The 263,000-nt window shown below is 42.6% G+C and overlaps 3 protein-coding genes across 8 annotated transcripts; 1 reads left to right on the forward strand and 2 right to left on the reverse strand.

The window, feature by feature from the left end:
- Window positions 1–6,832: 6,832 nt before the first annotated feature.
- On the reverse strand, window positions 6,833–51,906 carry LOC110521710 (zinc finger protein 644). Of its 2 annotated transcripts, none has more exons than XM_021599502.3 (9): window positions 51,557–51,906; window positions 47,926–47,975; window positions 20,343–23,414; window positions 19,881–20,088; window positions 15,343–15,553; window positions 14,460–14,625; window positions 12,143–12,268; window positions 10,315–10,420; window positions 6,833–10,049 (listed from the first exon to the last, which is right to left on the reverse strand). In XM_021599502.3, the coding sequence occupies exons 3-9, from the start codon at window positions 23,398–23,400 to the stop codon at window positions 9,611–9,613; spliced, it is 4,314 nt and encodes a 1,437-aa protein (XP_021455177.3). In that variant the 5' UTR covers window positions 23,401–23,414; window positions 47,926–47,975; window positions 51,557–51,906; the 3' UTR covers window positions 6,833–9,610. The 2 variants fall into 2 exon arrangements, with proteins under 2 accessions (XP_021455177.3, XP_021455178.3); XM_021599503.3 differs by lacking the exon at window positions 51,557–51,906 and adding an exon at window positions 50,565–50,781.
- Window positions 51,907–99,990: 48,084 nt separating this feature from the next.
- Window positions 99,991–235,516, reverse strand: LOC110521712 (transforming growth factor beta receptor type 3). The gene is made up of 17 exons (XM_090231878.1): window positions 235,151–235,516; window positions 228,969–229,193; window positions 188,330–188,517; window positions 163,428–163,565; window positions 150,683–150,866; window positions 145,699–145,861; window positions 142,834–142,981; window positions 138,151–138,340; window positions 135,604–135,899; window positions 134,933–135,088; window positions 133,558–133,728; window positions 132,752–132,955; window positions 131,142–131,435; window positions 129,935–130,070; window positions 123,671–123,721; window positions 123,375–123,482; window positions 99,991–106,852 (listed from the first exon to the last, which is right to left on the reverse strand). Exons 2-17 carry the CDS (start codon window positions 229,027–229,029, stop codon window positions 106,731–106,733), a joined length of 2,610 nt encoding a protein of 869 aa, XP_090088004.1. The 5' UTR covers window positions 229,030–229,193; window positions 235,151–235,516; the 3' UTR covers window positions 99,991–106,730.
- Window positions 235,517–245,931: 10,415 nt separating this feature from the next.
- On the forward strand, window positions 245,932–259,292 carry LOC110521713 (bromodomain testis-specific protein). 5 transcript variants are annotated; one of them, XM_021599508.3, is made up of 21 exons: window positions 245,932–246,290; window positions 249,712–250,005; window positions 250,241–250,378; window positions 250,504–250,645; window positions 250,876–251,006; window positions 251,425–251,775; window positions 251,937–252,065; window positions 252,638–252,862; window positions 252,972–253,144; window positions 253,322–253,620; window positions 253,748–253,867; window positions 254,056–254,202; window positions 256,226–256,284; window positions 256,425–256,572; window positions 256,983–257,354; window positions 257,640–257,713; window positions 258,022–258,142; window positions 258,241–258,341; window positions 258,475–258,659; window positions 258,819–259,092; window positions 259,200–259,292. In XM_021599508.3, the coding sequence occupies exons 2-21, from the start codon at window positions 249,808–249,810 to the stop codon at window positions 259,266–259,268; spliced, it is 3,456 nt and encodes a 1,151-aa protein (XP_021455183.3). In that variant the 5' UTR covers window positions 245,932–246,290; window positions 249,712–249,807; the 3' UTR covers window positions 259,269–259,292. The 5 variants fall into 5 exon arrangements, with proteins under 5 accessions (XP_021455183.3, XP_090088006.1, XP_090088005.1 ...); XM_090231880.1 differs by having other exon boundaries at window positions 258,025–258,142; XM_090231879.1 differs by having other exon boundaries at window positions 245,945–246,673.
- The last annotated feature ends 3,708 nt before the right edge of the window (window positions 259,293–263,000 follow it).

Consider the following 263,000-nt stretch of genomic DNA (forward strand, 5'->3'; position numbering starts at 1 on the left):
AATATAACCGTATTCAAAAAACAACAAAATAGAACGTCTTAAGGCTCAACGGGGACTATGAAGAGACACAGATATTTTTTGATATTTTGTGTTGTAATTTGCACTGTATTATGTAGGTGGGTGGCGCCTTGCACGAGCCTTGACTTGCACGAGCCTTGACTTGCACAAGCCTTGACTTGCACGAGCCTTGACTTGCACGAGCCTTGACTTGTGCGAACCGGAAGGGCTCATAGGGCAGGAGCGTGAGGCAGAGGCAGGAGAATATGTAGTGTTGTGTATATTATGTATGTTATGTATATTAGGTATTTTATTTGTTATGTTTTGCTTCCTGTTTGGACCCCAGGAAGAATAGCCGCTTCCTTGGCAGTAGCTAATTGGAGATCCCAATAAATACTGAATAAAAAATATGTGATCAAGTGATTTTATGTGAAGTTAATGTGATAACATGTGACATGTGAAAACATGAAAACATGTGATATCAATGTGATATGGGGATGCAACATTTCAACATGTGATACCATGAAACTACACGTGACAACATTTGACCAGGTATCAAACGAGAATTTGTATTTTCTTAACTGGAAACCATTTGTCAGTAAGTTATTGTAAAATTCCCAATAATTGCCAGGCAATTGGCTGCTACTAGCAATACATGCCAGTAACCTACAGTGCCTTCACAGACACTTCTGTTGACAAACATTACTTGCTAATTGGCAGCATACTGTAGCAGCGGTGGCCTATCAGAATATTGCAGGTGTGGTTTATTGTAGGTGTGGCTTTTAGCTAGCTCTTTTTGGTCTTCTATGAGAGGGAATATCATCCCAGTTCATATGGTCTGTTGTATTCTGTTTATAAACATTAAGCTTGTACACTGCCAGTTTTCTAGTCTTATTAAAACTGACCAAAAGTAAGTGATAGCAAACAGCCACATAAAATTTAAGTTATATCTTGTCGTATACTCACAAAGTTACCACACCATCAGGTCAGTGAGTGACAGGTGAGATACAGTGAGCTACTGTGAAATTTACAATAACTGACTTGCAGCTAGTTGACAGCAAATTTTCCAAATTAAAAATGAATTTTCTGTAAACCAGCTGAAGGGTTTTCTAATGATCAATTGGCCTTAAAAAATGATAAACTTGGATTAGCTAACACAACGTGTCACACCCTGGTCTTAGTATTTTGTGTTTTCTTTATTATTTTGGTCAGGCCAGGGTGTGACATGGGTTATTTATTGTGGTGTGTTTTGTCTAGGGGTTTGTTGTAGGTTATGGGATTGTGGTTAGTGGGGTTGTCTAGAAAAGTCTATGGTTGCCTGGAGTGGTTCTCAATCAGAGGCAGGTGTTTATCGTTGTCTCTGATTGGGAACCATATTTAGGCAGCCATATTCTTTGATTGTTCCTGTCTCTGTGTTTGTTTGCACCAGATAAGGCTGTTTAGGTTTTCACATTACGTTTATTGTTTTGTATTGTTCGTGTTTATCTTTTATTAAAGATGTATCGAAATAACCACACTGCATTTTGGTCCTCTCCTTCACTGGAAGAAAACCTTAACACAACGTGCCATTGGAACAAAGGAGTGATGGTTGCTGTTAATGAGCCTCTGTACGCCTATGTAGATATTCCATAACAAATCTGCTGTTTACAGCTACAATAGTCATTTACAACATTAACAATGTCTACGCTGTATTTCTGATCAATTTGATGTTATTTTAATGGACAAAAATGTGCTTTTCTTTCAAAAACAAGGACATTTCTAATTGACCCCAAACTTTTAGTACCAGTCAAAAGTTTGGACACACCTACTCATTCAAGGGTTTTTCTTTATTTTTTACTATTTTCTACAGTACATTGTAGAATAATAGTGAAAACATCAAAACTATGAAATAACACATATGGAATCATGTAGTCAAATCAAATCTAATCACATTTTATTGGTCACATACACATGTTTAGCAGATGTTATTGTGAGTGTAGAGAAATGCTTGTGCTTCTAGTTCTGACAGTGCAGCAATATATAACAAGTAATATCTAACAATTCCACAACAAATACCTAATACACACAAATCGATTCCTAAGTAAAGGAATCAAATACGAATATATAAATATAAATATATGGATGAGCAATGACAGAGCGGCATAGGCTAAGATGCAGATAGTGTAGAATACAGTATATACTGTACATATGAGATGAATAATGCAAGATATGTAAACATTATTAAAGTGACTAGTATTCCATTTATTAAGGTGGCCAAGGATTTCAATTCTGTATGTGGGTAGTTCTCTATGCTAGTGATGGCTGTTCAACAGTCTGATGGCCTTAAGATGGAAGCTGTTTTTCAGTCTCTCTGTCCCAGCTTTGATGCATCTGTACTAACCTCGCCTTCTGGATGGTAGTGGGGTGAACAGACAGGTGGTTGTTGTCCTTGATGATCTTTCTGGCCTTCCTGTGACATCGGGTGCTGTAGGTGTCCTGGAGGGCAAGTAGTTGCCCCCGGTGATGCGTTGTGCAGACCGCACCACCCTGTGGAGAGCCCTGCGGTTGTGAGCGGTGCAGTTGTCGTACCAGTCGGTGATACAGCCCGACAGGATGCTCTCAATTGTGCATCTGTAAAAGTTTCTGAGGGTTTTAGGTGACAAGGACAATTTATTCAGCAATGTCCACCTTCTCAACTGCTGTCCTGTTGATGTGGATAGGGGAGTGCTCCCTCTGCTGTTTCCTGAAGACCACGATCATCTTTGTTTTGTTGACGTTGAGTGAAAGGTTATTTTCCTGACACCACACTCCGAGAGCCCTCACCTCCTCCCTGTAGGCTGTCTTGTCGTTGTTGGTAATCAAGCCTACTACTGTTGTGTCGTCTGCAAACTTGATGATTGAGTTGGAGGAGTGCATGGCCACGCAGTCATGGGTGAATAGGGAGAACAGGAAGGGGCTGAGCACACAACCCTTGTGGGGCCCCAGTGTTGAGGATCAGCAAAGTGGGGATGTTGTTTCCTACCTTCACCACCTGGGGGCGGCCCGTCAGGAAGTCCAGGACCCAATTGCACAGGGTAGGGTTGAGAAACAGGGCCTCCAGCTTAATGATGAGCTTGGAGTTACTATGGTGTTCTTACATAGGTATTCCTCTTGTCCAGATGGGATAGGACAGTTTGATGGCAATTGCATCGTCTGTGGACCAATTGGGGTGGTAAGAAAATTTAAGTGGGTCTAGTAAACAACAAAGTGTTAAACAAATCAAAATATATTTTATATTTGAGATTCTTCAAAGTAGATTATTCTGATGCAGCACGCCATCAATATCCTTCTTCTTAAAATAGCCCTTACACAGCCTGGAGGTGTGTTGGGTCATTGTCCTGTTGAAAAACAAATGATTGTCCCACTAAGCCCAAACCAGATGGGATGGCGTATTGCTGCAGAATGCTGTGGTAGCCATGCTGGTTAAGTGTGCCTTGAATTCTAAATAAATCACAGACAGTGTCCCAGGCAAAGCACCCCCACACCATAACATAACAACATAACAAACCTCCTCCTCCATGCTTTACGGGGGGAAATACACATGCAGAGATCATCCATTCACTTACTCTGCGTCTCACAAAGAGACAGCGGTTGGAACCAAAAATCAAAAATTTGGACTCATCAGACCAAAGGACACATTTCCACCGGTCTAATGTCCATTGCTTGTGTTTCTTGGCCCAAGCAAGTCTCTTCTTATTATTGGTGTCCTTTAGTAGTGGTTTCTTTGCAGTAATTTGACCATGAAGGTCTGATTCGCGAAGTGTCCTCTGAACAGTTGATGTTGAGATGTGTCTGTTATTTGAAATCTGTGAATACTTTATTTGGCCTGCAATTTCTGAGGCTGGAAACTATAATGAACGTATCCTCTGCAGCAGAGGTATCTCTGGGTCTTCCTTTCATGTAGTGGTCCTCATGAGAGCCAGTTTCATCATAGCGTTTGATGGTTTTGGCGACTGCACTTGAAGAAACTTTCAAAGTTCTTGAAATTGATTGACCTTCATATCTTAAAGTAATGATGGACTGTCATTTCTCTTTTCTTATTTGAGCTATTCTTGCCGTAATATGGACTTGGTCTTTTACCAAATAGGGCTATCGTCTGTATACCACCCCTACCTTGTCTCAACACAACTGCTTGGCTCAAACTCATTAAGAAGGAAAGACATTCCACAAATGCACTTTTAACAAGGCACACCTGTTAATTGAAATGCATTGCAGGTAACTACCTCATGAAGCTGGTTGAGAGAATGGCAAGAGTGTGCAAAGATGTCGTCAAAGCAAAGGGTGGCTACTTTGAAGAATCTCAAATATAAAATATATTTTGATTTGTTTAACACTTTTTGGTTACTACATGCGTTATTTCATAGTTTTGATGTCTTCACTATTTTTCTAAAATGTAGAAAATAGCCAAAATAAAGAAAAACCCTTGAATGAGTAGGTGTTCTAAAACTTTTGACCAGTAGTGTATATATTATTATTATTATAATTATTCATAATTTCTTTTACCATCAAAAGGTTTGAGGCTGGACCAAAAACATCAGGGGCTGGAGCTCTGGAAGCCCAGGCCTATTGATGCCACTGAGGACACCAGGGTCAATGGAGTTGATGAATTTCCTTCAGCCACAATCAGTGCACCTGGGTTTCCTTTCCTTTGGTGTATCCAGACGTAAATTATTAAAGGGAGGATAAAAGCGTGAGTGGTGTGGAAACGAGACAGTCAGACACAGACAAACAGACAGACGACAGTGGCTGAGGCAGACAGGCTGGGAATCCAACCCCTTCCACCCTCACTGCCCATCCTGTCCCTCCTCCCTCCCTGACTACCCCACCATCACCCCTCCATCCTCACTCATATCCCCCTTCACTGCCCCACTCCCCATCAGCTTGCCCCCTTGCCCGTGTGGTGATCTCTCACTCCCGGCCTCCACGGACGACCGCTTGAAGTGCAAATATGTGTTCCCAGAAATTCCAACTTATTCCTCTTGTCAGCGGAGCAGCAAATGGGAAGCCTCCCAAATGGCATCCTATTCCCTATATAGTGCACTACTTTTGGACCATAGGAATTTGGAATAGGTTGCCATTGTGGACACAGACATGGAGTGGGGGCTCCTCGCCCAGCCGCCTCACCCCTGTACCGCCCCGGTAACGGGATCATTGACAGGCCAGTGACACTGCCCAAACAGATAATGGAAACCTATTGATTTTTCACTCCTTTTTTTGTACAGGAAGCGTCGGACAGCAGTTCCCGGGTTGGCACTTCAGAATAACCAGCCAGAACAGAAAGAGAAAGAAGGACGTGATCAATGGATTTGAACTCTGGATCTCCGCTGCTGCCACAGAGGATAAGGTGGGGGAAAAAAGCCAGGCCGACAGATAAGTGCCATCAGTCAATCACCCAGTTTCTCATGGTGCAGTGATAGGTGCTTCTCAAATGACTCCCTATTCCCTACACCCCTAGGGCTCCGGCTCTGGTCAGAGTTAGTGCACTTTATAGGTAATAGGGCCCCACTCTGCCCACACTGGTTGAATCAACATTGTTTCCATGTAATTTAAATGAAATTACATTGAACCAACGTGGAATAGATGTTGAATTGACATCTGTGCTCAGTGGGGAGCCAGTTGTGACGTAGACGTGGTCTACTGGTCCACCTGAAACACCTTAACACAAACAATTTTGGGATTTTTTATTTAACCGTTATTTAACTAATAGGAACTAACCTTCTTAGAGTGGCAGGGAGCTTCCCTTTAGTCTCCCCTACTGCAGTATCACACAGTATCACAGACACTCCTAATGTGCCAGTTTTTTTTTAATTACCTCCTAAGGCTCTCCTATTAAAATTAAACAACTTGTCTCGTTGCTTATACTTTCTGGAGAGACTAAAATGAACAAATAAAATACTGTGATGATTCAAGGCAAATGCTGTTGCTCTTCTCTCATTTTACCACGCTAACTCATTACTATTCACTGGTTCTGGTTAAATGCAGCTAGGCCCTCTCTCTCTCTACTCCATGTGGTACAGGGGAATCAGGCGTTTATATACAGTTTTAATAGAGAAGTAATCTCCAGAGAGGGGTGTCCTTGATTCTCAGGCCCTAATAATAACCATGCTTTGGTCTACTACTAGCTACCACTGGACCACTACTGCAGATGGCCAGCGTGGCATCTAACATGTAACACATTTCTTTATGTCTCTCTCTCGCTCTCTCTCCGGGCTGCCAGTGAAATAATAAAACCCCCACTCCTGGTCATGGCTGGCTCAATCTCATTATAATCTCTCTTTGGTTTTTATTCATGGTGCCCTTTGGGACGGTGTCTGCCCCATGACGTGGCTCCCAACCTCCGCAGAGAACATCTTTTTGAAACAGCCAGGAGACCTAATGAAGTCACAGAGTGGCACAATTATTTCCCTGAGAAGGAGCATTAATGTACTTGAGAATCCCCTCCGGAGAAACATGATGACAATTGGTTTGTACAGCTTTGATCATCCTGTTTTAAATACGGACCAGGATAAACTGCAGGGTCGGCCCCCTGTGCCATGGGTTGGGTTTCTAGCAGAAGTCGTGTGCGTGTCAAACGGCACCTTATTCCCTATATAGTGCACTACTTTTTCATTGGTGAAATTTAATAGGAACTCTATGGTCCCACCAACCAAACATACTTACAAAAGCTAAAAACAAAAAGGCGAGAATGGCGGGTTATATAAAATCAGTGTATATTTATTTTGTACAGCCACAATGTTATAGACCGAGTTACCAGGACTTGTAGGGGGTGAGAAACGAATAATTGTAAAAAATAAAATAAAAAAAGTAAAAAGGCCAATTTAACTATTTCATTTCAGTATTTTATTTCAGAAAGTTCTTGATATATTTACCACAGAAAGCTGAACGAATACATGGTATATAGAGCCTGCTTTCTTTAATCATCCAAAATGAAGTATGATGTTAAACCAACCAGACATTATTACAGTACATTCACATCTCTCAGACATTCCCTAGTGTTGTCTAGATGAATAAAACATTAAACTTGTGTATTTTACTTAGCATAATACAATATCTAACTGGAAGTTTCAGCACCATGGAAATGTGATTTACGTTGTAACTTGACTTGGATTAAAAAGCTCCTAGTCTTTTTATTGGACTGTGAAATCCATTTCAGAAGGGATAGGTAAGTTATCCATAATAATATTAGAAATAGTGCTTGGCGGTGTTGAATCATCAAAGAACAGTACAGAACAATGTGCTTCATTAACTAGGACTAATAAACGCCTTAAACCAATAATTCACCACTATCTCAGCCTTTCTTCATCTTTTGTCTTACCTCTAAATGTTATTGAAAAAAAAACTAGCCTCAATCCACTGCTTCTGCATGTTTATTTGGCAAAGTTAGCAAATTGGCAAAGGTTGATAGTCAAACCAACTAACAAGCAGTGGATTGAAGCACCTCCTTCTCCATAAAACCACTTTTGAGGTAAATGTGTATATTGCATGATATTGATGAGCTACTCAGCTTACACTACAAGAATCCAGTGACACAAAGTTCAAACGTGTTGAATATTTCAGGAAATACACTATATTATAGTCTTATAGATAAATCACAAGAAAACATGTTTTCTTTTCTTGATTAACATAAAATGAGAACATATCGCAATTCCAATTACATCAGAACAAGACAAATAGGAAATAATTAACATGACAGTTAGGGAGAAAGCAGATATTGTGTCCATTCATACAGTATGGACAGTTCTAGCAATACATATCATTTTTGATATAAAGTACCAGTCAAACGTTTGGACACATAAAACTCGTTCATGTTTCTTTATTTTCACTATTTCTACAATGTAGAATAATACTGGACATCAAAATGATGAAATAACACACATGGAATCATGTAATAACCAAAAAAGTGTTAAACAAATCAAAATATATTTTAGATACTTCAAAGTTGCCACCCTTTACCTTGATGACAGCTTTGCACACACTTGGCATTATCTCAATCAGCTTCACCTGGAATGCTTTTCCAACAGTCTTGAAGGAGTTCCCACATATGCTGAGCACTTGTTGGCTGCTTTTCCTTCACTCTGCGGTCCAACTCATCCCAAACCAATTAAGGGGAGGATAAGGTCTGATACAGCACTCCATCACTCTCCTTCTTGGTCAAATAGCCCTTACACAACCACGCAGAGATCATCAGTTCACCTACTCTGCGTCTCACAAAGACATGGCGGTTGGTACCAAAAATCTCAAATTTGGACCAAAGGACAGATTTCCACCGGTCTAATGTACATTGCTCTTGTTTCTTGGCCCAAGAAAGTCTCTTCTTCTTATTGGTGTCCTTTAGTAGTGGTTTCTTTGCAGCAATTTGACCATGAAGGCCTGAGTCTCTGAACAGTTGATTTTGAGATGTGTCTGTTACTTGAACTCTGTGAAACATTTATTTGGGCTGCAATTTCTGAGGCTGGTAACTCTAATGAACTTATCCTCTGCAGCAGAGGTAACTCTGGGTCTTCCTTTCCTGTAGTGGTCCTCATGAGAGACAGTTTCATCATAGCGCTTGATGGTTTTTGCGACTGCAGTTGAAGAAACATTCAAAGTTCTTGACATTTTCCAAATTGACTGACCTTCATGTCTTAAAGTAATGATGGACTGTCGTTTCTCTTTACTTATTTGAGTTGTTCTTGCCATAATATGGACTTGGTCTTATACCAAATAGGGATATCTTCTGTATACCACCCCTACCTTGTCACCACACAACTGATTGGCTCAAACGCATTAAGAAGGAAAGAAATTCCACAAATGAACTTTTAACAAGGCACACCTGTTAATTGAAATGCATTCCAGGTGACTACCTCATGAAGCTGGTTTAGAGAAGAATGTGCAAAGCTGTGATCAAGACAAAGGGTGGCTATTGTGTTATTTCATAGTTTTGATGTCTTTACTATTATTCTACATGTTGTTGAAAATATGTTGAAAATAGTAAAAAGAAAAGAATAACGCTGGAATGAGTAGGTGTCTCCAAACTTTTGACTGGTACTGTTTATGATTGACCCTGTATTCTGATTATGGCTTCTATAGGCCACAGTTAAAGGTAACGGACAAAGCATTTATCATTTACACAATGCTGAGGTGTCAGTTGTCTCATTTGGTAATGGGTTCAACGTACTGACTGGCTGCTAAACAGTGCAAAGAAGGAAGCAAGAAGACACATTTAACATGTGTACCTGTTGCAAGATGGCAAGATTACCTGGAGGTAAAACTTCACCTAAACATAGGAAAGTAGAAGCGGTTACAGAGTGCAAACGTTCGGTTAGAAAAGTTGAGATACAAGGTTCTGAACTGACTACTGTTCTAGCTTCAGCGATTGTTGGCATTTTTGCATCTCAAGCACAAGTCTTTGTTTCTGTACATAGAAGTAACAAGATCCATCATATACAGTATAGAGACAGGTCTTATAAAATAGAGGGAAGGGCTGGTATTGTGCATATTAAGAAAAACATATAGCTTTAGAATTGTTCTATCTATCTATATTTCTATGTGTCTATCCATATTTACATGTAGAGGATAAAGATATAAAGTGAAAATGTGTAAACAACCGTCCAGTTCAGGACGCCACTGGAAGAAGCTCTGGAAAGGACGTGGCCGTGTGCTGCTCCAGGCTTGGGTGCTCATTGGACGAGGGGTGTGCATGGTGCAAGGGATGCTCATCATGGAGCTCAGGGTGCTCGTGGGTTTCGGGGTGCTTGTTGGGCAAGGGGGGCTCCTGCTGGGGCAAGGGGTGATCATGAGGAGAGGGGTGTTCCAAGCAGGAGTGCTCATGGTGCGTCTGGGGCTCATGAGCCGTGGAGGGCTCATTGGATGTTGGGTGCTCCCGAGAGGGGTGCTCCTGGGGGGGCAAGGAGGGCGTCTCTTTGTGTAGTCGCAGGACCTCCACCATGCCAGCTCCTGTGCGAGGGACACTGGTGTGCATGAGGTGCCTCTGTAAATGCCTGAGCCAATCCTCCTGGATGGACAGAGGACCCTGGAAGACGAGGTCACAGAATCTGCATAGGAGAGAGAGAGTTAAGTTAGGCTAGGTTATGTTATGTTAGCATACATATGGATACTATTAAGCATCTGAAGTGGCAATAACATTTTCCTGTACAGGTGTACAATATATTTTAGAACCGAAGCATGACCATTTCACAATATTAAAGGAGCAATCCGTAATGTCTTTGTGCCTTGTGGCCACAGGGTGGAATGCACAACAAATCAATAAGCATATAAAAACAGGGAGGGGACAGAGAAGCTTGTTGTGGTCCTACATACCTGCAGGTGAGTCTATACATCTCCTCAACAGCACATGGGAGAGCTGAGAACAGGGTGTTCTTTGGTCCAGCCCTCAACCTAGGCTTCTTCAGTATACAGGAATAGGCTGAAAGACACAAATCATCTCATTACAGACCAAGTCAGTACAGACCAACTTACTATAAACAACTCTATGCAACTTGGCAGACTGACACCAGGACAAAGAGAGTCACAGGCTGTGTCACTATGGGGGCCCTGGTCAAAAGTAGGGCACTATACAGTACTGTACATTCGGAAAGTATTCAGAACCCTTGGACTTTTCCGCATTTTGTTACATTATAGCCTTATTTTAAATTTTTTTTTTTTATTATTTAAAAAAAAAATCATCCTCATCAAATCTATACACAATACCAATACCCCCTACATTTTTGCAAATGTATACAAAAATAAAAAACAGAAATACCTTATTTACATAAGTATTCAGACCCTTTGCTATGAGACTCGAAATTGAGCTCAGGTGCATCCTGTTTCCATTGATCATCCTTGAGATATTTCTACAAATTGATTGGAGTCCACTTGTGGTCAATTCAAATGATTGGAGATGATTTGGAAAGGCACACACCTGTCTATTTAAGGTCCCACTGTTGACAATGCATGTCAGAGCAAATCCAAGCCATGAGGTCGAAGGAATTGTTCGTATAGATCAGAGACGCGATTATGTTGAGGCACAGATCTGGGGGAAGGGTACCAAAACATTTCTGCAGCATTGAAGGATCCCAAGAACACAGTGGCCTCCATCATTATTCAATGGAAGAAGTTTAGAACCACCAAGACTTTTCCTAGAGCTTGCCGCCCGGCCAAACTAAGCAATCGGGGGAGAAGGGCCTTGGTCAGGGAGGTGACTGAGAACCCGATGGTCACTCTGACAGAGGTCCAGAGTTCCTCTGTGGAGATGGGAGAACCTTCCGGAATGACAACCATCTCTGCAGCACTCCACCAATCAGGCCTTTATGGTAGAGTGGTCAGATGGAAGCCACTCCTCAGTAAAAGCCACATGACAGCCCGCTTAGAGTTTGCCAAAAGGCACTTAAAGGGCTCTCAGACCATGAGAAACAAGATTCTCTGTTTTTCAGCTTCAGGTACTGGGAGAGTAATAAGGATCGAGGGAAAGATGAACGGAGCAAAGTACAGAGAGATCCTTGATGAAAACCTGCTCCAGAGCACTCAGGACCTCAGACTGGGGCAAAGGTTCACCTTCCAACAGGAGAACGACCCTAAGCACACAGCCAAGACAACGCAGATCTGGCTTTTGGGACAAGTCTCTGAATGGCCTTGAGTGGCCTAGCCAGAGCCCAGACTTGAATCCGATCGGACATCTCTAGAGAGACCTGAAAATCTGACAGAGCTTGAGAGGATCTGCAGAGAAGAATGGGAGAAACTCCCCAAACACTGGTGTGCCAAGCTTGTAGCATCATACCCAAGAAGACTCGAGGCAGTAATCGCTGCCAAAGGTGCTTCAACAAAGTACTGAGCAAAGGGTCTTAATACTTATGTAAATGTGACATTTCTAAAAACCTGTTTTTGCTTTGTCATCATGGTGTATTGTGTGTAAATTGATGAGGGAAAAAAAATGTAATCCATTTTGGAATAAGGTTGTAATGTAACAAAATGTAGAAAAAGTAAAGGGATCTGAATATTTTCCGAATGCACTATATAGGGAATAGGGCACCATTTGGGATGCAATGTTCTGTACATGTTCAATAAGGTACACTGTTCAATAAGTTACACTGTCATTTCAGAAAGGTGCCTTTATGTTCTTGACTTTTGTGACCAGGCTTAGTGAACTTACTTGTCCCTTCTAACATGGCAACCCTCTTCCTGCGTGCGTAAGCGCGAAGATGATTGGACAGGCTAACAGCACTGGGAAATGTTGTGTTACAGTGAATACAAATCTTCTTATTAGATGCATTTCTCTCTGGAAAGTGAGAGAGACATTGAAAGAGAGAAAAATCAAAAGAAAGCAAAGCACACAGAAGTTGAGTTCAAAACTTTAAACATGTTCCAGAAGCTCATTGACAACACTTTTCTTGCAAGGAGAACATCTTTGAACAAGTGTCAAGAGTGTAGCATCGAATCAAAATGCCTCCGGATAACCATGCTCTGTTTGTTTTTAACTTCATTAGCAGTTACCTTCCATTAGAGACACTTTGTTTGGATGCTGCCCACTTTTTAAAATAGTTCAACTTCTACACGCATTACATCTGAATTAATTGCTGCTTGGGTTTCAGGGTCTTTGATAAGCGTCTTTGAGAAATAAAATCTGGAGGTGAGTTGAGGTGACTTTAAGGGAAGAATCTGAAGAAATATAAGAAATATGACTACAGAGCACATAGATGAACATGAAGTACAACTGCTATTCCCTGAGTGCCATCACCTCTCCCTCCATCTGTTTTCATATTTTAAAGATCTGTTTTGCACTTAGCAGTTGGAGACGTGTTGTTGAGAGTAATGTTTATCACAATCTAAGGACTCCAGGGTGCCTATTTTCACCTGTAGCAGAAGATTTACGCAGGGTTTGGAACAATTTGGGGCTTTAAAATGTTATTTCGGCTATGACAAGAAATTCGTACTGTGCTGATTGTGTCAATATTGCACATTAATTACAATGGTTTGGCATGGCACTGCAGGCTACATCTAGAGCATGTTAAATCGTAAAAGCGTTAGATTATGAAAGGTCTCTTCGAACACCTGTTAAAACAGATTTGATTGGGTAACAAGCCCACACCGAGTTTCTATGCAGGCTGTCCTGAAGCTACTGGCAGTTGTGTGAAAACAATAGCGACAGCTTCCCATTCATTTCACACCTAATAGGTGAAAAAACATCTGCTACAGAGGTGTTTTTTAACCATGACAAGCTACTAAAGGTTATTTAAATTACCAGCAAATTGTTTGCAACAATTTGTTTGCAAAAATGTGTGTTAAATCTCCATTTAACATAACACTGATTACAGCGATATGGTGTAGAAGCCATTGTTAGATGGTTAAAACCAAATGCTTGACTCAGTCTATTCTACCTTCAAGGTTTCAGCTATAATGTAAAAAGTAACTATGACATTCAACACTGTCAGTCACAAAACGGGCAATCACTAGAATTCTGACAGACCCCCAAAGAATTGCTATCCGATTTAAAATCTTTATTAATCATTCTGCAAAAAGGACTCTTATTTGGACAGACATTAAACAAAGTTGTGTAAACACAGCTGATGTGCTTCCAGAGCCACATCAAAAGAACGTGGCCCCTTTGGTGACATTCATTATTTTTTTGTGTGCGTTAAAATAATTAAATTGACTGTGAACTTTTCTTTTTTTCATGTTTATTTTTTTAATTTTTTTATCCAAGTCCATTTGATTGACATGTTGTGATTTAACATGGGCTCCTGTAAGTAATGAAAAGCTGTAGAGTTAGTAAAACATACAAAACAGCTGTGGAACAAGACAAGTTTGTGTTTCATTAAAGCAAGCTAACACTGTAATTGGTGTGCACAAGTCACATATTATCTTCATCTGTTATCATCGCACCTCTATAAAACTATTCCCGAAGAACACCTAAACGAATCATACTTATCTGCAAAGGACTAAACTGATCAATCTTATGAATGAAGATAGAACACTGTGAAAAGAACAGACCGCCGACACAGTTTAGCTAATAAAGCTGTGTCTGTCACTTCTATCCGTCATCTATCTGCCTTACCTGGATTTCTTGTCTTCTTTGATTCTAGTTGAAACAGACTGATCATATGTCATATATGTTTTGCCATCACAAAGGGGGGCCTTGTTGCACTACAATAATAATGACCATCAAATAAAATATACTTGGCAGACAAAGTAACTGCAGTTTGTAACTCTATAGTTTTTAACTCCGTTATTTGGCAGAAAACAGAAAAATTGCACATTTTGGTTAACTGGGTTCAGTCTCATCACAATAAAATAATGTTGGTTTTTTTTTTGGGGGGGGGGGGGGGTGACATGTAAAAATACCTTTTCAACTTTACCATGATGTCACCAATTTTGAAATTGTACAATCTCAATGTCTTTTTCAGTTCTGAAAGTGCTCTAAAATGCTGATATTCTGATGTGTATAGAAATGATTTGTGAGGCTTCTTTACCATGGGCCCAGTGTGTTTCCAGGTTGCTGGCCTGTTGGTTCTGTCTCCCCTCAACCCTCTCTTTGGTCACAGTAAAGTGGTTCTTATCCGCATCATCCTTGTCCAACTTCCTCTTCCTCAAAAGCTTGCCTAAAGTGCTCTGGGAAGGTTCAATGACACCTCCTATCTGTAATAATAATAATACATAATACATTTTACTTGCACCTTTCAAGATACCCAAAGACACTTACAGAGTCAAATAAAATAAAGATATTGAACATAAGCAAATCAAATCGTATTTGTCACATGCGCCGAATACAACTGGTGTAGACTTTACCGTGAAATGCTTGCTTATGAGACCTTCCCAACGATAAAGAGTAATATATATATATTAGTTGAAGTCAGAAGTTTACATACACTTGGTTGGAGTCATTAAAACTTGTTTTTCAACCACTGATTATTAGAAAACCCTTTTGCAATTATGTTAGCACAGCTGAAAACTGAAAACTTTTTCAGCTGTGCTAACATAATTGCAAAATGGTTTTCTAATGATCAATTAGCCTTTTAAAATTATAAACTTGGATTAGCTAACACAACGTGCCATTGGAACACAGGAGTGATGGTTGCTGATAATAGGCCTCTCTGTACGCCTACATAGATATTCCATTAAAAATCTGCCGTTTCCAGCTTCAATAATCATTTAGAACATTAACAATGTCGACACTCTATTTCTGATCAATTTGATGTTATTTTAATGCACAAAACATGTGCTTTTCTTTCAAAAACAAGGACATTTCTAAGTGACTCCAAACTTTTGAATGGTAGCATATACATTTAACTTTTACTTTTTTTTATTTATATATATATAAAATAGCATGGTACCAATACAGCACAACAACAGTACCTCTATACTCTTCCTCTTAGGAAAGAAATCCTCTCTCTCAACTCCCTCCTGCCTGGGTGTATTTGCACTGGGATCCCATGGAGTGGGAGTGCCATTCTGGCCCAGCTGGCAGCCATGTTGGATCTTCACTGGGATCCCCATCGGTGTTAGGAAGAGCCCGTCGCTGCCAATGAACTTCTGGGAGATGATTGGTCGAGAGATTAACTGCTTCCTGTTCAGGTTTCAAATAAAACACAACAATGATATAGCCAGAGAGATACATGAAAAAGTACAATAAAATAAAAATAGCCATAATGAAAAATAAATACAAATTAAGACAAATTCAAAAAAATAAATCCTATCTACAGTACCAGTCAAAGGTTTGGACACACCTACTCATTCAAGGGTTTTTCTTTATTGTTACAGTTTTCCACATTGTAGAATAATAGTGAAGACATCAAAACAATTAAATAACACATATGTATATCATGTAGTAAGCAAAAAAGTGTTAAACAAAACAAAAGAGATTTTAGATTCTTTGCCTTGACGACAGCTTTGCACACTCTTGGCATTCTCTCAACCAGCTTCACCTGGAATGCTTTTCCAACAATCTTGAAGGAGTTCCCGCATTTTCTGAGCACTTATTGGCTGCTTTTCCTTCACTCTGCGGTCCAACTCAAACCATCTCAATTGGAATGAAGTCAGGTGATTATGGAGGCGAGGTCATCTGATGCAGCACTCCATCACTCTCCTTCTTGGTCTAATAATACACCACCTCCTCCATGCTTCGCGGTGGGAACCACACATGCAGAGATCATACGTTCACCTACTCTGCGTCTCAAAAAGACACAGCAGTTGGAACCAAAAATCTCAAATTTAGACTCATCAGACCAAAAGACAGATATCCACCGGTCTAATGTCCATTGCTCGTGTTTCTTGGCCCAAGCAAGTCTCTTCTTATTATTGGTGTCCTTTGGTAGCTGTTTCTTTGCAGCAATTTGACCATGAAGGCCTGATTCACGCAGTCTCCTCTGAACAGTTGATGTTGAGATGTATCTGTTACTTGAACCCTGTGAAACATTTACTTGGGCTGCAATTTCTGAGCATGATAACTCTAATGAACGTATCCTCTGCAACAGAGGTAAATCTGGGTCTTCTTTTACTGTGGCGGTCCTCATGAGAGCCAGTTTCATCATAGTGCTTGATGGTTTTTGCAACTGAACTTGAAGCAGCATTCAAAGATCTAGAAATGTTCCACATTGACCGACTTTCATGTCTTAAAGAAATGACGGACTGTTGTTTCTCTGTCTATTTGATCTGTTTCTGTCATCATATGGACTTGGTCTTTTACCAAATAGGGCTATCTTTTGTATACCAACCATACCTTGTCACAACACAACTGATTGGCTCAAATGAAATTAATTCCTCTAATTACATTTTAATTTAATGAGCTGGTTGAGAGAATGCCAAGAGTGTATAAAGCTGTCATCAAGGCAAAGGGTGGCTACTTTGAAGAATCTCAAATCTATTTTTATTTTTTTATTTTACCTTTATTTAACTAGGCAAGTCAGTTAAGAACAAATTCTTATTTTCAATGACGGCCTATTCTTCTTTTGGCAAACTCCAAGCGGCCTGTCATGTGCCTTTTACTGAGGAGTGGCTTCCATTTGGCCACTCTACCATAAAGGCCTGATTGGTGGAGTGCTGCAGAGATGGTTGACCGTTTGGAAGGTTCTCCCATCTCCACAGAGGAACTCTGGAGCTCTGTCAGAGTGACCATTGGGTTCTTGGTCACCTTCCTGACCAAGGCCCTTCTCCCCCGATTGCTCAGTTTGGTTGGGCGGCAAGCTTGAGGAAGAGTCTTGGTGGTTCCAAACTTCTTCCATTTAAGAATGTTGGAGACCACTGTGTTCTTGGGAATCTTCAATGCTGCAGACATGTTTTGGTCCCCTTCCCCAAAACAGTGTCTAGACACAATCCTGTCTCGAAGCTCTACGGACAATTCCTTCGACCTCGTGGCTTGGTTTTTGCTCTGACATGCACTGTCAACTGTGGGACCTTATATAGAAAGGTGTATGCCTTTCCAAATCATGTCCAATCAATTGAATTTACTACAGGTAGACTCCAATCAAGTTGTAGAAACATCTCAAGGATGACCAATGGAAACAGGATGCACCTGAGGTCAATATCGAGTCTCATAGCAAAGAGCCTGAATACTTAAGTAAATAAGGTATTTTGTTTTTTTGTTTTTAATACATTTGTAAAAATGTCTAAATACCTGTTTTCACTTCATCATTATGGGATACTGGGTGTAGATTGCTGAGGATTTTCTTTTTACTTAATACATTTTAGAATAAGGCTGTAATGTAACAAAATGTGGAAAAAGTCAAGGGGTCTGAATACTTTCCGAAGGCACTGTATATATACATATATATACAAACTACATGACCAAAAGTAAGCAGACACCCTACTCATCGAACATCTCATTCCAAAATCTTGGGCATTAATAAATGCGGAAGACACCCCTTTTGCTGCTACAATATCCTCCACTCTTCTGGGAAGGCTTTCCACAAGATGTTGGAACATTGCTGTGGGGACTTGCTTCCATTCAGCCACAAGAGTATTAGTGAGGTCCGGCTCTGATGATGCGTGTTTATGCCTGGCTCGCAGTCAACATTCCAGTTCATCCCAAAGGAGTTCAAAGGGGTTGAGGTGAGGAACCTGAGCAGACCAGTCAAGTTCTTATACACCGATCTCGACAAATCATTTCTGTGTGGACCTCATGTTGTGGACGGGGGCATTGTCATGTTGAAACAGGAAATGGCCTTCCCGAAATTATTGCCACAATGTTGGAAGCACAGAGTTGTCTTGAATGTCATTGTATGCTGTAACATTAAGATTTCCCTTTACTGGAACTAATGGGCCTAGGCCGAACCATGAAAAACAGCCCCAGACCATTATTACTCCTCCACCAAACTTTACAGTTGGCACTATGCATTGGGGCAGGCACTATGATTGCATTCTGTGAGCTTGTGTAGCCTACCACTCTGCGGCTGAGTCGTTGTTGCTCCTAGATGTTTCCACCTCACAATAACCACACTTACAGTTGACCAGGGCAGCTCTAGCAGGGCAGAAATTTGACGAACTGACTTGTTGGAAAGTTGGCAACCTATGACAGTGCCACGTTGAAAGTCACTGAGCTCTTCAGTACTGGCAATTCTACTGCCAGTGTGTGTCTATGAAGATTGCATGGTTGTGTGCTTGGCCATGTAGTATATATACAAATTATACTAATTTTGTGTCACTGATTTACACATAATACCCCATAATGTCAAAGTGGAATTTAGCTTGAAGAACATTTTAGAAATCCATCCAAAACTAAAAGCTGAAATGTCTTGAGTTAATAAGCATTGAGTTAATAAGCATGAAAAAAAAACAGACATTGAATATCCCTTTGAGCATTGTGATGCTATTAATTACAATTTGGATGGTGTATCAATACACCCAGTCACTACAAAGATAAAGGCGTCCTTCCTAACTCAGTTGCCGGAGAGGAATGAAACCACTTAGGGATTTCACCATGAGGCTAATGGTGACTTTAAAACAGTTACAGAGTTTAATAGCTGCGATAGGAGTAACGTGAGGATGGATCAACAACATTGTAATTACTCCACAATAGTAACCTAATTCACAGAGTGAAAAGAAGTAAGCCTGTACAGACATCCTGTTTGCTATAAGGCACTAAATAAACTACAATTCGGCAAAGAAATTTACTTTATGTCCTGAACACAAAGCGTTATGTTTGGAGCAAATCCAACACAACACATCACACATCACATTTTTTTTCAAGCACAGTAGTGGCTGCATTATGTTATGGGTATTCTTGTAATCGTTTAGGACTGGGGAGTTTTTCCTGGATAAAAAGTACCGGAATGGAACTAAGCACAGGCAAAATCGTAGAGGAAAACCTGGTTCAGTCTGCTTTCCACCAGACACTGGGAGATTAATGTACCTTTCAGGGTAAATCTACACTTGAGTTGCTTATCAAGAAGACAGTGAATGTTCCCGAGTGGCCGAGTTACAGTTTTGACTTAAATCTGCTTGAAAATCTATGGCAAGACCTGAAAATGGCTGTCTAGCAATGATCAACAACCAATTTGAGCTTGAAGAATTTTGAAAATAATAATGCACAATCCAGGTGTGGAGACTTACCATAAAGACTCACAGCTGTAATCACTGCCAAGGATGATTCTACAAAGTACTGTCTCAGGGGTGTGAATACTTAAATTACATAAATTAGATATGTCTGTAGTTCATTTTCAATAAATTAGCAAAAACATATAAAAACATATTCACTTTGCCATTATGGGTTATTGTGTGTAGATGGTTAGAAAAAAATATATTCAACACATTTTGGATTCAGGCACAACAAAATGTGGAATAAGTCAAGGGGTATGAATACTTTCTGAAGAGACTGTATACATGATATAGGTTAGAATATTGTATTACATCCCTTAAAGGTGTGGACAGTAATTTTTTCGAGGAAATGTTTACAGTACCTGTTGAGAATCTGGAGGATGTTCTGGTGTTCCTGCTCGTCCTTTAGCAGCTCATTGAGAATACACACTGGACTCTTACTGGTGCTGGTGCTGGTCTTCCCTATTCGCTTCAGGTGGCCCCTCACGTGGTTGGAGAGGCCTGTCTTGGTGTCGAACCAGCCCCAGCACAGGGGACAAGTGTGCTCCGCCTGAGACTCCGGCTTCTCAGCTGAAACATGAAGATCATAAAAAAGGTTACCATTTAACTATCTACATTTACATGTATTGCTCTTATCGCTCTTATCCAGAGCAATCTAGGTAAATTACTAGCTAACTTTGGGGTAACTTTGACCACTATCTATAGAAAAATAACATGACACACTTGACTGGGAAAAAACTGTAATAAGTATAGTTACTGTGTAATTACAGATTACTTTAACCCGATTACAATGCAATAGTGCAGAAAACAATACGTTTGCTCACCTTTTTTGATCCTCCGCACCACAGAGGGGACCTTCCTGCGTACGCGTGGCTGTCGGTCCTGTGAGGCTACCCGCTCAGGTGACACCACATGGCGAGCGTCATAACTCAGCCCCAACCTGTACAGGTGCCCTCGCACGTGATTGGATAAGCCCACCCCAGACTCAAACACAGCAGGACAGTAGGGGCAGGACTTCCTTTCTGTTCCAAAAGAAGGGGAGAAGTCATAGTCATAGGAGAGACTCTGGTTGTGTGTGCCGGTGGTGGTGGGTGACTCTGGAGAATCGTCACACACTGAGCTTTCTATACACTCTTCTTTGATGATAAGCTTCTGTATGTCATCGCTGTCATACTCCCCGTCCTTGTCTTCAGTCTTATTAAAATGGTGGTCAACCTGAACGGCGTTCTTTTCCAAACGGCCGATGTCAGCAGCAGGTGCAGGATTCTCTTTGATAGAAGAACCCCTCTGTCTGCGTATGAAGTAGCTACGGGCGTAGGGGTTCCTCTCGTTCTCACTACTATCCAGGAAGTTGGCTGTAGCCTCGCTGGTGTAAGCACTAAAGTCATACGTGTCCTCATAATCACCGTCTCCCTCTGTGTCCTCAGGAGTGGTAGTCTCTTTTAATGGGTTCAGTTTTGGCAAAACATTATCAACCACCTTGTCCACACTGTTGTGGAAGGGAGTGGACATTTTTCTTTTGGATGGGGTCTTTTGGGTAACAGCTTGTGCCTCTGACTTCCTGCCGGTCAAGTCGTTGCTACCTCCCTGACTCTTGTCAGAGTTGTAGCTATGATACAGCATCTGGCCTGGTTTAATCATCTTGGATGTAAGCAACACATCAACATTTGAGGGATATTTTGTCCTTTCGGAGATTCCTGAAACCACATGGTCGTATAGTTGATTGTCTTCCTCAACATAAGGGAGACCTGTTGTCACGTCTATTTTCTCTGTTGGTTTAGGATATAATTTGCTTGGCTTGTCACTCCTCCACAGGGATGGTGACAGCTTGTTTGCTGAGCTGACAATGCTGCACTTGAACTGAGAGGAGGTAAGACCTTTGTAAGACTTCTGTGTGTCTGCTGTCTCTCTCATGTAAAAGTCAGCTACACTACCGGACCAAAAGCGAAAATCCGCTCTTTTCCAGAAAGCAGGCTTTTTAATACAGAACTTTGGCTTTAGCTGCAGTAGTTTTAAATCTGCTGCTTTTTTGGACGGGTCAGCTAGGCTATATTGATCTGGTCGGTTAAGTGCTTTTTTAAATGGCGGATTTTCACATTCATCATCAGAATCAGACTGTTGGTGTATCAGCTCACAATGCCTTTTAAGGCAATCTTCATTCTGGGTGCTGAAATGGCACACTTTACAGTGAAACAGAACATGACTGGATTCATCATTGTTATCTGTAAGAAACTCTGACTCCTCATCTTTGATTACGTTCTTGTACTTGGACTTCAGTGTGTCACAGTGCATCGCGTACAGGTGTGCTTCAAGCTCCCGTTCCGTCAGGGCCACGTGGTTGCACTCCGCACAGAGGTAATAACGTTTATCCTTGTTGTGTGTCTTGGCGTGCTGGACAAACGTCTTGGGGCAATTGGTCCCGAACACACACTGCGGGCACTGGAGCTTGGCGTTCCTGCCTTCGTCTCGGAGTTTGTTGAGTCCCTGTATCTCCTCCATGAGTTTCTCCCGTCTCTCCTGGTGGATAATCATGTGCTTGAGGAGGGAGCTGCGATCGCGGAACGAACGCCCACACTCCCTGCATATAAAAGGCCGGGGAACTTTCTCGTGGTGGCGTACCTGATGATTTTGCCCATCTAAATGATACATCACATGTCTATGCAAATGCCTTTTCTCCTTGAAATTAACATTGCACATTGTGCATGGGAAGAATGATGGTTCTTGTTCGGATTGCTCTGTCTTAAGCTGTTTGGGCTTTCTACTAAAGAGGGAGACGGAGTGATTGTCCTTCGGGCAATCTGCTCTTACAATCAGCTTCTTAATGATTACAGGGCTGTCACTGGGATGCTCTTGACATGAATTCACAGAAGATTGTACATCAGCCTTTTTACAGGAGGAATCATCTTCATTTATGTTGGAGATGTCAAAATCCTCATCATCCTCCTCCTCTTCAATATGCCACTTTTTGTAGGTGAGATTTGTGCTGCAGCTGTAAACTTTTTTAGGAGTGCCTGCCGTACCCACCAGGTGTATTTTACGCTTCCTCTGTCTTTGGTTGGTAAGCTGAGACATCACTCCCACTCCTGCAGTGTTTGTCTCTAAGCTGCTGTCAACTGTGCGATTCTTCCACAACGCCCGTATGAGCTCTTTCTGTGAATCCCAGTGTAGTGCATCAGTCCCGTCAAAACCGTCCGACGAGCTCTCAGAGGACTCTGTGGTGTTTAAGTCCCATATAGATCTAGCTCTAGCCTCGACTCCCTCGGCCGTCCATATTTGGTTAATTGGCGTTTGGTGTGATTGTGGACTGTGGCCTGACAAGGTGGTGTCGAGGGCCTGGTAGGGCAGTTCAGCCTCACTAGCCTCAGAGTCTGATGGTGACGTGTTGTTGGCCCCTGGCTGCGTGGTGGTTAGTGTTTTCAGAACGAGCCCTGCTGGGTTCTTCAGGGCGTCTGATTGAAGCTCACTGGGTGGTGGTAACACCTGAGGGCTTGTGTCCCTCCCAGATTGTCGTAGTTGGGCGTCCTGGGCCTCCACCAGGACATTGTTGGACATTGTGCTGTTTTTGTTCAGGCCACAGCTCTCCTCTGAGGCGGGGTGTGAACCAGGTCCATTAACAAGTGCTCCTGAAGGCAGTGAATGGGCTGCTTGGGCTGTGTGGGGAACAGCAGGGACACTGCTGGGTACAAATGAACTGGGCTGTGCTCCATTTAAAGGGTTTGGGAGTCCGTCAGAAGACAGCTGCTCTGACAGACCTGCAGCATTGTTCTTCAGGGAAGACGTGTGACGCTGTAATGGCTCCTGAGTGGCACCGGAGCTGTCACACACTGGTTCCAGCACATCTCCTTCTTTGTTCTCTTGTGCATTTGGCTTTATATCAGCCATCTCACCAGTATGTTCTGAGAAGAGGGAAACAGAGAGAAATAACCAAATCAGCTTTAAACATGCTCAATAATTTATGTCATGTTTTGAGAGCTAAAGGCGGTGAAAAATGCATTATTAAAATGTGTCAAATTGAAATATGTACAGCCCAACCCACCACAATTATCATATCACTACATTGTATATCGTTTCAAAATCAAATGCAGGCTAATACTACGTTGAATAACAAATCCAAACAATTACTATTTTATTCACAGTGTTAAGTTTCAGCTCTGCCTACTTTCTCCCCAACTGTTCCACACAATGAGAGTTTTATCCGCATTACTTCAGCGCTCCTCTCTGGTGCTGCATTATGATTTTCCTCACACCCTCGTCCGCCACTTCTCTTCACAACAAACCCTGCTGTTAGCCCCAGATACCCCGGTGAGGGCTCTTAATTACCAGAGCACACCTCTGGGATACAACCTTCCTGTTCCTCCCCCGAAAGCTCCCAGACGCCTGCTAAAATTGACCAATTTCCATGGGAACAAAGTAGACTTCCAATGAGATCATACTCAGTTTTAGCACTCTGTGATGGTGCCAACACGGGTCCCAGCACGACGCTGTTGTTGCTCCAATCCTGACAAATTGGCATGCGTCGGGCTACACAATCAGTCTGTCTCACACAAACACACGCATGAACACACACACACACACGTGCACACATGCATGCACGCGCACACACGCACACACACAAACACACACACACACACACAGATATAAAACACACACACACACAGCTATTAAAAAACACAAATATATAAACAGAAAATCAATAGTCGTCAGGACAGATTGCTGAATGTAATAGAGACTCAACTGTTTAAACAAGCCACTTAAAAGAGTGAAAATACATGAATAAAATCTTCTAACATTTAACACTCTTCCTAGCCTTGTAATAGTCAAGCTGTGAGACTAAGAGACGAGGTGATGTATTTTACAGCTTGGTAGAATGTGAAGTGTCCAGGCAGGGTTGTTGTAGCCCTAGCTGATAGACATAGGGTTGCATCCCCAATGGCACCCTATTCCCTATTTAGTGCACTACTTTTGACCAGTACCCATAGGGACTCTGGACAAAAGTAGTGCACTATAAGGAATAGGATGGCATTTGGAATAAACCGTAGTGTAGTCCACAATGTATGCTCAGTGGATTTGACATGATCCAGTGTTGGCTGCTCTCTACAGGAAGCTACGTCGCTAACGAAGTGGTAAATTCAGTGTTAATGAGTGGCTTCACTGTTACCACCTCTGAGGTAAAACCTTCCGAGCACCATATTCCCTCCATCTGCTGTAGTGTTACTGTAGGGGCTTGGGTTAGCAGGGAGGGAGAGGCAGAAAAGACGCTCTGCATTTAAAGCTAACGTCACTGCTACCCCCCTTGAACAGCAGGGTGGCAAATCCATCAGAATATGATTACAGCTTTACATTTAGAGGCTCATTAGCAGCAGTACCAGCCAGGGGTGAAAGTAAGGCGGTACGGTCCGGTACCGGGGGCCCAGGAAAAAAATTGTGGGGGTATGCCGTACTGGTAAATCATGAGCCTATCACAATAATGCAAACAAAATATCAAGAAAACTGTTGGCTATTACACCAATATTTATCAGTAGGCTATCACATGTCAGAGGCATGAAAAATTATCAAATGGACTTGAAAACGGGTGGTATAGCCTGCACTCCAAAATGCGATGTGTTTCAACGAGAACAACGACATTTTGCCAAGGTACAGATGAATGGCCGACACTGAGCTGTGCATGGATAGTAGTGGAAGCATACATTCTGGACTAATGACTATCGCCTAAATGTCATTAGACTTTGTGGTGTTTTGTGTAACGGAGGCCTCTTTCCATTCGTCACTAGTAAAGGAGTCCTTTGAATTGACTGGTTGTGTTTACGCCCCAATCAATCACATTTATAATATAAAGCCCTTCTTACATCAGCTGATGTCACAAAAGGCTGTACAGAAACACAGCCTAAAACCCCAAACAGTAAGCAATGCAGGTGTAGAAGCACGGTGGCGGGGGAAAACTCCCTAGAAAGGCCAGAACCTAGGAAGAAACCTCGAGAGGATAAAATAAGTCAAACATTTTAAAAGTTAAAGGACACATCTTTACAACTAGGCCCACAGAGATCCTATTGAATTATTATGGATTCTATATGTAATTATTGGATTACGCGCGTGCATACATAAGAGGTCACCTACCGGGAAGAAATTAAATCTACTTTCACCCCTGGTACTAGCATACAATATGACTCTCCCCTCTTTCTGTTCCAAATATAACAACCACAAGCAAGCAGCTAGGGTTCAACAGCAATGCCATTTTAAAACATGTATTTGCTTTCATTTACTTCATTTAGTTCATGTGAAAAAGGCTGACTTTGCATTGCCAGAAGCTATTTACAATGATTATAGGCTTAAGTACATTTAAGTCGTCTGCGTAGATCGATCGCTATCTTTTCTATGAGATGTATTACTATTAATCCAGCTCTACATCTTTCCCCAAGACTGGGGAAACGGTATACTGTATATGCGAGAATGTTCAGTAATCATTATGTTCTAGAACATTCTTAAATAAACGCTTTGTGTTCAGCCAAATTCTACTGAATGCATTAAAAATAAAAAACTTGATGAAAGACTTCCCAGATATGTATAATATGTCACTGGGATTTTTCTTTCTTTGAATCCTTTTGGTTCTGGGTGTATCAGCACTTGCAGTAACACTCGTATAGCACCTCATCTTGAGGTTACTGCAGGAAAAACAGTGAGGCGATAATTGCATATTATCATAATTTTTCTGTATTCCCTGAAGATACATAAACCTTTCTGAGATATTTTATAATCAGCTTGTCTCAGCGACCCAATGTTTTTAAAAGCATTGTAGAAAAGCATTTCAAACTTTAGAACATCTTACTTTTGATCTTACACCAAAACCTGTCGACAAAATACACTACACTGAGGGTACAAAACATTAAGAACACCTTCCTAATATTGAGTTGTCCCCCCCCCCCCCCCTCCTTGCCTTTGGAACATCCTCAATTCGTCGGGGCATGTACTCTGCATGGTGTCAAAAGCGTTCCACAGGGATGCTGGCCCATGTTGACTCCAATGCCTCCCATAGACTGGATGTCCTTTGGGTGGTTGACCATTCTTGATACACACAGGGAACTCTTGAAACTGTTGAGTGTGAAAAACCCACCAGCGTTTCAGTTCTTGACACAAACCGGTGCACCTGGCACCTACTACCATACCCCGTTCAAAGGAACTTAAAAAAGTTGTCTTGCCCATTCCCCCTCTGAGTGGCACACACACAATCCATGTCTCAATTCTCTCAAGGCTTAAAAATTATTCTTTAACCAGTCTCCTCCCCTTCATCGACACTGATTGAAGTGGAGTGGCATTAATAAGCGATCATTGCTTTCACCTGGTCAGTCTATGTCATGGAAAGAGCAGGTGTTCTTAATGTTTTGTATATTCCGTGTATATCACATTTATTACAGTAATGAAACATTTTTATTTCAATTTTGTGTCAAAACGATCATATCAATCATATTGTGTCCCTGAAATGGCTCAAATCTCACGTGAACAGACTGAAACATCATTAAACAAAGAAAGAGCCAGGCTTAACATCAGCAGAGAATCAGTGTTAAAGGCTTTGAGTTTTGGTGTCTAAGGGAATTCCCTCTCCCCAACTGGGACCAGTCAACCAGACCAGTTCAACCGCTGGAGCTGTCTGGATGGATCAACAGACAGCCACCCATCCCCACGCAGTATATCTATGCCTCCACCTTCACCGGGAGAGAAAACACACAACTGAACCAGGCGGGGCCACTGCCCCGCAAGTGCTGCAGCAGCTCCACAACTTCCTCAGCTAATGGGAATTATTGATTTACTTGACACAATGGGAATTTATGAAGCCGCCTCTCAAGTGTGAGAAGAGTATCAAAGCCCACGGCTCAAAACAAACAGGCAGAGATTCAGCCTGACACAGTCCCAAGGAGAGGAGAGCATAGTGTTGTTCAGCCACAATTCCACAGCGAGGAGGAAAGGCTTGGTTCAGTTCACATTCTGGAGAGTAGTCTAAAGTCTACTGTACCACATAGACCAAGATATACCAGAACACCTTATATTTTGACAAAGGATGGGGTAAGCTTTTGAGGCATTTAGAAGTTATATACTTCAAAAAATCAATAGTTAATACCACAGATTGCACCTTTACCCACACAGACCCATACAGAGACACCAGAGAAAGGCCCAAAACGTTTAGTGTAGCCTACAACCTTCCTAATAGTCTATGGAAATAATTCACTAGTTTCCAGTTTTATTACTCCTATGTACAGGATACACATGGTATACATTACACAGTCCAGAGAAATGCTTACTTGCAGGTTCCTTCTCATCAATGCAACAACAATAGTAAATAATAAAAGTTAAGAATACAAACATAAAGTAAATGGCTCGGTAAAACAGAATAAACTTTTAGCATAAGTATAATACAGGAAGGCACAATTTATAGTCCAGTATTTACACGTATTTTGGGGAAGTGGGGATTAGGGGGCAGTGTTTCGCAGTAATAATAATAGTCTGTTGTAGTCAGGTGTGTGTGTGTGTGTGTGTGTGTGTGTGTGTGTGTGTGTGTGTGTGTGTGTGTGTGTGTGTGTGTGTGTGCGCGCTAAGGTTCAGACAACTACAGCTATTCAGTAACTATTGTAAATTTAGAGCTCACAATATTAGTTGACAATACATTCAATGGTGCTTGCATTCACAAAGAGAATAAAGTGGACAGTTTCATCCATGACATTTGGCTTGAATATTTATTATCCAGATCGTTTGTCACCAAAAGGTAATTAATGGCATCCACTCTCTCTTTTTGGGGTGTGATTGTGTACGCCTGTATCCTGATTCGGTGTGTGATTATGTATGCCTGTATCCTAAACAGACACACTCAGTCCTGTCAGCCTGAATCGTGATAATGTGTTTACAGAAAGCCTTTGATAACCAAACAATATCATCCGCTGCTAGAGTAACAAGACATATATATGTATTTGACTCAAATGGTTCTAATTAGAAGATATGCATGAGTCACTGGCTACATCCCAAATGGCACCCTATTTCCTATTTAGTGCACTAGTTTTAATCAGAGCCCTATACTATTTAGGAAATAGCAAGTCATTTGGGACTCAGGCACCACCGTTATGGATAAAAAAAAATGATATATTAATAACTGAAAGGCCTATGATCTAAAATGGGTTCTGGTGTTTATTATTTGGACGCAGTAATCAAAGGTTCAGAATAATTAATTAATTAAGTGATACTGCACTTTGAGCCGGTGTTTTGAGGATATATTGTCACGGGTGTTGTTAGTTCCGAGACAAAGTCCATTCGGAAAGTATTCAGACCCCTTGACTTTTCCCACATTTTTTACATTACAGCCTTATTCTAAAATGGATTTTAAAAAATAAATAAAAATCCCTCATCAACCTACACACAATACACCATAATGAAAAGCAAAAACAGGTTTAAATAAATCTTTGCAAAAGTATGAAAACTAAAAAAGTATTAAGAACCTTTACTTTGTTGAAGCACCTTCAGCAGCGATTACAACCTTGAGTCTTGGGTATGACGTTACAAGCTTGGCACACCTGTATTTGGGGAGTTTCTCCCATTCTTCTCTGCAGATCCTCTCAAGCTCTGTCAGGTTGGATGGGGAGCGTCGCAAAACAGCTATTTTCAGGTCTTTCCAGAGATGTTCGATTGGGTTCAAGTCTGGACTCTGGCTGGGTTACTCAAGGATATTAAGAGACTTGCCCCGAAACCACTCCTGCATTGTCTTGGCTGTATGCTTAGGATCGTTGTCCTGTTGGAAAGTCCTGAGCGCTCTGGACCAGGTTTTCATCAAGGATCTCTCTGTACTTTGTTCCGTTCCTTTTTCCCTCGATCCTGCCGCTGAAAAACATCCCCACAGTGTTATGCTGCCACCACCATGCTTCACCGTAAGGATGGTGCCAGGTTTCTTTCAGATACCCCGGCAGTCTTGCAATCTAAGCTAGATGCCCTCAATCTCACACAAATCATCAAGAAACCCACCAGGTACAACCCTAAATCCGTAAACATGGGCACCCTAATAGACATCATCCTGACCAACTTGCCCTCCAAATACACCTCCGCTGTCTTCAATTAGGATCTCACCGATCACTGCCTCATTGCCTGTATCCGCCACAGGCCCACGGTTAAACGACCACCCCCCATCACTGTCAAACGCTCCCTAAACCACTTCTGCGAGCAGGCCTTTCTAATCGACCTGGCCAGGGTATCCTGGATGGATATTGACCTCATCCCGTCAGTTGAGGATGCCTGGTCATTCTTTAAAAGTAACTTCCTCACCATCTTAGATAAGCATGCCCCAATCAAAAAATGCAGAACTAAGAACATATATAGCCCTTGGTTCACTCCAGACCTGACTGCCCTCGACCAGCACAAAAACATCCTGTGGCGGACTGCAATAGCATCGAATAGCCCCCGCGATATGCAACTGTTCAGGGAAGTCAGGAACCAATACACGCAGTCAGTCAGGAAAGCAAAGGCTAGCTTTTTCAAGCAGAAATTTGCATCCTGTAGCTTTAACTCAAAAAAGTCCATGGAGAACAAGAGCAACTCCTCCGCCCACTGCACTGAGGCTAGGTAACTGCCCACTGCACTGAGGCTAGGTAACACGGTCACCGATAAATCCATGATAATCGAAAACTTCAACAAGCATTTCTCAACGGCTGGCCATGCCTTCCTCCTGGTTACTCCAACCTCGGCCAATAGCTCCGCCCCCCCTCCCCCCGCAGCTACTCGCCCAAGCATCCCCAGCTTCTCCTTTACCCAAATCCAGATAGCAGATATTCTGAAAGAGCTGCAAAACCTGGACCCATACAAATCAGCTGGGCTTGACAATCTGGACTCTCTATTTCTGAAACTATCTGCCGCCATTGTCGCAACCCCTATTACCAGCCTGTTCAACCTCTCTTTCGTATCATCTGATATCCCCAAGAATTGGAAAGCTGCCGCCCTCTTCAAAGGGGGAGACACCCTGGACCCTAACTGTTACAGACCTATAAAGCCAAGTTAACAAACAGATCACCGACCATCTCGAATCCCACCGTACCTTCTCCGCTTTGCAATCCGGTTTCCGAGCCGGTCACGGGTGCACCTCAGCCTCGCTCAAGGTACTAAGCGATATCATAACCGCCATCGATAAAAGACAGTACTGTGCAGCCGTCTTCATCGACCTGGCCAAGGCTTTCGACTCTGTCAATCACCATATTCTTATCGGCAGACTCAGTAGCCTCGGTTTTTCTAATGACTGCCTTGCCTGGTTCACCAACTACTTTGCAGACAGAATTCAGTGTGTCAAATCGGAGGGCATGTTGTCCGGTCCTCTGGCAGTCTCTATGGGGGTGCCACAGGGTTCAATTCTCGGGCCGACACTTTTCTCTGTATATATCTTCTTGCAGGTGCTTCTTCACCTGCATTGCTTGCTGTTTGGGGTTTTAGGCTGGGTTTCTGTACAGCACTTTGAGATATCAGCTGATGTACGAAGGGCTATATAAAATAAATTTGATTTGATTTGATTTGATATCAATGTTGTTGCTCTTGCTGCGGGCGATTCCATGATCCACCTCTATGCAGACGACACCATTCTGTATACTTCTGGCCCTTCCTTGGACACTGTGCTATCTAACCTCCAAACGAGCTTCAATGCCATACAACACTCCTTCCGTGGCCTCCAACTGCTCTTAAACGCTAGTAAAACCAAATGCATGCTTTTCAACCGTTCGCTGCCTGCACCTGCACGCCCGACTAGCATCACCACCCTGGATGATTCCCTTGATTCTGACCTAGAATATGTGGACATCTATAAGTACCTAGGTGTCTGGCTAGACTGTAAACTCTCCTTCCAGACTGATATCAAACATCTCCAATCTAAAATCAAATCTAGAGTCGGCTTTCTATTTCGCAACAACCTCATTTGGCCGCCTTTCCTTCCAGTTCTCTGCTGCCTGTGACTGGAATGAATTGCAAAAATTGCTGAAGTTGGAGACTGTTATCTCCCTCACCAACAATAAACATCTGCTATCTGAGCAGCTAACCGATCGCTGCAGCTGTACATAGTCCATTGGTAAATAGCCCACCCAATTTACCTACCTCATCCCCATACTGTTTTTATTTATTTACTTTTCTGCTCTTTTGCACATCAGTATCTCTACCTGCACATGCCCTTCTGATCATTTATCACTCCAGTGTTAATCTGCAAAATTGTAATTATTCGCCTACCTCCTCATGCCTATATATATATATATATATATATATATATATATATATATATATATATACACACAATGTATATAGACTCTTTTTTTCTACTGTGTTATTGACTTGTTTATTGTTTACTCCATGTGTAACTCTGTGTTGCTGTCTGTTCACACTGCTTTGCTTTATCTTGGCCAGGTCTCAGTTGTAAATGAGAACTTGTTCGAAAGAAAAGAAAACTTGACGCTTGGCATTCAGGCCAAAGGGTTCAATCTTGGTTTTCATCAGACCAAAGAATCTTGTTTCTCATGGTCTGAGAGTGCTTTAGGTACCTTTTTGGCAAACTCCAAGTGGGTTGTCATGTGCTTTTTACTGAGGAGTGGCTTCCGCCTGGCCACTCTCCCATAAAGGCCTAATTGGTGGAGTGCTGCAGAGATGGTTGTCCTTCTGGAAGGTTCTCCCATCTCCACAGAGGAGCTCTGGAGCTCTGTCAGAGTGACCATCAGGTTTTTGGTCACCTCCCTGACCAAGGCCCTTCTCCCCCACGATTGCTCAGTTTGGTTGGGCGGTCAGCTGCAGTAAGTATTCCAAACTTCTTCCATTTAAAAATGATGGAGGCCACTGTGTTCTTGGGGACCTTTAATGCTGCAGAAATGTTTTGGTCCCTGTCCCCAGATCTGTGCCTTGACACAATCCTGCCTCGGAGCTCTAATTCCTTCAACCTCATGGCTTGGTTTCTGCTCTGACATGCACTGTCAACTGTGGGACCATATATATTGACAGGTGTGCAGTTTCCAAATCATGTCCAATCAATTGAACTGACCACAAGTGGACTCCAATCAAGATGTAGAAACATCTCAAGGATGATCAATGGAAACAGGATGCACCCGAGCTCAATTTCAAGTCTCATAGCAAAGGGTCTGAAAATGTATGTACATTTCTTTGTCATTATGGGGTATTGTGTATAGACTGAAATAGGGGGGATTTTTTAAAATGCAGTTTGGAAAAAGGCTGTAACGTAACAAAATGTGGAAAAAGTCAACGGGTCTGAATACTTTCCGAAAGCACTGCATGTCCTACAAACACCAGCTTCGAGGGCATTATCACTTTTATACAAAGGGTTACCAACATATTCAAATACCAATTGACCCATTTTCATTACAAACGTTATTTTGATGAAATTATTCATACTATTTCATTCTTCCACAAGATATAGTCCCGACACAAATCTAGGATTGCTACCAAGCCAGCCGGTTGCTTGTTCTATCGGTTTGGTTGCTTGAGAAGCGACCCAGTCGTTCGTTCTGAATGTTCCATTGCCATACTGGCTGGCAACGTTCTTATCCTTTGCTTGCTAGCTAGCCAACTAGCAAGCAAGCGATGCACTGGGATGTACACTACAGCCCAGTACATCACTGGGGCCAAGCTTCCTGCAATCCAGGACCTACAATACCAGTCAAAAGAAATGACAGACCATCATTACTTTAAGACATGAAGGTCAGTCAATCCGGAAAATGTCAAGAACTTTGAATGTTTTTTCAAGTGCAGTCGCAAAAACCCTCAAGCGCTATGATGAAACTGAGGATCGCCACAGAAAAGGAAGACCCAGAGTTACCTCTGCTTTAGAGGATAAGTTCATTAGAGTTACTAGCCTCAGAAATTAAAGCCCAAATAAATGCTTCACAGAGTTCAAGTAACAGACCCATCTCAACATCAACTGTTCAGAGGAGACTGGGTGAATCAAGCCTTCATGACTGAAATTGCTGCAAAGAAACCACCAATAATAAGAAGAGACTTGCTTGGGCAAAGAAACACGATGGACATTATACAGGTGGAAATCAGTCCTTTGGTCTGATTAGTCCAAATTTGAGATTTTTGGTTCCAACTGCCATGTCCTTGTGAGACCCAGAGTAAGTGAACGGATGAGTGGTTCCCACTAAGAAGCATGGATTAGGAGTAGTGATTAGGAGTGGTTCCCACTGTGAATTATGGAGGAGGAGGAGGTGTGATGGTGCTTTGCTGGTGACTGTCTGTGATTTATTTAGAATTCAAGGCACACTTAACCAACATGGCTACCACAGCATTCTGCAGCAATACACCATCCTTTTTTACGAAGAAGGAGATTGATGAAGTGCTGCATCAGATGACCTGGCCTCCACAATCACCCGACCTCAACCCAATTGAGATGGTTTGGGATGAGTGAGACTGCAGAGTGAAGGAAAAGCAATTAACAAGTGCTCAGCATATGTGGGAACTCCTTCAAGACTGTTGGAAAAGCATTCCAGGTGAAGCTGGTTGAGAGAATGCCAAGGGTGTGCAAAGCTGTCATCAAGGCAAAGGGTGGCATCTTTGAAGAATCCCAGAATTGATTTAATACTGTTTTGGTTACTACATGATTCCATGTATTATTTCATAGTCATTATTTCACTATTATTCTACAATGTAGAAATTTACAATAAAGAAAAACCTTTGAATGAGTAGGTGTCCAAACTTTTGACTGGTACTGTATATACCAGGCGGTGTCAGAGAAAGGCCCAAAAAATGATCAAAGACTTGAGTCAACCAAGTCATAGACTGTTCTCTCTTCTACCACACGGCAAGCGGTACAGGAGTACTAAGTCCAGGTCCAAAAGGCTCCTTAACAGCTTCTACCCTTATGCCATAAGACTGCCGAACAATTAATCAAATGGCAACCTGGACTATATACTTTGACACCCCCCCCCCCCCCCTTTATTTTTACACTGCTGCTACTCACTGTTTATTATCTATGCTTAGTCACTTTACCCCTACCTACATGTAAAAATGACCTCAACTAACCTTTACCCCCGCACATTGACTCTGTACCGGTACCCCCTGTTATTAGCCTCGTTATTGTTATTTTATTTTTACTTTTTATTTTATTTTTTACTTTAGTTTATTTTGAAAAATATTTGCTTAACTCTATTTTCTTAAAAGTGCATTGTTGGTTAAGGGCTTGTAAGTAACCTGCTGTGAGTAACCTTACAATATGCGCCGAACCTGCTGTGTTCGGTGCATATGACAAATCAAATAAAGTAGCAGCATTTGCATTTGTTTTAGCTGTTTTCTAGTGACATTTATTTGGATACATCCATAACAATGAGCTAATGAGGCGCGATTTCGCCTGCATAGGACACTGTTGTTCAGAGAGGAGCTAGCCAAAAACACAGCTAACACAATCACTTCAAACTGAAGCTAGAAAGACTGCAAACTTGCTACACTTAATTTCATTTGACCTTTTTTCAATTGACCTTTCAATTGACTGGCTGAGAAACGCTGCCTGCCTGTCTGTCTCGTCCCGACTCCCAACACATTCATTACTATGGGACAGCTGAAGATTGAATTTGAATATTCAAACAATTTTGCAAATATCGGAGACAGACAGCAAGGTTTATACAAATCTCCGCTGTTGAAAATGAAATGTTAATCTAAAAGAAATGTGAGATAATGTCTAGATACTTTTTGTAGTAGAGATCACGTTTATAAAGTGCCTGGCTGGGCTGATGAGACAGTGGATTGCGCAGTCAAATGGAACAGAGTAAATATATTTTAACATCATAGATTTAGCCGTCGGTAACTTGTGGAATAGACACCGGCTGGAATGCGGTTTTAACCAATCAGAATTCAGGATTAGACCCACCCGTTGTATAACAGAATAATAGAACATGCCTTGAGCTTTCTTTCTCTTCTATGGAAAAATAACAAAAACAGCTAGAAAGAAACACTGATTACACACACAACGATGGCAATAGTGACGTAAAGTTGTAGCAATGTTCTCAAATTTGACGAGCCCCGAATTTCACTTACCAAAATAATAAAAGTCCGGTCAGTCCAAACCGAGTGGACAAGTATCCTCTCAACGAGTTAACACTAAGAAGCATGACTAAAAAAGCACACAACCCTCTCACCCCTCACCCCAAACCTTCCCATGCCCACTATCTAAAAAACACACAACCCTCTCACCCCTCACCCCAAACCTTCCCATGCCCACTACCCAAAAAACAGACGAGAATAAATGAAACGGCTGTGATGGGTAGATTTACTGATGAAAAAAAAGGTGTAGAGAGAACATTGGGAGTGATAAAAGAGGAGAGGGAGCGAGTGACAGTTGGGTTAAGACAGAAGTCATGTTCAATAGCAGGTAGCAACATCAAACGCTTGAGTTCACAGGGAACCTATGCAACCTTGTCTAGCAGGAGGATTTTCTGTTGTGTGGAGGAGATTATATCTGTTCAAACCGCTGACACGGCCTCATTTGCTGCCCGTAGTGTTAGAGGGGGGATTAAACGATATAAACTTTGAAGCTTTAAACAATACCTTTCAAAATTAAATGGATTAAGGGAGGGATGTCTGATGGGGATTTCCCTGGGCTTTGTTAGTTTTAAACTTCTCTCCTTTTTAAGGAGAAAGGAGGAGAAGGGGAAAAAAAGAGGTCTGAGGTTTCTCAGGCATTCATGTGACGGTTTTAATGAGTTCTCTCTCTCACGTTGAGGAGGAGGCCAGGGCCAGTGGCCACAGAGGAGCTGTTTCTGTGTATGTCCCAAATGGCACCCTATTCCCTACATAGTGCACTACTTTTGACCAGAACCCCTATGGGTCCTGGTCAAAAGTAGTGCGCTATTTAGGGAATAGGGTACCATTCGGGACACAAACACAGTGAACACTACAGCAGACAGATGGCCTCATAAACATCATATCTGCTCTGTTTAGATACACGCACACCAATCCACCCAATACTGAGAGGAAAGGACTCACTAACCAAAGCATTGCCGCAAGACTCATCTACTTGGCTGGTTCTGGCAAGCTGTGCAGTGCTGTTCATGCCTGTTGAAAGTGGCACATTTCCATTTACTACTGTGTTTGTTTCCCCCTTCATGACAATATGCATGAGCTGTTCATTCACCTGTTTTGAATATGTGATGTACACTTAGATGTTGAGATTGCATTGGTAGCTATGCTATTTTTGTTAAAAAAAACAAAAATGTAGTATGAATGTTGGCTTTTATTAAATGTGATGATTACCATATACTCTAGAGCTTACTATATATAAATAGTTTGGGGGTATATGCATGATACAAGCAGTTGCTATGATTATGATTGGGCATGCTCAGATTGCACCCTGTCATTTTTGGTTGAGATGGAATCCCCCAAAAATATAGGCCAATCAAACTTTGTCGCTACCGCTTTGCTTTAGTCAGACACGTGACCAATCACATGAAAGAGAAGTCAGTGTCAAACTTCTCTCCAAACGGAGGACAGGCTCCTCTCTCTCTGCCGAGTGAGCAGACATCAGTACGCTTAAATCTGGAGAAATGTCAAGCGTCGCACACATCAGGATGAAACACCTCTCATTACCTTTCTTTAAAAACATAATATGAATATCTGGCTCCGTAAGTCGTACAGAGTACATGGCAAGCATGGATCAGGCAGAACAGGGTATACCAAGGACCTCTCACTAGCTAGCTATAGTACAAAGCAACCCAAACTCAATTGATTTATCATTATCAATTAAACAGAACATTGTCCTGATTTAAAGTACTTTTGACTTTTAAATCTGTGTGTTGTCCAATATATATTCTGCCGTTTTAAAATTCTTCCAGCAATGTGTGTGTTCTCCAGCTAAATAATGTGTAATCTATCAGGGCGTTAGAGTCTTGCTACATTGCTACTGTGTTGCAGCTGAGCTAAACTATATGGCTGACCAGAAGTGGGGATGTGGTTCTTAGTCCTAGCTAGGCCCATAACCAATAAGCAAATTCTCTGCAACGTCTAACAACATTAATAACAACTGGGCCTGAACTGTTCCACTGGCTAGAAGGAAGAGATATGGCTTTCCCATTCCAAAGAAAGCAATAACATAATAAAATGCACCTAGATATAGCCAGGGATACATAGTAAGCAAACAGAAACCTGTCTAATCAAACCAAATGGGTGGTCAGAGACACTGAGCAACTTGAACGCACTGACCCTGACATCACTGGGATTCCCTCTTGTCATTTCTCAAGGTCCACCTATCTAAGCTGTGCATACACACATACTGAAACACACAGACACACACCTACACGTCCCCCTCACACTCACACGCACATACCACCCCCCCACCTCCCACACACACACACACACCGAGAGACAAACACACAAACGTAACATGAATATTCAGTCATGGTTGTCAATTGCACCTTTCTTGCGTGGATCAAGGAGTGGCCTTGCACCAGGGGTCCTACAACAGGACCAGTCATTAACATGGGACTGCCACTCCATCAGCCCAGCCTCCAAATAAATCAAAGGGTCGGCCGGGGAAGAAAAGAGGCTAATATTTCCTCAATAACCCCAGAGAGGCTCCATGGAGAGATGCAAATTGCCTCCCAGGAGACCCAAGGGGGATGTGGAGAAGAAGGGAAGCTGGCTGGGAGGCACCGCACTGGGGAAGCTAATGAGTATAATGGTAAATGTATACAAGGAGAGGTGGAGGAGAGTAGAAGAAAGCCCTCTCTATTCATACCAATTAATATAATCTTATCAATGGAGGTACACCGTGGAGAGGTGGGGTGGGCTGGCATATATGGTCTAACCCTTAGCCACTGATCACAGGCGAGGGTTCGACACAGACACACTCCCCACATCCACCTCCTGAGCATGTGTATTATTCAACACAGCCTGTCAGGCCTGGGGGGGAGGGGGGGGGGTTAAGGAGATTTATCTTTTTAACTCCCCTCTCCTCTCCAGATCAAAACAAATCAGATCAAATCAAAGAGGTTCACAAATGTTCCTTTTTTTTTTAGGAGTGAATGATCCCCCATTGTTCTGAGATCTTATCTTTTATAGTACGGGATGTGGCAACGTTACAACTGTACTAAATACCACTGTAAGTGGTCTTCTTACACCTGTAATCTGTGCTTTTGAATGTAGATGAATGAATTATATACAGGGGTTTATGGCATCTATTGCTAATACATGGTATGACGATATAACTTCATGTATTATTATGCTGCTTTAAGAGTGATTGCATCAGTGTGTACACATGCAGAAAAAAAACATACACAGAATAAGGATTTTGTGAAAAATGATTTGATCTTCCATTCCTTTTATTTATTTATTTCATTCGTTTGTTTGTTATTTTCTTCTCACTAACTTTCTCTTTTATTAACCGAAGCCGCGGGATTCATTTCAAGTTGACTTTTCAAAGACTCCCACTCTGCTGTTCCCCAGGCAGTGTTTTCATCAACAGCATTAGGTTTACACACAATGCACACCTGATCTTGAAGCCCTCAACACATTTTCAACTCTGACGACTCAGCTTATTAGTTTATTACCGTTAAATCACTATCAAAGTCAAACATGAGTGAGTCTTTCGAAACTGTAACATAGAGCTTGTTCAAAATATTTTCCTCTCTTAACAATTCAGTTTATTACTATCAATCATTAATGTCAACCAGTTGAACATGCGTATCTGTAAGACGCTCACCCTTCATCAGTTTCTGTTTACATACTACATGTCTTTTCATTTCTATGCATCTTTACTTCAATAGAGCAGGCTATAAGCAATAAAGCAGAGATTTACCAAACTGTCAATTACCTCAAGTCATCAGATAACTGAGTACTGGTATTAACTAACATTAATCAATGACTGTTGTACTCACATGGGCGCACTAGAGAGATTTGTATCGTGAGAGGTATTTCACCGTAACCTGATCACATGTATGTGGACCTCTTCCAATACCAACCGAGACCAACAGATGGCCCTGCTGCAGCCTTCCGGTCAGAGACTCCACACACTATGAAACACTAGAAGACTGAACTGTGGGTCAGCAAGGTACTGTGTACTTCATTCTATATAAGCGGTAAAGAATAACTGTACCAATGGAGGAAAACAACATCTATTTTCACTCCTATCTTCATACTATTACATATTAAGTCCAAAGATCTGAGTAGGATGCTGTCATTTACCAGATAACAGTCTTTCAATGCAATTGTATTAGAATGTATAATAGAACCTCCCTGCATTCAGAATAATGAAGTTTCCAGCAGTTTAGTACAGCAGCATTAGTATGGACAGCTGACTGTGTGGACGTCTTACCCCTCTTAAGAAGTGAATACTCAAATCAGAACAGGACTTAGTTTAAGGGAGCATTTGCACTGCCCTAAAAAGGGCAAAAAAATCCTTCAAAAACATCATATGAAATAAAGTCCCTGATCTATCCTTCTGAAGGTCATTTATAAATATAGATGAACAGAACGTGTCCAGAAGGAGCTGATTGGACGAGGATGTCTCCCTGAGATGGTTGAGAGGAGAGAAAGGAAGGTTAATCACGATGAAACTACCCATAGGTATAACGGTAGGCTTAGAATGCCATACTTCATTCAGTGTACCCATATGAACCTTAGCATCAGCATAATTGTAGCTAACCTGTGTACCCCTACACTCAAATCTCTAAAATATCACATCAAACTAAAGAATAAATGGTAAATTTAATGAGGAGGACCACAACCTTGATAGATATCACAGAACGGTCCAGCTGCCTTGTTACTAATGTAGTGGCTAACTTCTGCCTTCATCCTTTCAATCAATACAGACAGAGGATTTACATTTTTGGTTAATTGGCGCTCAATGAGTGAATAGCTTCTACATCAATAGAATATTCTTGCGGCCTTGGTCGGATCGATCCTGGAATCTGCCCAAGCATTTACAAACATGTATTTTCCAACTTGGCTTTCTTGTCTGTGGTCTAGCATGTGGTTACGTTTGGATTACATTTTGTGGTCACATCATTTTGTGGATTATATTATTGCTACAGAATGGAAATACGAATGATTGAAAAATCACTAAATGTACATGTAAATATTATGTGCATTCAACATACTGAAGATATATCTATTTCAGTCATAAGTAAAACATTGTATACAGTTAACATCTCAGAAAGAGTTTAATTTAGTATGGAAAACAAGGAAGTGTCCATCAGTTTTCTCTGAAATATTGAGAAGGAACAAAATGGATCGTCTTGTAAGGACTGCCTTCACTGTTGTCAGACTAATACCTGTCTTAAAATGATAGACTGCAATGACAAATCAAAAATAGTAATGAATCACTGATTATTAGGTGCTTTCTATAATGCTTGCTTATGCTATGGGCCATTGTTCATCTAGGCTTGTGATTCAACTCCTCTGAATAAGGGGTTCAAGCATTAGTGATCATAGTGTGCCCCTTAGTGGTGGGAACGCTCTGTAACCTGACAAGGCTGTTGGAGGACAACAGCCCGAGAGGCTGGATTTGTAGAAACACTTCAACAGGCCTGTGTTACTGGAGTGGCCAGTGAGGTTAGGGGTCAAAACCCCAGCAGACCTTCTAGGGGCCAGGGCCCTCTCTCTACACATGATGCACTATATAGTCCCGGTGGGGGACCAACAGGGAACATTGTGAATGTTATGAGGACATCACGTTACCTGGGATATAGATCAAACATACCATAAAATAAATATAATATTAATTTCAATATTACTTCAATATTACTAGATCACACACAGAGCCTTCAGAAAGTATGCATACCCCTTGACCTATTCCACATTGTGTTGCGATACATCCTGAATTTAAAATGGATGAACCTTTTACTGCAGCGTGCTAAATCAGAGTATTTCTTGTTAGTCTTTAACAAATCTATTTTGAAACAAAAGTATACACCTCACACATATAGTTATGGGCTTAAAAAAAGAAGACATGTCAGATATAGAGATGAAATGTATTCAATTTCGAGTTTGCATCCCAATATTACACTTTATATACATTACAGAAGACTGAAATGTAACAAGGAGGATTTTGTTAAATAATGATTACTAATTTGGAAATTCTGAAAAATGTTTTAACATTCCATCAGTAGAGGGCGATTTGGTAATTTGACTCCAGGAAATGGATATATAGAGATGTTTTTTCTCTCACCCATTTATAAACAATACCATAATGACAAAGTGAGAAAACATGTTTTTAGAAATCTTTGCAAATTGATTGAAACTGAAATACCTAATTTATATAAGTATTCACACCCTGAGTCAATACATGTTAGAATCACTTTTGGCAGTGATCAAAGCTGTGAGTCTTTATGGGTAAGTCTCTAAGGGCTTTGAACACCTGGATTGTACAATATTTGCTCATTACTGTTTTCAAAATTCTGAAGTTCTGTCAAATTGGCTGTTGATCATTGCTAGACAACCATTTTCAGGTTTTGCCATAGATTTTCAAGCCGATTTTAGTCAAAACTGTAACTAGGCCACTCGGGAACATTCAATGTCATCTTGGTAAGCAACTCCAACTCTCATACCAACCCATCTCAATTGGGTTGAGATCGGGTGATTGTGGAGGCCAGGTCATCTGATGTAGCACTCCATCACTTACACAGCCTGGGGGTGTGTTGGCTCATTGTCCTGTTGAAAAACAAATGATAGTCCCACTATGCGCAAACCAGATAGGATGGCGTATTGCTACAGAATGCTTGGGTAAGTGTGCCTTGAATTCTAAATAAATCACAGACAGTGTCACCAGCAAAGTACCCCCACACCATCACACCTCCTCCTCCATGCTTCACGGTGGGAACCACATATGCGTCATCCGTTCACCTACTCTGCGTCTCGCAAAGACACGGCGGTTGGTCTCCAATTTGGAGACCAAAGGATAGATTTCCACCGGTCTAATGTCTATTGCTCGTGTTTCTTGGACCAAGCAAATCTCTTCTTCTTATTGGTGTCCTTTAGTAATGGTTTCTTTGCAGCAATTCGACCATGAAAGAAAGCCTAATTTACGCAATCCCCTCTGAACAGTTCATTTTGAGATGTGTCTGTTACTTGAACTCCGTGAAGCATTTATTGGGGCTGCAATTTTTGAGGCTGGTAACTCTAATGAATGTATCCTCTGCAACAGGAAGTCCTCATGAGAGCCAGTTTCATCACAGCACTTGATGGTTTTTGAGACTGCACTTGAAGAAACTTTCACAGTTTTTGACATTTTCCCAGATTTATTGACCATGTCTTAAAGTAATGATGGACTGTCATTTCTCTTCGCTTATTTGAGCTGTTCTTGCCATAATATGGACTTGGTCTTTTACCAAAACGGCTATCTTCTGTATACCAACCCTACCTTGTCACATCACAACTGACTGGCTGAAATGCATTAAGAAGGAAATAAATTCCACAATTAACTTTTACCAAAGACCAATGTTAATTGAAATGCATTCCAGGTGACTACCTCATGAAGCTGGTTGAGAGAATGCCAAGAGTGTGCAAAGCTGTCATCAAGGCAAAGGGTAGTAATTGAAGAATCTCAAATATAAAATATATTTTCATTTGTTTAACACTATTTTGGTTACTACATGATTCTATATTTGTTATTTCATAGTTTTGATGTCTTCAGTATTATTCTAAAATGTAGAAAAGAGTAAAAAATAAAGAAAAACCCCTGGAATAGGTAGGTGTGTCCAAACTTTTGACTGGTACTGTACATTTTACTAATGGGCAATTCCATGCCAGCAGGAGCGGAAAATATTTATGATATCTCAGATTGTTCAGGCAATTCTCACATTGAAACTTCATTGGGAGGAAGTATGATTGACATGCTATTTACATTAGTATCACAATCCATTTTATAGAAAATTATGATGACAATCATGGACGGTAGATAGCCTAGCGGTTAAAGAGGCCAGGCAGAAATCGGAGGGTTGCAAGTGAGCTGGCAAACAAAGGGTTGCTAATATCAAATACTAGATGCCAGTGCCTGACGTTGTGCCCTTGATCAAGGACCTTAACCCCCCCCACGACAACAACTCCCCGGGCACCCAGTGTGCCAGCACCACTCCAAAAACCTGTATATGTATGTGTCATTCAGAGAGGTTGAGTTAAGAGCGGAAGTCAAATTGTGATTGGACCTTGTGTGCAATTGATTAACAAAAGTTAGTTTGATGTTCATCATGATGAAAGTGGCCATTTTAGGCCCTTTTTAGACCTATACATGCCTCCTGTGGTACCTTATGATCCGTTGATGATACAAACAACATCGTGTTGTCGTTATAGTCATTATAATGTGCTCTCAGTGGTGTCATGCACCCATTAATTTAGAAGGGGTATGAAGTACATTAGGATGGAAGCGGGTGGTGTGCCCCCTTCTGGAAGTTGGAGAATTTTGCATTGTTCAGACACCTGAAACAGCTTTTTCCTGAAATATAAACCCATAATCATTATCCCTAATTCTATATACAAAAATATGTATATTATTCTGCATTGGTAATCTTAGTTAAGATAGTTAAACAAGCTACTCTAACTTGATTGATAGTCTGAAATGGCTTGGTAGCTAGTGATGAGGTTGGAAGATAGGGAACCTACTAGCTGGCTAGCTAAAGTCAACTTCATAAAAATGGATTGGTGGCTAGTATTACAGAGAAACAATCCACACATGTTTTAATTATTCATCAAGAAGGAATCAACACAGCTTGATCAAATTAATTTACGAACTTACCTCCGGCAGCTAAAATACATTATTGGCAGCTCAAACCAAATGCTGTGTAAGTCACTATACGCTGTGTGTGTTCTCTTTCGCCACCGACAATACTGCACACACTAGAGTAGCCTTGTCCAGACAGTGTTCCAGGGGGCATGTGCCTGTGTGCCCAATGTGGGCATGACGCCACTGTCTGCTCTAACATGTGGAGTATGTCTAGATTCTGAAATACACATTTTCACATGAATTTATTCAACATTAAAAATATTAACATGAATATCTCAAACCAGCCCTTTTAGATTGTGTTCATTTTAAGACATATTGCTTGGAACAATAAAAAAAAGTTAAATAAAATAAAATAAAATAGTAAAAATAAATGTAAAAAAATTCTGGGACACTGTAAAGTCCATGGAGAATAAGAGCACCTCCTCCCAGCTGCCCACTGCACTGAGGCTGGGAAACACTGTCACCACCGATAAATCCAATATAATTGAGAATTTCAATAAGCATTTTTCTACAGCTGGCCATGCTTTCCACCTGGCTACCCCTACTCCGATCAACAGCCCTCCCCCCCACAGCAACTCACCCAAGCCTCCCCATTTCTCCTTCACCGAAATCCAGATAGCTGATGTTCTGAAAGAGCTGCAAAATCTGGACCCCTACAAATCAGCCAGGCAAGACAATCTGGTCCCTCTCTTTCTAAAATTATCTGCCGAAATTGTTGCAACCCCAATTACAAGCCTGTTCAGCCGCTCTTTCGTATCGTCTGAGATTCCCATAGGGAATTCCCATGGGGCGGCAGGGTAGCCTAGTGGTTAGAGCGTTGGACTAGTAACCGGAAGGTTGCGAGTTCAAACCCCCGAGCTGACAAGGTACAAATCTGTAGTTCTGCCCCTGAACAGGCAGTTAACCCACTGTTCCCAGGCCGTCATTGAAAATAAGAATTTGTTCTTAACTGACTTGCCTGGTTAAATAAAGGTAAAGGTAAAAAAGGTAAAATAAAATAAATAAAAAAATAAAAATAAAAAATAGATTGGAAAGCAGCCGCGGTCATTCCCCTCTTCAAAGGGGGAGACACTCTAGACGCAAACTGCTACAAACCTATCTATCCTACCCTGACTTTCTAAGGTCTTCGAAAAGCCAAGTTAACCAACCGATTACCGACCATTGAGAATCCCATTGTACCTTCTCCGCTATACAATCTGGTTTCAGAGCTGGTCATGGGTGCACCTCAGCCACGCGCAAGGTCCTAAACGATTTCATAACCGCAATCGATAAGAGACATTACTGTACAGCCGTATTCATCGACCTGGCTAAGGTTTTGGACTCTGTCAATCACAACATTCTTATTGGCAGACTCAACAGCCTTGGTTTCTCAAATGATTGCCTCGCCTGGTTTACCAACTACTTCTCTGATAGAGTTCAGTATGTCAAATCGGAGGGCCTATTGTCCAGACCTCTGGTAGTCTCTATGGGGGTGACTCTCTTCTCTGTATACATCAATGATGTCGCTCTTGCTGCTGGTGATTCTTTGATCCACATCTACGCAGACGACACCATTCTGTATACCTCTGGCCCTTCTTTGGACACTGTGTTAACTAACCTCCAGACGAGCTTCAATGCCATTCAACTTTCCTTCCGTGGCCTCCAACTGCTCTTAAATGCAAGTAAAACTAAATGCATGCTCTTCAACCAATCGCTGCCCGCACCTGCCCGGCCGTCCAGCATCACTACTCTGGACAGTTCTGACTTAGAATATGTGGACAACTACAAATACCTAGGTGTCTGGTTAGACTGTAAACCCTCCTTCCAGACTCACATTAAGCATCTCCAATCCAAAATGAAATCTAGAATCGGCTTCCTATTTCGCAACAAAGCATCCTTCACTCATGCTGCCAAACATACCCTCGTAAAACTGACCATCCTACCGATCCTCGACTTCGGCGTTGTCATTTACAACATAGCCTCCAACACTCTACTCAACAAATTGGATGCAGTCTATCACAGTGCCATCACAGTGCCATTTACTACCCACCACTGCGACCTGTATGCTTTTGATGGCTGGCCCTCGCTTCATACTCGTCGCCAAACCCACTGGCTCCAGGTCATCTACAAGTCTCTGTTAGGTAAAGCCCCGCCTTATCTCAGCTCACTGGTCACCATAGCAGCTCCAGCAGGTATATCTCACTGGTCACCCCCAAAGCCAATTCTTCCTTTGGCCGCCTCTCCTTCCAGTTCTCTGCTGCCAATGACTGGAGCGAACTGCAAAAATCACTAAAGCTGGAGACTCTTATCTCCTTCACAAGCTTTAAGCACCAGCTGTCAGAGCAGCTCACAGATCACTGCACCTGTACATAGCCCATCTGTAAATAGCCCATCCAACTACCTCATCCCCATACTGTATTTATTTATCTTGCTCCTTTGCACCCCAGTATCTCTACTTGCACATTCATCTTCTGCACATTCTACCATTCCAGTGTTTAATTGCTATATTGTAATTACTTCTCCACCATGGCCTATTTATTGCCTAACCTCCCTTATCCTACCTCATTTGCACATGCTGTATATATACTTTCTCTACTGTATTATTGATTGTATGTTTGTTCATTCCATGTGTAACTCTGTGTTGTTGTATGTGGTGAACTGCTTTGCATTTTCTTGACCAGGTCGCAGTTGCAAATGAGAACTTGTTCTCAACTAGCCTACCTGGTTAAATAAAGGTGAAATATATATATATTTTTTTTTAAATAGTCTACAAGTACATACAATTTCCAGAGTGGGCTCTCTTCTAATTCTGAAGTTCTGACGATACATTTTATGAGCACCAACAACACAGTGAATGGTAAATGGATTCAAAGGGAACTCGCTCTACTGGTGATTTTCTGAACGTGCAATCCTAAAGGACGGCTGTGATTGGTTAAATAACCTATAATGTACATTTCTATGTATAAAATGGGTCATTTAGTTATAAGTACCAGTGAGCCCACTCTGGAAATGTTATGTATTTAAATAGTATATTGTTCCAAACAATGTGTAAAAATAAGCTAAATCAAAAAAAGGTTGTTCTGATCTATTCATTTTAATATTTGTAATGTTTAATAAATTAATGCAAAAATGTGTATTTCAGAATCCAGACATATTCCACGTGTTATAGCACACTATAGCACACTATAAGGAGTATATTGACTGTCACACCTGTCCTTGTGATTGTCTCCCCCCCAGGTGTCGCTTATTTTCCCTGGTGTATTTATCCCTGTGTTTCCTGTCTCTCTGTGCCAGTTCGTCTTGTATGTCTTTGCCCTTGCCTGTTTTCTGGACTCCGTACCCGCCTGCCTGACCATTCTGCCTGCCCTGACCCCGAGCCTGCCTGTCCCTCTGTACCTCCTGGACTCTGAACTGGTTTTTAGCTTTTGCCTGTCCATGACCATTCCCTTGCCTACCCCTTTAGGAGTGATTAATAAATATCAAAGACTCAAACCGTCTGCATCTGGGTCTCGCCTTGTGTCCTTATAATTGACACCAAGATGTTGTCTGTATCATATACGGTTCACGGATCATAAGATCTTACAGGAGGCATGTATAGGTCTAAAACGGCCCCTTTCATCAAGACTTTCTCTAAAATGGTTTGTGATACAAATGTAAAAAGCATTGTGGAATACCCTAATGCTTATGGTTTACTAATAGATGATTCCAAAGCAGTCATTACTTACCAGTCTATTACAAACCATTGGTTCCACCCTACGGTCTTCTGAAAACCCACCTGTAATAAAGAAATAAACATTTTCTTGATATATTCATACACTAATATAACACAGTATCATAACTTGCATGATAAAAGTGATACAGAAATGTTCCCTCAATGGCAATGGTCAATGGCAGTGTTGGCTACGTAAGTAGCTTCAACAGGACATTTCCAAGATTCAATGGTTTGTACTAAGAAAATATTGTCAATGTGTGCCACATCATTCAATCCTTCTGCCCTTATTTCCTTTTGCCACTAATAGTTTTTTTCTATATGTAATGTTCTTAGTACTATATCCTTCCTAAAGAGTACAAAAAATCTTATCTCTCTGCAGCTGCTAAATCAGGGCAGTGTACTCCCATTAAAGTAGTCCCTGGCCTCTTCATTTATAGCAGTATGAGTGCCTACAGACTCAGAATGTGTTCCAAATGGCACCCTATTCCCTATATAGTGCACTACTTTTGACCATAACCATATGGGCCCTGGCTAAGAGTAGTGCACTATATAGGGAATAGCATGCCATTTGTGATGCTGCCTCTGTAAACATGACTGTTTTGCTATGCCGTGCATTCTGGGAATTCTGGCAGCTTGGTTAAAATATTTGACCTTGTTGAGTAACATATAATCAATTTGCGGTTAACTTGCCTAGTCAATCTGATGTATTGAGTCAAACTGTGAAATTAGTTTACAAGGAATTTGCTGTGTGTGACAGAATGTAGATCAAGTTTCATATAAAGTAAATATAATTTGATTTATGTCATAATCATAGCTTAATCTAATATATTATAAATGCTTTGGCATTTGCATGTATTTCAGGTATAGTGTAATTGGGGTAAGTTACTCCCATACCTACCAACTGAAAAGTGTTCTTAATGTGGGCCTAATTCATTATATCCTAGCAGTTGCTGTGGCAGATGCCCTTCAAAGAGCAAAGATGTCAGTGTCCTTAAAGTAGGCAACTGCAGGAATCTGTTTCTAGAAAATCTGTGTCAATAAACAATGGTGTAGAAAACAGCAGGGCATTCAGAGACATGCTCCTCATATAACGCATATCAGATATTGGAATGTAATGGACACAGTGGAGCAAAGTGACATGTATAGGACTACATGCAAATAGGACTTGATTTCTATGATATTCTATCATTAGTATTCAATGAGTGTAGACTATTACATGACAGCAGAACAAAATAATGTTTTAGAATAGAACAGAACTTTAAGGTGGAACTGACAGCGTTTTCACTACTCTGCAGGTATGAAACAAACAGACAGTCATAATATTAGTCCAAAATATCAATTCCCCAGTTTATGCTACAAAATCAACTTCATAAGAGGTTTTAAAAATAGGTTATATTTGACAAAAAAATCCATGATGTACAGTAAGACATTGTTGGCTGAATAAATGGATGCAGTTCAATGCATGATTAATATAAGTAGTCCAACAAATATTGCTATCAGGTTGTAAATCACAGTTGGCCTGGTACTTTGTTTGCTGCCTCCACCCATTCGGGACACAATGTAACTAAGGCTGGGAATGTCAATTACAATCAAACTAGTAAGGGCAATGATCACAAGTCAGTCATAATGTGGCTAATAGCCTACTGTATCTGTTTATTTAACAAGTTAAAATCACGGAGCCTAACGTTAGCTAACTAGCTAGCTGCTGGGAGGATGTCATGTTATTGGAGGAGTGGATGAGTGAGAGACTTATTCCCTCATATAGTTTCAGTGGCTACAGCTAGAGATACGGGTGTCATTTGGTTAGCTGGCAAGAAATTTGAATCGCTATGCTAGCTAGCTATGCTGAACTTGAACGACTGTTAGTATATCTCTTGCGTTCGTAAATTCACTCCGGCTATCTACTCTTGATTTCAAAGCACTCTCTTCTTGAGTGTACCAGAGCGCAGAATAACTGCTGAATTTATGAACGCTCAACACCCGCTGAATATAACCTGTAAACGTCGGCAAAAAAAAGTTAGTACATTCTTCCGTGCAGCACAGTTAGTCACTAACGCTCTAGATAACATGTAAACGGTCTAACCAGCTCTGCTAGGGCGAGTAAAATGGTCAAGAGTGAGGTGTTCTCTCATTTGTGTCTGGAAGTCGCAAGCAAGCTAACCACCATTAGCCAGTTAGCTTGGGTGATTGACTGCCGTTGTGAGGAACGCTCCGATCAACCCTACACCTCTGGCCTGAGCATCCAGTGTCAATAGTGCAGTGCGCTCGGAAAGCGAAACGTTCTCAATTTACCAGCAGACAATCTGACAATGCTCTGAATTTACGAACACAGAGCCCACTCTAACACACTGGAGGAAATTTACGAGCACACCCTTAGTTGTCAATCAAATGTATTTGGTATCGATCAAATGGGCATGCAGGTAAATTCCCATTCAGTTGTGCGTTGGGATAAGCATGCATTGGCAGGCAAGCTACAGAAAAACACTATTCCCGATTGTTTATAAGTGCAATTTTGATGGCCAACTAGCTGAAAAGGTTTCAGAGGGTTCATCCAATGTTCCCTCGTTAGAGTTTAGCTCATCTCACTCTTGTTAGTATTAGTTGTTGATCTTGTTGTTATTGATGAGCATAACTGAGGGAAAGCGAGCCTACCTTTTCATGGTTGTTTGATCAATACGTTTCCAAATATGAGAAGACGCCAGTGCTACATATTTGCAGAAATCCATTCTGGTTCATGTTGTGGCTTTTGGCGAATGCATTCTAATGATCTAAAGTTATGCTGTTGCAACTGTCTGTAAACAAACACATAGTCCAGTTCAAAGTGAATTATGGCAGGCCAGTATGCTGCTTAAAGGCCTACTGTAGCTCTGATTGGCTATGGCTCACTGGTCTGGGTAGTCTCTGGTACTGGACAAGACAGGTGTTTTTATTAGGTTTTATTCACTGCAGTGTCTATTAATTGTCCGTCTATTAATTGTCCAAATGCACGGCCGCTTTCCCACTCTATATTGCTATAGAATTTTCACAAATACCTTTACATCATTCCCAAACATTTTATGAATTTATGGAAATGTGAAAATGGCTACATTCCCACAGAGTAGGCTACAGAAACAAGAAAGAATATATTTAGTAAAAGAAACTAAACACTTTTGGAATGGTGCTCAACTACTGTAGCGGGCGGCAGGTAGCCTAGTGGTTAGAGCGTTGGGCCAGTAACCGAAGAATTGATGGATTAAATCCCCGAGTTGACTAGGTAAAAATATGTCGTTCTGCCCCTGAACAAGGCAGTTAACCCACAGTTCCCCGGTAGGCCGTCACTGTAAATAAGAATCTGTTGTTAATAAAGGTTAAAAAAAAATATTTAAAAAAAACAAAAAACAATTACAGTCAGGACTTAAACAATGGAGTGCATACATTTGTGAATGGCAGTCAAATCCATCAGATACTGTCGATTATGAATGTCGAGCCCAGTGTCTTGCGTTAAATCATCTCTATGCCAGTATGTATGGTGCCAGTGTGTCCCCGCTATGTTCCCTGCCCAATAAAACCAAGAGCTACCACGAACCTATCAACATGACAACAACCGATACGTCAATATACTAATCAATTGCCTATATGCGTGTGTATAAAAGCATGAAACTTACCTTCCCAATGCAGAAAACAATAATAATTAGAACGTTTGTCATTACACTTGACATTACGTTTTTCGTCCTCCATCCACTACACTGTCGCCATTTTGCTTAAAATTCTGCAGGTTAAACTATAATCTGAGAGGTATTTTCGCAGCGGATAATTTTTTTAAATGTCAGTTGAATAGCACAGCGCATGGGACTTCTCTCTCGTTGATACTGCAAAATGCCATGAACATAATGTCATAGAATCTGTATTTTATTCCACTCCTGCTCAATTTAATTGTGGCAATGATCTCAACAAAACGAATCTTCCCCTATTCAAAATATGGATCATCCCAGAACCAGATCACTGTAGAAAAATCGTTGGGTTAAATTGAGCTTGGAAGATGGTCAAACTGTGGGGTGTAGTAGAGTGATACAGTTAACCAACACACACCGTCAAATATTATCATAACACAGTAGAACATTACATTGTAGCCTGACACCATCAAATGTTACATATTACTGTACATAGATTTCACTCAACATTGTATTGGACAGGTAGCCTCTTACAAACCCTCTTGATCTCGCGAGTTTACATTCTATTTGGACAGAATGTAAGCTTACGTTCTATTGTGGGCACGAACTATCTTGATCTCGCGATGGTTCGTACGAGGCTATTGGACAGGTGGGAGTGGGGGGAAAGGACATAATAGCGAAAGTACATTAAGACATTACGTAATCGTTTGAGCACTACCCACAAGAGGTTTCTTTCTTTTTTTTATTGCAGCTGCCTTGTGGCTAGAATTGGGATCATGCACACTGATGGAGATTTCCAGTCTTTTCGGTGAACCACATCATTTGGCTCCGTTCACGTAAAAGAACCGCTTCATTTGCAGCAGTGTAAAGTACTGTAATCATTTTGCAGTAATACTTAAGTATTTTCGGGGGATATATGTACTTTACTTTACTATTTATATTTTTGACAACTGTTACTTTTACTTCACTACATTCCTAAATAAAATAATATACTTTTTACTCAATACATTTTGCCTGACACCCGAAAGTATTTGTTACATTTTGAATTGCTTAGCAGGACAGGAAATTTGTAAAATTCGCACACTTATCAGGAGAACGTCACAGGTCATCCCTACTGCCTCTGATCAGGCGGACTCACTACACACACATGCTTCGTTTGTAAATTATGTCTAGTGTTGAAGTGTGCCCCTGGCTATTAGTACATAAATAAAACAAGAAAATGGTGCCTTCTGGTTTGCTTAATATACTTAAGTATATTTTAGCAATTATATTTACATTTGATACTTGAGTATATTTAAAACCAAATACTTTTAGACTTTTACTCAAGTAGTATTTTATGGGGTGGCTTTCACTTTTACTTGAGTGATTTTCTATTAAGGTATCTTTACTTTTACTCAAGTACATGTATGACAATTGGGTCCTTTCCCGCCATTGATCATTTGGCCCCAAATCGACCTGCAATTGCAAATGTCCAATGTAAAGCCAAAAAAGTAAGCTACCATTATGTCAGAATGTGATATGCATGTTCAAATAAACGTTTGCTTGGCCAAATTATTAGATCGCACTGCTAAAATGAGCGCGGACCAGAATGACATGCTCTCCCTACTATTATTTTTTTTCTGCAGTGAGGATTCACCATCTTCAGATAATGATTTAGTAACTTATTTATATAAAAAAAAGCAGCAGTAGCAGTATGCATATCCGGGAGCCAGCCTTATACCCTACAGTTTCTTTGTGCATTACTTTACATGTGGCTGAACTGTGCTGTAATCAATTACATTATATTACTGTATGTCAGGAATGGATACCTGTACAAGTCTATTCCATCCTTATTCAAAGACAAACTTGATAAATAACTGGTCTCTCACTCACTTTATCACTTTTGAACGCATCACTCCTAAGAACTGATAACCCTGTGGGGGGTTACTGTTAGAACTTCACAAATGTCTAATAATACCACTCGCATATCATGTATCATATGTCCAGACTCTGTTTGTGACTAAATAAATCAGGAAAACACATAGTAACATGTACTTTCTACAGTCATTGGTAACAAGGCTACTGTACATTTTCAAAGCAGTATATTTGTGAGTTGCCACAACTTCATTACAGTTGCATATAATATTCAGCAGGGTCTGCAATTTAGTAGGCTATTTCTCGACAAAGCACAGGTAGGCCTACTGTAGTCTATCTTGACCAATCTATCAAGTTCAAGAGGAAAGGCGAAAAGGCGAAAAGATAGGAAGGATAGCTGCCAGCCAGCAAAGCATTATAGTGTATAACATCCTCTTCTACGGGTCTAAGGTAGATGATATGTAGCCAACAGTACAGTATATCGTTATATCCCCTGATTGTGACTATGCTGTCACGGTCGGCTGTTGGACAGAATAGAGATTACAGTAAATTTGCCTAATGAGCTGGTCCTTCTAGAATCCATGTGAATTCTAAAATGTTCCATGTTAAATATTTTACTGGTGAAAATGTGCTACTATTGTATTTTTAATGCCTCGCTGCTCTCACACAAGTAAACCAGTCAGCTTTAACCCTCATTTAAATGTTATAATGATGATAACACACGGATTATACATTATTGATGTGATTACATTATTTGCCCAAACAGATGGCCCCAACCATCCATCACGTTCTCGTTGCTGTTGCTATGTTTAAGTAAACAGCATATTGAATGTTTCTACAGTTACGTTTTTAAATATTTTCCAAACCTCTTGTGTCTGAAAGGGAGTGTGTTGTCAACAGGCTACTTACGCTGAACTAATGATGCACATTCTTTAACAGCAATGTTATAAGAGTTGATCATTAATACCTGCAACATTATAGTGTACCCGCACAAATGATATTGGGGGCAGAGTTGCAGAGTGGATGTGTAGACTGCCACTGTTCTATTGTTCTAAGTTAAGTGTGTCAAGCTACAAATGAGAGTCATAATATACTGTTTTACTACATAATGTAAAGCATGCACTCTAAAAATGTATTGGTTTAAAACAAACCAATTTGGGTTTTTCGGTAATCCAGTGCTGGGTAAATATTGAACAGAACACACGCTGGTGTACGTTGACCCAGCCCGTTGGGTTGCGTGAATAACCCAACATGTTGGGTTGTTTGGATCACCCAAATATGAGTTCATTTAACCATCAGTTGGGTTTGCATGTAGGTTATATACAGTGGGTGTTGCCTATGAGGGGCATGGCTTTGAGTGAATCATTTGCACGCTACATATTTTGATGTTTGATAGTTACATATCCCAACATTGGGGTTTGGTATAGGCTCTATCAAAATTGTAATAATACAACCCAACTGATGAACCAGAATGACATTTACTCTCACAGGTAGCAAAAAAAGAACTATCTGAAAGCCACTCCCCTACTAAGCCACGCCTCTAGTCTTCTGAGCTGACCTGCTGGGTCATATCTCAATAACCCAGGATCAATAAACCAGCAACCAGCATCAATAACCCAGCAGTTTTTAAAGAGAACAACCCAACTAAGTGACCCAAGGCCTGCAAAACAGCAGTTGGATCAACCAAACAACACAGACGTTTTTATAATGTGTATAACACAACTTCCAATTTGCACCTGTATCCATATGGTTCATCCATCCATATGGTTCATCCATCCATATGGTTCATCCGTCCATATGGTTCATCCATCCATATGGTTCATCCATCCATATGGATTGCTACTATTTTGACTCAAATGTTTATATTTCTTATCATGTAATCTGGATCATTTTCATTTCCTGTTCAATTGTGTATCTTTAGTGTCTTGTTTACTCCATCATGAGACCTCATTTATATTTAATCAGAAGATAAATCCCAATATCAGGGACAAGCTGGCGATAAATGGTTTCATTTTAAAGACCTTGGTTGAATTTCTTCCAAATTATATTGCTGACAGAGCCTCAATTACATTTAAACTAAACCTTCTGGATAATAGCCTCAGCAATGTTCAATTATAGCAGTAATACCTAGGAAATTGCTTGTTTTATCCCCTTCTCCTCCTCCTTCTCTCAGGTCAGACTTGATTTAGCCAATCCCTGTTCTTCGTTCTAATCTAATCTAATCTGATAATACTAGTAATTTAAATGTATATCAAGGATTGGCTAACAGTGCCTTGGCAACAATACTTTGAGGCGACGAATCAGGGATTTGTTCTTCAGTAGTAATTATGTTTTTATCCCTAAAAGTTTGATGGCTGTCCTGTCTCACTACCAATGTGAATCTAACACTGGATCTTTACATGTCCCATTTAAAACTCATTTAACTAACATATGATGAAAGCAAGGTCATTCTTAAATCACACTAAGGTGACCTTTTACACAAAAAATACATTAAAAAAAATATATACAGTGGGGCAAAAAAGTATTTAGTCAGCCACCAATTGTGCAAGTTCACCCACTTAAAAAGATGAGAGAGGCCTGTAATTTTCATCATAGGTACACTTCAACTATGACATACAAAATGAGAAAAAAAATCCAGAAAATCACATTGAATAGGTCAAACATTTTCTGTAAGTCTTCACAAGGTTTTCACACACTGTTGCTGGTATTTTGGCCCATTCCTCCATGCAGATCTCCTCTAGAGCAGTGATGTTTTGGGGCTGTTGCTGGGCAACACAGACTTTCAACTCCCTAGGCCACTCCAGGATCTTGAAATGCTTCTTACGAAGCCACTCCTTCGTTGCCCGGGCAGTGTGTTTGGGATCATTGTCATGCTGAAAGACCCAGCCACGTTTCATCTTCAATGCCCTTGCTGATGGAAGGAGGTTTTTACTCAAAATCTCATGATACATGGCCCCATTCATTCTTTCCTTTACAAAGGGATCAGTCGTCCTGGTCCCTTTGCAGAAAAACAGCCCCAAAGCATGATGTTTCCACCCCCATGCTTCACAGTAGGTATGGTGTTCTTTGGATGCAACTCAGCATTCTTTGTCCTCCAAACACGACGAGTTGAGTTTTTACCAAAAAGTTCTATTTTGGTTTCATCTGACCATATAACATTCTCCCAATCTTCTTCTGGATCATCAAATGCTCTCTAGCAAACTTCAGACGGGCCTGGACATGTACTGGCTTAAGGAGGGGGACACGTCTGGCACTGCAGGATTTGAGTCCCTGGCGGCGTAGTGTGTTACTGATGGTAGGCTTTGTTACTTTGGTCCCAGCTCTCTGCAGGTCATTCACTAGGTCCCCCCGTGTGGCTCTGGAATTTTTGCTCACCGTTCTTGTGATCATTTTGACCCCACGGGGTGAGATCTTGCGTGGAGCCCCAGATCGAGGGAGATTATCAGTGGTCTTGTATGTCTTCCATTTCCTAATAATTGCTCCCACAGTTGATTTCTTCAAACCAAGCTGCTTACCTATTACAGATTCAGTGTTCCCAGCCTGGTGCAGGTCTACAATTTTGTTCCTGGTGTCCTTTGAAAGCTCTTTGGTCTTGGCCATAGTGGAGTTTGGAGTGTGACTGTTTGATGTTGTGGACAGGTGTCTTTTATACTGATAACAAGTTCAAACAGGTGCCATTAATACAGGTAACGAGTGGAGGACAGAGGAGCCTCTTAAAGAAGAAGTTACAGGTCTGTGAGAGCCAGAAATCTTGCTTGTTTGTAGGTGACCAAATACTTATTTTCCACCATAATTTGCAAATAAATTCATAAAAAATCCTACAATGTGATTTTCTGGATTTTTTTTCTCATTTTGTCTGTCATAGTTGAAGTGTACCTATGATGAAAATCACAGGCCTCTCTCATCTTTTTAAGTGGGAGAACTTGCACAATTGGTGGCTGACTAAATCCTTTTTTGCCCCACTGTATGTCATCTATCGTGTTGTCCGCCTTGATAGATAATACCTTGATATAAAATAAGTTATGCCAAAATGTATCTCATAATATATCTTATCTAAGCTATTCTTAACTTAATGTTGTGAAACATATGGAAACATATGCAGTCTCTTACACTGTGTACAGAATATATTTAGGTGCGTATAGCAAGTACTCCTAATCTCTCGCAGTTGTTACATTATGAAATATTCATTAAATGAAGCCAATGTTTAGAGCAAAGTCTTTGTACTGTGTGCACAGTGTGGAGATAACGATGTTGGGAGCAACAGCCATTATCTACAAGAAACAGTATGTGGACACAGATTCTGAAATGTCTGAAGTATTTGGCCTATTGAATATTAATAGGAATTCAATTATTAAATGTGTGGATCATTAATCATGAATGTGGAAAATGTGGAATATTTGCAATGCAATACCAATGAATTTTTTTTAGGCACAGTTCTTTATTTAACGGTGGTGGAGTTCAGAGATTCATTATATGTATTTAAAGAAAAATACACATAAGATGAGAGGTTATTTATGACTTAGTCTTTCTTTTCCCTGCATATACAGTATTATTGTATGTACTCCGATGGAAGAGAGAGCACAATGTAGTTAGTAAGCACTCCCAAAGAGTGTGCTGTCTCTTTGTGTGAGGTATCAGAATTGACACCAAGCCTCTGTTTTCAGAGCACTAAATCATTGTTTTAATGGTCTGCCAAGTGTACGCACATTCCTAAAGTGTGATTTTGGTCTGCAAAACGAGGAGCTCAAAACCTCGGTCAATATATTATGCTGTTTGTGCCTCGCGCTACTAGTTATCATCTGCAATTTATTCCCTACCTTGGGGTACTTTGTGCCATTTTTTCTCCATCATTCAGTGGCTCACTTCTTTCTGTGATCCTGTGTGCTGCAGACTAAACTCCTGCCTCCAGCCATGGTGTCAGAACATCACAGAAAACTACATCATTATACTGAAATCACTTAACAAAGAGAGAGGCAGAGATTCGGTCTAAATCATGAGGCACAAGAAAGAATACATATGATTACAGAGTTCAAGGGGGAGGGAGGGAGGTTTGCTTGTAACGTGGAACAGATAGAGAAGAGAGGACAAGACTCCGGCCTTTTGTTTCATCCCTTGTACTGAAGGGCTGCCTCTAAATGTCACAGGTAGTATTGTTGCCATGGCACTGTTAGCCATTCGTTGATATACATTTAAATTACTAGTATTATCAGATTACATTACAACGAAAATTTTGAATCTATTTGGCAAATCCCACCAGTCTCACCGTTTTCATATTTTCATGTGTTTTTGTCCGTGTTTTATTCAGAAAGGCTGGCTACACTCTAGCAGCTTCAGTCGAGATGGGGTACTCTTAACCATTGTATCATGTTTATTGGACAGTGCCTTTTGGTGCGTTAAAGATGTGTTAGCCTGAATACCTCTGGCCTAAAGAGATCATCTTTACTGTCCCCTTTCAACATTTAATGTGTGTATATTTCCCTCTGACACTGCCAAAGGGAGACACATACAGCAGACTTTTCTTGTTGATGAATGAGGAGAGTTCATCCTCAAATCAGCTGGGCTGACCCACCTTTGTTCATCACATACTTGAAAATCTATCTTGATTCTCTCCTTCTGTCCTTAATTCATATCGTCAATTGTTTGTATCATGAGGGCATCACGTGTGAAATTACAATACATATAATAGTCAGAGAAATGATATTTCTACATATTTTATGGGAATTTTTCCTCTCTATGCAGTGGGGGCATATAGCCACAAGGTGGCAGATGATCTTGTTCTGTAGCCCTTTGAGGTGTGCCATTTCAAATTAGACCTATAAACCAATATTACATCAGCAATCTGAAAATCATATTGGATATGTAAAATGATTTTTAAAATGCATATTATATGCTGTTTTAATTCTTAATATCAGTAAATATGGCATATTAGAGTCTTTAATACTCTTCAGAGGTTAACCACCAGCCACTCGTTGCCTGTGTGCTTTATGCAGGGATTCAGCTTTATCAAATATTTATTCTTCTTAACTTTCTCTTTTAAGAAGATTTCTTTGAAGTTGCTGTAATTTCTAACAGCCTAAGCAAAACTCTGCGGCTAGTGCTGGTGCTGGTGCTGGTATCCGTTGGAAAGCAGTCCAAGGGGCATGTTTCATTGATGAGTGGCGTAGATCCATAGACTCCCATCCATTTTTTTTATCCTATAAAACTGTCATCAACACTACTCAGTTTTAGTCATGAAATCAGAAAACAGCTTGTTATTTTGCTTGCTCTCTCTGCTCCTCTTTCTTCCTGTGAGGATGTCTATGGTCATTCCAGGGACAACTGTCTTCACACCAGGAGTGTAAACGTTTGTGTGCAGATAAACTACTAGAACATATATGTTATATCACAACTGTTGTGCCAAATGTGTTGTATATCAGTTGTACAACCTGAACATGTACTAGGCCATTGTTGAGGTGAGCACAAACTGAGCAGTACTGAAGGTTGATATACAGGCATTTGGCAAGTCATCCTCACATATAATGGCAACCAATAACAGACAGGCTACAGTGGCCTACCACTGCATAATGTAGATCAACATTTAGTTTCACTGTGAAACGGTCATATCTGTGATTTCTCTCGTTTTACAGTTTTTCTCAATTGCTAAAGCAATTCGCAGGAGGGCAGTTGTATTTTTTTGTCTCTATGGTATGTGTCTTGTATTCAACAGTACATTTGTAATTTAGAAAGTTCTGCAAACATTGAGAGACATAGAATTGGCAAATAACTCTACTTTGACAATGCTTCTACTTTTGGCCAAGCCCAAGCAAAAGTACACAGATTCAGTGTTGATCTTCCCTGCATTGTTTGAGGAGACATATTAGAGAGGCAGGTATGGCAAAACAGAAAGTTTAAGGTTATCGCACCAATTAAATTATTCATCACAAACAAGATAGCGATGTTGGCCCATGGAGTTTGGGAATTGATCTTTCTGTTAAAGCAAGCAGGATTTAAGTAAATTTTAAAAAAAAGACGGAGCACTCTTTAAAGCTGATGTGCCCGTTCCCTTTCATGTTGCCTGGCGGGGGGGATGAACAATGTTAATCACATTGGGAAGACCTTGGGTGAGTAACGAAGGCTGCCTGTTTCGCTCACTTGAGACGAGGGCCGCTTTGGAAGTCTGCAATAATATTTGTTTTCTTCTTGGCTGGATATCTGTGGAAAATAAATAAACAGAATATTTTATATATCACCAATGTGTTTGTTCTCTTCCAAACAGAGAAACATCTTGTGATTCTGTTTTGTGGTGTTTTTTTAGAGTGGGTGTCAGAGCTTGGATGCACGTTCTAATTATTTCAAAAAGCCTATTTGTGCCTCTCAGTCTCGTGCATTGCTCTCTATAAAGAGAATTGTGGATGACCCACCATATTCTCCAGTTAATTCATCATTACAAAATAATACTAGACAGCTGTGGATAGATAGGACTGAGGCTAGGGTGGGACGATGGAAACAGGGAGCGCACAGTCCCCAGTCAGTCTGAATTGCTAACAAGAATATTGCCCCAATGCCTGATGGAATTGCATGGTTACATCTAAAGAAATTGAGTCCTCAGGTAGATGGTGGAGTTAAGTGGGTTGAAGTAATTATATTGTTTATATTTTATAGTTTATATTATATTTTTATAATGTTTTTGGGTCATCTTGAAAATGTTTTACTAAAAGGAGGATTGATTGATAATCATAGCACAGGTTCAGTCGGCTTTAGTGCAGTTGGATTGTACTATTTTGCCTGATGAAAGCATTTGTCTGAATTGAAAAGCATCGGGGAATAAGTACCACCATTGGGGGAACCAAACATGTGCCTGTTCGAATGACTCCCCAGTCATAAGACGTTAGACTACTGTTTCCTCAACAACACTACTGATATGACCTCAATGAAATAACAACATACACAAAGTGAATAGTCAATGTCATGTGTTTGGTTGTTAGGTGTAGTTTTCTCAGGCCTATGGTCTGCCATAATGGACGCCTCTATATTGACATAATTCAGGGAACTGGCCACAACAGTTTTGGTAATTGTCATACCTTATTTGGAAAATCAATCTATACTGTTGTCAACCCATTCATTTACTAATGTTTGGTCTATTCTCTTCTTAATAACAACAAGCACCTCTTGAGAAGTCTGCATAGTATGGCATAAATGTCTCTTGCAGAAGCATTTCATAGGAGTGTGTCAGCATACTCCCCCTGGCTCTGAGGAGTCCCAAATAGCACCATATTCCCTACATAGTGCACTACTTTTGACCGGAGCCATATGGACCCTGGTGAAAAGTAGTGCACTATATAGAGAATAGGGTGTCATTTTGGAAGTAGACTCTGGCATGGTCCACACAGACAGTGAGCCAAGCAACTTCCTGAACAACCAGCTGCAGGAGTAACTGTGCTGTCCTACTCAGGACTGTAGTATGCTGCTATGCTGTGCTGGAATGCTGACTATTGGCCCGTGGATGCAGTCTGCAGTCGTCTGGACTCCCCAACATGCATGCCCCTCACTCAACTGTTGTGTAGTCTGCATCAATGAGGTTCAATTCTGTTCAAATGGCTCATATGGTTTTGTGTGTCATTTATTTGCAATGTGAGAGGAGACCGGGAGGACGGACAAATGTGTGTCAGAAAAGGCACTCTCTTCCTATATAGTGCACTACTTTTGACTATGGTACATTTGGGATGCATAAATCCTGTAGCATTTAATGGACTGTAACCTCTAGGAAACAAATTGACCTGGGTAGTAATTTGCTCCAAAGTACAGGTCTGCGTGTGGGCCACTTTATTAAAAACTGTTCTTTAGTCGTAGTGTTCTTAGTTTAAATGTGCTGTTCCTGTCCATTAGGGCTCTGTATTATGTCATGGTCTATGTTTTGTGTGGACCCCAGGAAGAATAGCTGCAGCTTCTTCAACAGCTAATGGGGATCCGAATACAAATCATCCCGCAAAGTGATTTACAGCGCCTTGACTTTTTTGATTCACACCCCTTGGACTTTTTTCACATTTTTTGTGTTACAGCCTGATTTTAAAATGGATAAAATTGAAATGTTGTGTCACTAGCCTTAACACAACACCTCATAATGTCAAAGTGGAATAACATATTTAGAAATTTGTACAAATTAATAAAAAATGAAAAGATTAAATGTTTTGAATCAATAAGTATTCAACCCCTTTGTTATGGCAAGCCTAAATAAGTCAAGCCCACGGACTCGCTCTGTGTGCAATAACAGTGTATGACATGACTGTTGAATGACTACCTCATCTCTGTACCCCACAAATACAATTATCTTTAAGGTCCCTCAGTCGGGCAGTGAATCTTCAACTCAGATTCAACCACAAAGGCCAGGGAGGTTTTCTAATGCCTCACAAATAAGGGAACCTATTGGTAAATGGGTATAAAAAAATCAGACATTGAATATCCCTTTGAGCATGGTGAAGTTATTAATTACACTTTGGATGGTGTATCAATACACCCAGTCACTACAAAGATACATCCATCCTAACTCAGTTGCCGGAGAGGAGGGAAACCACTCAGGGATTTCACCATGAGGTCAATGGTGACTTTAAAACTGTTACAGATTATAATGGCTGTGATAGGAGAAAACAGAGGATGGATCAACAACATTGGAGTTACTCCACAATACTAACCTAAATGACAGAGAAAAAGAAGGAAGCCTGTACAGAATACAAATATTCCGAAACATGCATCCTGTTTACAATAAGGCACTAAAGTAAAACAGCAAACAATGTGTCAAAGAAATGTATTTTATATCCTGACTAAAAAAGCGTTGTGTTTGGGGCAAATCCAACACAACACATCACTGAGTACCGCTCTTCATATTTTCAAGCATGGTGGCGGCTGCATCATGTTATGGATATGCATGTCATTGGCAAGGATTACGAAGTGTTTTAGGATAAATAGAAACAGAATAGAGATAAGCACAGGCAACATCCTAGAGGAAAACCTTGGTTCAGTCTGCTTTCCAACAGGCAATGGGAGACAAATTCACCTTTCAACAGGACAATATATACGCTGGAGTTGCTTACCAAAACGACATTGAATGTTTCTGAGTGGCCTAGCTACAGTTTTGACTTAAATCGACTTGGAAATCTATGGCAAGACTTGAAAATGGTTGTCTAGCAATGATCAACAACCAACTTGACAGAGCTTGAAGAATTTTGAAAGTAATATTGTGCAATCCAGGTGTGCAAAGCTCTTAGAGTTACTCAGAGAGACTCACAGCTGTAATCGCTGCCAAAGTTGATTCTAACATGTATTGACTCAGGGGTTGGACTACTTATGTAAATGAGATATATTTCATTTTCAATACATTTGCTAAAAGTTGTATAAACTTTTTCACTTTGTCATTATGGGGTATAGTGTGTAGATCGGTAAGAGAAAAACAACTATTTAATCCATTTTGAATTCAGGCTGTAACACAACAAAATGTGGAATAAGTCAAGGGGTATGAATACTTTCTGAAGGCAGAGTATAATGCAGTTTTACCTGCTGTTGTCACCTAATCTATCAATGTTGTTAGGTGAGAGATAGAAGCAGAGAGAAAGGGGGGTGAAGAGAGGTATCGAGAGGGGAAAGAAGAAAAGAAATTGGGAGAGAGAGAGGAAGAGAATGAGAGAGAGAGGAAGAGAATGAGAGAGAGAGAGGATAGAGATGTGATAGAGTAAACTTGGTGCCTCTGGGCAGACTAAACACAGCAAGGTTCTGCATCATGCTGATCACGGAATTCTGAAGGATAACAGAAAACATATTCATTCCATATGATGCAGCATGGGAGGTCATTCATCTATGGCAGGAGAGAATTGGAGAATTCACATTGAAAAAGAGTAGCCAATACCTTTTTATGTTATAGCTATCTAGCTATCTACCTAATGACAGAACGATAATGAATCTTAGACACTTCCTTATTTCCTTTCTTACCTACTTGTAGTGAAGTGTACATAAAGTTAAAGTTCCAATCATATATTTTAGTGTAATAGGTGCGTTTTATCACCTACATCAACACTAGAGGGTGCTGTAGATGGACAAATCTTTCAGAATGGATTCTCTCTGTCCAGTGATTCCGAACGTAGTGCTGTTTTTTTGGGGGGGGGGAAGTCTCAAGTTATTTTTATAACAAAAATAAGTTACCAAAATATTTCCTGTGTGTGTGTATCTGTTGTATGTGTACATTTTTGGGTGAACAGTCTGTGCTAATTTGATCGTGATCAGTCTCAACACCTTAACCAGAGGCTGTGTTTATTATCGCCCCTAGCAATGGGTCCTGACAGGGCTGAAAATGAGCTCTGGGCCTTAACACACACAAACAGACTCTCTCTCTCTCTCTCTCTCTCTCTCTCTCTCTCTCTCTCTCTCTCTCTCTCTCTCTCTCTCTCTCTCTCTCTCTCTCTCTCTCTCTCTCCCCCTCTCTCTCTCTCTCTCTCTTTCTCTCTCTCTCTCTCTCTCTCTCTCTCTCTCTCTCTCTCTCAGCTGTGTGTTGGAGTAAACAGGAATCAGACAAAACTCTGAAAAAGAGGAATCAGACAATAATAAACCATCCATTAAGCACATTACTTGCACTGCCATTTAGTTAAAGCCGTCCCTGGAGGAGAGAATAACAAAGTTGGACAAACAAGTCCTTGGAAAAGAAGACCTGGTTAGCTGGGCAGTTGAAGAAGTCTCAGAAGTCTATGTTTGCATCCCAAATGGCACCCTATTCCCTATGTAGTGCACTACTTTTCAACAGAGCCGAAAGGGCTTTGGTCAAAAGTATTGCAATAGATAGGGAATAGCGTGCCCTTTGGGATGCAAATGATCTGGTCAAAAGAGGAGAGTTTAGAGGAGGATTTAGACGAGTCTTCCCCGAGACCTCCCTTTCCTTCTGGACTGTCTTCTTCTTAGACTAAGTCTACACAGACACACACACACACCCGCGCGCATGCACACACAAACACACACACACATGAACACGCCTACACAGACACACACACACATGAACACGCCTACACAGACACACACACACACACCCGCGCGCATGCACACACAGACACACACACACCCGCGTGTATGCACACACAAACACACACACACATGAACACGCACACACAGACACACACACCCGCGTGCATGCACACACAAACACACACACACATGAACACGCACACACAGGCACACACACACCCGCGCACATGCACACACAAACACACACACATGCACACACTAACCCCAGACGCGTACACACACACCTCTGATATTAAACACAGGGGTGAGCTCAGATAGAGGATTGCGCAACCCTGAGTTGGCACAGGCCCATGACAAACCTTTCCCTTCACAGAGTTTGACAGTGGCCCTGCACCGTGCCAATCAACACATCTCAGGCTGGGGGCAGTGGACAGTGCTGTACATTTTTCTAGCGAAACAAGGTCTGACATGAAGCTGTGCCTCCCTCCGTTCACTGATCTCTGTTACAGCAAAGGGGATGGGATGGAATCCCTACATGTGTTGTACTTGCAGGGAAGACGATTGGTCCATACAAATATTTTTATGTTGTCAATTTTAAGTTGAACAGATTGGAATCGTGTCCTATTTGAGGAAGATTTGATTATCCACATCAGATATCAGTCCTGTAAGACTGAAATATAAAATACTGCACATCACTAAAAACATATGTGTACAGTACACACCAGTGGGGGCTGCTGAGGGGAGGGCGGCTCAAAATAATAGCTTGAACGGAGCAAATGGAAGGCATCAAACACATGGAAACCATGTGTTTGTTGTATTTGAATCCATTCCATTGATTCTGCTCCAGCCACTACCAAGCTCTTCCTCCCAATTAAGGTGCCACCAACCTCCTGTGGTACATACAGTGCATGTTGAAAGTATTCAGACCCCTTGACATTTTCCACATTTGCACTGCAGCTTTACATACCTACCTCAATAACTCCAGTACCCCCTGCACATTGTAATCATGGTACTGGCACTGACTTGTATATATAGTTTTTTCTTATCTTGTATTTTTTAAATGTTCTTATTTATACAGTGCCTTGCGAAAGTATTCGGCCCCCTTGAACTTTGCGACCTTTTGCCACATTTCAGGCTTCAAACATAAAGATATAAAACTGTATTTTTTTGTGAAGAATCAACAACAAGTGGGACACAATCATGAAGTGGAACGACATTTATTGGATATTTCAACTTTTTTAACAAATCAAAAACTGAAACATTGGGCGTGCAAAATTATTCAGCCCCCTGAAGTTAATACTTTGTAGCGCCACCTTTTGCTGCGATTACAGCTGTAAGTCGCTTGGGGTATGTCTCTATCAGTTTTGCACATCGAGAGACTGACATTTTTTCCCATTCCTCCTTGCAAAACAGCTCGAGCTCAGTGAGGTTGGATGGAGAGCATTTGTGAACAGCAGTATTCAGTTCTTTCCACAGATTCTCGATTGGATTCAGGTCTGGACTTTGACTTGGCCATTCTAACACCTGGATATGTTTATTTTTGAACCATTCCATTGTAGATTTTGCTTTATGTTTTGGATCATTGTCTTGATGGAAGACAAATCTCCGTCCCAGTCTCAGGTCTTTTGCAGACTCCATCAGGTTTTCTTCCAGAATGGTCCTGTATTTGGCTCCATCCATCTTCCCATCAATTTTAACCATCTTCCCTGTCCCTGCTGAAGAAAATCAGGCACAAACCATGATGCTGCCACCACCATGTTTGACAGTGGGGATGGTGTGTTCAGCTGTGTTGCTTTTACGCCAAACATAACGTTTTGCATTGTTGCCAAAAAGTTCAATTTTGGTTTCATCTGACCAGAGCACCTTCTTCCACATGTTTGATGTGTCTCCCAGGTGGCTTGTGGCAAACTTTAAACAACACTTTTTATGGATATCTTTAAGAAATGGCTTTCTTCTTGCCACTCTTCCATAAAGGCCAGATTTGTGCAATATACGACTGATTGTTGTCCTATGGACAGAGTCTCCCACCTCAGCTGTAGATCTCTGCAGTTCATCCAGAGTGATCATGGGCCTCTTGGCTGCATCTCTGATCAGTCTTCTCCTTGTATGAGCTGAAAGTTTAGAGGGACGGCCAGGTCTTGGTAGATTTGCAGTGGTCTGATACTCCTTCCATTTCAATATTATCGCTTGCACAGTGCTCCTTGGGATGTTTAAAGCTTGGGAAATCTTTTTGTATCCAAATCCGGCTTTAAACTTCTTCACAACAGTATCTCGGACCTGCCTGGTGTGTTCCTTGTTCTTCATGATGCTCTCTGCGCTTTTAACGGACCTCTGAGACTATCACAGTGCAGGTGCATTTATACGGAGACTTGATTACACACAGGTGGATTGTATTTATCATCATTAGTCATTTAGGTCAACATTGGATCATTCAGAGATCCTCACTGAACTTCTGGAGAGAGTTTGCTGCACTGAAAGTAAAGGGGCTGAATAATTTTGCACGCCCAATTTTTCAGTTTTTGATTTGTTAAAAAAGTTTGAAATATCCAATAAATGTCGTTCCACTTCATGATTGTGTCCCACTTGTTGTTGATTCTTCACAAAAAAATACAGTTTTATATCTTTATGTTTGAAGCCTGAAATGTGGCAAAAGGTCGCAAAGTTCAAGGGGGCCGAATACTTTCGCAAGGCACTGTATATATACTTTCATTACTGTATTGTTGGGAAAGAGCTTGCAAGTAAGCATTTCTCTGTACTGTTTTGCACCTGCTGTATCCTGTGCACGTGACGAATAAACAATGAAACTTGAAACTATACGGTTTGTTGGTCAGAGACGGTGACCTCAGCTGACTGTCCAGTGTGTCTCTTCTAAGACCGTGCCTCTACTACAGAGATGTACCTTCACATAGCCCAGACAGACAGCTGGTCTTAACCCAGGCTGTTAAACGCTCGTCCATGAAGACCCTGCGGGCCAGACCTCTATCTGAAGCCCAGACGTGACACAGGAGAAGCAGGACAACCCTACAGTGTCAACACAAACACACACACACACGCTCACGCTCGTGTCCACGTGAGGATGAGTTATACCCCTCCGTCCTAAGGAGACACAGCTGAGGTGTGTGTGTGTCAGCACCCTGCCAGGAGTTTCCCCCTGGGAGCCTCTTCCTCTCCTCTCTCTATGCACGGAACGTTCCGTCATGTCCTCTGCAGAGCGAGCCAAACGTCTGGAGAGATTCAATTGACATTCATAGACATGTCTGTCTATTTTCCAATTGAATCTCCCTTGCATTACTTCTCTGTACAGCATCTCTGTGTCTCTCCCCCTCCCTCCTTTCCTCAAACCCCCTCTCCTTCCATTGCTCTCCCTCTTTCGCTCTCTCTCTTTCGCTCTCTCTCTGTTTCACTCTCTCTCTCGCTCTCTCTCTCCCACTCGCTCACTCACTCACTCACTCACTCACTCACTCACTCACTCACTCACTCACTCACTTACTCACTTACTCACCCTTTCTCTCTCTCTCTCCTTCTTTCTCTGTTTATAACTACTCTCTGGTCCTGAGCCAGGCAGCCAGGCAGTCATCCCTCTCCTCTCAAGGCCACAGCTGTTTTTGCTGCTCCATCCAGAGCAACAGGTGGCCGCAATACAGCAGCAGGTACATCGGAGCTCTGTCTCCCACCAGACAGACTAGGAGGAGAAGGGCGCCACATACTCAAGGTGAGCCAGGCCACGTCTCAAAATTTAAACAGGTTAGAGAGACTGTAGAATGAAGATCAACAACATCTAACACCTGCACACTATGTAACGGTTTAAACAGCTAAGTAAATCAAGGCCTGGAAATTCAGTTTCCACAGTTTGAAAAAAGAAGTAACATTTTCAAAAGGAAGAGGCATCTCTCAGTTTGTCTGTGTTTACAAAGTACATTTGTGAAGTTGATTTGTGACACTAGTAAGCTATTTCCTGTTTAGAGGAGTTGATGCTGGGATACAGCATGTGAGTTAAAGACATGCTCCGGTACCTTGGCGACTAAGTAAGTATTTTTTAAACCTCACGCTTTTGGCTGGATGTGTCAATGTGTAGTTCATACATGCATAATCTATGAGCAGAATTACTGTCACCTCAATTAGCCACGAAATCCCTAGTTTGAAAGTGACTGTTTTCTGGAAGCTGTGAGCTCCATTTTGAGAACTGCAAGCTTGGACCATGTGGGCCACCTAAATGTCGAATACCAGCCAATGAGGTTCAGCCCCTTGCCATTTGAATGACAGCTAGCAAGCTGCCCCTGTCACACCCTGATCAGTTTCACCTGTCTTTGTCTCCACCCCCCTCCAGATGTCATCCATCTCCCCATTATCCCCAGTGTATTTATACCTGTGTTCTCTGTTTGTCTGTTGTCAGTTCGTCTTGTCTCATCAAGCCTTCCAGTGGTTTTCCCATACTCCTGTCCCCCCCCCTCCCCCCTCTAGTCCCTGTTTTCCCGGTTTTGACCATTCTGCCTATCCTGACCCTGAGCCTAGCTGCCGTTCTGTACCTTGTGACACCGCACTGGATTACTGACCTCTGCCTGCCCTGACCCTGAGTCTGCCTGCCGTTCTGTACCTTGTTACACTGCTCTGGATTACTGACCTCTGCCTTACTGACCTCTTACTGACCTCTGCCTGTCATTTGCCTGCCCTCTGTTTTTGTAATAAACTTTTGTTGCTTCGAACTGTCTGCATCTGGGTCTTCTCCTGAGCCGTGATAGCCCAATGAGATTGCAGGGTGGGCCCAACATCTCATTAGATACAGCATAGAGAGAGAGCAATGATATGGTAGTCATATCTGCACATCTGTGGCAATCGGATTAATTTAAGATGAAGGATGACGTTTCGTTTTTTCATGAGCATGGCCTTACTTCTATTACAGCATATTGGATGACTGTCATTCATATTCCATTCTCCCAGCTCAATGTAACATTGATAGGTTTAGGCTACTACATGATACTCAAAATGTCCTTATACCCGTCATGAGGTTGCTACAACCTAACCTATGCATGAAAGTTTACAACTTAGGTGCACAGGTTGAAAGGAATTTGAGTAATCAAGGTGATAGACATTGATACATTCAGTACCGTCTTGCACACTTTTGCCTGCATCTAGCTGATCTAGGGTGTAATCATTTGTCCAACAGTTGCAAACGAGAGTGTCTATTAGACAAATTCAGGTATGTTCATCCCTGTTTCGTTCTGTTTGCTTCCATTTAAGAAACGTTTTTCAACAGATAGCAGCCACATACAAACAGCATGATCCCTTTGATCGTTGTATTCCTTCTTGCATCTGCACACTCTCCTCCTCTGACCTTTTCCCTTCGCTTGTGGACTTCAGTGCACAATACATCAGCTTTCTGTGACCAGGAGAAAAAAACCTTTCCAAGCCAAACCTTCATATCATTACCGCTAACCGCTACACACAGCCTACATTGTTGTCACCATATTAACGTCATAGTTAACATAGCTACTAGAACTAACGCGTTAGTAGACCCACTACAATCATGCAGTACAGTGTACAGTCAGCAGCAAGCAGTTTAGCAGTTATACCGGCAGGGCCCAGTGGCAATAAAATAATACATCCAAAAGCTTACCTTGTTGGATATCCATAGCCAGCTAGCTAACATAGCATCCCTCTCTGTTTTTAGCTTGGTGTTGAGTAGGCTAACCTAGCTAGCTGCTAGCTAAGTAAGTTCAAGTGAAAAAAATACAACAAAATATATTTATCTGTCTCTGTCTCTGTCTCTCTCTCTCTTGCTTCTCCTTAATTTTTGGATACATGTATTTATTCAAAACCGTTCAACTATTGTCTTTCTCCCTCTTTGAGTCAACTACTCACCACATTTTATGCACTGCAGTGCTAGCTGGCTGTAGCTTATGATTTCAGTAATAGATTCCTTCTCTGATCCTTTGATTGGGTGGACAACATGTCAGTTCATGCTGCAAGAGCTCTGATAGGTTGGAATACGCCCTCCGGAAGTTGTCATAATTACTGTGTAAGTCTATTGAAAGGGGTGAGAACCACGAGCCTCCTAGGTTTTGTATTGAGTCAATGTACCCAGAGGAGGACGGAAACTAGCCGTTGAGGCTACTGTAGACCTTCATTGCAAAACAATGTGTTTTAATCAATTATTTGATGCTATGTGAATATATTTAGTCGTTTTATCTAAAAAGGAAAACTTGTTTCATGTTTCACTATTTTTGATGAAAAAATTGTCCTCCACTTTCTCTTCTGAGCAGCCTCCACTGCTGCACATACTGTATGCGACGTAGTATGCAATTTTCAGCGACCACTTTTGGCTCGTGAGTGCTACTTTCAGAACTACTGGCTAAAGAGTATACAAAAGTACCAGAGAATATCGTTAATCCATTAACTACGTATCATTGCAATGCAGACAGATGTGCTTATTGTCTTCATTACTGTAAATAAACCTAGATTCACTGCTGCTCAAAATGCTGCACAAATGTCCTGACTTCCTGTTTTCCTGATATTACAGCAGATTATTTTCTGTACGGTATTTGGATATTTTGTATTTGCTTGAACATTCCCTCAAAACAAAGTGAAAGGCTAACATGTTGACTTCTAAGTTCCAAGACTTCTAATGGATCATACTATAAGTTGATGTGACTGAGCTGTCAGCATTCAAATCCTGTTAAAAATGCAAAACATTTTGAGAGAAAAAACTCTCTCTCTCTCTCTCTGGGAACCAAGAGTATTTGGCCTTTAAAGTGCCATTTTGTGGCTACTTTAAAGGCCACAATATACTTTATAAGACGGAGAGGGAGCTTTGTGTGACATGCCCACAAACACACACACACACACACACACTTACACACACACACACACACACACACACACACACACACACACACACACACACACACACACACACACACACACACACACACACACACACACACACACACACACATACACACACACACACACACACACACACACACACACACACACACACACACACACACACACACACACACACACACACACACACACACACACACAGCTCCAGTCTTATTGGTTGACTCTGATTACATCAGCCCTTAATATTGGGGATTTGGTGAGGCAGCCACAGCTGTCATACTGCTAGCCATACTGGTATCATGAACCATGCGGTTTACAGCCAAACTGTAGAGCTTCCTCTAGGGTTAGTGTAAGTCCCAAATGGCCATGGAGATCGCTCTAGTTTGAACTCAAAGTTAGACGTCCATCAAGGTCCCAAGAACATTTAGAATTGCCTTCAAATCCGGGCCAGTAGGGGCAACGGTGAGTGCTATTTCCTCAGGCAAATGCTGCCCTATTCAGAGTATAGCGGACTACTGTAGAGCAGGGCCCATATGGCTCTGGTCAAAAATAATGCACTATATGGAGAATAGGGTGCCATTTTAATCTGAGCTTGCCATAAGGATGCGGTTTGTGTTCTTACACAACAAGCTAGCTACATTTCTCTGGTAGTGTGGTGCATCACACAGGCTATTGAGCAATGTCAGACCAGAAGCCAGTCTGATATGTCATAATACCAGGGTTTCTTTCCAATTTCTCTCAACGAGTCAAAGGCATTCAGAATGGCTGTTTTATAAATTCCGTCTACATGGTCCACTTCACGGCCGGTTCTGATTGAAAGTTGAAAATGTGTATTTTTCGGATGTTGAAAAGGTGTATTTCAGAAGTCGAAATCAGGTCAAATTTAGGTTCTGAAGGAAAGTTGAAATCATTTATAGACATCTATGTATGGGCCAAATAAAGGCTGGTCCAGACCGGACCAAAAACCAACTTCCGTGGATGTGGAAATCAAGGCCGGTCTGGACTGCACCAAAAAAAGACAGCCAGTCCTGACAGGACCAAAAAAAAAATGTCAAAAAGGCGTCGGCAATGGTCCATGCTGACTGGGGTACAGCCTACAGTGTCAGCGTGCAATGGAATTTTATGAATGCCCATCCATGAGTTAGACCCATCATTTGTAAAAACAGGCCAATGCATTGGCTTTATTAGTCCTGATTCCTGTGACTAACCAATTTGGCTATTTAAGCTCTGAATATCAGCTACCCAGCTTTATCAGGAGTTATCCTGAGCCTATTTGCAACGTGTTCACACAGAGGGAAATGCAGAAGTATTTTCTTTTTCACTATGATCAGCTCGTCAAAAATGAACGGATACAAACCTGAAACTACTGATCATGACAATTCAGCCCACGGGGTGAAACTCCTGGACTGCAATTATAAGTAGCCATTTGTCCATTCAACTTTAACCTGTCCTGTTTTTAGGATACATTGTTAGTTAACATGTCAGCAAGTGTTTTATTTAATTGAGAGACATTTAGGTTAGGCTATTTGATCGGATAAACCTGCACGATGTAAAAAGTGCCTCTCATAACATTGTCATGCATTTTATCTCCAGCCTGTAGGCTACAGAAAAGCCCACAAACTCTTCCTACCATATACTATATCTGCTACATGATTGATGCAGTGGTGGAGAAAGTACTCAATTGTCATACTTGAGTAAAAAGTAAACATACTTTAATAGAAAATAACTCAAGTAAAAGTGAGTCGCCCAGTAAAATACTACTTGAGTAAAAGTCTAAAAGTATTTGTTTTAAAATATACCTAAGTCTCAACAGTAAAAGTATAAATGATTTCTTATTCCTTATATTAAGCCAACCAGACGGCGCCATTTTCTTGATTTTATTTATTTATGGATAGCCAGGGGCACACTCCAGCCCTCAGACATCATTTACAAATAAAGCAATGGTGTTTAGTGAGTCCACCAGATAGGATGCAGTGTAGATGATCAGGGATGTTCTCTTGATAAGTGCATGAATTTGACCATTTTCCTGGGCGCTTTTGAGGGTCAGGGAAATTGTATGGAGTGAAAAGTACCTTATTTTCTGTAGGAATGCAGTGAAGTAAAGTTTAAAAAATATATTAATAGTACAGTAAAGTACAATTTAAGTAGTACTTTAAAGTATTTTTACTGAAGTACTTTACACCACTTTTTGACGGAGCATTGGTGGAGGGAGGCAGGGATGCATCTCTCCAACAGCACCCTTGAGAGGTGTTCTGGGAATGGACAATCAAAATTGTCATTGTTTTTGGGCAGAATTAAGAGAAGGCCGGCCTTCTCATTTGGCAGGATTTGGGCAGAATTATGTGTGCTTCTTGGTCAGTTTAGCTCAGAAAATGCCACCCTCTTGAATCTGCCAGCAAAAGGTGGCCAATCCTGCCAAATGAGAAGGCCGGCCTTGGTTCAGTTCCCGTTCCAGAGGTCTGTTATAGAAAACAACAAACAAAATACTTTTTTCTTTAGATTTCTGGAATTGGCTATTGCCTGATATAATCTCGCACCTCAAAGCTACTATTTTTTTCTTTCTGAGCCTCACCATCCTAATAGGCATGCAAATAGCGTCAAGATTGTAATCATTACTTTTTACAAATCCCTGTGAGCTCAGTACCAAAGTCCTTGGCTTTTGCAAAAAGGGAGTTATTTTAGGTTTGCCATTGCGGTGGCCAAGCTGGACTCAGGGATAGACGTAACATAAAAAATGAAATGCCAGGACACTCAAATTAGGATGACATGTTACGTTTGGTATGCTATGTATTAATTTGTGGATGTCCATCATCCATTTTGTATGATATGTTACAAATAAAAATGTATAGATTTCAATTCATAAAATATGTTACGATTTTGCAATACCTATGATATGTTACAAATTCCAATTTGTTGTGGTTACCGTTATATAGGTGGTTAGGTGGCTAATGCTAACGTTAGCTACGTGTCTAGCGTTAGCTAGGCTAGGGGTTAGGAGTTAAGTTTAGGGTTAAGGTTAGGGTTAGGAGTTAGTTTAAAGGGTTAAGTCTAGGATTAGGGGAAGGGTTAGCTAACACGCTAAATAGTTGCAAAGTAGCTAAAAAGTAGTAAGTAGTTGCAAATATGCTAAAATGCTAAAGTTGTCCGTGATGACATTCGAACACGCAACCTTTGGGTTGCTTTTTTTCTTAAGTAACCTTCTGTTTAATGTAACAATACCAAAAGTAACATATCATACTAATTTGAGTGTCACAGATTTTTGTTTATTACATGAGACCAGCCTATGGTGGGGCATTCTACTAATAGATTATATTAATCCTAAATGGTTATGTAAATGGAAATACCTCCAATATGTTTGGGTGGGTAAGCTAAATTTAAATGACCTTCTCAAGCCATGCATTACGTAAGACTCATAATAGTTTACTCTTACTATACAGCGATGCCTGAAAATAAAATCATTTTTTAAAAATAACTTTAGAACTGCTGCAAAAGGGAGGCAGGTAGCCTAGTGGTTAGAGCATTGAGCCAATAAACTAAATGTTGCTGTTTCGAATACCCGGCTTGACAAAGTGAAAAATCTGTCCATGTACCCTTGAGCAAGGCACTTAACCTTAATTTGCTCCCAGGGTGCCGTAGTACTATGGCTGACCCTGTAAAACAACACATTTCACTTCCCCTATCCGGTGTATGTGACCATAAAAACTCTTTAGTTATTTGTTCTTTGCTTTTAAATGGCACCTTATCTGTAAAAGGCTTTTTTAAAGCTATTATTTACAGCTAATTAACTGTACATTTACAAAGTATTTGCAGGGTTACCATTTACTAATGGGCTTTTGCATTGCGCCATTCTATCCATTATATCATTATATCCAGGCGTTTATTTGCTGCAGCAGTAAAACCAATAGACGAACGTTCTCAGGACTTTGAACTACAGAGGAAAGTTTGACCTCACATACTTATGTCATCCGCCGTAGCAAGAAGCGTTGTCCCAGATAATATCATTTTTTTACATATGTTATCAATTTTGTCAGGAGGCATATATTCCAAAGTGAATATGTTGAGAGAAAAGTATTTCGTTAACAATACTTTCATCGTATATTATCTATTTGGTTTTGCAAAAACAATGTGGACTGTGAGACAAACAGACAGACAGATAGACATTACAATCCTCTCAGGCTATGTATAATCAAAAGCAGAGAAGAGAGAAGAGAGAAAATAAGAGAGATTCTAAATATTGATTTTATACCATGTAGTTTTGTAATTTATTCTTCTGCCAAGTTTATTGGACCGAAAGAGAAATGGACAGTTGTCGGAGGAGATGTAACACAGAGGATGGTTCTGGGATGGGGGGAGGGAATGAGGGAGTGTGGGAGGTAGAGAGGAATGGAGGCCTACTGAATGTTTGATACTCTGCATGAAAGACAGTTCGCATTGCAACTGTGAGAAACTGACCATCAAAGCCTTGGGAACAAGTGTGTGGCTAGCAGGGAAGAGGGGCAGGGAGGTAGTGGACAACCAGGTCCTATAGGGCATTTTTTGAATGAATATTACTAACAGCCACAGATGAAGAACAAAAATTGGCCAATAGATCTGTGTAATATGGTTAAAGGGTGTAATACAATACAATATAATACAATATGTTCTTAACCGTGGTCAACATGGGCCTGGAAGTTTTCTTTCTGTGTGACGTGTATGCTGGGAGTCGGGAAGCAAGTACAGGGACTGCAAATTTAATAATAAATAGAACATAGTACAAAACAAGAAAGACGAAAAGTGTACAGACATGAAACAGAAACAGAGTCAATAATGCCTGAGGAAAGAACCAAAGCGAGTGACCGATACAGGGGAGGTAATCAGGAAGGTGATGGAGTCCAGGTGAGTCTCATGAGGCGCAGGTGAGCTCAACGATGGTGGCAGGTGTGCGTAATAATGAGTAAACTGGCGACAACGAGCACCAGAGAGGAGGAGCGGGAGTAAACGTGACAGTACTCCCTCCCTGACGCGCAGCTCCAGCCGCAGGACGCCGGCCAGAGGGACGGTCCCAAGGACCAGTAACGGGCCGATCGCTTCTGCTGAGGCATGGGAACCTGCAGAACCAGCTGAGGCGCAGGAACCTGTAGAGCCAGCTGAGGCGCAGGAACCTGTAGAGCCAGCTGAGGTGCGGGAACCTGTACTGCCAGCTGAGGCGCGCGAACCTGTCGAGCCGGCTGAGGCATGGAAGCCTGATGAGCCAGCTGAGGCATGGAAGCCTGATGAGCCAAACAAGGCTTGAGAACTTGTCGAGCCAGCTGAGGCATCCCCAGTTGCTTCGGCAGCCGCCCTTGGACCCGACATTACCAGTAAAAAATATAAATAAATCCCTGTTGCTTCCCTTTGGTGAGGCGTTACTCTGTAAGGAATACGCTAATAATCGGGAAGCAAGTACAAGGAGTGAATTTAATAAATAAACAAACATGGAACAAAACAAGAAACAAGAATAGCGTACAGACATGAAACATATAAACAGAAACAATAACACACCTCGAGCTTGTCAGGCTTCCATTACCAAAGCTATTGGGGATGCCTCAGCTAGCTTGTCAGGCTTCCATGCCTCAGCTGGCTCGACAGGCTTCCAAACCTCAGCTGGCTCGTCGGGACCCCATGTCTCAGCTGACTCGACAGGCTCATTATTACACCTGCCACCATCGTTACACACATCTGTGCCTCACGAAGCTCACCTGGACTCCATTACCTTCCTGATTACCTCCCATATACAGTGGGGCAAAAAAGTATTTAGTCAGCCACCAATTGTGCAAGATCTCCCACTTAAAAAGATGAGAGAGGCCTGTAATTTTCATCATAGGTACACTTCAACTATGACAGACAAAATGAGAAGACAAAAATCCAGAAAATCACATTGTAGGATTTTTAATGAATGTATTTACAAATGATGGTGGAAAATAAGTATTTGGTCAATAACAAAAGTTTATCTCAATACTTTGTTATATACTCTTTGTTGGCAATGACAGAGGTCAAACGTTTTCTGTAAGTCTTCACAAGGTTTTCACACACTGTTGCTGGTAATTTGGCCCATTCCTCCATGCAGATCTCCTCTAGAGCAGTGATGTTTTGGGGCTGTTGCTGGGCAACACGGACTTTCAACTCCCTCCAAAGATTTTCTATGGGGTTGAGATCTGGAGACTGGCTAGGCCACTCCAGGACCTTGAAATGCTTCTTACGAAGCCACTCCTTCGTTGCCCGGGCGGTGTGTTTGGGATCATTGTCATGCTGAAAGACCCAGCCACGTTTCATCTTCAATGCCCTTGCTGATGGAAGGAGGTTTTCATTCAAAATCTCACTATACATGGCCCCATTCATTCTTTCCTTTACACGGATCAGTCGTCCTGGTCCCTTTGCAGAAAAACAGCCCCTAAGCATGATGTTTACACCCCCATGCTTCACAGTAGGTATGGTGTTCTTTGGCAGCATTCAGCATTCTTTGTCCTCCAAACACGACGAGTTGAGTTTTTACCAAAAAGTTATATTTTGGTTTCATCTGACCATATGACATTCTCCCAATCTTCTTCTGGATCATCCAAATGCTCTCTAGCAAACTTCAAATGGGCCCGGACATGTACTGGCTTAAGCAGGGGGACACGTCTGGCACTGCAGGATTTGAGTCCCTGGCGGCGTAGTGTGTTACTGATGGTAGGCTTTGTTACTTTGGTCCCAGCTCTCTGCAGGTCATTCACTAGGTCCCCCCGTTTGGTTCTGGGATTTTTGCTCACCGTTCTTGTGATCATTTTGACCCCACGGGGTGAGATCTTGCGTGGAGCGCCAGATCGAAGGGGGATTATCGGTGGTCTTGTATGTCTTCCATTTCCTAATAATTGCTCCCACAGTTGATTTCTTCAAACCAAGCTGCTTACCTATTACAGATTCAGCCTTCCCAGCCTCGTGCAGGTCTACAATTTTGTTTCTGGTGTCCTTTGACAGCTCTTTGGTCGTGGCCATAGTGGAGTTTGGAGTGTGACTGTTTGAGGTTGTGGACAGGTGTATTTTATACTGATAACAAGTTCAAACATTAAAAATCCTACAATGTGATTTTCATGATTTTTTTTTACTCATTTTGTCTGTCATAGTTGAAGTGTACCTATGATGAAAATTACAGGCCTCTCTCATCTTTTTAAGTGGGAGAACTTGCACAATTGGTGGCTAACTAAATACTTTTTGCCCCACTGTATTTGTCACTCCCTTTGGTTCTTTCCTCAGGTGTTGTTGTTTCCGTTTATATGTTTCATGTCTGTATGCTACTCGTGTTTCTTGTTTTGTTCCATGTTCGTTTATTTCTGAAATTCACTCCCTGTACTTGCTTCCTGACTCCTAACGTACACGTTACACTCTGCCTCGTGGCAAAATGTGTAGAATTGCAGGAAATTCGCTTGAAAGCTGCAAAAATGTCTCCACGATGCCAAGAGGCGGGCCTTTAAAATGTTCCTTTGAGAACCCCTGCTATCGGGTACTGACTGACTTCTGAGAGAACTCGACTATGCAGCACAGTAACAGTACCGTAAAGTATCGTCACTTTGGGAATGGAAATTTGAGTTGAAGGTCTTCTAAAGGAAGTGCAATGTCCATGTCCCTTGTGACAGAACGGAGAGCGATCACAGACCAACTGATGCCCAGTGATCTCTACTTGCTCTTCTACATGTGGCCGTGTGATGTTCAAAGGTTGGCTTTGATTTGAAAACTAGACTTTATTCATCTGACTGAACATCAAGACAGCCCGACAATACTGGTCAAATGGGTATGATTAATACATAAAAACATAAAACTGTAACTAATAAAGATGCATGTGATTTTGTGTTGGTACAAGTTTGGATGTTGTGGAATAGAAAATGACATAAAATACAACAAAGCATACAGAGAGATTTTGAGAGATTTTTTTGCAGTTGTTTTCAGTTATACCCCGTCTTTGTCATGTATTGTCATGTTGTGTCCTGTTCCTGTTCTTTCTCTTCACCCTGTCTCCCTCTGCTGGTCGTATTAGGTTACCTTTTCTTCCCCTCTTTCCCCCAGCTGTTCCTTGTCTTCTCTAACTACCTCGTTCACCCCTTTTCCCACCTGTTCCCTTTTTCCCTCTGATTAGGTCCCTATATCTCTCTCTGTTTCTGCTTCTGTCTTTGTCGGATTCTCGTTTGTGTTACTCATGCCTGAACCAGACTATCGTCGTGTTTGCTGCAACCTTGTCCTGTCCTGTCGGAATCTGCCTGTTCATCTAACCTTGTCCTGTCCTGTCGGAATCGGCCTGTCCATCTGAGCCTACGTGTGTTTCATCATTAAAGAAACTCTGTTTTGTTAATTCGCTTTTGGGTCCTCATTCACGCACCTGACAGAAGAATCCGACCAAGAATGGACCCAGCGACTTCGGATCCTCTCAACTCAGCCGTCGAGATCCAGGGAGCGATGCTAGGCAGACACGAGCAGGAATTGTCTGCTGCTCGACATGCCGTTGAGACCCTGGCCACCCAAGTCTCCAACCTCACAGAACAGGTTCACCATCTCCGCCTCGATCCACCGGCCACTTCCAGGGCTTTCGAATCTCTGGAGCCCAGAATCAATAACCCGCCGTGTTACTCTGGGGAGCCCACTGAATGCCGCTCGTTCCTCACCCAGTGTGATATTGTGTTTTCTCTCCAGCCCAACACTTACTCCAGGAGCACTGCTCGTATCGCCTACGTCATATCTCTCCTTACTGGACGGGCTCGTGAGTGGGGCACGGCAATCTGGGAGGCAAGGGCTGAGTGTACTAACCAGTATCAGGACTTTAAGGAGGAGATGATACGGGTTTTTGATCGATCTGTTTTTGGGGAGGAGGCTTCCAGGGTCCTGTCTTCCCTATGTCAAGGTAATCGATCCATAACAGACTACTCTATTGAGTTTCGCACTCTTGCTGCCTCCAGTGACTGGAACGAGCCGGCTTTGCTCGCTCGTTTTCTGGAGGGTCTCCGCGCAGAGGTAAAGGATGAGATTCTCTCCCGGGAGGTTCCTTCCAGCGTGGATTCCTTGATTGAACTCGCTATTCGCATAGAGCGACGGGTTGATCTTCGTCACCGAGCTCGTGGCAAGGAGCTCGCGTTCTCCATTGCCCCCCTCTCCGCATCACTACCATCTTCCTCTGCCGGCTCGGGTGCTGAGCCTATGCAGCTGGGAGGTATCCGCATCTCGACTAAGGAGAGGGAACGGAGAATCACCAACCGCCTCTGTCTCTATTGCGGTTCCGCTGGTCATTTTGTCACTTCATGTCCAGTAAAAGCCAGAGCTCATCAGTAAGCGGAGGGCTACTGGTGAGCGCTACTACTCCTGTCTCTCCTTCAAGATCCTGCACTACCTTGTCGGTCCATCTACGCTGGACCGGTTCGTCAGCTTCCTGCAGTGCCTTAATAGACTCTGGGGCGGAGGGCTGTTTTATGGACGAGACCTGGGCTCGGGAACATGACATTCCTCTCAGACAGTTAAGGGAGCCCACGGCCTTGTTCGCTTTGGATGGTAGCCCTCTCCCCAGGATTCAGCGTGAGACGCTACCTTTAACCCTCACTGTCTCTGGTAATCATAGCGAAACCATTTATTTTTTAATTTTTCGTTCACCTTTTACACCTGTTGTTTTGGGCCATCCCTGGCTAGTTTGTCATAATCCTTCTATTAATTGGTCTAGTAATTCTATCCTCTCCTGGAACGTCTCTTGTCATGTGAAATGTTTAATGTCTGCTATCCCTCCTGTTTCCTCTGTCTCTTCTTCACAGGAGGAGCCTGGTGATTTGACAGGGGTGCCGGAGGAATATCACGATCTGCGCACGGTGTTCAGTCGTCCAGGGCCACCTCTCTTCCTCCACACCGGTCGTATGATTGTAGTATTGATCTCCTTCCGGGAACCACTCCCCCCCGGGGTAGACTATACTCTCTGTCGGCTCCCGAACGTAAGGCTCTCGAAGATTATTTGTCTGTAGCTCTTGACGCCGGTACCATAGTCCCCTCCTCCTCTCCCGCCGGAGCGGGGTTTTTTTTTGTCAAGAAGAAGGACGGGTCTCTGCGCCCCTGCATAGATTATCGAGGGCTGAATGACATAACAGTGAAGAATCGTTATCCGCTTCCTCTTATGTCTTCAGCCTTCGAGATCCTGCAGGGAGCCAGGTTTTTCACTAAGTTGGACCTTCGTAACGCTTACCATCTCGTGCGCATCAGGGAGGGGGACGAGTGGAAGACGGCGTTTAACACTCCGTTAGGGCACTTTGAATACCGGGTTCTTCCTTTCGGCCTCGCTAACGCTCCAGCTGTCTTTCAGGCATTAGTCAATGATGTCCTGAGAGACATGCTGAACATCTTTGTCTTCGTTTACCTTGACGATATCCTGATTTTTTCACCGTCACTCCAGATTCATGTTCAGCACGTTCGACGTGTCCTCCAGCGCCTTTTAGAGAATTGTCTTTTTGTGAAGGCTGAGAAGTGCACTTTTCATGCCTCCTCCGTCACATTTCTCGGTTCTGTTATTTCCGCTGAGGGCATTAAGATGGATCCCGCTAAGGTCCAAGCTGTCATTGATTGGCCCGTCCCTAAGTCACGCGTCGAGCTGCAGCGCTTTCTCGGCTTCGCGAACTTCTATCGTCGTTTCATCCGTAATTTCGGTCAGGTGGCAGCTCCTCTCACAGCCCTTACTTCTGTCAAGACGTGCTTTAAGTGGTCCGTTTCCGCCCAGGGAGCTTTTGATCTCCTCAAGAATCGTTTTACATCCGCACCTATCCTTGTTACACCTGACGTCTCTAGACAGTTCGTTGTCGAGGTTGACGCGTCAGAGGTGGGCGTGGGAGCCATTCTTTCTCAGCGCTCCCTCTCTGACGACAAGGTCCACCCTTGCGCGTATTTTTCTCATCGCCTGTCGCCGTCGGAACGTAACTATGATGTGGGAAACCGCGAACTGCTCGCCATCCGCTTAGCCCTAGGCGAATGGCGACAGTGGTTGGAGGGGGCGACCGTTCCTTTTGTCGTTTGGACTGACCATAGGAACCTTGAGTACATCCGTTCTGCCAAACGACTTAATGCGCGTCAGGCTCGTTGGGCGCTGTTTTTCGCTCGTTTCGAGTTCGTGATTTCTTATCGTCCGGGCTCTAAGAACACCAAGCCTGATGCTTTATCTCGTCTCTTCAGTTCTTCAGTAGCCTCCACTGACCCCGAGGGGATTCTCCCTGAGGGGCGTGTTGTCGGGTTGACTGTCTGGGGAATTGAGAGGCAGGTAAAGCAAGCACTCACTCACACTCCGTCGCCGCGCGCTTGTCCTAGGAACCTTCTTTTCGTTCCCGTTCCTACTCGTCTGGCCGTTCTTCAGTGGGCTCACTCTGCCAAGTTAGCCGGCCACCCTGGCGTTCGGGGTACGCTTGCTTCCATTCGCCAGCGTTTTTGGTGGCCCACCCGGGAGCATGACACGCGTCGTTTCGTGGCTGCTTGTTCGGTCTGCGCGCAGACTAAGTCCGGTAACTCCCCTCCTGCCGGCCGTCTCAGGCCGCTTCCCATTCCCTCTCGACCGTGGTCCCACATCGCCTTAGATTTTATCACCGGACTGCCTTCGTCAGCGGGGAAGACTGTTATTCTTACGGTTGTCGATAGGTTCTCTAAGGCGGCTCATTTTATTCCCCTTGCTAAGCTTCCTTCTGCTAAAGAGACGGCACAAATCATCATCGAGAATGTTTTCAGAATTCATGGCCTTCCGTCAGACGTCGTTTCGGACAGGGGTCCGCAATTCACGTCTCAATTTTGGAGGGAGTTTTGCCGTTTGATTGGGGCTTCCGTCAGTCTCTCTTCCGGCTTTCACCCCCAGTCTAACGGTCAAGCAGAACGGGCCAATCAGACTATTGGTCGCATCTTACGCAGTCTTTCTTTTCGCAACCCTGCGTCTTGGTCAGAACAGCTTGGCAGAATACGCCCACAACTCGCTTCCTTCGTCTGCGACCGGGCTATCTCCTTTTCAGAGTAGCCTCGGGTACCAGCCTCCGCTGTTCTCATCTCAGTTCGCCGAGTCCAGCGTCCCCTCCGCTCAGGCTTTTGTGCAACGTTGCGAGCGCACCTGGAAGAGGGTCAGGTCTGCACTTTGCCGTTATAGGGCGCAGACTGTGAGAGCTGCTAATAAGCGTAGAACTAAGAGTCCTAGATATTGTCGCGGTCAGAGAGTTTGGCTCTCCACTCAGAACCTTCCCCTTAAGACAGCTTCTCGCAAGTTGACCCCGCGGTTCATTGGTCCGTTCCGTATTTCTCGGATCATTAATCCTGTCGCAGTGCGACTTCTTCTTCCGCGATATCTTCGTCGCGTCCACCCGGTCTTCCATGTCTCCTGTGTTAAGCCCGTTCTTCGCGCCCCCGCTCGTCTCCCCCCCCCCCCCCCCCCCCATCCTTGTCGAGGGCGCACCTATCTACAGGGTCCGTAAGATTTTGGACATGCGTCCTCGGGGCCGTGGTCACCAGTACCTAGTGGATTGGGAGGGGTACGGTCCTGAGGAGAGGAGTTGGGTTCCCTCTCGGGACGTGCTGGACCGTTCGCTGATCGATGATTTCCTCCGTTGCCGCCAGGTTTCCTCCTCGAGTGCGCCAGGAGGCGCTCGGTGAGTGGGGGGGTACTGTCATGTATTGTCATGTTGTGTCCTGTTCCTGTTCTTTCTCTTCACCCTGTCTCCCTCTGCTGGTCGTATTAGGTTACCTTTTCTTCCCCTCTTTCCCCCAGCTGTTCCTTGTCTTCTCTAACTACCTCGTTCACCCCTTTTCCCACCTGTTCCCTTTTTCCCTCTGATTAGGTCCCTATATCTCTCTCTGTTTCTGCTTCTGTCTTTGTCGGATTCTCGTTTGTGTTACTCATGCCTGAACCAGACTATCGTCGTGTTTGCTGCAACCTTGTCCTGTCCTGTCGGAATCTGCCTGTTCATCTAACCTTGTCCTGTCCTGTCGGAATCGGCCTGTCCATCTGAGCCTACGTGTGTTTCATCATTAAAGAAACTCTGTTTTGTTAATTCGCTTTTGGGTCCTCATTCACGCACCTGACAGTCTTGGCTCTTTAAACTGTAACTACAAAATAAAGGGATTATAGGGCCTTGGTAGTTCATCTGAAGAGAGCATAATGAACCCATCATGGTTGTCCCCAGTCCCCCCAAGCTTTCTGCACATCTGTGTGCAGTCTCAAATAAGATAACCATGGTTAGAACAGAATAGAATAGAATAGAAAATAATAGAACAGAATGCAATGCACTACAATAGTTCTAGACTGGCATCACGTCAATTATTGTTGCAATATCCAATGGTAAAAATACTAATTCAGAAGAATCAGCTCTACAAGCAGTGAAGTAAATTATAACTGTAAATTTGGAGCCACAGCTACAAAACAACATATGGAAAATTGTCCCATGAAAATTGACCACCACAGTCGTTGTTTTGTATAATGCTATAATGCTTGTTTCTAGCCCCTTAGTGTATAGCTAATAAACATAGCTGGTGTACGGGACTATAGCATCAACAACTATATAACTACGTAAGAAATGCACAGATGGATGGTGGTGGTGCAGCTGTGGTAAACATTAGTGGATCAAACCAGGGACTGCTTGCATCCCAAATGACACCCTATTCCCTATATAGTAGACTACGTTTGACCAGAGTCCGTAGTGCCCTGTATAGGGGAAAGAGTGCCATTTGGGACACAGCCACCGACTCCTTGATTAGCACCACTCACCACTGCCTGCCTGTTGTCGATCCACGGCCCTCCGCACCATTTATCCCTGTCTGATTTATCCCCTGACTGAGGAGTTCAGTAAACACATTCCACTCATTATTGGAAATGCAGCACAAAGGAAATGCATCTGTTTGCTTATTAAATGGAACAACTAGTAATGAGCGGCAACATCTGCATGAGCAGTTCTCAGGGGTGAAGAAATATGCTCTGTATTTTCATGGACCTCAACTTTTTAATCCTATTTATGTGACATTTCCATCACTGGGGAAGTTTTACATTTCATTTCAGAGAAAAAATAATTCACAGCATGACGTTTTGCAGGACAAGTTGTTAACCCTGCAGTCGTCGACTATCACAGTTTAAGGTCATGGTATTACTACAGAGGTTACTGCAGACACGTTCCTGAGGTGTAGTGTACCATAGTAACCTTACAGCTGTGCTATTCCAAAGGATACCCTCAGAAACGTTACAGAAAAACTTACAAAAACACAACTCAGAGACATTGACATAAACAAGAAAGTCACTTTGAATAAATTGTTTGGGTCGTGAACCCTGGGTGTTTTTACTACGATGACCATATAGGGTGAGAAATCTCTCTTGGGCAGCAGACCATGGCTGGGCCAATAGGCTGCGGGGAGGACTGCTTACACTAAAGCAATCAGGGCGATAGGACTTTGAATAAAAAATATATCTTTTTTAAACATTTATCTTCACAGAAACTCTCAAAAGACATTAGTATTAGTGTGTCTGTCCACGCTGCTCTCCTGGGAGTGGCAGGTTCCTGATCTAGGATTAGGTCCCCCAGGTCCATTAATTATAATCTAAAAGGCATCACTGATCCTAGATCAGCACTCCTACTGTGGGACGCTTTATGAATGAATACAGGTCCAGGGCCCAGGGTCCAGGAGAATAGGAGCAGATGTCCCTCCCAGCATGAGAGGGGCCCTATCTGGCAGCACACAGAGATGCCCTATGCTGTGTAACCTGGTCCCCATCGAGAGGACTGTTTATGTCCACTCTAGCATGGCACGTCTGTCTGGGGTACATTATGGATCTAGTAGAAGTAGAACTTGAGAGGTAGAAAAGCTGGTCTGTCAGACGGCATAAACTGATACATGGTGGATTCCTTCTAAACGTCTCTTGGCCAAAATATTTAACCATCAGAGATGAGCTTAACAGAGCAGAGAGCACGACAGCTAGCTCCCTTCAAAAGAGTCCTGCTATAGATTGGTATTACATAGAAAGGCCCTTCAGTCCCTCCTTAAAGAATGGAGTCTGAGTGGATACTGAGTGGAATGGAATAAGCTCAACTCCCATTGTGTTACAACCATAGACATATACATACGCCATTGGTTTCTACAGTGTTTAAACTTCTAAAATGAAACACTTGTGCTCGTGTGTCACGTTCTGACCTTTATTTCTTTGTTTTTGTCTTTATTTAGTATGGCCAGGGAGTGAGTTGGGGTGGGCAGTCTATGTTAGTTTTTCTATATTTTCTTTTCTGTGTTTGGCCTGATATGGTTCTCAATCAGAGGCAGCTGTCTATCGTTGTCCCTGATTGAGAACCATATTTAGGTAGCCTGTTTTCCTTTGTGTTTTGTGAGTGGTTATGTTCAGTCTTTGTGTGTCTGCACCAGACAGAACTGTTTCGGTTGTTGTTTTTTGTTGTTCAGTTTTGATTATTATTAAATAAGATGAACACTAACCACGCTGCGCTTTGGTCCTCTCCTTCTTCCACCCAAGACAACCGTTACATCGTGGGAGGACTGGCTCAAGGATTGAAATGGCATGGCACACCAAGTCACTAACTGGGGCTAGTATTTATGTGATTAAGTCATTAAAATAACAAAGAACACCATTACATTGTTGCCAGTGGCGACCTGTCATTCAGGGTAGCTGGGGCACCTGTTTTTAGCCCCACCTGTTTAAGTAAAAAAAAAAAATATATATATATATATATATATATATTGTATATCACATCAGTTTACAAACAATGTAAAAAAAAATAATAATTGAGTTAATAAAGCCGCATATAAACATGGTCTCTTTTTTGCTTTCTTGAATAAGGTAGCTCCATATTGTAGGTGTTTCAACCTGGCTCAGTGCTTTCTGTGGTGGTGGGGCAGCCAGCAGAAAATGCAGAGCGTAGGGTTTGGTAATATTCTCTAGTTGAGCCGTGATTGGCTCAGTGTTCTGTCACTCATGGGGACACTGCTGTACGTCATCGCAAAATCTACAGGGAGAGCAAGAAAGTTCAAGCCCCTTTGGGTGCTGCCGTAGATTTACAGTATAAGTTCCCGTCCAAGAAGGCTCAAGGTCATTGGGCACAGATATAATAAAGTCAAATCACGTTATATCTACTGTCGCTTTGATTGAACTGATCATGTAAACATCATACTTTCAAAATCTTAGCTAGCACTGTAGACAAGCGTAATCATGAATTACGTTGACAATCTACTGGCAAATCCTTTTCAATCCTTGTCATATGAAGATAAATTATAGATAAAACGTATCAGTGCTCGTCGGCCATTAGACAAACATTACACAACAAGTTGAAAATTGCAAATTCAACAATGAGGGGTTTGGAAGGAATCAGTGGCTAACTGCAAGTTTTGCAAAGCAATCACCTGCCTACTATTCAGTGGAGTGGGTGTGTGGTCCAAGTCTGGGTTCAAGGGTCTCTTTTCCATGCTTAAAAGGACACCATGGGCCAGAAAAGGTTGAATACATTGGCCAGGCTTTCAATCTAGAATGACTTCTGTCACGTTCAAAACAACTGGAAACTCTGTACTGGGAAATCTCAGGCTTCAGTGAGTTCAAGACAACTGGGAACTCTGACTGGGAAAATACGTTTTTAACGGTAATCGGAATTCCAAGTTGGAAACTTAGGCCTCTTTCTAGAGCTCCGACCTGAAGATCACTGACGTCATGATTCGACCTTGTTCCCAGTTGTCTTGAATGCACCATAAATCCAGAGAATGCCAGACTTTGATGCCAATGTTTGATGACAAGATTTGCCCACAAGGCCCACCGCGTAACCTTCCTGTTCAAGTGAGTCCAAAAATGTTTTATATGCTGGTGCATAAATGATGTAATATGCCAGGGAGATATGTAAACTGTAGCTAAGAAAGTAATACTAAGTGTATGTGTGTAGTAAGCTGTTGGTAGGCCATGTGCTTCACCCTAATAATTTGGTCCTTTCCTACTCATAACTTAGCCTACTGTTCTGACTTGGGGGTGTACTTGTAGCCTATTGCCTGTTTTAGAGAAATCTAATCATCGAATATTGTAAGAGCTTTCATTGTCTGCTTTATATGCCCCCTTTATGTATCCTACAGTTCTGACTTGGTGTACAGGGAGAATACTGTAAAAACGGCCCATGCTCTGAATTCTGTCGCTGTATATTTCAAAAGTGCTGAACAAATAGTTATATTGACTACGTCCGGCCCAGCTCGATCATTTATGTCTTAATCAAAATTTGGGATTACCACTCATCCACTAGTAATCCCCTTATGTCATAGTTTGTGCATCTCAATTGTCTGTAGAAACCACATTTGTTTAAGGTAGTCAGCCATATCAGTTATGTTTTTTTAAAAGCCATTAAATGAGGCTGAATTAACTGTTTTTCTGCCAGACAAGGCTCTGCTGATAGCCAGGTGTAGCGGGGGCAAGGTTTTGGGACAGTTTTATGTAGGCCCTAACAGTTTTTGGGCACCGTGTGTCACCGTTATAGTGCAATTAATGTATTGTTTAGTGTTGTGTTGCATAGTGGCTTTGCTGGCATGCGTCTAAACATGTTTGGGGAGTTTGTCCCATCAAGATTTACATGCTAAAGTGACCACTGATTGTTACTGATATTGCCATTGTGTCATTACTATACACAGCAAATCCCCAGTTTAGTTGAATATTATTGATGTTTATTGATTCTGTATTGTGCTGTGCTGTATTATACACCTTCTATACTGACCTGGTTGAATGTTGTCAATTAAGAGATTGGATAGAAAATACTGTAAGCATCTGGAACTATGTAAATAGAAAAGTAAATAAAAAGTCAAGAGGTCTAGAACATGAAATTAAATATTAAAGTTGACACGGTACTTAGGTAAGATACCTTACTACATTACGTGCCTTCACTAAAAATCCACCCGTTTTACCTGGATTATTGTCACATTGGTATGAGACTAAAAGACTAACAGACACAAACCATGGTCATGGTCCGTGACAGAGAAGAGACGAAGAGTCTGGTTTTGAGATTGAGAGGAGAAGTAGACTCCTGAGGGAGGCCTTACGGTAACGTGTCTGTGGAATTCAACCATTCAGCCAACAAGACAGTTAATCACCCATCCCATTCATAGCGTAAATAAGACTGCTGCCTTACTTCTGCTGCGTCCCAGTACACCTAACTGCCATCTGCAAAAACACCTCCACTCTAAATTAGCCAAATGCCATATATTTTTATCCTTCATTTTGTAGACATAAACATACAGTATAATGTTAGAATATCTGTGCTATGCAAATGGAGTTCTTTTAGGGCTATACTGTATTATTGACTATGTTTTGTTTATTCCATGTGTGTTGTTGTATGTGTTGAACTGCTATGCTTTATCTTGGCCAGGTCGCAGTTGCAAAAGAGAACTTGTTCTCAACTAGCCTACCTGGTTAAATAAAGGTGTTCTCAACTAGCCTACCTGGTTAAATAAAGGTGAAATAAAAAATAAATATGAATGAGAACCACCTGGATCACCTGACCTGTAGTATGACTTCCTCCTGGTACCTCAGTGTTGTTTAAAAAAAAAAAAAGGAAACTCCTGTAAACTACATAAACAATATGGTTGACCTGTGACCTTAGAGCTCTGCTGATGGTCCAACTGAAAGCAGTCTCGATCGTGACGAAATGAAGAAGAAGAAACTACTTATTGGCTTAGTGAGGTTTCATTTTCAAAAGCAGACCTATTGCAGAGGACAACGTGAAGAACACACAACATTTTTTCATTAAAGGCCCACAGACTCCCACTCTCCTACTGCTGCCGAGCCCTGATCAACAAAGCCACCTCTTCTTAATCACAGAATTGCTAACACAGGTCAAGGTTGGTCATAATAACACACACACACACACACACACACACACACACACACACACACACACACACACACACACACACACACACACACACACACACACACACACAGTTAGTGAATCAGAATAACAGGCCCAGGCCACCCTGTTTCTGGCCTCATGGCACATGCATGATGGCCTTCACGAGGCAAACATTTCTCACGTTTATCTTTGAACTGTTCATGGCCCCAGGTCCCTCGGGAGGCAAGGCACATAAAATATATGACCCCACACCCCCACTTCCAACCTCCAACCTTTCACAGCTCCAGGCGTGGGATTTGGATTGTGGACCCCAGGAAGAGTAGCTGATGCTTCTGCAAAAGCTCATGGGGATCCAAATAAGCAAATAAATAAACAAACAAATAAATCTGGGATAGACTCCAGCTGTGGACTGAAAAGGTCATGATAAGAGGATGGGGTGTTCAGGTATGGATTAACTTGTAACCAAACTCGAATCCCCTAATAAATCTTTGACGCTCTAAAGATAATAGAGGAATCCCATTCAGATTGATGACCATCACAGAGAAAAGAAAAGGAAGTAGCACATCTTAGATCAGTGTTTCTCAAATCTCTCCTCCCAGACGTTTCACAATTTTGTATTAGGCCTGAACTAGCTCACCTGATTGACAAAAGCTTGATGATTAGTTAACAAGTTTAATCAGGTGTGCTAGCTCTGGAAAAGATCCAATACACGGAACGGCTGCGAGTCCCCAAGGAGAGGTTTGAGAACCACTGTCTTAGATGAAGCACATCTGAAGGGTGTCAATTGGAAACACAATATCACAATCTCTTTCAAACATGTTTTCAAGTACATAAACACAGAGTACGAGCAGTCAGCAGCAGAATGTGTACAGACATGTGGACGTTCAATTTTTCCGGGCACACACAAACACTTTCTCAACCTCAGCACAGGTTTGCCCTCTTTTCCTCATGTGATTTCCTGTCAAGGCCCAGCAGACCCGTGGTGTATATTTCCATCATGGCATATTTATACCTTTACCTCTAACTGCAGGTCAGTTCTGCGCCATTCACCTTCCAGTGGTTCCCTGAACTACAGCGGCGTTTAGCACTCTCGGCACACCCTACATTTCTGTTTTGTAGTTGACAGCTTTCAGTGATCGACTGGGACATGCCATTGACCAATCAGAGCGGAGGTATGTATTTGATGTGATTATTGGTTGAGAGGGTAGACATCTGGTTGTGCTTAAAGCCTGGTAAGTAGTGCTGCTAGAGTGTTTTTATTCTGTTTGGTTATGGTGGTGCAGAGTGAAGCAACAGAGCTCAGAGCCTTGGCAGGGCAGAACTCTCTCTCCATCTTTCTCTCCCTCTCTCTCCCTCTGAATCATGTCTGGGATGGAATAACAAATCTTAACACAGTCTGGCCCTCCTTTCCTACTTCCCTCCTAGTCCCAAAAGGACCACAACATCTGTACCCAGTCTCAGGCAGAGAGATCAGACAGGCAGGTAGGCAGACCAAGCAGGCTGAAAGACAGGCAGCCAGGCACAGAGACAAGCAGACCAAGCAGGCAAGCAAGCAGTCGCTGGCAGCTGGTATCGGTGTGTTTACAGCCCTCTGCCATCCTCCAGGAAGAGGGGTTTATTTTCCAAGGGGGCTTTACTTTCCAGTTTTGATGAAATTAGACTTTGCCCGTGGTTTAATTAAGAAAGGTACTTAAAATCCACTCCAACACCAGAGCCCGAAAAATTAGCCAAGAGCCTTAATAACAATGGCTCCAATTCTCAGTAAATGCACAATTAATCAAATAAATGTTCATATTATTGGAATAACATTTTGGGGTTACCTGTATCGTAAAACTACTTTTACATGACGTACTCTGCCAATATATGCAAATCTATACATAATTGCTTCAATGCTCAGTATTTCCTTATGGACTTTGATGGTCTTTAAATCATTATCAATAGCTGTGCGTTTACTGCAGTGTAATTACACTGTAATTACTGTTAAAAGGATTGAGAAGACTACAAATGACCACAGTCTTTTAAATGATCCATCACAAGTGGTCTCCATTCTGGATGATTTTCTGTTTGAAAGATACGCTTGCTTTGGTGCAAGTCATCATGACAGAGTTGACTGTCAGTAGGAAATAAACAGCAGTAACCACACTCTCTGCCCATCTATAATCTATCCCTGCTTCACAGTTTACACATAATCAAAACAAAGACCCTTAGCAACAGCTATACAGTTTACAGATGTCTTGTATGTATGCATTCACATTTTCCATAATACTAACCAACTATGTTGGTGCATACTACTGCATTGTGAAGTCTCACGATATATGTGAACAATAGGCCTTACCCATGAGCGTTGTTGTATTTGTGTTTGGTTTCAGTGTGCTGGGGAGAGTGGGGGTACTGGCCGTAATAGACCTCTCGGTTTAAGGAAAACATGGTTATGTCATAGTCAATACCGTGGGTTCACTTGAACTCTGTCATTGCCAGCATTCATCTCAGAGCTTGAAATTCTGAATTTGACACGCAGATGTATAAACCATTACTGCAATAAGGCTAGTTGCCCAACTAGAAAGGCCACAATGAGGAATGTATTTTTGTATAAAAATGATTCTGTGTTGTTTTGAGACCCATTTCTGTGGTGTGTGTGTGTGTGTGTGTGTGTGTGTGTGTGTGTGTGTGTGTGTGTGTGTGTGTGTGTGTGTGTGTGTGTGTGTGTGTGTGTGTGTGTGTGTGTGTGTGTGTGTGTGTGTGTGTGTGTGTGTGTGTGCGTGCGTGCGTGCGTGCGTGCGTGCGTGCGTGCGTGCGTGCGTGCGTGCGTGTGTGTGTGATTGTGATTTTTCATTATATGCGGTGGTGTGATTCTGTGTGGTTCTGAAGCTATGGATATTTTATTGGAATTGCTCCAGTGTTCCAGCTATAAAAGTGAGGCCTTCCAACCTCTCAAGTAAATATACACACAGTACCCATGTGCCACAATCAAAACACCGTCTGCAAGTCTGCAGAATGAGACTTTTTGATGGACACTGGCAAGTGATATCAAATGTACCGTAGTCATTTTTCTTTGTGTGTGGAGCGAACGGGGGCCAGCTGTGCTAGGAAGCTAAACTTAGATTGTCTACTACTATGTCAGGTGTGGTTGGAATTTATGTCTGGGTCATACACATCCGCAGGGTAAACCTGTGGGGTGAAGTTATCTTGGTGTTTGAGATTTCTTTGACGTTCATGTTTCTGCGAGCTAGTGTTCATATCTAATGAACACTAGCATGCAGAAATCACTGACCATGTGTTTGGAGTCTGTAACAGGTGGTATGGTACACTGTATCTAAAGTCTACTCCGAGCAGCATTTGTATCTAAAGCCTACTCCGAGCAGCGCTTTTGGAAAAATTACTTTTTTACAAATGTAGCATTGAAATTACTACTCCTGATTAGTATCTACACCTCATAAAATAACCTCTCACCTCACCCACACCTCTCTCACTCACACAGAAACACAGACACGCACACACACACATACAAACACTCCACACCAAGACATGACCCTGTTGTCCACCTCCTCTAACCACTCCAACGACCCCCCTGGGGATTGACCAATGGCTGCGAAACAGGATGTGGTTCTCTGCTCTGTGAGATGTCTCAGACCATCCTCTTTATGGGATTATAGTGATGACAGAACTCCGTGAGTTTATATTTCAAATTTTGTGGTCGCACATTGAGTTGTGGTTACAAGTACGATTCGCAAATGTGTCATTTAATTTCGCAAGCTTGTATCATGATGTGCAAAAGATTTAACAACGGTCGCAAACTTGCAACATGACATAATTTATTTTCAGAATTATTACAAGTCCATTTACAAGCATGAATATTCTGCTGTGAATCAATAATACACTTGCAGATTTCTGGTTCGAGGGAAGGATGAACAGAGCAAAGTACAGAGTGATCCTTGTTTAAAATCTGCTCCAGAGCGCTCAGGACCTCAGACAGGCGAACGTTCCCCTTCCAACAGGACAACGACAGAATCTGCGTGCGCTCTGAGTTCTGTCACGTTACCAAGAGATTCGTAAACTTGCAAAAAGTTTTGTAAATTTGTAGAAAGACATTCGCAAGTAAAAAAAAAATACTCCTGGCCAATCAGTTCCCTCTGCCAAAACCACAGCCGCCTAACCATTGGCTGGATTGTTCCATCCATCAAATCTCAAAAAGTAGCTTCCCACAAGAGAGGATGAGGTAAATTAAACCAAAATGATCTACTTGTAAGTAATCTTCTTTTTTAAAATTTTTATCTGTGTTCATTGATTGTTTTGTGAAAAGGCATGACAGTAGTTTACATATGTGAAATATAGTGGTACAATTCAAACGAACTCCAGACCAGCCATTGCATTGACAGCCGCTATCACGTTAGCTAGATGGCCTCAGACATTCATCCTAGCTTTACTATCAATTCAATTCAAGGGCTTTGTTGGCATGGGAAACATATGTTAGCATTGCCAAAGCAAGTGAAGTAGATAATAAACAAAGTAAAATAATCAAAAATGAACAGTAAACATTACACTCACAGAAATTCCAAAATAATAAAGACATTTCAAATGGCATATTATGTCTATTTACAGTACAGTGTTGTAACGATGTGCAAATAAATAAACATGGGTTGTATTTACAGTGGTGTTTGTTCTTCACTGGTTGCCCTCTTCTTGTGGCAACAGGTCACATACAGTGCCTTGCGAAAGTATTCAGCCCCCTTGAATTTTGCGACCTTTTGCCACATTTCAGGCTTCAAACATAAAGATATAAAACTGTATTTTTTTGTGAAGAATCAACAACAAGTGGGACACATTCATGAAGTGGAACGACATTTATTGGATATTTCAAACTTTTTTAACAAATCAAAAACTGAAAAATTGGGCGTGCAAAATTATTCAGCCCCCTTAAGTTAATACTTTGTAGCGCCACCTTTTGCTGCGATTACAGCTGTAAGTAGCTTGGGGTATGTCTCTATCAGTTTTGCACATCGAGAGACTGAAATTGTTTCCCATTCCTCCTTGCAAAACAGCTCGAGCTCAGTGAGGTTGGATGGAGAGCATTTGTGAACAGCAGTTTTCAGTTCTTTCCACAGATTCTCGATTGGATTCAGGTCTGGACTTTGACTTGGCCATTCTAACACCTGGATATGTTTATTTTTTAACCATTCCATTGTAGATTTTGCTTTATGTTTTGAATCATTGTCTTGTTGGAAGACAAATCTCCGTCCCAGTCTCAGGTCTTTTGCAGACTCCATCAGGTTCTCTTCCAGAATGGTCCTGTATTTGGCTCCATCCATCTTCCCATCAATTTTAACCATCTTCCCTGTCCCTGCTGAAGAAAAGCAGGCACAAACCATGATGCTGCCACCACCATGTTTGACAGCGGGGATGGTGTGTTCAGCTGTGTTGCTTTTACGCCAAACATAACGTTTTGCATTGTTGCCAAAAAGTTCAATTTTGGTTTCATCTGACCAGAGCACCTTCTTCCACATGTTTGGTGTGTCTCCCAGGTGGCTTGTGGCAAACTTTAAACAACACTTTTTATGGATATCTTTAAGAAATGGCTTTCTTCTTTCCACTCTTCCATAAAGGCCAGATTCGTGCAATATACGACTGATTGTTGTCCTATGGACAGAGTCTCCCACCTCAGCTGTAGATCTCTGCAGTTCATCCAGAGTGATCATGGGCCTCTTGGCTGCATCTCTGATCAGTCTTCTCCTTGTATGAGCTGAAAGTTTAGAGGGACGGCCAGGTGTTGGTAGATTTGCAGTGGTCTGATACTCCTTCCATTTCAATATTATCGCTTGCACAGTGCTCCTTGGGATGTTTAAAGCTTGGGAAATCTTTTTGTATCCAAATCCCGCTTTAAACTTCTTCACAACAGTATCTCGGACTTGCCTGGTGTGTTCCTTGTTCTTCATGATGCTCTCTGCGCTTTTAACGGACCTCTGAGACTATCACAGTGCAGGTGCATTTATACGGAGACTTGATTACACACAGGTGGATTGTATTTATCATCATTAGTCATTTAGGTCAACATTGGATCATTCAGAGATCCTCACTGAACTTCTGGAGAGAGTTTGCTGCACTGAAAGTAAAGGGGCTGAATAATTTTGCACGCCCGACATACCCCAAGAGACTTACAGCTGTAATCGCAGCAAAAGGTGGCGCTACAAAGTATTAACTTAAGGGGGCTGAATAATTTTGCACGCCCAATTTTTCAGTTTTTGATTTGTTAAAAAAGTTTGAAATATCCAATAAATGTCATTCCACTTCATGATTGTGTCCCACTTGTTGTTGATTCTTCACAAAAAAATACAGTTTTATATCTTTATGTTTGAAGCCTGAAATGAGGCAAAAGGTCGCAAAGTTCAAGGGGGCTGAATACTTTCGCAAGGCACTGTATATTGCTGCTGTGATTGCACTGTGGTATTTCACCCAGTAGACATAGGAGTTTATCAAAATTGGATCTCCTTTCTAATTATTTGTGGATTTGTGCAATCTAAAGACTATTATCGCATGGAATAGCCTTCATTTCTCAGAACAAGAATAGACTGACGAATTTCAGAAGAAAGTTCTTTGTTTCTGGCCATTTTGAGCCTGTAATAGAACCCACAAATGCTGATGCTCTAGATACTCAACTAGTCTAAAGAAAGCCCATTTTATTGCTTCTTTAATCAGAACGACAGTTTTCAGCTGTGCTAACATAATAGTAAAAGGGTTTTCTAATGATCAATTCGCCTTTTAAAATGATAAACTTGGATTAGCTTTCCCCCAGCAGTTTCAATTTAGCTATCTAGATAGCTAATGACATTTATAATCAACTTTATCAATCAGATGGTAACTAACAAATATATAATTTCCCCCCTCGCATCTAAAGCTGCCTGATAAAGCTAGCCAGTTGATAGTCAAGCTAGGATGAATGTCAGAGGCCAGCTAGCTAATACAATAGTGGTTGTCAATGCAATGTCTGGAGTTCGTCTGAAATGTACCATTATATTTCACATGATAAGCAAACTACTGTCATGTCTTTTCACAAAAACATTGATGAACACAGATTAAAAAAAATATCATTACTTTCAAGTAAATAATTTTGGTTTAATTTGATCATGTGGGTAGATACTTCCTGAGATTTGATTGATGGAACAATCCAGCCAATAGTTAGGCGGCTGTGATTTTGTCAGAGGGAACTGATTGGTCAGGAGTAATAGCTCCTGCCCCCAGGGTGCAAATATTTAATTTGCGAATGTCTTTCTACAAATTTACATTTTTTTTTTACAAGTTTACAAATCTCTTGGTAACGTGACAGACTATTCATACTCGTAAATGGATTTGTGATAATTCTGAAAATAAATTATTCTTGCAAATCTTATTGAACGTATTCAAATGTCCCGTTACACGTTTGCGAACATTGTTAAATCTTTTACACATCATGATACAAGCTTGCGATATTAAATTACACATTTGCAACCACGAATCGCAACATGCGACCACAAAATAAAAATGACAAACTCACGTAGTTCTTTCGTCATAATAATCCCATACCTACTTGGCCACGTTCACTAACTAGGACAAAGCCCCCCAAAACTGTCTTGACCTACTAAGTAATAATTGGTTACGTCCCTATTCTATGGTAATCCTCTCTCTGGGTTGTTGGTATGATTCAATACTTTCTGATGTACAGAAAGTCTGTCCCACGACCCAAATGGCACCATATTCCCTATATAGTGAATGGTCCAAAAGTAGTGCCCTACTGTATATAGGGAATATGGTGCCATTTGCAACCTGGTGTCTGAGTGCTTTAGCTTTGGACTCTACAAACTGGTCTGGTCTGGTTGAATGGTTGTCAAGGAAGAACACATTTTCTCTGTTATAGAAAATAATCATATCAAAAATCAGTGATCTCAACATCTGGCTGTGGATCTGAGGAGGCATATGAATGAAGAGTTGGAGAAGTGTGCAAAACAAATTAGTCATAACTTGGAGAGGGGCCTGTCCCGCTGAGTGAGAAATCACTCCTGGACTGGTTCTGGGCGCCTTCACACACAGGTAACATAAAACAATGCTTGAAGCCAACTGTCGATCACAAAAAAATGACAAACGGCTGAGCACCTTCATTCAGTTGCAATTTAATCTTTGTTTGATATTCTTTTCCTTTGCAAGCAGCGTGTCTTACTAAAAGCCTTTAAAGCCATGGGGAAATGGAAGGTGTAGGGGCTGACACTCAGGCCAGCAGAGTGACATCATACAGGCAGGGCCACATGCAGGACTTTTTGCCCTCCAGTGGTCAGTAAGTTTTGAGAAGTGTGGTCTGGACTGTTCAACTCAAACATGGTTGGGATGGCATCATTATCAGATCTCCTATCCACCTCACCCTGGGCCTCCCTCTCTCTGACAGTATGACATCCCACTATGCGTATACATGACTCCACGGACTCCTAATCAAAGGAGAAGATGGGCCTGATTAGCTTGTGGGGAGAGAGATCGAGAGAGTGTGTGTTTGCGTGCGTGCATTTGCCTGAGTGTGGTCGTACACGTGTGTACACGTTTAGGCGGTCTCCCCCTCGTCCCCTGTGCTAGAAGGCCACATGGTCTGCATCATGTAATGACCTCACCCAAGAGGAGCCTGATGACATCATCAACACGCTGCCAAACCTAACACATCATTACTACAACTCATTAATATAAGACAAGGCACACAGGAATAGGGATATCTACACTGTTCTGGGTGAGATAATGACTAAGTAAAGTCCAGAATGAAGCATATATGGCTCCGTCCTCACCAACATTCAATAGTCCAAAATGTACTTTCAGCCTGTTGTTATTTTACAAATTTGACACTTGATAGAAACATAAGAATAATTGTTTAATCAGAGGAAGACAAGAAACAGACCGAACAAGTTATGAAGGATTATAAGAATTTATTATGTATACAATTGTGGATACAAAATATCATGCATATTTACAGCATGTTTTATTTACAAAAAGCTTTGCAAAACAAAAACAAAAATCGTATTAAGAAATAGCTTTGAGAAGAAGGGTATTTCGACTAGCATTTGAGAAGGGACTTCTTTGGTTGTGTTATGAAACTACAAAAAAATATGTTTTATTGTCACATATACCAGAAAGGTGCAGTTTTAAAGGGTCAACCATAGTAGTATGGCACCACTGGAGTGGAGCAAATGTTAGCGATAAGTGCCTTGCTCAAGGGCACATCGACATACTCATGTTTTCAAACCAGCAACCTTTCGGTTATTATCCCAATGCTCTAACTGCTAGGCTACCTGCCGCCCTACAGCCAACTGACCAATGGTAGGGAGAGGGCATCTACAGTACATTGACTATCAAATTGTGGAAAAGTTTGAAAGATTTTAGACTTGAACATATACAGGTCCTTCAGAAAGTATGCACACCATTTACTTTTCCCACATTTCGTCGTGTTACAGCCTGAATTTGAAATTGCTTAAATAGATATTTTTTTTGTCATTGGCCTCCACACAATACCCCATAATGTCAAAGTGAATTATGTTTTTAGAATCTTTTACAAATTCATTAAAAATGAAAAGCTGAAATGTCTCGAGTCAATAAGTAGTCAACCCTTTTGTTATCGCAAGCCTAAATAAGTTAAGGAGTTTAAATGTGATTACACATAATAAGTTGCATGGACTCACGCTGTGTGCAATAATGTTTCAAATTATATTTTAAGGACTACCCCAAGGCTGTACCCCAACAAAAACAACTATCTGTAAGTGAATTTCAAACAGATTCAACCACAAAGACTAGGGAAGTTTGCCAATGGCTCACAAAGAAGGGCACCCATTGGGAGAAAAAAAAAGAGATATTGAATATCCCGTTGAACATGGTGGGGATATTAGTTACACTCTGATATATAAACCGCTCAGGGATTTCACCATTGAGGCCAATGGTGGATGTAAAACAGTTAAGAGTATAATGGCTGTGATAGGAGAAAAAGAATGATGGATCAACAACATTGTAGTTACTCCACAATACTAACATAATAGACAGAGTGAAAATAAGGAAGCCTGAACACAATAAAAATATTCCGACTTGGCCGACTTACAGTTTTGACTTAAATCTACTTGAAAAAGTATGGCAATACCTGAAAATTGTCTAGCAATGATCAACAACCAATTTGACAGAGCTTGAAGAATGTTGAAAAGAATAATGGGCAAATTTTGCACCATCCAGGCGTGGAAAGCTCTTATAGCCTTACCCATAAAGGCTCACAGCTGTAATTGCTGCCAAAGGTAATATTTCTGTATTTCATTTTCAATAAATTTGATAACATTTCTGAAAACACGTTTTCACTTTGTCATTATGGGGGTATTGTGTGTAGAATAAAAATCTATTTCATCCATTTTGAATTCAGGCTGTAACAACAAAATGTGGAATAAGTCAAGGGGTATGAACACTTTCTGAAGGCACTGTACAGAAAAACATAGAGCCCTTTCAACCATTACAACATATTAAATAGTAGAACACAACTCTCTCTCTTTTTCTCTCACACAAGTACATACATATTCATACACATTCAGCACACACACAAACTCACAAAATGAGGTAGATAAATGTTGATAAAAAGGTTCAAACAACTAAAGCAATACAATTTGCTATTATGTACTGTATGAAAGTGGGGCCCCTCTTACAGGTTGGCTGTAACCAGCAAAACTCCCCTGTGCTACTTTCCACAATACTCTTATCACTGTAAGATTTACTAACAGTGATTTGCAATCTTAACTTACAAATAGAATGTCTAATCGAATCCAAATTCATAAAGTGTAATTTCAGATGGAACTTCCTACAGGGAGGTTATTCCTCTTCATAGGTATTTGGACAATAATGGGAATATGAAGGTCCTCAACCTCCTGTACCCCGTTAGACAGGGAGGAGATAAAAGGAAGAGACAGGTTCATGGGTAAACGTCGAGCAGTCGGTAAGAAAAGCCAGTGAACTACAGGAATGTTATCAATGCAAAATGATGAATGTTGAAGACTGCCATTCCACTAGAGAAAGCAACATTTCAGAGAGAACTCACATACACTATAGCTAAAACAAAAAAAAAAGGAAAAAAACTCTTCTGGCACAATCACAGAACAAGACATCGACCAAGACCAGAGTTCAGAGAGTATGAACACAGCTAAACCTGTACTACGACAGATGAATATGTGATAGGAACAGACTATACAGAAAATCTGATCTTTTGATTTATGGAAATAAAATGTTATACTACTTTTCCGTTGTGTTTATATAGCACTTTAGTCTTGCTTACTTATATATTATCAATAATGTCACATTCGTGTTCATATGTAAGATGTGGGTTTCAAATATATTACTTTTGTAATGCTATACAATATCTAATCGTCTCTATGTTTACAAAGAACAAATTCAATTAAAAACGGTATCCTTTTAAGGTAGTCAATGGAACCAAATTCAACACGGAGTGAGAACTAATGGGTTTGGAAATGTTCTAAAAATCAAAACATCACATGAAGAAAATTGCTAATATTTATATATATCTTTTAGAAACAGAAATATATAAAGTAATATACAGTGCCTTCGGAGAGTATTCAGACTCCTTGACTTTTTCTACATTTTGTTACGCTACAGCCTCATTCTAAAAGGGATTTAAAAAAAAACATTCCTGATCAATCTACACAAAATACCCCATAATGACAATGCAAAAACAGGTTTTTAGAAATATCACATTTACATAAGTATTCAGACCGTTTACTCAGTATTTAGTTGAAGCCGCTTTGGCAGCGATTACAGCATTGAGTCTTGGATATGACGTTACAAGATTGGCACACCTGTATTTGGGAGTTTCTCCCATTCTTCTCTGCAGATCCTCTCAAGCTGTCAGGTTGGATGGGGAGCATCGCTGCACAGCTATTTTCAGGTCTATGCAAAGATGTTTGATTGGGTTCAAGTCCGGGCCACTCAAGGACATTCAGAGACTTGTCCCGGAGCCAGTCCTGCGTTGTCTTGGCTGTGTGCTTAGGGTCGTTGTCCTGTTGGAAGGGGAACGTTCGCCTGTCTGAGGTCCTGAACGCTCTGGAGCAGACTTTAAACAAGGATCACTCTGTACTTTGCTCCGTTCATCTTTCCCTTGATCCTGACTAGTTTCATAGTCCCTGCCTCTGAAAAACATCCCCACAGCATGATGCTGCCACCACCATGCATCACCGTAGGGATGGTGCCAGGTTTCCTCCAGAAAATGATGCTTGACATTCAGGCCAAAGAGTTCAATCTTGGTTTCATCAGTCCAAAGAATCTTGTTTCTTTTGGCCTTTTGGCAAATTCCAAGCAGGCTGTCATGTGCCTTTCACTGAGGACTGGCTTCCGTCTGGCCACTCTACCATAAAGGCCTGATTGGTGGAGTGTTGCAGAGATGGTTGTCCTTCTGGAAGGATCCCCCATCTTCACAGAGGAACTCTAGAGCTCTGTCCGAGTGAGCATCGGGTTCTTGGTCACCTCCCTGACCAAGGCCCTTCTCCCCCGATTGCTCAGTTTGGCCTGTCGGCCAGATCTAAGAAGAGTCCTGGTGGTTCTAAACTTATTCCATTTAAGAATGATGGACCTTCAATGCTGCAGAAATGTTTTGGTACCCTTCCCCAGATCTGTGCCTCAACACAATCCTGTCTCGGAGCTCCTTCGACCTCATGACTTTTTTTCGTTTTTTGCTCTGTCATGCACGGTCAACTGTGGGACCTTATATAGACAGGTGTGTGCCTTTCCAGATCATGTCCAATCAATTGAATTTACCACAGGTGGACTCCAATCAAGATGTAGAAACATCTGAAGGATGATCAATGGAAACAGGGTGCCCCTGAGCTTCATTTTCGAGTCTCATAGCAAAGGGCCTGAATACATATTTTTTTATACATTTTCAATAAATTCTAAAAACATATTTCCGCTTTGTCATAATGGGGTATTGTGTGTAGATTGATAAGGGAAAAATATATCTAATACATTTTAGAATAAAGTTGTAAAGTAACATATTGTGAAAAAAGGGAAGGGGTCTGAATACTTTTCAAATGCACTGTATGTACATTTATGAAAAATAGAAAGAGCACGACACAAAAAAATTCACAGTACTGAAAGAGTCAACAATAGATTGTCTCTAGGTAAATACTTTCAAATATATATCATTTTATCCACAAATATATTTATACTCTGTTTTCTTCTGTGGAGACAGCTACACATGTTTACATACAACACAGGCTCAAAGCTTTGCGATAAAACACTTAACACATAAAAGTAGGATCTAACGCAAATTACGTTTACTTAATGTATTGGGTTTTCTTTTACACGCCCAACCACAAAGTAAAATTAGTACAAACCATCCCTTTTCTCCTAAAAAAAGATATTTCTATTCAAACCCCCCAACTACTAAAAGTAAAGGCACACCAGAGAACATTCATGGATTCTATGACGGTGGAACTCTTTTGGCTTTGCATTAGCATGGCACATGACATAAAAAAACAAACATGTTGTATTGTCACATACACCGAATATGTGCAGTGAAATGTGTTGTTTTACAGGGTCAGCCATAGTAGTACAATTATGTGCACAATTATGTACACAATCATGTACATCTAAGTGCCCATACTGGGGCGGCAGGTAACCTAGTGGTTAGAGCATTGGACTAGTGACCGAAAAGTTGCAAAATCGAATCCCCGAGCCGACAAGGTAAAAATCTGTCGTTCTGCACCTGAACAAGGCAGTTAACCCACTGTTCCTAGGCCGTCATTGAAAATAAGAATTTGTTCTTAACTGACTTGCCTAGTTAAATAAAGGTAAAATAAAATAAATATGTCTATAAACACAGAGAGAAACAATACATGTTGAACATGACACCAGGGCGTAAATAATCAGGATGTGGAATGTTTGTCGGAACAAGTACACCATTAAGATGACAAGATGGCGCCAGTATATTGCAACATTGAACTATTTCATGCCCTGGTGAGTAAGATTGACAATGTATTTACCACATACAGAAAATATACTTGAAAGCTGAGAATCTGAGTATGATTTACTGAACAAAACCAGACAATTACTATTTTGGCTTATATTTTCATTCCACAATCTCAACTATATCAGGTTCTCAATTATTTGCTGTGAAAAATGTAAATGTTGGTATGAAATTGTGTACAACATTATTATGTACAATCAGAATGAAAACAGCTGAAGGCCTAGTGGTGTCGGACCCAGATCGAATGGCACGTTGTTTTTGTGGTTTAAATGTAATGCCCAATTACTGTGCTCCAAATGCAATGCCCAATTACAATACTGTATATATATTTATGATCCAACACTGCAGCAAGTAGCATTTTAGTTACCTCACAGTGGATAAAAACATAAAACATTATAGTATATATGGGAATACTGGCCAAACATAGCCACTTTACCATGTCTTATTTAACAACATAAGGCTTCGAATGCACACAATCTTGCACATTATATTTTGACTTTCTCCTTATAACATTTTAGATTATTTACAATAGTTGCAAAAATATATATATAGCTTTACAATGGCTGTTTTTATATAGTATATGAGAAACCCATACTGCCGAAAGCCAAGCTGTGTAACACCAATCAAACTTGAGACGAAGGACTGCAAAGCAATCATCACTCAATATGACCAAATGCACACCGCTGATACTTTGTCATCGATGTTGTCACAACAGTATGTTTAGACGGATGCGTTGCCAAAGTCCTGACCGATTGTCATGACTAGCTGGCTTGCAAACAGGGTTCATCAAGATATCTTTCACATTACTTTTGTCTTTCACATTTCTTGGTATCTATCTATGTATATATCTTGCTTGGTTATTAAGTCCTTTCAGATTCCAAGTGATTAATAGCACATGGCAGGATGCTTTACTCTATCTGGCTTTGAGGGGAAAAGAGACTGCTGAGAGGCTCCTTCTCACACTATTGCTCTCTGATTCAACTTGTTGATTTGACTATCTCCTAGAACATGTGGATAGGAGGTAGCATCTATTATTTATATAGCATATTGATAGGGGTTAACACTCTGGTTGACAGCCATGTTGTTCCGCTCACTAGTCTTGCTAACACCCACAGATGGTGTGTGCAGACAGGCAGCTTTACGGTCTCCAGTGCTATTGGTGTACACTAGCTTGTTTACAGCTTCAACTAGACATTTAAGGTCAAAACTCTGTTGTGGTTGCAGAAAAAGCAGCATTTGGATAAGAAAAAAAGTCTGGTATTTCACTAACAGTTGTTTCTTGTCCGTAGCTAGAGTTCTATCGCTCTAGAGATGTGAGGCCTTGTTGCCTTTCTGTGGTATTAGTACTATTTCCCCTTCAGACCAGTCCTTCCAGTACAGTAGCTCTGTCACAAAATCTTAACGACTTGTGTTGAAATAAAATGGTACACATCGAATTTAAACAGCAACATCAGGCATTCTTACAAAATCCTTTTGTTTGTCTTCTTTTTTAATAAATTCTTCTTCTTTGTTTTCACAAAGCATCCCAAAATAATTCCTTTCATTGAGCGGGGAAACAAATGTTAGCAAACCCAGTTCCCTGTGACCCGTGTGGCCCTTCCTGTGGCCCTGCAGAGGGGTGGGGGGCTATCCTTCTCCGCTGGCCCCAAGGCTACGCTGTGCTGCTGCTGGAACAGGGCGTGCTTTGTGTGCTGCCAATACTGTGGGCCGCACTGCTGTTCTCTGAGGCTGGGGGCTGGGGCTTCTGGGCCTGCTGTCGGCCAGCTGTATCACCTGGATATGGAGGGGGAAGGGTTGGCAAGAGAGAGAGGGAGAGGGGTGGGGGAGAAAGGGGAGGAAGAGCAAAAAAATTGAGAGAGAAGTAAAAAAAAAACAGAGAGAGAAGATTGCGTGAGGGAGGGAAGGGGGAGAGAGGGAAAGAGAGAGATAAGGGTTGATGCAATACATCACAATTATACACATTTCAGCTATGTTCTTCTGTGCCACTGCCATTTATTCAAGATGTCTTGTTATCTAGAGGCCACAGGCTCAATCTGGTAAGACTGATGTTTAAACGAATCTCCTTAGTTCTCCCAGTGATACTGGTTGTCCCATGTGGTGACCATCACTTCACTGGGAGTTGTTGTTAAGTGAAAGCAAGTCGCCTAACACACAACGACTCAACTCCTTTAAGTCAGCCAATCAAAGCGGAGTGTCTCTAATGGAAAGAACTGAATTGAGGTATCTCAATCCAGCTCTCCCCTCTGTTATCTGCAAGCAATTAGCAGAGCTTTAGCAGATGTAGCAGAATAAACATGAGACAGAGGCCTTCTGCCTGGATCTCAAATCACTGACTTGTTTATTGTTCTGTGTTTAAATGAGCATTCCCGCTTGTAGATTCCTGGGCTACAGAGCTGGAGACAGAAAGTTAGGAGGCAAATAAAAATGCTTCCATTTGTTTGGAAAGCTTGTCTGACTGGAAACTGAAGGCATCTGAAAAAAGCCCTGTGTTTGTTTTACATATCTGGCACACTGTGCTTCTGGTATTAAAATGCACTCCGTCCGTTGTTTGTTTGCAAGCTGAACTGTCTTCCTTCCTGCATAGCTTAGTGAGGACCATAGAGGATTCGTCCTGGTGAGACATGGTACACTATAAAGCAGTAGCCACCAACCTTTTCTGAGTCAAGATCACTTTCTGAGTCAAAAAGCAAGCCGAGATCTACCACTCAGATGTGTCTTAAACATGACTTATAAAATATTAGCCTATGAAACATTAACCAATTCACCAATTAACAATTCTGTAGCAATGAGGTTAGTGCACCTAGCTATAGGTCCAATACATTATCACTGCATATTAGCTACGCTTGAATTGCCCAGCCTATGTTGTTATTCTCAGACCAATTTGAAATAAAATGTAACAAAAATGTAGGTATATGATTACACTGGTAATAGATCATGTGTTGTGTTACTTATGAGGCACTGCTGAGTGAGCATAATCATTAGCTTAAAATGTGTTTACTGGACTGATGGCCTGCATCTGATGGTCAGTCAGAGAAGGGGGGAGCAGCTGAGAGGCTGCCTCTCACCCAACTCACCGTCCCTCCGCTCTCCCTCCGCTGAGAAAGGGGGACAGTCTTCCAGCTGATGCCAAAACTCAAGCCGTACTGCTTTACTCCTATGACCAGAGAAAGTTAAATATTCTTCGATATTTAAAAAGTCACAAGCCGCTAATAATAACAAGCTCATTGGAACACTTTGCTACACTCATTCATTGCAGCTGCAGTGCTGGTTGTAGCGTGAGTGGAAGTAGGCAGAATGGACATTTTATGGCTTATAAAAAAAGTGTTGAACAAAGTGTTGACATTGCTGAATAACAACTTAAACATGAACTTAATCATAAAAACAGCAGCTCTTTGCTGTACTCGTTGAGTCTCTCTCTAGTCATGGTTTTAAAAGGTATCAACTTTGCTGTGCGTTCGAAGCTTATTTTTTCAGTCTATAGCTTGAAGAAACTGTGCAGACACGGTGATCTGAGCAATTGGCCAGTGGTAGTCCTATAAGAGCACTTGATTTGCTCTCAGGGGCTGTCGGGTAGGCGGCGTTCTACTTTCAGACACATGATGGGAACACTGCCTTTCCGGCGCTAGGGCTGCTGAATCAAGAGCACCTACTGCCAACAGTGTGAAACAAATAAAAATAAATGGAACTCAAGGCTTTATCATTAATATTTTTTTTTACAGAAGTGTTTGGTGATCGACTAGGAATGCCTTGACCGATAGCAATTGACCGGTTGGTGACCACTGCTATAAAGTGAATAGTGTGTCATTTGGGACGCAGTCTACAGCTACCATATTGATCTTTGTTGGTTTCTGAAGTGGTTCTGTGTTTGGGTATTACTGTAATTTATGTTTTGCATGTGTGTATGTGTGTGTGTGTGTCAGTGGCAATCGGTGTCATTTAAGATGAGGGAAGATTTTTTTTTTTTTGATGAACGTGGCTTTATTTCTATTACAGCAAATTGGTTGACTGTCAATCATTTCCATTCCCCCAGCTCAATGTAACATTGATAGGTTTAGGCTACTACATGATACTGGAATTTTCCTTGTACCCAACAGGAGGTTGCTACAATCTAGCCAAATGAATGAAAACGTACAACGTATGTGCACAGGTCGAGATTATTTTTAGTAATCAAGGTGACAGGGAGTGACACTTTCAATACCATTTTGCTCACTCTTGCCAGCATCTAGCAGACCTAGTGTGTAATCATTAGTCCAACAGTTGCAAAGAAGAGCTTATTGGACAAATTGAAGTACGTTTATCTCCGTTTCATTCCGTTTGCTTCCATTTAAGAAGCGTTTTTCAACAGAATCGGAGCAATGAATAAACTCCTGATCACACGCAAACACAGTTCACTTTCATAGCAGCCACATACAAACAGCTCGTTGTATATATAATTCCTTCTCACATCTATCTACGTGCTCTCCTCCTCTCACCTTTTCCTTTCGTTTGTGGACCAGTGCACAACACATCAGCTGTCTGTGACCAGGGGAAAAAACCTTTCCATGACTGCTAACCGCTATACAGTCTACATCGTTGTTACATACTGTTATTTACTATAACTAACACATTAGTAAACCCGCTACAATCACGCAGTGCAGTGTACAGTCAGCAGCAAGCAGTCTAGCAGTTACATCGGCGGGCCCCGGTGGCAATAAATTGATAAAACCTCCTTGACTTGGAAAAGTTCCAGTGTTGAATAGCCATATCCAGCTAGCTAACATAGCATCCCTCTCTGCTTGATCCGGGTGTTTGAGTAGGCAAAACTAGCTAGCTGCATTTGACGCTAGCTAAGTGAAAAATATATATACAATGAAATATAAACTCAGCAAAAAAAGAAAAGTCCCCTTTTCAGGACCCTGTCTTTCAAAGATAATTCTTAAAAAGCTAAATAACTTCACAGATCTTCATTGTATAAGGTTTAAACAGGGTTTCCCATGCTTGTTCAATGAACCATAAACAATTAATGAACATGCACCTGTGGAACGGTCGTTAAGACACTAACAGTTTACAGACGGAAGGCAAATAAGGTCACAGTTATGAAAACTTAGGACACTAAAGAGGCCTTTCTACTGACTCTGAAAAACACCAAAAGAAAGATGCCCATGGTCCCTGCTCATCTGTGTGAACGTGTCTTAGGCATGCTGCAAAGAGGCATGAGGACTGCAGATGTGGCCAGGGCAATAGATTGCAATGTCTGTACTGTGAGACGCCTAAGACAGCGCTACAGGGAGACAGGACGGACAGCTGATCGTCCTCGCAGTGGCAGACCACGTGTAACAACACCTGCACAGGATCGGTACATCCGAACATCACACCTGTGGGATAGGTACAGGATGGAAACAACAGCTGCCCGAGTTACACCAGGAAGGCACAATCCCTCCATCAGTGCTCAGATTGTCAGCAATAGGCTGAGAGAGGCTGGACTGAGGGCTTGTAGGCCTGTTGTAAGGCAGGTCCTCACCAGACATCACAGGCAACAACGTCTCATATGGGCACAAACCCACCGTCGCTGGACCAGACAGGACCAGCAAAAAGTGCTCTTCACTGACGAGTCGCGGTTTTGTCTCACCAAGGGTGACGGTCGGATTTGCGTTAATCATTCGAAGGAATGAGCTTATGATCGATTTGGAGTTGGAGGGTCCGTCATGGACTGGGGCGGTGTGTCACAGCATCATCGGACTGAGCTTGTTGTCAATGCGGGCAATCTCAACGCTGTGCGTTACTGGGAAGACATCCTCCTCCCTCATGTGGTACCCTTCCTGCAGGCTCATCCTGACATGACCCTCCAGCATGACAATAACACCTGCCATGTTGCTCGTTCTGTGCAAGACAGGAATGTCAGTGGTCTGCCATGGCCAGCGATGAGCCGGGATCCCGTCTGGGACCTGTTGGACTGGAGGGTGAGGGCTATGGCCATTCCCCCCAGAAATGTCTGGGAACTTGCAGTTGCCTTGGTGGAAGAGTGGGGTAACATCTCACAGCAAGAACTGGCAAATCTGGTGCAGTCCATGAGGAGGTGATGCACTGCAGTACTTAACTTTCTCTGGTCATAATATATATATATTATATATATAAAACATTTCTTACTGAGCCTTTCCATAATTCCACGCAAGCAAGTGTCTTCAACTGTCTTCTGACTGTGATTATTTCTTTATCAACATCTTTATTTAAAAATGTTTAACCTTTATTTAACTAGGCAAGTCAGTTAAGAACAAATTCTTATTTTCAATGACTGCCTAGGAACAGTGGGTTAACTGCCTTGTTCAGGGGCAGAGCGACAGATTTTTACCTTGTCAGCTCGGGGATTCGATCTAGCAAACCCTCTGTTACAAGTCCACTAGGCTACCTGCCGCCCCATAATGCATTATGCTTTCGATAATAAAAGAATGATACAAATTCTCTCAAAATACAGATGATGATTTAGCTATGGATCCATATTACTATGGGAATAAATATCACTGATTTACAGAACTATTGGAACAAAGTTGTCTAATGAAGGCAAACAATTTAGAATCCCCAATCCTCTTATGCTGTAGCCTACTCCCAACCGTCACGTTGTACAGCACCATATTTTCCATTCCATCCTAACGGAAACCCTGAGGGTTTCATTTTTTGTTTTTCAAGGAATAATATTAATACACCATAATATTAATCAAATTAATTAAGCCACATTTCTTAAAATCTATCCTATATACTATGTTATCACAAAAAAGGTTTTAGTCTTCTGGCATTACCAGAGAATTTCTCAAATGCTTCTCAAATATGCCCCCTGGTGGTCAAACTAGCACTACCTTGCATTAACAGAAAAAATTATTGACTATTAAATAACGTGCCACAGAATGCTGCAGCCCGCAAGGTGTGCTGCAGTGTGACAACTTTTAAAGGCGGAACCACTGATTTGTCTTTCTCCCTCTGAGTCAACTACTCATCACATTTCATGCACTGCAGTGCTAGCTAGCTGTAGCTTATGCTTTTAGTACTAGATTCATTCTCTAATCCTTTGAATTGGGTGGAAACCATGTCAGTTCATGCTGCAAAATGTTTAATGTTTACTATTTTAATTTTCTGAAATTCACTGAGGAAGAGGTTCCTCCCCTTCCTCCTCTGAGGAGCCTCCCCTGGTGTATGTGTGTGTGTGTGTTGCGTGGCTCTGGGCCCACAGCCTGTCTGGTTCCCTCTTTCAGACCCCTCGTCTCTCTCTCTCTGCTCTAATGTTTGACAGAGCAGCGTTGCCAAAGAGCTCCAGCTAAACACAGTCCATATACACACAGAACCCTGCATGGGCTTTCAAACAAGAAAGGCCTCAGCTCTCTTTAACGTATCTTCTCTGTGGCCATTCTCTAAGAAAATGTCAATAACAAAGTCAGTTCGCCTCCTAGTAGGACTAAGGGGTAAATCATAATTAGAATTTTCACTTAGTCATGCATTGATATCAATAAGAGACTAAGGGTGTTTTCACATATTCACATTCACTCTTTAAAATAATTGAACTCAGTCCTCTTTAAAGTGAATTCTAGGGCAACCCCCCCCCCAAAAAAAAATAATAAATGTTTGTATTCACACTGCACTTGCCTTTGAATGGGGTCTCAACTCTTTTGCCAGTTCACCTCACCTATTTTGTGGTCCGAGTCTTCTACATTGCTATGCTTAGAAAGGAACCAAGATATTTTCCCAATATTCACTCAATGCACCCTGGGTTTTTACAAAGTGCAGGGAAAAGCCATTCCATCAGAATGTGTTATAGGACAGCTACTGTAGATATAGGAGTTGTAATCGGAAGTTTACTTACACTTAGGTTGGAGTCATTAAAACTAGTTTTTCAACCACTCCACAAATGTCTTGTTAACAAACTATAGTTTTGGCAAGTCGGTTAGGACATCTAATTTGTGCATGACACAAGTTATTTTTCCAACAAACCATTACAGACAGATTATTTCACTGAATCACAATTCCAGTGGGTCAGAAGTTTACATACACTAAGTTGACTGTGCCTGTAAACAACTTGAAAATTCCAGAAAATTATGCCAAGCTTCTGATAGGCTAATTGACGTCATTTCAATCAATTGGAGGTGTACCTGCGGATGTATTTCAAGGCCTACCTTCAAACCTAGTGCTTCTTTGCTTGACATCATGGGAAAATCAAAAGAAATCAACCAAGACCTCAGAAAAAAAATTGTGGACATCCACAAGTCTGATTCATTCTTGGGAGCAATTTCCAAATGCCTGAAGGTACCACGTTCATCTGTACAAACAATAGTACGCAAGTTTAAACACCATGGGATCACGCAGCAGCCATACCGCTCAGGAAGGAGACACGTTCTGTATCCTAGAGATGAACGTACTTTGGTGCGAAAAGTGCAAATCAATCCTAGAACAACAGCAAAGGACCTTGTGAAGATGATGGCGGAAACAAGTACAAAAGTATCTATATCCACAGTAAAACGAGTCCTATATCGACATAACCTGAAAGGCCGCTCAGCAAGGAAGAAGCAACTGCTCCAAAACCACCATAAAAAAGCCAGACTACGGTTTGCAACTGCACATGGGGACAAAGATCGTGCTTTTTGGATAAATGTCCTCTTGTCTGATGAAACAAAAATAGAACTGTTTGGCCATAATGACCATCGTTATGTTTGGAGGAAAAAGGGGTTGGCTTGCAAGCCGAAGAACACCATCTCAACCGTGAAGCACGGGGGTGGCAGCATCATGTTGTTGGGGTGCTTTGCTACAGGAAAGACTGGTGCACTTCACAAAATAGATGGCAATATGAGGTAGGGAAATGATGTAGATATATTGAAGCAATATCTCAAGACATCAGTCAGGAAGTTAAAGCTTGGTCGCAAATGGGTCTTCCAAATGGACAATGACCCCCAAGCATACTTCCAAAGTTGTGGCAAAATGGCTTAAGGACAACAGAGTCAAGGTATTGGAGTGGCCATCACAAAGCCTTGACCTCAATCCTATAGAAAATGTGTGGGCGAGCAAGGAGGCCTACAAACCTGACAAACCTGACTGAGTTTAAATGTATTCGGCTAAGGTGTATGTAATCTTCCGACTTCAACTGTACCTACTTACATTTTTAAACTAATTGATTGCATTTAGTTAAAATATGAGACATAATTGTTTTAATGAGAAGATACTATTAACATGTAAATATTATTGGTAAAAGAATAAATAGCAGAATAATAACAGCATATTAAATAATTCTGTAATTGAAAATTGAACACCCATGTAGGCCCCTTTAAGAGCTAGAATTGATTTTGTACCCTACAAAATTCTGATTCTGAACAAATATGTTGTCTTCTCCCACTATTCAAATCCCACAATCGAATGAACAGTTTATGAAGCTCTCTTAACCTATACATCAAAAAATGTCAAACAAATAATCCAAACTAAACATCACACATTCTTGACAATCGCTAATCAATATCCAAAAACAGCCCTATTTTTCCTGCAAACCTGCAAATCATCATCTTCTGTCTTTTGTGGTACCGATGTGAGGAGTTATGGCATGGGAAACGGTGTTGCAGTAGTCTAGTGTGTGGTGCGGGGATAATGGCAAGTGAACATGGGGAGCTTTGTGTTCGCATTGCCCTAAAAAGGGGACCCGAAATGCAGAATTCGCGCGAACCACACTTAGACTACCTCTCGAGATTGCCTCAATGTTTTGGAGTGTTCACACTGCACAAAAAAATTCTGCAAACTGCGCTAAGTTCTCAAAAATGGTCTGAAAGGGACCAAGTATGAAAACACCCTAAGTGAAAATTCAACAGAAATGAAAGTTATTATTCACCCCTAAAAACATACTTGGCGTTCCACCATACTCTCACAGAGTTTGAACAAACAAAAAGCTTATAAACAAACGCATCTATAAATCTCATGATGAGCCATCCAAATAGGCTATATAAATCAAATGTGATGTTGTGAACCATCTGGCCAGATTGAGAAGTGTCTCATATGGTGACATCACTTGTCATTGAAGTGAAGCAACAGTCTATTGACCCTGTTCCATCACACATTCCATTCAGAGCCCGGGTAACTCCCACTCCCTGTCTCCGGGGGCAACCTCCTTAACGTTTGGTGAGATCTATCCCAACACAGGCCGCAAGATCACGGCTCCTCTTTTATAACATTATAACAGCAGTCTTGCTCCACATCTGCATCCCAAATGGCAACAGATCTCTGTTCAAAAGTAGTGCACTATTTAGGGAATAGGGTACCATTTGGGACGCAACCAAATTCCTACCGTACCATGTCCTAAAATAGAGGGATACTGGGGTTAGTACTTATCACATCCTGTATAAACAGGATGCACTACTGTACTGAAGACACTCTCATTGCTTTAATAAACCAGCGAGATCACACCAGCCTACTGGACGATAGACTTCAGTATTCAACGTTTTGTCCAGGTCCCTAGGACATCGGGAGATGCCTTCAATACCGTCCAAAATGGGCAATGTGAGCACGTATTACCATCCTGTAGGCTCGCGGCTTGGGCGTTGTGGATGGGGCTAGAGGAAGGGCATAAACGGCGCGCTTCGGCTCTGAGGATCGAGGGTTCAATCCCCGTGCAAGGCACTCATTAGATTTTTTTCTGTTTGAACCTTAACCCAAACCTTAACCAGTTGGAATGAATCCTGTTTTAACAACCTTAATCCTTACCTACTTTTACTTCACCCATAGACGATTATCCTCCCCCGGGACAAACATTGAACACCCATAGACGATTATCCTCCCCCTGGACAAACATTGAACACCCATAGACGATTATCCTCCCCCGGGACAAACATTGAATACCGAAGTGAGATCTTGTGTAATAAACAACTTTCTCATAGCTGTTTCAGTTTATGTTCAAATATCTCTTATTTAAGATTTTTATTAAATAAATGTCCCTTTCCCTGTGGTTGCTAACACAACGGAATGATAAAGAAAACTTGAGAGTAGACCCTCCACTAGACCCTCCAGACCCTCCCTGGGTCTACTTGTGAACGTCTATACCAGTTATTGGGAATATCAAAGTAGGAGCTAGCAGTCCTATCTGCAGAGTCTGATAAGGGAAACCACAGTTCACACTGATACCTGATTAGAATGTGTTCTCATGCCTAGTCTGTTGAAAAGGTCAGTTTTGAGCCATCAGGAGAATGCTTCAGTCATCATAGAGTTTCATTTAAAGGATTTAGCCAAATGGGGTCTCCACAGACCAAGGTTAATGTTTTGTGAGTGGGTGAGACAGTGTAGATACTTCTTTTGTGGTTTTGGCATTTAATGTGAACAAACCTGTATTTAACATTGTCCTTCGCCTCCTGAGGGGATATGTGTGGGTATATTTGATGTTTCATCATTCACTGGTTTAAAAAAATATTCTGCCGCAGATATTTTAAGAAAATATATATTCTTGGAGTAAACTTGACTATGCCAATGTTTCCATGTAGGGATATGTTGGTCTTACAAGTCAATAGTTTCCAAGACTACAGCAGAATAGAATAGGGGTACATCCCAAATAGTACCCTATTCCCTATATAGTGCACTACTTTTGACCATAGCTATATGGACCTCATCAAAAGTAGAGCACTGTATAGGATAGAGTGCCATTTGGGACGCAACCTAATCCTCTCTGCCTGTTATGATCCAACAGAGGAACCACTAGCTAGCTATAACACCAATATTAAAACCACATGCCTGCAGTGTTTTTAAAAAAATCACTTCTAAAAGGGCTTTACTCTCCTAATAGAACTACATTCCATACACTTGTTTCCCTAAAGAAGTTAAACTTCTGACCCCAGCTATCTTTGGGCCACAGACCAATCTAAGGCTTGGGTTTCTTTTGGTGGGTCTCTATAGGAAACTCATAAAAGTGTTATGAAGTGGACATTTTAAAGAGGTGTTAGTATAAACAAGCGTGATGAAGATAAGGTAAATCACGCCTAACACCTGATCGCTCCAACGAGCTGTAGAAATGAACACCCCGGCTATAAAGTCCAAAAATTATGGGCGGAGCTAGAAAGTTGGCTGTCAGAAGTATTACAATGTAAACTTACGTTTAATCCATCTATCTGCATATTTCAAGACATGGAGGTGTAGTGAGATGCCCAATGCACTGGAGGATTCTCTTTTCATCACTCATCTTGAAAAATGTCTACTAAAAACATGGAAATCAATCAATCCGCAATCATTAACACAATGGAAAAATCAAATGATTTATTATTTAAATAATGAAATAGCATGGGCGACAAAAAAACAAATTGGTACAATTTAAGGCCAAGTGGCAAACAGTAATGCAGGCATTAGGGATGGGGGTGTGAGCATGCAGATCTGGGCAGATGAGATGAAGTCATTGTTTGTGTGCGTCTGTAAGTTGTTGTTCGTATGTATATTTATATGAACTGAAATATACCTCAGTGGAGTTTTCCACACTAATCCAATGTGCACTTCTCAGGAGACAGCTGTAAAATGACTGCCTGATGCCTAGGGCTGGGAATTGCCACAGACCTCACGATAGAGTATTATCACAATACTTAGATGCCGATATGAAATGTATTGAGATTCTCACGATTCTATATGTATTGCAAATCAATAATGCAATTTTATTGCCATTTGATGTTCCAAACATATTGCTCACTATACCAGTTGAAGTTGGAAGTTTATATACACCTTAGTTTCCACAATTCCTGACATTTGATCCAAGTAAAAATTCCCTGTTTTAGGTCAGTTAGGATCACCACTTTATTTTAAGAATGTGAAATGTCAGAATAATAGTACAGAGAATCATTTATTTCAGCTTTTATTTCTGACCCATTCCCAGTGGGTCAGAAGTTTACATACACTCAATTAGTATTTGGTAGCATTGCCTTTAAATTGTTTAACTTCGGTCAAACGTTTTGGGTAGCCTTTCACAAGCTTCTCACAATAAGTTGGGGGAATTTTGACCCATTCCTCCTGACAAAACTGGTGTAACTGAGTCAGGTTTGTAGGCCTCTTTGCTCGCACACGCATTTTCAGTTCTGCCCACACATTTTCTATAGGATTGAGGTCAGGGTTTTGTGATGGCCACTCCAATACCTTGACTTTGTTGTCCGTAAGCCATTTTGCCACAACTTTGGAAGTATGCTTGTGGTCATTGTCCATTTGGAAGACCCATTTGCGACCAAGCTTTAACTTCCTGACTGATGTCATGAGATGTTGCTTCAATATATCCACATAATTTTCCTTCATGATGCCATCTATTTTGTGAAGTGCACCAGTCCCTCCTGCAGCAAAGCACCCCCACAACATGATGCTGCCACCCCCGTGCTTCACGGTTGGGATGGTGTTCTTCGGCTTCCTTTATCCTCCAAACATAACGATGGTCATTATGGCAAAACAGTTCTATTTTTGTTTCATCAGACCAGAGGACATTTCTCCAAAAAGTGCAATCTTTGTCCCCATATGCAGTTGCAAACCGTAGTCTGGCTTTTTATGGCGGTAGCAGTGGCTTCTTCCTTGCTGAGCGGCCTTTCAGGTTATGTCAACATAGGACTTGTTTTACTATGGATATAATACTTTTGTATCTGTTTCCTCCATCATCTTTACAAGGTCCTTTGCTGTTGTTCTGGGATTGATTTGCACTTTTTGCACCAAAGTACGTTCATCTCTAGGAAACAGAACACGTCTCCTTCCTGAGCGATATGACGGCTGCGTGGTCCCATGGTGTTTATACTTGCGTACTATTGTTTGTACAGATGAACGTGGTACCTTCAAGCATTTGGAAATTGCTCCCAAGGATGAACCAGACTTGTGGAGGTCCACAATTCTTTTTCTGAGGTCTTGGCTGATTTCGTTTGATTTTCCCATGATGTCAAGCGAAGAAGCACTGGGTTTGAAGGTAGACGTTGAAATACATCCACAGGTACATCTCCAATTGACTCAAATTATGTCAATTATCCTATCAGAAGCTTCTAAAGCCATGACATAATTTTCTTGAATTTTCCAAGCTGTTTACAGGCACAGACCTCGGCGTTACTCTGGACCCTGATCTCTTTTGACGAACATATCAAGACTGTTTCAAGGACAGCTTTTTGCCATCTACGTAACATTGCAAAAATCAGAACTTTCTGTCCAAAAATGATGCTACTTCTAGGTTAGACTACTGCAATGGTCTACTTTCCGGCTACCCGGATAAAGCACTAAATAAACTTCAGTTAGTGCTAAATACGGCTGCAAGAATCCTGACTAGAACCAAAAAAATGTATCATATTACTCCAGTGCTAGCCTCCCTACACTGGCTTCCTGTCAAGACAAGGGCTGATTTCAAGGTTTTACTGCTAACCTACAAAGCATTACATGGGCTTTCTCCTACCTATCTCTCTGATTTGGTCCTGCCGTACATACCTACACGTACGCTACGGTCACAAGACGCAGGCCTCCTAATTGTCCCTAGAATTTCTAAGCAAACAGCTGGAGGCAGGGCTTTCTCCTATAGAGCTCCATTTTTATGGAATGGTCTGCCAACCCATGTGAGAGACGCAAACTCGGTCTCAACCTTTAAGTCTTTACTGAAGTCTCATTTCTTCAGTGGGTCATATGATTGAGTGTAGTCTGGCCCAGGAGTGTGAAGGTGAACGGAAAGGCTCTGGAGCAACGAACCGCCCTTGCTGTCTCTGCCTGGCCGGTTCCCCTCTCTCCACTGGGATTCTCTGCCTCTAACCCTATTACAGGGTCTGAGTCACTGGCTTACTGGTGCTCTTTCATGCCGTCCCTAGGAGGGGTGCGTCACTTGAGTGGGTTGAGTCACTGATGTGATCTTCCTGTCTGGGTTGGTGCCTCCCCTTGGGTTGTGCCGTGGTGGAGATCTTTGTGGGCTATACTCAGCCTTGTCTCAGGATGGTAAGTTGGTGGTTGAAGATATCCCTCTAGTGGTGTGGGGGCTGTGCTTTGGCAAAGTGGGTGGGGTTATATCCTTCCTGTTTGGCCCTGTCCATGGGTATCATAGGATGGGGCCACAGTGTCTCCTGACCCCTCCTGTCTCAGCCTCCAGTATTTATAAGTAGTTTATGTGTCGGGCGGCTAGGGTCAGTTTGTTATACCTGGAGTACTTCTCCTCTCTTATCCGGTGTCCTGTGTGAATTTAAGTATGCTCTCTCTAATTCTCTCTTTCTTTCTCTCTCTCTCTTGGAAGACCTGAGCCCTAGGACCATGCCTCAGGACTACCTGGCATGATGACTCCTTCCTGTCCCCAGTCCACCTGGCCCTGCTGCTGCTCCAGTTTCAACTGTTCTGCCTGTGGCTATGGAATCCTGACCTGTTCACTGGACGTGCTACCTGTACCAGACCTATTATTTGACCATGCTGGTCATTTATGAACATTTGAACATCTTGGCCATGTTCTGTTATAATCTCCACCCAGCACATTCGGAAGAGTACTGGCCACCCCTCATAGCCTGGTTCCTCTCTAGGTTTCTTCCTAGGTTTTGGCCTTTCTAGGGAGTTTTTCCTAGCCACTGTGCTTCTACACCTCCATTGCTTGCTGTTTGGGGTTTTAGGCTGGGTTTCTGTACAGCACTTTGAGATATCAGCTGATGTACGAAGGGCTATATAAATGCATTTTATTTTATTTTATTTGACAGTCATTTTAGTGTATGTAAACTTCAGACCCACTGGAATTGTGATACATTGAATTATAAGTGAAATAATTTGTCCGTAAACAATGTCTTGTGTCATGCACAAAGTAGATGTCCTAACCGACTTGCCAAAACTATAGTTTGTTAACAAGAAATTTGTGGAGTGTTTTAATGACTCCAACCTAAGTGTATGTAAACTTCCGACTTCAACTGTATGTCTGCTAAAGAGAGACGAGAGACATGAGAATTTGTTTTGATCAGTCATGGTGCCGAAAACATGTTGGCTCACTATTTAAAAAGAAGATGGAACAAGCTGTAGTATGAAAAATATAGGAGTTTTGGCGAAGGCACAGCAAACTGGCACTAGCTAACGTTACCGAGCAAAAATGCGATACTTGTAGTCAAAGTTGTAGTAACTGTATGGATTCCCCCCCCCCCCCCCCCATCACTAACGTTACCCTACTGCTACTACATTTTCCTGTATCTGACACGCATCTCTGTAATGACCTCACCTAGATTAGATCAACTTTATTATCCCACCTAAGGAAATTCATTAGAACTCCCTGATTCTATTCATGAAGAGATTTCACAGTTTCCCACTGAGAACACATTATGGATTGGTGAAGAGGGGCCAACAACAGCATAGTAGGCATACAGTACACATGGCTGGCTAAACCGGCGGGGAGAATACAGTACTGGTCTGTGCTATACAGTACTGGTCTGTTCAGAGGGTTCTATCTAGAAGGGTTCTACCAAGAACAATTTTATAATCTAAAAAGGTTCTTCCTAGAACCGTCTATAAAGGGTTCTACCGGGAAGCTTATCATCTTTGGAGGGTTCATCCTAGAAACCTCTACGAACAGTTCCACTTGCCTTATTACCCTTTAAAATGTAATTATTTATGACAATACATTTCATTTTAAAAGGCCTTACTTTGAGGGCCTAGTTGTACCCTAACACAGGGGTGTTAGGAATCTCCTGGTTTACAGGCCACATCAGGCCTGCAAGTCACATTATGCTGGCTTGCAAAGTGATGTGTAATTACTATTGGAATCCAGACAGAGTTAGGATATCCAACAAGTGGAGTTGTTAATCACCCGCAACCTGCATTCTAAAAGGCTGCCGGGGTAGGGAAGATTAGATGATTGATGATTGATGTATTCTCAGTATTCAAACTGGAACAACCATCTCAGTAACGGGTGCAATATATTGGATTAGTTTAGGAAACTTTGTTATTTATCTTTGTGTAGCATAAAATGTATCAAACAATCAATGCAAAAACACATATATTACATTAAAACAAACAATTCTGTAAATCTCCCTGCCATAAAGCATGCTGAGAAATAGGATATGGTTCTATGTAGAACCTTTCTTGCCTTCCAAAGAATCCTTCTTGCATCATCAAAGAATGCTTTCTTCCCCAAAAAATGTTCTTAGGATGTTAAAGGTTCTAGGTAGAACCTTTGCCTTACAAAGAACTCTTGTATTCCAAAAAGCTAAAACCCTGTCCCCCTACAAAGAACCATTTTTTTCTAAGAGTGTATGCTGCTGGGGTCCTCAGCACAGAACCCACTGATCCTGTTTATGAATGATTTTACTGTGTTCTGTGTAGAACACATCAGGAATGAATGAAGATGGGTCACCAACATAATGGCAGGCCAGGCAGATCCACGGTCAGCCAACCAGCAGACAGGCCTGTTCTGTTCTACAGTATGCGCTAGAGTGTCCTCTGCAGACTTCAGGGACCACTACACTTCCTACTAAAGGTCAGCAGGGATCAGAGTTCACCAGAATGGGGGTGCTGGAGGGGAAGGTATTGGCGTCTAACGGACAGATTGTGTCTCTCTTCCTGCGAGCCGAATTGTGAGTGCACCACAAAACGGACAGGGGAAATTCCAGCTTCCAGCCAGTCCCCTCTCTGTCCGAGCAGAGGCCATTGTGTCCGAGAATACTCACTGACCACTCCTGACCACCCCACAGGACCTAAGACCCATTCAAAAGGCAGGAAAGAGAAGAGACGCGTACGCTGACAAACAGGATATATTTACAGTAGAGGAGTCAATGTGTTATTGTTAACTCGCCTCTGTCAGCTCTTGGATGTTTTCCGATTATAGAATAGCAGCCTTCTGGCACTGTGATGTTTAGGACATTCTTTAGGATGGTCTTATCTTTCCATCAGAGTTGGGCTCAATTTGAATTGAAGCCAGTCAATTCAGGAAGTGATTTGAATGAAAAATTCAGACATGTAAAAACTATTGAAATAACTAGCTTCTACTTTTCAGTTCATTTTTGGGGGGGATTTTTGAATTGTAATTTTAGTTTACTTCCCGAATCAAGGTGAAACGTTCAGTCTTACATGAGGGCCAGCAGGTACGACCTGATGCAGCAGCAGGTAAAGGGACAGAATACAGATGTATACAGTACGTTCCAATGAGGGTCTACGTTCCAAACTAGCATAGCACTAGTGAATGTTCCATTTCACTTGAAATGAAGTAGTATGCCAGTGTAGATGTAACTGTATGATGTATTTATTTATTTAACCATTATTTAGGCAGGGAGTCCCATTGATACCAAGGTGTCTTTTTAAGGAAGCCCTGCATGGCAAGACCTACCTTTGTCTCCAGATACAGTAGGTAAAAGGACAGGTCAGAATGACGTACCTGTACGAGAGTAGATGAACCACAGGGCTCCGGTCAACAGGGCCCCGATCACAAATGCGGCGAAGGCGATCCCAACCACGGTCGGGGTGTCCAACACATACAACACAGCTGAGGGAGAGAAAAGGATGATTTTTTTATTCAACGCCATTTATTTTTCTCTGGACATGACCGTATGGAAACAAGTTATATGCACATGACATAACTCAATCTGGTCAACAGTTATTTTGTCAAAGTGATTTAAAATCCTGACATACAAAAACCATTGGTTTAGAATCTCCTAGCAACGATTGACTTACTTTCCCCTGGTGGGTCAGGAGGGCCTTCTGATGCCGTGCGGGTGGGAGGCACTGAAACATAAAACACAGAACAACAATGTAACACATTTGTAAGATGCATGAAAACACCACATCTCAACTACGTGTTGAAGCGTCAAGAACACTTGCTGTGACGTAAAGTGCCAGTGCCTATGAATGGAAGCTGAGCAACCCAATGGACATAACTACCTTGGGATAACCAGATCCTGAAAATGACATTGTGTTGATTACTGTAGTTCTAACGAATGTGATACAGAGATCTGATGCAACTCAATGCAGTTCCAGTAGCTAACTAACAGAAACTTAAGTCTATGTTTCAAATGGCACCCTATCCCCCAATAAAGTGCTTTTCTTTTGGCCAGAGCCCTATGTGCCCTGGTCATAAGTAGTACACAATCAAAGGAATAGAGTGCAGAGATTAACCTGTTGACTTCTAACAGTTCTCAGCTTACTCCTTCATTTCCGGTCATCTGGATGGCTTTCAAAAGTCAAATTAGCTTCTAATTTCTTCTGAACAAACAATACAATGGTGCTTATTGTGTAGAGGCGAACTCAAGAGCAGGCTTGGTCCGGGTCCAAGACTCCGGCACAATGAACAGCTATTCTGGGAAAGAACACCTTTGGGTTTTCATTCCCTCGTGACAGACGATGACAGAACCATCACAGGAGATTTTGGTAACACGACAGCCCCCCTATCTTCAACCCTCCATCCCTTTCCCCCTCCCCTCCAAACCGCTCCGTGAAAGTCCCCCTCCATTTCCCAATCTATCCCCTCCACCCCCCTTCATCCCTCCCTCCAACTCCTCCTCCTCTCCAGTCTTATCTGTTCCTTTCGGCCTGTTATGTAGAGAATGCAAAGCTGACCCGTTAACACCCAGAGACGCCCAACGAGTTCCAGGTCAGAGGAGAGGATAGAGGATCCTCTGTGATTAAAGGAGTTACATTAACCACTACTGGTGGAGATTTGTTTTACAGTACTGTTGTAGTTTATGAATTATGAAACAACGTATGAAAAGACCATAGCAGAAGAACTTTCTAAGCCAGGTCAGACTATGAATGGATAGCCCCACCTCTGTTGGGGTTTTGGGCCGGCTGAGATTCCGAGTATGGGTGAGAGCTCTGAGGTTCCGTGTAAGGGTCACTGCCCTGTTCCCGCCTAGCCTCGCCCGCCAATGTGCTCTAATAAAGATGGTTGAGTGGTCAGCTGTGTCTTCCTCCCAGACCAACTCTGCAACTAGCACATCTGACAACAGTATGAAAGACACCCTGAGGTCCAACCATTCTCAATGTAAGAAGCAAAGCTTTGTTCTTCATACTTATGTAGCTTTCACAATGATCTCAGCTCCGCTACGTGAGAGAGGAACGGCGAGAGAGAGGGGGAGAGAGACAGAGTGAAAGACAGAAAGGAAACTTAAGGCATGGCAATGTTCTCATCTCCTTATGCTCTAGGCACAGTTGACCCTGAAACGATAGCCGCTCAATAGAATCAACGTCATTTGCTTGCTCAGACTTTGCTGTTCACAGAGTGGAACAGAAAAACACTCCTTCGGTGGTGTGGTGCCTTGTTTCTCTTAACCTCTGAACCCTGAACTCCAACCCGTCTCCCCAAAGTGTGTAGAATTGACAAATGGAGTCCCTGTGAGATCCTTGACTTCTGAGGTCTGTATTCAGATAAACGATATGCCAGTTGACTTGGTTGCACAACTTACTGTCAGTCAGTCAGCTAACAGGCACTCAGTCAGACAGTTTTATGTGTTGTATAATTTCTGTACTAAAAAACAAGTCAAAGGAAGGCATAGGGAGATATGGAACAGGGGATTCAGAATGGCGGTGCTCTAACAAAGTTGGCTGTTGACTGAAAGCTTAGCAAATTATATATTTTATCTGAAGCTTAGCACTGAAACCTGCATCTGATTCAAGTGTGGGGAGACTTATTTTCGTAGCTCAAGGTTCTTACCACTATTCAACAGTACTCACTATCTGTGTTCGAATACCCATACTAACATACTGTATACTACATACTTAATGACTATATACTACTAGTTCATTTTAGTATACTGTAAACGAACGGTATCCTTTCAGTTGAGCATACTAGCGCTTCAGCTGTCTACTGGAAGGTGATGCTGTTGCTATGCAACCTCTCGCTAGCTTGTTAGCATAAAAAATGACTAGCTAGACATCTTCCGATTTCGGGTGTGTTTGTCAATTCAATCTGGAGTGTCAGAGTGCGCTCAAAAATTCAGAGCATTGTCAGATTGTCTGTTCGTAAATTCAGAGCCTTTAGCTCTCGGAATGTTCAGAGCGCAAACTGGACGCTCTGGCCGTGGAGTAGGGTTGATCAAAGCGTTCTCGTCTCACAACAGTAGTCAAGCACCCAAGCTAACTGGCTAACTATTTCCAGACACGAATGAGAGAACACCTCACTCTGGCCATTTTACTCGCCCTAGCAGAGCTGGTTAGGCTGTTTTCAATAATCATTGGGTAGTTAGTTAGATAGCATATAGTTAATATACTGGTAAGTTCAACAATGTATTAGTAGCCAACTAACGTTAGGTAGCTAGCTAACATACAGGTACATACTGCTGATATGCTATGCGGTTCGCAAGGATAGCGCAGCTAACAAATTATCAGCTAACATAACGTGTAACGTAACTTATTTGAAAAGTAATTACTTTATTACATTGCTCAACATTTTCATAACATTAGTCTTAATTAGTTAAAGCAATGAATTTTTATCCGTTCTCGTCGAACTTTGGCTGCATAGTTTCCACCATTTTCTTAAAATCTGAAAACATAGTGAAACTACGTCCATTTTCTGAAGATTTGCATTATGGGCCCTAAAAGCACAGAAAGTGTCCACTACTTGTAAACTTCGAATTTAGTATGACGTTAAGGGAACTTTTGGCATACTAACTATATCCATACTATGACCAAAAAGCATACAACATACTCAATTTACATCACAATAGTACAGTTAGTATGAGTATTCGAACACAGCTACTGTCTCTTTCACTAATAACCACATGACAAAATACTATAGTACAGTATGGTATAAATACTATAGTTTTCAATGTAGTGTTTTTGTGGACTAAAGTCCACTGCACATTGTAAATATGGAACTGGAACTGTATATAGTATGCTTACTTACTTTCTCGTACTCTTTTTATTTCTAATTTCTTGCGTGTTTTTGTTCTACTTTATGATATTTTTAGGATTACATTGTTATTGATTACTGCATTGTTGGGTTTAGTGATTGCAAGAAAGGCCTTTCACTGTACTAAAACTTGACATTTGTATTTACTGTAGAATTTACAGTTAACTATAGTATAAATACTGTAATAAAATAACTAATATATACTATAGTAATTAATGTAGTGTTTTTGCAGATTGTATTATACTGTAGAATTTACTGTAGTGTTTGAGGACATTAGTGTAATATTTACTATATTGTTTTTGTTTTATTATCTTTGACATAGAAGTGGAGGCTTTCTCCTTCAGGAAACCTACTGAAGAAATACTAAAAGTGCACATATTCCAGGACCTGTAGGTAGGTATAACTGGGTTCTGAAAGGAGAGTTCAGAGCTTCTGGTATATGCAAATTAAATACTGTAGTACTTACTGAAGTGTTTTTGCGGACTATGGCATTTTTGCGGACATTACTGTAGTATTTACTACTGCTTATTTTTTGGGGATAAAACTGTTGTATTTACTATAGTATTCTACAGTATAATATAACATTCTATAGTAAGTATTACACATGATCAAGGGATACTGCAGTGTGTAGTATAGTATTCTACAGCATACTACAGTTTACTATAGAATTCTATAGTAACTATTGTAATATTCTATAGTAAACTGTAGTATTTTTTCATGTGGGTAACTAGGGGGAAATGGATGATTTTGTTAACATTTCCTTACGCTCGCAGTTCCATAAAAACTTTGAAAATGTATTGATGCTGTGAGGCAGTAAATGTACCTTTGATGGCTGAGCTTTGAGGCATTTATGTTCTTCCGTGCACCAAACTGCCCTCTTTGATTTGGAGATCAAGCTGAACTCATTGGGATCGTGTCCAGTGCAGGACTCCAGCTGCTTAGAGATGCCTTTGTATTAAAATCATGGTTTCTAAGCCCAGCTGTCTTATTTTTTCATTTAGATTTTTTGGCATATCTGTGCTTACTTAAACACATGCACCGGAACATTTGCATAATGTACTATATAGGGAACAGGGTGCCGTTTCTGACGCAGCCTGAGTCTGTGCCCAATATTCAGGCCCTGCAGTGGCATGGTGCTCATTCCTTAACACAGGCCAAATCAAGTCCATTATTAAACACTCCCCAAGTCCCCATTACTGTTTGCCATGCTTCATTTGCTCTGGGCACAATGGCAGCTCTTAGTGATTAACACAGTATGATTAAATCTGTGAGTCAAGTATTGCATCCTAAATGGCAGCCTATTCCTTTTATAGTGCACTACTTTTGACCAGGGCCCATAGGGAATAGGGTGCCATTTGGGACGCTACTTGTGAGTCAAAAGGGGTTAACTCATCCCACCCACCGACCACAGTCCACTTGTTGATGTAATCACCCCATAAGGGGAAGATGATTGGAAAAGCCATGGCAGTGAAAACAGCAAATGGGCTCTCATGATATCACCCCATCTATGGTTTAGATCATAATGGGTGCAATGTGATGTTTGGTATCAGAACTCCCTGGACCAGCCAGCCTAACGACGCATGGACCACAACACACACGCCCGCACACAACTGCAGTTTTATCAGATATTTTTTCTGTTTTGTCCTCTGTTATGTGAGTGATCCTGGGACTGCGTGATTCCAGGACCTCCCCAGTCTACCCCACCATCTGATCACACACACCCATACACACACACACAGCCCTCTGTGCCTGACGGAGTGAGTGAAAAAGCATTTGACTAATGCAGCGATGAGGAGGCCTCTAGCTCTGGATACACTCCCAAAGCTAGCGAGAAGACCACTCCTCTCCCTCCCTCCCTCCTTACCTCCTCCTCTCTACCGGGAAGGGGAGGCCACAGAGAAGGGCTAAATGAAAACAACTGGAGCTGCGTGCTGGATGGATGTGGATGACTCGTCTTTTTCCGCTCCTTCTGCACAGTATTGCTTGGTAGAACTGTGGTAGAACTGGAATGGGGCCTCAGCGCTAGCAGCAAGCCCCCCAAACCCAAGCTATGCTCCAATGAGCACACTTACACCCCCCCCCCCCCCCCCCCCACACACACACACCACACACAAATAAACTCCAGATGCAGGGAGGCACAGGGGTGGAGGGAGGATGCGATGCGCTTTGCATTGTGACTTGAACAGTTTTCTCTGCCTCTCTTCCTGCAGAACTGAAGTTGGTTTTCTCTGGGATGTCCTTCCTGCCACCCAGTTCTCTTATTTACTCTGTCTTCCTGTTCTTCTTCAATGACCCTCAACACAGCTCTGTCTCCTCTGGCCAACTGGCTCAGCTCTCTGCATGTGTCTTCGTCAGGCAGACTGCACATACATTATGTCTCAGTTAACACTTTCTCCATAGACATTCATATATATATTTTTTGAAACGTAACCTATATTTAACTAGGCAAGTCAGTTAAGAACAAATTCTTATTTACAATGACGGCCATATAATGTTAGAATGAGACGTTCAGTATGTCTTGCGAGACTACACTAAGATTTTACTCTGATACAGTGTTGTAGTACTCGAGTCCAGGATTCGGACTTGACTCGGACTCAAGTCACGATTATCATGACTCGTGACTCGACCAGTGGTGACTCAGACTTTGACTAATATTTGATTTGATTTGTTGTCAGAAAATCTCTCCCTCTTGCATAATTCAACATATTAGCTACAACAGAAAATGTTAGATGGCTGTATTATCTATTTAGCGTTACAAATGTGCAACACTATTATCATTTCATTTTTTTTTTTAAATGGTTGGACCGCAGCTTTTAGCACTACCAAGAGACTTGTGGCTTGAGTATAAAGGAATCGAACACTAGGGACATGGGACTCGACTCGGACTCCAGGTTTAGTGACTTGACTACATCACTGCTCTGATGTATTGGGAGGAAGGGAAGAAGGGAAAGAGGGAATGAGTACTTTCAAGTACTTCTTACTCCAGCATATTTATGCCATCCTCCCCATATATTCTGGATAAGCTGGTTCATCATAGAGGTTACATTGCATATGAGGTCTGTACAGTACGTTAGCTTTCTTAGTCCACTCACCTGGTCCCTCCTTCTCCACTGTGTCATGTCCTTCCACCACCACCACCAGGGTCTTGGTAGAAGTCTTGGCGTTCATCATCATGGCTAGGATGATCTCTCCGTTGACAGACGTACACGCCTCGTCCGGTTGGATACACTGCATGGAGAGAAACACAATAGGACCACTGAGGAATCCCCGATAACTCAGCCTTGGATTTCCTATATCACATGAACTTTTTCTGCATTTAATTCATTTCATATGTAAACATAACTCGTTCATTTTCCCATTAAAATGTACAGTTTCTTGTATGATTTACTTATCGGCCATGAGACTGTTACATGTATTCATATGATCAAAAGCAGTTTATAAGACCAATCGATACATCAAATCTCTACACCTTTGCCCAAGACCAAGCATCCCTTTTGATCTTTGACCACACATATAATTTATGGGAAATCATACCTAGTGAAAACTTGTGTTCCTTCCCTTGATCCCTATACTGTGAGTCAGTTTGGAGCCCCAGCCTGACTCTGAATCAGTTTTAATGTAGAATACCATCAGAGACCCAGATAGAGGGTGGCTGGGGAGCACTGAGCAGAAAGAACTGCTTGGAAAAGGTTATGAAAGTGCAATGACATAGCAGAGATTGAAAGAGTGGGAGGGAGCGAGAGAGAGGCTACATTACAGCGAGGCAAAGGAAGGAAAAGTGAAGTGACACTTGAGCTAGTGGCTTGTTTTGTTTCTACAGATGGTTACTTAGGAAACCTTAAGTAGATGTATGCTTCCTGCTTCTGGTTCAGAATGGATTGAGACTGGCAGATTGTGCAGCAGGCCTAGCTTGGTGCCCAAGTCTCCGCAGACTGGAGCCCAGACCTAACCTACGCTAGATGCTGCTCAAATGACCATAAAATGTATGAATCATTGCACAGACCACAGATTCAGGTCATGCCAGTTGAGTCTATGTTACTTGGAAGTAGGGCCCTGAAAGAGGCAGATGGTTTGGCAGTGGCACAGCCGGCTCTGGACAACACCTGGGTTCCAGGGTTCAATCCCTGGGCCGACCTCCACAACTCTTCATACTCCCCCTTTCTATTTAAAACATACAGTAAATCTATCCCAATAAATAATATTACTGATATCAAATCAAAATTCGAAGCTTCTCTCTTCTACTTTGTTTCAGAGGTCGTAGCGTACAGGATGAACAGACACGAAAGAAAAACAACGTACCATAGCCCGTCCCTGGTTGTTGTGGGGTCTCTTGGAGCAGAGAGACATTTCACAGTGCAGAAACAGCAACGATTCGTTGAAGTAGGAGTTGAAGGTGAAGCTGAACCTCTTCCTGTCGGTCTGGGAGTGGGGAATAGGGAGGTCTCTCTGAGGGTAGTACTTGACCGTGTTGTCCGTAGGGCAGATGTTCTCGATCAGGGTGTAGTAAGACGGGATGTTCGGGTTGGAGTTGGCAGAGATGAAACAGGTCTGGATCATGAACCCTAGCTCTGGGTCGACTTTGAAGGCTCCAATCTGAAGCACGGGAGAAAAGAGAAGGGAAAAAAATAGTCATTTTTTATAAAAACAATAAACTCAAGTCATACAAATGTTTTACCGTTTATAACGTGTCAGCAATGTGTGGAGGCTCAGGCTATATGATTGATATAGCCTCCAAAGGTATCCAATGATTTTATTGTTGAAACCTCTCATCGACGTCGTCAAATTGACAAACTATCTGTTTCGGCCTGCAAAGTTTTGTGAAGAGCACCATCTTGGCATTCGTCTGTCTGTACACTCTCTGTCAGTCCAGGACCTGACAATTTGTTTTAAGACAGAGAACAAGCAAAAGGAACACTATCAGAGTGTTATCAGGTCCAAGAATCACAAATCCTGAAGCGGATTTCAGTCCCTTCAAAACATTTTAAGAGGATCTCACCGACGGCAGACCACAAGGCATTTCCATGAGATATTATCCCTCTGCTGCTTTTTTGTCATTTTTTTCCACTGAAAACCTAAATGTGTTTTTCTGTTTTGTGTCGGTGCCATCACCATGACAAGGTTGTCAAAAAGCTTGCCCAGTCAAAAGCACAGACACAGACATGCATGCACAGGCACACACACACGCCGCTTTCAAAATGACAGCTTTCATGCTCGACAGGGACTTAAACACAACAGCAGTTTCCTACACACCTTAGTTTGGGCCATAGTCTCAGGTACCAGGACAGGGCATGGCAGGTCTCATCCCAGTGTGAGAGGTGTGGATGTGGGAGAGAGTGGGCTCAGTATGAATCTCTAACTTTTCTTACACAACCTCCCTGTAGGACCTCTCTAGTAATAATTGTTCAGTACTATTTGCAAAGTGCATTCTGGACTTGCCAGACAGAATAAATAGAAGTGCCAAATGTGCCAGGACACTGAGGGGAGGACAGAGACCATGGCTGCGGGGAAGCTAATAGCAGAAAGAGATGTTCCCTTTATATTCTCCCGAACTCAGACCAAATATCAACGGACCCCGTGGAAGCTAAAACATTCAAAGATGAAAGTAGACCCGACAGTCCAGACACAGCGTACACACAGAACAGTCCTCACTGTTATTTTGACAGGCCTCATATCTAAGAGAGACAGAAACACGAACACACACACGAACACACACACACACACACACCTTGTGAAATCGCTCCGACAATTCAGGTTCTAACATCTGGATACTAGCCTACTAACTATCTTTATCTGAGCGAATCACAAACAGCCAACAAATACAACAGACACACTGTATTACTTCAATATATTCCAAATGGTTACAGCCAGCCTGGTACAGTGCATTTGTAGTAGTTCACTGCTCCATTTACCTCTACGAAGACCTGTTTATTTTTGGAAACGGTGTGGAAGGCCTGGGTTGAAGGATAGCGGAAGAGTTGGGTGTTGTACAGCTCCATGTTGAACACCCCTTCGGTTCTGACTGGTTCCTTAGCTGCCGGGGCGAAGTGGGAAAACGATCCTGATGATCCTGATCCTCCTAGGGTGTTCTGGTTCTTTCTGTAGGTGCAGTTGAACTGGGGGAGGGGGACAGAGAAGGAGAGACAGCCAATCAAAACAGTTGAACTGGATGGAGAAGGAGAGACAAGCCAATCAAAAAAATATATAATTTGTCAGGAATTAAACAAATAGCCCAAGGCAGATAAGTCAAAGTTGAAGCCGAAATTGAGGATAGTAACTGCCGATCTGATGTTCAGAGGATAGGATTTTCAGAGGATTTTTTTGCAAAAGAAAGTCGCACGGCAAAAAAATAACAAAAGAGTAAATTGGGTCGGCGCGCGACGGCAGCCATATAGTACGGCGCCATCTATAAGATGGGAGTCAATTTATTTGTGATTAGTGGTCTGGTCTTGACTCCCAGCTCTCCCAAACCCAAGCAGGCCCTGTCATGCAAAGCTGCTCTCTTAATTCCTTTTTCATTTAGCCTCAATTTAACCAGAATAAACTCCCTTGAGGTTAAAAACCAACCTCTTTTTCGAGGGAGACCTAATGTTAAAAAAAAAAACATCATAATTGAGAGAGTCATTTAGCTAAATGTCTTACCAGAATGGATGACCTGTGTTCTGGTCCTGAGAGAGAGTGAGTCATATAGAATCGAAACATATTATAGATGTCTTACCGGAATGGAGGATCTGTGATCAGGATCCGTGGTGTGCCCCAGGAAAGCAGCCCTCTCCAGCCTCTCCAGCTCATCTGCCTCCCCAGGGAAGGTCACGTCTCCGGACTCTAGATCCTCGTCATCTGGGGGGCCACCACTCCCATCCTTAGGCTCAGCAGGACTTATCAAGATCTGGATGTCAACCACAGCGGAGTTGAACACATCAGTGAACACAGTTCAGATACAGCATGCGTCCCAAATGGCACCCTAGCTATTCCCTTTAGAGAACACTAACTTTGTCAGGGCTCTGGTATAAAGCAGTGCACTATATAGGGAATAGGGAGCCATAAGAGACACACCCCAGGACACTTTCCCAGTGATCGGCGCCAAACTATTTTCTAATAATTGTCTGTGTGTGAATGGTGTTGCTTCATTCAAGGGCCCAGGACACCAGTGACAGGGCTCTGATCTGAATCTAGCTGCCAAAACACTCTGCAACAGATGAGCTGGAATTAAAAACGTGGGAACGTCCAGAGATTTCAACAGTCCAGAGCTCTCTCAGGCAGACCCCGTGAAGCATATTTCTCATTTTGTCAGTTTAAAGAAACAAGGGAAGCCTGCTGTGTACTTCAGACGTTTACAGGGTCAAAGGTGAGTTAGGGGTGGAGGACACGGGCTAAATTAGGTGAATTATTATCATTGCCATTTCATTTATTCTGGCTGGTGTGTAGATAAGTAATTAAAACACCTTATCGATGAATGGGACAAACAAGGACCATACAAGGATATGGGGCTTTGATATATTGAGAAACAGGTAAATTAAGATTCATTTGTTTTGACCATAGGGGTCTGAGAACTTTGGGTGTGTGCCTGTTATTTCTAATCTGTATTTGGACACAAATGTGTTTTGTAACTTGTACTAAATTTGCTACGAAAATGATTCAATAGATCTGCGGAGAAGTGATTTATCGTTGCTTGTTAGTGAAAGCACATGTTGCATTCCATGTTAATGATAAACTCGGCTCAGAAAGGGTTTGACGGTAATACTGAACCTCATAACATTTTCATAGTGTTGTCTTAAATTTTTCCCTGGGTGCTTCTCCCATGCGTTCCAACAGAGATAACTGAGTAAAAGGCTAGTGTTGGGGGATACAGCACTCATAGGGCTGGTTTCCCAGACCCAGATTTATCCTAATTCTGGACTAAAAACTATTTTAAATGGAGATATTCCATTGAACCTTAGTTTTCAGTCCAGGAGTAGGCTTATTTGGGTCCAGGTTGCTTAAATGTTCAGGCTTCACAAGACTTGGGAGTATGGTAATGCAAGACTAGCGTCTGGAAAACTGGCCCTCGATTCGTTTTTGTAGATGCTGTAGCCATTGTGTGTGGTACTCACTGAGTTGATGTAGAGGACCATAGAGCTGGGGTGCATGGGGTACTTGGCTGTCTGACAGCCCTCCAATGGCGTCTCTAGGGTGTAGTGGGTGGAGTTAACCGTTGCTTTGCATTCTGGGTCTTGAAGAGTCAGGTTTGCATTACCATAACCACTGGCCTGAGGAAAGAGCCAAAAAATCATGATCAACAAATCATCTCAATACTGTCAGAAGAGGTTACTGAGACACAATGTGGCACTATACTTCATTGGCATTAGACGTCACTATGCCACTATACAGCACAGACTACTTCTCGGTGTGATATTAAGTTCCCGGAAGACATAAAAACCACAGGATGGTCCAACTCTAACCATAACTATCCCTAATTGCAGTGTGTGTCTTTTAATACACTGTGATGTGGTCTGTTGTGTTCTGCCTGCTTCACTGTAGGGCACACATGCACACACATAATAGCACAACACAGTAGCGCGCGCACACACACACACACACACACACACACACACACACACACACACGTTGAAAATACACACAATTAATTCAACTCCATACCAGTCACTATTACGTAAAGAGGAAGACTCAGAGATAAACCAAGTCTGTCTTCTATTGCAGACACAATTAGTCTTATTGATAAACCAGTTGGCTGTCTACTACAGTACACTATCCATCCACTCACCTCTAGACTCTCTCTGTCGATGCTGACCACCATCCTGTTCTCCTCACACTGAACACTGAGCCCCACACTGAGGGTCCCCTGCTGCTCCTCAGGCTCTCCACCCTGCTCCCCTCCCAGCCAGGAACGGTCCTCCAGGGACAGGTAGGGCAGGCCATGCTCCTTGGGTGGGGGGAAGGGGAAGGGCAGGCCACCGGAGCGCGAGGCAGCACCCCCCGGACCACCAGACAGGAGGGGGTTGGTGTCCCATGGGATAGACAGGTCTGGAAGGAACATGGACTCCAGGGGATCTAACACATCTGGAAGTCACAGAACACACACACAAATACGTGAGTGCACTCACAGACTGGAAAGAAGGGACAGACAGACAGACAGACAGACAGACAGACAGACAGACAGACAGACAGACAGACAGACAGACAGAGAGAGAGAGACAGAGGCCTCTGTTAAAGTGTCATCTGGTGGTTTTAGAGCCATGGAAATTACACGGAGCAGAAACTGGCCCAAGATTTGGCGATATTGTCTTCATAAAGAACAGTTAAACTGTGATGGTCTGTGGTAGACATTCATTATTTAACAGTTAAATACATTATAACAATGTATGCTCATGAAAAATGCCTATAAATCAAAGCATAGCTCATTTATTTACATCGTAGATATCTTTATTGAATTGACTAAACCTAGGTATGTTTGTCATACATGATCTACCGTATTAGTTTAATTACAGTCAACTTTAGTCAGACACACACACACAAACGCACATACACGTGCGTACACTCAGACACCTACACCATGCATGCACACACTCAGAGGGACAGAGAAAGAAGGAGGGAGAGAGCGAGAGAAAGAAAGAAAGAAAGTAGGGAGAGCGAGACAGAGCGAGAGTGAGAGAGAGCAAGAGCGAGCGAGAGAGAGAGAGAGAGACAGAGAGAGAAATAGCGAGAAAGAGAGAGAGAGAGAGAGAGCGAGAGAGACAGAAACAGAGAGACCGAGACAGAGAGAGAGAGGCCTCTGTTAAAGTGCAATCTGGTGGTTTTAGAGCCATGGAAATTACACGGCGCAGAAACTGGCCCAAGTTTTGTTGATATTGTCTTTTTAAGAACAGTTCAACTGTGATGGTCTGTGGTAGACATTCATTATTTAACAGTTAAATACATTTCTAACGATGTATGCTCATGAAAAATGTGTATAAATCAAAGCATAGCTAATTTATTTACATTGTAGATATCTTTATTTCATTGACTAGACCTAGGTCTGTTTGTCATGCAGTGGTGCAAAAAAGTATTTAGTCAGCCACCAATTGTGCAAGTTCTCCCACTTAAAAAGATGAGAGAGGCCTGTAACTTTCATCATAGGTACACTTCAACTATGACAGACAAAATGAGAAAAAAAACAACAGAAAATCACATTGTAGGATTTTTAATGAATCTATTTGCAAATGATGGTGGAAAATAAGTATTTGGTCAATAACAAAAGTTTATCTCAATACTTTGTTACATAGCCTTTGTTGGCAATGACAGAGGTCAAACGTTTTCTGTAAGTCTTCACAAGATTTTCACACACTGATGCTCAAGCACATTCCTCCATGCAGATCTCCTCTAGAGCAGTGATGTTTTCGGGCTGTTGCTGGGCAACACAGACTTTCAACTCCCTCCAAAGATTTTCTATGGGGTTGAGATCTGGAGACTGGCTAGGCCACTCCCGGACCTTGAAATGCTTCTTACGAAGCCACTCCTTCATTGCCCGGGCAGTGTGTTTGGGATCATTGTCATGCTGAAAGACCCAGCCATGTTTCATCTTCAATGCCCTTGCTGATGGTAGGCTTTGTTACTTTGGTCCCAGCTCTCTGCAGGTCATTCACTAGGTCCCCCCGTGTGGTTCTGGGATTTTTGCTCACCGTTCTTGTGATAATTTTGACCCCACGGGGTGAGATCTTGCGTGGAGCCCCAAATCGAGGGAGATTATCAGTGGTCTTGCATGTCTTCCATTTCCTAATAATTGCTCCCACAGTTGATTTCGTCAAACCAAGCTGCAGATTCACACTTCCCAACCTGGTGCAGGTCTGCAATTTTGTTTCTGGTGTCCTTTGACAGCTCTTTGGTCTTGGCCATAGTGGAGTTTGGAGTGTGACTGTTTGAGGTTGTGGACAGGTGTCTTTTATACTGATAACAAGTTCAAACAGGTGCCATTAATACAGGTAACGAGTGGAGGACAGAGGACCCTCTTAAAGAAGAAGTTACAGGTCTGTGAGAGCCAGAAATCTTGCTTGTTTGTAGGTGACCAAATACTTATTTTCCACCATAATTTGCAAATAAATTCATTAAAAATCCTACAATGATTTTTTTTCTCTCATTTTGTCTGTCATAGTTGAAGTGTACCTATGATGAAAATTACAGGCCTCTCATCTTTTTAAGTGGGAGAACTTGCACAATTGGTGGCTGACTAAATACTTTTTTTCCCCACTGTACATGATCTACCGTAGTAGTTTAATTACAGTCAAGTACTGGAACACAATTCTGAGTCTAATGTAAATGGCCTGGCGTGTCTTACCTGGCTCCCTGAGCCTCAGGTTGAAGGTGTTAGCCACAGGGGTGTGGGTGTAGGAGGTGACCGGTCCATAGCTATGCTCCTCTGCCCACTTGATCAGGGCCTGAGAGCCAGATGGGAGGTGGTGCTTGGGGGTCTTAGACACCTCCATCAGCCTCTCTGTGTTGGGGCTCAGACTGATGGTATCTGACGTCTTTTGGGGGAAAAAATAGGAATTAACAGGCTTAGTAGCCTATACTGTATGGAAATATTGGTAGAGGAAATATTGGTAGAGGAAATATTGGTAGAGGCAAAACTACCAGCAATTGATTTTATTCAATGAGTTTTTAATCAGTCATCAACAAAGAAAAAACTGCTATGAATTCTTCTTCTGAGAAACAGAACATCACAACCATATCTTACATGGCAGCACACTCTTTGTCATGATCATTTTAGTCATTTAGCAAACACAGCGTTAAGTGCCTTGCACGGGGATCACACTCACATGCACAAACACAGCATTAAGTAAGCATTTTGTCAATGAAACCCTTGCTATAATACTGGGCAGTTTCAGTTTACTTTGGTCCTAGATTGATTAATGGGTTCTAAACTCAGAAATCAAAACCAGAAGTGAAAAACAAATCTGGGCACGTCGGCAGATTTTTCACCTGGTCGGCTCGGGGATTCAAACCAGCGACCTTTTGGTTATTGGCCCAATGCTATTAACTGGTAATCTACCTGCTGTCATCAGTCTTTTTTAATGTATATTTTTCATTTTACTTTTACCCCTTTTTCTCCCCAATTCCGTGGTATCCAATTGGTAGTTACAGTCTCCCCTACGGATTCGGGAGAGGTGAAGGTCGAGAGTCATCGGTCCTCCGAAACACGACCCTGCCAAGCCGTACTGCTTCTTGACACAGTGCTCGGTAAACCTGGAAGCCAGCCGCACCAACGTGTCGGAGGAAACACTGTCCAACTGACGACCGAAGTCTGCTTGCATGTGCCCGATACGCCACAAGGAGTCGCTAGAGCAAGATGAGACAAGGACGGCCGGCCAAACCCTCCCCTAACCCGGACAACGCAGGGACAATTGTCCACCGCCTCATGGGTCTCTCGGTCACAGCCGGCTGTGACACAGCATTGGATCGAACCAGAGTCTGTAGTGACGCCTCAGCACAGCAATGCAGTGCCTTAGACCGCTGCGTCACTCGGGAGGCCCTTGCCGTCATCAGTCTTATACAAACCAAAGTGGGTGCTTTCTTCTTTTCTAGTTAGCAGCATTTACCAGTAATCTCTAGGTCTATGTTGGTTTCATTTCCTTTGTCTGACTGTATGAAATGGTAAAACTTCACTATAGAGCTTCAAAAGCCGACGTGACCACAACCCACAATGAAAGTGTGAGAATATTAATTTTACTCTCATATCTTGAAAGAATCAAAGTCAAAAGAGACATTTTAGGTCTCGGCATGGAAAGGCCCTGACCAATGTAGCAGTGGTGAAGGGTCACGTACACACACACATGCACACGCACGCGCACACACCAAAAGCCTGATCAATGGTGGGACTAAGTCTAATGTGTCAGATTTCTACCAGAATTCCTCATTAGTTCCCCAGTGTTCCATGCTGTATAATGTGAGGAGGGCTAATCCTTTCCCAAAGACATTTCCCACAGATCCACTCTGTCCAAAGTGGCATCCTATTCCCTATTTAGTGACCTACTTTCCCTCAAGGCTCATGGGTCTCTGATGAGAAGTAGTGCAGTATATAAGTAGTAGGGCGCCATTTGGGATGCAGATCCCCTCTGTCCTCTGGAGCAGGAGCAGAGCTGTGGCCAATCCTCTGACAGTAGCTAGCAATACTTTGATTTTACGAGGCTATCATATCACATACATAGCTGACATTCTCTGTTTTGAGATATTCACTCTGACACAGTGGCTGGTTCCCAAAGACAGATATTTATACTGGGACACACATGCAAAAGGAGGCTTGCAGGCAAGCACACTCACGATCACACTCACATGCACACACACAGCATTAAGTAAGCATTTTGTCAATGAAACCCTTGCTATGATACTGGGCAGTTTCAGTTTACTTTGGTCCTAGATTGATTAATGGGTTCTAAACTCAGAAATCAAAACCAGAAGTGAAAAACAAATCTGACCCATCATAACTGAACTCTTCCCAATGATTTATGCTGTTCTGAGTTCAGTACTGTACTCTGTGTCTAGCCCTTGCCTGTAATTTCCTAGCCTGGTCCCAGATCTTTGTGCTGTCTTGCCAAATCCTATGGTCATTCATGCCAAATGTCATGTCATGCCAACAGATATGGGACCAGGCTAGTACTTTCGCAGTACAGTAAACTATAGGTCAGCAGCACAGCACATCGCTGACATGTGTTCCCAGTTTCCAGTCCCCTACTCCCCCTAATGTTTCTCTTAGCGTAGCCCACTACTGTAGCCAACCGTAGCCCTGCTCTGCTGGTCTGATTGATTCAGTGACAGCCTAAAGGGCAGCTGTACAAACAGCCAGGCTGGCAGGCAGGCAGTGAATGGGGCTGTTCAGTCCGCATCCCAAATGGAACCCTATTCCCTATTTAGTGCACTACTTTTGACCAAAAGTAGTGCACTGGTCAAAAGTAGTGCACTGCATAAGGAATAGGATGCCATTTGGGATGCGAACTGAACTGAGCTGGCTGACTGGGAGAAGTGCAAAGTCATGGACTGGCAGAGGCACACACACACACACAGTCTGCCTGCATGAGGATCACTGTTACAGAGTGTGGAACCAATCCAGAGAAGCAGGTATCTAGAGCCCATAAGACAACACACCTCCACTGAGGTCAGCAGTCAGCATAGCATAGGGACCATTGGAGAGACTTGTAGAGAAGATAGAGCGAAGGTCAGGCCAGGTTGGTTTGGGATAAATTGTGTCAATGTCACTTTGTTATAAATTAATAGGCAAAACACCTTTCATATCTACTAGGTATCTAATGGCTATGTGCTAAAGGTGTAAGGAGCCAGCTCTCATTATGACTTTGGATATTAGCAAATGGTCTATTTAATTTTTTAACATGCATGTCTAGACTGATGTAAGTGGGAGGTAAACATGCAATGCCAGAGCAAATATGGTCATTGGATAATGTCCTACTGTTAACTTAAAACCAAATAAATCGTCCTTAGGTGTAAACTGTGTAAATTAGTGTATGCTTTTCAATGACTAGAACAGATTTAATTCTTTTTTTGAAAGTGTATACACGACCACAGTGTTTGTGGGTGTCAATGTTAACAAGTATGACACAATATTTCAATTCTACAGACAGATAGCCAGTCACTGAGGTACTACACAGTATTTGGGCAGTGATCGTGTCGTCACTGTTTTTGCAATGCTATCCACATAGATGGGGAATTAGGGTGCTATTTAGGATACAAACAGGGCCTGAAGCCAGCAACGCTCATCATTCACATTATGATGGAAGGCAAACAGGTCAGGCTGTGTGAGGCTGTGAGCACAATGAAAATACAGTTTGTGTGAACATGGCCTATGAAAATATATAGTATCGCCTCCCCTCCTCCTCTCTTCCCCCTCTCCCCTCCTCATTCAATACGATGACAACCCTTGGAGCTGTCAGCATGATTTTTCACAGTTCATCTCTTTATCCCTCCATCCCTCGCTCCCTCCCCTGCAGGCAGGCTGAAACCAGGTGCCACTTCAACACTCCTCGGATTGTGACAAATGTATCGGTCAGCAGTCGAAAAGTGGTGACATGCCCGTCTGTCCGCTGTGCTTGTCTAGTCATGTGTTGTGACATGGATCCTCTGCCTGCCTCCCCAAATACCATTCGTGCCATTGTGATCAGTGGAGGCTGCTGAGGGGAGGACGGCTCATAATAATGTCTGGAACGGAGCTGACGGAATGGCATCAAACACGTGGAAACCATGTGTTTGATGTACTTGAATCCATTCGACTGATTCCACTCCAGCCATTACCAGTCCTTGGCAGTTAACATCTGAAAGTTGAACTACTCAATAGAAAAGAAAACGCTCAATAGCAGTCTTGTCACTTGGTTTGCTAGAAACCTGTGGAATGGAGTCTTGGGACTCTGGAGTTGGCCATTAAATAAAGTGCAACTACTGAAAAATGGTTTATTTCGGTCAAAGCAGCACCTTCCTATTATTCATGAGCTGCACGTTTTGTCACTATTGCTGTGAACATTCGCTTTAGGACTGACGCCCAACTGAGCCTTGTCAATTGGAGCTGATGAAGATTTTAGCACAATGGCATTACAGTGGCTGGGAAATACAAAAACATTTCAAAAGGAGGCAAATCATTAGTAGAAAAACCTTTTGTTCATCACTGTGATGTCGTCAGACTGATCGTATTTCCAGGCCACTACGGGTGACATTTAGACGTAACAGTCAATAGCCCCCGTTCAGAATGACTGGGCACAACTAGACTTTCGGGCACCACTATGGCAGAGAACAGCTTGAGAAAGTACATAACAAATGGCATGAAGCGACCGAGTGAAGGAGATGCACTCCATGAATAGAAGGGCTGTTTTTGTTACGTTCAGAGCGACGTTTTGAGTCATGCACCACCCAAGTCCAGTTTGCATTTCCCACTTTCTCAAGCTGTTACTGAAAATATAAGTATTTTTTTTATTTAGAAACAAAATATTTCTCCGTAGCGTTCAGATTCAGCGTTACGTACCACCACGTCCAGTTTGCCGATGACGCTGTGAGCCTTGACGACCCAGTTGACAGACTTCTCACACTTCAGCAGCAGCACGACCTTACGTTTCAATGGAACATCTGCCTCCAGTGGTCTCAGGTCCACAATCACATCCACCTGGAACGCACTGCTCAGGGAGGGAAATAGAGAGACAGAGAGAGAGAAGGGAAAAGAAAGCCAGCCAGGAGAGAGCCATAAGAGTTTTGGAAGACCCAAAATACTCAGTATTTACATGCCTTCCCTCTGTCTGGCCAACTGATTAAGAAACTGGAAGTCTTCCCAGAAAAAGGAAGACATGTGCGTAGCAGACCAGACCACATAGCAGCCGTATGGTGAAATACATCATGATTGCCATATTCCCTGTATTTCTGGGCTCTTAATGCATATACAGAGTAATCACACCGCTGGGAGAGTGAGGCCATCACCCGGCAGACTGGAAATACAGACTACAGTCCACGAGAAGTTGCGTCCCAAATGGTTGCCAACCTACACTATATACAGTGCATTCGGAAAGTATTCAGACCCCTTTACTTTTTCCTCATTTTGTTACGTTAGTCTAATTAAAAAATGGCTTAAATAAAACATTTTCCTTATCGATCTACACACAATAACCCATAATGATAAAGCGAAAACAGGTTTTAAGAATCATTTAGTAGAGTATTCAGGCCCTTTGCTATGAGACTCGAAATTGAGCTCAGGTGCATCCTGTTTCCATTGATCATCCTTGAGATGATTGTACAACTGGATTGGAGTCCACCTGTGGTAAATTCAATAGATTGGACATGATTTGGAAAGGCACACACCTGTCTATATAAGGTCCCACAGTTGACAGTGCATGTCAGAGCAAAAACCAAGCCATCAGAACAAAGGAATTGTCCATGAAGCTCTGAGACAGGATTGTGTCATGGCACAGTACTGGGGAAGCGTACCAAAAAAATGTTTGCAGGATTTAAGGTCCCCAAGAATACAGTGGCCTCCATCATTCTTACATGGAAGAAGTTTAGAACCACCATGACTCTTCCTAGAGCTGGCCACCAGGCCAAAAGCATCAATCGGGGGAGAAGGGCCTTGTTCAGGGAGGTGACCAAGAATCCGATGGTCACTCTGACAGAACTCTAGAGTTCCTCTGTGAAGATGTGAGAACCTTCCAGAAAGATAACCATCTCTGCAGCACTCCACCAATCAGGCCTTTATGGTAGAGTGGCCAGACGGAAGCCACTCCTCAGTAAAAGGCACATGACCGCCCGCTTGGTGTTTTCCAAATGGCACCTAAAGGACTCTCAGACCATGAGAAACAAGATTCTCTGGTCTGATGAAACTAAGATTGAAATTTTTGGTCTGAATGCCAAACGTCACATCTGGAGCAAACCTGGTACCATCCCTACTGTGAAGCATGGTGGTAGCAGCATCATACTGTAGAGATGTTTGTCAGCGATAGGGACTGGGAGAGGTGCCAGGATCGAGGGAAAGATGAACGGAGAAAGGTACAGAGAGATCCTAGATGAAAACCTGCTCCAGAGCACTCAGGATCTCAGACTGGGGTGAAGGTTCACCTTCCAACAGGACAACGACCCTAAGCACAAAGCCAAGACATGGCAGGAGTGGCTTTGGGACAAGTCTCTGAATGTCCTTGTGTGGCCCAGCCAGAGCCTGTTCTAACATTTCTGGAGAGACCTGAAAATAGCTGTGCATCAACGCTTCCCATCCAACCTGACAGAGCTTGAGAGGATCTGCAGAGAAGAATGAGAGAAACTCCCCAAATACAGGTGTGCCAAGCTTGTAGCGTCATACCCAAGAAGACTCGAGGCTGTAATTGCTGACAAAGATGCTTCAACAAAGTACTGAGTAAAGGGTCTGAATACTTAGTGGCAAGAAAAAGTATGTGAAACCTTTGGAATTACCTGGATTTCTGCATAAATTGGTCATCAAATTAGACAAACATAGTGTGTTTAAACTAATAACACACAAATGATTGTATTTATCTTGTCTATATTGAATACTTCACTAAAACATTCACAGTGTAGGATGGCAAAAGTATGTGAACCCCTAGGCGAATGACTTCTCCAAAAGCTAATTGGAGTCAGGAGTCAGCTAACCTGGGTTCCAATCAATGAGACGAGATTGGAGATGTTGGTTAGAGCTGCCTTGCCCTATAAAAAACACTCACAAAATGTGGGTTTTCTATTCACAAGAAGCATTGCCTGATGTGAACCATGCCTCGAACAAAAGAGATCTCAGAATACCTAAGATTAAGAATTGTTGACTTGCATAAAGCTGGAAAGGGTTACAAAAGCATATTTAAAAGCCTTTATGTTCATCAGTCCACGGTCCATGGACCTCTGGTCAAAAGTAGTGCCCTTGGCAATAGGATGCCATTTGGGAGGCACCCTCAGACTTTGAGTCTGAGATAAACCTCAAAAGGTCAATATTATCCTACTCTTCCTTGATATCCAACACAGACTACCAGTGAGACTAGAGAGAAACCATCCTGAAGAGAGAAACCATCCTGACCTCTTGTAATAGGGAAATTACACTGAGATTACTAAGGTTTATATTTAGAGTTAGTGTGATTGACATAATGTGTAGCATATTGACATAAAGGGCCAGTTTACCAGAGACAGATTAAGCCCACTGCTGGACTAAAAGCATGTTCAATAGAGAATCTCCATTGAAAGTGTTCTTTGGTCCAGAACTAGGCTTAATCTGTGTCCAGGAAGCCAGCCTAAACTGGATAAATGTGCACTTTATTTGGGTTGGACTATGTTTTGGTTCTGGTGGTGGGCTACAGTACTGACCTACTGGAGTTCTGGTTGTGTTATGGTTGTATTGGTTTACAGTACTGACCTGCTGGAGTTGGGTGCTTGCAGCTCAATGATGTGGACCTCTTGGTCCTGGTCTGGTCCAGACAGGACACAGCCTTTAGAGGGCTGGGGCTCCACGTAGCCAGCTAGGTAGTTCAGAGACAGGAACTTGTTGTCAATCTTACAGGTATCTGAGAACACTGGGTCTGGAAGACGAAAGAAGAGGGTGGTTAGATGAGATGAGACGAGACTATGACTCAAGGTATAATTCGAACACTGGAGGTGATGTGATTAAACTTGATTAATCCTCACGAGCAAGAAGTTCCGGTGGAGGCAGTCAAGGTTAATACGTACACTTAATATACTGAAGTGATACTGGCAAGTGCAGTGTGCAAGTTTTTCATTTTCTTTCAGGATTAATCCTCATGAGGAAATGGGTGAGGTATTTACATTACTGTTCAGCCAACGTTTTGAGATATCGGAACACTTTGGGGTTGCTGGTAAAAGACAGGGACATACAGACAGCTTTTGCATTGAACACTATGATTCATGTTTCTGGGAAAATGAAAAGACATGTTGAACAATAGCCGTCATAAACACGTCCAATCGGTCATTCCTGTCAGGTTTCCCACCATTCTAAATTACTACCATTTATTTACTCAAATGTTATTATTCTCCATCCAACTGTCCGGGCATGCGATCCTCTTCTCAGTCTTTTACAAAACATGAAAAGTTAAGCCCAGATGCTTCCTTATTTGGCAAACAAGGTCTTGGACAATATAAACTAAAGAGGTTGGAATCTTCCTCCCTAGACCCACTCGTGCCCCCCTCTTGCTTGTTTTAAGTACCTGGTAGGACACAAAGCGGAAATCTGTCCAGCCTCATGAAAAAGTACCAGAGAGAGATGGGGGGGGCGGACTGAGGTAAACATGGCACGTTGGGCCTTCGCCAAGCCACAGTGTCTAATGACAGAGAGAGTGGCTGAATAGATGACTGCTTCAAGGCTAAGCAACCACACACTCTCTGTTTTCCTCCAAAGTGATTGATTACATGGAGAGAACAGTACATACCCCGGCTGTAATGTGTAATGGAGCCAGGACTACTCCTGGCAGTCACAGTGATACTGTCATGCAGTTGAAAGATAGTCGTTAAAAATGAGGTGCCCTATCTATCTGGATGTTGACGTAGGATGAAGTTGGACGTGCTGTCGGTTCGGTTTACAAAGGACCAGTGGGGAGTGATGAAGTGAAGGAAAGAGTGAAGCATGGCTTCAATGGATCAATCACACACATCCGTGGAGGAAAGCCCTCAACTTCAAACAGCCTTAGTCCCTGCTACAGTAACTCCACTGCCCGTTGGAGAGGAGACACCTCTGACAGTTTGTCTCCACTCACAGCTCACAGTTGTCAAGGAACAGTTGACATTTTCTATACCCATTAATGCCTTCCAGTTAGGTTTACTACAAACTCTGCTTCTCAGAAGTGGTCTTCTTACAGACAAGTTAAGGAACAAGGCCCTTATTATCTTGTTTATTGGTAGCTCAAGGGGTTAAAGCTAGAATCTTTAGTAGAAACAATAACAAAGCGATTCTCCATCCCTGTTTAGTTAAAAAGCGGAGGGATGGGCCCGGGGAAATGTAACCACGCTCAAATTCATAGACAGACCTATGGATGGACTGACCATCCGTGATATCAAAAGTATCATTTTAAACATGTTTCGAGGCTATGAAGTGTTTGCTTATATTTACATTGTTTACAAACAGAGTAAAACAAGCTCATATTTTGGGTTCTGATGGGGTATGAAAGTTTAACTAAGCTCATGAGGCATTTATAAGTTATAGTCTTCAAGAATCAATGGGTATATATATATTTTTTTATTTATAATTCCAAAAATGGATATAGCAACTAAGGATTCTAGTTTTAAGAAGGAAAGAATACCATAAATGGATCCCTCCTTTTGTGTTGGACCAAAACTGCTTGGAGACTTGAAACAGTCCCAGTAAAAAACTCTGTGCCGGTACAGAGTCAGTGTGTGGGGGCACCGGTTAGTTGAGGTAGTATGTCCACGTAGGTAGAGTTAATTAAAGTGACTATGCATAGATGACAACAGAGAGTGGCAGTGGTGTAGGACCTAGACTTGGTGCTCCGGTCCCGCTTGCCGTGTGGTAGCAGAGAGAACAGTCTATGACTAGGGTGGCTGGGGTCTTTGACAATTTTCAGGGCCTTCCTCTGACACCGCCTGGTATAGAAGTCCTGGATGGCAGGAAGCTTGGCCCCAGTGATGTACTGGGCCGTTCGCACTACCCTCTGTAGTGCCTTGCGGTCGGAGGTCGAGCAGTTGCCATACCAGGCAGTGATGCAACCAGTGATGCAGTGATGCAACCATGCTCTTGATGGTGAAGCTGTAGAACCTTTTGAGGATCTAAGGACCCATGCCAAATCTTTTCAGTCTCCTGAGGGGGAATAGGTTTTGTCGTGCCCTCTTCCCAACTGTCATGGTGTGCATGGACCATGTTAGTTTGTTGGTGATGTGGACACCAAGGAACTTGAAGCTCTCAACCTGCTCCACTGCAGCCCCGTCAATGAGGATCGGGGTGTGCTCGGTCTGCTTAAAACATGTTGGTATTACAGACTCAGACAGGTTGAAAATGTCAGTGAAGACACTTGCTAGTTGGTCAGAGCATGCTCACAGTACACGTCCTGGTAATCCGTCTGGCCCTGCGGCCTTGTGAATCTTGTGAACCTGTCTAAAGGTCTTAGTCACAAAAGCTGCGGAGAGAGTGATCACACTCTTCCGGTACAGGCTGGTGCTCTCATGCATGTTTCAGTGTTATTTGCCTCGAAGCAAGCATAGAAGTAGTTTATCTCATCCGGTAGGCTCATGTCACTGGGCAGCTCTTGGCTCTGTTTCCCTTTGTAGTCTGCAATGGTTTGCAGGCCCTGCCACATCCGACGAGCGTCAGAGGCGGTGTAGTAAGACTCGATTTTAGTCCTGTATTGACGCTTTGCCTGTTTGATGGTTCATCGGAGGGCATAGCGGGATTTCTTATAAGCTTCCTGGTTCGAGTCCTGCTCCTTGAAAGCGGCAGCTCTAGCCTTTAGCTCAATGCGGTAGCTGCCTGTAAACCATGGTTTCTGGTTGGGGTATGTACGTACGGTCATTGTGGGTACGACGTCATCGACACACTTATTGATGAAGCCAATGACAGATGTGGTGTACTCCTCAATGACATTGGAGGAATCCCGGAACATATTCCAGTCTGTGCTAGTAAAACAGTCCTGTAGTTTAGCATCTGCTTCATCTGACCACTTTTTAATTGATCTAGTCACTGGTGCATCCTGCTTTAATTTTTGCTTGTAAGCAGGAATCAGGAGGACATAATTATGGTCAGATTTGCCAAATGGGGGGCAAGGGACAGCTTTGTATGCATCTGTAGAGTATAGAGTATAGGTGGTCCAGAGTTTTTTCCCTCTGGTTGCACATTTAACATGTTGATAGAAATTAGGTAAAACTGATGTAAGTTTCCCTGCATTAAAGTCCCCGGCTACTACAAGCACGGCCTCTGGGTGAGCGTTATCTTGTTTGCTTTTGGCGGAATACAGCTCATTCAATGCTGTCTTAGTGCCAGCCTCTGTACAAAGAATATAGATGAGAACTCTCTCGGTAGGTAATGTGGTTTGCTACTTATCATGAGAAACTCTACCTCAGGTGAGCAATGGCTCGGGACTTCCTTAGATATCGTAAACCAGCTGTTGTTTACAAAAATACATAGACCGCCGCCCCTTGTCTTACCAGACGCCGCTGTTCTATCCTGCCGATACATCGTATAACCAGCCAGCTGTATGTTGATATTGTCGTCGTTCAGCCATGAAGCATAGGATGTTACAGTTTGTAATGTCCGGCTGGTAGTTTAATCTTCCCAATTACTTGTCTATTTTATTGTCCAAAGATTGCATGTTTGCTAGCAGAATTGAGGGGAGTGGGGATTTATTCAATCGCCGCCTATTCCACAGAAGGCAGCCCGCCCTCCGGCCTCTCTTTCTCCACCTCCTCTTCACACAGATCACTGGAGTCAGGGCCTGTTCCCGAGGGAGCCGTATATCCTCCGCCCCGCCCCGGGCTCGTCAAGAGTCATAAAATAATAAAAGGATTCTGGTAGCCCATGGTGAGTAATCACAGTCCTGATGTCTAGAAATTATTTTCGGTCAAAAGAGAGAGTAGTGGCAACATTATGTACAAAAATAGTTTAAAAAAATAAGTTACAAACAACGCAGATAAACTAACAAAAAACTCCTGCTCCGGCGCCATTTTACAGCTAGCAATCAGAGCAGCGATTCTTCTCACAAACCTACTACAAAGACACACACCCTTCTTACAAACCTACTACGAAGACACAGACCCTCTCACAAACCTGCTCTGCATTTCCATCAGTCACTTCCTCCTCACTCCACTGACTCTGGGCTCACAGTCAATGAAGAAAAGTGACAAGCAAGGAAAGCAAACAGCCAGATTACAAAAGAAAGAAAAGGTCCTTTCCTCCCGGCCAAGTCTATTTGCTTTTTAAATGGAACTGAAAGCTGACCAGTGGAACTGAGACACAGAAAGAGTGTTAGCTCTGCTTCTCTGGGATTGTTTTATTTCTCTTGGGTCCAGTAAGTCCCAGGACTATCAATGGCCTCCATTGAGAGGCAATTACTGCGTGGGAACCACTTGATTAACGTTTAGTGGGGAAGAAAAGGCCTGTCACGAGGCAGAGAAAATATACTGTTAGTGAAGGTAGGTGTAAACGTCTCCCTAGGCATTCGAAACGGAAATGTGGCACTACCTTAGGACTGAGGCAATGTTTCTAACCTGCCTCTCAGAGTGAAACACACCTTCTCCCACTTTGATGTAGGCTTCCACTTGGAACCAATAGTTATCCTACAGAAGGGGCAGCCAAAGAACCCTGTATGGTTATAGGTAGCACCTTCCTCTAAGAGCGTCCTTTACAGAAATATTTCTAACTTCCCTCTGAAAGTAAAACACACCTTCTCCCACTTTAATGTAGATGTCCAGGGCGATCTTGAGTTCAGAGAAGGAGGTGACGGCTCTGTACTTCTTGGTGGCCCAGCTGAGGAGGTGCTCGTTGCCATGGGGAAGCACCTCGTTCTGAACCTGACAGTGGAGGGAGAAGTTCCCTGGAAGGAAGTAGACATCAGATCCCTCAGATACCTGGAGGAAGGAGAGATACCACAACGACAGTCAGTCAGAGAGACACAGAGAAGTGGACATCTGAGCTCTCTGATACCTGGAGGGTGGAGAGACACAATGATGTTACAGATAGACACTGTACATCAGGAGACATAGCCCCTAAGACATGTCTGTAGACTGCTATGGCATTGGGTGTACTAAGACGCATAGTTATAACAGCCTACAGCCATTTCTCAGGGCTATAGGAGCCACAGAGGGACATCACTTTGCCTGTGAGGAAAAGAGCTGGAGACAGGGGTTCCACAGAATGACTGTGATACAGTAGGTTTCTGTACGACACTATGGGCTGGTTTCCTAGCCACATATTAAGCCTAGTCCTGGACTAAAGAAGAAGATCAATGGAGAATCTAGAAGTAATTTTAGTCTAGGACTAGGCTTAATCTGCGTTTGGTAAACTTGTCCTAAGAGACTAGCGCTAGCATTATGCACCTGGTGTGTCAGTAACTCAGAGAGAGACCATAGGAACAATAATACGGAGTGGGGATTTACAGGATTTGTAGTTCTAGAGAACAATAAGCATGGATTTAATGGTCGACTCAGCGAAATGACAGATATTGAGATGAGCACTATGCGGCTCACTTTCTGCACCTACGTCATATCGCTGAATCTACCTTTAATATCAGTGGGTATGATTTTTATTTTTTTAGATTCCAATTTACATCAGATAACTCTGGATTACTTTCATCTGTCTCTATTGCAGATACTGAAGGAAATACATGTATAGAGTTACTGAGAATATAAAATGGTAAAGCTAAAAAAAAAAAGTTGTGGATCAGACCTGTGACGTGATTTACTGTTAAGAAGCTGTGCTTTCTCTATTGGGCTCATGAAGTTAGTTTTCAAGACTTCCACTCACAAGGACTTCTTTGTTGATAAAGATATATATGCCCATAAAATCCAATGCTCTATTGACATGCTCATCCACTTTATGGGGAAAGACTAAATTCAAGACAATAAAAGTCAAGGCCTGCCTCGAGGCAAACAGAAAAAGGGCAAAGAGAAGACTTTTGCAAATTCAAACCTTCCATCTGAACTTTGCCAAAAGACATCTTTGACACTCCATCCGCGATCGTTATTTCAAGGCCTCTCGCAATGTGCGCTCCGTATTTTTACACATGGTCTCCTTACCATGCATCTTATTGTGTATCTACTGATTACGTAATGTTATTGTGCGTCATCACTATTGTGCAGTATTTTCTCAAAATGGCTGCATGCAGCTGGAGAGGTATGGTCGCTGCCTGTCATGAACGTAGCCAGCAGACACACGAACACACATATGATGGCATATGTTCACGCTACTTTGTCTTTGTCGTAGGAAACACAACTGAAAGACACACGTGTCTGTGTATGCGTGCTCACACACACACACACACACACACACACACACACACACACAAATAAATAAATCCGAGGCACAAAGAAATAGACTACTTTTAGCAATGCAGTTTGTTTGGAGTTAGCATTATAATCTAAAAGTTAATCATTTTGCCTTATGAGAGCGGGATAAATTGCATCCAGGTGTGATACAGGGGGACGTAGCCTAAGCCTAGGTAGGCAAAAGGCTGCGAGACCACAAAACCCAGCTGTGATACGCAGAGGGACAAAAAATGAGCGTAAAATGTGTGCGGAGCCCTGAGACCACAATGAAGTGCTGATTTGTCTTCTGGCAGGGAGGGATGGAGGGAAAGAGAGAAACTTGGCTGAGCTTGGCGTGTGTGCATGCATGCGTGTGAGTGCGCAGAAGAGAGAGAGCGAGAGAGTGAGACCACCCCTTTGGCCCTTAACGGACCTCAACCCATATGCTTCACTTCATAGAGATAAACATTCACATGTGCTGAAAAAAAAACGACTGACTGTACTACAACTGTGAGCAGAGCTGAGTATCCCAGGCCAGCCAGGCAGCCCTAACACACGGTCTGGTCTAGATAACCTACCTCATTATATTTATCATGATGTTTTTCTTATTCCCACGGCCTCCTATCTAACATGGGGAGGGCAGTTGACCATGCTGCCTGGCAGGCCCAATTAAAACATTAACTCATAACACTTAGGATCGTTCCCAGTTTGTTGCATTACCCATAATTTTGAAGTTTTCCAAAGAGGGGGAAGAGGAAAACAAAACACATTATTTCAGATCATGGTGTTTGCTTGTTTGTTTGAAAATTGGGTATTTGGAACTCCAGACAGAGAGGTTCTCCATTTCCCTCCAGCACACACACAAACACACGTCACACACACACGGCCCAGCCAGCACCATGTGCAACATCTGCCTGACTCCTGGCCGCTCCTTTCTACGTTCCTGGCATTGTCACCACAGATGATGAATGCCAAGACCAGGGAGACAGATACTGTCGAAGAATTCACCGCAACGTAGCTATTTATTTTGAGTGATAACGTTTACTACGACTACGGCAGGAAGGAAAGGAAAACTTTAGTGGAGAAAGACGGAGTGCCGTGCCTCCGCCTGACTGCCTCACCTCAGCAATCAAAAGTGATATAGAGCCGTGGACGAGTGCTGAAACAAGGAGAGGAAGAGATGTCGGAGGAAAGGGTTGGGGTTTACTTTGGGAAACCTTGCCAAGCTCAGCAGAGTTCATCAATTTAATTGCGGCAATACGTCTGTAATTAGTCTGAAAGAATTAGAGGTGGAAGCCTGAAAAACCAAATTGGCTCCAGGCCGTTCGAGGGTGATTTAAAATGGTAATATGAAAGAAGAGACTCCGAGAGACACTGGGACTCAACAAACCTGCTCACTCTATCTAAACCAACCCGAGATCCTTACTCCGTTAGCTGAGAGAGAGAAAGAGAGAGAAAGCTTGTTTAGAAGAACGTGTTAAAAAAAAAAAACATTGTACAGTGCATTCGGAAAGTATTCAGACCCATTTTGCCACATTTTGTTACGTTACAGCCTTATTCTAAAATTGATTAAATAAAACATTTTCTTCAGCAATCTACACACAATAACCAAAAATGACAATGCAAAAACGGGTTTCTAGAAATGTTTGCACATTTATTAAAAATAAAAAAGACATACTTGATTTACATAAGTATTCAGGCCCTTTGCTATGAGACTCGAAATTGAGCTCAGGTGCTTCCTGTTGATTGATCATCCTTGAGATGTTTTGACAACTTGATTTGAATCCACCTGTGGTAAATTCAATTGATTGGACATGATTTGGAAAGGCACACACCTGTCTATATAAGGTCTCACAGCTGACAGTGCATGTCAGAGTAAAAACCAAGCCATGAGGTCAAAGGAATTGTCCTTAGAACTCCGAGACAGGATTGTGTCGAGGCACAGATCTGGGGAAGGGTACCAAAAAATGTCTGCAGCATTGAAGGTCCCCAAGAACACAGTGGCCTCCATCATTCTTCAACAACTACCTCTTTCCCTACTGTATTTAATTTATTTATTTATTTTGCTCCTTTGCACCCCATTATTTTTATTTCTACTTTGCACATTCTTCCACTACAAATCTACCATTCCAGTGTTTTACTTGCTATATTGTATTTACTTTGCCACCATGGCCTTTTTTTGCCTTTACCTCCCTTATCTCACCTCATTTGCTCACATCGCATATAGACTTGTTTCTACTGTATTCTTGACTGTATGTTTGTTTTACTCCATGTGTAACTCTGTGTCGTTGTATGTGTCGAACTGCTTTGATTTATCTTGGCCAGGTCGCAACTGTAAATGAGAACTTGTTCTCAACTTGCCTACCTCGTTAAATAAAGGTGAAAAAAAAAATATATATATAAAAATGGAAGAAGTTTGGGACCACCAAGACTCTTCCTAGAGCTGGTTGCCAGGCCAACTGAACAATCGGGGAGAAGGGTGACAAAGAACTAGATGGTCACTATGACAGAGCTCTAGAGTTCCTCTGTGGAGATGGGAGAACCTTCCAGAAGGACAACCATCTCTGCAGCACTCCACCAATCAGGCCTTTATAGTAGAGTGGACAGACGGAAGCCATTCCTCAGTAATAGGCACATGACAGCCCGCTTGGAGTTAAAAGGCACCTAAAGACTCTCAGACCATGAGAAACAAAATTCTCTGGTCTGCTGAAACCAAGACTGAACTATTTGGCCTGAATGCTAAGCGTCACGTCTGGAGGAAACCTGGCAACATCCCTACGGGGAAGCACGGTGGTGGCAGCATCATGCTGTGAGGATGTTTTTCAGCGGCAGGGACTGGGAGGCTAGTCAGGACCGAGGCAAAGATGAACGGAGCAAAGTACAGAGAGATCCTTGATAAAAACCTCCTCCAGAGCACCCAGGACCCCAGACTGGGGTGAAGGTTCACTTTCCAACAGGACAACGACCCTTAGCACACAACCAAGACAATGCAGGAGTGGCTTTGGGACAAGTCTCTGAATGTCCATGAGTGGCCGAGCCAGAGCCCAGACTTGAACCCGATCGAACATCTCTGTATTGACCTGGAAATAGCTGTGCAGCAACACTCCCCATCCAACCTGACAGCGCTTGAGAGGATCTGCAGAGAAGAATGGGAGAAACTCCCCAAATACAGGTGCGCCAAGCTTGTAGCGACATACCCAAGAAGACTCTATGCTGTAATCACTGCCAAAGGTGCTTCAACAAAGTACTGAGTAAATTGTCTGAATACTTATGTAAATGTAATATTTCAGTTTTTTTATATATATAAATTAGCAAACATTTCTAAAAACCCTGTTTTTGCTTTGTCATTATGGGGTATTGTGTGTAAATTGATGAAGAAAAAAAAACAATTGAATACATTTTAGAATAAGGCTGTAACGTAACAAAATGTGGAAAAAATGTCAAGGGGTCTGTTCGTGCTGCTCTGTTTTCAACCAGCTGCAGATTTGCTAGGTCTTTCGTTGCTTAATTTGACCATATTACCGGACAGTAATCAAGATGGGACATACCTCTCCCCATCTTCACAACAACTTAGTCAATATGAGTTCACCATGATAATTGACCATCCAATGTTATACCTAGGAGTTTAGTACCTCTAACTTTCTCACTCGTCATTATTTAAGATTCATTAAGGATTATCTGCAATCATAAGCAATGTTTTTATCAAAGACTTGAAAATTGGGAAAAATAAGAAATTAGCATCTACTTTTACAAGAACAAATAAAGTGTGAAGCCAGGACTTGCAAAAGACTTGAAATCTATGCCATTTCCAAGTTAAGGTATTGTTCATTGTTTGGCTCCCAGAGTATTAACAATACTACAAAGTAGTGCTACATGCAAAGACATCAAAGTAGTGTTGCATGCATACACTCTTAGATAAAAGGGTTCCAAATGGGTTATTCGGCTGTCCCCATAGGAGAATCCTTTTTGGTTGCAGGTAGAACCATTTTTGGCTCAATGTAGAATCCTCTGTAGAACGGGTTCTATGTGGAACCAAAAAAAAGGGTTTAACCTGGAAGCAAAAAAGGGCTCTATCTGCAACCAAAAAGGATTATTCAAAGGGTTCCCCTATGCAGACGGACAGAATCCTTTAAGGTTCTAGAGGTTCTAGGTTCTATAGCACCTTTTTTTCTAAGAGTGTAGACGTCAAAGTAGTTATACAACCATAGACATCAATAACTGTCACAAAGGAATGATTAACTCAATGAAACAATTGGGAGAAAAATATTCATACAATACACAGTACAGTCATTTTTGTCGGTTTTATAGTCCCTACTCTCATAACACGTACACTACTCATTGCCTTGAGCGTATCAGCCATTTCTCCCTGAGAAGAGAAGAGGAGGACCTGTCTGGAAACAGGACTGAACGTGCAGAGAGAGAGGGCCCAATCCCTGAACACATACATTTATGTTGTTTATCCATCCTCTTCTCACAAACAGAACCAGACAGACAGACAACCTAGATTAGTCCTGGGCTCATTTCACTGTATGACCTCATACCGAACGCAACCAAGCAGGGGAGCTGAATGTCTGTTTGGCCTCTTTCTGTCTGTCTGTCTGGAATCAGCTCAGGTTTGCACTCAATAGCCATGGAACTTTGCAAAGCCAAGAGTTTACCTCATTCTACCTAACTGGGCAAGGAACTAATAGAGCTAATCTCCAATGAGGTGTTCTTGGGCAGTCAAAGAAGAGGGGGTGCTTGGGTGGAACCAGGGATGGACCTCTAGTTTGGCAAATTTTCTTAAAGCCTGCTCTGAAAAATACTAACCTGGGGCTAGCGGACTAGCCTAACTTCTTTCCATGGGTGTAAGACAATGAGAAGGGTGTCTGCTGCTCTCCACTTCATGTCTGTTGAAAAGCAACATCAGCTTTGACGTCAGCCAGCCTCAACTGCTCAGCAGATTGCACTGAACATGCAGTGGGATACAATGAAATATTACGCCTGACTTTTCAAAAGAGATAGCTGCTGCCATAATTTGTCGGCATTAGTCTAAAATGTTCCAAAGTCTACAGTTCCTAACAGCCATAGAGAGCGAAGCCTCCTCACTGTAAGATTGGTCCCTTCCTTCCCTCCCCAAGTATAAAACCCAACAATAACATGTGCCTGCTGCCCAGTACCCTTTACGGTCCGTGGCTTTTTAAAAGCATATGCCTGTGGTTGGTTTCCTGGCCTCTCTGCCTGTGTGTGTGTGTGTGAACGTCTACATATTATTGCCATATGTGCTGGTCGGGTGAGGGGAGAGAAGAGACGCCGTGCCAAATTAGATCAATTATCAGAGTGTTGCAATCCTCCAACTCTCTCGCTAAGCAACACGAAGCAACACCCAGAGTACAACCGGAGAAAACACCATGTCTGTCTGGAGAAGACGAGGTGTTCCAAACAGTGGGAGACAGGGAGGGAGGCCTCAGGGACAGAGAGAAGATGTGAGATAATAGAAGCGTGCTCTAATGCAGTGATGTTATGAATGTGATAAATGCTTTTTTGTGGGTGATTTGATCTGCTCTCTCTATATAGGCTCCAGAGAGCTAATCAAGTTGCTGGCGTGTGTGTGTGTGTGTGTGTGTGTGTGTGTGTGTGTGTGTGTGTGTGTGTGTGTGTGTGTGTGTGTGTGTGTGTGTGTGTGTGTGTGTGTGTGTGTGTGTGTGTGTGTGTGTGTGTGTGTGTGTGTGTGTGTGAGTGAGTGAGTGAGTGAGAGTGAGTGAGAACTGGCAGGGAGAGGTGTTGTGTAGAAAACAACACCATCTGTCTCTGCACCACGGCAGAACGTTCCTGTAGATCTGTCTCTGAAGAAAAAACAATATTGGGCTGGCCATGGTTCCATTTAACGAGCACAGAGAACGAAAGAGGGAGCGAGAGAGAGAGAGAAAAGTAGAGAAAGACACCAAAAGGAGAGAGAGAGAGAGAGAGAGAGAGAGAGAGAAAAGAGAGAAAGAAAGAATCACACCAAATCCAAATAATGCAATAAAAGAAGAAACGAGAGAAAAGGATAGAGACTTGGCAAACACAGAAAGAGCAACAAATTCCAACAGCTAAACTTTACAGTGTTGGTCCATCAAAAGGCGAGAGAGAACAGAGATGTGTTTCAGATCAAACTAGTCAAACAAGGCACGATAACCCTTTAAAACATAGGGGCTGTGTCTCAAATGGCACTCTATCCTCTATGGGCCCTGGTCAAAAGTAGTGCACAACATAGGGAATAGGCTACCATTTGAGACGCAGCAATAGAGCCAACTTTAATTAAAGACACCTCTCTGGAAATGTGCCCTCCTACAGATCCTGATTGTCTCCCGGTGAAATTACATTGGCTTGATTTGCTGTGTCCATCCCTCATCTCATGTCCGACTTCATGTTTTTTCATTACTCAGTACTTCTGATTGACAGGGAGTGCTGCGTAGCATGTTTTACAACAGAATGTCTGAATTTGAGGCCAAGGATTTGAAAACGCTGCAGGCAGGAGGGTCCAGCGGGCCAACAGCAACAGTGTGCTCACCAGGCAGAGCAGAGCAGGGCTGAACTGTAGCGGTTCCAGGGCCCATGTGTCCATCTGTGGACCCTAGAACCAGGGACCAGGAAACAAAGCCTTGCAGCGCTGATTCAGGGCAGATTCAGTTGATTCAGGGCCCCATTAGCCCCAGGATATAGTCAATCTAATGGGGGAACAGCGTAGAGGAGGTCTGGCTGTGTGGCTAGACCCTCAGGGTCTGAGGTGGTAAGATCTAAAAACCATTACTGTTCATTCTGTTACTCTGCATACCCACCACACAACACCAGCTCCTCTCCAACTCTACAAGAGGGTTTACTCAAATGTGGCCGGTGGTGCGCAAGCTGAACTTGGCACTCTGTCTCACTAGCTCAGGCTTCACATACAGTACACATACAGTCCTCCAGACTGTAAAAAATACCGCCAGTGAGAGTATAAGTGTGGTTCTGATCTGGTTACTATGGGTTGAGGAAGGTGCTGTGACATGCAGATATTGCATTTATACTGCAGTCTTCTTCTGCAGGTCAGACTGTCAGACTCTGACACGTGTACTGCAGTTGATGTGAGCAGAGCTACGGGCCAGGGATGCAGAGTGAAACACTGACTGAGTGTGAGAGGATTGGGGATTCGTCCATTCTCTCAGCAGCTCGTCCCGTCTCTTTGTCCAGACCGGTCAGTGTTTGAGTTCCATCATGGCGGCATGTTAACGAGGCATCCCCGTGGAGCCAACCTGAACCTGAGGAGAGGAGCTGGCCTTACAGATGGGGTGTAACAGGCAGCTCATTCTGCTCACAGCCAGAGGACCCAAGGATGTCACTCAAACACACAACTCAACGCTAACCTTACTTTGCCATGGCTAAGGACCAGAGTGGCTCTTCACAGACAGACAGATAATCTGGTACATTCACCTCACCGTGAATGTGCCGGAATAGGACTTAGATATGACTCATAGGTTTCACGTGTCTACAGTATATGCATAACTTGCCAGGCCATAAAGAGAATGTCATCTACAGTGAGGGGGAAAGTATTTGATCCCCTGCTGATTTTGTACGTTTGCCCACTGACAAAGAAATGACCAGTCTGTAATTGTAATGGTAGGTTTATTTGAACATTGAGAGACAGAATGACAACAACAAAAATCCAGAAAAAACGCATGTCAAAAATGTTATAAATGGATTTGCAATTTAATGAGGGAAATAAGTATTTGACCCCCTCTCAATCAGAAAGATTTCTGGCTCCTAGGTGTCTTTTATACAGGTAACGAGCTGAGATTAGGAGCACACTCTTAAAGGGAGTGCTCATAATCTCAGTAAACTATGAAATAACACATATGGAATCATGTAGTAATCAAAAAAGGGTTTAACAAATCAAAATATATTTTATATTTCAGATTCTTCAAATAGCCACCCTTTGCCCACTAAGCCCAAACCAGATGGGATGGCGTATCACTGCAGAATGCTGTGGTAGCCATGCTGGTTATGTGTGCCTTGAATTCTAAATAAATCACCGACAGTGTCACCAGCAAAGCACCCCCACACCATCACACCACCTCCTTCATGCATTACTGTGGGAAATACACATGCCGAGATCATCCGTACACTCACATCGAGTCTCACACGGCGTTTGGAACCAAAAATCTACAATTTGGACTCCAGACCAAAGGACACATTTCCACCGGTCTAATGTCCATTGTCATGCAATAAAATGCAAATTAATTACTTAAAAATCATACAAAGTGATTTTCTGGATTTTTGTTTTAGATTCCGTCTCTCACAGTTGAAGTGTACCTATGATAAAAATAAAAAAAAGACCTCTACATGCGTTGTAAGTAGGAAACCCTGCAAAATCGTCAGTGTATCAAATACTTGTTCTCCCCACTGTATATGATACTGTAAATCTTATGAGTGTACATTAAAATATCCCTGAACAGTAAAACTGTCACCAGGGAGGAGTCCTATCCCTCCCCTTGACATTGGGAAAGCAGGCACAGGGCCCCATGTCAGATCTAACAACATTAGTTACACTACAGAATAAGGTCGGCTAGCCTAGTACTGTACTGTAGGCTGTGGGCTGGGCTTCATGGCTGTTGTCAGCTGTTATATGTCTGATGAGGAGACATTCACTACACTGTTGACCTGCTAATGGCTCCCTCTGAGACGCCATCCCCAATGGCACCCTATCCCTATATAGTGCACGACTTTTGACCAGAGCCCGCACTATATAGGAGTAGGGTGCCATTTGGGATGCACACAAGAGAAGACTGGCTCTAACCGCAGGTAGAATTCAAGTTTACAGCTCTGAAAACGTAAGCAGCCTGGATGCCAATTCATCTGAATGAACTACATCCCCGTTTTCAATCTTACATGGAAGTATTTCCACTTAGTACAGGAAATAACTGGAATTTAGTTCTCATGTTGTCACACTGTTTGATGTATTCACTAGGGGTGTCACAGTGAAACCTGAGTCTGTGGTTAGGACAGAGACAGACTGAGGCTGGGGTTTGCGTTTTAGACCTGGGTTCAAGTACTATTTGAAATATTTCAAATTCTTTAAGCGCTTGTATTAGCCTGCCTGGAGACCCAGATGGGCGGGGTTTGAAATGTGCAACTTTTCTACTGGTTCCATTGCTCCAGTTAACTCAAACAATCCCAAGCGGATGTTTTTGGAATGATGTCAAATAGTATTTGAACCCAGGTCTGGTCTGTAATATGGCTATAATGGTTTATCTGCTCAAGGCAATATGCTGGGAAACAGAAGGTGGATGGATGTTAGCACATCAGCTAGCTAACTTCACATAATCACAGTAATCCTACTCAACACAGAGGTGATGACGGAGTCCTAAAGTCTTCTTTTTGCAAGGTCGTCCCACCGCCGAAGGTCGGATTTCAGGCTCAGTCTCTGAGAAATTTGGACGTGTGTGTGCGTATGTACATGCGTGTGTATGAGTGTCTGTGTTAAATATTGTATGGACTCTGGTTTACATGGTGGATGTTTTGCATGCAATGAGAACACATCACCTCATACAACATATCATCACATATGGAAATAATATGAATTAGTGCCTGATGTCGCATTCTTGTGGAACGCTATGGTGTTAACAATGATTATTTCAGAAGAACCACAAGCTACATGAACATGGTCACAGCATATATGGCACAGGAGGAGTGGAAGAGTGTACAGATCCAGCCAGGCTTACAGTGTAGAGCAGCATGGTTGAGTTAAGCCATGCACTAATTTCTCTGGGATTGTCTCATGTGATACAGTGTCTTACCCTAATTTTCTCATTAAATCTCACAGTGAGAGAGAGCGAGAGAGAAGCCCTCTGGTCTCCTCTGGTATCATTACTAAATATGGCTAGCTGTCCAGGGGGCCTGCTGGGGCCTGCTGCCTCCCAATATTCCTTCAAGAAACCTCCTCCCCATCGGTGTGTGTGTGTGTGTGTGTGTGTGTGTGTGTGTGACGCCCTGGATGATTTGTACCGCTGCCCAGCCATCAACAAGATTGTTTGGATGGAGTTAAGGAGGGAGGGAGGGAGGGAGAGAAAGAACGGGAGGAGGGAGGGAGGGAGGGAGGGAGGGAGGGAGGGAGGGAGGGAGGGAGGGAGGGAGGGAGGGAGGGAGGGAGGGAGGGAGGGAGGGAGGGAGGGAGGGAGGGAAGGGAGGGAACAGCCCTCCACTGTTTAAAAGCCAGATTGAAAAACAATGTTGTTAGGGACTCCAGTGCCAACAGAGCTGATGTCACCGACTCACTTTATCTTCTAGTATAAATACGCTTCATCCCCGACTGTGTCAGAGGGTTTCCGGCCAGCACACAACTCTCTATGGGACACTGGATGAGCGTAGCATAATGTAGCCTGGTGTGACAATGACCGTAGGAATTGGCAAGACAGCACTTAAACAGATCTGGGAACAGGCTAAGCATATAGTCCATGCCAACCTATAGTCTTATCATTTGGCATGTAAACAAGAGTTCACTAATCACTTGAGCAACAAAGTCCCAAAGCAGTGGTGTGTTAGCCATTAAAGTGGTGTATGTCTGTCACTGATTATTAGGGTTTACAACAAGAGGAAGTGGAAAGGGTGTGTGTCTGCACAGTGTAAGGAAGAGCCTGTATCCATGGATAAACCACTGCTGCACATTACACATTAACTACTGCCACACAGACATTAACGTCTCACCACAGGGCATGTGGGAGAGTGTGTGTGTGTGTGTCTGTCTGTTTGCCTGCATGTGTGGTTGGTTGTTGTTGTCCACAGACTGGGGTTGTTGTTGTCCACAGACTGTGTGTAACACATGATAAATCTGTAACCCAACAGCTGAGAGCTCTTCTCGTCTAGACCATAACGTAGCACAGGTTTCCTCTGCAAAATAATTGCTTCCTTAACGTCTCACGGAGAAAAGTGGACGACGCCTGAATGTTAATAAAGAATGGTATGAGGAAATAAATACATGGAAGTAAGTGGACTAAGAGAGAGAGAGATTGGAAATGGACCTAATGGAGTGGGACACACACACACACAGAGAGACAGAGAGAGAGAGTGACAGAGAGAAATAGAATGACAGAGGGTGAGAGAGAGCGAGAGAGAGAAGGAGCGAGAGCGAGCGAGAGATTGGTAGGGGAACTTAGTTCAATCTTGACTTACATGGAAGATGTGTTTGATGCCCAGGGCTAGTTTCTCTGTCCTGATGTCCCAGACCACAGGCTGGGGGGAGTTTAGCACAAACACCAGGGGCTTCTGGTGCATCAGTAGGGACTGGATGGGCTTCAGGTGCAGCTCCACCTGGGAACAGGACGACAGCAGGAAAAGGTTAGAGGACATTAGATAACACTTTATATGAAGGGTACCTACAGTACATAAGGACTTCATGACATTCAATCCCCGTGATTGATGGAATGGGGTAAAAGTAGTATTGTTAAAGGACAGAAATCCCAGAAGAACCTGTATTTTCAATTGGGTCCTTGGGGTAGGAGAAAGCAGGACATGCAGTGCATTCAGGCAGTATTCTAACCCCTTCCCTATCTCAACATTTTGTTACGTTACAGAGAGATCAGAGAGATCATTGATGAAAACCTGCTCCAGTGCACTCAGGACCTCTGACTGGGGCGAAGGTTCACCTTCCAACAGGACAACGACCCTTAGCACACAGCCAAGACAATGCAGGAGTGCCTTTTGGACAAGTCTCGAACCTGATCGAACATAAATAGCTCTGCAGCGATGCTCCCCATCCAACTTGACAGAGATTGTAGCATCATACCCAAGAAGACTCAAGGCTGTAATCGCTGCCAAAGATGCTTCAAAAAAGTACTGAGTAAAGGGTCTGAATATTTACGTAAATGTGCCATTTCTTCCCATATACATTTGCAAAGAATTCTACAAACCTGTTTTTGCATTGTCATCGTGGGGTATTGTGTGTAGATTGATGAAGGATTTTTTTTTTTTTAAATACATTTTAGAATAAGGCTGTAATGTAACAAAATGTGAAAAAAGTCAAGGGGTCATAAGCAGTACAAAAGCATGTCATAAACGCTTATGTCAACAACTGCAACTTGATAAATGCAGGAATAGTGACATTACTGTGCCATTTACAATTTACATCAACTTGCGGTTGTTGTCATTAGCATTGCTATGATTGGAGCCATTTCCACCAGGTGTGGGAGTAACACAGCATAACACTGCGAAACGCACCGAAATTAGGAACCGGAACCTTTACAGCGCTAAGGGGAGGAACCCACAGTATAAAATGTAAGAGTCAGCGTAGGGTCAACTACAGTGCATTAAAACCACCAGCCCCTTTCATTTCACACAGCTGCTTCACTCGGCAAATAGCAGAGCTTTTTCTTTACTGCAGCTATTTTTGTGGTATCAATGTTATCAAAACATTGCAGACCACTCTGTTGACTGTTCCTGCTCAATTACAGAGCTATAATGTTACGGATTGTTGTCTTTTTATTTTTTGTGTGTTTATATACACTAACTGTACTGATAATCTCAATGAGCCTGTATGACCGTGAGCTGTGAATCGCCGGGGAAGGCAGTAACTCAGCTCTAATACGTGGTCTCTCTCTGGACGCTGCTATCTGAACGCTCACACACTGGAGGCTTTGTTAGGAGCGCTGAGGAAAAACATTTTGTTTGTTTTTTTACGAGCGACGGAGCAAGCCTCTGTTACCCACAACTCCACAGTGTGGAGCTATGAGCGAGCTATGTCTTCCCTTCTCCTTGACGTGTGCGTGCGTGCGTGAGCTACGACTTCAGCTATGGCTTACAGACTGACATTAAATTGTATTCTCGCCGTCTGTCAGTGACGGGGAGAGGAGAACTCCTGCACTGCTGGCCTAGGCTGGGTCCCCATGACCAAATCTAGCCTGGTGATTTAGAGGCCTGAAGGCCTCACTGAAACCAGACCCTGCTTTAGACATGTTAAAATCCCCCCCCCCCCCATCAGCTGTTTGATAAATAGGCCACAACTTTATCACAATCAATGTTTTATGAGCTAAGCTCCACTATCAGATTGGAAGAGGTGTTCTGTTACCTGGGAGTTAACCTTTTACTGCAGTGGGATAAATCATGGTTACACAGAGTGTTCATTGGTAGTCTTAAATAAATCTACTTTGAAACAAAATTATACACCTCACACACATGGTTTTGGTCTTAAAAAAAAGAAGACACCTGTACTATGTCAGTTATAAAATTGAAATGTATTACATTTTGAGTTTGTATCCCAATATTAAATTTCATATACATCACAGAAGACTGAAATATAACAAAACCGTTTGCCATAGAAACACCGGGTTTTCAGCATTTAAAATAAATATATGTTTATTAACTATGAAATTATGAAAAATATTAATAACATTCCACCCATGAGGCCACTAGAGGGTGATTTGGTCATTTGACTGCAGAAAAGGTGTCTTGTTCGCAGACACTTCCGCGCAAATGTGGAAAGACTTGACGCTTTGGTTCATCAAAGCGTCAAACTTGGCCTTCATTAGCCAATACAGAAAGACGGAGAGAAACTTCTGGCGCATAGGCATGGGCTTAATCTACCAACCAATCACTTCACCCTAACCCTTTTTCCCACACCTCACAGTCGTGTGAGTTGCAAAAATTAATTGATGACAAATACTTTACTCAGTAGGTCACTCCCACAGAATTATATGGTCACTCCAACTCAGGCAAACTTTGAATCGTTGATATCCCAGGCTTACAGGTACAGTTGAAGTCGGAAGTTTACATACACTTAGGCTGGAGTCATTAAAACTCGTTTTAGAAGCTTCTGATAGGCTAATTGACATCATTTGAGTCAATTGGAGGTGTACCTGTTGATGTATTTCAATGCCTACCTTCAAACTCGGTGCCTCTTTACTTGGAGACCTCCACAAGTCTGGTTCATCCTTGGGAGCAATTTCCAAACGCCTGAAGGTACCACGTTCATCTGTACAAACAATGGTACGTAAGTATAAACACCATGGGACCACGCAGCCGCCATACCGCTCAGAAAGGAGACGCGTTCTGCCTCCTAGAGATGAACATACTTTGGTGCGAAAAGTGCAAATCAATCCCAGAACAACAGCAAAGGACCCCGTGAAGATGCTGGAGGAAGCATTTACAAAAGTATCTATATCCACAGTAAAAACGAGTCCTATATCGACATAACCTGAAAGGCTGCTCAGCATGGAAGAAGCCACTGCTCCAAAACTTCCATAAAAAAGCCAAACCACGGTTTGCAACTGCACATGGGGACAAAGATCGTACTTTTTGGAGAAATGTCCTCTGGTCTGATGAAACAAAAATAGAACTGTTTGGCCATAATGACCATTGTTATGTTTGGAGGAAAAGGTGAGGCTTGAACACCATCCCAACTATGAAGCACAGGGGTGGCAGCATCATGTTGTGGCGTTGCTTTGCTGCAGGAGGGACTGGTGCACTTCACAAAATAGATGGCATCATAAAAAAGGAAAATTATGTGGATATATTGAAGCAACATCTCAAGACATCAGTCAGGAAGTTAAAGCTTGGTCGCAAATGGGTCTTCCAAATGGACAATGACCACAAGCATACTTCCAAAGTTGTGGCAATTAAGGACAACAAAGTCATGGTATTGTAGTGGCCATCACAAAGCCCTGACCTCAATCCCATAGAAAATGTGTGGGAAGAACTGAAAAAGCGTGTGCGAGCAATGAGAACTACAAATCTGTCTCAGTTACACCAGCTCTGTCAGGAGGAATGGGCCAAGATTTACCCAACTTATTGTGGGAAGCTTCTGGAAGGCTACCTGAAATGTTTGACCCAAGTTAAACAATTTAATGCTACCAAATACTAATTGAGTGTATGTAAACTTCTGACCCACTGGGAATGTGATGAAAGAAATAAAAGCTGAAATAAATCACTCTCTCTACTATTATTCTGACATGTCACATTCTTTAAAAAAAAGTTGTGATCCTAACTGACCTAAAACAGGGAATTTTTACTAGGATTAAATGTCAGGAATTGTGAAAAACTGAGTTTAAATGTATTTGGCTAAGGTGTATGTAAACGTCTGACTTCATCTGTATATGCGCTGTGCAAGGTTACCTGGGCGTCACGGGAGGTTGGTGTCACCTTCATTGGGAAGGATGGGCTCGTGGTAATGGCTGGAGCGGAATGGCTGGAGTGGAATGGTATCAAATAGATCAAACACATCGTTTCCATGCGTTTGATGCCATTCTTTTTACTCCGGTCCAGCCATTATTATGAGCCGTCCTCCCCTCGGCAGCCTCCACTGTTGGGGGTAAATACACTTTGAGAAGTTATCCCATACAGTACACATCTAGTTTTGAGAGATACTGATACAGGGGAAAGAGGGGGAACTATAGTTTAACTTGTCAGTTTATTAAACCTTCCTTCACTTCATCTCTCTCTATCTGTCTTCGTTCCGTCTAGCTTTAACTCTATTCCCAGGCTAATCATATGAAGCTCTTCCTGTGTGTGACTGGACAGAGCTTGTAAATCACCCACAAGGAGTTCTGTCACTGTCATATTATTAACATTTACTGGCCATAAATCAATCCTAACTCAATCAGTCAAGGCAGGTTCAGATGTCAAAAAAGAGGGAAGACTCCTTGTTTTTTAAGTCGCAACTGGCGACAGCACATTTCAAATCACAGTACAGGGAGCGTCAATGAACACACGAATGCGCGTTGTGTCTGGGAGTTTCATGACATTACAGTTGTATACGAGAGCCAAGAAAATGTTCAGAGCATGTACGTACAAACAAGTTGTTTGTTCACGGCTCTGCATAGTTCAAACCTCAGATACTGATCTTCTGAAGAAAACCTTTTGCCATGTTTATATGGTCTGTTACATTTACGGATAGGCTCTTAAGATGTAATGGTTGATATATTCCAAGGTTAACCACAGTTAAACATAAACAATGATTAAATTCTTCAGACTCTCATGAGGCAGACAACGTCTTTAAAGTAGCCGGTAAATCGCTTAAGCAGAACTGTTAGCTCAGACAACAGAAACTCCATTGAACCAGACCAAACTACAGCATTGGACAGACAGAAAGTTATTCAGTTGTATCAATCATACACTCCCACACACTTTATCTCTCCTTCTGGGTTTTTTCATGCTGTCACTGAGACATGATATGAAGCGCGCGCACTCGCACACACACACACTCGCACTCGCACTCGCACACACACACTCGCACACACACACTCGCACACACACACTCGCACACACACACTCGCACACACACACACTCGCACACACACACACTCGCACACACACACACTCGCACACACACACACACACACACACACACACACACACACACGCACACACACCCCACCTTGCCAGACCCAGTCTCCTTACACCATCTCCCCCATTGACCATCTCTAAAACACTCCAGTTTATGCCTCAACAGAACTCTCCAGGATGAAGTGAAATGTGTATCCACTGTCTGTGACAGGCTGTTGATAGTCAAAGTGGACAGTTGTATCCCTTTGACACATTTTTAGGCCAGCTGAGAGAATAGTCCTAGAGAGAGTAGATGCATGGCGTCAAAGCCTCCTGATCATAGTCTCCCACAGATCTAAGACCCTGTAGAAGTGAGGAGGAGGAGAAGGGAGGAGAGACAATGAGAGTGTTTAGCGGTATGGGCCATAAAAGTGCTGCAATAATCATAATAAAAAATAACTCGGAGAACGACGAATGGAAGAAGTTACAGTACGCTTATCTCCAAGGGGGCTTGGCTCAGAGACGCTCCACACACAGTCACACAAGTCTGGCAGATGCTCGACACACACGCAGTCACACAACAAGCGAGGCGAAAGCCCCACAAGTCTCCCACAGCTTTCTCTACCTTTTTTTCCTCTCACTCCTTTCTTCATGTTTGTCCACGTGGAAAATCTTAGATGAGCATCTAGTCTACTTAAGCCTCCCCCTCTGTCCAGACTCTGGAAAAATCATCCCCATCCCTCCTGGGAGAATAACCGAACGCACGGCAACCCAGAAACAATCATACCTGCTCTCATTCTGCTGGCTTCAGGGGCCTTGGCTTTGAACAGAGAGAGGGGGGGTAGAGAGAGAGAGAGAGAGAGAGAGAGAGAGAGAAGAGAGAGAGACAGACATTCAGACAGACAGAGAAAGAGAGAGACCGAGAGAGATCTGTAAAAGTTATGGAATTTTAGCACCAGACAGAAACAATTCCAAAACAAGTGAGTCACCAGAAAAGCAAAGGCAATAAGACATAAACACAGTTGCGGGGAGACAAAATGGCAGAGGATAAGAGAATTAGTGCAGTAGAGTCCAACATAATCACATTAACAGTGTCCTGATACCCTCTCTAATGTCAGACTGAATGCGCCGATGGGAGGGTCACTCACGTAGAAATACCTGGAGAATATGCTTCTCAATGTCCACCTTGAGACCATTTAGCCAGTCAACTTCCAGACATTATAGATCAACGGAGGACGGCATCAATCCATGATCTTTCACACTTACCAATGTGGGAAGCTGAACTTGAACGACCAGCGTGAGATAATGTGATACCAATCTATCAGATGTGGAAGAACTGGAACCAACAGCCACTTTCCCACTGCACCCCCAGTCCACACTCCCACTCCCAGTCCCAGTCCACACTCCCAGTGCCAACTCCCCATCCCCTCACATACTTTTACCAGTCAGATGTGTAGAGGACAGAGGCGAGCTGAGCAGCAGCTGCTGTGTGTCTCTATCTGCCCACAGAGAGACTGAGATGCCTTCCATCCGGGTTCCATCTGGCCCATTGCCGTGGTAGCAGATAGACCGACATAAACACTGTCCAGCGTTGGGATTGTCTATACTCTGCATTCTACAGTCCTCAGTCTGTGATAATGTGATTAATGTGATTTAGACCATGTCACAGCAGGCAGGGCCCAGGGAGGCTGCAAAGTGTGTCTGAAACCAGGGGTCTCAGCAGGAACGGCCCAGCCAGGGAGTGAAGACAGAAGGACCAGATGCCCCTGGGATCAAAGCCCCTACGGCCCAGTTGCACGCCTGTTCAGCAGGCTGGGATCAGGTGGCGTTGCCCTGCCCCGAAGTACACATGGAGTGTGAGTCCCAAATGGCTATCTATTCCCTATGTAGTGCACTACTTTTGACTAGAACCCTATGGGTCCTGGTCAAAAGTAGTGCACTAAATAGGGAATAGGGTGCCATTTGGGATGTACATAGAGGCTACCAGGCACCTCCAGATACCCCTGTAGAGAGGCTCTGAGAGTCCCAGAAGGAGCCAGGAAGCCCTGCCTGATTGATGATGGGGAGCCTGGTCCAGGGATTTGTGTGTCCTGGGTCCATTACAGTCTCAAATGGAACCCTATTCCCTGTATAGTGCACTACTTTTTACCAGGGCCCTGTCCACTATATAGGGATGGGAATAGGCTGCCATTTGAGACACAGCCATGCTAGTGACTGGCCAGGGACGGAGAGGGAGGGAGGTGCGGACAGGACTGTGGGGGGAGACTTGTCTGGACCTATCACGTTACGCTGAAATCAAACCCCTCACACAACCCTCACAGGACGACAGCTGTTGCCAGCCCCGGCCCGCCAGGCCAATCCCAGATGGCATACCGTGACTGGTCAGAGCATGTACGTAAACAAGGAAAATACCATTCCATTAAATACAAAACTATCTCAGTTAATGAATAATTACTGTAGGCAATCTTAACAGATTTTAACACATTTTCCGTAAAATACGCAAAGGGAGGATGATGCAATTGCAATAAACAAGAACTTTGTCTGTCGATTAAGGTATGTCGAAAAACATATTCCAAGTGAGACATTCTTCTCTGCCAGACAGTAATAACTACAGGACGATTCAAGGCATTCGGCCAGCCGCCTGCGTCGAGCATTCAGAATGCAATTTCATGACCAAACATTCATCAATACATCAGCACAGTAGATAATGATACTTCCATAAACAATGTATGTACAGCCTCCTGGTATGAAACTTTTTCTTTACCCCAGCAGTAGAACACAGCTGTCAGAGACCTCTCTCTTTACACCTCCATCCAGTCAGTCAGACCTGACACCATTACACACCTCTAGCCATCAGTAGCCCCGGCAGCAGGAACCAGGACCAGGGAGTTTTCCTTCATTGACAGAACTAATTATGAGCCTAAAAGTCCTCAGTGACTCAAAACATCCTTCAATTAGCCAGCTAGTAAGAGTAATCTTATCAAAACATTCTCCCTCCCTTTGCAAATAATAATAACAGGCAATCAACGTCAGCATGAACGCAGCAGACACTTTATCATAACAGAAATAGAGTTGGCTGGAGCAGCTGCCTGTAATAATGGATAATGCCTTTCAATACAAGCAGCCCTTTGTAGCTGGGTTGATATACTGTCGAAATAACCAAAGGGTGACTTGCCATATTCTATACTTAGGCCTGGGGAAACATGTCCCTGCATGCTCAACACAGGATGCTCAGCAAAACAATCATCACTCGTCTACAGCAGACAGACAGCACTAGCCGAGCACTGAAAAGTCAAGGCTGTTGGAAAAGCCTTGCACTGCCTGGAACTTATCCCATGAACATTAAGATCTAGCTTCATCAGATAGAGGTGTGTGTGTGTGTGTGTGTGTGTGTGTTGTCTGTATCATGGCTCTTTCTGGATCACTGCTCAGACAGAGGGGAAGAAGGGAACCTGTTGACTGCTCTTATCACAGGCCCCACCGGCCTTCACCCTGCTGATCTGAGGGCCGATGGGGAGCCTCTCCACTGCACCTGATGCTAATCAGTCTGCCTCCAACCTCCAACTCCAGGTCACACACCCACCCACCGAGACACACACACACCTCAAATGGGCCCCGCAGAACACAGCAGGCAGATAAGACGTCAGGGGCAGATACGACTTCATAGGACGATAGTAATCAGGGTCGGATAAAGTGGGCTGCAAGGATGCAGAGGAGCACAACACCGCCTCAAGGAGAGAGAAAGAAGTAGACCCAAATCTTTTCCAGATGAGTTTAAGCGGACGCAGTCCTCACAACTCCCCGCCTGCATCGCCGAACACATTCACGTCACGTACAGTAAGCCTACCGAGCCCCCTGGGGACAACAAGTCTAGATGTGGCATCACATAACTACATCCATTCAACATGTTAAAGGATCCTTCAGGTTATAGAGTGTCAGTCTGCACGATTCAAATTAACCACACGTCTAGAATATGTGTCCTCAGCATAAAAACACTGTCAGGACACCCAGGAGGAGACATGTTTGAAGAGATAGCTGGTTTTGACATCTGACACTCGTGATAGTTGGCTCCCATCGCTGCTTGGTTATTACCAGGCAGATGACTAGAGGAACGTTGTTCTCGGCTACTACCCTTACCTTATTCCAAGAGAACCTGTTCGGAATGGAAGGCCCCAATTTTCTTTGTCAAAGACTCGAGTCACCCAGGTCATAGACTGTTCTCTCTGCTACCGCGCGGCAAGCGGTACCGGAGCGTCAAGTCTAGGTCCAAAGCTTATACCCCCCAATCCATAAGACTGTTGAGCAATTAATCAAATGGCTACCCGGACTATTTGCATTGACCCTCCCTTTGTTTTTACACTGCTGCTACTCGCTGTTTATTGTCTATGCATAGTCACATTACCCCTACCTACATGTACAAATTACCTCGACTAACCTGCACCCTCGTACACTGATTCAGTACCAGTACCCTATGTATATAGCCTTGCTATTATTTTATTGTGCTACTTTATTTTCTTTAGTTTATTTAGTAAATATTTTCTAAACTCTATTTTCTTATAACTGCATTGTTGGTTGAGGGCTTGTAAGTAAGCATTTTACAGTAAGGTCTACTACACCTGTTGTATTTGGCTCATGTGACAAACAACATTTGATTTCATTTGAATGGAATTGACTCCTTGTTAGAATGAGTTCTCTAATAAGAGAGAGAGAGAGAGAGAGAGAGAGAGAGAGAGAGAGAGAGAGAGAGAGAGAGAGAGAGAGAGAGAGAGAGAGAGAGAGAGAGAGAGAGAGAGAGAGAGAGAGAGAGAGAGAGAGAGAGAGAGAGAGAGAGAGAGAGAGAGAGAGAGAGAGAGAGAGTAATGCTGGAATTGTGTTCATGTACAGTATGTAGCTTGACTTGTCTCTTGCCCTTTGGATTGTCTCTAGCGATCGACTGTTAGTGCCTCAGAAGCTGTTATACTCCTGTCCTTTAGAAGCTGTGACTGGGGGGCTGTACTGACAGTCACCCTCCAGGCAGAGCTCCGAGCAGCTATCGTACAATTCCACCTGATAAAACAATCATCTGCTCAGCCTCACACTGATCCGCGGCCAAGAGCGTCTCGTTTGATGTTTGCCTCTGGTAAGTTGATTAGACAAAGATGGCCTGTGTGAGAGACAGAGAGATATATATACTGCTGGCCGGGCCCTCTCCCTAATTTTGTTTATTTTCAGCCCTATCAGCCAATCATATGGCCAGACCCAGACATGGACTTGCATCCCACATGGCACCCTATTCCCTATACAGTGCACTACTTTTGAAAGGGCCTGGACAAAATGTGTGACCTAAATAGGGAAACGGGTGCCATTTGGGACACAGCCCTACACTAGGGCAAGGAGCTTCGCTCAGACCTCTGCTGTTAATCTCTCTGCTGCTACGACAGAATGACGTTTGTTTTTCAGAAAGTGTCTGTGCTTATTTTTGTGTAACAGATGCCAGCGACATGGGAAACACCACCTCGAGGAAATGCCAGCATGATATTTCCCACGATGCCCCTCACTGCGTTAGCAGTGGATGTGCTGGTGGCAGAGATGGAGATAGAGGTGTGAAAGCCACTTTGACACTTTGATATTTCCTCTTAAACTTAAATGAATAGCGTGTATTAGCTTGGCTTATTAGAGACGGGATTCTATTTGAGCCAGGCATCTATTTCCTTAACGCGCACAGCTTTTGCTAAATAAAGTGTTGACAAAACGACCACGCTGTTTATTGTAACCAGTATGACCAAATCCATTGCAGTCAGATCAGAAGTGCAAAGGCTGCCTACCATACCTCACCGATTTTGCAAGATCTCACGCAGGATTTAACATTTGTCCACGTACCCCAGTTGAAATCGATGCCTAAACCTAACCGTCGAATATGTTATGCTTAACTGCATTTTTTCCCTGTTTAAACAAACGTAACCTTACCGCGTGATCTTGGTATCACTAAAGTTCATTCGTAAAGAACATTTTTTTTATTTAGACCTGCCGTTTATTCGAAACAGGTGTTAATTTGCTGAAATGTGTGCCAATGCCCAGCTATTAAAAAGGGATGGGCGGCTATTTGAGACCGTTTCATTTAAGTTTTACGGTAGTTCTTGAAAGAACACATGGAGAAACGTTAAAAACCTGACACCAAAACCTGTTCACAAAGGCTCGTGGCAACAGTAGAAATGTGGACTTCCAATGAGAGCTAAAGAGAAACGACTTTTACACCTATGGGTCAAACCCCAACCGGAAAAAGGCAAGTAGCAACACAATCCTAGGGGTTTAAGACATGGCTGAAATATGAGCCCGTGGCAAGTCTGGTAATACAGTTAGTTTACTGTTCCCTTCTTTTCCTCCCTATTCTCTTGCTCTCTATGACTCTGGGAAACGTATTAACATTAGAAGTGGTGCATCTAATCTTGTGCAAATGTGCCACAAAATAATGATGTCCCTTATCTGGGACCAGTATTCCCCTCCCGCGCTGCTGTGCACGCAGCCGCAACCTGGTACTTACAGGTCTTATCAGGGATCTGCTGGTGGAGAATGAGTGCTTTGTTCCCCCTATTCTGGGCTAGTGCCTCTCCAGTCCCCTGGCTTGTCTCTGCTACCTCACTGAGACATACCCTCAAACACGAGGGAGGGAGGGAGGGAGGGAGGGAGGGAGGGAGGGAGGGAGGGAGAGCTTTGATCTGATACTTTGATCCCGGTTGGTCAACATAGACTGATGACATCATAGCTGTTTAGTACATACAAGCTATAGTGGCCGTTAACCTGGAACTAAAGGATTACAGATTACAGCCCACTGAGCCAGAGTCAAAAGAAAACACTGCCATTGGATGGAGAGAGAAAAACAGATTGTCACATATTACAGCCAGTTCTTTGTTGAAGGTGGTGATGATTGAAAAAGCAGGCTTAGTGGTGATTGAAGAAGCAGGCTAGGATGTGAGACCTGTGAGCTGATTGGGCGCTTTCTTTACAAAATATACCAACGTTCTCTTGAGTGATGGGGGCAAAGTTTTATGGCTCAGTCCATCCGATCTCAAGGAAGCTCAAGCCAGGAGCATCAGTCAGTCCTTCTGAAGTCTCATCCAATACAGCCAGCTCCTCCCCATCTCTCTAGCTCGTTCTCTCTCTCTCTCTCTTTGCTCAGAGACATACAGTAAGTACTGTAGCTTCTTTGATCTAAAATTTCTAAAGCAGGAGATGTGTGCCTTGATGTCTTTGGTTACAGAGAGAAGTCCTGCTACGATTCTATTCATCAATAAGTCAATGAAGAAAGGTGAAGATTTCAGCTCAGCACTGTCCAGACAGAAGGACAACAGCAATTCTAATTCACAAAAGTTTCACAAAATGGTGATATATTTCAGTACTTGGTTTCGTTGTAGGTACACTAAGTGTCAATCGTTTGGTTTTCCTCCAAGCCAGAGCGCAGTAATTGACCAGAGTTGGTGTTGTGTTCCATCAGAAATGTTTTCTTATTGTTTGAACACTGAGACAGAAGTACAAATGTGAGCTTATCACTGTCAGAGTCACACCCGCATGCAGTCACCACCGAGGTGTTCAGTTTCACTTAATTTGCCAATTTATCTGTGCAGTATTGGACAGCAGCCAGGAGGCAGTGTATTGTGAAGCAGGCAAGTGCAGCTGTGCATTTCTCTCTGTTATTGGAAGGATAAGGGCCCAGACCCCCTGACTTGTATCCCAAATGGCACTCTATTCCCTACATAGTGCACTACTTTTGACCAAAGCCCAAGTAGTGCACCATACAGGAAGTAGGGTGCTATTTGGGATGCAACCTCTGACTGGTTTATGCCCATACAGAATGGGTTCACTGGGAGCATGGCAGGAAACTATTAATTTCTCTCACTTCTGGACTGAAAACGTGGAGGAACTCAAAAAAAACATTTGAGGGTTTCACACGTAGATGTGGAAAAGATATAGAGTAGGCCTGACAGAATGCAGCTGGTGTGTGTGTGTGTGTGTGTGTGTGTGTGTGGGGGGGGGGGGGGTATACAGTACCTTCGGAAAGTATTCAGACCCCTTTACTTTTTCCACATTTTGTTACATTAGTCTTAATACCCCATAATGGCAAAGCAAAAACAGGTTATTAGAATAAATTATTGAAGAAAAAAATAAATATATATTACATTTACATAAGTATTCAGACTCTACTCAGCACTTTGTTAAAGTACCTTTGGCAGTGATTACAGCATGGAGTCTTCTTGGGTGTGATGCCACAAGCTTGGCACACCTGTATTTGGGGAGTTTCTCCCATTCTTTTCTGCAGATCCTCTCAAGCTCTGTCAGGTTGGATGGGGAGCGTCGCTGCACAGGTCTGAATACTTTCCGAAAATCACTGTGTGTGTGTGTGTACGTCCTGTTCCTCTTCATGCTTTTTGTCCTGTTTTCTCTAAGCCCCTCCTTGTAACCATAGGAACCAGATGCATGTCTCTGCATGGATATCAGGATGGAGATATCATGGAGCACATTCTGGTAACTAGAGAGACTCATGCAACTAAACCTATTTACATGAATATCTTGAACCTATACCCAACGTCCAATTAGAAGCATTTTCGAGGAACACTATTTACAAATAGGCTTGACTGTATGGAAGATCATGGGTTTATTCGGATCTTATGGTCCATCAATACCCCTGTGTCGACAGTGGACCTTGGAGGTGCACTGTCTGTACATACAAGGTGTTACTACTGGGTAGAAGTTGGGTTTACAGGGAGCTCTGTACTTGGACATATCTGTGTACTTGACTGACCCTGGCTGCTGTACAGTCAGTTCAAAACAGAAAACAACATGTTCCACATCGGCCCCTGAGCCCAAACAGCCCAGTCAGAGAAGAGCGTCTCAGCCAGAGCAGGCCACAAGACCCCTGCTTGTGCTGCAGGCCAGGCCAATCCACTCTCTAAACATCAAAACACACACACACACAGTCCGTTCTGCGGCCAAGATGCCACTTCCTCTTCCATCACGAGAGGCAGAGAAGGAACCCGGAAAAACAACTCTCCATAATCACTGCCTGCCCTGACTTACCAGCCACCTCTGTGCTGACTCTGACAACAACAAGTATCTGAAATACACTCCAAAGCAAAACAGAGGAAAAGCCTCATTACGTAGAGTGGAGGGTGATGAATGTGCAAGCCTCCTGAAAGGACTGAATTAAATGTATTTGAGTGTCGGTATCAGCAAACTTTCCCTCGTGTTCGTATCAATACGTAGGCCAGCAAGCCATCTTAACTCAAGGAGACAGTAGATGCATGATTGCAATTTGATGTTGGTAACAGAAGCGGAGACAGACTAGGCAGAATTAGTCAACCAGTTGTCCAGTGAAATGTTTATGTGTCCGAGTATCGCCTCCATCTGCCACTGAAGGTCATGATCATGGGCAGCTTGTGTACGTGTCATGGGCAGCTTGTGAAACCAAACCCTTGTCCCTGCCTGGGCGGTAATGCCAAATTCACGTGCTAGTCGGAACTAGGAAACTCTCAAATGTTCGACTTGTTAATTGGTTGTTTAAAAAAGATATATATTTCACCTTTATTTAACCAGGTAGGCTAGTTGAGAACAAGTTCTCATTTGCAACTGCAACCTGGCCAAGATAAAGCAAAGCAGTGTGACACAGACAACAACACAGATTTACACATGGAGTAAGCAATAAACAAGCCAATAACACAATAAACAAATCAATGACACAGTAGAAAAATTAAAGTCTATATACAATGTGTGCAAAAGGCATGAGGAGGTAGGCAATAATAGGCCATAGGAGCGAAAAGTTACAATTTAGCAGATTAACACTGGAGTGATAAATGAGCAGATGATGATGTGCAAGTAGAGATACTGGTGTGCAAAAGAGCAGAAAAGTAAATAAAATAAAAACAGTATGGGGATGAGGTAGATAGTCCATCTGTAAATAGCCCACCCAATCTATGTATAGCTGCAGCGATCGGTTAGCTGCTCAGATAGTTGATGTTTAAAGTTGGTGAGGGAAATAAGTCTCCAACTTCAGCGATTTTTGCAATTCGTTCCAGTCACTGGCAGCAGAGAACTGGAAGGAAAGGCGGCCCAATGAGGTGTTGGCTTTGGGGATGATCAGTGAGATATACCTGCTGGAACGTGTGCTATGGGTGGGTGTTGTTATCGTGACCAGTGAACTGAGATAAGGTGGAGCTTTACCTAGCATAGACTTGTAGATGACCTGGAGCCAGTGGATCTGGCGACGAATATGTAGCAAGGGCCAGCCGACTAGAACATACAGATCGCAGTGGTGAGTGGTATAATGTGATTTGGTAACAAAACGGATGGCACTGATATAGACTGCATCCAGTTTGCTGAGTAGAGTGTTGGAAGCTATTCTGTAGATGACGTCGCCGAAGTCGAGGATCGTCAGTTTTACTAGGGTAAGTTTGGCGTAATGAGTGAAGGAGACATTGTTGCGAAATAGAAAGGCGATTCTAGAGTTGATTTTTGATTGGAGATGTTTAATATGAGTCTGGAAGGAGAGTTTACAGTCTAGCCAGACACCTAGGTATTTATAGTTGTCCATATATTCTAGGTCGGAACCGTCCAGGGTGGTGATGCTAGTCGGGGGGGCAGGTGCGGGCAGCGAACGGTTGAAAAGCATGCATTTGGTTTCACTGGCGTTTAAGAGCAGTTGGAGGCCACGGAAGGAGTGTTGTATGGCATTGAAGCTCGTTTGGAGGTTGTAGTTATACACGTGCAACGAATCAGCAAGTCGGAAATTTCACCATTCCCTAGTTCTGACGAGCATGTGAACACCGTGGATTATGACTGAAGGACAAGCGAGGAGGGAAGGCAAGACAGAGACAGAAATCTGCATCCCAAATGGCACCCTAACCCCCAGTAATAGTGCACTACTTTTGAGCAGGGTCCATAGGGCTGCCATTTGGGACACAAACTGAGACTACTGAAGGTCCAGATGGACAAATCTGCGCCCCCGTCTTAGGTAGGAAGGCCAGCCGTTATAATGTCAAGGAAAAGGATTGTTGTCTAAGAGCCAAACGGCAGGCTGCCAGGTGTCCCTTAGTTCGTTACAACGCTTATCTCCACAGAAATACTCCCCAACGGTCACAGGCAGAACCGGTGCAGGGCCAACTTATCTCTATCTCTCTCTGCCTGAGACGGTGGCCTTCTGCAGCCAAGGACAGGGTCAGGAGGGGTGGGTGGAGGGTGGGGATAGAGGGGTTGACCAGGGACAACAGGATTTATGCCTAGGCTCTTCCACAATCCACCACCCTAGAATTCTAGAGCAATTCAGCACGTTCTGTCCTATCCCGGTAAGTAAACCAGCAATTCTTCAACAGCCGAACGGAGTGTGCGAATCATCATCCATACATGAGTTGTTGAGCAAATAATTGGGATACATCTTGGAACTGACCCAAAACAAACTGCTTAGGGGAGTTAATGCAATATTCACCTACATAAAAAAAGACCACAGTTTACTATTGAATACTACAGTACCTACTATAGAACTGTAGAATAATATACTACACACTGTATTATCCCTTGATAATTTGTAGTACTTAGTACAACATTGTGTTGTATACTGTAGAATACTATAGTAAATACTACAGTATTATCCAGAAAAAAAATACTATAGTAAATACTACAGAAATGTCAGCAAAAACACAACTTTTTTTTACTTCAGCATTTCATTTGCGCATACCCTGCCCTTTCCCCTACCCCATATCCCAATTTTTGCCACCCATAAGTGAGAAACGTACATGCCAAGTATAGACAATATATTGTGAATATACAACACAGTTAAAAAGTTCAGTCTTTTTTGGTTACTACATGATTTCATAGTTTTGATTTCTTCAATATTCACAAAAATAGCAAAAATAAAGAAAAACTATGGAATGAGAAGGTGTGTCCAAACTTTTGACAGGTACTGTATATAGAACCAGCCCAGAACCATCCAACACCATCAGACCTTCACACGGAGCGAGCAGACCACAGGGGAGTGCCATCGCTGATCCCTGAGTCTAGGGCTTCCTTGTGTGTCTGCTTGCTCCTCGGGTTGTTTTTCCTCCCCTCTACAGATCCTTACCCAGCACCAGTTCCAGTTCTTGTTTTTCTCCCAGACCCACAGTCCTAGAACCAGCACCAACCTCTGGTTTTCCAGCCCTGGTACCAGCACGATTTCCAACCCTGCCCCAACACCAGCACCAACCAACCACAACTGCCTCCATCAACCCTCCCCGAACACAACACTAACACAAGGTCAACCACTCCACCAGACCAACCTGACAGACTGATGATTCTTTCATGTTATTTGAAAGAATGCATTTTTGTTTTTTTGGTAATTGTTTTACTTTTGATTTGATTAACTTAAATTGGATTGGTTATTTATTGTTTGAATTGTTTATTATTTTGAAGTTCAACTCAATTTGATTTAATTTTAAATTTGAACATGTAATGAATTTGAGTATTTCTTCAGCAGACCCCCCCACCAACCTTTCTATGTCAAAGATAATAAAACAAAAACACTTCAGTAAATACTACAGTATGCTACAGTCTGCAAAAACACTACATTAATTACAATAGTATACACTGTAGCATTTGTTTTCGTGTGGGTCTCAACGATGTGAAATGAAACTCATGAAATGAAATACACTCTTTGCAACGATGACAAGGACAAGCATTTCCCATGACATTTGAACATGTCCCTTTTCTCTCCCTCAGTGGAAGACATCACTTATATAAAGTACCATCTATTAGTCTGATGTACAGTCCAGCTATTGCAGTCGGAAGATGAACAAATGACACAAAGTCACAAAAATATTAACACTGGCCAAAACGACAAAGACATTTACATTAGATATATTACGTCTGAGAATTTCACCAGCAAAACAAGCCCAGTCTCAAATGTTGACATAAGGAATGTGTGTGCTTGGACTTTGGATTTTGTGGGCTCTGTACCTCCCAGGCAGAATTAGTTGACAGTAAAATACGTCATTATTTGGGTGGTGACACCAAGCAGGAGAGGTCTCTAAAGAGAAAATAATTGCAGGACTTTAGACAGCTAAACTCTCATGGGTTATCCTCATTGCTCAGCGTCGAGAGCACCACCTCAACACTGCAGAGTGAGAAAGAGAGGCCTTGGAGTCCCAAACCACACCCTTTTCCCAACACAATGCACTACTTTTGACCAGAGCCCAGCTCTGTTCAAAAGCAGTGCACTACTGTATATAGGGAGTACGGTGCAATTTGGGACACATCCTTGGTTTCCCCATTATGTCTCTGGTTGTGTATCAGTCTCCAGACCAGAAAGATCCCAGATGTAGAAACTGTAGTGAACGTCAAAGGGCCCTCTCTGGCCTTTGTCCCACCTTTCCCCAATCTCTACCTCAAATCAAAGAGGCCCAATAATTGGGCAGGAGATATCAAAGACCAACAAATACCTGAGAGGTTGGAATGTGCTGGTAAGCGGTGAGTGGAACAATCTTATCTGCCAGCCACTGTAGACACAACCTCATGCAGATTGGGGGGGTTGTAGGAGTATCTCTGCCACACTTCATAATCTGTCCTGATACAAGTATATGTTGCTGCTCTTGTTCAAAAGCAGCAGGAGATCTCTGTTCTTGGCAAAGTTGTTCTACTACAGAACAATGTTACAATCTAAAAAATGCTGGGTTGTTTGGTTGACCCAACTGCTGGGTTGCAGGCATTGGGTCACTTGAGTTGTTTTCTTTAAAAACTGCTCGGTTATTGCTCCTAGGTGCTGGGTCATTGATCCTGGGTTATTGCACTCATAAGACTAGAGACATGGCTTAGTAGGGGCGTGGCTTTCAGATAGTTATTTTGGCCACCCGTGAAAGTACATGTCATTCTGGTTCATCTGTTCTGTTGTATAGTTAGCACATGTTAAGGTTGAACACTGACACTTTTTTTTGTTGCTTTAACCTCTTGAACCTCTGGGGGCAGTATTTCATTTTTGGATGAAAAACGTTTTAAACAAGATATTTTGTCACGAAAAGATGCTCGACTATGCATATAATTGACAGCTTTGGAAAGAAAACACTCTGACGTTTCCAAAACTGCAAAGATATTGTCTGCGAGTGCCACAGAACTAATGCTACAGGCGAAACCAAGATGAAATTTCATTCAGGAAGTGAGCCAGATTTTGAATGCCCTGTGTTCCAATGTCTCCTTATATGGTTGTGAATAAGCAAGGAATGAGCCTAAACTTTCTGTCGTTTCCCCAAGGTGTTTGCAGCATTGTGACGTATTTGTAGGCATGTCATTGGAAAATTGACCATAAGAGACTACATTTACCAGGTGTCTGCTCGGTGTCCTCCGTCGAAACTATTGCGTAATCTCCAGGTGCGTGCATTTTTCCATTTTGAACAGAGGAGAAACCAAACTGCCACGAATGATTTATCATCGAATAGATATGTGAAAAACACCTTGAGGACTGATTCTAAACAACGTTTGCCATGTTTCTGTCGATATTATGGAGTTAATTTGGAAAAAAGTTTGCGTTGTAATGACTGAATTTTCGGGTTTTTGTCTTAGCCAAATGTGATGAACAAAACGGAGCGATTTCTCCTACACAAATAATATTTTTGGAAAAACTGAACATTTGCTATCTAACTGAGAGTCTCCTCATTGAAAACTGCCGAAGTTCTTCAAAGGTAAATGATTTTATTTGAATGCTTTTCTTGTTTTTGTGAAAATGTTGCCTGCTGAATGCTAGGCTTAATGCTATGCTAGCTATCAATACTCTTACACAAATGCTTGTGTAGCTATGGTTGAAAAGCATTTTTTGAAAATCTGAGATGACAGTGTGGTTAACAAAAGGCTAAGCTTGTGAGCCAATATATTTATTTCATTTCATTTGCGATTTTCATGAATAGTTAACGTTGCGTTATGGTAATGAGCTTGAGGCTATAATTACGCTCCCGGATACGGGATTGCTCGTCGCAACAGGTTAATGAGGCTTACACAAGTGCATGAATTTCTTACGAGCCCATGCACATCCCAATGTTGGGTTATGTAAATCATGCATATGCCAAAATTGTATCTTAATGTTGGGCTATGTAAATAATAATGTTCTGAATTTTATATTAGAATATGTAATGGGGAAAAAAATATAGGAAACTTGAAGTGTACAAACTTAACATGATGAGAAGGGATTACATTTACTCTTACGGGTGGCCAAAAAAAAAATATCTGAAAGCCACGGATTTGGAGTAATGACAGGTATGGCATCACACAAACTTCACTTTGCTGCATACATTCCTTATCAGTGTAACAATTACCTCAGTGTGTTCCATAACATTGTCATGACTCCCACCGAAGGTGGCTCCTCTGCCTGTTCGGGCGGCGCCGGTCTACTAGCCGCCACCGATCCCCTTTCCCTTTTCTGTTTGTTATGTCTTATTGGTTGCACCTGTTTCTTGTTTTAGTTTTGATCCAGGACTAATTAAGCCTGTTACGCCCGTCTGTTTTTGTGCGGGCTTGTTTTCTGTTAGTCGAAGTTGTTGCGTGTTGTGTTCCCTGTCTGTTTGTGCCCTGTTCTGGGTTGGACACTTTTTTTGATATTCGCCTGTTGTTTTGGATGCCGCAATAAAGTCCGGTTCCCCCCCCATTATCCTCAGCTCTCTGCGCTTGACTCCGCACCCACCCCTCCAGGCTGTGTGACAAACATTGTGTTTATATTCTAATTTTGAACATCGCTCTTGATCCTTATTGGGAAATGTGTTGATACGTTTCAATGGAACCTTGTAATTATTTGACCTCAAGCTTGTTCTCTACAGTCTGTTTTCACCATAAAGGCAGTGATGAAGCTAATTAATCACAACATCTAAATGCTATTCTATCACAAGGTTTCATTCCAAAAGGTTTAGCTACTACAGTTACATAAACATTACTGTAGTTGTCATTCAATCACTAGTAGCAGCAATTTAAACAGTACTCAGTAGAAGCAGAGATGGCTTTAGTACAATATCGTAATGCCCATTCCCACTTGGGACAACAATGTAAAGAGTGTAATAACAGACCTTAACACATCTCAAATATGACTTCCTATCCCATCTCCTATCTATAGTACTTACTAGATATTTACTACTTACTTTTAGTCCTATCTATACTACTTACTTACTTACAGAACTTAGGCTCATCGCTTCTTTGGGAGAATAGGTCACAGTGCAAGTCCTATCTATTCAATACAGTGTTAACACTAACGTGTTATGACAGAATCACAAGAGTGGTGTCTTTATTTACATGCTGACTCAACATAACACACCCAGCCTGACACCCAGCTCCTGTTCTTGTCTATGCATCTGGCCTTGGCAACATTTAGATCTGCCTACCTCAGCAGTAAAATGCCCAGGGCAGGCTGCTTTTCACACTACCATGACTGAAGGAGTGGGGGACACGTAAATATCCTGACACAGCACAAGCCCATCCTTCAGTCCGCAGGCTACAGAGAGATAGACTTATAGTCGAGCAAATGTTAATGAAAACAGAGTCATTCAATAGCCTGATATAAGCTCTGAAAGAGAGAAGGGTAGATGGGTTCATGCTTATAGGCACAGAGGTACGCACACTACAACTCTCAGGATCGGGAGAGCTAAGGAGTGTCTGTTCAACTGTTCAACTGTTATTAAACATGTATACTCATCTCCTCAAGTATTTACCACTTAGCCCGTCTTGAAAATGCGTGGATACCATTTTGGATCCTCATTTTAAGAGCCATAGAAGAATGTGATGACAGGCTTCTTTTCTGTCTCGCAACAGTGTGAGGAGGTGCAGAGGCTAAGTAAGGGGTTCGTTGAAACACAGCCATGGAGATAGCTGGGGGAGATAACAATTTCTCTGATTCCGTTTTATTGATGTTGCCGAGCCCTTCAACAACAATGCCTGTGTTCCAAATGGCACCATATTCCCTATATAGTGCACAGGTAGCGCACTTTGTCTGGGAATAGGGCGTAATTTGGGACGCAGCGGTGCAGCCCTCCAACAACAATCTGATCTCCCAGAGATGTTTACCATCTTCTGCTGCGTTGCTTTGGCCAACAAGCCTTTCTTCGGCTTCCTGTCGGCACCAGGGGGGAAGGAACGGACGCCATTTGCTGGGCCCCTGATTACAATGGGGGCAGAAGAGGGCAGTGGATAGATGTACCAGATAGAGTGTTCTCTACTGTATCTGACAGCACCATGGAAGGAGCAGCTCACAGGGATAAGAGGCCTGGGTACATAGTGGCAAGAGACAGAAGAGCCATCCATCTTTACACTGATAACCAATGCCTGGGAAGTGTTCAATAGGCACAAAAAAAGAAGAACACAATGTGAAACAGGGAGGTACTACCTGTCCAATAAAAAAAACACTTGTTTACGGTGTTGAAACATTTGCCTTATTGAACATGACCCACCCAGCTCTCTGATGTATCAATAACTAGAAAGGTAATGTAGGGCTCTCTCTAGCGTCTAACATCACTCTGGGTCAAGCATTCAAACTCCTATTGCCAGCGACATACAAACACAGTATAAAATCTATGCAGCTGATAACACCTACAGTTGAAGTCGGAAATTTACATACACTTAGGTTGGAGTCATTAAAACTCGTTTTCAACAACTCCACAAATGTCTTGTTAACAAACTATAGTTTTGGCAAGTTGGTTAGGACATCTACTTTGTGCATGACACAAGTAACTTTTCCAACATTTGGTTACAGACAGATTAATTCACTTATAATTCACCGTATCACAATTTCAGTGGGTCAGAGGTTTACATACACTAAGTTGACTGTACCTTTAAACAGCTTGGAAAATTCCAGAAAATGATGTCATGGTTTTAGAAGCTTCTGATAGACTAATTGACATCATTTGAGTCAATTGGAGGTGTAACTGTGGATGTATTTCAAGGCCTACCTTCAAACTCAGTGCGTCTTTGCTTGACATCATGGGAAAAATCAAAAGAACTCAGCCAAGACCTCAGAAAAAAAATGTAGACCTCCACAAGTCTTGTTCATCCTCGGGAGCAATTTCCAAACGCCTGAAGGTACCACGTTCATCTGTACAAACAATAGTACGCAAGTATAAACAGCTTGGGACCACGCAGCCGTCATACCGGTAAGGAAGGAGACGCATTCTGTCTCCTAGAGATGAACGTACTTTGGTGCGAAAAGTGCAAATCAATCGCAGAACAACAGCAAAGGACCTTGTGAAGATGCTGGAGGAAACAGGTACAAAAGTATCTATATCTACAGTAAAACGAGTCCTATTTCAACATAACCTGAAAGGCCGCTCAGCAAGGACGAAGCCACTGCTTCAAAACTGCCATAAAAAAGCCAGACTACGGTTTGCAACTGCATATGGTTGACAAAGATCATACTTTTTGGAGAAATGTCCTCTGGTCTGATGAAACAAAAATAGAACTGTTTGGCCATAATGACCATCGTTATGTTTGGAGGAAAAAGGGGGAGGTTTGCAAGCCGAAGAACACCATCCCAACCGTGAAGCACGGGGGTGGCAGCATCATGTTGTGGGGGTGTTTTGCTGCAGGAGGGACTGGTGCACTTTTTTTAAATAAAGTGGTGATCCTAACTGACCTAAGGCAGGGAATTTTTACTAGGAGTAAATGTCAGGAATTGTGAAAAACTGAGTTTAAATGTATTTGGCTAAGGTGTATGTAAACCTCTGACTTCAACTGTAACTACTGTGTATTGTAAAATCTCCCCTACATTGAGCAACACAGATTCTTCTGCACACTCCACCCTTGTGCAAGCGAGTTTAAACAAAGACTCTACAAACCCCCACCACCACCTCCATCCAAATCAAATCAAATGTAAAATGTTATTGGTCACATATACATATTTAGCAGATGTTATTGCGGGTGTAGCGAAATGCTTGTGTTCCTAGCACAAACAGTGCAGTAGTGTCTAGCAATTCACAACAATACAAACAAATCTAAAAGTAAAAGAATGAAATTAAGAAATATATAAATATTAGGACAAGCAATGTGGGAGTGGCATTGACTAAAATACAGTATAATAGAATACAGTATATACATATGAGAAGTAAAGTAGCATGTAAACATCCTCAGTTAACGCTGCTGTTATTCTTGGAACGAGTACAATTTGAGAAGCGGAGGGGGTCCACTATCGTTTCTTTTCTATTTCTTCCTTCTCGTGTTAATAACATTTTGTGATCTTCTCACTGAATGTGAGCAGAGCAGCTGCTGAGCAATGATAAAGTAAATAAGAAATGATGCACCTCTCCCCAGAAAGCTCTTGAGTTAGCCTAACTTAACAGACTTCCAGTCGTTATAGCATCAATTAACTTGGTACAAAGTGTTTTTTAACCTGAATGCCAACCCACACTGTCATCTACTTTCTTAGGATGGCATACTGCCCATGGAACGATACGGACCGAGATAAACAAGAGGAGGTGACGTTTTTTACATTTTTTATATTTAATCTTTTAAAATGTGCTCATCTGCTGAGGCCACTAAACTCAAAATGACACCAGTGTTTTTGTTGACATCCGTGTTAATGCTATGGTAGAAACAGCATGCTGGGATGCATGTTGGATGTTTAGCTGTCTGACAGAGGTGTGCACTTTGGGTTACAGTTATAACAGTATACACAGGTGAGGATAGCGTGAGACTACAGTATATGTATATGACTCCCTGGACCAGGTGTGGCTGTTCTGGGTTAGCTCAGCCAGGTGGGTGACTGACCTCTGCAGGTGTGTCCTCTGGTCCGTTATATTATATACAGCATATTGTTATACATTGTATGTAGGTGGTTACACTATATACACACACATGTGTCTGACCTCTGTAGTCTTGTGGTCTGGCCCCTTAGGACCGTGGCCCCTCAGGTTGATGATGTGGACCTCTTGAGGTAGTCCTGTTGTGCCGCGGGAGGCACAGCCTGACATGGCCGTGAAACTCTTTAGCAGGGCCTGCACCGGGTGGCCTACGCCGACTGGCAGCAGCTCACACGGGCTGCGTGACATCGGGCCTGTGGGGCAGAAAATAAAAAGGAGATGAGTGCTAACTCGTGCAATTGCTTTTCGAGAATCCAAGATCACCAGCGTGTAGCTCGAGAATCTGCATTAAAGGAAACACACTTTAACGTCAACTGAAGTTCTAAAGGAAAAAAGCCAACAGACACAAGAGGCAAGTTTTCCACACTGCAGCGTCGGTCCAACGAACTGGAGAACACTTTATACGGAGGTTATGGAAATAATTTATAGACTGTTCATAATTAGAGAGTGTACGAATCAGCTGCTCTTTTATGAATGACGAGGGCAAATAAAGGAATGTCCGCATGCAACCATAATGAGTGGCATAATCATTATCTACATTGGGCGTAGCAAAATAAAAGGCTGCCCGCGCACATTGTCCGGGCACAAAGCTCACTACTTCTCAAAGTAGGCCATTCTCTCCAGTCCACAGCCCACTACACAGCAGACTGGCTTCTCAACAAAGAGCAGCATCATTCTTTCTGACCCTCAACAGGCCACTAACACAGACTGGCCGCGCCTCTGAACAAAGCAGTGTCTAGCTAAGCTTCTACAGGCTGTTACGGTGCCAGACCTATAATCAAGATGACCCAAAAGAGCCCTCCAATTATAATCCCCTTTATTTCACTTTCATTTCTTTCTCTTTTCCCTTAAAATGGTCAAAATCGGGCCTTCTCTTAATTCTCTAATCACTACAGGAGGTGGACCAGACTTCACAGTGTAGTGCTCTTGGCTCTGGACAACCCATAATTAGCCGTTATGACTGGGGGGTCAATTATAGAAGTTGCTGTGGAGAGCTGGCACTGGAGGTGTTCCTGTGAGAGTCTGAAGCGAGAAGCCTGTCAGATTGGTCTACAGTGTGTGTGTGTGTGTGTGTGTGTGTATGTGTGTGTGTGTGTGCGTGCGTGCGTGCCCTGCAGCACTGAAAAGACTGGTGACCTTGGAATTGGAGGATAACAAGAACGGATGGACTATAACAGGGATCATGTAATTGACGATAACGAGCACAACTTGTTAACAACACTTCCTCAAAAGTAAAAAAAAAAAAAAATTATGTTGGAGGCGGTGGGATAAATTTCTCTCTCTATGGATCAGAATCTCGCTTTTGTATTCTTTTTTTCATTTCACTCCACAATGATGAGCCTAATAGGTGGTTCAGGTAACATTGTGAGGTATAATTAATAAAAACTGAAGGTAGCTAAAGTCAATTATAATAAATAGGCTACATCTAAATCTCGGACTGCCATAGATACTCATTTCCTGAGGGCAGTGGTCCAAAATAGGGCCTTCTGCCTCTTTCCTCTCTCTGTGTCCATCCATCCATCCATCCATCCATCCATCCATCCATCCATCCATCCATCCATCCATCCATCCATCCATCCATCCATCCATCCATCCATCCATCCATCCATCCATCCATCCATCCATCCATCCATCCATCCATCCATCCATCCATCCATCCATCCATCCATCCATGGCTGTCATGTGGAGAGGAACAGTGGGCCTAACGAGCCATATCAGGCATGCAGAGCCAAGTCCCAGCGTGGTGAAACCCCAACCCCACCTTGCGAGTAAAACATTTTAGCGGCCCCCCTCATAACAGCAAAGAGAAGATAGATTTGTTTTAAAGTTAATTTCCTGCAATTCTACACATCTTGGTATGGGACGGAGAGAAAAATTAGCAGTTTTACAGCTAATTTCCTGTAATATTTATTTTTTATTTAACTAGGCAGGTCAGTTAAGAACAAATTCTTATTCACAATGACGGCCTAGCCCGGCCAAACCCTAACCCGGAAGACGCTAGGCCAAATGTGGACTCCCAATCACGGCCGGTTCTGATACCGCCTGGAATCAAACCAGGGTCTGTAGTGACGCCTCCAGCACTGAGATGCAGTGCCTTAGACCACTGCACCACTCGGGAGCCCACATTTTTGCCTCCACCCTGTTTGCAGTTTTTAATATGATAATTGATGATCAACGGGCCTCACCCCGATCGGTAATTCGACCATGATTACTACAAGTTTAGATAGCTGGCCGCTAGACTAACTTCCCAATCTAAATACAAATTGCTGACATGAGCTAATTAAGTGACTGCTGATGCACAACCATATTTCTAAATTGCACCTTGTGCATTATATTATTGTATTCTATTATTCTAACTCTAACACTACTTTTGACTGATTTTACTTACTTAAAACACACACACACATACACACACAGACAGCCCTACGGTTTTGTGCAAGGCGTTGGACAGGCCTTTTCCATTAGAGAAACTGTGTCTCAGGGGACTAGTTGTGGCCAGGCTTTCCTCCTGTAGGTCAGTCCCTACACTTTTACTCTGCCTGCCAGCCCTACAGGCTCGCCTTGCGCCAGCCTGCGCAGGGCCTGCTCACGTTTCAAACACTGCACGATAAACACGCTATGGTTGCCGATGGCAATCGGTGGGGAACATTTGTAAATTATTAAAGAGAAGTTAAAGACAGGGGAGATAACTTTAAAACTCCTCTGTCTCTGACATAAATACTGTACCTCAACAGTGGGTTGCTAGAGGAAGGTGTCTCTCTGAGTGCAACTATTGTTTTGCTGTACTGTACACACAAACACACACACACACACACACACACACACACACACACTGCACATGTGATCCGCACAAAGCCTGAGACATGCGTACCTTCCTCTCTGTGTCTGTCCCCCACCTTCCACCTCTCCTTACCCCCTTCTCCTCCCCTAGGAGTACACACCGGTCCCTCTCGAACCAAAGTCATCAGCCTTCAGTCCTCATCTCACAGCACTTACAAACTCACATTTTCCCCCACACCACACAGTGGAATAACAACCACCCCCGTCAGCCAGACAGAATAAAAAAATGGTCCTTTTTGGAAGACGGCCAAGAGATTACGGTACTTGTTGGGCAGTGATGTTGTTTCTTCATTTAACTTCATGGAAAAAAAGGGCTAAACTGAGACAATACAGTGTAGTGGAAGAAAAGAATCCGGAAGATTTGGACAATAATTGAAGGAAACCAAGCATTTGTTTTATAACACTAAACACAAATGCAGCTGTGGGTAATAAACAAAGACAGTGTTTCCATCCCATAGAATAATGTTTTGGAGATCCAGGGTATCTTGTTAAATATCATATCAGGACTGTGTGGTTTTGGCCAAGAAGCAATTGAGCAACAATATGAGCATTGTTTCCCCCAAAAACTAAGTGTACAACGAAGAGAAAGAGATACAAACTCAGAAAGCAGCTCTGATTATGTCTGTATTACATATTCATCTATGGCCAGCCATATTCACAACATTATTAAACAATGATGTATTTTGGACATTTATAAGCGGGAACTTAGTTTACTACATATATTTACACACAGGAACTTTAAAAGACATGTACTTATACAAACATCCTCTATTATAACCATAATATCCTTGTATTATTTATATTTTTCTGTGTAGCTGAAACCAACTGGAGTCTAATCCTGCACATCTGGTATGGTCATCACAGTTTGGAGCCTCCACGGAGGGGGAGGGGGGCGGACTTGTGGCCTTGCCACAGCTTTGTCTCTTCTGTCACCTTGTCTGAGCCCTCTCCCCCGTCTATACCTCCTTCTCTCTCCCTTTATCACTGTCTGTACCTCTCCATCACTGTCTGTACCGCTTTCTCTCCCTCTATTGCTCCTGTCCAGCAGCTGCTAAGCCCTCTGGCTGGCCAGGCCGAGCAAACACCCACAGAGCGGAATGAGAGAAGTGGTTGTTCGCCCCACATGAAAAACAATCCCGAAACAGAGTGCCCACAAGACAATTCACTAAACAGACTATACACTGCAGAGCAGGCTCCTAAGCCCAGCAGATGACAGTAAAGTGATATTCAATCTGCGATATCTACCGTAACAGCAAAATATTTATCTTAGATTTTGGTTAGGAGAATAAGATATTAATGCTGGGTGCTGGATTATTGGTGCTGGTTTATTGAGATACAGTATGATCCAGTGGGTCAGATCAGAAGACTGGAGGCATAGTTTGGTATGGGCGTGGCATACAGGCACTTATTTTTTTAGTCACCCATGAGATAAAATGTCATTCCTGTTCATCCGTTCTGCTGCATAGTTATCACATGGTAAGGTTGAACATTGACATTTTTGTAGCTTCAATGACGCTTACGCTTGAGTGAAGACAGCATGGTCTGGTCCTGCCAGGTATGGCCTGGACCCACAGACTCAACATCCTACTATCCTCAACACCTAGACCTATCCACAACCAGAAAACACAAAAATGTTTTAAAAAAATGAATACTCAAAACCCACAGAAAACCATTCTGTGTACCTCAACAGTTTCAGAACTGATATACCTGACTGATCTAGAACGGTAAACTCCTGTTTCCTTTCAAGGGTTCAGGGTAGCATACCTTCACTAGGAAATAATTCTCTGATATCATAAATGAGTAACTAAAGTAAGTAACAGAAAGATGAGGTTCCAGTTACAGAGCGGATGTACTGTCGTTGATGGTAGACATACAAGATAAATGGATGCATAAAAGGTGACATGTTTCTGCTGCTACCTCAACTTCCTGACTGAAAAGTCTACGCCTCTCTCTTTCACACCCACACGCACCTGTTCATAGAGGGCAAAGGGCAACAGACAACAACTGTTACAGCTATTGACCTACATATTTACATAGGTATTCTACCTTAAGTTAACACATTTAGATGTGAACATTTTTACATATGGTATAATCATCATAACTTGGGGAAGGTATGAAGGGTGACTGAAATAACCCATTCCTGAAACCATTTGCTAAATGTAAAAATGTCACTCGGGTTGTTGTTTGGCGTCATGGGGCAACAGTACTGAAAAGGCATTTGTTACATACCTTACATTACCATTACCGTATGACCCACAGTTTCAATTAAGTCCTGTGAGTCGAGGGAGACGTAGAAGCCACCCACACACATGCTTCACGGCCAAAGTCAAAATATGCCAGGGAAAATGAAAAAGAGCTGATAACCTCCTGCTGTGCCTTTGACTCTCTCTCTTTCCCACTCCAGTAAGTAAGTAAGTAAGTAAGTCAGAGTCTCTCTATATCTGAATATTCTGACTAGGTTATATAGTATGCGTCCCAAATGGCACCAGGGAATAGTGTGCCATTTGGGATAAAGAATGAATGAATATGCTGACTGCGATATATAGTACTACTGGGAAAAGCATCAAGAGGAAATGACGACTGTTTAGGTGACTGAATTTAGGCAGGGTAGAAACCAAAGGCATTCACATCTTCACACATCAAACCAGAAGTTTAGTAAACGACACAAGCGAGAAAGTGAGAGCGAGAAAGTGAGAGCGAGAGAGAGAGAGCGAGAGAGAGAGAGAGGTCACATATGGGGGAGGCTCTGACACTGACAGATAAAAATGCACTCTGACTCAGATGAGCATAACTCCTTGCAACTCCACTTAACCTTAACCTACAACGGAGGTTGTGGGAGTTGAGAAGCACAGGCAGCCAGTAACAGGACTGGTCTAGTTCTCATACTCTATCAGTCTCTACTCTACGCCTTACAATACATATAACATCTACTGAAGTTCGCGTGTCTGGTTATGCCCATCTTGTGAATTACAGTTAAGCACACACAGATTCAAATCAGGTGGTCCCAGTATATCAGTCTCTACTCAGAAGATATATGTGTGAACTGAAATGTATTCTGTAGTGTGGGCTTGTTGAGTACTTTGATTATTACACTAATGTTGAAGACTGGGGAACGTGGATACATTGGGATCACTCACAAAAGGGTTAGTACTAGGAGGAGAGTCAGGATGTGAGCATATAGAAACTCAAAAGGATACTTCAGTCTCAGAGACTGTATAAATACTCTGTAAGCAAACACGCTTAAGACATATTTAAAGACACTGGATACGCCCCAAAAGGCACCCGATTCCCTATACAGAGCACTGTTTTGACCAGAGTTTCCAAGAAATGCACTCTGTTGCTTCAACATGCTGCTGGTGACATGCCAAGACTTGGGTACAGGATGTGATGTCATACCATGTGCCCGTTAGGAACATATCTGATATTCCCACAAAGCCATTTCCGAAGAGAAACAAACAGAGCCTTCCCCCAGCGCACTATACACAACACACACAGCGTGTGCACACATACACACACGCCCGCACACACACACACTCAGAGACAGACATGTGCACATATGGACACACACACACACACACACACACTCATGTGTCTTGTTCCAGGCATCCCCCAGCAGGAGACCATTGTATATACACAAAAGTATGTGGACACCTTTCAAATGAGTGGATTTGGCTATTTCAGCCACAGCCGTTGCTGGCAGGTGTATAAATCTAGCACACAGCCATGTAATCTCCATAGACAAATATTTGCAGTAGAGTGGCCTTACTGAAGAGCTTAGTGACTTTCAACGTGGCACTGTCATAGAATGCCACCTTTCCAACACGTCAGTTCGTGCCCTGCTAGAGTGGAACCGCCGAGTGCTGAAGCGCGTAAAATCGTCTGTCCTCGGTTGCAACACTCACTACCGAGTTCCAAATGCCTGGAAGCAACGTCACAGAATAATGGTCTGGTACTTTTTGTTATGGTTCGGGCTAGGCCCCTTAGTTCCAGTGAAGGGAAATCTAAACGCTACTCCACACAATTACATTCTAGACAAGTCTGTGCTTCCAACTTTGTGGCAACAGTTTGGGGAAGGCCCTTTCCTGTTTCAGCATGACAACGCCCCCTTTCACAAAGTGAGGTCCATACAGAAATGGTTTGTCGAGATCGGTGTGGAAGAACTTGACTGGCCTGCACAAAGCCCTGACCTCAACCCCATCGAACACCTTTGGGATGAATTGAAATGCAGACTGCGAGCCAGGCCTGATCGCCGAACATCAGTGCTCGACCTCACTAATGTTCTTGTGGCTGAATGGAAGCAAGTCCATGCCGCAATGTTCCAACTTCTAATGGAAAGCCTTCCCAGAAGAGTGGAGGCTGTTTTGGCAAAGGGGGGACCAACTCCATATTAATACCATGATGTTGGAATGAGATGTTTGACTAGTAGGTGTACACATACTTTTGGCCGTGTAGTATATCTTCAGAAGGATATGAAGGTCACTGTAAAGAGATCATTTTACACAGCTTTAATTCTTACACCGTGTGTTTCACAAAATAAACTAAGCAAAAAAAGAAAAGTCCCTTGTTCCAGGACCCTGTCTTTCAAAGATAATTTGTAAAAGGGTTCATTGTAACCCTTCATTGTAAAGGGTTTAAACACTGTTTCCCATGCTTGTTCTATGAACCATAAACAATTAATGAACATGCACCGGTGGAACGGTCGTTAAGACACTAACAGCTTACAGACGACGGTAGGCAATTAAGGTCACAGTTATGAAAACTTAGGACACAAAAGAGGCCCTTCTACTGACTATGAAAAACACCAAAAGAAAGATGCCCAGGATCCCTCCTCATCTGCGTGAAGGTGCCTTAGGCATGCTGCAAGGAGGCATGAGGACTGCAGATGTGGCCAGGGCAATAAATTGCAATGTCCGTACTGTGAAACGACTAAGACAGCGCTACAGGGAAACAGGACGGACAGCGAATGGTCGGATTTGTGTTTATCGTCGAAGGAATGAGCGTTACACCGAGGCCTGTACTCTGGAGCGGGATCGAATTGGAGTTGGAGGGTCTGGCATGGTCTGGGGCGGTGTGCCCGCATCATCGGACTGAGCTTGTTGTCATTGCAGGCAATCTCAACGCTGTGCGTTACAGGGAAGACGTCCTCCTCCCTCATGTGGTACCCTTCTTGCAGAATGTCAGTGTTCTGTCAAGGCCAGCGAAGAGCCCGGATCTCAATCCCATTGAGCACTTCTGGCCATTCCCCCCAGAAGTGTCCGGGAACTTGCAGGTGCCTTGGTGGAAGAGTGGGGTAACATCTCACAGCAAGAACTGGCAAATCTGGTGCAGTCCATGAGGAGGAGATGCACTGCAGTACTTAATGCAGCTGGTGGCCACACCAGATACTGACTGTTACTTTTGATTTTAACCCCACTTTGTTCAGGGACACATTATTCAATTTCTGTTAGTTACATGTCTGTGGAACTTGAGTTCAGTTTATGTCTCAGTTGTTGAATCTTATGTTCATACAAATATCTACACGTTAAGCTTGGTGAAAATAAACACAGTTGACAGTGAGAGGACGTTTCTTTTTTTGCTGAGTTTAGATGACGCTGCAGAATACATCCTTTACCCCGTACACATTCCCAAATAAAGACAGACAGGATTTAAAACATTTGTTTAATTATACAAAGAAATTTAAAGGCAGGAAATAGATGTAACAGACAGGGTGGGGCCACTATGTCAGGGTGTGGCCATTAAACCTGTGGTATCTCAGTTCCCATATGGACCAAGGGATTATCTCTATCCTGCAATGTCATTGGTCTTCATCTCCTAGCAGACATTCCCAGGGTCCGTGGACCATGCAAACCAGTTTAGGGAAAGCAATATTCTGCCCTGTCATGTTAATCTAAGGAGCTTTTAGTTTGGAACTACACAATCGCTAGGGCCACAGCGCTGACAATAACAGTAACTCACTCAGCACTGAGTTAGCCAGGGGCCACAAATACAGGAAGCAAATAAATCTTTTCATAGGGGTAGTACTAGCTCAATTCATTCTGTCTGCTAGCTGTGAAATATGGATTCATCATGAACCAATCTGTGCCTGTAAAATTGGAAGCACGGTAGGGAGGAAGTTGGTTGGAGCAGGATAAATGGGGAGACACGGAGGAGTCAGGCGATGTGAGGTGGGGGAGGAGAGGGGGGAGACGGGGGCTGTCAGTCAGGGAAGTCGTTAAACTTTCCCGTCAAAGCGTGAAATCTGAGCGCAAGAGTCCGAAAACCTGTCCACGGTACAACGTCACACAAACAATCCCTTATTTGACGAATACATCTGATTTGACAAAATGGCACCAGCTATTGTGAAACAATGGTAATAAACAACAGAAGTATAGTTATAATTGAAAGAGCTGCCACTCTGCAAAATAAGATTCATAATAAGCTTGATAGCATGCTTTGTCTGTGGAGATTTACATAAGGAAAAAACTAAGGGGGAGGAAAAGATTCAACTGAATCTTTGTTCCATCTCCAAGTGGGTTACCAGGTGTGTGGATACTAGTCATACGTCCTACATCTGTGTCCATAAAAATTACACTGACAATTGAGCCATTGACGTACGACTGAAATAGTCACTCCAAATGAAGACCCATCTTTCAATCAAGTGATAATAAACAGACCCAGTCTAGGAATGGCTAACTTTTATGATTTTATAAACAGGGCATAGTTGCAGAAACTGTACATCCTGAGGTGGATTCATACAGAAGTGGGCTAGAATGTGAATATACCTTAACAGTTTAGATCACCCTTGTAAAAAAGATATAAATCCAGTCTACTGTGCTGACTTAATTATCCAGTGCTTAGAAACAATGGAAAGAGGAATCTGTGAGTCAATATTATTTTTCTGACACAGAATAAGGCAAGTAGATAATCAACACTATACTGACTGTGTAGGGGTGCAGAGGATGTCTGTTACTGTACTAAAACATCTGTATGCACTGCAAATCCAGTTAGATTCAGTTTAGAGAGCGGAGATGGACATTAGCAGTCCACAATATACTACAATGCCATCAGAAAGTATTCATACCCATTGACTTATTCCACATTTTGTTGTGTTACAGCCTAAATTCAAAATTGTTTAAATATTTTAAGACATCTACACACAATACCCGCTAATGACAAAGTGAACACGTTTTTAGAAAATGTTTTAAAATCTATTTTAATGTCTTACCGATTTAAGTCAAAACTGTAACTAGGCCACTCAGGAGCATTTAATGTCGTCTTGGTAAGCAACTCCAATGTAGATTTGGCCTTATGTTTGAGGTTATTGTCCTGCTGAAAGGTGAATTTGTCTCCCAATGTCTGTTGGAAAGCACACTGAAGCAGATTTTCCTCTAGGATTTCGACTCTGTGTGTAGCTGTATCCCGTTTATTTTTATCCAGAAAACTCCCTAGTCCTTGCCGATGACAACCATACCCATAACATGATGCAGCCACCACCATGCTTGAAAATATGAAGAGTGGTCCTCAGTGATGTGTTGTGTACAATTTGCCCGATACATAACGCTTCGTATTCAGGACAAAAAGTGAATTGCTTTGCCACATTTTTGCAGTGCCTTGTTGCAAACAGGATGCATGTTTGAGAATATTTTATTCTGTACAGGCTTCCTTTTAACTCGGTCATTTAGGTTAGTATTGTGGAGTAATTGCAATATTGTTGATCCATCCTACGTTTTCTTATATCACAACCATTAAACTTTGTAACCATTTTAAAAATCACCATTGGACTCATGGTGAAATCTCTGAGCATTTTACTTCCTCTCCGGCAACTGAGTTAGGAAGGACGCCAGTGTCTTTGTAGTGACTGGGTGTTTTGATACACCATCCAAAGTGTAATTAATAACTTCACCATGCTCAAAGGGATATTCAGCGTCTGCTTCCTTTTTTCCTCACACATCTACCAATCAGAGCCATTCTTTGCGAGGCATTAAAAAACCTCCCTGGTCTTTGTGTTTGTATCTTTGCTTGGAATTCATTGCTCGATTGAGGACCTTACGTATAATTGTATGTGTGGGGTACAGAGTCATTCAAAAAAATCATGTTAACCACTATTATTGAACACGGAATGAGTCCAAGCAACTTATTATGCGACTTGTTAAGCACATTTTTACTCCTGAAGTTATTTAGACTTGCCATAACAAAGGGGTTGAAAACTTATCGACTCCCGACATTTCACCTTTACATTTTTTTATACATTTCTAAAATGTTCTACAAACAAAAATTACACTTTGACATTATTCGGTATTGTGTATAGATCAGTGGCACAACATCTCAATGTAATCATTTGAAACTCAGCCTGTCACACAACAAAATGTGGAAAAAGTAAAGGGGTGTGAATACTTTCAGAAGGTATCTCTCTCTCTCTCTATCCCTGTATGTATATAGGTCGGTCTTGGTATGTGTCCCTCTAACCCTGCATGAATATAGACATACATCTTTATCCCTTTAAGTGATGGATGACATGGCTAGTTCCCCCAGGAACACAGTAGCCACTGTGTAAAGTGAGACAGATGGGATGGCCAGATGAACCGGTAACGTGTGTACGCGACGAGAGGTTTTAAACGTCTGTGATATTATGTCTCTACTGAAACTGGGTGCTGACTACATCCTCTCCGGACATAGTGAAGATGATAAAGCTGTGAACATGGCTAGAAAACAAGTATGGACTCCTAGGTCATAGGGGTAGAGACCAAAGTATGTGAGCGGAGTTGAGCGGTCGGAAGTCACGCTCATTGCGCATGGAGCTCCACGTCCTTTTCAACCGCTCCACTAAGCACCGCTCCACTAAGCACCGCTCCACTAAGCACCGCTCCACTAAGCACCGCTCCACTAAGAATCGCTCCACTAAGAACCGCTCCACTAAGGACCGCTCCACTAAGAACCGCTCCACTAAGCACCGCTCCACTGAGGACCGCTCCACTGAGGACCGCTCCACCGAGGACCGCTCCACCGAGAACCGCTCCACCGAGAACCGCTCCACTGAGAACCGCTCCACTAAGAACCGCTCCACTGAGAACCGCTCCACTGAGAACCGCTCCACTGAGAACCGCTCCACTGAGAACCGCTCCACTGAGAACCGCTCCACTAAGAACCGCTCCACTAAGCACCGCTCCACTAAGGACCGCTCCACTAAGAACCGCTCCACTGAGAACCGCTCCCCTGAGAACCGCTCCACTAAGAACCGCTCCACTAAGAACCGCTCCACTAAGAACCGCTCCACTGAGAATCGCTCCACTAAGAACCGCTCCACTAAGAACCGCTCCACTAAGAACCGCTCCACTAAGAACCGCTCCACGCTCACAGGAAGGAAAAAAAATGCCGCTCTGAATTCGCTCCATTCATTAAAATCACAATTTAACCAACACACATCTATTTTTGTGAATACCTGGACTGGGCCTATCAATTGGTTTTGAAGTATTGAAACCAAACCATATGATTTAAATGAAAAGTATTTGAATAAACATGAAAAGGTGAACGTAAGAAGCGCTCATCATTTCAAATAGGCTACATGTCAGATTAAACAGCGTATGAACACTATAAATGTGTCATGTGCCAGACAGGAGAAACAAAAATGAATTATTTACTCAATATTATTTAAATTATTTCAAGGCTATAGCCTACAAAGAAATAGATTGTGAAGCACTCAGCATTTAAACAACATTCAGTTGTATTAAATCATTATAGTCTATAAATTGAACGTATGACTATGACTTGCTGAGAACAAAAATGGAAGAAACTTTTAAGAGATGAGATTTTTTTGTTGATAAATACTTTGCTACAAAATGACACAGTTAGCTACTCACCTCGTTCCTTTCTTTTAGCATGTGCACGTAGTAAGTACACCATCATGCTTTCGGGATTACGTGTCTTTTCAGATTCCACCATGATTCTTTAGTTGTGGACACTACATCACCACACACCGTCTCTTGCTCTTGATCTTTGTAAGTCACCTTGATTTTGCACCTGTGTGTTTTATCAGTTTGTATATGGAAATATTTAGCAAACTTCATGACAGTAGCTAAAGCAAGGGGATATAGATCCACACAAGTAGCCTACAAATGCATGCTGGACCAGGGTTAAAAAAATATATATATTAAAATGCTGGACCAGGCATGCCCTGAGCTCCTGAAGTAAGCACTACCGACGCGCTAATGGAGCGAAATTGGAGCAGGCGAGAAAGCCAATGCACCAGCCTTTGGGAATCTCGCTCCGTGCTCCAGTCAAATTGGGCACTCTCCACTCTTTGCTCCGCTCCAGCTCGGCTCACATACTCTGGTAGAGACTACAGAGAGTTTTCCCAAGTCAGGTGATTCTTTAGTGTAGGGTCAACTAAGTGCTCAACAGAATGACTACAAAGGATTGTGTTTCGAAAAAGAAAAATGTTTCTGGTGGCACCTTTTTATTACTGGATATTCAAGAATGAGGCTGACATGTTATGCCATGACCATGAAATGAAAGCCAATCATTTCGCCAGTTTTAACATCACCACATTTCCAAAATAACATACATTTAAAACGCGCTTGCTTTTTCGTTCCTTGGCCTTCTGCAACAGGAGACAATAATTGTAAATGAATGAATGCATGAATGCCCTGCCACTTCAAGGACCTTTCACCCATCACCCACATGCTTTAAAGAAACCCCCGGCCTTTCATCCAGTCTTGTCAAAGAGGTCTCAGGAGAACCCTCCTACCCCTGTCCTCTTAGCCTCCCACCCGTCTCAGCCCTCTTTTCAGGGTATCAGACCCAGTGTGAGTCACACACACACACACACACACACACACACACACACACACACACACACCTCTCAGCCAGGGTCTCCGGCCCAGTGGGGAACTTGAGTGCCACTTGTCCTGCTTGTTCCTGACACCATTCATTTTCTGAATGACCCACCCAGCCAGCTCTCATCTTGGCCCTTTGTATTGTTCGTATTAAAATGACTTTAGTACAATAGAAAACGCAGAAAAGACAGTCTAGTATTGTTCAAATTAATAATGACTTTCGGACAATAGAAAAGGCTGAAAAGGCAGCCTAACAAACTACCAATGTGAAGTTTCCTCCCACCTCACTTGAAGGAATGAACAACAGTTGTTGATGTCCTTCAAACTCTGAGTCCCATTCAGACCCTGTGAAGGTTCGGCAGCTACAGGTTGAGGAGGCTGCAAATGCTATGTACAGGAATGTATTTTTTAAGGACATACTGACTGTCTGACACCAGTTGTTTATTAGTGCTTATTGGGCTATATACACTACCGTTCAAAATTTTGGGGTCACTTAGAAATGTCCTTGTTTTTGAAATAAAGCTAATTTTTTGTCCATTAAAATAACATCAAATCTTTCAGAAATACCGTGTAGAAATTGTTAACTTCACTAGGGTAGGGGTCAGCATTAAACAAATTTGATGAAAAGCATGCCCAAATTAAACTGCCTGCTACTTGGGCCCAGAAGCTAGGATATGCATATAATTAGTAGATTTGGATAGAAAACACTCTAAAGTTTCCCAAACTGTTAAAATAATGTCTGTGAGTATAACAGAACTGATATGGCAGGCGAAAACCTGAGGAAAATCCATCCAGGAAGTACTATTATTTTGAAAGGCTGTTTTACCATTGAAAGTCTATCCACCATACAAAGACTTAGGACCCAGTTCACGATATCTATGGCTTCTTCTACATGTGGCCAGTCTTTAGGCATTGTTTCAGGCTTTTACTCAAAAAAATGAGGGAGATACAGCACTTTCAATGAGTGGATAGAGGACATTTCCAGACATGAGTCCAGCGAGTGATCGGGAGCGTGTCTTGCTTGTTTCTCCTTTTCTATTGACGAAGCTTTTGTCCGGTTGAAATATTTTTGATTATTTCTGTCAAAAACAACCTGAGGATTGATTTTAAACATCGTTTGACATGTTTCTACGAACTTTTATTGTACTTTTTTGGCTTTTCGTCTGGATGTTGAGAGCGCGCATTGTGCCTTTGAACTAAACGCACCAACAAAACTGAGGTTTTTGGACATTATCAAACAAAACAAACATTTATTGTCTAACATGGAGACCTGTGAGTGCCATCTGATGAAGATCAAAGGTTAGTGATCAATTTAATCACCATTTCTGACTTTTGTGAGCCCTCTCCTTGGCTGGAAAATGGCTGTATGGTTGTCTGTGACTAGGCGCTGACCGAAAATAATCGCGTGGTGTGCTTTCGCCGTAAATCCTTTTTCAAATCAGACACTGTGGTTGGATTTACAAGAAGTTTATCTTTAAAATGGTGTATAATAATAGCAAGGTAATAGCGAGGTTAATGTTGTAAATAACTATAGTAGCTGGAAACGTCAACAGTGAAGAGGCAACACCGGGATGCTGGCCTTTTAGGCAGAGTTGCAAAGAAAAAGCCATATCTCAGACTGGCCAATAAAAATAAAAGATTAAGATGGGCAAAAGAACAGGAACTCTGCCCAGAAGGCCAGCATGCCGGAGTCGCCTCTTCACTGTTGACATCGAGACTGGTGTTTTACGGGCACTATTCAATGAAGCTGCCAGTTGAGGACTTGTGAGGCATCTGTTTCTCAAACTAGACACTAATGTACTTGTCCTCTTGCTCAGTTGTGCACCGAGGACCCCCACTCTTTCTATTCTGGTTAGAGACAATTTGCGCTGTTCTGTGAAGGGAGTAGTGCACAGCGTTGTACGACATCTTCAGTTTCTTTGCAATTTCTCGCATGGAAGATCCTTAATTTATCAGAACAAGAATAGACTGACGCATTTTAGAAGACAGTTTGAGCCTGTAATCAAACCCACAAATGCTGATGCTCCAGATACCCAACTAGTCTTAAGAAAGCCCGTTTTATTGCTTCTTTAAATCAGCACAGACAGTTTTCAGCTGTGCTAACATAATTGAAAAAAGGTTTTCTAATGACAAATTAGCCTTTTAAATGTATAAACTTTAATTAGCTCACACAACATGCCACGAACAAAAAAGTGATGGTTGCTGATAATAGACCTCTGTACGCCTATGTAAATATTCCATAAAAAAATACATTGGTGGACAAAAGATTTGAGAATGACAGTGTCATTCAGTGTCTTTGGATATTTTTGTCAGATGTTGGAATACTGGAGTATAATTACAAGCATTTCATAAGTGTCAAATAGAGGTCGACCGATTAATCGGAATGTTCGATTAATTAGGGCCGATTTCAAGTTTTCATAACAATCGGAAATCGGTATTTTTGGACACCGATTTTGCAAAAAAAAAATATATATTTCAAAAACAATATTTTACACATTTATTTAGTCTTTATTTAACTAGGCAAGTCCGTTAGGAACACATTATTATTTTCAATGACGGCCTAGGAACGGTGGGTTAACTGCCTCGTTCAGGGGCAGAACGGCAGATTTTTACCTTGTCAGCTCGGGGGATTCAATCTTGCAACCTTACAGTTAACTAGCCCAACGCTCTTCACGAGGAGACTGCCTGTTACGCGAATGCAGTAAGCCAATGTAAGTTGCTAGCTAGCATTAAACTTATCGTATAAAAAACAATCAATCAATCATAATCACTAGTTAACTACACATGGTTGATGACATTACTAGTTTATCTAGCGTGTCCTGCGTTGCATATAATTGATGCGGTGCGTATCGTTGCTCCAATGTGTACCTAACCATAAACATCAATGCCTTTCTTAAAATCAATACACAGAAGTATATATTTTTAAACCTGCATATTTAGCTAAGAGAAATCCAGGTTAGCAGGCAATATTAACCAGGTGAAATTGTGTCACTTCTCTTGCGTTCAGTGCACGCAGAGTCAGTGTATATGCAACAGTTTGGGCCACCTAATTTGCCAGAATTTTACGTAATTATGACATAACATTGAAGGTTGTGCAATGGCTTTTTTTGGTCCCCCAATAATCGGTATCGGCGTTGAAAAATCATAATCGGTCGACCTCTAGTGTCAAAGGCTTTAATTGACAATTACATGAAGTTGATGCAAAGAGTCAATATTTGCAGTGTTGACCCTTCTTTTTTTACCTCTGCAAACCCTGGCATGCTGTCAATTAACTTCTTGGCCACATCTTGACTGATGGCAGCCCATTCTTGCATAATCAATGCTTGGAGTTTGTCAGAATTTGTGGGCTTGTTTGTCCACCTGCCTCTTGAGGATTGACCACAAGTTCTCAATGAGATTAAGGTCTGGGGAGTTTCCTGACCATGGACCCAAAATATCAATGTTTTGTTCCCGGAGCCACTGGATCACTTTTGTCTTATGGCAAGGTGCTCCATCATGCTGGAAAGGGCATTGTTCGTCACCAAACTGTTCCTGGATGGTTGGGAGAAGTTGCTCTCGGAGGATGTGTTGGTACCGCTCTTTATTCATGGCTTTGTTCCTAGGCAAATTTGTGCGTGCAGATGCATTCACACCTGCCTGCTGCCTTTCCTGAGCAAGCTCTGTACTGGTGGTGCCCCGATCCCGCAGCTGAATCAACTTTAGTAGATGGTCCTGGCTCTTGCTGGACTTTCTTGGGCGCCCTGGAGCCTTCTTCACAACAATTGAACCGCTCTTCTTGAAGTTCTTTATGATCCGATAAATGGTTGATTTAGGTGTAATCTTACTGGCAGCAATATCCTTGCCTTTTTGTGCAAAGCAATGATGACAGCACGTGTTTCCTTGCAGGTAACCATGCTTGACAGAGGAAGAACCATTATTCCAAGCACCACCCTCCTTTTGAAGCTTTCAGTCTGTTATTCGAACTCAATCATCATGACAGAGTGATCTCCAGCAATGTCCTCATCAACACTCACACCTGTGTTAACGAGAGAATCACTGACATGATGTCAGCTGGTCCTTTTGTGTCAGGGCTGAAATGCAGTGGAAATGTTTTTTGGGGGATACAGTTCATTTGGCAAAGAGGGACTGCAATTAATTGCAATTCATCTGATCACTCTTCATAACATTCTGAAGTATATGCAAATTGCCATCACACAAACTGAGGCAGCAGACTGTGAAAATTAATATTTGTGTCAAACTCAAAACTTTTGGCCACAACAATACAGCCGTTTCCCCCTACAATAGTCATTTACAACATTAACAATGTCCACACTTCATTTCTGATCAATTTGATGTTATTTTTACGGACAAAAAAAAAGTGCTTTTCTTTCAAAAACAAGAAAATGTCTAGGTGACACCAAACTTTTGAACAGTAGTGTATATCAGATGAAATTGCTAACATACTGTATATCACAGTGCTCTCTCTCTCTCTCACACACACACATACACTCCAAAATGTGGAGTATGATATCAACTGAATAAATGTACCCCTGCTTGTTTGTACTCCACCATAAACAGCAGGACGGGATTGAGTATTAGAGTAAACACAGTATAGCCCCAGTTGTGGTTTATCTATACTGACTCATACACACTTTAGCCTCAGCACATAAATATCTACTGTATGTAATGGTCCTACAGGAAAAAATGTAACCAAACTATAATCTTCCAATGGAGATATAGCTTACTGTACTGTAAACAAGTACAGTCAACTGAAAATATAGGACCATTATACAGCATATCCCTGGAATGCCATGGTGATGGCCGGACTGTTTTTGAGGGATTATCTCCCAAACATGTCAATCACGCTGTGGCGCTACCACCTAGCGTTATGATCATAGACAGTCTTATATTACATGGTATATACATTATTGGTTATTAGTGATGTGTTGGGAGAAGCAGCAAGTTGCCGGCGAGGCAACAATGAATAGAAAACAAAGGCAGGTCTTTGTGCCAGTGTCAAGGAGCCTGAGAGGCGACTAGAGGGGGCAAAGGACATAACACACAACTACTTTTACACACACACACACAGACACACACACACACACACACACACACACACACACACACACACAGCTACTTTCACAGAGAGCCCAATGAGGAGACCACATTCCAGTGGACCTCCTCATCTCATTGGGAGGGTGGGCTGAGGAGAATGACATGATGTCAAATGTCATGCCGCTTCACATATTAACACACACAAAGGAACCTGGGAGAGAGGGAAGGCCCCTGGACAAGATGCTGGTTAGTTAATAAAGAGACTGAGTAGAAAGGGAATATGTGCTGCTGGTGAATGAAGTCTTCTGTCTAAGGAAGACCTCAGATCAGCCTCCACTAAAACCCCAATGGGAGAAGCATTACACAACTGATTTACTGCCAAACAGCAGAGCTGGCTCACCAGCTAGACAAATAAATTTTTATTAATACAATATAACAATTTAAATATGGTATATTTAAATTGTTGATATAGTTCATCAAGCAGGGTGGACAACAAGTCATTTTTCGACAACAAAATGGAAGATACTGTACCATGATATCAAATTAATAAAAAGTATGGTATGAAAGTGAGAGTGGCGCGTGGGTGAGACGTTCACACTTTCACACTGCAATAAACACTCCAAATGAGAAGAAATGCATATCCCACCTTGCACATAACAGTGCATCCCACTGTGGAGGGGAAACCTTTGTCGTAAATATGACGAGTCCCTCGATACTCTACACAGCAGTAATGAGGCTAGCCACAACCAACCACGCTCTCTCTCCGTGAGGCAAGTCCCATCTTCTAGAGCTGATGCCCAAGGTGAAAAAACAGAGAATATTCCATTTGTGTGTCACTGTGTGTGTGTGCCAAAGGAAATCTGTTATTTAGTGTTCATACTGGGGAGGGTCTGTGTCTTTGGAAGAACACTTTTCCTCCATTTTCCAAAGAAACTTTCCGACGGTGGGGCCTGGCCGACGTGGCCTTTCAACACGACTTATCTGAGGGAAATGGAGGGGGGGAGGTGGGTCCGCCTGAGACGGGCGGCGAGAGGAGAGACACCACCTGGAAGCCTTCAGCTAACTCACTCACATCCCTGTTCCTACTTAAGATGTGGGAGGGAAGGAGGGGCAAGTTGACATTTATTTTCATGAATCTTGCCCTGGAAACAGAACTGAGCGATTTCTGCTAGATGGGCCAGGAGCAAAGTAAAAATTGTCGATATCATAAAAAATCATGGGGGGGGGGTTAAAACCAAAAAGCAATTTAAGGTTAGGGTTAAGCATTAGGGTTAGCAGTGCGGTTAAGGTTAGGTTTAAAATCTGATTTGATATGACTTTGTGCCTGTTCTAGCTAGTGACCACTCCGCAGAGCTGACTTCATGTCAGGATTCATTACAATAAATGCAAGGGAGGGAGGGTAATAGATTGCTAACAGCAGAGACAGAAAGCGACATGTCATGTGTGGTGGTGATAATGAACCTGTCATCAATAAAGAACTCAAAATGAGAGCATATCAAGTGTCAACTCATATCCACCCAGAAAACATGTGGGGACAGAGATCAGGGCTTTTGGCTAAACCTGCAGTGAATACAGGACTCAAACCCACTCGCTTAGTCAGAAGAGCCCCAAGTTCTGCAAACCTGCCTACAATGAGAGAGGAAAAAACTGAGACATGCCCTACTACTCTGTCCATCTTCCTCTAACACCAGGACAAGAGAGAGTTAAACTCTAGTTATATTTTTTCCTTTCTCTTTCTTCAATGAAACGCTCCACATAACCGCCTTACTCTTACCCTCTCCAGCCTCCATTCAGTGGCCTGCCTGTGTTTTTCATAGAGCTGTGAAACACAATGGAAAATGCAGGATCACTCCAGCCGTTTCCCATTACGGTTCTGGCTGAATATTATCAGAGAGGAAGAGGCAAAGCAAGAGGTTTAACTCTTGCCAAAAACATGTCAAGAATAAGCACAATGCATTTCTATGGGCTTATTTTGGAGCTAAATTTGTCGCCTACCTTGGGACAACAACTCCCATTACTAGGGCGAAGACATAAGAATCTCATATATATATATATATATATATATAGAGGACCATCACCTTTGTCTTGAGACGTCTTGAGATATGCAATTGAGACATCAAGACATCTTGAGATACTTTTGTTCTCATGAAGTCTTAATTCACATTTTGAAGATGTCTTGAGGCACTGCCTGTGAGAACAGACAGGGTGCTTAACTGATTCATTGGATTTTCAGACTGGACCTACAATAAAACAGGGGTCCCACAGTGCCTTCAGAAAATATTCAGGAAGTTTTTTTTTGTTATTTTGACATCCCTTCCTGTTGAACGCGGAACGAGGAAGAGTTCGTTTTTGTTGAAAATGTATTGGAAATTTCTTGGTAGCTAGCTAGCTCTTAGTTTGGATCCCGCGATGCAGTTGGCATCAGCAGCTGGGACAACTTGTCTCTTTCCAGTGACCCTGCCGACCAAGAATGGGTCTGATGAGCTATTTGGCTAGCTAGTGGGGTTTCTTGAACGCAGCCCGCAATGCGGTTAGCCATTGTGGCTGAGACTGCGGATTGTCGTTGTTGTTTTCAATCTTCCCTGTGACCTGCCCTGTCTGGAACTGTGAGGAGTAACAGCGTAACCTACGATGCTAGCTACCATGACAAAGACCAAAGCCGGCGGGAGTACCGTTGAGGACAGTGGAGTCGCTTTATTACATGTGAAGGATCTTTTAAACGAACAAAAAGAGGAAGAAAATAGCTTCCAAGTGTTTTGTCCAAATACTTGTGGATTCTACTAATAAAAGAATGCACGACCTGACCAGAGAGGTCCAGGACCTGAAGAACAGTTTGCAGTTCTCCCAGGGTCAGCTCGATGAGTTGAAACAGAAGAACGGCAAGATGACAGCAATCTGTAAGTCCTTGAGAGAGGACATCAATGATGTGTGTGAATCAGTGATAACAATGACAGATAAATCAGACGACGGACAATCAAGGCGGAACAACATGTTTGTGGACAGAATTCCAGAATCTCTACATGAGACCTGGATGAAGACCTGGATGGAGTCTGAGGACAAAGTGAGGGAAATGATCTGAGAAATTGAAGATGGACCACATGAAGATTGCAGTGGAGCAATCAGGACTGGAAAACCCACAACCGGCCCATGTGACCCAGGCCGATAGTGGTCAAGTTCCTGAGGTTCAGGGACACCCTAGCAGTTCTGGAAAGAGCCAAGAACTTGTGAGGAACGTATATCTTCCTCAATGAGGACTATCCTGAAGCTGTGCGCCAGAAGAGGAAATAACTGATCCCAGCCATGAAAGCTGCCAGAGCGCGTGGGGACATTGATTACATCCGCTATGACAGGCTCATTGTCCACCCTCCCTCCCAGAAGCCTGGAAGGGATGAGAGAGCCACGCCTATGGGTTCGTAGCTTCAACCCCACAGCACACACCAATTGATTAATGGACTGCTAAATGTATATTTTTTTCTCTTGCTTCGTTTGCTCTTTTCAGTATTATGTCTGTCTCTGATAAGCTACCCAGGAAATGGCTGAAATTAGCCCATATTAATATATGTAGCCTTAGAAATAAGGTTCATAAAATCAATAACTTGCTAACATCAGATAACATTCATATATTAGCCATTTCTGAGACTCACTTAGATAATTAATTTGATGATTCATTTGCTACTGCTGTAACATCTATAGAAGATACATACATGCTTATGGGTGAGGTGTTGCAGTATATATATATATATATATATATATATATATATATAAGTGGGGAGAACAAGTATTTGATACACTGCCGATTTTGCAGGTTTTCCTATTTACAACGCATGTAGAGGTCTGTCATTTTTATCATAGGCACACTTCAACTGTGAGAGACGGAATCTAAAACAAAAATACAGAAAATCACATTGTATGATTTTTAAGTAATTCATTTGTATTTTATTGCATGACATAAGTATTCAATTTTTTTTGTGCCTTATTTTCAACTTGCCTACCTGGTTAAATAACGGTGGAATAAAAAAATAAAACATGTTTATAAAGGGCATGTACTGCACTGACACAAATGATTGATGATTGGTTGAAAGAAATTGATAATAAGAAGATTGTGGGAGCTGTACTGTTAGATTTCAGTGCAGCCTTTGATATTATCGACCATAACCTGCTGTTGAAAAAACGTGTTATGGCTTTTCAACCTCGGCTCTGAATCCACGATATGGCAATCAAAGAAAACCCTTTGAGTTATATTAAATGGAAGCTTCTCTAATGTCAAACATGTAAAGGTTGGTGTACCGCAGGGCAGCTCTCTAGTCTTTTCTATTTTTACCAATGACATGCCACTGGCATTAAACACAGCATTTGTGTCCATGTATGCTGATGATTCAACCATATACGCATCAGCAACCACAGCTAATGAAGTCACTGAAACCCTTAACAAGGAGTTGCAGTCTGTTTTGGAATGGGTGGCCAGTAATAAACTGGTCCTGAACATCTCTAAAACTAAGAGCATTGTATTCGGTACAAATCATTCCTTAAGTTCCAGACCTCAGCTGAATCTGCTAATGAATGGTGTGGCTGTTGAACAAGTTCAGGAGACTAAATTACTTGTCGTTACCTTAGATTGTAAACTGTCATGGTCAAAACATATAGATTCAATGGTTGTAAAGATGGGGAGAGGTCCATCTGTAATAAAAAGATGCTCTGCTTTTTTGACACCACACTCCAAAAAGCAAGTTCTGCAGGCTCTAATATTTTGTCTAATATTGATTATTGTCCAGTCGTGTGGTCCAGTGCTGCAAGGAAAGACCTAGTTAAGCTGCAGCTGGCCTAGAACAGAGCGGCAAGTTCTGCTCTTCATTGTAATCAGAGGGCTGATATAAATACCTTGCATGCTGGTGTCTCTTGGCTAAGACTTGAGGAGAGACTGACTGCATCACTTCTTTTTAGAGGGAAACATTAATGTGATGAAAATCCCAAATTGTTTGCATAGTCAACTTACACACAGCTCTGACACACACACTTATCACACCAGACATGCCACCATGAGTCTTTCATAGTCCCCAAATCCAGAATAAATTCAAGAAAACGTACAGTATTATATAGAGCCCTTATTGCATGGAACTTCCTTCCATCTGATACTACTCAAATAAACAGCAAACCTGGTTTCAAAAAACAGATAAAGCAACACCTCACAGCACAACGCCGCTCCCCTTTTTGACCAAGATAGTTTGTGTGTATGCATTGATATGTAGGCTACGTTTGCCTTTAAAAAAAAATGTAAGTAGTTATAGACAAGAAATGCTCAAGTATATTGATATTCTGTATGTCATTGTGTATTGTTTCACATTTTCTGTGGACCCCAGGAAAGAGTAGCCGCTGCTTTTGAAACAGCTAATGGGGATCCTAATAAAATACCACAACACATTTGGTTGTGTTACAAAGTGGGATTAAAATTAATTTAATTGGCAACGATCTACACAAAACACTCTCGTGTCAAAGTGGAGGAAAAAACTCATTTGTAAAATAAAACACTAATATACCTTGATTTGACAAATTCTCAACCCCCTAAGTCAATACATGTTAGAACCACCTTTGGCAGTGATTACAGCGCTGAGTCTTTATGGGTAAGTCTCTAAGAGCTTTCCAAACCTGGATTGTGTAACATTTGCCCATTATTCTTTTCAAATTCTTCAAGCTCTGTCAAATTGGTTGTTGATCATTGCTAGACAACCATTTTCAGGTCTTGACATAGATTTTCAAGCATATTTACTTTAGTCAAAACTGTAACTCGGCCACTCAGGAACATTCTGTCTTCTTCGTAAGCAACTCCAGTGCAGATTTGGCCTTTTTAGGTTATTGTCCTGCTGCTGAAAGGTGAATTCATCTCCCAGTGTGTCACGCCCTGACCATAGAGAGCCCTTGTTTCTCTATGGTGTAGTAGGTCAGGGCGTGACTGGGGGTATTCTAGTTTATTATTTCTAGGTAGTGTTCTAGTTTATTTTTCTATGTTGGTGATTTGTATGATTCCCAATTAGAGGCAGCTGTCTCCTTGTCTCTAATTGGGGATCATATTTAGGTAGCATTTTTCCCACCTGTGTTTGTGGGATATTATTTTGTGTTTTGTGCATGTGAACCACATAGTCAAGTTTCTTTGTTTAGTTTATTGATTTATTGTTTTTGCTAAGTTGCACTTTATAATAAATATGTGGAACTCAACATCTGCTGCGCCTTGGCCACGATCGTGACAGAATATCCCACAAACCAAGGAACGAGCAGCGTGCTACGATGGGGAAAATAAGTTGGACCTTTGAAGAAATAATGGAAGGACAGGAGATCCTTCCTTGGCAGGAGTCACAGAGGACGCTAGAAGGACGGCGACGACGCCGGGGACCGCGGCCACAGAAAATAATAAAATAATAATGGAGTTGACTAGGAGTATGCGGCAATGCAGGCGTTTGGCGGAGCTTGTTATCAGTCCGGTGAAACATGGGCCGGCTCCACGTATCTGGCCTCCAGTACGCCTCCCCAGTCCGGTACGTCCTGTGTCTCCTCCTCACACTCTCCCTAAAGTGTGTGTCTCCAGCCTGGTACGTCCTGTGCCTGCTTCCTGCACTCTCCCTGAAGAGCCAGATACTGTCAGGGAGGCAATGGGGAAGTTGGGAGCGAGAGAGATGAGAGAGATGTTGTGCAAGTGTGTCCTGCTCAACATCCGACCAGAGGATACAGTTAGCAGTCTGGTGTAACATGGGCCGGCTCCATGCTTCTGGCCTCCAGAGCGCCTCTCCAGTCCGGTGCGTCCTGTGTCTCCTCCTTGCAACTCGCCCTGAAGTACGTGTCCCCAGTCCGGTACGTCCTGTGCCTGCTCCCCGCACTCGCCCTGAGGTGCGTGTCACCAGTCAGGTACTACCTGTGCCAGCTCCACGCACTAGGCCTCCAGTGCGCGTCCCCAGTCCCGGGAACGTTCTGTACCAGCTCCTCGCACTTGCCCTGAAGTGTGTTACCAATCCGGTACCACCTGTGCCGGCTCCATGCACTAGGCCTCCAGTGCGCCTTCCCAGTCCGGTACATCCCGTCTCTCCTCCCCGTACTCTCCCTGAAGTGCGTGTCACCAATCCGGTACCACCTGTGCCGGCTCCACGCATCAGGCCTCCAGTGCACCTCCCCAGTCCGCTACATCCTGTGCCAGTTCCACACACTCGCCTTGAAGTGTGTGTCAACAGTCCAGAGCCTCCGGCGAGGGTTCACGGTCCGGAAACCCCTGCAACAGCTCAGAACCCCCTGCGACGGTCCACGGCCCGGAACCCCCTGCGACGGTCCACGGCCCGGAACACCCTGCGACGGTCCACGGCCCGGAACACCCTGCGACGGTCCACGGCCCGGAACACCCTGCGACGGTCCACGGTCCGGAACCCTCTGCGACTGTTCCACGGTCCGGAACCCCCTGCAACGGTCCATGGTCCGGAGCTTCCAGGCAAGGCGTACAGTCCTGCACCAGGGCAGGAGTTTTCCTCTGTGCCGATGTCCAGTCCAGGCACGGTGTTCCGTCCCGCTCCAAGGTCGGAGTCTTCCTCTGCGCCGGTGTCCAGTCCAGACACAGCGTCTAGTCCCGCTCCAAGGCCAGAGCCTTCCTCTGTGCCGGTGCCCAGTCTGGGCGCAGCGTTCAACCCGGCGCCATGGTCGGTTCCGGGGTCTGGGGATGGGCTACAACCCGCACCGGAGCCGCCACTAATCACCCACCCTCCCCTCCCCATTTGGTTTCCAGTTTTGCAGCCGGAGTACTGTCATGCCCTGACCAGAGAGCCCTTGTTTCTCTATGGTGTAGTAGGTCAGGGCGTGACTGGGGGTATTCTAGTTTATTATTTCTAGGTAGTGTTCTAGTTTATTTTTCTATGTTGGTGATTTGTATGATTCCCAATTAGAGGCAGCTGGTAATCATTGTCTCTAATTGGGGATCATATTTAGGTAGCATTTTTTCCACCTGTGTTTGTGGGATATTATTGTGGGATATTATTTTGTGTTTTGTGCATGTGCACCATGTAGTCACGTTTCGGTGTTAGTTTATTGATTTATTGTTTTTGATGAGTTTCACTTTATAATAAATATGTGGAACTCAACATCCGCTGTGCCTTGGTCCGTCTCTCTTCACGATCGTGACACAGTGTCTGGTGGAAAGCAGACTGAAGCAGGTTTTCCTCTAGGATTTTGCCTGTGCTTAGCTCCATTCCGTTTATTTGTTATTCTGAAAAACTCCCCAATCCATATCAATTACAAACATACCCATAACATGGTGCATCCACCATTATGCTTTAAATTACGGAGAGTGGTACTCAGCAATGTGCTATATTGGATTTGCCCCAAACATAACACTTTGTATTCAGGACAAAAAGTTAATTGCTTTGTCACATTTTTTATGGCAATCCATTTTGTCACATATTTAGGATTGAATACTTAGACTAAAGACGTTTCAGCTTTTCTTAAAAAAATCTAAAAATAAACTATATATAATTCCACTTTGACATTATGGGGTATTGTGTGTAGGCCAGCGACAATTCATCTCAATTAGAGGTCGACCGATTATGATTTTTCAACGCCGATACCGATTATTGGAGGACCATAAAAGCCGATACCGATTAATCCGACGATTTTTTATTTATTTGTAATAATGACAATTACAACAATACTGAATGAACACTTATTTTAACTTAATATAATACATCAATAAAATCAATTTCGCCTCAAGTAAATAATGAAACATGTTCAATTTGGTTTAAATAATGCAAAAACAAAGTGTTGGAGAAGAAAGAAAAAATGCAATATGTTCCATGTAAAATATGTGCCATGTAAGAAAGCTAACGTTTCAGTTCCTTACTCAGAACATGAGAACATATGAAAGCTGGTGGTTCCTTTTAACATGAGTCTTCAATATTCCCAGGTAAGAAGTTTTAGGATGTAGTTATAGGACTATTTCCCTCTATACCATTTGTATTTCATTAACCTTTGACTATTGGATGTTCTTATAGGCACTTTAGTATTGCCAGTGTAACAGTATAGCTTCCGTCCCTCTCCTCGCTCCTCCCTGGGCTTGAACCAGCAACACAACGACAATTAGCGCGCGCTAACTAGCTAGCCATTTCACTTCGGTTACACCAGCCTCATCTCGGGAGTTGATAGGCTTGAAGTCATAAACAGCGCAATGCTTGACGCACAACGAAGAGCTGCTGGCAAAACGCATGAAAGTGCTGTTTGAATTAATATTTACGCGCCTGCTTCTGCCTACCACCGCTCAGTCAGATACTTGTATGCTCAGTCAGATTGTATGCAATGCAGGACACGCTAGATAATATCTAGTAATATCATCAACCATGTGTAGTTAACTAGTGATTATGATTGATTGTTTTTTATAAGAAATGTAATGCTAGCTAGCAACTTACCTTGGTTTACTGCATTAGCGTAAGTCCTTGTGGAGTGCAACGAGAGAGAGGCAGGTCAATATTGCATTGCACTAGTTAAGGTTGGAAGATTGGATCCCCCCGAACTGACAAGGTGAAAATCTGTCATTCTGCCCCTGAACAAGGCAGTTAACCCACTGTTCCTAGGCCGTCATTGAAAATAAGAATGTGTTCTTATTAACCGACTTGCCTAGTTAAATAAAGATTAAATAAAGGTGTTTTTTTTATTTTTATAAATAAATAAATAGGCGGCCAAAAATACAGATTTCCGATTGTTATGAAAAGTTGAAATCGGCCCTAATTAAATCGGCCATTCCGATTAATCGGTCGACCTCTAATCTCAACTGCATTCTTTAAATTCAGACTGTAACAACAAAATGTGTAAAAAGTCAAAGGGAGTGAATACTTTATGAAGGCACTGTTATCTGGTGTCAATGGTGTCAAACATTAAGCCCTCATGGACGACAGGGAGTTTTCCTTCATGTAACCTATTCATAATTAAAGTATAAGAAAATAGCAGGTTAGCTGTGGTATTGTTGTTGCTTATGATTTTTATTTATTTTAACAATACAAAACATACACATAGAAAAGACAACAACACAAACATCAACTACATAACACCTGCCCAGAACCACATGCTCAAAACCGTATCTCCGGCGCTCACATCACTCTCTGCCACATGACCTCAAACTGCACCATTTTGTTTCTCTCTGTCGCCCATGCACTTTCAACATTTAGATTATAAAGCATTTGACCTTTCCATTGTGTTAACGACGAGAAAAGTATTGTCCAAACTATCGGGTCCCTCACTGCACCCTCATATGCCATGTCTTGAAATACAGTGCCTTTGGAAAGTATTCAAACCCCTAGACTTTTTCCACATTCTGTTACGTTACAGCCTTATTGTAAAATATATTTTTAAATATAAATACAATCCTAAGCAATTTAAACAAAATAACCCATAATGACAAAGCGAAAAGTTTTTATTTATTTTTACATTTTGCTAATTTATTACAAATTAAAAACAGAAATACCTTATTTATTTATTCAGACCTTTTGCTATGAGATTCAACATTTTTATATATTTTTATTTTACCTTTATTTAACTAGGCAAGTCAGTTAAGAACAAATTCTTATTTTCAATGACGGCCTAGGAACAGTGGGTTAACTGCCTGTTCAGGGGTAGTACGACAGATTTGTCAGGTCGGGGGTTTGAACTTGCAACCTTCCGGTTACTAGTCCAACACTCTAACCACTAGGCTACCCTGCCCCCCCCAAATTGAGCTCAGGTGCTCAGCATTCTGTTTCCATTGTTCATCCTTGAAATGTTTCTACAACTTGATTGGAGTCCACCTTTGGTAAATTTAATTGGTTGGACATGATTTGGAATGGCACACACCTGTCTATATAAGGTCCCACAGTTGACAGTGCATGTCAGAGCAAAAACCAAGCCATGAGGTCGCATCAATTGTCCGCAAAGCTCAGAGACATGACTGTGTAGAGGCACAGATCTGGGGAAAGCTACCAAAACTTTTCTACAGCATTGACGGTCCCCAAGAACACAGTGGCCTCCATCATTCTTCCATGGACGAAGTTTGGAACCACCAAGACTCTTCCTAGAGCCACCAAGACTCTTCCTAATGCTGGGCAGGCCTTTTGCTAGCTGTCATTCAAATACGAGGGTCTGAAGCTTATTGAATTGTAAAATGTGTCGAGATTTCCAAGATGTGTCTACAGATGTGTCTATAGAATAGAATACAGAAGTGCCTATATAATGTCTTAAAGGCATCTTCATTTTGTAAGACAGGGGTGTTGAACTCATTTTGTCCCCGGGGACGCATTCAGTCTCCAACAAGGTCCAGGGGGCTACATAAAAAACTTGTCAAGAAATTGTATTAATATAGGTGCGTTATCATTTCTACACAGTTTCCATTTGTCATTTTAAAGTATATTGAGTTTGCCCCCCCCCCCCCCCAAAAAAAAAGAATGTGCACAAAATAATGTGAACATACCCCGGTCTTAAGACATGCTACGAGACGTATCAGGACGTCTTCATTTATATAATAGAGAAAAACAGAGACAAAGAGAAAAGAGAAAGAGAGCTAGACAAAGAGAGGGAGAGATAGAATATAGAAAGAGAGAGATAAGAGAGAGAGACAGAGAACTAGAGACTGCAACAAGTGAGAAGAGCCCTCCGTGCGTGTGCTTTCAGGGAAGCTAGCTGACGTGAGGAAGTGTTGAGGAGTTATAGCACAGCTTTTCTATCTGGTGAGATCTTACTGGCACATGGAACCCAGCTCTCTGTGTTGCCAGCTCGGACTCACGGATCAAGAGAGAAGAACCTCCATGAATGGAGGCCAACTTTCTAGGTAAGAGGCGTGCGTGCGTGCATTTTCCTGTGTCTGAGTGATGCCTTTCTGACAATGAACACCCCTGAGAGGCCGTATTCAGTATGACCTATATAGTAGGTGGTGTCAGAGGAAAGCCCATAAGAGACTCCAGTCACCCAAGTTATAGACTGTTTTCTCTACTACCGCACGGCAAACAGTGCCGGAGCGCCAAGTCTAGGACCAAAAGGCTCCTCAACATCATCTACCCACAGGCCATTAGACTGCTGAACAATTCACCGTACAACTTACATTGACCCCCCCCGTACACTGCTGCTACTTGCGGTTTGTTTGTTACCTATGCATAGTCACTTCGCCCCCACCTACATGTACAGATTACCTCAGTTAGCCTGTACCCCTGCACACTGACTCGATTCCGGTGCCCCTTGTATATAGCCTCGTTATTGTTATTCTTATTGTGTTCCTTTTTTTACTACTTTTTATTTTAGCCTACTTGGTAAATCTTTTCTTCTTCTTGAACTGCACTGTTGGTTAAGGGCTTGTAAGTAAGCATTTCACTGTAAAGTCTACACTTGTTGTATTCGGCGCATGTGGCAAATAAAGTTTGATTTTATTTGATTCGGCTGTCCCTGTTAGGCCCCCACCTACACTCAAGTCTCCAAAAATACATGGGGTGTACCACAGCTTACAGCTTCCTATACAGCCACTGCTGTTCATCATTAATCTCAATAATACATCTACACTTAGTTACAAAATGACTTTCTCAAGCCGAGAGAATGCCTGCGCCTCTCCCTCCTCCCTCCCTCATAGGCGTTGTTGTTGAGATAAAGGCCTCATCACGGGGGACGGCACAGGCCTGTAGGTAGAGACGCTCAGGCAACTACAGCTCCCGTTGCTATGTAAACATCCCCATCCCTATAGCACCACACAGTCATAAGTCCGTCCCAAATGGCATCCTATTCCTTACATAGGGCTCTGGTCGAAAGTAATGCACTATGGTCAAAAGCAGTGCACCACTGCATATAGGGAATAGGTTACTAATTGAGACGCAGCCATAGTCTCCGTACCGCTCTGGCTAGCTGCTCTGACTGTTAGCATGAATCACACTCCAACGTCTGGTTTAACGTCCTGGGAAGGAACTCTCTCTCTCTCCCTTTGGTTTGGCTCAGTGTGTGTGTGTGTGTGTGTGTGTGTGTGTGTGTGTGTGTGTGTGTGTGTGTGTGTGTGTGTGTGTGTGTGTGTGTGTGTGTGTGTGTGTGTGTGTGTGTGTGTGTGTGTGTGTGTGTGTGGTGTGTGAGAGAGAGCATGCGGAGTGTGCCGATTTGGACTGACTCTCTCTCCTCCCACTCTCGTCCTCCATCCTCCCCTCTCAGATTACAGCAGTTGCACAATCCATTTTGGCAGTCCCCTCCTCATGCTGCAGGCCTTAACAGCAGCGTTGTGGATATAGATGGTGATTTACAGGCTAACCTTTTCTTCAACTATGGGGAAAAACAGCTTTTCTAGCACCCAGAGGTGTGTGTCTGACAGCCGAGCTGTAAATAAAATAAAAGAGTTAAGAAATGTAGGTAACTGAGAACAAAGTTAAATTTATACGAGTATTTGAAACCATATTTATTTCACTTGGAGCCATGGAGTTAAAGTCCCACTCAAAAATAAAGTCCCACTCTATATTTGAACTTTTCCAGTGGAAAAACTATATTCCAAGTATACATACAGTAAAGTACACACACTCAAGGTAAAAAATAAATAAAATGTTTTGAGCAAAATAGTGTTTTTTAGACATTCAAAGGTTTGGCAATTGGAGGAGTTGGTCTGATGATGCACTCTGATATCATCTGCCTCCCCCTTGCTTGCGGGAACAATAAAGGAGCAATTGAGAACAAATGAGTAAAGGCCTACCCCCCTCCACTTGTGCCATGTAGCACCTATTGAGATGTGCCTTTTGTTAGGTAAATCTGGTGATCATTGAGGTTCTAGGGAGGGTGGAGTGGGTTTTTAAGTAATTGGTTACTCGGGTCTGGGTGTCTCACTTGATTTGTCACGTTACCATTGTCTTTTATAGCTCTTAAAAGTAGACATGAGTGAATCCTGAGCACCATCTATATGTGTCGGTCATCATTCCAAAGTCCTAACATACAGTAAGTACCACCATGCCTTCCAATTGAGTTTAAATGATCCAGAAGATGAACAACAACATGACAATATTCAACCCAATCTGGCATTACAGACCCCTCTTCTCTCGGCTATGTATCACTCATCAGAACGAGCTGCCTGTGAGATCATAACACATGACGGAACAGATCGAGGAGAAAAAGTGCCTTGGCACTCAACACGTGTTTCTGAGAGAGCCTTCAGCCCTGCGTTGTGCCTTCATAATAACCACCATCCTGCCAGAGCTGTTTTTGGCAAGTGCATCAAATTAATTTCTGGCATGACTTCCACTTTTTATTTCGCAGCGAAACCTGAGGTCGACACGATCCATCCATAATATATCCTTTGGAGAATAAAGAGTTTTGGTAAGGTGAAGAGAGGCACACAAAAGGAACAAAAAGGTAGCAGGGTAACTGCACCAAAAAGAACAAACAGTCTCAGTGAAAAGAGAGCGAGAGAAAGACAGCAAAGCAGAGTGGGGCAGACAGACAAACGGGTAGAGAGAGAGATCAAGGTGCTTGGAGTAAAACTTCAGAGAGTTATGGCTTGTATCCTGGATTGCATTACGGCGAGAGAGATTCATCACAGACCAATTTAAACATTACGTAACTTAAAAGCACTCCTGACAAGTTTAAAGGGCAGATGTGACTCTTCAAGACAGAGACAGAGAGACAAACAGAAGAGATTGTCACGACTTCAACAGCACTTAGTTCAATGACTGAGACAATATAAGATCATGATCTTTCATCATCGGTAGGATATTCACACTTACAAGACTTCACAAATATTAGTCCTGTGTGAAACCCTAAACCTTGTGATGATAAAGATGTGATTGAAGACTAACTGTGCCGGGCCTTTATGAACTAGTGTGGTACAATTCTAGAGCTACGGATTATAAGGTTTTAGCTGCAAGAGAACGCTTCTGAGATAATTGGGTTAAAAGTCCCTAACCCTCACTGGTTTGAATGGCATCAGCAATTTTTATTTTTTTTATCTTGTATTCTTCTGAACTATTGACTTTTTAGAGTACATTGGACATTGAACAGAACAAGGCTTTGTCAAAAACTCAATTTTAACAAAAATGCAGATAGAACCTTATAGTCCCAAGCTCTCGCACTGTTACTGTGTGTGTGTGTGTGTGTGTGTGTGTGTGTGTGTGTGTGTGTGTGTGTGTGTGTGTGTGTGTGTGTGTGTGTGTGTGTGTGTGTGTGTGTGTGTGTGTGTGTGTGTGTGTGTGTGTGTGTGTGTGTGTGTGTGTGCATGGTTGTGTTTGTGTCTGTCTGTCCGTCTGTGTGCATGCGTACATCCGTGTTTATGCTGTGAGGTGTGAGGTGAATTGGGACATTGGGAAGGCTTCAACATAAGTGCCTCAAGAACGCACACATTTACTTTACATAAGAACTATGCAAGAAATACAAGTGGTGTAAAATAACTAAGTGCAAACACTTTGAAGTACTACTTAAAGGTAGACTAGAACTGTATGCCACATGCTTCGCAAACAACAAGTGTAGTAGATTTTCACAACAACTAAGAGCGTTGAAGCGCAAGGATAATCTTCTCAGCAGTTTCGGTCCCGTACCTACCATGCTCTAACAGCGTGAAGTGAAGCCATGCACATGGGTAGATACTGTGTGTGACTGCGTAAGAGCGAAGTCTTGCATCTTGCTCATCGCAACATCTGTGGTGCTGCTCGTGGCAACGTCATTTAGCTGAGTCTACATTTAAGTAGTTTAAGCTTGGGCGATATACCGTTTATACCACATATTTTAACGATTTTATATATTATATATATACAGTGCCTTGCGAAAGTATTCGGCCCCCTTGAACTTTGCGACCTTTTGCCACATTTCAGGCTTCAAACATAAAGATATAAAACTGTATTTTTTTTGTGAAGAATCAACAACAAGTGGGACACAATCATGAAGTGGAACGACATTTATTGGATATTTCAAACTTTTTTAACAAATCAAAAACTGAAAAATTGGGCGTGCAAAATTATTCAGCCCCCTTAAGTTAATACTTTGTAGCGCCACCTTTTGCTGCGATTACAGCTGTAAGTCTCTTGGGGTATGTCTCTATCAGTTTTGCACATCGAGAGACTGACATTTTTTCCCATTCCTCCTTGCAAAACAGCTCGAGCTCAGTGAGGTTGGATGGAGAGCATTTGTGAACAGCAGTTTTCAGTTCTTTCCACAGATTCTCGATTGGATTCAGGTCTGGACTTTGACTTGGCCATTCTAACACCTGGATATGTTTATTTTTGAACCATTCCATTGTAGATTTTGCTTTATGTTTTGGATCATTGTCTTGTTGGAAGACAAATCTCCGTCCCAGTCTCAGGTCTTTTGCAGACTCCATCAGGTTTTCTTCCAGAATGGTCCTGTATTTGGCTCCATCCATCTTCCCATCAATTTTAACCATCTTCCCTGTTCCTGCTGAAGAAAAGCAGGCCCAAACCATGATGCTGCCACCACCATGTTTGACAGTGGGGATGGTGTGTTCAGCTGTGTTGCTTTTACGCCAAACATAACGTTTTGCATTGTTGCCAAAAAGTTCAATTTTGGTTTCATCTGACCAGAGCACCTTCTTCCACATGTTTGGTGTGTCTCCCAGGTGGCTTGTGGCAAACTTTAAACGACACTTTTTTATGGATATCTTTAAGAAATGGCTTTCTTCTTGCCACTCTTCCATAAAGGCCAGATTTGTGCAATATACGACTGACTGATTGTTGTCCTATGGACAGAGTCTCCCACCTCAGCTGTAGATCCCTGCAGTTCATCCAGAGTGATCATGGGCCTCTTGGCTGAATCTCTGATCAGTCTTCTCCTTGTATGAGCTGAAAGTTTAGAGGGGCGGCCAGGTCTTGGTAGATTTGCAGTGGTCTGATACTCCTTCCATTTCAATATTAGCGCTTGCACAGTGCTCCTTGGGATGTTTAAAGCTTGGGAAATATTTTGTATCCAAATCCGGCTTTAAACTTCTTCACAACAGTATCTCGGACCTGCCTGGTGTGTTCCTTGTTCTTCATGATGCTCTCTGCGCTTTTAACGGACCTCTGAGACTATCACAGTGCAGGTGCATTTATACGGAGACTTGATTACACACAGGTGGATTGTATTTATCATCATTAGTCATTTAGGTCAACATTGGATCATTCAGAGATCCTCACTGAACTTCTGGAGAGAGTTTGCTGCACTGAAAGTAAAGGGGCTGAATAATTTTGCACGCCCAATTTTTCCGTTTTTGATTTGTTAAAAACGTTTGAAATATCCAATAAATGTCGTTCCACTTCATGATTGTGTCCCACTTGTTGTTGATTCTTCACAAAAAAGTACAGTTTTATATCTTCATGTTTGAAGCCTGAAATGTGGCAAAAGGTCGCAAAGTTCAAGGGGGCCGAATACTTTCGCAAGGCACTGTATATATATATATATACACATTTGAAGTCGTAAGTTTACATACACCTTAGCCAACTACATTTAAACTCAGTTTTTGACATTTTAACCTAGTAAAAATTCCCTGTCTTAGGTCAGTTAGGATCACAACTTTATTTTAAGAATGTGAAATGTCAGAATAATAGAAGAGAGAATGATTTATTTCAGCTTGTATTTCTTTCATCACATTCCCAGTGGGTCAGAAGTTTACATACACTCAATTAGTATTTGGTAGCATTGCCTTTAAATTGTGTAACTTGGGTCAAACATTTCAGGTAGCCTTCCACAAGCTTCCCACAATAAGTTGGGTGAATTTTGGCCCATTCCTCCTGACAGAGCTGGTGTAACTGAGTCAGGTTTGTAGGCCTCCTTGCTCGCACATGCCTTTTCAGTTCTGCCCACACATTTTCTATAGGATTGAGGTCAGGGCTTTGTGATGGCCACTCCAATACCTAAGAAGTATGCTTGAATCATTGACCATTTGGAAGACCCATTTGCGACCAAGCTTTAACTTCCTGACTGATGTTTTGAGATGTTGCTTCAATGTATTCACATAATTTTCCATCCTCATGATGACATTTAATTTGTGAAGTCTACCAGTCCCTCATGCAGCAAAGCACCACCACAACATGATGCTGCCACCCCCGTGCTTCACAGTTGAGATGGTGTTCTTCGGCTTGCAAACCTCCCCCGTTTTCCTCCAAACATAACGTCATTATGGCCAAACAGTTCTATTTTTGTTTCATCAGACCAGAGGATATTTTTCCAAAAAGCACGATCTTTGTCCCCATGTGCAGTTGCAAACAGTCGTTTGGCTTTTTCAATGGCGGTTTTGGAGCAGTGGCTTCTTCCTTGCTGAGTGGCCTTTCAGGTTATTTTGATATAGGACTCGTTTTACTGTGACTACAGATACTTTGTACCTGTTTCCTCCAGCAAGGTCCTTTGCTGTTGTTCTGGGATTGATTTGCACTTTTCTCACCAAAGTACGTTCATCTCTAGGAGACAGAATGCGTCTCCTTCCTGAGCGGTATGACGGCTGCGTGGTCCCATGGTGTTTATTCTTGCGTACTATTGTTTGTACAGATGAACGTGGTGCCTTCAGGCATTTGGACATTTGGAAATTGGCTGATTTTCCCATGATGTCAAGCAAAGAGGCTCTGAGTTTGAAGGTAGGCCTTGAAATACATCCACAGGTACATCTCCAATTGACTCAAAATTATTTCAATTATCCTATCAGAAGCTTCTAAAGCATGCTTTTTGGAATTCTCCAAGCTGTTTAAAGGCACAGTCAACTTAGTGTATGTAAACTTATAACCCACTGGAATTTCGATACAGTGAATTATTAGTGAAATAATCTGTCTGTAAACAATTGTTGGAAAAATTACTTGCGTCATGCAGACAGTAGATATCCTAACCGACTTGCCAAAACTATAGTTTGTTAGTGGTTGAAAAACGAGTTTTAATGACTCCAACCTAAGTGTATGTAAACTTCTGAATTCAATTGTATGTATGTATGTATGTATGTATGTATGTACGTACAGTGGGGCAAAAAAGTATTTAGTCAGCCACCAATTGTGCAAGTTCTCCCACTTAAAAGATGAGAGAGGCCTGTACTTTTCATCATAGGTAATATTTACATGTTTCAAGCAGACCACCATAGTCCCTGTGCCCAAGGAAGCGAAGGTAACCTGCCTAAATTATTACCGTCCCGTAGCACTCACATCAGTAGCCATGAAGTGCTTTGAAAGGCTGGTCATGGCTCACATCAACAGCATCCTCCCGGGTCCCTAGACCCACTCCAATTCGCATACTGCCCCAACAGATCCACAGATGACGCAATCTCAATCGCACTCCACACTGAACTTTACCACCTGGACAAAAGGAACACCTAAGCTAAGGACCCTGGTACTAAACACCTCCTTCTGCAACTGGATCCTCGGCATCTGACAGTAAGGTGCTACAGAGGGTAGTGCGTACGACCCAGTACATCACTGAAGCCAAGCTTCCTCCCATCCAGGACCTACACAATAGCCTGTGTCAGAGGAAAGCCCATAAAATTGTCAGAGACTCCAGTCACCCAAGTCATAGACTGTTTCCTCTGCTACCGCACGGCAAGCGGTTGCGGAGCACCATGTCTAGGACCAAAAGGCTCCCTAACACCTTCTACCCCCAAGCCACAAATGGCCACCGGACTACTTACATTGACGACCCCCCCATCCATTTGTTTTGTACACTGCTGCTACTCACTGTTTATTATCTATGAAGTCACTTTACCCCTACCTACATGTACAAATTACCTCAACTAACCTGTACCCCCACACACTGACTCGGTACTCCCTGTAAATAGCCTCGTTATTGTGTTACTTTTGTATTATTTTTCACTTTAGTTTATTCGGTAAATATTTTCTTAACTCTGAACTGCACTGTTGGATAAGGGCTTGTAAGCATTTCACGGTAAAGGTCTACTACACTTGTTGATTTCGGCACATGTGACCAATAAAGTTTGATTTGATAATCATTGTACCATCTAAACCGCTATAAAATATATTTTCCATGACCAAAAACATAGTATTTTCAGCTGTTTGAAGCTGGTGTACAAAACCTAAAGTAAAAGACGTAAAAATGTCACTTCAGAACGGGAAGCACAGAAGTAACACACATAGAACAGATCTGCCACTTCTTAGACTTGCTTTCAATGAGAATGACAGATCTATAACTCACATTCCTATGTCAATTTTGTCAGGTCGCCCGAAAAGTTACATATTGCAGCTTTAAGGTATATTTACTTTTACTCAAGTATGAACATTTTGAACTTTTTCCACCACTCTGAAATGCAACAATGCTGGCAGCCGAGTGCATGTGGAGGAATTTAGTGGAAAACATGCGTGCGTGAGCTCATTGTGTCAATGTGGGAGAGATAGTGTTTGCTCCACTCAGAGCAGATACTGCCTGGACCGCTATTGTTCGCTATATGGTCAACATCAAGTCTCTGGAGAGAGTGGCTACTGCCTACAGAGAATAGGCTGTAGTCGAAGCTGATGTGTTAGTAAGTTCTTTCCTACGGTTGTCATCAAAATGTTCCACTTCAGGCACTCACAATACAAAACTATGTTTTTTTTAATGTTAGATCACACATTACAGGCCGTATACGGCATTCATCAATTCTTAATAAAAACAAGATAAATGCTTCACAAATCATTGACAAGCATAGTCATTACATACAAGGTAATTCCTTCCATTCACTTATGAATGATTTCTGAAGAATCTACATAGGTCTTAGGAGGAGTTTATGAAGTTTGGTTATTAAAGTGGGACCCAATGTTGGGCTCAACATCCGACACCCTTCCTACAAAGCTTCATCCTATTTGTTTGCTTGTTGTTGTTTTTCCTCTTCTCTCGCGGTGGTCTGCCTTGCCAAATGGCTATAAATCACTGTGCTTTTGGCTTTGTCTGAAGGCAGATAAATGTGGAGGCATTCTAGACCTGCTATAAGATTGAAGCTGTCAAAACATTCTTAATGCAAATCTCCCGGTCTGAGCCCTGCCTCCTCAGCGCGGCCTCCGTCCCAGTCCTGCCTCCTCACCCCTGCCTCAGCCCAGTCTCATCCCAGCCTCAGGCCTGCCTCCTCAACCATGCCTCAGCCCTGCCTCCTCAGTCCTGTTTCAACCCTGGCTGAGCCCTGCCTCCTCAGTGCTGTTTCAACCCTGGCTGAGCCCTGCCCCCTCAGTGCTGTTTCAACCCTGGCTGAGCCCTGCCTCCTCAGTGCTGTTTCAACCCTGGCTGAGCCCTGCCTCCTCAGTGCTGTTTCAACCCTGGCTGAGCCCTGCCTCCTCAGTCCTGTTTCAACCCTGGCTGAGCCCTGCCTCCTCAGTGCTGTTTCAACCCTGGCTGAGCCCTGCCTCCTCAGTGCTGTTTCAACCCTGGCTGAGCCCTGCCTCCTCAGTCCTGTTTCAACCCTGGCTGAGCCCTGCCTCCTCAGTGCTGTTTCAACCCTGGCTGAGCCCTGCCTCCTCAGTCCTGTTTCAACCCTGGCTGAGCCCTGCCTCCTCAGTCCTGTTTCAACCCTGGCTGAGCCCTGCCTCCTCAGTCCTGTTTCAACCCTGGCTGAGCCCTGCCTCCTCAGTCCTGTTTCAACCCTGGCTGAGCCCTGCCTCAACCCTGCCTCAGTCTCAAAGCACTGACAACCACTCTCTGCTCTGAGGAGGCTTGCCTGCCTGCTGGGGGAGACAGTGGAAATTCCCCAAGTGTGTACCGATTTGTGATTGTCTGACAAAAACAGGCAACACTAGGCTCGTCCTGACGAGGCCTGGAGTGCAAAGTGTGCTTCCAGTTCCTACGAGTGATTCCACTGTTTGGCTGCCTTCCACAGTGAAGCCTCAATCGAATGAAGCATGCACGTGTACTCCCTCAAACAGAAAAATATCTCTCTCTAAACATACCGTTTCCATTTCAATGATTGCTACAGCATTACCAAAAGCCTTTATTCTTATCTTTCTGAGAAAACTTGTAATAAAAAGTATAGCCTGTAATATATCATTCAAATCCTTGTGTCTACAGATATGCAGCCAAACATAACTTACCTGCAAATGCTGAGCAGCAGAATGCCAGAAGCAACAGGGGTAGAATGGGTCTGTCTGCCATCAGAGTATTGTAGTCGTACTGTTGTAGTACTGGCCTACAGCTTCTCCAGAAGAGGACAGGATGTGGTCACTGGCCGGCCTTCCCTTCCTCCTGGTTCCTCACAAGGACAACTCTTCTTTCACCTCACAGTCCGTCAGTAGAGAGAAACCTCACAGAAGCGCCTGCTGCAAAGTGAATGAGATGAAGTAGAGAGAGAGTTAGACAGAGAAATGTGGTGCATAACCGTTCAGCATGGCCAGAGCAGAGTCAGAGAGAGTGTGTGTCTCAAATGGCATGCTATTCCCTGCATAGTGCACTACTTTTGACCATACTCCTATTGGCCCAGATCAAAAGTAAAGCACTATATAGGGTGCCATTTGGGACGCAGAAGTGGTAAGTAACAGAAGGGGCATTAGGATCTAGTTCCCTGTTGGACTGATTAGAAGAGACGTGAGAGAGGGGAGAAAGAGGGAAGACAGCGGCCTGGAGACCAGGAGGATTAATCTCATAGGGATAATTAGATGTCATGTGAGTTCTTAAGGTCCCTGTTTTTGGTACCCATACCGGCCACCCACCTACCCCACCACAGCCCATGCCCGGTCAGTCAAAGAGGGGTGTCTGAGGGTCGAGGAATTGCTGGGTGGCTGGTGGGTGTTTGAAAACCCTGTTTTCTGAACATGGTCTGGGGGTGATTTCACACAGTTTAATTGAGATCGTTGGGAAAGACTGGATCCTCCACCGGGGTCTTGGCTAAACTGCTTAGCGGTGGTGGGGTTGACCGTGCTGCTAATCAGCATGACCATGGCTGAACTGTTGAACTTGACAGGGCTAACTAAGCTCACATACTGCTAGCCCACCCTCTCTAATAGGGCTAAGGACCATAACATCCTTACGGTCTCAATTCATTCAATTGCTATTGTTCCTCATATTAACACAATAACAATAAATGCTCTCAAATTAATGAATGGATAATCAAACGGATCATATGTCCCGATAAAACAGAATAATATTAATCAAAAAACGTGTATTTTATATTATATTTAATTAAATGTGTCTGTATTGTAGTTCTAAACCACAGGTTCTCGACATTTTGCAACTCAAAGCTTTGATATGTCAAAACCGGTAACAACAATGCAACAACTGTGTGTCATCCACGTGAAATCAGTCTTTAAAAAACAACAACCTTGTCAGTCATTTTCACAAACACAAAGGCATTGGAATTAGACTGGTGGTCCAGTCTGTCTGTGTCTTAGCCAAATGCTCTCGGTGTCCATTTGTTGGCATGCCAATGATACAGTATGTATGGCTCGACAACTATAGAAAAGTTGGCTACAGCATATAAGGTAGGGGACCAGCTAGATCAAAAATATGCTTTGAATGTAATTTATCCTGGATATTTTTCAACATGGTGACAGGCCTTGTTATTATTCAGTTATATTCGGGTGAAACTGTTTGTTCGTTTTTTTCTTCTTCAAACAGACTATGAGCAGATTGAACTTTTTCTCTTTAAAAAGTAAGATGTTGAAATATTTTGTAAAATAATAAGTGAACAATAAGCCTGCCTCAGTATCACTATCACAACATCAGTCAAAAAAGGGAAAAACCTTTTTCATAGCTCATTGACTTGTTAGGATTACCTTACAAAAGCAGTGGATTCTCTGAACAATAGAGCAATAATGCAGCACACACAGGAATGCAACACTGCAGTAAAGCCCTTCAGATTAGGACCCCAGTGCAGAGTCCTGACGGGCCAGCCCCATTGGTTTCCTCGCTCTGTCGAGCCAACACAGACTTAATGAATGCATTGTGCGTTGTATTTCTCTACTCTGTATGTACTGTCTGCCTTATCACGTGATGATCTGACGTGTCAACGTCAGAATCGTATTTAAATGTTAATGTTTGTTCCCCTTAGATTTACCTGCCAACCCACCTTAAAGCAACATGAGTTCAGAATCTACCCTATGGGAAATGTAATAGTTGGGCCAGTAGCCAGCAGCGCTCATGGACCATGGCGGCCGTCGGTTGTTTTCAAGTCTGGTGAAAGAAGACATGCTGGTCATCTGATGTGACCGCCTGGCCAGTGATGAGATCCGAGTGAGAGAGATGTGGTCATGTCACAGATGGAGCATCTCTGTCTCTTTCCGACTTCACACACCTCTTCACCTTCCCGCAGCAGAGTGCATGGGAGGAGAGCTGGACGGACGGAAGCCTAAGGAGGGCTACGGTGCACCGCTGTGCTCCACAGTGCAAACAGCGGCTGGAACAAAGGGCCTTTCAGACCCTGGCGGCTGCGTGGGCTGGGAAGTCATTTTGGAGGATTACGGCAAATATTACACTTCCAGCTCGCTGGGCGGGGCTAGTGCCTTCTTTTGACTTGTGGGCCCCTTTCCCAACGCCCCTCTTCCCCCTTCATGTGGAGGTAAACTGTGTCCCTCCATTCTCCTCTCTAGGACAAAGACCATATCAAAGGGAAAGTAGATGACAAGATATTATTCACACAGCGTTGAGGCCAGGGCTGAACTGTTTTGCGACACCAGAGCACAGAGTGGCCTAGGGCAAGAAGAGCGAAACAAGAGAAAGTGCTGAGAAAGATAAACAGACTGAAGGGTTTTGCTTGCTCCCAGAGATCAGATTGAGGGTTGTGACAGTTGGTTCAGCAGCACTTTCATTATGCCTAATTGTTGCCAGAGGGAAGAAAAACACTGGCCCAGCCTATCGTGAAAGAGTCAAGTCAACCATTCTATTGGTTGATTGCATGGGTCTGGACTCTGGATTCAATCCGACACGAGAAATTGACAGACTTTTTGTTGCCGTAACGGTAGGATCACCTCATGTGACTTCTCTTTCAACTCCAGCCGTCCGTCCAAGCAGAGCAACCATTTCACTCCAAGCTGCTCTGGAAAACATATTAGAAACACTGCAGAACCCAGACTGAACATAATAAGTAGCTATGAAGTACCATACACTCTTGCAGCGTCAGAGGGAGCATAAATGCCACGAGGTTTCTGAAACAGGCAGAGTTGTTACTGAGATGAACGAACGAACGAACTAACGTACTACTATGGCCGTATGTAGCAACCGTCTAGGAGTAGGAGTGCTGACCTAGGATCAGTCAAGCCTGTCCATGTAATCGTATTAACTGTGACCTAAAAGGCCAAACTGATCCTAGATCAGCACTCCTACTCTGAGACGCTTGAAACATGGCCCTTGGTCACATCTAGGCCTAATGCAAAAATGATACTAAAACAGTTCTATGAGTTTTAGGCGTCCCTAGTAGGCGGACTATGAATCAACGGTGTAATAGGGCTGTTAATGTAAGTCCCTCCTATCTAACAAAGGAGGGAAAAGGCTGTGTAATGAAGGATGTCCATTGCCAGTCCCAAACCACCCAGAGACCAGTTACTTGCATGCTCGGCCACTCTTGTGCCGGATCAAGCAGAAGTCACCTATTAACTCCGGCTAATGTGTCTGAATGAGCATCCCCAACCACCTAATCTCAGTTCATTAGTCCATCTGGTAACGACCCCTCCAGAAAACGAACTACGTTTCTGCACTAGAAAACGGAGAAGTTTCATAACCTAAAATGACACATTTGTCTGCTGTCACTTCACGACTTCACTGATTGAAGTAGGCTGGCTGGTTCTTCAGACTAAACAACGTTCCATTTCTCAATTGCGTAAGACACCGATGATGCAGACTAGAGTAACTCCACTTGTTTATAATAGAAAATGTGGTCGTTCAGAAGAGACCAATCTTCCCTCCCCACATCCCCTCTTGTGGAAGTGCAATGCCAAGTGTCAATGCAAGGATACACTAGGGACGCAAGTCTTGATGCATGTGTGAGTGTGTGTGTGCGTGACCGGGACTGACCAGCTGCACACTCTCCCCATCCATCTGTGTACTATTTACTATGCCTATGACCCCTGAGTGAGTGAACCCACATCCAACACACATACACATACACACACATACAGCCAGACCTTCCGCTCATACACTAGTGATGGGGGGTCGATAGTTACATATCGGGATATTATTTTTGACAATATATTGTATCGTTTTGACAATATCGCAATATTATTTTTGTGCTAGTCGGCTGTACCGGCACCAAAACTCCAGTATTCTTCCTTCATAGCCTGTTCTTCATCTTACATGTATTTTTTAAATAGGGAGACAATTTGTTTTCAGCTATTTTATTCCATGACTGTTCGTAACTCGTTTTCTCATGGCTCTCTCTTATCCCTCCGCAGAAGACATGGTGAGCAATATGTTTGGAACATCGAATCGCAATAAAATCATAGTATCGAATCGCAATACATATGGAATCGTGAGAATCGCAATATATATCATATCGGCACCTAAGTATCATGATAATATAATATTGTGAGGTCCATGGCAATTCCCGGCCCTTGACAGTATTTGTGATCTATAAGAGTGAGTCACAACTAAGTACATACACACAAGCACCAACAAGCACATATTCAAGGAATTTTCCCTGGCTCTGCTTTTCTCTCTCTCTCTGAGTCAGTTCAGTTATTCACTGATATAGAGACTGAGGGCATGCTTTGTTATCAGGCACGGCCCCACCTTGTGTGTTTTCATCACCTCACCTAAGGCATGAGTCACAGGTCTCTCACCCGTCTTCATACTTCTGACACCATGGAATAGGTACAAGCCCTTACCTCAGCTATCAAACATAGCTATTAAACACAGGTAAAAGCTAAGCTATCAAAAATATAGCATTCAAAACATTGGCACAAAGCTATAGTTGCTATCAAACATAAGTATGTCTCGTTATGCAGTACAATGGGCTTAGCGTCACCTGATTAACACAGTCTATCATGCCCCAGACTCTACCTACCATGCCCTTCAGAGCTGCACAATACTAATCATCCTCGGAACTCCCTTAAAGCAAGTCTTTAGAAAGCAATTAAATCAGCTTTCTGACACAGAGCTCAATTTGAAATCAAAAGCTTTTTTTTTTTAGCTCATGTTTTATAACGACATTAATCACGACTTTTCCCATATCAGATGCACTATATCTCGGATATTATTTCATCATGACAAGGGAAACAGTTACTGTATGTCCACTTTCATCAAGAGTCAATAACATTATTATGATGCATAAACGGGTTTCTGAAAACGGCTCCTAAAATGACAAAATCAGCATTAGTTCGTGAGAAGTCAAACCAAAGGAAGATACTGTACATGCATACTGCAAACGTGCCAATCGTTACTGTAAAGGCATTCACATCCTATCGGAAGTAAGTTTGTATCATGCATTGCTTTCAGATCAGTGACGTCACACTGGAACACAACTTGTTGAAGGCAGGGATACACAACAAAATAACACAGAAGATTGATGTTCAGCACGAAGATGCTATATGTTTATGGCAGGTCAGTAGTGTAACTTTGAACTTAATTCCCAACAGTGATCCTCTGACCTTGTTGTCTAAATCAAAGGTTGCACAAATAAATACCCTAGTCTAATACAAATGTAACCTAATATCATAAAGCCTGCATTACTATGGTGTTTTAGTTATAGACCGTTATAAACCATTAATTGCCTATTTGAAGCAACAATGATGACATCAATTGAGAGGGGATAGGTAGCTGTAGGTGTGTGGAAAGACCATGCAACTGCCATGTGTATTTGGTTTTGAGAGCATGTTTCCATATACTCAACATGTTATGTTTGCAAATAGCTGTTGGGACAGTTGTTTAGCCATGACAGCATGGGAAGTCATACAAGTAGATAAGAAAAACAGCCATAATGCTGAATTTCATGTGTACTCATCGGAAGAACATTTTGCGCAGCACTGTGCCGTGTTATCAAATAAACAATCAAAACAAAAGCCAAAGCACTTTTTGGTTTGCGAATGTGTAACACAGTCGACAACAAATTTCACTTGCAAAAATACTGTCCATCAAACAACAGACATAAAACGTGCCGTATTTTGTATCCAGTGAGGGGCTGTGAGCCGCGGACATACTAATTATTTGCTTCAGAGTCAGAGTTGTGTACATTATAAAAATGATTTTCATAAAACAATGTACTATGTAGGCTTAACGTAATTCTTTCTTTTTCTTGCTATACGCTAGCATAACAGGTTGGAAAACGTGTAAAACTTCTGACGTAGCCTACCATGCAGAATCTCCAGAAATGTCAAAGTAAACTTTGTTGGAAGTTGTAGCTTGCCTTGCAGCGGTTCGAATGGATGCGAAATGTATCCTTTCCTTTCCTTTGAAAATCATTAAAACACAACCGCGTCCTTGGAAAACAACGTCAGTTGTCAGGTTACATAATTTTCCAAGTTTATGGATAGTGAGTCCACTACTATCGCTTAAAAGTTTGAAATAGGCTACCTATCCCCCTTTTCACTAAGAACTTCATTTTGGGGGTGGGTCTTGTGATAGGAGGAGGGTACAAGGTAGACTAGCTACATCAATCAAGAGATTAATGCTGTCATTGGAGACGAAGAGACAGTTGCGGCCCTGCTGTCATTCAAGTGCAAGTATAATTATTGGTAAAAACAGATTGCACATTGTCATTAGACACACACAATATAGGCTAATAAAACGATCTAATTCATAACAGATTATTGTTATGGGGATGTCAGGGGAAGTTAAAATATGACATTAATTATTCATATTAAAGGCCAACGTTTGTACTCTTCCAGCAGCATTTTCCAATGTTGTTGTTTTTTTAGTTGAGAAAACCATGACCAACCAAGTTGGAGCTATGGCGTTTTATTGATGCCAAGTCTAACACAAGGGAAGACTGGTTCGTGCACACAGACATTAAGGCGTGAACCCAAATGATTCGATTGCACGTTACGTTGCAGACTTGTATCCTCTAAATCGTGAGAGGAAAACAATATGTGCATGCCTGTAGGCTTCACCTGCACAAGCACAAAATGTTTCAACGCATGCACAAATAAAAAATTATAGACATTCCGGACACGCGAATTGCTAACTCTGCGTGCGCACAAAACATATTTGAGCACATGCACGAAACTGTTTCTCCTTGCGCTCAACTACTTGTCTACACACCTCGTTCAGGCAATCAGGGAACAATTGTATTGCCAAAAAAACATTGGCCCGAGTAGTGGAGCCCTGGTCAAGGGAAAGCATTAGACGGGCATCAGAAATCTAAAACTGTCTAAAGATATGCCAGAAGTATTCTCTCTCTCTCTCCCATCAAGGTCTTGTTCCTTGGTTTTCTCTATTCATGCCATTGACATAACCTAACAACGGCTACATGTTTATTACATGACTGTTTTGTTAGCATCGAATGGTCAAGAAAATAGGAAAACAATGAATATGTAGAAAAAATACAAATGTAGATTTCTGCAAGGGGGCTATATTTAACGTTTTAAAAAAGTTTAATAGTAAAATGTTCCATATGCTCTCAGCCTCCCAGAGTTATCATCTGGCATGTCTATGTAACTATCTTGTTCGCTGTGCGTGCTTAGTAACGTTTCAATCAGTGACGTCACTCGGTCTGAGACCTCAATGTAGTTGTTTGCCATGCACTGGAAAGGCTGCAGGTTTTGTGGAGTGGTGATCCTGGTTGAAGCCCAAATTGGGGCGAGGAGAGGGACGGAAGGAAGCAAGTCTGCATGTTTATTTTTGGTTTTATTATCCTCGTGGAGACCAAAAGTCCTCACAATGATAGTAAAACAGGGCACATTTTGATAAGTGGGGACATTTTGCAGGGCCCCACAAGGCAAAACACTATTTTAGGTTTAGGGGTTAGGTTTAGGGTTCAACTTAGGGTTAGGGGCTAGTTTTAAAGAAAATAGTATTTTGAATGGGAATAATTTGTTTGGTCCCCACAAGGATAGTCAAACAAACATGTGTGTCTGTGTTAGAGAGGATATTGACATTATTTCCTGCATATATGTACCTACCTCGACATCTCTGAACAAACAGACATCACAGCAAAGCAAAACATCATCTCTCCACAGAGAGGTAAATGCTATACGGAAGGGTACAACACAAATTTCAGAGTGGATTTGCCACTAATTAGCCGGCACCTGTGACTGGAGGGGAGGAAACTTTGTTATGGAACACCTCGATACCTTCACGGCAACACTGATGTGCCGCTTCTGAGAGTTGACAAGCTAACGCTCAAAGGGCTAAAATCATTTTACATCTCATACATATGTATGATGAAGGTGAAAGGCCTGCATGTATTTTATGTTTATTTGTGTTCAATGTTTGGGTTTAGGGTAGGCTGACATCTCAGACAGGGAGAAAAAAAATGTATGAATAAGAAAATAAAAATAACATGATATATTTGAATTTCTGTGAAGTAAAAGTAATACTATAGCTAGTATAGTATGCTATCCTGTAGTAGCCTACTTATCAGGTCAGTGAAAAGAAAAAAAAGTAACTTTGAGAATTGGCTAAAAAGAGGAAAGGAGCTTTGTAGGAAAAATGAATTCTTCACATTTTAATATAAACCCGAAGAGTAAGGGAAAAAATACATTTGGCTTCGATTTTGACAAAACCATTGCAGATGCAAGGTCAAACCACACTCTATTTTATCGTGAGCCAGCCAAGGGATGTGCCTTTGGCATATTTGGCTCTACTCTGTTAACTAGTCGTTCATTTACTAAGCACAGTTTGTCACCGGAACCATTTCTCGCATATGAGCAATGATCTCTGTGAAATGTGGTGTATAACCACTGACCTCTGTCTCACGAAGAGTGGTAATGCTTTTTACCTGAGGTATGAATGAGCAAACATGCAAAGCCATTGGACAATAGCTCATAGTTTGAATAGAGTGAAAAGCCAACAGAATGGCACAGCCTGTTCATCTGGTGCAGAGAATAAAAATCTCAATATAACCTATTTTGGGGAATTAGTTGGTCCTAACATGTCAGAATTTTTTATAAAACATAATACTGCCCTCCTGTGGCTGCTTGCAAATACCACTCCTCCTGATACCTATGAAGATGCAGGCCAACAAATGTTTCCTCTTCCTCACCCTTCTATTGTCCGCACTATATTGTCAGACAAATGCTAATGTATTTGTGGTTCATCATGGCACTATTTGTAAGTTTGAAGTATTGTCTGTGTTTAAAATAGACACTTACAAAGCAACTCAGCCAAATGAACATTAATTATATTTCTATTTCCTATGGCTGCATTTACACAGGCAGCCCAATTCTGATATTTTTTCCACTAATTGGTCTTTTGACCAATCACATCAGATCTTTTCACATCAGATATTTTTCAGAGCTGATCTGATTGGTCAAAAGTGAGAGAAAAAAATTGTGCTGCCTAAGAAACACCTGTCGAGCGCAGTTCAAAATCAAATGCAATTTTATTGGTCACATACATGTGTTTAGCAGATGTTATTGCGGGTGTAGCTAAATGCTTGTGTTTCCTGCTCCGACAGTGCAGTAATATATAACAAGTAATATCTAACAATTTCACAACATATACCCAATACACACACATCTAAGTAAAGTAATTAAGAACATATAAATATATGAACGAGCAATGTCAGAGCGGCATAGACTAAGATACAGTGAATATAATACAGTATATACATATGAAATGAGTAATAGAAAACATGTCAATATTATTAAAGTGACTAGTGTTCCATTTATTAAAGTGGCCAGTGATTTCAGGTCTATGTATATAGGCAGCAGACTCTAATGTGCTAGTGATGGCTATTTAACAGTCGAATGGCCTTGGATGATAGCGGGGTGAACAGGCAGTGGTTCGGGTAGTTGTTGTCCTTGATATTTTTGGCCTTCCTGTGACATCGAGTGCTGTAGGTGTACTGGAGAGCCCTGTGGTTGCGGGTGGTGCAGTTTCCGTACCAGGCGGTGATACAGCCCGACAGGATGCTCTCAATTGTGCATCTATAAAAGTTTGTGAGGGTTTTAGGCGCCAAGCCAAATTTCTTCAGCCTCCTGAGGTTGAAGAGGAGCTGTTGCGCCTTCACCACACTGTCTGTGTGGATGGACCATTTCAGTTTGTCAGTGATGTGTACACAGAGGGACTTAAAGCTTTCCACCTTCTCCACTGCGGTCCCATCGGTGTGGAAAGGGGGGTGCTCCCTCTGCTGTTTACTCAAGTCCACGATCATCTGTTTTGTTGACATTGAGTGAGAGGTTATTTTCCTGGCACCACACTCCCAGAGCCCTCACCTCCTCCCTGTAGGCTGTCTCATCATTGTTGGTAATCAAGCCTACTACTGTCGTGTCGTCTGCAAACTTGACGATTGAGTTGGAGGTGTGCATGGTTTGATTGCCTTACAGAGGGAATAACTACACTGTCTGTATTCTTCCATATTCCCAGTCACCTTGCCATGGTTAAATGAGATGGTTCACACTTTCAGTTCTGCGTGAATGCTGCCATCGATCCATGGTTTCTGGTTAGGGTAGGTTTTAATAGTCACAGTGGGTACAACATCTCGTATACACTTCCTGATAAACTCAGTCACAATATCAGTATATTCATCAATATTATTCTCGTAAGCTACCCGGATCATATCCCAGTACGCATCCACATAGAACTTGCTTTCCAGAATTACACTACCGTTCTAAAGTTTGGGGTCACTTAGAAATGTCCTTGTTTTTGAAAGAAAAGCAAATTTTTTGTCCATTAAAATAACATAAAAATTAATCAGAAATGCAGTGTAGACATTGTAAATGTTGTAAATTACTAATATAGCTGGAAATGGCAGATTTTTTTATGGAATATCTACATATGCGTACAGAGGCCCATTATCAGCAACCATCACTCCTGTGTTCCAATGGCACATTGTGTTAGCTAATTCAAGTGTGTCATTTTAAAAGGCTAATTAATCATTAGAAAACCCTTTTGCAATTATGTTAGCAGAGCTGAAATTTATTGTGCTGATTAAAGTAGCAATAAAACAAACCTTTAGAGTAGTTGAGTATCTGGAGCACCAGCATTTGTGGGTTCGATTATAGGCTCAAAATGTCCAGAAACAAAGCACTTTCATCTAGGCCACTCCAGGACCTTGAAATGCTTCTTACGAAGCCACTCCTTCGTTGCCCGGGCGGTGTGTTTGGGACCATTGTCATGCTGAAAGACCCAGCCACGTTTCATCTTCAATGCCCTTGCTGATGGAAGGAGGTTTTCATTCAAAATCTCACGATACATGGCCCCATTCATTCTTTCCTTTACACGGATCAGTCGTCCTGGTCCCTTTGCAGAAAAACAGCCCCAAAGCATGATGTTTCCACCCCCATGCTTCACAGTAGGTATGGTGTTCTTTGGATGCAACTCAGCATTCTTTGTCCTCCAAACACGACGAGTTGAGTTTTTACCAAAAAGTTATATTTTGGTTTCATCTGACCATATGACCATATGACATTATCCCAATCTTCTTCTGGATCATCCAAATGCTCTCTAGCAAACTTCAGACGGGCCTGTGTAACGGATGTGAAACGCTAGCTTAGTTAGCGGTGGGCGCGCTAAAATAGTGTTTCAATTGGTGACGTCACTTGCTCTGAGACCTTGAAGTAGTAGTTCTTGTGATCATTTTGACCCCACGGGGTGAGATCTTGCGTGGAACCCCAGATCGAGGGAGATTATCAGTGGTCTTGTATGTCTTCCATTTACTAATAATTGCTCCCACAGTTGATTTTTTCAAACCAAGCTGCTTACCTATTCCAGATTCAGTCTTCCCAGCCTGGTGCAGATCTACAATTTTGTTTCTGGTGTCCTTTGACAGCTCTTTGGTCTTGGCCATAGTGGAGTTTGGAGTGTGACTGTTTGAGGTTGTGGACAGGTGTCTTTTATACTGATAACAAGTTCAAACAGGTGCCATTAATACAGGTAACGAGTGGAGGACAGAGGAGCCTCTTAAATAAGAAGTTACAGGTCTGTGAGAGCCAGAAATCTTGCTTGTTTGTAGGTGACCAAATACTTATTTTCCACCATAATTTGCAAATAAATTCATTAAAAATCGTACAATGTGATTTTCTAGATGTTTTTTCTCATTTTGTCTGTCATAGTTGTACTTATGATGAAAATTACAGGCCTCTCTCATCTTTTTAAGTGGGAGAACTTGCACAATTGGTGGCTGACTAAATACTTTTTTGACCCACTGTGTATATATATATATATATATATATATATATATATATATATATATATATATTATTACTTCACATTTTCAAACAGTCCATTTATATTTTTCAATGGTGCAGCCCCTATCGTGACATTTGGTTGAGGTTTTTTTCCTCGCCTGAGTAGCCTCATTTCACTGCCAAAAATACAATTAAACCATCTAGTGTTCAGCGAAATAACAACACAGTATCAAATACAGGTAGCCTAGTCAAATTATTAACATCCAAATCACATTAACCGTTACTTTCCCGAGGGAATTCCACTAACGGTCCGTATGTAGCCATAATTGTTAAATGGTTCAAAAAGAGCAAGGCCCTTGTCCATAGAGACTGATGGGGTTCACCTTGGGGTCATGATAGGGGCTGCACCAAATGATTGATGTATTATAATAATTGATTATGCTTATGTTGCATTAATAGAAGTGGAAGGGCTATAAGACCCCTCACCCACTGCATTTATAGGGTCCTGGACTACAGATTAGCAATATATATATGCATTATAAGGTTTAATATTGTTCCACAGTTCCTTTCTAGTCTCTGCTTCTTATAAGAAACTGTCAGAGATGTGTGAGTTATTGCAGTCAAAACAGGGTGTCTGTGAGAAAGCGCCTCAAGGCTAAAAGAGATTAATAGACACAGAACCCTGCAGGGGAGTGAAAGAGATGAGACTAGTCAGACATACCACTATAAAGCAACTTTGGGGGTGGAAAATTCATGCTGAGCCCTTAGAAAACACTGGAACTATTGTCTCTCCTGATGCATGGGATTGGTCTCATGAGTAGAAGGTGTTGACGTAGGCAGTTACATCACTAGGGGTTGACTGCAAGCATATTAAAGCAGCGTGGACCCTTTCCTATTTTGCAGAACTTACTCGGAAACATGCGTGCTATGTTCCCGTTGTCAACTTCTGTCTGCAATTGTATTAATAAATGAATGATTGATTTACTTAAAGATATTGTCTGATTGCTGATTTCACCAATAAGCAAACGATTGACATGGAACAAGGAACCTACCCCAACAAGACACATACCAGCTCTACTGGTAGTACTGCTACGACCAGCAGTACTACACCTCCACTTGATGACGACACAAGTTGTTCTGCTTCCACGAGCACATCCAATGCTAGCATCAGTAATTCTACATATGTTGTTAGCCCAGCTAGCATGGACAGTGACAGTTGTGAATCTGATGCAATCAAAGAGCTACTCCCCCCTTACCCGGTAAAGCACCGAACAACAGACAGGGAAGTTGGATCATCGAAGGGGAGCAAATATGAGAACTACATTGATTTGGGGTTCACTTATATTGGGAGTAGTGCCTTTCCTCAGCCACAGTGTTATAAGTGCCTATATATGAAACCTTCACTCTTGCGCAGACATTTAGAAACAAAACATGCCAATTTTAAAAATAAGCCACAGGAGTTGCTTGAGTGAGAATTAAGATGACTTTCGAGTAGTAAGACATGTATAAAAGCATAAGATACCATTAATAAGAAGGGACTAGAAGCGTCTTATATGGTGAGCTACCGAGTGGCTAGGACCGACAAGCCCCATACTATTATTTAATTATTTCTGCTGCTGCGGAATATAGCTGGGACATTGCTGGGAGAAAAGGCCCAAAAAACTATACAGGCAATGCCTTCATCAAACAACACTGTTTCACGACGCATCAGTTACATTGCAGGAGATGTTTTGAAACAATTACTGCTTCGCATACAAGCCAGTGAATTCTATGCGTTACAGCTGGATGTGTCAACAGACGTGGCGGGCCTGGCACAGCTCCTGGTGTATGTCCGCTATGTTTACGGGGGGGGGGGGGTCAATAAAGGAAGACATCCTCTTCTGTAAACCTGGTCAACAGGAGAGGATATTTTTAAAGTACTGGACAGCTTTATGACATCAAAGGGACTTTGGTGGTCGATATGTGTTGGAATCTGCACTGATGGCGCAAAAGCCATGAGACATAGTGACATAGTGGAGCGGTAACGCGCATGCAAGCAGTTGCTCCCAACGCCACTTGGGTACACTGCAGCATCCACGAGAGGCTCTTGCTACCAAGTGAATGCCTGACAGCTTGAAAGATGTTTTGGACACTACAGTGAAAATGGTTAACTTTGTTAAAGCAAGGCCCCTGAACTCTCGTGTATTTAATACACTATGCAATGATATGGGCAGCGACCATGTAACGCTTTTACAACATACGGAAGTGTGCTGGTTATAAAAGGGCAAATTATTGACACGTTTTTTTAAATTGAGGGACAAGCTTAAAGTTTTCTTTACTGACCATAATTTTCACTTGTCTGACCGCTTGCATGATGACGAGTTTCTCACAAGACTGGCCTATCTGGGTGATATTTCTTTCTCGCCTGAATGATCTGAATCTAGGATTACAGGGACTCTACGCAACTATATTCAACATGTGGGACAAAATTGAGGCTATGATTAAGAAGTTGGAGCTCTTCTCTGTCTGCATTAACAAGGACAACACACAGGTCTTTCCATCATTGTATGATTTTTTTGTGTGCAAATGAACTCAAGCTTACAGACAACGCCAAATGTGATATAGCGAAGCATCTGAGTGAGTTGGGTGCGCAATTACGCAGGTACTTTCCCGAAACGGATGACAAACAAAACAACTGGATTCGTATATCTGAACAATAGAGCCTCATCGAAATTGCAACAGGCGGTTCTGTGACAATTGAATTTAATCAGAAGCCACTGACAGATTTCTAGATCGGGCTGTGCTCAGAGTATCCTGCCTTGGCAAAACAAGCTGTTAAGACATTGACGCCCCTTGCAACCATGCGAGAGTGGATTCTCGGCCCTTACTAGCATGAAAACTAAATACAGGCATAGACTGTGTGGGAAATGATTTAAGACTGAGACTCTCTTCAACACAACCAAACATTGCAGAGTTATGTGCATCCTTTCAAGCATACCCTTCTCATTAAGCTGTGGTGAATTATTCACAATTTTCGATGAACAAATAAGGTTTTATATGTAAGATGGTTAAATATAGAGCAAAAAGATTGATTATTATTATATTATTATTTGTGCCCTGGTCCTATAAGAGCTCTTTCTCACTTTCCACAAGCCAGGTTGTGACAAAAACTCATACTCATTCTTATGTTTAATAAATGTATCGTATAGTGTGTGTGTGGCAGGCTTACAATGATGGCAAAAAAACTACATTTGAGAGTGCGCTGACCCTTGTCCTAGAAGGGGTATGCAGCTGGAGGTTGAATGTTTGAAGGGGTATGGGACTATGGGAACCACTGGCTTAGGCCTACTACTCATCCTCAGCATATGACACCTTCTGTTCTACTCTGACCATGGCAATTTCAACCGGTCTCTCTTGCACCGGAAAGTTCTGATCCCCAGCAACATGAGCATCCCCACATATTGACAAAAAATTTTTCCACCGATACAACACATTCCTATGTCCCATGCCCTCCTACACAATTATCACATCTCGGGAATTCCCCTCCTACATACTGCTTCAACACTTGACATCTGAAACACCTTAGTGGGTTCTGCACAAAGGCTCTCATTGGATAACTTAGCTGACATATCATATCATGCCTTTATCAGGTAAAGACCCTACTTCAAAACTCAAAATTACTGTCAATGTCTTGTCAGTTTCACCAAATAGCGGGCTTCATCAAATTATTTAATCTGTAGCCTGATAAACTGCATGTTTTCACAAAAACGTAGTGGGAGGACCACACCATATCATCACGACTCCAAGTTTAATTCCATATGACGGTTTTTAAACCAATATTTTGCGCATATATGGCGTTTCCACCACCAGTTCTCCATTATTCATTTTACCAACACAAAAAGATCCCACCTTTCTTTGAAAGAACAAATTATCTGTCAGCATTTATAAAATTTAACTGAATTTTCCATCACAGCTTTCGTGATTTTTTTCCTCACATAAAAGCTGTGGATGGAAACGTGGTTACTGTAACAACAGCACGCGCTCCAGCAGGTATATCTCTCTGGTCACCCCCAAAACCAATTCTTCCTTTGGCCGCCTCTCCTTCCAGTTCTCTGCTGCCAATGACTGGAACGAACTACAAAAATCTCTGAAACTGGAAACACTTATCTCCCTCACTAGCTTTAAGCATGAGCTGTCAGAGCAGCTCACAGATTACTGCACCTGTACATAGCCCATCTATAATTTAGCCCAAACAACTACCTCTCCCCCTACTGTATTTATTTTGCTCCTTTGCACCCCATTATTTCTATCTCTACTTTGCACATTCTTCCACTGCAAATCTACAATTCCAGTGTTTTACTTGCTATATTGTATTTACTTCGCCACCATGGCCTTTTTTTTGCCTTTACCTCCCTTATCTCACCTCATTTGCTCACATTGTATATAGACTTATTTTTCTACTGTATTATTGACTGTATGTTTGTTTTACTCCATGTGTAACTCTGTGTTGTTGTATGTGTCGAACTGCTTTGCTTTATCTTGGCCAGGTCGCAATTGTAAACGGGAACTTGTTCTCAACTTGCCTACCTCGTTAAATAAAGGTGAAATAAATATATTTAAAATAAAAAAAAATGGCATACGATGAATGATAGCACAAACAGACTGCCACTCAAGTTTAGCGGCTAGTTTACCATATCCCTCCCACGACGACAAAGTATCAGAGAAGTTTGGAATGTAGTAAATCATCAACTCTTCGACAGCATTTTACCACTGAGCTCAAATCAATTATGTGTCAGCTGGGCTAACAACATGGCTAGACATGACGTCCGTTAAACTCCAATTGTTGAGCCAATCGCAGAGCCAAAGAGTACGCATGCGTATTTTGACGGAATTCCCTAACCCTACTCGAAAAGCTTTTCCAACATGTTTCTCAGCTGAACTACACCGTTTGGTTGAACGCTTTCTTTAGGACGGGCACCATATCGATGAAACAGGGATTAGAAACGCATTTTTGTATAATGTTCGAAAGAAATTGATTGTTTAGAGGACATGTCCTACTCACACATCAACCGAAGGTTCTAGAATGGTCATGTGATGTGGTTTGACCAGTTGTGTTGCATTTTGAAAAATACCCTGGGTTACCCGTGATTTTTTTTTTAACGAATGCCTCTGTAGCTGTCAAACTATCTAGGTTACTACATCGAAAAAAGGACGTGAATGTCGGTGAGCTTACGGTGAACCGATGTTTGATGTTAGTAGGATATTTGTGTTTAAGTAAAACTAAATCCTGTCCCACGCTATAGAATAAATCAAGAACTGAATGTAGCACGTGAACTGGTTTGACCAATCACCGATCGACTTCTGAACTGAAGTGTATAAATATGAGGCGGTTGCCCATAGAGACGTGCGCCATTGAAGACTGGTTTTCAACGTACTTAATATTGTTTAAACCTTGTATTGTGTTTTTATTCGTTAAAAGGCAAAGAATAGCACCGTTTTTATCCACCGCGAAAGTCTCATTGGGCATCCTTCCAGCAGAACACGGTCGGCAAAGAGCGTCTGTCTCAGTTCGGCAGTAAAAACAATCTTGTGCCAGAGACGGAGAGGTAAATGTGTAAAGAGTTCAGGGCTCGATATCCAACACATTGCATTTAATCAGCTGGTTACTTTATTGTATCTCATAACGTTGAAACGGAAGGCTTGTGTGTGTGTGGCGGGGAGAGCTGTTTCATTTGAGAGGTTGACCTACTTTTTGTGTGGTGGCCTTTAGACAGATCCGTTTCCTGTCACCATTTGTTCCGTCAAACTAGCTAGCTAACATGTTTCACTAACGTTAGCTACTAACGTTACTGTATACTGTTATTGCTAAGGTTAACTTGTGTCACATACGGTACAATAATCTGAACTAGGTTTAGGATTCAAACATAAACGGTAGAGCCCTAATGTAGAATTTGATGTTGGCTGGGAAAAGCGTTCGTGTTTTGGTACGAATTCCGCGTCAGCTATCTTGCTAATCTAGGCTAACATTCTCTAGTTCACGCGCTACTGGACACCACATTTTGGTCGACTAAGCTTGAATGATGCATTCAACGTGGAGTTGACCGACGATGGGCGCAAACGAACTAACAGAACTAACGATTGTTAATAGCTAGTTTACTAACGTTAACTGGTCTGATCATCATTGTTGTAGCCTACTAGCTATATTTGTATTAAATTACCCCCCTTTCTAGTTTGATGGCTAACGATGCCAGCTAACTAGTTACTATCATCTCTACCAGTAGAGGGCAGGCAATCGGCAGTCAGAAATGGCAGTGACGCATTGTTTCTCGGTCCTATCTGGGATCCTTGGGACGTCCATACCCTAACCTTTGTTAACACACAGTCAGAATTACCTTCATTCGCTAAGTGAAGGACTTACTCTGAATTTTACTTGGTGATATTGTGCTACTAGTGATAGGCAATATTTCGAATGATAATACTTTTCTCATCTGGCACCAGGTACTTTCCAACCATAACCTTACCTTAAACCATTGTACATTGCAACTTCAGTGGTTAGGGACGTCTCAAAGTATTCGAGATAGCACGGACCGAGTAAACAACAGCTTTTAATAATGACACGCACCCATACCATCCATCACATGTAATACACCCATTAATGTGTAACGTTAGGTTCTAGTAAATAAAACAATTATGACATTATTTTTCTTTCCATTAAGTCCTTGACTTTCACACCTCAAATGTTTTGTTAAGTATTAGTGTCGTGTATATTTTTTTAAAAATAAGATAGATATTACTTCTTAGATTATGTAACGTTAATTGGAAACTGATTTGAGTTTTGTTATGAGTGTTTATTTTCTTTGTTGATACAGGTTTTGTATGTTGTACTTGGGAGGACAAATGATGTTTTCTCTGTAACAATCCAATGTATTTAATGAAAATAAACTGCCTAGAAGATCAATATAACTTGTAATGTAAATTCTTTGATTGGGTATCGGCAAAAGTCCAAGCTAATTGAATACGCACTTTGAAGATAGCAGAATTCTTGATGGATTAAGTAGGTGACAAAGGCATCCATCTGTGCCAGCACAATTTTTTTGTGTGTGTGTGAGCTATCACCTATTTTGAATTTCACTGCTTTAAGTTACAGTAAAGGTCCTCAGCCTACGCCAGAAACCTTGTCTTTTACTGACTGGGCATTTCCCAGCGATATGGCGCCTATAGTTAACCTTATTATGGACCATGTAGTTTGTTCATATGTTATGGAAGTAATTTCTTATGTATTTAGGTATTTTATGAAGCTGTTTTGAATGGAATACCAAGGGGTTGACCCATCATAAAAAGATGTAGTAGCGATTGTCCTGGAATATAATGTTGGCACTGTGAAGCAAAACCTTGAACTTAGTGATTATTTTCTACTTTTGGGACACTGAAGAGAAAATAGGCCTAATGCTTTTTCATGGGTTGATGCCTAGAAAGTTGCTTCTTGAGTGTAACTAATTGCAAAAATGTTTGACTGAAAACATTGATATTTTGAAAGTTCATCAGTTCGCATGCTTTGTAGTGTCAATTGATACAATAATACTTTTCATAAAACTAATTTAACTGTTTTAGTTGATGGTAGCGAGGAAAGCGCAGCTCACAGAGGTGCTTTGCAGAGAATTGGTCAAATTATTTCCAGTCTTGTTTTTCAAGCCATGTTCCTCTGACAGATATGAGGTAAGCGAGTTTGGTGCTTCAGATGCCACATTGGACACCAGAATTGTAATGTTGACTGTGGCCAACAATGCATAGTTCCAGTAGATGGCAGTAGAAACCAGCAGTTCTGAATTGCATAGGGTTAAAGATGCCAGATGCAGAAATGGCTCCGCCATTTCCTGGTTGCTAAAATTTGGCCTAATTTCAGTTTGTGACAAAACCAGCAAGTGTAGTGTAGAGAATCATTGTACTGTCGAAACCGCTGGTGTACTAAACCAAAAGGAGGCATAGAAATAGCGCTCATAGACCAGATCTACTACTCCTTAGACTTGCTTTCAATGATCATGATGGATCTACAACACACCTTTCTATGTGAATTTGGTTGGATTGTCCAAAAGGTGACACATTGCAGCTTTAAATTGGTTGCTTTTTGTAGTCGTGTTTTGCTCTAAATTTTATTTATCAAAACCCCTTGTTAGTAATGTTATTTATGTTTTTTTTTTTTTTTTTCGTCCCCTGCACAAAATAGTACCAAAAAGGCAGATTGGTTTCGGTCTATGGACACACACTGGTGTATGATATGGCAGTGACTAGATTACCTATTGCAGCGGTTCTCAACTTTCCTTGGGGATCCCTAGACAATTTAGTTTGAGCTCTGAACTAGCTCGCCTGTTTCACCCACTCAAGGGCTTGATAATTAGTTGAATCAGGTGAGCTAGCTCTGGAATAGATCAAATGCATGGAACGGGTGGGGGTCCCAGAGGAGAGGTTTGAAAACCACTAACCTATTGGACTTGCAGGGCAAAAGCCTTCCTGTGCTAATTAAACAGTCAGTTCAGCAACTCGCATGGCAGTGTGACAACATTTTTTTTGTCACACAATTGTGCAGTTATCTAGTGCAGGGAGGAAACAAAACACATCTGTGCTGAAAACCACCCCTCTCTTTCAGTGGTCTTGGAGGAATATGTGTGAGAGCTGAGCTACAGGAAACAAGTGCCGCTCTGAACTCCTACCCCGTGTCTACCGACCTTTGGACTGCACCACGATGACAGACGCCGTATGTCCCCCAATGTCCATGGTGGGAGGCGTGAACCCTCCTCCCCCGGAGTTCAACAATCCCAAGAAGCCCGGCCGCATCACAAACCAGCTGCAGTACCTGGAGATGGTGGTCAAGGTCCTGTGGAAACACAACTTCTCCTGGCCTTTCAGGACGCCTGTGGATGCTGTCGGACTGCACATTCCAGTGAGTCTCTCACTTTTTGTTACTTGCAATGTCTGATATGGAGTTTTTCCCTACTTAACTAAGTTGAATGCGCTGACTATAAGTTGCTAAATGATAAGCGCATCTGTTAAGTTACTGAAATGTAATTATCAAATGTTTTTCATTTTAGTACTTGGTCATTTTTTACATTTCCTCCATGCACAGCCATCACGACCTCTTATGAATGATTTTTTTCCGTTCTTTTTTCTGTTTTTAGGATTACTATACAATTATCAAGACGCCAATGGACTTGAGCACCATCAAGAAGCGTCTTCAGAATAATTATTACTGGAAAGCGATGGAATGCATAGAAGACTTCAACAAACTGTTCACCAACTGCTATGTATATAATCGGGTAAAGAAAAAAAAAAGGTTGAAATGTCATAATCATATTGTATTTACTCACCACACACATAGTGTCAGCCTACATACTCTCCCATTCAGTGAATGCTCAATAATTGTTATTCAACATGTTTTCAGCCTGGAGATGACATAGTTCTGATGGCCCAGGCCTTGGAGAAGATCTTCCTACAGAGAGTGGCTGAGATGCCCCCGGAGGAGACTGAGATATCTGCCATCACAACCAAGACCCCAGTGAAGGGTGGGAGGAAGTCCTCTGCTGGTAAGCTACACAGCCTCTCCAGCTGCTTAATCTTACACAAGCATTGTATGCTTCCCAAATGGGTGGCACCCTATTCGCTTTTATTGTGCACTACTTTTGACCAGGGCTGTTGGGCTTTGGTCAAAAGTAGTGTACTACAAAAGGGAATAGGTTGCCATTTGGGATGCAACCGTACTATCTTTCATGTATTCCAATGTCTACATTCTGACTTCTTAATGTCCTCTTTGTAGGTATGATAAAGCTGAGGCCCCAGTCCCCTGTGTCTGAGGTGGTGTTCCAGCAGACGGTGACGGTCATCCCTCTTGAGGCCCACCACACCATCCCCCCTGCTGCCCAGCTCTCCTCTCAGATAGCAGCCAAAGTCAGTACCTCTTCACAATTACCTCACTATATGTATATTATATATTTTATACAACGGGTGGTTCTAATTCTCAATGCCAATTTGGTTAAAACCGCTTTCCAGCCGGTGTCTATTCCACAAGTTACCACCTGCTAAATCTATGACATTAAAATGCCTGTTTACTCTGTTCCATCTGACTGCACAATCCACTGTCTCATCAGCCCAGCCAGGCAATTTATATACTAGAGCTCCACTATAAAAATTATGTATACATGATCTCACATTTCTTTTAGACTAACATTTTTATTTCAACAGCGGAGATTTAACTTCTATAATACTTAAACATGACCCATCACCTTTTTGAAGTTTGTGCAAACGGTTTAGTCTGTATTTTGTGAATGCATTTCTACCCTTCTCTGTTGTGTTCACATCGTTTCAGATCGAGAAGGGTGTGAAGAGAAAAGCAGGCGCCATGACAGCCTCTTCTCCCATCACCAGCTGCGAGTCGTCCCCCGTCGTCGACGGCTCGACGCCCTGTAAGCTGTTCTCCAGGCGGGGCAGTGGTCGGCCCATCAAACCCCCCAGGAAAGACCTGCCTGATTACCACCAGAGACAGAATAGTAAGCTCTCGGATCAGCTCCGCTTCTGTAACTGCATCCTGAAGGAGATGTTCACCAAGAGGCATGCGGCCTACACCTGGCCCTTCTACAAGCCGGTGGATACGGAGGCCCTGGGTCTACACGACTACCACAACGTCATCATGCAGCCCATGGACCTGGGCACCATACGGGTTAGATGGCCATGTTACACTAAACCTGTGTTGAACGAGAGAGGCCACTTAGTATCTGCCAGGGTTACATTGGCCAATCAATATCTTGTCTCTTGTTCTCTCTCACTATTGAAGATGACAGTATTTGTGATGATGCTGAAGACGTACGTGTTTTTTCACAGAAAAAAATGGTTGAACGTGAATACATGGATGCCCAGGATTTTGCTGCTGATTTCAGACTCATGTTCTCCAACTGTTACAAATACAACCCACCCACCCATGAGGTTGTTATTATGGCAAGAAAACTCCAGGTATGATTGCCCGTGTTTTCAACCAGTCTTGTCTGTAGAAGTTGTCTAAATGAATTGCAATGCAATAACGATATTACAATATGCAGGCATGCATTTGATCTTAAAATGGGCCAGCCACGTAAATCGTGTAGATCTGAAGGGGGGGGGGGGGGGTGCGCGCGCAAATTCAGACCGTGATGTTAGATATGTGCTCTATCCAATGTCACGTGTGACCGCTGTGATCAGCCAGCTGCATCCCCTACCAACCATTGCTCACGCCTGCTTCTCTCTGTCCTCTGTTTCTGCGCATCTCCAGTTTTAAAATGTAATTGTGTGATGGCGGGCTGGGGTGTGCAGACATGAATGAATCCCTGTGGTATCACGATACTACTCTGTATTGTGATATCGCTTCATTAGTCAAATGTTGGTTTTAGGACAACACTACTCTGAAAATAAGCACATTTTCTTGGACTTCACACGCAGTTTTCATATGTTACAGTGCAAAACAAAAGTCACCAGTTTGCGTCCCTAAATATGAAGATGGATGGTTGGTGAGAATGTTTGACTAGATGAATTGTGGCCCTACCCACCAGGATGTGTTTGAGGAGCGCTGGCTCAAGCTTCCAGATGAGCCGGTGAGGAGGGCGGGTGGGCCAGGACACCACGGTCACCACAGGGACAAAGGGAGAGGAGATGGGCCTGAGAGCTCCAGCACAGGCAGCAGTACCGGCGAGAGCTCCTCAGAGTCCGAGTCCTCCTCAGACTCTGAGGAGGAAGAAGAGGCTAGAGCTCTACGGTTGGCTAAGCTAGAGGAACAGGTATGCCGTCACCTGCTGCTGTCATTGTACCTGGCCATGCTGACGTCACTGTTCTGTTACCTACTACTGTGTATCTAACTGATGCCCCCTCCACTCTTCTTCTCCTCAGTTGAAAGCGGTGCACGATCAGCTGCAGAGACTCACCCAGGAGCCCCTGCTCAAACCAAAGAAGGAGAAATCAAAGGAGAGAAGAAAAAAGGAAATGAGTAGAAGACCGAAGCATGAAGACTTGAGGAAACCCAAAATACAGAAGAAGTGCATTAACAAGGGAACATCATCTGTGTAAATGACCAAGTCGTTGTTGATGATGAATTATAATCTCCCTCCCCAGTGGAACCACATTTTTTTTTTTACCAATTCAAAGGATTGACTTTCATGTTGCCAGTGGCCTGTTATTATTTTACTAACTTTCATTGGCCTACAAAGTGTTCCTGAATGTCTTTTTACCTCTCTCGAAAGGCACGGCAAGAGGAGGAAGATGGCTCTCCCTGTGGTGCCCTATGAGTCTGAGGAGGACGAGGTGCTAGCGGTGCCCATGTTGTACGGTGAGAAGAGGCAGCTGAGCCTGGACATCAACAAACTGCCGGGGGACAAGCTGGGCAAGGTGGTGAACATCATCCAGGGCAGGGAGGCCTCGCTCCGTGACGCCAACCCTGAGGAGATAGAGATCGACTTTGAGACCCTCAAGCCCTCCACACTCAGGGCCCTGGAGAGCTTCGTCACGACCTGCTTCAGGAAACGACCCAAGAAACCCAACCGTGAGTAGTTGCAGTGCACACCTTCTTTTCTTGGTTCCTTGCGGGTTGGTCATTGCACATGTATCTCTGTACTCCTGACCAAGGACTTTACTAGGCTCAAATGTCATTATTTCCCCTATTCTTCCAGTGAATAAGCTGGTGAAAGCCAAAGGAGAGATGCAGACTGTGAAGGAGCAGGATGCAGAGAAACCTCGCCAGAGTATTACCGACGAGCCGAGCTCACTGGCCAAGAAGAAAAAGGCAACAAGTAAGTGAACTCTGAAGCTGTGGTAGTAAGGACCAGTATGTCTGACTTAGGGGCCTTGTTGTCCAGGGGAAACGGGTTCTTCTGTTTTCTCTGCTGTCCAATAGTGAGTAACGCAATTGTGCAGTGCTCGTCTCTGTCTTTCTCTCTGTTGTCCTACACGTGACCATTGTCCCTCTGTTTCCCTCCAGATGAGCCCCCTATAGCTCCTCCTGTCCCAGACTTGGCCCGGCTGTCCCGTCTCAGTGAGAGCAGCAGCTCTTCCTCCTCCGGCTCTGACCGCTCCAGCAGCAGTAGTAGTGATTCTAGCACTTCTGATAGCAGTGACTCTGAATCAGGTTAGCTGTTCTCCTCAGCACTAAGCACTACCCCCCCCCCCCCCACACACACACACACACACACATATCCACCCTGCTTTCCTGCAAGGGCACACTCCCCCCACTCGCTGTACACTAATGGAGTGAGAGAATACGATATGGCTAAATACTCACCCGGACTCTAGCCTCTGTAGCACAGAACCTTTTCACCTGCTGGCAAAACCAAAATACTTGAAGAAATATTAGTGTGTTATCGTTTCATATTTTTGTATGTTCGTTCATTGGGTGTATTTTTTTAATTTTATTTATCTATTCGTGCACTTAGTCTGTACTACAGAGAGCAGTGAACTGTCACAAAAGTCTATCTTTTGATTATTACAGTGCTGTATTTATTTGTATGTTATTGTTTTAATGCAAACAAATGGTGCTTAGTTTGAAATGAGGCCAGCCAGATTCCTGTGCCAAATGTCATTAATCCAGCGGGCACCAGACTGCTGCCGTGCAAATCTGAAGTAAATTAAGAATTGGGACCAGTTCTTAAAAACAGCCCATACAGGCCAAGTGCTATTTATAAGCCAAAGATCTTATTTACACTCCTACCGCTATACATCTTCTATAAACATCGCAAAAATCAGATGAATACGGTTCGAGAAGTACCAGACAGCATTACAATACCCTTCAACCCCCCTCTCATCTCACCCTCCATACTGTTAGAGTTGCGTAAATTCAAATCTGGTATCAGGATAAATATAACAATGAGTGATTGTATACTATGTATTTTTTATTAGCTAAGAAATAAATGGCAAATGCAACTTTCGTATATATGGGCTCACTGTAATACCACGCAGGGCAGAACAGAGAACTGACAGGATGTATGTAAACAGTGTTCTTATACTGTGATGGACATAGGCCAACAGACGGGTTGGAACTATCACAGTAGAGGCTGGGCGGGGTTTAAACTTGCTCAGCCTATTGCAGGCGCTCAGGCGGGTCCCCGCCTCGTGGCGCTTCTTGGAGTCCTCCCTCCGTCGATGTATAGATTCTTACTGTTCTGGTATCGCAGCCTAGTTATAACAGTTGTTCAGTTCCTGCTATTGTGTTGTTCAGTATTTTTCCATATCAGTTAAACCTCGTGATGACCACCCCTCCCTATGCCTGCTGAAACACAACTTTGTAAGATACAGCAAGTCACACCATGTGCTCAATATTGTTACATACAAACACAAGGACAAAGCATCTGCTGGACTGTTATCTACAGTTTTGCAACATGCAGGTCACACCATGTTACTCAGTTCTTGTCTCACACACAAACAGGCAAGTAGATGTAGCAAGCAGTTGTTTAATCTCATGATGATGCTCAAGTGCACAAATGCAGATAATTCACACAGCCAACATCAGATAATATTTAATCAATAATATATGGTAATGGCTATAATGTAAAACACAGAATCCCACAATACTCTCTGAACCGTTGCAGAGTCAAAGCTGGTCCTCACTTTAGACAGCGGCACTCATCTCTGTTCACCAATTGATTGTACTCAGGTTTTGGTTTTTGCAAGATTTTGTATGGAGCAATATAAGCATAATACACGTACATCAGATTTGTATTTGAAGTACTCGACAGATTGTAACGCTAATGCAGAGCTTGATGGGGTAGGATTTCTCCTACACTGCTTCATTTTGTAGCCATTGCAAATGTTTTTTTGTTTGTTCCATTTGTACCTCATATGGGTAGAATTTTAAATGTATGTGTCTTGGTGGTCGAACACCTAGAGTTTCAAATAAATAAATTTTGATAGACAATTTTACATTTTACGGTTAAATGGTTTTTCTTTGAATTTGTATCGCATCGTCAAACAGTTCAATCCTACTAGACACATTAGCTTGCAACCACAACTTTAGTTTTTACTGAAAACTGCGTGTGAAAGTAGTGATTTCAGAGTAGATCAGTGGAATTGTTTTTAGTATTATTTAAAGGTAAGTAAAGATGTTTTTATTTATCCAACTGTGGATAAATTGAATTACTATTGCGCATGTCTTTCAGTAAAGAAATCTGAGAAGAAAAAGAAATGCAAAGACACTCTACACAAGTTCAAGATCAAGGTAAATATCTAACAGCCCCTACTTCCTCTAACCCAGTGGTCTAGTTCACATGGGTTATACCTTCTATTTGGATTAATATACTTGGAACTACAGTGTTTTCATTATAAATTGTAAGCCCCCCCCCCCCGTCCGTCAAACAGAATTTCAAAAAGAAGAAATCTGCTAAGAAAGACCCAGTGTCGGAGTCCTCTCTCCAGACCAGCCAGCCCCCGCCTGCCTCTGCCTCGCTAGTCCCAGCAGTAGTAACAAAAGACCTGCCTCCTCTAGAGCTACTCACGTCTCCCCCAGGTAGCAAACGTTTGTCGCCTTGACATTCTGTGTTAGTGTGTTGGCTATCAAGGAACTCAAGTTCTGTAACACTGTCTTTTGGTTATTACATTTTTAAAGGCTGTTGACAAATCCGTAGTGTCAGCCCTATCTATGGAAATACAATTTCCCCTGTAAAACAGTAGGTTTTAAGCCCATGGAAAGTCTCTAAGACTGGACCGAGGCCCTTGTGGAAATCACATAATGAAAAGCTTGTATTGTTTGGATTAGAGATGGAAAAAGCTGGATTGCCTGGTCATTTCGCTGGGCCGTGTTGCTATGTCTCATGGGATGTGACGTTTTTAGTTTAATCAGGAGGTCCGATTAGGGACAGATGCCTACAACCTTTACTCACTATTTCTATTGAATTTCCCCTCTTCCTTCCTTCTCAGCCTTACACAGCCGCCTGCCTCCGCAGCCTTCAAGACCAAGTGCCAAAGCAGCACCACTACCTCGCAAAAACAGGGTGGCCCCCCTGCAGCTCACTGACAGTCAGCCCCAACAACAGCAGGACCTGCTGGTCCCATCTGAGAGCCCCACTACTCCCTCTCTCACTCCCCCTTATTCCTGTGACCCCACTCTTACTCTGCCCACAGACCCACTCAACACAACAGCTGCACTCACACACGCACCTCCCTCCAGCCTGCTCTGTTCCCGCCAAACCCCTCCCTCTCCCCTAGCACTCCTCCCTTCTCCTCGGTGTCGATCACTAGCCCAGACACAGGAGGTGAAAACTGGGCCACCTGATAGGGCACAACAGGAAGGTAAGGGCTCTTCAGTCAGCTTAGCAACCCCCCTAGCTTTTAGCATGTCCCCTCCACTGCGTGCTGCATGCTTCCCAACCCATAGCTGCTAAGGTCTGTGTGTTGCCTGTAGATGTTGTTTTGCCTCGTTGTTTACAGTGTTAGATGCCATGTCACCATCGCTGTAGCCCTGGCTGCGTGTCTCATCCTGTTCCTCAACTGCCTGCCTGCCGGCTTTCATCCATAGTGTTTGTGTCTGTCTGTGTGGAGAATAAGGCCCTGCTTTGTTTTTCTCCTGTCTATCAGGTCTGTCTGCGCTGCTGACCCATCTGACCTCTCCTCCTGCAGTTTTACTACAGGCTGCTGATAGCAGATATGAGGTATGCTCTCATCTTCCTGTTGTTGATAGATGAATTGTGACGTTAGATTAAAACACTTTTTAAATAAATGTCTCCGTTCTTGGCATTTTATAAATATTGCAAGAGTTGATTGGTATATTTTCTTTGACGGTAATTTAATTAGAATCGATACGAGTCTACAGAGTGCTTTGTGTTGCAATTGAAATGTGTTTTTCATTGGCCAAATCTTTCAGGGGTGGAGACAGCCGGTTGATTGTGTGAAATAGCATTGGCCTTAGCCCTGGAAGTGGTAATGGAGGTATAATACTCTAAATCTCACTTTGCGATAGCAGCAGCCGTGCCCAGTGCTGTCCCCTCTACAAGACAGCCCATTACAGCCAGTGAAGGATGACTGGAGGCTCTCTGAAGCACTGGGGGAGACCCACTCCAAGATTCTGCAGAAACAGCCTTGTAAGCAGAACTGTGTGTGGGTGTGGAAATGTTTTTGTGTATGGAAATGTCTGCAAATAAATTACAAATGAAAACATATTTTTAATGGACCTCCCCAGATCCCAGACACTCTGATGTTGTGTTTGATGTTGGAAACACCATCCTCTCTCATCCAGCTAATAAACCCACTGCAGATGGAAAAAGCACACCTGCCAAAAAGGTAAGGTAATGTAACTGAAACATAGCACTAGCACAATGAATTACTTCAAATATACTGTATGCATGCCCATCGGAGGCATTTGTATTTGTCAAAAAAAAATGTGACACTTCATTTGTGAAACTATCCTGTGTAGGATATTGTCCTGAAGAACGCAGACTCCTGGGCTAGTTTGGGGAAGATAGCCATTTCCACTCCCTCCACGGTGAAGTCTTCAAAGGAGAGCTTTGATAAGTTCCGCAGGGCAGCCATTGAGAAGGAGGAGAGAGAGAGAGCTCTCACTCTAAAGAGGATGCAGATGAAGGCTTCAGGGAACAGCAGGTACTTATTCATCCAGCCAATCATTTTTAATTTGTTTTTGTCTTATCAGTTGTGTGTCTTGTAGGTAATGCTGCTTCACCCAAACTCCTCCAATAAAGTAGATCTCTATTAATATGTGAGTGGTACCTGATGAGCCAGCTAAAAGTGTTGTATTTTCAGCCTAACCATGCCAGTATCGTTGCCAGTGGCAGTACCAGTGCCACCTAGAGCTGCGGAACAAGAGCACCTTCCATGTAGAACTCCGGCAGCAGAGATCCCCATGCCGACGGAGGCAATCGTGGAGCCTCAGCCTCCTAGAGCTCCAGAGCCCCTGAAAGAGGAGCCTCCAGCGGCTGCCTCAACCCCACCTCCGCCCTTCACTACCCAGACCTCTGTAGACGGAGAGAGGGAGATGGCCCGCAGGAGAGAACAGGAGCGACGCAGACGAGAGGCTGTACGTTCCTTTCCTTCACTTTTTGTTTTATTGTGCGGGTCATTCTTCTGTTCCTTGTTGTAGTTTTATCCAGACTGTAATAAAACGTCTTACCTTTTCTTCCTCAGATGTCTGGTGTCATTGACATGACAATGCAGAGTGACATCATGGCAACATTTGAGAAGAACCTGGACTAAAATAAAATGGCAGCAGACCATGCAGCTGGTGACTGACGTCTGTCTTCTGTTGTTGTTGGACAATAAATAATAGAGCTTGTTGTTTTAGTAAACGACACCCTAGGCGCCTTCTCTCCCTCCAGACACTGGCTGTCTGAACCAACCACGCTGCATCTAGATGACGGAAACGGGTCATTATGCCTGTGTCCCAAATTACATCCTATCCCCTATATGGTGCACTACTTTTGGGCCTCATTGGCCCTGGTCAAACGTAATACACACAAAAAAAAATGGAATAGAGTGCAATTTGGGATGCAAGCTATTATTATCCTTAACAGGAGAAGCATGTACTGTAGCATGGCAACCTCACATGACATAACCCCAGTACATTTTAGTATTGTTGTAAGAAGATGCTGTAAAATATTGATATTGCAAAAAATATACAGTACCAGTCAAAAGTTTGGGGACCTACTCATTCAAGGGTTTTTCTTTATTTTTACTATTATTATACATTGTATAATAATAGTGAAAACATCAAAACTATGAAATAACACAAATGGAATCATATAACCAAAAAAGTGTTAAACAAATCAAAATATATTTGAGATTCTTCAAAGTAGCCACCCTTTGCCTTGACAGCTTTGCACACTCTTGGCGTTCTCTCAACCAACTTCACGAGGAATGCTTTTCCAGAAGTCTTGAAGGAGTTCCCACATATGCTGAGCACATGTTGGCTGCTTTTCCTTCACTCTGCGGTCCAACTCATCCCAAACCATCTCAATTGGGTTGAGGTCGGGTGATTATGGAGGCCAGGTCATCTGATGCAGCACGCCATCACTCTCTTTCTTGGTCAAATAGCCCTTACACAGCCTGGAGGTGTGTTGGGTCATTGTCCTGTTGAAAAATAAATGATAGTCCCACTAAGTGCCAACCAGCTGGGATGGCGTATCGCTGCAGAATGCTGTGGTAGCCATGCTGGTTAAGTGTGCCTTAAAATCACACATTTGGACTCATCAGACCAAATAACAGATTTATCCCGGTCTAATGTCCATTGTTCATGTTTCTTGGCCCAAGCAAGTCACTTCTTATTGGTGTCCTTTAGGTAGTGGTTTCTTTGCAGCAAACTTAAGGCACACCTGTTAATTGAAATGCATTCCAAGTGACTACCTCATGAATCTGGTTGAGAGAATGCCAAGAGTGTGCAAAGCTGTCATCAAGACAAAGGGTGGATACCTTTTTGAAGAATCTCAAATATAAAATATATTTTGATTTAACACTGGTTACATGATTCCATGTGTTATTTCATAGCTTTGTCTTTACTGTTCTTCTAACAATGTAGAAGATAGTAAAAACCCTGGAATGAGTAGGTGTGTCCAAACTTTTGACTGGTTGTGTGTGTATATACTCAGAAAAAAAAAGAAATGTCCTCTCACTGTCATGTTTATTTTCAGCAAACGTAACGTGTTGAATCTAATGTTCATACAAATATTTACAACTGAGACAAACTGAATAAGTTCCACAGACATGTGACTCACAGAAATTGAATAATTTTCCCTGAACAAAGGGGGGGAGGGGGGTCAAAAGATGATAACAATTTCAGTCCGATGATGCTGTGACACACCGCCCCAGACCACAACGGACCCTCCACCTCCAATTCGATCCCGCTCCAGAGTACAGGCCTCTGTGTAACGCTCATTCCGTCGACGATAAGCGTGAATCCGACAATCACCTCTTGTGAGACAAAACCGCGACTCGTCAGTGAAGAGCACTTTTTGATAGTCCTATCTGGTCCAGCGACGGTGGATTTGTGCCCAAAGGCGACGTTGCTGGTGATGTCTGGGAGGACCTGCCTTACAACGGGTATACAAGCCCTCAGTCCAGCCTCTCTGTCTTTTGCGGACAGTCTGAGCACTGATTGAGGGATTGTGTGTTCCTGGGGTAACTCGGGCAGTTGTTGCCATCCTGTACCTGTCCCGCAGGTGTGATCTTCGGAGGTACCGATTCTGTGCAGGTGTTGTGCGTGGTCTGCCACTGTGAGGATGATCAGCTGTCCGTCCTGTCTCCCTGTAGCGCTGTCTTCGGCGTCTCACAGTACGGACATTGCAATTTATTGCCCTGGCCACATCTGCAGTCCTCATGCCTCCTTGCAGCATGTTCACGCAGATGAGCAGGGACCCTGAGCAGCTTTCTTTTGGTGTTTTTCAGAGACAGTAAAAAGGCCTCTAGTGTCCTAAGTTTTCATAACTGACCTTAATTGCCTACCGTCTGTAAGCTGTTAGTGTCTTAACTACAGTTCCACAGGTGCATGTTCATTAATTGTTTATGGTTCATTGAACAAGCATGGGAAAGAATGTTTAAACCCTTTACAATGAAGATCTGTGAAGTTATTTGGATTTTTTTTTTCCTTTGAAAGATAACGTCCTTTTTTCAGGACCCTTTTTTTTTTTGCTGAGTCATACATACACACACACACACACACACTTAACGGACCATATATAGATGGAATTTGACTTTTTGTACTTGTCATGGTTGGTTTGTAAATGCTTAACTCTTAGAGAAAGAAGAGTAAAAAATTAAGAGCTGTTGAAAAATGTTCCACCAACATGTTCGGTCCTCTTTTCCTTTTCACCTAGCTTGCGTCACAAATGGCACACTATTGCCCTTCTGATCAGAGCACTATATACGAAATAGGGTGCCATTTCAGTAGTTGACTTGGTGAGTCCTCCCATGTACACCAGAGGAGGCTGGTGGGAGGAGCTATAACAGGATGGACTCATTGTAATTGCTGGAATGGAATAAATTGAACGGTGAACATATGGAGAACACATGTTGGACTGTTCCATTTATTCCATTCCAGCCATTACAATGAGACTGTCCTCCTATAGCTCCCCCCACCAGCCTCATCTGGTGTTCACATCAACCTGTTTACACGCTTATTAACGTTCCAACTTTTTGACTTGGCTGAAATGCATAACCTGACTTTTTTGGGGGGGGCTTCACTCCAATAGTAATACTATTATGTATACCATGTACTGTATAGTTTATCTCCAGTTCTTTACTCCTTCATGCCATTCATAGTCAATTCTGCACATTTTTTGTGGAAAAATATTCAATATAATGCTCTGAGCTATACTGTACATGTCATTTTTGACTTATTTGGGAACAGATTTTTTTTATATACTTGTGTGGACATACAATATTTGTCTGTATCAAATTATACTTAGTATTTTAATATTTTATTACACAGAGGCTGGGGATGTCAGTCTTATTTAAAACTACACTTTACCTTGTTTAGGTGCCATATATAGTGGTGTGCTTAGGAAACTTTAGGCATTGTTGGTGCCTATATTGTGTTTTTTTCTAATGGGATCCAACCCTGACTACATTTATTTTGGCAGACAGACTTTAATGTTGTTTTTATCCTATGGTTCTAGCTGTTCTGCAGTGTTTGTTTGTTTTTTTTTCACTTTGACATGAACAGCAGCACTTTACTCTGTATCTTGTGGTATGAGTGCATGTCATACCACATAGAGAAAGAACTAATATAATTGAGAATCACACAAAGCTAAATCATTAAATATTTTTAATTAAAGCACTGTTTATTTTCTGTGTTTTGATTTCATGGGTGATCAGCCAGTCCCATCAAGTGGGATATCCAGAAAGTCTTCATTACAATAAAAAGGTGATTACTCAATAGTGGGCAAAAAGAGTGCGCTCGCGGCACTATGCAGATCCACACACTTGAATTTGTTA

This window comes from Oncorhynchus mykiss, chromosome 4 (genome assembly GCF_057628025.1).
Source record: "Oncorhynchus mykiss isolate SJ-2025 chromosome 4, ASM5762802v1, whole genome shotgun sequence".
Taxonomy (NCBI): domain Eukaryota; kingdom Metazoa; phylum Chordata; class Actinopteri; order Salmoniformes; family Salmonidae; genus Oncorhynchus; species Oncorhynchus mykiss.

Bases quoted from the DNA above. Each gene is read 5' to 3' on its own strand.
- LOC110521710 (XM_021599502.3), bottom strand. From the start codon at position 23,400: ATGGCTGATATAAAGCCAAATGCACAAGAGAACAAAGAAGGAGATGTG. The intron at 15,554-19,880 runs GTACTGTAAACA...AAACCTGAACAG, and splicing joins ATCCTCCAGATTCTCAACAG to GAAGCAGTTAATCTCTCGAC. The intron at 12,269-14,459 runs GTAAAGAAGCCT...CTCACTTTCCAG, and splicing joins GGAAACACACTGGGCCCATG to AGAGAAATGCATCTAATAAG.
- LOC110521712 (XM_090231878.1), bottom strand. From the start codon at position 229,029: ATGGCAGACAGACCCATTCTACCCCTGTTGCTTCTGGCATTCTGCTGC. The intron at 163,566-188,329 runs GTCAGACACATG...TCCTGTTCCCAG, and splicing joins CAGACCACAAGACTACAGAG to GTGGAGCTGCACCTGAAGCC. The intron at 123,483-123,670 runs GTAAGTCAATCG...TCTCTCCCTCAG, and splicing joins TCCTGACCCACCAGGGGAAA to CTGTGTTGTATGTGTTGGAC.
- LOC110521713 (XM_021599508.3), top strand. From the start codon at position 249,808: ATGACAGACGCCGTATGTCCCCCAATGTCCATGGTGGGAGGCGTGAAC. The intron at 250,006-250,240 runs GTGAGTCTCTCA...TTCTGTTTTTAG, and splicing joins CTGTCGGACTGCACATTCCA to GATTACTATACAATTATCAA. The intron at 253,145-253,321 runs GTAAATGACCAA...CTCTCTCGAAAG, and splicing joins AACAAGGGAACATCATCTGT to GCACGGCAAGAGGAGGAAGA.